Here is a 212,278-nt window from a genome sequence, read left to right as displayed (position 1 = left end):
AGGGGTACAGCATACCAGGTCTGGAGCCCTGTTGACTTTCCGTTATTCCACTTCATCAAGTGCCCTGTTGTTTGAGCAAATTGCGAGGTTTGCTAGACTGACCACTGGAAGATGGCGGCTGCTGCTTCAGTGAGTTTTTAATGCAAAGTGATGACTGATCTCTGAAACCAGGGAACCACCACGTTGGGTCCAGGCCAAATTGCCAACCTTCCCAGTTGGGAACTAAATAAATGGTTGTTATTTTAAGTCACTATGTTTTGGAATGGCTTATTACATAGCGAAAGATAATAAAGTCCTCTAATAATGCTTGCCTTAATATTTGTATATTTCTCATATGAATGCATGTACTTTATCTCTTTTTGTACTTGAATGAGTTTGGCTGAATATACAACTGTAAGTTGGCAGTTATTTTCTATCAGTTCACTGAAGACAGTTTTCTACTATATGCTAACACAGTTGCTGAGATCTGATGTAAGACTAATTAGAGTATCTTTGTAAGTATTCTTTCTCTGTGAATACTTATTTCTCATCGATACAGAAGGGTTTCACACTGATGCATCCAGGGGGTGTGTGTGTCCTGTCTTGGATATGTATGTCTTTTGTTAAGTCGGGAAATTCTCTATTTTCTCTTTAAGTATTGCTTCACCCTTTCTATTTTCTTCTTCCAGAACTCTATATTTATCTCTCCCCCATCCCCTTTCTGTCTTCTGAAAGCAAGGTTTAATGATGCCTCAGAATTATGATTATAATCATTTTTAAAGTATTACCAATTCCAACACACTGTGTAGGAATTACTCAGACTTTTTACCCCTTTAGCTTCTGAAAAAACCATAGTAACTAACCATTCCTGGACTCAGTTGAGGAAGTAAAATGCATTTCCTTATCAATAATTATCACAGAAAAGCACACTTAGCTTGCATTTCAAGTTGTCTTCGGTAAAGTCTCTTTTGCTTGCAACAGTTGTATTCTCCTGATTGCTCTTCCCCGACTTCTGTTCTCTGTAACAGAGATAGGTGTGTTGTGAAGGGCTACCTCCAAAGTCTTGCTTTTCCGTTTCTTTGCCTTGGGAGCACCTGGGAAGCCTTGAAGGTGCGGGCAATCGGAGGCGTCATGGGCAGTGTAGTAGAGCTCCGCACCGCAGCTGGGCTGAGAATGGGCCACTCTTGGTTTCTTTTGCTTCCACCTGGGAGACTTGCCCCGGCCTTTTCCTTTTTACCCTTTACCTGGCAAAGTAAATTCTCAGCTGAGCAGGTGAGTGTGGTTTCCAATTCTGAGATGCAGAAGGAGACCGAGTCCCCGCATCCCCCAAGGGCCATGCCCACAGGTCTGTTCCTTCAGCTTTCTCCCCCGCGCTGGTCCGGGACCCCCGCGGCTCCCATGCTTCTCTCCCCGTGCCCGTGAGGCTCAGATGTGCAGGGGAAGGGGCCCAGCGCCGGCGACCTCACCCCCGGGCTCTCCATGTCTTTTAATTCCTTACATTTCTGATTATCTCTGTGCTGCACTCTGGCGAACTTTTAAAAATCTAGCTTTATTTCCTCTTCATCTGTATCCCATCTGTTTAACTCTTCCATTGAAATTATTTATCTGTTTCATATCTAGAATTTTTAATTTTGTTTATGTCTGACCTTACCCATTTGTCCTTTAATTCTTATGTTTTCATCCCCTCTTTCTTTAAATATTTTAAACATATTTGTTTTATATTCTCTCCATGAAAATTCCAGTGTCTGATGAAGGAGGGTGCCTCATTTTGCTCTGTTGTTTCTGCTCTCACGGGGGCTTGTTTCCTCGTGGGTTTTGTAATTTTTTTTTTTTTTCTAGAAGGTCATGTCCAGCTGATCTTAATTTGTGAGAATCCTGTGAAAACTGAAGGTTCATTTCTCTAGGGAGGATTTGTGTTAGTTTCTGCCAGGTGCTCCTGAGGTTACACCACCATACAAAAATGGTAAATCTGAACCTCTGAAGATGTTCAAAGATGTGTTTGAATTCTCAGATGATACTTCTCCTTTCTCACCCAAAGCCCAGCCTGTATGGGCAATAATTTTTTTTTTTTTTTTTTTTTTTTTTTTTTTTTTTTTTTTTATGACGTATTTTCTTAGAGGTCCCTGCTTTGTGCTTCCACCTGCTCACTTTACATGAATCCAAGGCCCCTATCTCCTGTCTCTTGCATAGATTTCTACACCCAAGGCTTTATGTACTTGACATTGGTAATGCCTTCAGGGTAGGTATAGTGTGCTTTTGTGTGTGTGTGTGTGTGGGCGGGGGGATTGTGAGGGGGCGCCTCAGAGCTCAGTTAGGGCTCTGGCTTCCTCCTTCCTCTTCAGTAATCCCCAATCAATTTCCTTACTTTCTTCTCCAAGCCTCTAAAGCATTATCCCTCAATCCAATTCTTGAGTTTCAAAACCATGTCATCATCCTCAAATTATTTTGCCTTATGTATTTTTTCAGGAGTAGATTTGCATGTTGTTTTGTAATAATTACCTATATTTGCAAATATTTAACTGCTTTTAGTGCTCACACCTGTCCTTTTGTGACCTGCTAATTCTAGAGCTAGTTTTGCATTACGTAAAAAAGTCATAACACCAATTTATTTTTTTCCTCCCCCTCCCCCTCCTCATTCTGGGTCTCTGTCACCGATGCTGGGTGCAGTGGTATGATCATAGCTCACTGCAGCCTACAACTCCTGAGCTCAAGTGATCCTCCCACCTCAGCCTCCTGGGAAGTTGGAACGGCAGGTGTGAGTCACCACACCCAGTTAATGTTTTTAACTTTTTGTAGAGATAGGGTTTAGCTTTGTTGCTCAGGCTGGTCTGGAACTCCTGGCTTCAAGCAATCTTCCTGCCTTGGCCTCCCTAAGTGCTGGAATTACAATTGTTAGCCACCTCACCCAGCCACCGTTTTCTTCTGAAAATTAAATGGAAGGTATATTTTCTGAGATCTTTAAGAATCTCTATCTCCCTCACAAAATAAAATTTTTTGAAAAAATAAAGAAAAGTGGTCAGGTGTAGTATTTTTGAGTTCCAAATCTATCTCCTCAATAAAAGGAAACAGCTCTACGGACCACACTTCACTGTTTTCCGCCACTTAATGTCAAAGTTCTCAGGGTGGTCTGTTTCTTTGAAGATATTTTGTCTTTCTTTCCAAGATTCTTATGGAGGTTTTAACTCATTCTTCATAAGACCTTTCCCAGCGTATGTCAAGATAGATGCCAGTCTCCATTTTCAAAACAGGATGACCATATTGTAGGAAAAAAGCATCCTTTTTTTTTTTTTTTTTTTTTTTTAAGCTCAGGAAGGTTTTCTTGTCTTCTTCTTGTACTTTTTTAAAAGGAGTTTTAAAAATTTTAACTGGAAAACTTACTAGACAAATGTTGGTGCTCTGATTTTTGCTTCCTATATTCTTATTGATCATTTAGTATACGTTCTTTTCCTCGGCCTTGTCAGAGAGCTTCTTAAATTTTTATTCCATATCACTGATTTTTCCCCAGTATTCCCTTCTTTAATGCCTGCTTCAGACCACTCTTTATCCCAAATAGGAGGGCAGTGCTGCTGTACTCCGAGAACACATCGCAAAGTCTAGTGCATTATCATTTCAATTTTGTAGCTTTTAAATTACCTACCTAGATTGTGGTGATAATTAATTTTAGGATTAAGAGAAGTGAAGAAATACTTAGACAGCTGGAAATCATGATTTCTGGTTGTGTGAGGGGTTTCTGGAGGAGACTGGCATGTGAGTTGGCGGACTGCATAAAGAAGACCCATCCTTGATGTGGCTGAGCACCATCCAATTGGCTTAAGGTCCAGATAGAAGAAAAAGACAGAGGAAGGGCAAATTTGTTCTCACTCTCCTGGAGCTGGGACACCCTTCTTTTGCCCTTGGACATCAGAACTCCAGGTTCTCTGACCTTCAGACTCTAGGACTTGCACCAGCAGTCCCAGGTCCTCAGACTTCCAGCCTTGGACTAATAAGTTACACCATTGGCTTCCTTGGTTCTGAGGCTTTCCGACCTGGACAGCCACACTACTGGCATCCCTGGTTCTCTTGCTTATAAACGACCTGTCATGGGACTTCTAAGCTCTACAATCATGTAAGCCAATTGCCCTAATAAATCCTCTCTCTCTCTCTCCTAATTTCTCTCTCTCCCTCCCTTGCTTCCTCTTTCCCTCCCTCCTGTTGGTTCTGTCTCTCGGGAGAAACCTAACTACTACACATGTCTATGTGGGATTTTAGATATTTTAGGAGAAAACAGTATTTTCAAATTTTCCACTAAACTAGCAACAAAGACATAGAAGAACACAGTAATTCACCTCACTAAAAACCTCAATGTATCCTCAATGATAGAATTTGGGAAGACTTGCCGATAACTAGGTCAGTTGACTAGGTTAAAAAAGAAAAACAGGCTGGGCGCGGTGGCTCACACCTGTTATCCCAGCACTTTGGGAGGCCGAGGTGGGTGGATCACTTGAGGTCAGGTGTTTGAGACCAGCCTGGCCAACATGGTGAAACCCCATCTTTACTAAAAATACAAAAATTAGTCAGGCATTGTGGCAGGTGCCTGTAATCCCAGCTATTCGGGAGGCTGAGGCATGAGAATCGCTTGGACCCAGGAGGTGAGGTGGAGGTTGCAGTGAGCCGAGATAGTGCCACTGCACTCTAGCCATGGCAACAGAGAGAGACTCTGTCCCAAAAGAAAGGGGGCTGGAGAAAAAAAAAAAAAAAAAAAACAAACCTCCAGCTACCACTTGGGGAAAAAGTAGGCAGACAGTTTCTATTTCTCTCTTGTTGTTTTGTGACTTAAAATATACAGGATCTGTAAAATCCTGAAGATCAGGTAGCTAATAACAATTAAGCTTGGAAGAAGAAACAGATTCTGAAAGTAGGTCTTCAGTTGGTTTGAAGAAAAAACACTCTTTTCTGTGGGACCTTCTGAGAGTTTGGCCTCATCTTAGAATTCTAAAGATTCCTGAGTATTTCTGGTGGCACAGGGCAAGTTAGCCCTGCCATGCAGGCCAGGTGAGAGCCTTGTGACTGTTGGCTCTTGTAATAATAGCAAGTTATTTTGCATGATATCTCTCTTCCCTTATTACTTATATCTCTGTAAAGTCATGATGAAACATATAGTTTTAGTTTCTGTTGTGCTGTGCAGATTTAAGCAACAGGTGTGTCACACACATGGAAGGGAATAAGAAAGGGGAGAACAGTGTCATCTTCCCAGGTCCTAAGTGGAGGGAGCAGTGGTTCTCCCATGTGGAGGGCAGCTGTGATCTCATGAGGATCATGAACACACAGAAAGCCGTGTAGGGGGAAGAGGAGGAACCATAATATGAGAAACCTATTCCTGGGCCTATGTGAGTAAGCACCTTAATGAACTCTCAGAAAGAGCAAAGAACTCTGGAGAAGAAATAATTTTCAGCTATAAATCAGGGCTTGAAGCCATGACAATTTAGTTATTAAAATAAATCTGACCTAAATTTGTAGTCAAAATGTGGTGAGGACAGGATATTCGTCTTACTACATAAAATGTATTTCTAAAAGTGCCCAAGGCCAAAACCTTTTGTTCTCTGAAGTATGTAAAAATATTAGGCTGGGCATGGTGGCTCATGCTTGTAATCCCAGCACTTTGGAGGCTGAGGCAGGTGGATTACTTGAGCTTAGGAGTTCGAGACCAGCCTGGGCAACATAGTGAGACCTCGTCTCTACAAAAAGTAAACAAAAAATTAGCCCAGTGCAGTGGCACATGCTTGTAGTCTCAGCTACTTGGGAGGCTAAGGTGGGAGGATCACTTGAGCCTGGGAGGCTGAGGCAGCAGTGAAAGGTGACTGTGCCACTGCACTCCAGCCTGGGTGACAGAGCAAGACCCTGTTTTAAAACAAATCTTTTTTTAGATAATCTTCCTTATTAATCTCTTTAGAAAAACACTCCTTCATAAATAATGCAATGGTAAACCAGTTCATACCTGAGTGGAAACAATTTCTAAATTTGTTAAGTCCTAAACTAATGAAAAAAAATTAGGGAGAGTGAGTATGTGCATGTAAAATTCAGTGAGCATAGCCCTGGGAATGTTATCAATTTTGGGGGGTGTTCTTCCTAAAGCAGTTTATAACAACATGAGGGAAGTTAAAGCTATAGGATGTTTGCATCATTTTCCTATTAATGTCACTTATGTGTATTTATACTTTGTATGCATGAAAATAATAAAACAAGGTATTTAGTATTGAGATTGCTGAATAGGAAGCAAAGAGACAGGCTATGTCATTGACTAAGTCACTTAACCTCTCCTGGCCACAGTTTTTTTGACTGCAAAAAGAGTTGGACAGGGTTGCTTCTAAGGCCTTTTCCAGCTTTAATATTTTATGGTTAAAATAGAAACTAAGACAAATAAATGTATGTTTTCAGAAAGATCAAAGGCATAAACATAAACATAAACATCCCCTAAGGTGCATCATATACTTCCTTACACATAGCAGGTAGTCAGGAAAATATCTGTTGATTACATTTAAATTCTTTATGTGATTGGTTTCTTAAATAAGTAGGCAGACTGAGTTATTTCAAAGGCCTTTTCCAAATGTTATCCTCTGCTTAAAATGTAATTTAAGCCAAATAAATAGTGTACTTAGATCAACGAGATTTTAAATTCAAGAATAGAAGTCTTATCTTTGATCTATGTATTCCCTTTGAAGCTTCATATTTCCTTCCATAGCAGGTGATCATGGAACTATCTCTGATTATAGTTATTATTACGGTTATTTGTTTGCTTAGTTTTTCAAGTAGAATTGAACATTTTTCTCAATATGAAAACACTGAATTACTTTTAAAACTCATTATTATATAATGTCCATCCATTTCTTGCTATCTAAAGCTATGTTATAAAAACAAGTGAATAATTGGGAACTGGGTACCAAAGTGAGTGAAATATTCTGTTCCTTAGTTTTCCATAATGAGACTTTTAATTAGCTTTCCCATGGTTTAGATACTAAATTTATGAAGAATAAAAGTTAAAAGCCAAATGCTAATCTTGTATCACCGCTTGTCTTGTATACTAGTTGTCCTAGGATTTCTATATTACAACCAGGAAGACGTGAATTAAAACCTCTGAAGAGACTATAACCATAAATAACTTATGGCATATGTTCCATTATTAATTGAAAACTCATAGTTAATAAACTTTGGGAAGGAAACTTTCAGGCACATGGCATGGAATATGAAGGTGATGTTCTTTTTATAAATTATAAAGGTAGCATATATTATATGAATTACTCAAGATTTTACAAGCAGAAAAAAAGGACAAAAAATAAAACTCATGTGCACCCTATGTTAACATGTAATTCGTAATGAAACGTGTGAAATATAAACACATGACTTTCACTTATTCATTTTCACTTTATACTTTTTAATTGAAATTAAATTAGTCACTTAACGTACATAATGCAGTGTTTCTTTTCCAGTCTAGTAGCTTTTCAGCATTCAGTTTTGAGGCTCATGGGAAATGTTACTCAGTATCAAGATGTGGTTTGATGAGTGAACAATGTCAGTATCGACTGTACTTAACAGAAGACAGAAGGGGCTGGGGTTAATCTGCAGCTAACAACATATAAAAATAAAAATAAAACACAGACCCACAATAACATCAACATGCATTATTAGGCAAAGCTCCAAAATTAACCCAACCCACACAGATTTCTTCTAAGCTGAGGTAACGCATGGAAACAGATACTTTATCAAGATCCATAGCCATAGTAGTAAGGTTCATCAGGGCGGAATCCATAGGCTGTGGCAGGGCGTCCAAGAATGCCAACTGGTTGGCCAAAGCCATCCCTTCCAAGGCTAAAAAAGAGAGAAAGGAAAGATAAGCTACGTTTTTCATCACACATCCACAATGCAGATTAAGAGGCCTAGATTTTTATACCACCAACATTCTCCTCCTAGCAGGGATAGTGATTTATGTGGATATCACTAACTTTTTTTTCTTAAGGTTAATAGAGCCATTAAAAGTGTATATAATAAAATACTTCTAACAATGTGTGTTAAAAGTATGAGAAACCTCTGTCAGTAGGTACTATTCTAAACAAAGTGGAAGAATCAAGTTAGAAAAGTTTTATTTAATGAATTACTTATATATGGCTCTTAAGCAAAAATATGAAAAGATTTTACATGCTAGCAATGATCAGTAATATATTGCTAGGGAATGATAAAAATAAAACTGTAGTAAAGTGAGTTTTGCTGTTTATAATGTCTTTTCATATGACGATATGGGACTAATTCCACTTTTAGTAAAAACATGTGTTTGAGTTATATCAGTGAACTCTCATGCAGGGCCAAATCATACCATAAGCCTATGATTAAAAGAACAAGATAAGGAATTTGACAAAATGTGAAAATTAGTCATATTTGATCTGCAAATCCTTCCTCTGATTCCTCAATGCAAACAATTACAAAAAGTATCTATTTCTTTTGAGTGACAGCAAGGCAATTACAAATTCTGGTTCAACTTATTCTATGGAAAAAACAGAAACCCAAAGATAACCTTCAGAGCTGTAAAGATAGCTTCAAGTATGTTAAACTTCATGATTATTAAAAAAATTACTTGTTGATCTATTAATACATTATTTAGAGGAAAATCTGTTCTCCAAAGTCCTTTTTAAAGGTCAGGGAATTATCCGACACTTAGGAAAATGACAAAGTATTAATGTTACCAGGCAGAATATGGTGGCCTTAACATGCTCATGCATAGCTCATGCAGTGAATGCTAGTGAGCTTGACTTCCAATCAATAGAAACCATTTGTAATGCAGAAATGTAAGTTTTGGAAAAATAAAACATATTTAAATGATTTAAGTTTGCACTACATGAGGAGATGGAAAGATAATTTTCCCTCAATAGCAAAAGCTGAATCTGATGAAAAAATATATTCACACAGGCACTAACTCTCTGTCACACTCAGAGTGAGATTAAGTTGACACACTTTAGAAGTAACTATTAAAATGTTAAGGTTTTAAATAAATGTGTGTATGTGCATGTGTGCATGTGCACGCATGCTGGTGTGTATTAAGATGGAACTAAAGAGTAAATGTAAAGAGCCAAAATACACATAACACATACTGGTCCAGTGACTCTACCCTTTAGGAGAATGGAAGTTCTGAAATACAAGTTTCAGGTTAGCATTTGTACTGAGCAGTCCTGGACACAATTTATTGTTTTGGGCTCCTCCTACATCAAAACTTTGTCTATAGTTTCTCAAAGTTGGTTGAAATTTTTAAGTCTACATTTTATTTTGAAATGGTAAAAATATAAGCACCTTTTCTTACTTTGGTCTCATGGGAAGAGAGACTAAATTTTGTGATGAGGGAATCAAGAGGTAGCTTAACAGATGTTTCAGAAATTAATGGAGTCAGTGAACTAAGAGGCACTGGTATCAGCTTAAAATTAGAGTAAAAGTTATTGAAAACTTTTCTCTGCAAGCACTAAGGCTAACAAGTAATTATCTATCTAAAGAACTCTCCATTATAAAACTGTTGATTACATAGCTTGGATTTCAACTTGTTCCTTCTTCATCTTTCTGCTTATTACCTGTCTTTAACCAGTCCTTATCGTTTTTAGCAACTCCCCTGAGGCCAAATAGCAGTAAACTTAGGTTAAACACAAGTTAATCTTATGTTCGTTTCTCAATCTGGGGGCTATGGCAAGATCTATTTCAGTAATTTGAAAACAAGAGGCATATATGGGACAGTGAGGAAATATGAAAAGGCACCTTCAAAACAGAGTATCTCACAGATGACTTGTTAGCAATATCACTGTAATTTTATCTAAAAGAAGATGGTCCTCAGAAGGGAGTTTGCCAGTCGTTGGCACAAAACAAGGAGCTTCTCGGCTACAATGCTGGTTGTAGCCACCTAAGCAATTGTGTGGTGATCTGGTAAGCTATAACACCATAAGGAATATCTGGCCTTTTTTGCAGTTTGGTCCTCAGTCAGGAAGGGAATTTAACATTCTCAGAGTCTGAGGCCATTCTACATTCAAGTTGCAAAATTCTCCCCCTTTTTTTTATTTCTATGACTAATAGGCAAACTATTGATCATTGTTTTCCCATGTAATTTGCCAATAGGGTAAATAATAAACTTAGATATTACCTAATCTACCTGATGGTTATAACTTCCATTGTACATTAACAAATGGATTTTTTTTTTCTTTTTAAAATATGTCATGCACATTGTTGATAAGAATCAGAAGTCCCAAGTCAGTGAAAGGATGACCCTTGAGCACTGATGAGTCTGAGTTTCTGAACCTATAAATCTCTGGTCTTGAACAGCATGGTCTTTAGGTTACTATGGTAAAGATCTATTTATGCAGTCAACAGTTCACCCAGAGACACCTGTGGGTATTACAGTGTAGAGGACATCATTTAATTTTCTGAATTTCTATATACAAATATCATTTGGGGAAAAAGGAATAAAATTTGAAACCAAACTCTAAAATGATCTTTTCTGGAATTCTTCATTATGTATCACAGATGAACTTGCTGTTTAAAGAAAAAAATATTTAAAACATTTATGATCAGTTTAGAGAATACATTGACATAGGTCCTAGGTCCTTTTGTATTATGAAAAATCAACTATATCTACAGAATTAATACATTTTAAATTAAATTCACTGTGAAACAAATAGTTTGTTTCTTTAATCCCTCTCATTTGATTCTTTCTAATATAGTGGGGGAAATTAGGCTTTCCAGGATGCTAAAACCTGGAGATATTCTTTTGGAATATGTAGACACTTTACTTTTTTCCTTGGGAAAAGGATATAGCCTTGCTAATGCTGAGTTTAGTTCAAAACCAGGAGAGTTTTCCTTTAAACAGAAGCAGATAGATTCTTCATGTAAATTCTTGAAGGAGATAGAAACTATGAATATAGAAAGGCAATGTTGCAGCAAAAATTGTGCTTTCCTGATCTGGAAAGACTTGACTTCAATAGTGTGTATCACAGGAATTTGTATGCCCTCACTAGGGGCCCTGAGAAGCAAGGAAAAGTAAGCTGTGATATGCCACATCTGCTCTTGCCTTGTGTGACCATTTTGCTTCAGATACCAGTTTGAATATGTGGCTATTTATAAGTATACTGGAATTTAATCCAATCTTGTAGGGTGCGTGTCTCTGTATGTACATAGTTTCTTCTTGCTACTCCTAACCCACATAAAAAGTGGTGTATCCCTCTAGATTAGTATATGCCACTATTATAGTACTTTTTCTTTACAGGATTGGTTATTTAGTGTCATTTCACCTTTATCCTTAATGTTCAGATAACATATTTTGGACCTTTGAATCACCAAAATACAGTGTCTCTTCCTGAAAATACATAATTCTGGTCCAAAGAAAATAGTTATTGTTTATTGCGAAAAGATAACTAGGAATGATAAGGGCAAAAAGTCAATCTGCCATTAAGTTTTATTTCCCAATAACAATTATTTCTGGGTACCTAGGAAGAAAAATGACAAGTTCTTTAAAAGACAAAAATTATATTTAAAACTCAACAACAAATAGAAAACCACATCTAGAGTGTGTTTTTTTAAATAAATTTAGAAATCTAATTAGCATTCAGCAAGCAGAAGACTGAGTTTTCACTAATATTTACAAGACTTCAAACACATTTGTAATAGCAATCATTAGAATTCTAAACTTGAGATGATTTAGAGCAGGAAAAAAGAAATCTGGAAATGACAAGTGATGCTTCACATGCAGCACATAACAAGGGAATGGCAGCCAGTAAGGAATCCCAGGCACTCACAGGCTCTTATTAAATTTCTGGGCCAGAGTTGACATTCCTGTAGAAAGAGAAGAAAATCACCTACCTCTGGCTGTTTGTGAGGCTTAATTAGTGCGTATTTGTAAAGCACTTTGAAATCCTTGGATGAAAAGTGCTGCATAAGTGAAAAGTATCATTATTTTATTAAAATGAGATAAAAGCAACACAAGTCTTTTTCTTCTTTTAAATTCCTAGGTCAGCAATATCAATGTAGAGCAAGTAATGAATTTATTAGTAAATGGCTACAAAAAAGAATAAATGCAGGCCAAATTATTGTTTCATAGGCTCATGGAAGTCTGACTTGGGAACATTTTAGGAAATAATCTTGGCTACACTTTTATTCACAACATCCTTGACAGGGTCTATCCAGCTCTTGTCTGAACATCTCCAGAAAGAAGTGCTCACTACTTTGTCAAGGCAGTTCATTCCATTTATGGATATGTAAAACTGTTGGAAAGTTCTTTATTACACAGCTCTAAAATCCAGTTCAATTAGTCTTAGAATTACCCTCTGAAACCACACAAGGAGTCCAATTCCTCTTTGATATGACTGTTCCACAGCCCTGGTTTACTCAAGCCTCATTACATGGTCTTCAATCTTTACCATCTCACTTGCTCTCTAAAACCACTTCCATTTTCTAGTGTTTGTCTTCAAATGAAGAAGCTAAAATTAACATGATACTTATGATGTGGTCTGAAACCAGTACAGAATAAAAATCCTATATCTGACTTTATACTATTGTAGGTTAAAACTGTATTAATCTTAAACAAAATTTTTAAGAAGATATTATCACAAAGTTGCCTAATATTGACTGCTTATAATTGTGTATATATGTGTATATGTATATACATAACATTGAGTTGTATGTACTTATATAATATTGTTATATGTAACATTAAGTTTTTTATATATATGTACAGTTGTGTGTGTACACACACACACACATTCAAAATTTACTTATAACTACCATGCTGAATTTCATCTTTTTGGTCTGAGTCTGTCTTTAGGAATTCTATTCTTCCCAAGACAAAATCATTTATGACTACATATTTGTAAATAGGCAACAGTGATTTTTCTTAACAAACCAGTCTTTGTGATCCATCAGGTAATACTGAAGGCTGGAATGCTTTTGGAATTGTCAAGTGAAAGAATTTAACATGAGCTGTTATAGGAAGAAACTTTCCAGGATATTATAAAACCATATGAAATTACTTCTTCATAATTTCTTAGAATACTTCATTCTTTTTATGAATTTCTTCAATATATTGATTATAGAATCAAAATCAGTATTTAGTATGTTTACCTTTCTAAGTAGATTGTTAACTGATCATCAGGGTAATTTCAGCTTAAGTATGATTTGTCATGGGAAATTTAGGTCTATTGTTAATAGTGACTCTATATACCATTTGCCCATCCATTCACCTATCCCAATAGTAGAAACATTTACTGAGTTCCTACAATGTTCTAAGTATAGTTTTTGAAGCCAAGGAAAAAACACATGCTGGGAAGGCAATAATAAATAAGACATAGTCCTTGACTATAAGGATTGGAGGCACCTAACATGGAAGAAATATTCTGATAATAACCTGATGTCATACTACTGTAGCATATGTATAAATTGCTACAGAAGAAAAGAGGGGGCCCAAATATTTAACATAAGAGTATCTTAGAGACATGTACAAATTGCTTCAGGAGAATCTTGGCAGCTAGAAAGTCTTCATACAAAATACTTTGATTTAATGCATCTGTTACTTCCTGACATATTTTGTTATTGTATTTCTTTCCCATTAGAAAACAAACACCATGGAGGGCAAGGACTGTCTTGGCCATTGCTATATCCCTAGCCTCTAGTATTGTATCTGACATGTATTCAAAGAAATACATGAATTCATGAATGAATGAGTCTTAAAGGACAAGTAAGATTTCACAGGCGAAGAGAGACAGAATTCCTGATGGTGGAGCAGCCTGAGCAACAGAGAGGAGTGGCCGATGAAGAGCAAATGGTTTGTTATGGTTAAAGTTTTAGATTTATGATATCAGCAAGTGGCAGGAGATAAGGCTAGAAAGGGCAGTTAGGACTAGATATTGAAGCTTTTCATAAAGCTAAGAACTGGTGGCTTCTGGAGAGTCGTCAACAGTTCCTAAGAAAGAGAATGACCAAATTCTATGTTTTAGAAAGATAATTGTAGTAGGAAAGGGGGTTGAGATGCAAAATCATAAACACTGAAGAAACTATTACAGCTGTCCAAATGTGAAGTAATGAGAACCTACAGAGGGGTACTGGCAGAAATAACAATGATCAAATATGCTACAATTCACAACAATGTTATCTTTTCTTTTTTTTTTTTTTTTTTTAAAAAAAAAGGAATCTTGCTCTGTTGCCCAGGCTGGAGTGCAGTGGTGTGATCTTGGTTCACTGCAACCTCTGCCACCCGGGTTCAAGTGATTCTCCTGCCTCAGCCTCCCAAGTAGCTGGGATTAAGGTGTGTGCCACCACACCCGGCTAATTTTTCTATTTTTAGTAGAGACTGGGTTTCAGCATCTTGGCCAGGCTGGTCTTGAACTCCTGACCTTGTGATCCACCCATTTCGGCCTCCCAAAGTGCTGGGATTATAGGCGTGAGTCACTGTGCCCGGACCATCTTTTCTCATTTAAAATAGTTTTATCAGGCCAGGTGCTGTTGCTGATGCCTAAAATCCCAGCACTTTGGGAGGCTGAGGTAGGCAGATTGCCTGAGCACAGGAGTTCAAGACATTGGAAAACCACATTTCTACAAAAATACAGAAAACTATCCAGGCATGGTGGTGCACACCCATGGTTCCAGCTACTTATGGGGTTGAAGCAGGAGGATCACTTGAGCCCAGGAGGTTGGAGGCTGCAGTGAGCCATCACCGCCACTGCACTCCAGTCTGGGAAACAGAGTGAGTGAGACCCTGTCTCAAAAAAAAAAAAAAAAAAAAAAAAAAAATTTAGTTATACCTTTACATGTTGGGGACTGAGACTTAAGGAGAAGAATTTCAAAACTGTCTGGAAATTTTAAAGGTTATAGTTAATTGGAATGGAGCAAATTTTGCCCCCTTAGTATGGGAATATGCTTCATCAAATGACTGAGATGCTGTGGTATTCCACATAGATGAAATCAGACTGTAGAAGAAGCTTGCCCCTATTTTCTACAGGGCTGAACTATTCTGGAAAAGAGAATATTTTCTCCTTGAAATTCTTACAATAAGAAGAGATGTGCAGATTGAATGAAACAATGAGTATAAAACAATACCTAACACTAGTAAAATGATGTGTTACTACATCGAGATCTAAATGTTTGTCATTTATAGACCAACCACTAGATGGAGAGCTTGTCTTACCACTGAATTTCAGGTACTTTCACAAAGTTTCAAAGCAAGGATTATTAAATTTAAACTTCTCAGCACATTTAACATTCATAGAATGTGGCGTCCATTGCTTTCGCAGATAATTAATGTCCAGTTTTATGATTATGAAATAATTTACAGCTAAATAGAAATACCTATCAGTTACATGCAAAAAAAGTTTTGTGAATGTTGGGTGCCTAAGAAAATAGGTTATAAGAAAAGATGCTGATTGTCTTGAACACTGAAAAAAGTAATATGCATGAATGTTAAAGTACTATTACTATAACATAGCTTCTAAAATTTTTCATTGACCTGATATTAATGGCATCTTGTTTCTATAAATCTATATGTAATAAATATATATTTTAAGTTGCTCAAAGGTATTACTCATTTCTTTGGACCTGAACTTTTGTATTGTTGAGAAAATAAAATCCAAGAGCATGGTTAAGAAGTCTTCTAATGAGTTTCACCAGCATATATCAAGTTTAGTTGTCATTTTCCATTTAGTTTTATTCTTAATTTTTTATATGCATAATTATAACTTTTTCTTTTATTATAATAAAAAAAGTGGCTAAAGCATCTTAAAGACTCTTATTCTTAATGAATTCAAACTAGTGTTTTTTTTCAAAAATCAAGGGCAAATTATATGCGTAGTGGGAGGCTGTATTTAAAATACTCATCTAAAAACATTTTTTGAAGGACTTAGAAATCTGTCATTTCTAAGGGTGAAAACACCTTGGGGAAAACTCCTTTCAATTTAGTTACTACACTGAGATACTTCAGATAAAACTAATTTGTACTAATGATGAAGGGAACATGTGTAAAACAGTCACTGATTTATTCTAAATGGTAAAGAAATTCCATTCCATTGACTGTCCTCTAATTTCATTCAAGTGATACTTCTCTTCTTATACATCTTAATCTGTTGATTAACCTGCCTCCAGAGTATTATTTTAGTGACTATATTTTAATGTGGAGATGTTATACTTGGTACTTTTTGATACTATATCATTGCATTAATTTTTCTATTCCTTTTTATTAATTTACTTATTTATTGCATTTTATATAGTCTCATTGAGATTCTTCTATTAACTGTAATTCTCAGGCATCCTAACACTCTTGCTGTTAGAGCGCTTGTCTTGTACTGTCATGTACTTTACTAAGCTTTTTTTTTTTTTTTTTTTTTTTCCCGAGACGGAGTCTCACTCTGTTACCAGGCTGGAGTGCTATGGCACGGTCTCGGCTCACTGCAACCTCCGACTCCTGGGTTCAAGTGATTCTCCTGCCTCAGCCTCCCAAGTAGCTGGGACTACAGGCACATGCCACCACACCCAGCTAATTTTTGTATTTTTAGTAGACGGAGTTTCACCATGTTGGCCAGGATGGTCTCGAACTCTTGACCTCAGGCAATCCACCCGCCCTGGCCTCCCAAAGTGCTGGAATCACAGGCTTTACTAAGCTTTAAAACAAGGCTTATCAAATTTAAACTCCTCAGCATATTGAACATTGATAAAATGGGATTTCCATTACAATCTGATGATTCTCTTTCATGATGGTCCTTTTTATGTTTTCATTGATATGAAGTCTCATTATATTGCCCAGGCTTGAGTATTGTGGCTATTCACAGGCACAATCATGGTGCACTGTAGCCTCCAACTCTTGGCCTCAAGTCATCCTCTACCTCAGCCTCCAGAGTAGCTAAGACTACAGGTATGCACTGCTGCACCTGGTTCCTTTCTTTGTGTACTTTGTAATATTTTATTGTGCTTTCAACTTCATTTTTTTTTTCCTGTCTGTTGGCTCTTGAGCTGTGGAATTATTTCTACAGAGAGGTTCTGTGTTTGTTTATAATGTATCAGGGCCCTGGCAGTTCCACTGTCCTGAAACAATCTAAATGGCAATTTCTTGACTAAGGTTCCCTGAATTAAGTATATGGTGTAAATTCTGAACCCACTCATGTGCATGAAACAAGCTTGTGACTTCTCTTTCACATGAGTGACTATCTTCCCCTACTGAGGGTCTTTGAGCACAGACAAGTTTTGGCCACTTCTCTGGGCTGGTGAATTAACATCATTTAGTCCTCTTTTCAACTGATGAGAAAAACGTAGACCTTTGAAATTCCAGGCTTTATTTAGAGAATTCAATTCCATCTTCCTTTACCAAATAACCCATACCTAGTTCAATATTCCTGTGGGTGTTTTTTTTGTCATTGGGGTATTCCCTATCTTTCTTATGAACTTGGTCATGTAAGTTTCTGTTACATTTTTGTCTACCATTTACATATTATCTGTATAGCAGTGGTCCCTGCCAAATTAGCTCAGTCTACCATCTTGCTGGAAGTCCTTTTCATTTTATTATCACTATTTTTTTTTGACGTGGAGTTTCACTCTTCTTGCTCAGGCTGGAGTGCAATGGTGCAATCCTGGCTCACTGCAACCTCCACCTCCTGGATTCAAGTGATTCTCCTGCCTTAGCCTCCCAAGTAGCTGGGATTACAGGCCCACACCACAATGTCTGGATAATTTTTGTATTTTTAGTAGAGACAGGGTTTTGCCATGTTAGCCAGGCTAGCCTCAAACTCCTGAACTCAGGTGATCCACCTGCCTCAGCCTCCCAAAATGTTGGGATTACAGGCGTGAGCCACCATGTCTGACCCATTTTATTATTATTTATCTGCACATTCGAAGAAAAAAAAATAAATTTTAGATTTCTCTGGCTCACAATAGGCTTTCTTGAAGAGAACAATGACTTGCAAGAAACAACTGGAGCCATTAAAAGATATTTTATTTTTCCTTATTTGTAGTTATTAACAGAAAAAATGCTCTAATAGGTACCTAATGGAAGTTGTCAGATGTGATTATCAAGTTGAAGTGAATATTTACTCAAACCTATAATGGTCTCAGGCTTTTTCTGGCAATATTTTAATGAAGGTATGCCATCTAGTCATCTTTAACTTACATTTCTTCCATTAAGTACAAGGACTTCTTAAAATTGGCAGTTCTATACTATCAAGTAATGCTTCATTTCATACCACCAAATGTTAAGGGAACTTGCTGAGTGGCTTAAATAACCCCTAGGTCAATAAACCGAGTCATTAGCACCTCCTTTAAATAATTGTTTGTCTGTTACTGGTTCAACATTTATATAATCTGTCATAATACCCTGGTTTTCTAAGGTAAAAAAATTACTGCTATGGGCTTAAACTAGAGAATATCATGTAAGTAGCAATGTTTTTTCAGTGATAGTTTAACTATACTGTCTGGTACTGAGTGAGTTAAAGCCTGAACACCACAACTAATTACTATGTAATGCTAACCTTAGTTGCTGGTTCATTTTGAGACTCTTTAAAATATGAACTGTGTATTTTACCCCTATGCACTCTCTTAATGATTTGTTTTTTTAGACTGAAATCACTTCCAGCCATCAGTTATACTTTTGGTCTCTACATATGCACTTCTCCAAGCACAAATATTTCTTTTTCCTATTGGTCTGCCAGCCCTGTCAGAGCAAATTTCACTTTAAACTAAATGCTATGATACTTAAAACCTCTTGGATTACTCAGGCTGCTAGTGTGATCTGTAACCTTCCAAGAATGACAGCTGAACTTTCCAATTTGCTTATAGTGTTTGGGGAACTAGAAAGCACATGCCAAAAGGAAAATGTTTCTGATGTTGAACAGAAAGGAAAGTTCTTGTTGGAGGTGGGGGCAAGAGACTATTAAGTACTGAAAAATACTAATAAGAAATGAAAAGAAACTAAACATGCTGTAAAGTCTAAGACCTCAAACATAATTCAAAACTTAATACTAGTACTAAAAACTCTGGTTAAACTGGTTAAAATATGAAAAATAACCTTTAGTTACTGTAATTTAAGCGCCAACCAGAATCTTAAAGTGATAATGCACTATTGAAATGAACAAATTCAAAAAATGGAATATAAAATTATCACAAGTAGTACACAAAATGGGCTATATCAACTCCCCATCTTTCTTTATAAAACAGGCAAGTCTGACATATGAACAAAAATAAAAGTTAATACAGTCATCTAACATACATGCTACCTCCATGGACATAATAAGAGTCTCTCTTATATGAACAAAAAACACTACTGACATAACACCAGTCTTTTTTTTTTTTTTTTTTTTTTATTAATGTTAAGTTTTTTGTTAAAACTTGTGTCTCCAAAATCCTTAAACAAATCATTCAGTTTGGGAACATTTTGGAATAGTTTTGAAACTTTTCACTTCAAGGAAGCAGACAAATGTTTGTCTTAAAAAAAATCCTGAAAATCTTATCAAACGTAAGATGCTTAATACAAAATCTCCTATTTATTTCATAATCTACTTATTCATTTGTGTCAATATTTTTTAGGCTAAAATAATAGTCAAATTACATTTGGATGATAAAAATTGAGCAATGACTGATAAAGACGTTTCTGGAAAGCTAAATCAAACTAACATTTTTCCAAAATTGAGGGCAAACATATAGATAATAGGAACTATATTTAAACACATTAAAAGTGCATCTTTTTAAATAGCTAAGCATAATTTAAAAAATTTGATTCTAAACTTATAATTGCAAATACACACACAAACACACACACACAAAGGCATTTCCTTGCTTTACAAGGGTATGTCAAAAGATTTATATTGGGCAGTATTATTTGATGTTTTGCAGCCATTAATTCAGTAATTTCAGTAATAAACACAGGTTGGAAAAATATATCACAGTTATTTAACGTCCTCTAGAATGTTTAGGATCTCAGAATACTGCATAATATAACAGAAACGCATTAGAAGAACAGGTATTAAAGTAAATCTCTACCGTTATAAGCTTTCTTGATCCTTAAGACTATATTTAACTGTTACATTATAGGTTTCTTTTTTAAAAAAGGTAAATTCATTTTCTGTTCAGGTATAAGACTATAGATTGTAAGATTACATGTCTTCTGATGATGAAGCATGGTGTTTCTATATCATCTTCAAAGAATAGGGCTAAGCATCCTTTGGTCACACTTTGCATTGATATAAACAAATTCAGTGTAGACTGGAATGTAGAAATACATGACAATTGTTTATCTGACTTGTAAGAGTCATATTTTAAGTTAAAATTATTCTTAAATCAGCCTAAGGAAACACTATCTTTTTTCTTCTTTGTCACTCATGTAAATAAGCATTTCCCCTCTTAATTTAAGGACTAGCAATTAAGTTTATGAAATTCAGCCAAATGAACTTAAGTACAAACTATGAAGTTATCAATAACTCCTAAATTTTCTTAAAGTTAGTAGGGTGCAATTACTTCAAAACTAGAATATCTGAATGGGATTTGTGTCTCCACGGATAACTTGTTTCAGTCTATATCCATAACTAACTTTGACATGACTTCTTTCTTTGTAAAATAAGAATAATGGCTATATCTTTTAACACCTCTATGCCTTGAAATTATTGTATTTCCAAGAAAAGTACCCGCATATAGTATATATTTGGTGGTGTTATTGTTATGACATGAAAATGATGAATACTTCCCTAGAAATGCTTAGGAAATTCTGGCTTCTGCCTAATGATCTAGACAGTTAAGGGATACTCTATCATACTTGGCAAGCTTCATACACATGCTTTCTGTTTGCCTTTATAGGGCTCCTACATAATTCATAGAGATTTATGCCTCCACATAGGCATACTAATTGTTGTTGCACTAAAATAATGCCATGGCCAATCGTTCTTTCCTTTTACCGTAGTAAGACTGGACTGTTTGTATTAGATTGTTCAATCAAAACTCTTTAGATTCTATGTCACGATTGATGAAAATAACACCTTTAGGGAGGAAACTTACTGAAAGATTCTAGTTACATGCTTTTTCATCTTATTTTATACTCAGTGAGTTTATTTTGAAAGTAGTTAATCAAGGGTAAGATTTTTAGTTATCTCATGTAAATCATCACTTCTCACATTGTACACATTCCTATACTCAGGTTTACTGCCAGTGTTGGCTTCTCTTAGAAAAGTGCACACAGGTCATGAAAACGTTTAGGGTGGAGTATTTTCATTCTGCGATGTGTGTTGTCTTTGGGCTTGTGCCAACCTAACAATCTGGCACTTATAAGCAAAGCTGGGCAACTATGAGAATTCTTTAGGGAGATGGAATGCATCATACATTTTTGAGATTATCTAGGCTTTAGACAGTATTCTGAATGAGCATATAGGTATATCTATATTAGTTATTTCAAGTATGCAGGAAAAGGGACAAATTGATTCAATTTAAAATAACTATGGTATCTACTTGCTGATGGCAAAGAGTATCTCCCTTCCCTAGACTTTGTTGGGGGATCACGTAACATGCAACTGTATAAAATTGTAATAGTTTCTTTTTCCCCATAGTGTATAAAAAGAATGAGGTAAATTATAATAGCCTAAAATTTATGAAGGCTTTGAAAACTTTTTTAAAAATACTTTTAAAAATATTTGAATGTTTTTAAAAACACTTTTTTTGAGATTTTTAAGAACTCTTAAAATGCTTTTTAAAAACACTTTTTTAATGCATTTTACAATGTTTTTAAAAATATTTTTTGACTTTTAAGAGCTCTTGCATATTTATCACCTCAAAAATATCTCAGCATGAAGTTGGGCACCTTTATCAATATAGCTTTATAGGGTTTCTTGTATAAATTTGAAAAGATGTAAATTTTAAGCTACAGTTGTATTTTAAAAATTTACTTGCCTAACTATGTTCATAGAAGCCTCCTCCCATCCTTTCACACTTGAGGGGCTCTAAATTAGCCACTTGATACTGTCTACACAAATCTGGATTCCTTTTTAAGATCGCTGTGCCTTTTAATTTCTGACAGGCCAGTAGGAAGGTGCTTTGTTTTTGGCTGGAAAACCCTGAAAAATCGGGGTGTATCAACTTTAGATAAAGTTTCTTATAAATGCTAAACAAAGAAAACAGGCTTAAAAGATATAAAATACATTATATTTCTTAAAATATAATGTTGACTTATGTTCATAAAAAGAGAATTATGTTCAGGAAATCATTGATTATGTTCCTGTTTAAGTGTATTCAAAAGACTATTTAAAATCCTTAGCTTATTCAAAGGGTGCAAGACAGCTTTTGTTAATTGTGCCTTTCTACTCTAAAATGAGACCATAGAAATATGTAGCTTTTACTTAAGAATCAAAATAAATACACACAGATTTTACATATACCCATAATTAACTATAATATTAGAAAAATGATTAGAAAATTACTAATAATTATGTTTAAACACAAAACAAAGTAGCATTTGAAAATAAATTATATTACAGAGTCCCACACTTGTCTCTTTGGAGCAGGTCTGAGTTCTATCTAATTCATGGAGGAACTGAGCGTTAGATTACCAAGTAATTTGGGCTAATACTGGAAGACTGCGTGTTAGCCTAAAATTCCTACAGGTAAATTCTATAAGATTATAGTTCATAATTAATCCTTTAACTCCAGACATCACCTCCATTTTCAAAAGACCACTTTTTTAAAATTAGAAAACCTGATGCATTTTAACAAATCCTTTATAATTTAAAACTCTTCCAATGAAAAGTGTTAAAAATTCATCAATAGCTATGATGTCAGTGTTAAAAGAATTTCAAAGACTAAAATGTTTGTCCCTTGTTCCCTTGGGAGTATCTATCTGTGTAAAATGAAAAGTCAGTTTTAACTCAGTAAAACTTTCACCCATGAGATGGGAGTCATAGAAAATCAACATTTATATCAAGCTCCTTGATAAAATGGTTCTCCCCAAACCTGTAATTATTCAAATTACATTTTTTAGGACTCTGATGTGTTTCTAAAGAGGGAATATCTCTATTACAAAGACACCAAAAGCTGTTGTTTCGACTAATCCTTCCAAACTACTTATTGCTGTAAAGAAGTAATTAAACATTAGTGAATTATCAGACCATGAAAGTATGATATTTTATGAAACAGCATATATAATTTAAAAAGTTATATTTCAAAAATAATGTGGTTCTTTGACAAATATTGTACTGCTTACCTCAAAATGCTGTAAAATCTGGACCTATTTACTTTTTTCTAAGAAAATTTACATTCTCTAGATTTTTTGTGTGTGTGTATAAGAAGATACTAAAGGTCTGTGTTTTTGTACCAGAAGTAAGTTAATGAATGACACACTCCAAATATCATGCTCTTCATAAAATATAAGGAGGGAAAGTATTATTTAAGATAAAGTGGCATTCTTTTCTAAATATCATTAATTCTGTTTCCTCTAAAAATTAAGAATTCAGAAATATTTAAGATGTTTATTCTACTGGAAATATTTCCAATAGACAAATATTATTCTATTTACAGTAGAAGAAACATCTTAAACATCTGAGTTCTCCTTAATTTTTAGAGAAATATATATATCTCAAGATATTGGAATAACATACAAGTGGGCAGAAACAGATGAAAGACCATTGATGTCCAGATACTGACAACGTAGTATTACTTTTATAAGCCTGATAATACTATTACCCTTAAATATTTTCAAAACAGAAAGCTGAAAGAATAATAAATAGAATGCTTTAACTCATCTCAAAAAATTATACTTTTAACCCTGAACTATATAAGCCTCTTAAAGAGAAAGAGATTATTTCTTACTGACCTCTATATCCCTAGACCTCATCCAAGTGCTTGTCAACTAAAAAGGTTATGAATAAAGGAAATTTTAAGTGTTAAAAGCAAACATTAAGTGATTCTATATTTTATCCTATATTTTGTGTTTTATAAAGTTAATTTCACCTGTCATCACAGAAACTTTAAGTAAAATTATAAGTATCTTTTGGAAATAACAGCAATAACAACAAAAAAATCCCAACAGCATATATACTATTTTTATGATTTATTGACTACTAACAGATCATTAGTTATAACCTGGTAATAAGAAAGAAACACAAACAAGGAAACTCTATTCATTTTAAGTATGGAGTAGTATTTGTTGCTACAGAACTTAAGCTATTGCACTATGAAAATTAATACAGATTTTTAAAATATTCTGATTATCCTCTAAAAATACAACCAACTAAAGATACAACTTTAAGACACAGTCTAAAGATACAACTTGAAGATCCTCTAAAGACACAACCAACTTTAATATCCTCTAAAGTCATAACCATCCTCTAAAATTACCCTATTCTCTAAAGATACAGCCGTAAAAATTCTTAAAACAAATACTCCTTGATGTTTAAACATAGAGCCATTTCTCCAGGTACAACAAAACTGAAAAAAAAAATTTTACAGCAAATCAGCAATGAAATTGACTATAACTGAAATTATGTGACTTCCAAGCATGTATTCTACTGATCTTTCTCCATGAAAAATGTAACTCCAAGAAAATAATTATTTTGCAATTCTAGTCAGTTGGTTATTGCTATTGTTAATGAGAAATTGAACACTAATCATATTATTTCTTCCTCCATTATGGTGAACCTATAATGTTTCTTTAGGCTAAAGTAAATGGACTAGAAATATGATTTTACACACTCGTAATATCGGGACATTATAAGAGTTATTTTTGAAAATAAAGGCCGGGCGCGGTGGCTCAAGCCTGTAATCCCAGCACTTTGGGAGGCCGAGACGGGCGGATCACGAGGTCAGGAGATCGAGACCATCCTGGCTAACACAGTGAAACCCCGTCTCTACTAAAAATACAAAAAACTTAGCCGGGCGAGGTGGCAGGCGCCTGTAGTCCCAGCTACTCGGGAGGCTGAGGCAGGAGAATGGCGTAAACCCGGGAGGCGGAGCTTGCGGTGAGCTGAGATCCGGCCACTGCACTCCAGCCTGGGTGACAGAGCGAGACTCCGTTTCAAAAAAAAAAAAAAAAAAAAAAAAAAAAAAAAAAAAAAAGAAAATAAAAGAAAATTTTTCTGTGCTTATATTTAGTATAGATGGGTACTTCTCGGTATATTTAATTAGACTTGTAGTAGTATAATACAAGTACACTAAGAATCACTTAACTGGATCTTAATTATGAAGGCAAGCATCTTCATTTGTGTAAAATATGCCTATTTAAAGTCTGTTTTTATCTTACCTAGGTTATTAAAAAATTTTCCCATATAGCATAGGCTCCTATCAACAATTTCATAATACAAAGCATATGATACTGTAAGCAGGATATATAATACACATCTACTTGATTATATATTTAATAGATGATATGCATTGTACATTTGAAAGGATACTGAAATAGTAAAAATTAAAATTAAGAAATTATAAAAAAGTTCACACTGAAAATAAAACAGCATGGGAAATGGAGTAAGACATCTATGTCTGAATACTGGCTGTGACCTTTATAACTTTTATTAAACAAACGTCTATTAAGAACCTAGTGTGTGCCAGTAGATACAACTTGGAAAAAGACAGTCAAAGTTCTTGCCCATCTAGAGACTGTATTCTTGTGGTAGGAGGGAGAATAAACAAGTGAACAAAAATTAAACTACTAGGTTAGATGAGGCAGAAGCAGCTTCTTTGATAATTCTCTTAGGAAAAGACTCTCTGAAGAAGTAATATTTGAACTGAGATTTGAAAGGTAAGAAGAAGCCAGTTATTTAAAAAGTTGAAAGACTATTCAAGTTAAGCGCAAAGGTGAAGTGAGAAAGAACTTGGTGAATGTCTGGGGAAGAGAAGGGGGTCCAGAGTGGGTAGAATTAACAAGCAATTATAACTGGAACATTTGATGAGGCTGGAGATGTAGATAAGTGTCGAATAATGCAGGACTTTATAGAACATGGTAAGAAATTTGTATTTTATTACAGGAGCATGGGGAGCCACTGAAGGCAGGTGAGATATGTGGTATGACATACTTGAAAATGATCATGATGGCTACTGTGGAAAAAATGAAGCAGAAGGGAAGTGTAAAAGCAGGAATATTAGGCTATTGAATGGTTCAGGTGGCAGATGATGGTGGCATGGAATAGGATACTAACAGTGAAAATGGAAATAAATAGCCAAATTTCAGACCTATTCTAGAAATGAAATGAAAACAATAGGACATGCAGATGGTTTGCAGTGGAGAGAGAGGCTACTGATGAAGAAAAGGGAGATAATAAGGAAGATTCCAAAGTTTAAAGCTTGAACTACTGGGTGGATGGTGGTGACATATACTGAGATGAGAAGATTATGGGAGGAACCTGTTTATATGTGAGAAATCAAAAGCTAAGTTTGATAATTTTATGAAACATTCAATTGGATTGCATAAGGAATAAGGATGGTGCTCAAAGGACAAGTCTAAGCTAAAAATATAAGTTTACAAATGGTACTTAAAGCCATGGATCTGGATGTAATCCTAGGTGTGGTGGGTGCAGTTAGAAAAGAGGGTCCCCCCAAATAGGGTATGGATAGAGAACAGGGATATAGCCCTGAAGTAACCAGCATTTAAATATGGAAAACAGAATGAATAGTCAGCAAAGAACACTGGGAAGGAATGACAAAGGGCTTGGGAGGAAAATCAGAAAAATGGGGTATCTATCTTGAGAGCTGAAAGAAGAGAGTTTCAAAAAGCAGGGGCCTGGTCAACTGTGTCAAAACCAGCTGAGAGGTAAAGATGAGAATGGTCCATTAGATTTGGCAATATGATGACTACTGGTGATTCTGACAAGACTGGGTAAGTTGAAGAGCACATGCAAGTCTTTTGAGAAGTTATGGATAAAGGGAATTGAGAAACAGGCAGTAGTTGGAGTATGATGTGGGGCCAAAGAGTTTAACTTTGTAGATTCTGATTTATGTTTATGCTGATTTATGATTTATGTATATCTGATTGTGTATGCTGACAGGAATTATCCAGTAGAGGGGAAAAGAGTGATGACAAAAAAAAGTCCTTGAAAAGACAAGAATGGGGTCTAGAATAAAAATGGGTTGACTGGATTTTGAAAAAACTTCCTTCATTGTAACAGAAGAAAGGTGGGCAAACGTAAGAATAGTTTATTGATTGAGTGGTGGCAAGATAACCTTGGGCAAGTTGCTTTAAACCTACACGCTTCAGTTTTCTTAATAACAGTGTCTCCCTTCTTCAGCTGTTGTGAAGAGTAAATTAGATAAGGGATGTAATAAATAGCAATTCATATACTGCCTGGCACTCACTAATTTCAATAATTGCCATCATCATTATTGGTCCATCTATCTCATATTGTACATAGATCTGAAACCATTTAGAGTAGCAGCCCACAACCTTTTTGGCACCAGGTACTGGTTGTGTGGAAGAATTTTTCCATAGATGGGGGAGGACAGACAATTTTAGGATGAAACTGTTCTACCTCAGATCATCAAGCATTAGTTAGATCCTCATAAGGAGCACGCAACCTAGATCCCTCGCATGCGGAGTTCACAACAGGGTTTGTGCTCCTGTGAGAATCTAAGGCCGCTGCTGATGTGTCAGGAGGTGGAGCTTAGGCAGTAAGGTTTGCTGGCCTGCTGCTCACCTCCTGCTGTGTGGCCCAGTTCCCAACAGGCCATGGACAGGTACTGGCCCGGGAGTTGGGGACCTCTGATTTAGAGAATACCATTTAAAATAACACAGTTAGAATAAAGATTGTGTATGTCACTGAAGTCTGCATTGTTTCTACTCCTTTCTAGCAGTTTCATTTAAAACTTTACTGGGTTGTTCATGTCCCCAAAACACATTCTTTTGAGCAGTTGCACTTGTTTAAGATTTGTGTGTGTGTGTGTGTGTGTATGTGTGTGTTTTAAAGAATAACAAAAACTGAAGAAAACAATCTTCATGCAGAAACTTTCTGTGGACTTTCAAGGTTAGAATTTTGGGCAGATTTAAAGTTGCAAAGAAACAAAGAAGCAAACCATAGAACAGGCCCTCAGATAAAGTCTAAAATTGTGTTTTCACCTTCATCTTTTTTTCACATGCAAACTATTATGTTACAATTTAAGCAGACATAGGTCTATTTGAAAATAATTCTAAGAATATAAGCTACATTTTGAAAGTTCAACATTCCAGCATTGTACCTAATACCTTTTGAAAAGGCCCTGTGAGTGCTGCACTCTCTTTCCTTTAAAATGTTCAAACCACTCCTATTACCCTCCTCTTGTATTGGGGTAACTAACAACAGGCACTTCCCCAAAAGTGGATCCTCTTTTTATCAGGAGATCTGACTTTACTATCCCCAATTCAAAAATAGTCTTCTGAGTTCTCAATAACTTTTAGTTACTGCTTTTACAATAGTCATCTAAATCAATACATGAGTATTACGTATTTTTGATCTATCTCAACATTTTTATTTTTATGAGGATGGGAATAATTTTTTCTGTGAAATTAGATGGCTAAAACAGTAACTGTGACTTCAGTCTTCTGGGAAAATATAAGCTGATTTCCTTTTTAAATTTATTTTATAAAATTTCATATTTCTATATGTAAATTTGACCTAATATAAAGATATAATAAAATGTATTTATTCAATGACTGTCACCCAAGATGGCCCCCTGAGGGTGAATTTCTTGACAAAGAAGTTGCTAACTTCCAGTTGCCAACCACAAAAACAAAGCAGTAGAAAACATAAGAGGTGTAAGTAAAAATTATATTTAACCTGTATTAACTGAATCAGATTATTAATGTCTCAATTGAAAGATTTCATTGTAACAAAAAAGAAAATAAATATTCTTCATGCACTTTACTATGAGAATGCACATATTAATGTATAAAATTCAGCTTGCTTAAATGTGATTTTGAAATTCCAATTGATTTATTTAACATATTCATAATATTTCCTTTATGTATGTAAGGACCCATTTGATAAGATGGTTTAGTGTATGTTAACAACAACGTTATTTTTACTCTAAGAAGAGCTCTTATAAAGTGGAACTTCAATTTTTTGAAATCCTTGAAATTCCCTTAAATTTCCTTAAGTACTGTGGTGTCTTCTCTATAACGAAAACCGGAAAAATAATGTTATGACTCATTAAATAAACCCAGTAAGTACAAACTTATGTTGAAACTAAACATACAAAATAACGAAATAACAAACCGTTTTATTTTATTTGAGAAAAAAGAAAAAAAGCCTTGGTCTTTTAAAAGGATTGAAATAGACTCAATTTATGGAGTCTTGGAATCTTCACGGTAGTGCAGACGAACTTCCACTTGACCTCCCCTGCCCCACCTCCTGCACACCTTCTCCTCTTAGTTTATTCACATTTTAAATCTTTCTTCCAAGTTTGGCCTGCAACCACTTGACTGGATAAAGTAGGTCACTTGAAAAGGAAGAAAGCCCAATAAAATGAATTGCAAAGACAACAAGATTAAACTGATTGCGCTGTTTTCATACATTGTAGCTGAAATTCTGCAAATACGCAGTTGGCTGTGGTTTGGCATTCAACAGCATGTGATCAGTAAGAAGGAGGAAATTTTATTCTCATTAACTGCTGCAGATTTACTGCAGTGAAAAAGGGCTATGTAACTCGAGATGTGACAGTACAGAAAGATCAAAGCCATGGACTGGAAACTAAATAAACCCTCTGGCTACTTCCTGCAAGGAAAATTCACTTTGGCAATGTAAAACAGAGCCCAGTTAAAAACTACTCTCAGTTTTATGAGCTGTCACAGCAGTTCAAGTGGTTTGGACTGGCTGAGTTTATAACATTATATTTCCTTGTTTTTGTCTTAGATACTTCTGTAAGCGGTTTTAAAGACGCCCCCCACTCCTTTAAAAAATACAACAACAAAAAACTAATTTCTTTTGGTTGAAACCAAGAAGGTAACCACTAAACTTATTAACGCAGGTAGGTCTTCATTTGCACATTCCTTTCTCATTTAAAACAGCTTAATACTTTATTCTTAGATTTATTTGGTAATATAAATTTACTTAATAATTCATCTATGATCTGTACAATTCCTATTCAGAATAAGTGCAAATCATTTTACAGAGCCCATATGGCTCATATCTGAGGAGTAAACTATTTGTAATAGCACATCTGTAAGGACTATGGGCAATATGGAGATTATGGGAATTAATATTACATTTAAAATTACATTTGAAAACGGTTGGCCCTAGGTTTTAGCTGTTTCTTAAAAAACAAATACCTTAGAAAAAATACCTAGTTTAATATTTCTAATATAAGAAGTCTAACAACTGTTCATAAATAGTTAAATTACATTGTTAAATCAATGAAGACAAAAATAGGCTAGATTAAATCTACCTTAAATTAGAAAATATCCTTGAGTTAAGGAGTAAGCTCAATATCATTACATTCATATTTAAAGGAAATAAAAGATGACATGCTGTATTTCTCTCCCTTATTTTTTTGGAGGGGGTAGTGATGCTTATTAACCAATTATACACAATTTTGTTATTCTCATTATAATATGAAGGAGCAAGCCTTTATGATGGTAATTTGCATTATATTCCCTTAAAAATCATTTTTGTTTTTTAAAATAAGAGCATTTCCTAGGACAAATATGTCATAAGAGCAGTCATCTTTGCTTCAAGACTTTCTTCCTTTCCATTTAAATTTACAACTAATTTCTACCTGTAAAGCCAACAATGCAATTAATACATGTGAAAAGTATATGACCTTTAACACTAGACAATCACTCTTAAATGGTGATGATATAATTAACTTGCCAGATACAACTGGATTAGCTTCCGTGTCATCTTTTCTTGTAGAAAGCTACACCATAATTGACATGTTAACATTTTCAAAGGTTCCAGTCATATTCAGGTTACGTTTTTTTAAATTTATAGACTCAATTACGCTGAATTTCTTCTACTAAGTGAAAGTCCTAGTGTCACAGGGTCCTTGGGGTGTTGCTTTGCCACCCAGAAACCATTGTGGCTGGGCAGTACCTTCTCCCTGAGCATTGTTTGCGGCCGCTGGGCTTGTTCTGTCCACTCGGCCAGGTAGGCTGTGCTCAGCTTGCGCTACCAACCTGCATCCCACACCAGTCACGGGTTAGCCAGGTGTGGAGCGGCAAGGGGTGTGTGGGTAAGCGAATGCAGGGCCTGGTCACCACACACAGCAGGCATGCTGGCTGACTGGCTGCTACGGCAGGGTGGGCAGCTCCAGGCACTGTTACAGGTGCTGGCTCCATGCAAGGCTGCAGATGGACCAGATGTACTGCACCCAGCTTCTGCTCTGAGCAACTGCGTCTGGATGAGGGGAACACAGAGGCGCCCAGAAGCCTAGAGAAACCGGGAACCACAGAGCCCCACAGAGGGTGTCACAGCCCTGGCTCAGGAGCACCTAGGTCTGGGCTCTTGGAAGAGCCACAGCTCTTCTCTCCTTCTCGTTTCCCGCAACATGGCGAGTGGGGGCGATGTGTTTCAGCCCCATTTGTTACAGCTCTTTGAGTCCTGCCATTCAGGTCCCAAGTTCTTGTTTCACATCCAGGAAGAATGAGGTAAGTGGACAACTGGAGGGTAAGCAAAGGGGAAGAGGAGCTCCATTGAGTGACAGAACAGCTCTCAGGAGACCCAAAGTTGTAGCTCCTTTCTGCAGGCGGCCTGATGAGTGTCCAGCTCTCAGCAGAGAAGAGATCTGCAGTGGGTAGCTCCTTACAGCAAGCAGGTAATCCCCACATCTGTACGAGTCTGGCTGAGCCTGGGGTTTTTATAGGCTCAGAAGGGAGGAAGTGCATGCTGATTTGTTCATGGCTGGCCATAGACACGGCCAGAAAAAGTACAAGTTCTCACTTTGGGTGGAAGACTCCACCTGGAACCGGCAGCCTGGTCCCCAGGCTCAGGCCATCCCTGACTAGAAGGTAGGGTTTCACTGGGGACTCACCCCTTCCCCAGGAGCCTGCCTCTTGCCATCAACATGCCATCCACTGCGCCCAGGCAGCCCATACTGAGCCACCTTCAGCACCCCCTGGCCTCCCTCCCTGAGCTCGTAGGTGCCCAAAACTTCAGAGGGGGCTGGGGCAGTGCGGGGCAGGGCAGGGGGCGGGGGGGTGCTAGTGTGTCAGGGCTGCTCCAAGTGCAGGCACACCCAGCCAGATCATGACAGTGCCTGGGCTTGGCTTCAACTTTGCTGCAAAACTGGAGTAGGTGCCGGCAGCAGGGAGAGGCCAGGGAGCGGAAGCAGGCACTTCCGAAACTGCAGGGGCAGGGGGCCTTCCCCAGGCTCCCAGGAGCACTGGGATGACCTGGTCTCAAGCTGTAGCTGGGTGGGTGCAGCTGCACCCAGGAGCGCAGGGGGCAGGGCTCCTGCCTATTCCAGCCTCACAGCTGTGTAGCTCGCAGTGTCAGCTGTGCCTCCCCAACTGCAGCTGGCATCCCTGCAGCAGCTGCTCCAGATGGGCCACTGCCGCCATCACTAATAAAGTGACAATAAATTTGGTTTTATTTGGGAGCATCTTTGGGCTTTCTATACAGCTAACGTGCATGCCTTCAAAATTTTTGCTCAGATTAGCAGATTTAAATTGAACACTAACTTGAAGAGGGTAGTTCTCTCACCAACTTCTCTTGTTTCTAAATTTCCAAAAGAAAGCTAATCACTTGAAATATTTTTTCAACTCAGGATTATAATTTCTCTAGGATAAAACATCTTCCCAAGTTTCCAGGATTCTAAGCCTTGATTTATGGCTCATATGTCTATATTTCAGTTACGTTTACAATTTACTAATGCCGATGTGTGATAATCTAATAAAATCTGCCCTTAAAAGTTATAGGCCCAATTTACTAATAAAACCTAATCCAATTCTCCTTGGGAAATGCAAATCATTAGTGTCCAAGTAGCAGAATGAATTTCCTTGCCTTTTCAATACTAGAAAGAAGTTGTCTCTCTAAGAAGTCTAAACAAATAAGAGAAATCAGACTAATATACAACAAGCCCATGAGGATTCATTTATGAGCATTTTTAAAAGAATACTATCACATATGCAAAAATTTAAACTGCTTAATTAGCTGAATAAATGATTTTTAAAGAGACATTTACCCTTCTAGACTGAGAATATCCCACTTATTTCATTCCCATTTTTTATACAACTGGAATTAATCTGTAGAGAATTTAGTGAACTATTTAAGATAATTTAAAGGTAGTGAACTAATTACTCAATGTGTTAATAAACCCTTAGCAGCTCACTTCCAAGCAAATCTGAATCACCGATTTGCAGTAAACCATGTCAAATGTATTAAATCAAACTAAGTAAACAGTATGTCGTGTTGCACAACAAAACCTACATATCTTACTCTGAATTTTAATAACATTTATTTCAAACTTTCTAAAGTACAGTTCACTGATAAGACTAATATATCTGCTTGTCATCTGGAGGCAATAATGATGTAATAGTAAGAGTGTTGACTCTTACCAAGCTTAAAGGCTTCACTATTAGCTACCCGGTTTTAGGCTATTTCTTAAAAATCTCTGAACTTTAATTTTCACATTGTGAAAATGGGGACAATATTACTCTTTGCCCTATAACCTCACACACTTTTTGATGATCAAATAAGATACATGAAGATTTAAATGCAAGATAAATGTAAGTTATTAGTCTTCATATACTTAAGAGTAAAAAGGCTTAAACATTTTATTATTTGAATCTTTTAGAAGGCTCCTAAGGTATTCCACCTTCTTAATTACAAAAGTAATTGGGACAGCTGCTATGAAAGTATACAGAAAGAAAAAAGGGATTTCATGTAAAGATTATGTGAGATCAAGACTCTTGTAGTATAAAAATTTTTTATTTGCTTTTTTTCTCATTAATTAGAACTATGCTGTGACGTAACTATTGCACTCTTGTTCTCCTGTTTTTACCATCCCACAAGTTTAAGAGTAAAATGACCACTTCATTATCTTAGGAATAATTTTGCTTGTCATATAATACTATTTCTTATGGTTTTACTCGAAAAATTTTACTGTACACTTCTGCTTCATTAATACTGAAGAAGGTGGAAATAACTTAAAATTATTTCTATTGGTTTTACCTACCTATGTCATTTATTACTTGGCTTGAAATAGATGCTTACATATATTGAAAATAATGTCATTTGGAAAACTGAATACAATTATTACAAAAATTTGCACAGATCTGAGTATTTTTAGATCAAATCATATACCATGCCTGAATCAGAGCAACTTTTAAAAGTAAACAGGACACTGTATTATTATCCAGCCCTACTGTTGCTATAAAGAGGTTCTACTGAGTATGTTTAAATCATGACTTAAAATTCTATTTACATTGAGAAGCAACTCTTGCAAATATCCCAACCTAAATCCAGTTAAGAACAATTAGGGACCTACACAAATGTGCATGTCAAGAACAAAGTGTAAATAAAACATATGACAGTGCCTTGCCTTTAATGACTTTTTGTTCTTTTTAATACTATGTTTCATAATAGACTCATCTTAAAATGTTTACATATTAAGAATAAGTAAACAAATCTGTTATGATGTTTTAATACATGAAAATCAATATAAATAGATTGAGCAAATATTCTTAACCATACTGTCTACTATCAGTTACTAGAATTACAGATGTGGCAGTGATGTATCCAATTTTATGCTATCAAAACATCATATGTGAATAAAATTTTTATAAAAAACATTTTTAATAAGGAAGAGGAAAATTAAAAATTCACTGTGGTAAATCCTTTAAAAAGTCAAGAAGTTGATGAAAGGTGAATATTTATTGCTAAATGTATCTATTTTGACTTATGTTGACATTCACATATAAAGTTTACTTACAGTACCAGTGTAATAATATAATCTAATATATAGACAAAAATCTCATGGCACAAAAATAATGTTGTAAAAATGTTTATTTCACTACCCTCAATTATCAATTTTCTTTGACACATAATAAATTATCAGTCTTTACTTTTATCTCGGATTATTTCATAAGGACAAATTCTTAGAAATAAAGTTATAGAATAAAAGGAAGTAAACGATTTAAGGTTTTTGTTCTTTATCATCTTGCCTTTCATAAAGGTTTTATTAACTTAAATCCTACAAGAGGTGTTTAGGAGTACCGTTTTGCTCTGATGTGTGGGTGTTAGCATTAGAAATTATTTGGCAATTGATAGGTGAAAATGTTATCTGTCTGCTTTATTTTGTAACCACCATGTCTAGAAAAATCGCTAAGTCAGTTTTTTGAAAGGCTTCATGAAGCATGTTTTCTGCTGAGAAAAAGTAATAAGAAATTCATAAATAATAGAAAAACTATGATCATCTTTGGTAAAAAAAAAAAAAGTAGTAACACACTAAATGAAGCAGTATTTTAGTCAATGATTACTTTAAAAAGATTTTATAGGTTTTTAGCAATTAGGTTAGTTCTTACAATGCTGAACAAATGGCTGGTGTCAATATCTATCAAAGAATGTGCTTCTGAGAGGTTCTTTTCACTTTTTTGATCCTTCCATCTAATTGCTATGCTATGGCCACAGTAAGGAAGATCATTAGAACTTAAGTTACTAGAACAAATGAGTTTGGGTTATTAATTAAAAATTGATAAAGGACTTATCAAAGAAGGAATTTTGCAGGCATATTTACTTTCCTCTCAATATAAAAGAATTTTTTGCTTGGCCAAATTAAGGGCTGTAAAATAGACAACTTAGTTTCTCTTTTGAATAACTGCTTTGAAACAAACTCATATAGTTCTAGGAATATGTAGTTCTGTAAACACTGCACAATGCCTTTTAGACAGAGAATATGTAATTTTGAGGTTGCTTTCTCAAGGGAAAAAACAGTAAACTAAATAGCTGAGTATAATTAAGGCAGCCTTACAGCTAAACAAATAAGTCTAATTTTTTTATATGTAGAATTCTAGAATTAAAAAATCATACATTTAAAAATTTGGGTAAAAGATTATTTCTTACATTTTAAAGAAATAATTTGTTAGTTCTCCTCAGTATGATTTTTTAAAGTACAACAAATATTCAACTGTGATTTAATATTTGAAAAAAAAGAGACCAAAATAGAAGGCATATGTATATGTAATATAAAATACATATAATGCATAAAAAAGTTAATACTAAAGTACCCTAAGAAAAGAAAAAGAGGCAGGCTATAACATATACATAGAAAATGAAAGTGTAAGGGTCAGATGGCTCAGATAATGCACACATCTAGTTTGTCTTTGACACCATTGAAATGGTCAGTAAATGACATCACTGTGCCAACCACAAAGAAGAACTTCAGGCTCTCTGAAAAATATTTTTCAAAGCCCCAAGGAAACCTAAGCAGTCTGAAATTTTTTTTCCAGTTTATGAAAATTGGATTCCTATAAAAGAAAAATGAACCATTTTTACTGCAACAAAAACTGATTTGTAAAAGCTGGAAGCAGTTTAAAAATACCCTTAACATGCGGTTCTTGTTAGTCTTGAAAAGTAAAAGTTATAATAAAAAAATGGTCCAAAAGTATGGTGCAGATACATGGTATACATAACTGGAAAAAAAGCTAGTCTTGCTCCTATTATTTTTAATTAGCTTCAAAAGCAAGTTCCACTTTACTTTCTAACACCAGTTCAGATTTTGGGAGGGGAAGATTTACATCTGATGCTCTGGGATTGGCAACTCCATAGCTAATGCCTTAGAGCCCTAATGCATTTTGCATTAGCTCTAAATGTTGGAAAATCCTGGCGCCAAGAGGTTCAAACTGATAGTGACACGTGTCTAAAACCCAGGATTCACAGACCAATTGCCAATATCTATTTTATCAAACATCCAGTCTTCTTATAGAATGAGATAGATAAGTTTAACTGTTTTCACTGTTGCCTATTAAACTGCCTTGCTATCTTACAAAAATGCAGATATTCAGATTAAGAAGGACCCCCGATGTGGATTTTAAGAAAAACACCAATTTGAACTATTTAAATTCTTCTCTAAATCTGGCTTAGTTTCTCAGATTTTAATACATTCATCCTATTACTGAACATTGTCATTTTATGAAGAAATAATTTTTCTTTAAACAATTAAAAAAACCCTTGTGTCATACAAATTAGCAATTTATTATTTATTACATGAATCCACCCAAACTGAAATATTAAGAAAACAGAGAATGAAAAGCCATGAGAACTGGCTGAAGAGTATGCCACTTGGCACTGTCATATTGTTTCATGTTTTATCCCACATATTGTTATACTCAAATCATTACAAACAATGGTAATGATAAAAGTTCACTTTTTATACATTAATCAAGTATTATTCTTTCTCCAGATAACTTGACAGTGCTTATTTATCAAAGACATATGAAGAAGAAACAGGGAAGGAATTTATAAATCGTCTGGGCCATTTCCCTAATTTAAAGGAAAAACACCCAACAACTCCAAATAGATAACATTTCCTCTTTTTAAGATACTTAGAGAATCAGCTTTTTCAATATGTAAAGATCAATTAAGCTATTATTCTATCACAGGTAACACAAATTCTTCATGTTGTCCATTAAGTCTGCTTATTCTCATCTTTACAGTAGAGATGAAGAATAGGAGTTCAACAACTTCTCTTTAATTAACTTGCATTTCTTGAAAAAGATTCCTATTTTGCTTAAAATCAGTTAAAATGAAAAATTTCAGAAACATTTTTGAATGACTATTATTTAATGAGATTTAAATTCACCTATAGGATATCAGGAGCTGAAATGTAGCCATAGTTTAAAATTTCACATTATGCAGCAAAATTATCATATTGAAATATGTGAATAATTATGTAAAGATTTAAAATACTTAAATCTTTGAATTGAAAAAATGCCACACTTTCAGATCCATGGTTACTGTTACAAAAGAGCTTAGAGGTCCTATTAAAAGGAGAATCTTAACCAACCACAAATGATTGAATAAAAGCAAAAAAGCAAATGATTCCAAAGTAAGTCAGTAAAATAGAGTGAGAAAAAGAAAACTATGATTCTTTGGCTATATTGTGTAATCCGTCTGTGGCTCTGCTGATAGAGTTTAGGGTCCCTTCTCGTTTGTTCTATTACATACCACAAAATTTGAGGAAATTCATTGTGAATTATTTCTTCTAAATATGAAAAAAGTGATATAGTTAAATGTGATTTAAGGCCTTAACAATTACAAAAGACAAGAGATGAAAGTCTTAACTTTCTCAGGGAAAGTTCTTTCTAAAGGGCAAACAATTCTCAAATGAAAATAATTATAAAAATTGTATCATTCTTTTGATTTGAAAAATAGTCTATAGTAAGTTTTATTAACTAATCTTTTAAGTCAACATTACTGGGCTGTGTCTTTTGTAAAGTAAAAGAAGCTACTTAAGCATTTTTACTTTTAAAAAGAAAGTAAAGGTACAAAGGTAAAAGGATTTTTCCCAAAGTCATTTAAAAAAATCTTATTAACAGAATGGAGGAATAAAATCCTGAAATCTTTGGACCCAGTACATAACTTGTAGAATACATTTATCTCTCTCAAAACTTTTATTATTTTATAAAGTAAGCATTTTCGAATACTGGAAATTAGAGATTTTGCTGAATTGGGCAAAAAAGGATTGTTTTCTATATTTTAGTGAAAATGTTTAGTTTTTAAAAAGTCACATAATTAAATAAAAAAATAAAGGCAAGTCTTTCTCAAATAAGTAATGCATGATTTATAGCAGTTGGTTTTTTTTAGATTCATAGTATCTGCAGGAGATACAAAAATAATGTTTTGCTAAAAGTAAAACATAAATGGCAGAATAATCTTATAAACGCTATAAGCAAAATTTTTCAATATAAATATTAAGATCACATATCTAAATCATTTCGCCTTTCCCAATTATGTTTCAGAAAACATTTGTACAGTAAATTGTCACCTGATACAGTATTTATAATGATTAAACAGAGCCTCTATTCAAATAATTATAGCTAATAAAGCCAGAAGCATCAGAAGTAATCAAAAGCCATATGCTTTCTAGTATTTAACCATGTTTAGCTTTTATTTCCTAAGGCAAGGTGTTTCTTACTATGACAGTCTAGTACACAGATGAAACAATTTTTAAAGGGCTACTATTTAAACTACACTACAGAACACTGAACTACACATAAGGTTATTATATTTCATGTAATACTGCTATGATTTTCCACCATGCTTTTAAACTTTGGGTCATGACCATCAGCAAGTTGTAAAATCAATTTAGTGGGTTGCAATTTGCATTTAAAACGGGAAATGGAATATAATAAAATATCATTGTGTATTACAGGTAGAGTACCACTTTAAGCAATTTTTGTTTTACACATATATACAGGTAGATACATATATGTAAAACATTTACATATATGTATAGGTAGATACATGTATGTAAACAAATATGTATGTATGCATTAAATTCAAATTGGAAAGGTATTTCTTTTAATGTGGGTTGTGATCAAAAGAGCTTAAAAATCACTACACTATGTTTTGTTGCCTCCAAATGAGACCGCATGTTATACTGGAAAGAACATAAACTTTGGTGACATATATACCTGAGTTCAAATTTTTGCTCCATCATCCTACTTGTGTGAATTGGTCAGTTAACCTTGAATTTTTAGAGCTGTGATTTCTTCATCAGTAAAACAGATATAATAATACTTGTTTTAAAATGTTGCTGTGCAAGTTAAAATAAATGAGTATTTGTAAAACAGATTATATACAATGGATAATTGATAATGGTTGAAATTATAATTTAGTATTAGATTAAAATAGCATTACAAGTGATCATTAAGAGTTATCACACATTGGTTGCAACTGTATTGTTCATTTAAAAAAATACATGAACATATCTTACATATAGAAAATAGCTTATCCTAATGAAAAGTAGAATTTCAGAAGAAAAAATAAATTAATAATTTAATGAAAAAATTAATAGGCTTAAGGGAAAATAACACTGTATCTGTTCACTGGACTAGCTTAATGTGAAATGTCAACTGTCAGTCTTAATTAAAACATTACACCTCTAGGAATGGTATGAAGAGGAAAATATTATTTATACTTTCTGGCAAGATTTTAAAAATCTGTTATATCATTATGTAATAAAGCTGGATATATGCTGTGGGGAACTTTATTATAATTGCAAAACAATCCTGGCCTGATTTCTTTTTTCTCTTAAATATTTTATGCAAATGCCATCTAGGGAGGAAAAGTCTTCAATTTAATAAAAGCACCAACTTTTTAAAAACAGCTATGTCTTTGGTAATTGTTAAAATACATGTCTTGTGTTCTCATTTTATATTTTAATGGCTTTGGAAAACACTCAGAAACAATCTGCATTCGTTAATTAGGCAAAAGTATTGTTTGTGTCAACAGACAATCTATATTTTCCAACTTGAAGAGCATGTTTTGTTTTAGATCTGTGATCTCCCTTTTCTTTTTGAGACGGAGTCTCGCTCTGTCGCCCAGGCTGGAGTGCAGTGGTGCCATCTCAGCTCACTGCAAGCTCCGCCTCCTGGGTTCACGCCATTCTCCTGCCTCAGCCTCCCCAAGCAGTTGGGACTACAGGCGCCCGCCACCATGCCCGGCTAATTTTTTGTACTTTTAGTAGAGACGAGGTTTCACCATGTTGGCCAGGAAAGTCTCGATTTCCTGACCTCGTGATCCGCCCGTCTTGGTCTCCCAAAGTGCTGGGATTACAGGCGTGAGCCACTGCGTCTGGCCTTGTGATCTCCGTTTTTTAAATACAGAAAATGTGACTTCGTAAGTTACTTTAAAATCAAACAAACAAGTCCTTGAAAAGATTGAGGGTTTTTCCCCCCTTAATGAAAAAGAAGAGAAATGGAGAGCGAAGAGAATTTTAGCTTTCCAAAAGCAACAGATCCCACACATTAGATTTTTCTTGTAAAACTTTACCTGCCAGGAAATGAATGCTGCCCAACAACATCTCCATTTTGAAGGTGGTAATCATTGAAGAAATCGGGACTTATGGCTCCTTCAGAGGCAATTAATCCATCTAGAAAGAAAAAAAATGGTAACCAGTAAAACACATGTGAAGGAAAAACCAGTCTATCAAGCAATACAATAAGAAAATAACTTGTATATTTAATCTATAAAGAAAAACGTTAGCATGACATGTTGTTCTCTCTGGGAGTGTGAACAGATGACCACATGTACCTTAAGTACTGGTTCACAATAATGCAGCACAATAACTGAACATTCATTGAGCATCTACTGTGTATTTGGTACTATACGATTACAGAGAGGAATTAGTCTCTGCCTTCAAGCAGGCTTATGGTCTTCTGTGGAGAAGAAAGACAGAAAAAGATAAGGAAGGGAAACAAGGTGGGGAGAGACAGCAAGGATGGTTCAGGCTAAGGAAACAGAACAAATATGAGCAAGGAGGTATTAAATAGTTTGGTATTGGTAAAAGGTAATACTTTATTGTATTTCACAGCTTTATTAGTGTAGCATGATTAGGGAATCAGATATACCAAATAAGTGAATTTCTAAATAAGCAATACTTGACAGTTTAAGTGCCAAACATTAAAATACATGCACAAACTTACATTAGAAATCTTCATATAGTTTATACTCCTTATATTCTTAAAAGGATATACTATAAATATTTCTTGATTATTCAATATTCATTATAAATACTAAATATTGTACAGTCCCTAGGGTTAAGAGATATATTTGATTACCTATGCTAAATAGCTCTATACTAGTATGCTTTTTACCGTTATTTTTCTTTGCTTATAAAATGCTTCTTTCCCTAAATTTAAGTATTTGTTAAGACATTTTCCTGATTATAGTTATGCTACTTTCTCATTTGTTCCAATCTAAGAATCTAGATAACCTATTTTTGATAGAATTATGAGTAAGTTAAGAATAAAAAGAATCTGAGGAAAAAAAAGATTTAAGTGATGGCTGCAGAGTTGTTCAATGCATAGAACAAACACGTTAGTATATTGCTTTTGTAATAACTATTTGGATAGCTTTGAGGCCTTTCAAAGTTTCCTTTTCTGAAAGTATGCTGGGCTGTTGAGTGGCCTGCAGATAAATGTTAGCTAGGTCATACCCACCACATTGTTTATACATTTGGCACACAGTATAGGCAAATTATTCAATCACCAAATTTTATACTTAGCACATGCATAATACTGTGCTAGGTCCTGTGGGAAATATATAATTTTACAATACATAACCTCTGTTTTTAAGAATTTTAGTTTAAGTGAAATATAAGACAAACACTTAAGATGCAATTAAAAATGTAATTTATAATAAATGATATACAGAAGGAATGGATATAAGTACCAAATGAGTGTGGAGGCAGTAAAAGCTATAGAGGGGTCAGAAAATTCTACTTGGGAGGGGAGGAGGCAGAAGTGTAACAGATTTGAGTCTGGAAAGGCAGGTAAGAGTTAAATGATGAAATCTGTTTAGGAGTAAGGGTCTTAAAAATTGAGTGAATGGTAAAACTAAGTAATAGAGTTGGCAAACGAATTAAGTGGGGTAATTTGTATTTCCATAAGACTCCCATACTACTCATTTGATATATATATCCATTTGTTATACATCGTATATTAATGACATATTATTTGTCAAATTGTTAATGGATGCCTTTGGTATTTGTCCTATTACTTTACTAACTTTAAAATATGAGATTGCTTGAGCTTCTACTGAAAGTGTCAGTAATATTTAATCCAGTTTTTATGTGCACTAGAAGTTAAAGTTTCTATAAATCAAAAAGACCAGCTAAACACTGAAAAGTCATAAAAAAATGAAATCATGGAAAATGACAAGACACCACAGATTGACAGTAAAGCAACGTAAAAAAAAAATCAATTTTATATGGATTCTCGCCATACAAAAATTTGTGATTCTATATGGTAAACTTTTTAAAAATGTCTAGGACTTTGTGAAAGTGCCTAAAACTAACAAGGTTAAGAACACAAAAATCAACAAGTTCCTCTGTTAAATTAAAACCAAAGAATTGAGAATCAGAGTTTAAGAAACCTGCCAATTTTAGAGGAACAAAGCTAAGTAAAATGCCAAAATAAATTATATGCCACACGTGGAAAATACACACAGAGATATTTGGCATGCTAATTAAAATAAAATAATTTAACACCAAGAAATATTTCAGATACAAATAAAGACAAATGAAAAGATACATGAATTATGTAAAAAGCTATATACTTATAAAGTATGACATAGTGAAGTGATCCAGGTTAGGCAGAAATTAAGTAAAAATCTGACCAAATTCTCAACATCTAATTTTTGATTCAGAATGCCTATTGTCTTCAAAGGGAACAATGAGTAGCAAAAGGATAAACAGAATACAGGGCACTAGAAAATGGGCAATCATCAAATAGAGATCAAATTAAAAATTTTGTACTTTAAAGATTCAGCCAGAAATTTTATAAACCCAGAATACAACTAGTCCAATAATATAATAAGTCTACTCTTATGTGAATAAAAAGAGTAAATTTATACTTCTGAAGTTTTTTTTTTTTTTTTTTTTGACACAGACAGGGTCTTGCTCTGTTGCACAGGTTGGAGTGCAGTGGTACAATCATAGCTCACTGCAGCCTCAAACATCCGGCTAATTTTTAAAATTTGTTTTAGAGACCGGGTATTGCCCAGGCTGGTCTTGAACTTCTGGCCTCAAGAGATCCCTTTTGCCTCAGCCTCCCAAAGTGCTGGGAGTACAGGTGTGAGCTACAGTGCCCAACTTCATTTTTAATTTTCCTAGGACACTGTGGTTGATTCAGAAAGCTGCAGCTTCTACAGTGCCCTTTAAGGCTTGACAAAAGTTAGGCAGCTCTGACATGTGAGTAATCTTTCTTTACTAGAATGAGGTATAAAGATTCCATTAAAGCCTCTCATCTCAAGCATCTCAACTTCTTTGAAAATATCTATGTTTTCTTAACATTGTTCCACCAAAATTAATTCCTTTAGGGAAATATTAAAAAAGAATCTCAGCTTCTTATTTATTCTCCAAATAAATCTAGGAGTGTCTTAAATTCCTACTCTAAACTTGTTGTTTCAAAGATACTAATAAGGAACTAAAGTATTTCATGTAACATTTAAATGACCAGAGAACAAACAGGAAACACAGATGATATACACCATAACCCTCTAAGCTATAGAGTATTATACACATTTACATTACTCAATTATATAAAACCTTTTAGACCACAGTTATAAAGTACACCTTTCTGAGATGCCCCAAGTAAGATGATAAAGACAGTTATGAACAAAACAGAGCATATATTAGAACAGTGATGAAACCAAAGCAAATTTGTTGTCAACACAGGTAATTTATCAACCTTCTGATTTCTGAAAGCCAGTTTTAAAAAACTGGCTTATAAACATTGTGAATTAAAAAAAATACAAAAACTCAATATCTTCTTATGTATTATCTTGTATATCATATATTCTTACTGAAATACAGTTCTTTTTTTTTTTTTTTTTTTTTTTTTTTAACTCTTTTTCTTTTTCTTTTGGAGATGGAGTCTCGCTTTGTTTCCAGGCTGGTAGGTAGTGGCATGATCTTGCCGCACTGCAACCTCTGCCTCCTGGGTTTAAGCGATTCTCCTGTCTCAGCCTCCCGAGTAGCTGGGATTACAGGCGTGTGCTACTACATCTGGCTAATTTTTGTATTTTCAGTAGAGCCGGGGTTTCACCATGTTGGCTAGGCTGGTCTTGAACTCCTGACCTCAAGTGATCCACTTGCCTTGGCCACCCAAAGTGCTGGGTTTACAAGCATGAGCCACCATGCCTGGCCAACTTTTTTGTTAAAGAGACAGGGTCTTGCTATTAATAATTGGCCCAGGTTGGAGTGCAGTGGCTGTTCACAGGCATGATCTCACTACTGGTCAGCCTGGGAGTTTTGACTTAATCCTTGTTGGATCTGGGCCAGATCACCCTTCCTTAGGCAATCTGGTAGTCTCCAACTCCCAGGAGGTCACCATAATGATGCTGAACTTAGTGGGGACACATGATTGGCATAGCTCATTACAATCCAGAGTTCTTAAGACTCAAGTAATCCCCTCACCTCAGCCTTCTGAGTAGGTGGGACTATAGGCACATGCCACTATGCCTGGGTAATTTCTTTTTCTTTTCCTTTTTTTGGTAGAGATGAAGTCTCGTTACATTGACCAGGCTAGTCTTGAACTCCTGGCCTCAAGCAACCCTCCTGCCTTGGCCTCCCAAAGTGCTGGCATTAGAGCTGTGAGCCACCATGCCTGACCTCTTTTTATTTCTTAAAGTCAAATGAAAATATAATATTGGGCACAGTAATATATATAATATTGGACATATAATAATATATAATATCAAAATTATATTTTCATTATATAAAATATAATACATGATATTGGGCACAATAATATAAAATTCATATCATATGAACTAAAGGTGAAATTGTGACTGTATGGGAGAAAATAGATGTCAATAGTATAGAATATGAGAAAAAGAAGTAAAATGATACATCTTATTAATAATTTATTTGACTATACTTTACAAGACACATCACAGAAATACACAGGTAAATGAAAACTATGGTTTTTACAATATTCCTGAGATAGAACAAACCATTTTCAGCTTCATATTCCAGTAATATATTCACATACTAAGAGTAAGATTCACTACAATTAATGAAGAACAATTAAAAAATAAAAAGTCATTTAGACATATGTCGTAGCAATACGGCTTTATAAATGACAAAATATTTCCTCTATGGGTAAAAGTACTAAAGCAAACAGCTTCATTTTCATGATAGCAAAGGACATTAATTAGTGACTACAATCACAATAATTTTAGACTAAGGAAAAAGTACTGTAAAGGAGATGCTAGTTTTGTATTTCACATGATAATACTAAGATCTTTTTTTTAAACATGGGAGAATCATTCACATTTGACTATTAAATAGTCTAAAAATACAGAGTGATGCTAATGACTAGAAAATAGCAGATGCCATTTCATTTTAAAGTAAAAGATGAGACCCAGGGAATTACGAGCCACTCAGTTTAACCTCTGTGACTGAAAAGCCGCTAAAGCTGTTCTTATCAGAAACAGCCTAAATTTTCAGGGAGACCCAGAGGCTTAGAAACATGGCTCAAGCATTCAAACAAATCTGCAGTAGTACACATTTATCTGATGTTTTTTGATGATACAATCATACACAATAAAGGAAAGGAGGCTGATACTATCTAGATTTCCATGAGACACATCAAGAAATGCTACAGAGATTCATTTAGCCCATGGACTATCCATGGAAAATGATGTATGTAAAATAATTACTAAACTAAAAAAAATTGCTTGCTATAAGAAATTTAGTTGTTAAATGTCTATCATATCAGGCTACAGATTAAAAAAAAACTAAATGTTTCTAAGTTTTGGTATATGAAAATATACATAACTGTTTTCTCACAAAAGCATAACTTATACATTTTAAAGTATCAGAAAAATATTTAGGATTTTCACTTTAAGAGGTTAATTTAATTTTGGAAATGTGGTATAACTTTTCAGAAATCTGTTCTGAAATTTTAATTGTATTAAAACAACAATGATGAATACTGAGGTGGTTAATAGCTTTATCTGGTTTTGGAAACTGGTAATTGATTCATTATGAAAGGTAGCTATCAACCTTCAAAGCAAGAAACTTGATTCCAAGAATATTCTGATTTCTATTAACAAAAAAGTTCGTATCATATATATTTTACATCATCTTACTTCATGAATACTGAATATGTAAGTAACAGCTGTTTGCCATTACTGAACTAAGAAATTCTGTTTGGTTGAAATTAATGATCTACTCCATCTGGTTTGAAACACAAAGCAACATTTCATAACTACTGTAAAGTTCAGTTAGGAAGAAATCTATTTGATTTTCAGAGTAAAGCATAAGTTTTCCATGATTTAAATATCTATACCAAATACAAAAATAATACACAATATCTATGGAAAATTTGCACAATACACAATTAAGAAAACACATGAATGAAAATGTGAGTGATATTATTAATGTGAGTACAGTGATCAGATGTAATAGTAATTTACATAATCATCCAATCATTGATCAAATTGTTCAGATAAAATGAGATAATACACAAAATATTTAGACAACATATATTGAGAACACTAAATGCATGGTAGAAATACATGGTAAAAAAAAGTGAGTCACTAATTCAGATATAATCACTTTAATGATTTTTATCTTGAACTTGCTAGAGATCTTAATTATTATAGAAATCCTTTCCTTCTTCTCAATTAAATGACTTCAATGAAGTAATATTAATGTTGGCAACAGTACAAAATAGTGAAAGCTAGAATATGCAAAAACTTACCAATCTTTGTGTCAAACTCATCTTTGGAAAAAGGTAGTAATGCAGAATCAAAAAGGTTATAATACATGTAAGATTTACATAAATATTAAATTTTACCTTGAAAACATTAGCATAGTTTAGAAAGAATAAACAATTGCTCTAAAGTGTCTAAATCTTCCCCAAGTTACCATATAGAGCTTGGTAGTTTGAAACTAAAGCAAAACCATGGCAAAATTAAACTGTTAAGATTAAATACCTTGGAAAACAAAAGATGAATTAATAAATTATGCATTTAATAAATGCAGAAGAAAAATGAATATTACATTTTTGAACAGAAGTCAGAAATCTTGAAGTTGTCCATTTAAGTTACACATTCTAGCAAGTAATAAACTTCTAAGAACAATTAATTTTCCTGGCTACAGCCTTTTATGGAGATTCCATTAAAGACTAACTTGGAAAAAAATGGTAAGTTAATAGGTTTGCTTTTTATATATAGATGTTACATCTAAAATCATTAGCAGAAGACCATTCATAAAGTAAAAGAAGTGCTAATTAAACTTGGGAATGTGCAAGGCTGGCAGACTAAAATCTCTATTCACAGCATATAAACTGTTTATTTTCGCTTTGGTTATCACCTGAGTTGTAGAAAAGGTCAGGTCTTTCGAGAATATCTCCTTCATGAATGTATGGCTCAATTCGATCATCACCATACAAGTACTGCTCACTCTCGTCCATCTGACGACTCTCTACCATCTCCAGCCACTGGGAGTTATGCCAGCGAAACTTTTCACTCTGAATTTTCTTAGCCCATTCTTCATCATATTCCTGTTGAAAACAAACAGTTAACGGTTATTATATAAGCTAACTCACTTGGCACTCAGACAGCAATATTTTTATCTCTTGAGAATTTTGGGGGGCCTTCATTGGGTCAGAGGAAGCATTAAAAATACCTGTTCAGAATTATTTTATATAATAGCCAACGAAAAGCAATTACATACATAAAGAAGTCTGTGTTTGTATTATTGATTACTAATGGCAATGGCAAACACGAGAAAAGTTCAAATTTCATAAGTTCTTATTACATAAATATTGCCAGAATTTAAGCAAGCAGTAAGACTTCAGTTTCCAAAGAGTTCTTGTGACTGTAATTACATTTGCCCTTAGAACAAAATGGATTTGAATTGCACAGGTCCACTTATACATGGATTTTTGTTCCACCTCTGCCATCCTTGAGACAGCAAAACCAAGCTCTCTTCTTTCTCCTCCTCAGCCTACTCAATGTGAAGACAACAAGGATGAAGATCTTTATGATGATTCACTTCCACTTGGTGAATAGTAAATATATTTTCTCTTCCTTATGATTTTCTTTAAAACATTCCTTTCTCTAGCTTACTTTGAGAATACAGTATATAATACATATATAAAATATGTTTTAATCAACTGTTTACGCTATTAGTAAGGCTTCCAGTTAACAGTAGGCTATTAGTTTATGTTTTAGGGGAGTTAAAAGTTATACATGGATTTTCAACTGTGTAGGGGTATTGGTCCCCTAACATCTGGGTTGTTCAAGAGTCAACTGCATTTGTGGCACTAATGACAGGTAGTTACCATAAAATGACATATTTTGCTGTATCTTTTAGTCTGGATAACACTAGGGGGAAAGCACTATTAAGTATTATTTTAGCTGCTAAAATGGTTTACTACAGAAAACAAATATCAGAATTGAATTTAATTTTTGTTCCAACCACAAACTAATGATCTTATTTAGTTGTAATTAGTTCTTTAAATGCTTCTTGTTTTGATCATAAACTCCTATGGAGCAAGATTAGGTTATTCACTGACAGGTGTATCTGTAACACTTGTCAGAGAGAAAGTTCTTGGTGAATGATTTTGAAGGACAAATAGGCAAATTACTGTAAGCTACAGCAGAACTTCTCCATCTTCTACTTGTCCCATAGGGTGCAGCTACTACTGATTAGTGTATTGCTTTATGGACAGCAGAAATGATAGCATGGATAGAAAATAAAGGGCTTCAGATATTTCATGTCATTGTTAGAGTTCTTGGTTTTAAATTCCTCTGTCATATCTTTAAACACATTTGGTTACAGCGGTCAAAAAGGAGTTAGAGGGATGTAGGGTAATAGCACTATTAAGGTGATCACAAAAACTAAGAGGTAGACCAAATATATATTTTAGTCAAATGCTAAGCAATTTCAACTCAAGCTGAGACTCAAATCAAAATCACTATCACAGAATACATTTCTGGGATAAAAATAAAATCTGTAATTTTATAATAAATGTAATTATTATTGTAATTTTCTTGTTAAAATTATAACTTGTTCAAGTTTCACATTATCAGCAAATCCCAGCAGTGTCAGTTGTCAGATTGTATATTCTATACTGTACATTTAAAAAATACAGACGCTCCCTTCAACTGAAGTTGGGGAAGTTAGAGGATATTTTTTGACTATAGTACTGCTAGTGACAATTTTGCTACCAAATTATTAAACTTTATTTTCTTTTTAATTTTTATTTTAGGTTCAGGGATACATGTGCGGATTTGTTATACAGGTAAACTGTGTATCATGGGGGTTTGGTGTACAGATTGTCACCCAGGTAATGAGCATAGTACCCAAATAGGTAGTTTTTCAGTCCTCGCTGTCCTCCCACCCTCTACCCTTAAGTAGGTCCTGATGTCTGTTGTTCCCTTCTTTGTGTTCAAGTGTACTCAGTGTTTAGCACGCATTTATGAGTGAGAACATGTGGTATTTGGTTTTCTGTTCCTGTGTTAGTTTACTTAGGATAATGGCCTCCAGTTCCATCCATGTTGCTGCAAAGGACAAGATCTCGTTCTTTTTTATGGCTGAGTCCATGGTATATATGTACAACATTTTCTTTAGCCAGTCTACTGTTGACGGGCATTTAGGTTGATTACAAGTCTTTGTTATTGTAAACAGTGCTGCAATGAACATGCACGTGCATGTCTCTTTATGGTAGAACAATGTATATTCCTTTGGGTATATACACATAATGGGACTTCTTTTCTTTTTCCTTTTTTTTTTTTTGTTGAGATGGAGTCTTGCTGTTACCCATGCTGGAGTGCAGTGACACGATCTCAGCTCACTGAAACCTCTGCCTCCTGGGTTAAAGTGATTCTTGTGCCTCAGCCTCCAGAATAGCTGGGATTACAGGTGCCTGCCACCACCACCCAGCTAATTTTTGTATTTTTGGTAGAGATGGGGTTTCACCATGTTGGCCAGGCTGGTCTTGAACTCCTGACCTCAGGTAATCTGCCTGCCTCGGCCTCCCAAAGTGCTGGGATTACAGGCGTGAGCCACCGGGACTTCTTTTCTAATAGTTATCTATTAACATTTCTATTAGCCGTCAATCTGTTTCCTAATGTTATTATTTAAAATTAAGTTGCATAAAATTAAGAGCTATCATAAACATTACGTAAAAAATAGACATTTTTTATTCAACTGATAGTTTTCATAATTAAACAACTGAAGATCTTTACCTCAGTTACATCTGTTACACTAAACTATACTTGAAATTGACTATTCAGATATAAATAATAAATCCAAATGCCATACCTCCTTAGTATTATCGATGTGGTCACAGTGACTGAATGTGATGGTAATTTATACAACCACTCAATCACTGATCACACACAAATTATTCTGCCAAAAGGAGATAATACATATAAAGTATTTAGATAACTTATATTGAGAACACTTAATAAATGTTAGCCATTACCTTAATTAATTCAGGTAACGGCTCTCTGAAATAAGTACTATAATTATCAACATCTTACAAATGAGAAAATGAGGCCCAGAACACTGAAGTAACTTGATCCAGGGAACACAGCTGGCTGTGGCTACTACAGCACTGTAAGCCTCAGGCTAGCAACGTGGAAGAGGCAGTTAAACAGAGGATAAATGAGTATTTTCAGGGTTCCTGCAAAACGGCTTCTTCATTGAATGAGAATATAACAAATAACCCCCAGGGACAACTTTCAGCTCTAAGATTTTGTAAGTAAACAGTGATATGGGAGGAAGTCGTTGACCAAGCAGTGATATGGGAAGAAGTAGCTTCTGGTCTGGTAAGTATATCATCCCATCGTATTCTCAGTCATGCTCTTACTGAGCTGGCTATACTTGGGAGGGTATTGGGGAAGAGGGAATTGAAAAATAATATGCACAGAGATGTTGTTACAAGCAGTTTTGTGGTTCGCTTTGGGCTTCCAAACTTAAATAAAATACCAAGCGATGCCTCATTGTGTAATATAGGCATATGATCAGCTTCAAAGTTATTTAGCCTAAATGCTAAATATAACTGTGAACCTCTTTAAGATTCATATAACTTCACAAGAGTACACTTTTTGTTGCCTTGTGTGTCTGTGTATGTGCTCAATTAAAGTTAGCTGCAGAAAGATAATGTCGTATTAGAAATGGCCAGATAATTACAAAGAGAGATCACATAACCACACAGTAGAAAGAAAGGATAAATTTATTATATCCATTGGGGTAAGACATTTAATATATTAAAAAGCAAAATGCTAATGTGGACAAGAAATTAGTATGTGTCCATACTAATTGGCTTTTTTAAAAAAAAATAAGTTAGTTACAGGTTACCAAAACTCTCAGAATATGCTTTATAAAATATTAGAAATCCTAGTAAGTCCACATTAAATACAGAACTAATTTGAATGTTATTTTTTTAAAGAATAGTAGCTTGTTTCACTTGGGAAGAGGCATAAAACTAATTTTTCATTTTGGTAGAAAAATTTAAATCTGATTGAATTATCTGAATGAAGAGGTATTCATTCAAGGAAAAAGACAGAAAAATCATATGATCTGATGATTTCATTGCAATTTAAATTTCAAGCATACTCATTTCTGGTGTAAGAATAGGAGTTAAAATTCAGTCAAGTGCCCAAAGCATATAAAATATGGGGTCTGCTATTCCACTAAGAGTAAAACTTGACTCCTACTAATACCTGTGAAATGTTACAGAGGTAGGTAATATTTAAAATAACAATATCCTTAAACTACATTTCCACAAAATGTATTTAGCCTAGGAAGTAATGCTTTGCAAAACCAAAAATCCTGCTTACTCTGAGTTATCATTTCACATCCTCTTTTAAGATTATCCTAACAATAACAAAAATATATCTAATAAATGTAAAAATGTATAACAAAGAAGTTTCGTCATAAACAATTGCCCTTCTAACTTTAGCCTTCTGATCACCCTACGAGCTCACATCATTATTCTTATTAAAAAACTTATACATACAAGGCTCAGTTTAAAAAGAGATTACCAAATCTATCTGACAAAAGTCCAAACACACAAACCAAAAATATCCATAAGCATCCATGGCTAACTTTTGATACTTTCTTGGTAAAACTGATCTTCTAAGACAGTGAGTTAGTACAGAACCTAGCACCAAATGTAATGACTGCCCTTACACATTCCTTTAAAATTTTCACCTCTCTTTTATCAGTTTTTGATTGAATTTACTGTATACAACCAGTGCATCTCTTGACATTATAAGCCTAAAAAGTATGGTAGCAATGATATAGATTGTATTATCATTTTCTTACTTAAAATAATTGTATTCTAACTTTTAAGCATTTTGTACTATAAAATAATAGGTTTAATTTCTATGACTAACATACTAATTAACATGCATTATTGTTTACAGGATCACAGTAAAAATACCATGGTTATTTTCTCAGCTCTAGAAAAGAAGCAAAACAACTCTTCTCTCAGGAAATACGACACAGCACACTACTCTGTACCAAACTGTGTATTTAGGATATTGAAAATTGTATCCTGCAAAAGATCCAACAATGATTCCAGAATCCTACTATGATGAATCTACTACATTGGCAAGCAGAGTTTTCATAAGAGGTGGCCTTGAAATTAAACATGTATGTATGGTTCTTTGTTATAGATTATAGATGGAAAATGGCAAAAAAAACCAAAAAAAAAAAACCCAAAAACCTCGGCTTAACAGTATGAAAGCCTTAAAAGTTTCTCCATTTAAAGTCTTAAAGAGTCATAACATAACTCTGAAATAATATTTGGAGTTTCGTGATTATAAAAGTATATTTTCATTGTTGAAAATGGAAAATTACAGGAAAAATACCTATAAAAACTTCAGCAAGATAGAACCACAATAACTACTATATCCCACCAGTTTTCAATGACTTTCTCAACTCCAATATTAATGGATAACTTTGGAAAATATTTTAAAATATGTGTTTAAAACATTTTACAGGCTAAGTATGAAACATTATTAAGATATTGGACTTGTGCCATAAAAGTTTGCTCTACTTTGTGATAATGTTGCCTCAGGTTTTCAACTGTTTACCAAATAAAGCATCTTAGAATGAAATATGCCATAAGGAACACAATATTCATTAAAACTTTTTACTTCTCTTTTTCCTTAGTAGTAAACGTTACTTAGAATCAAATGAAATAGCATTGTTTTGCTGTATAATGCTGACCATTTATGTTTATGTTTCTGGTAAGGTTTACCAGATTTCTTGAAAATGAAATACTTTAGCTTATGGCTGTTGAGATTCTATTTACCAAGTACAGTGAATTAATAGGCTAAGACAATGGTTTTGGACTTCAGGAAAGGTTCAAAAGCACATTTTGGGGACAAATATTAAAAGTAAATCAACTGCCACCTACTATTCCTGTTTTATTAAAGAAGGGTCATTTGCAGACTAAAAAATGTGAGAAAGAATCTCAAAGTAAAGACATACAGTACTTTCCCAAAATAAAACATGTTGGCAACATTATATCCCCCTCGTGGACTAACCTTTCCTTTTCAATATTTTTCCCTTTTCCATTTCAGTGACAATTTGCTGTATCATATTCCTATGGACCATCATTTGGGAATCTCTATCTTCTGTATGTGCTCTGGGAATCCTCAATGAATATAGTTTAGTAACCATGGCAAAGTGAGTTTCTCTGTGTTTCAGCATCTGCATTTATAGCTATTAATAATATGGTATTGTATAATATAAAGAACACTGGATTAGGAGTCAGGAGACCTGGGCTCTGGTTCTAGCTCTGATATTAACTGAATTATGCAACCTTTTAAAGGTATTCTAATCTCTTTTGGTCTCAGATTCTTCATTTGTAAAATGAAACAAACCTAAGATTTACTTAAGCTCTAACATTCTATAAATAAAAACCGATGATTTATACCATGAATTCATAAAGCTGTTGAAATAACTATCCCAAATAACTAAAAAATACTGGTAGGATAGGAGTTTCTTTTAAAAAGTTAACAAGCAATTCTTAAATGAAAACCCAGTGTCAAAAAATTTTAATCAACATATATCATTGAAATCAATTCTCTCAACCCCATCCACCAATCTCTAGTCCCTTCTTATTATTCACTCCCCTCTACCTCCAGCCCCATATCAGAAAATAATTATGAGAATTCAGGGATGTCACAGCTGAATCACAGTTAAGGTATGTCATCAAAACCTATCCAAAGCCTTTGTGGAAATACTCTAGGATTATAGTTTTTTCTTCATTTTTGAAATACTTCTTTTCACAAGGAGTATACCCTGGTGTCCTGGCTTTGAGACTTGTATTTAAAGAAAAACATGCTTTGTTTTTTATTTCTTTCTCTTCTCAGCTCCTGACATTATGATTTTAAGCACTTAGTATCCATAAATTCTAAAGTGTTGTGAAAGACTGATGGTTTGATTTTACATGGAATGTACCATCCTTTTTGAAGTCCTACATCATTTTGTTTATTAGTTAACCACCGAAACATTATGAAGCCTTAACTAGCCTATTATCAGAGCCTGTTCACTATCATGAAAACTCTGTCACTGGCTTCCGTCACACCTTGTATCTGATTAACACACTATAGGATAACACAGAGCAACATAGATCTGCTTTGTGTTCTAACATAACTGATGGAAAACAGATTTTCCTTTTTCCTTTAATGTGGCAGCCCCCTAATTGAGACTGTAATATGGTTTATTTAATGTAATTTTTCATACAAAATTAAAGCAAGTCTGGAGTAATTTAGTTGCTCATTAAAGTTACGGTGGTAGCTGCTAACAAGACACTTGTTATATCTTAAAAAATATTTATTCCAGTAATATCGATAGACATAGACATAATTTAACATACATAATAAAGTTGTTGATTTTTATGCACATACTATCTATTTCTCAATAAGACTGCCCCAAGTGTTGACCTTTAGTCTTGACCACAAAATAAGAGAAATAACTAAATAAAATGTATTTAAGTAAGAAATCATAATTTTTTTTCATACTATGTGTGGGTTCTTTTAAGTCCAACTGTTGCCAATTAAAAAAAAACAAAGTAACATGCATAACAGGTAGGAAACACACACATTTATGTATAAAATTATGTGTGTATATGCTTAAATTCTAACAGGTTGGAAAAATATCCTAAATGTCTGCCTTTTGGTTTATGCAATATAAAAATGAACTATAAAAGAGGGTTAACTAAATTTATCTCATTAAACCCAATTAGACTAATGGGAAACAAAAATCAAACTCACACTGGGAAATAAAAAAATTTACCAAGACTGCAAAACAAGCAAGAACCAGTTCTGCTTGGTCTGGAAAGAGAAGATTTTAGAAATTTCTGCCAACAATTCACTTGAAAATCACTACTCCCACATCCAACTTGCATGCCAATTAAAAGTGACCAGCATTTACCCATGCCCTGCTCTTGAAAGTTTGAGTTCTAACGCTAACCCTAACCCTATAAAACCTTCTCTGTAACTTCTTTTCAAGATGTTGTAAGATACTTTTTAAAGTGCTCTCCCTTACTGGCAAGATTATTAATAAGTCCACCTTTTCTCTCTGACACAAAGATAACTCTGCCTGTGTTATCTCTGCAGAGATCATAACAACGGGTGATGTAGAAGCTACATTTAAAGCTACATTGGTTTCTTTCATTTTAATAAACCAGCCTTATTAAGTACAATTTTGTCTGTCTGGAATGAAGGTAGCACCTACTTTTCCAAGTTTAGAATATTAGAGTTTGCTATTAATTCCAGATTATTAAAATAAAAACAATCTGCCCATGATCGTAATTAAGAGTTATTAAAAAAGGAAGAGGTACCCTTCAAAATCTCAGTGACACAAACCTATGTCACTACTAAATCATACACTGGCTAGAAAGATGACAGAAATCAGTCTTTCACCAGAGAACCTGGTTATATCCCTTTTCCTGTAAACACCCTGTAGATACAGTGTGCCGTTACTACAAATAATCTAGTGATAGGCCATGTAGTAGTATTGCTTCTGGAACGCCAGTTCACATGTTTACAGAATAGTATCTCAGGAGTTCTCTGGAGTCTAGATGGTATTTTTCATATTCAAGGAACTTTGTACTGTTGAGTTTTGTATTCTCAGGGTCTTTCTTAGTGTTTGGCACATAATAGGTGCTTAATAAACATGTATTAAATGTCTGACAAACCAGACATATCAGGGGAGCATTTTTGAAGTTCTCAAATACTTCATACAAAGCTGAGGATGTACTGATGGATACAAATCTACATGAGTTTTTAGAAGTTCTCTAGATTGGAGGGGTAGGTGATGTTCTTCCCTTCATGATTCCCATGATTGCCTTCATGCAAGAGAAAGAGGCCATAGTCAACTGACTTATAATTCCCTTGGGAGACCAACTAGCTATAGGCTTCTCTCTTCTTGCCTCCCTGCTCCTCTTTGCACCTACACCATTCCCTGCCTCCCCAAACTACAAGTAACATAGTCACACAGGTGACAATGTGCTGATGAGGCCACAGAGACTGTATCATGTAAACAAGTGATGTAATCCTCCTTGGTACCCAGGGTACTGCCACCGCACATGTTTCAATTAATCAGTTGAGGGCTTGGGCCCAACTAAATTAAACAAATCTTCACTAGTATAATATTTGCATAATTTGGGGGACAAGTACTTTACTCCAGAAAGTATATTTCCCCAAGGCTTGCAAGGCATCTAATTTTTCTTAGTATTATTCTGCACTGTCTGTCTTCAGTGGCAAATAAGTTTGTTTTTTTTAAAGGTAAATTGTTTTAAGCTAAGAATATTCCCATTCTGTCTATATATTTTTTGGATTTTTTATTATTATAGAACACAGTCAGTCTGAGAATACTAGGACATCATTATCTAGAGGTAAAAAGAATTTCAAGGGATCATCCACTCCTCTCCTAAGCAGGTTTCTAATAATTTAAAAAGTTTGTTATTTAGCCATTACTAATGCTAACTGAACAAAAACTTCACATTCTCCCTTGATGGTCTTTTTAGTGAGCACCATTTCAATGCAGCGATGGAGGCAGAAGCCAGAATTTTCATAAGTTCAAAGTGCAGAAATGAAGGAAGTAAAATATAGACAACTGTTTGGAAACTTTGGTACTAGAAAGAAGGAGAGCTAAGACAGTATCTAGAAGAGAAAAGATACACAGGGGCGGGGGTGACTCCAGTTTAAGATGAGAGACTTAAGCCCAGAGTTTAGAAATTATTTGAAATAAAATTATTTTGTAATAAATACATTTGTATTGGAACTATCAACTTACATTCTAAACCACATACACTTAATATGTTAATCTAAACATTGTTATCTTCTAGCTACCTTTCCTAGACAGAAGGTAGATAAAAAGTATGCTAAATATAATGCATAACAGAATGACAACTGTCTTCTTTCTTTGTTGCTTCAAGTAAGATAATCACATATGGAACCATAAGAAGTTTCTTGTTCTTATACTATATACTTTATATACAACAATGGCACTGTGATCTATTAGAAAATAGTACATGAGCCATGAAATTATTCTCTAGGCATATTAAATATTCTATATTCATAAGCCCTGTGATCAGTGACCTATGTGTGAAATATTTTCGTAGAATGAGGATTTAATATGTACAGTTTCTCTATTCTGACTTAGAAATCAAAGCTAAAATGTCAACGTATCCATTTAGTTCTACACCAGTAATGAGATACTTAGTGAAATCCAAAAAACAGATAACAAATTAAGATGAATTTCTGAAATAAAATGTGAGAAAGTGACAATAAAGTTCCAAATGGTGATTGTCTAGTTTCATGATTATATCACTAGCAGAAAACCCAACTTAGTGGATTTCCAACTAAGTTATTAATTGATTTTAAAAAAATGTTATTCTGATCTGTTTAAAAAGCTAAAGTTAAACTTTTAAAACTACTGAGTAGGCTACATTCAATAAGCTTTCTAAAAGTGAGCCAAATCCAGTTTGAAAAAGAAAGCAACCTGGTTGTGCGTAGCAGTATATACCATATATAAAAACATACTTAAAATAATCGAGTATCTTGTACACCCCTGGTACAAGGCCCAAATCCAGGCAGAAGACTGTGGTAGGCAGCAAAATTGCTGCCAATAAGTCTGCGTGGTTCACAAGTTTCTAACTCAACACTTAGATCATCTCTTTGATCATATCCCTCTAGTCATGTATCCTTTAAAAACCTCCAAAACTATGAATAATATTGAGATTTTTGTATTTCCCATCATTTCAAAGCAACTTAAACGGCAACTGTATGTATAAAATAAAACTATCAATTAACTGGAAAAAATAGTTGATACAAGATTTGATTTATTAAAAAAATTTAAGGGCCAAACCACAAAATTGATTATGTTTTGACAGAACTGTCTTCCAACTCCCCACTCCTATACAATAATTTATCTGAAAAACAAGTAACTCTGTGATGATATGTAGATCAGAACTCTGAATACCTATAAAATCTCTTTAAGTAAGGGGCCGATGACTTAAAAGTTGAAAGCTAAAGAACTTACTAATGTTTAAAAAGTAAATTTGTTATCATTGTATATCCTGAATCTTACCAAAATACAAATTTGGGTTTACAATGAATGCATTGTTTAAAATAGGTTTACAATGTCTTTTTCCCCCAAGATGAAGTCAATTATACTTTGTGTAGAAAAAATAATTACTTACCGCTATAATATCTAATGTATTATCACAGACCTTTCGGATTTCATTATTCTTATCATGCATCAGGTCTATGAGATATGCTGGAGCCTCTGAATAAAAATGGTTAAAGATACAAACTACATTTGATATTGTGGCTAGTCAATAATACTAGAAAAATCTCATATTTTTCTAAATCTAAATGATAATGGAAATTTAACTCAAATTTTAAAATAAAACCATTAATACAAGATGACTAGAAACACTTAATATTTCATTTGTTTAAAAAAACAGGGATAGTAGGGACATAAAAAAGAGAAAAATCTAGATAAAAATGGGTAAGGAAAACAGTCAGTAAATCTCAGAAAGTACAAGACCACATTTGTGAATACATGAGGATCATGAACATAAATAAAGAGGAAGCCCTATAGTTGCGTAGCTATAAATGCTTCTTGATCTATCCTGCTCTCCTAAAAATTCAGGAAAACTAATTTCATACAAAACTAACAAGAGAGATTCATGGTCAAAAAGAGAAGGCATGATAAAACATTTTCACATAAAAGCTGCAACCTAATTTTTCAAAAGAGATAAATATATTTTAAAAAACAGTATATATATATACATATATATAATACACATATATCTCTATACACACACACACACACACACACACAAGTGAAATTATTATATTGGATAGCAAATAACATGGAAAATAGAAGTGGAGATAATAGACTGTCAAATAGAAAGATATACTCCTTTAGAACTTGGTGACAATGCATGACGAAATTTACGTTTGCATCCCAAAAGAAAAAAAAATGGAATGTATAATTACAAATAAGTAAGAAAGAAGGGACAGAATGAAGCAAACTCAAATTAATAAAGAAACCTTGATGAATCTAAAAGAGGAAGTGAAGAAAAACATTGTGATCTCGCATCAATACTATCGATTGGTCTTCGTTAAAACAATTTGAAAACAGAGTCCACAAATTTCTACTAAGAAACTCTAGCACACGTACACAAGTACATACCATTCTTTGTATCACTGATTACACCCCCAAAATTTTATCACACAGTATTATGACTAGCTAGTGGCAAAGTGATGACTTAACTCATTAGTGTTACTTACTACTTAAATTGTTGTTTTTTAAAAATAGATTTAGGGGACCCAAGTACAGTTTTGCTACATGGCTATATTGCATAGTGGTTCTTACTATTTTTTTTTTAGGGATACAAAAGGTATATTTAAAAATGTAGAAAAAATATACAGAATAATGTATTTGTGCATTCTGAAACTCATTTTTAAGAAAATATGTAAAAAATATGTATTGACTGCCTCTTTTCTCCACTGGAATATAAGTTCCACTAGGGCAGAGACTTTGCCTATCATATTCACTATAGTACCCCAGGTTTTAGATCATAACAAGTGCTCAATAAATTTTTATTTAATGAATAAATAATCATCTACATACTTCACATGGTTTTGTGAGAATAAAAATTATTAGAAAAATATTAAAAATTCTCAAGGGGAATCTAAAATAATCTAGACAAATGTGGATTATAATCTTCCCTCAGCAGCCATGGGAGACTGGTTCTAGGATCCCCCAATGATGCCAAAATCCACAGATGCTTAAGTCTCTTATATAAACTGGTGTAGTATCTGCATATGGCCTATGCTCATCCTCCCGTATACTTTAAATCCTTCCTAGATTACTTACAATACTTAATAAAATATAAATGCTAAGTAAATAGTTGTTATACCATATTTTCTGTTTTTTATTGTTGCATTTCTATTCTCTATTAGAATGCTTTTTGAATAAATTTAATCTATGGATAGTTAAATCAGCAGATGAGGAACCCCCAAATAAGGAAGGCCAGCTGTATTTTATTTCCCATACTGCAATTGTTGAGATTATATAAAAATATAATCAGCATTAGTTCTCAATTCTTATGTGATTGAGTCATGGTGTGAGTCAGTTTAATATTTTAAACATCTGAATATAAATCATATATTTATCTAAAATAAGTCTACACTAGCTATCTCATATGTCAAGTTTTCTGTTCAAATTATATCAACTAATATTGATCGAAGTTTCTAACAAAAAGAAAAGGAATAAAATCTTGCCTAATAGATTTTTTTTATTTTAAATATTCATATTGGATTCATAGGGAGAATCACAATAAAATGCTAAAGGTTATGGTGAAATAAAATATTTCAATAATTTTTAATATGTAATACATTGTAACATGACAGATTTAAATGCCATTGACATCAACAAAAATTGTGTTTTTTGAACTCCAAAACATTTTTAAAATTTATTATTTTTCAGCTTTTTTTTTTTTTTTTTTAAGAGACAGAGCCTCGTTCTGTCATCAAGGCTGGAGTGCAATGGCGTGATCATAGCTCACTGGAGCCTCAAATTCCTGGGCTCAAGTGATCTTCCTACCTCAGCCTCCCAGGTAGCTGAGACTATAAGCATGCCCCACCATGCCTGGCTTAGAAAACATTTCTGTGTTTTGTATTTTGGAAAAGCACTTCAGTGATCTTTATCCAATTTTAAGACACAAAGTTTTTATAAAAATTTTAACTCAGCAGATCTTTATCTCCCTGTTGCACCATTATCAACATGTTATAATCTTCAGGACAACTATTCAAAAAGTATTGACTCCAGATTCAGTGACATAAAACAGAAATTAAACTTGGGGTAAAATGCAAAGAAAGTTACACTGAAAAGAAAGGTCATATAGGAATTCTCTTAATTCTGTGGGCTCTGATAATAAGGTACTAAGTATACATTTTAAACAGACTTCCCAAAACAGAGGCAGTAACACTTATTCACTGTGTGCAGGTACTTGGTAGGTACTTTAAATACTTCACTTTTTAGTCCTCACAAAAAACCCTATGAGATGACCTGTAAATAGGGTTGTCTCTCAAAGAAGTTACCTAGAAAAACTACATTTTCATTTTACTATTTTCTGTAGTGGCTTCTATAGTTATGTAAATTTTAAGTAATTCTACACATAAAATACACCTTCAGAGACTCTCAACCCAAAAAAGCATATTAAAGGTTCCAAGAAGACCTTGTAGCAAGAAAACTTGTTAACTTTAACTCAGTGTTTCCCAAACTTATTTACTATCAGAGAACCTTTTTTTTTTCACTAAGCAGCTATTAATACTTAAGGATTATGTTCCATGGAATACAGCTGGGGAAAAATGAATTTACTCCAATTATTTTAACACTGTTAAAAAGTGTATTTGGAATTTATCTTTCTGGGAAAGTCAGTTTATAAACCACATTAAAAATATTTATTCATGCCTGTAATCCTAGCACTTTGGGAGGCCAAGGTGGACGGATCACGAGGTCAAGAGATCAAGACCATCCTGGCTAACACAGTGAAATCCCATCTCTACTAAAAATACAAAAAATTAGCCGGGCGTGGTGGCAGGCCCCTGTAGTCCCAGCTACTCGGGAGGCTGAGGCAGGAGAATGGTGTGAACCCCGGAGGTGGAGCTGGCAGTGAGCCGAGATTGTGCCACTGCACTCTAACCTGGGCGACAGAGCGAGACTCAATCCAAAAAAAAAATTATTACTTTCTGTACTCTTAGCTGTTAAGGCAGAACAGTATTTGTATTTTGATAGCCCATATTAGCATTTCTCAAATTAGACTTGCTATTTATCAGACTTGACTCTTAGAAACTCTATATGGTTCCAGAATTTTTAATTTTGTTTTGAGATAGGGTCTCCCTCTGCCACCCAGGCTGGAATGCAGTGGCAAAATCATAGCTTACTGCTGCCTTGACCTCTTAGGCTCAAGTGATAATTCCTGCTTCGGTGTCCCGAGTAGCTGGGACTACAGGCATGCATCACCGTGTCCAGCTCATTTTTTATCTTTTTATTTTTAGTAGAGATGAGGTCTCACTATGTTGCCCAGGCTGGTCGCAAACACCTGAGCTCAAGTGATGCTCCCACCTCAGGTTCCCAAAGTGCTGGGATTACAGACATGAGCCACTGTGCCTGGCCAATCACACTGGATTATAATTTTATATTTCTTGTATATTATACCTGTCTATCTCTCCAACTAAACTATAAACTCCCTGAGGTCAAGGACTTTCTTATATATCTAACACATAAGCCAGTATCTGTTTAGATGGTCAAAGCTTGAGAAATGTGTGAATAAATGAATATTTAATTATATATAGTAAAAGAGCGGATACCAAAATTTTCAGCTTAAGAGGCTGTGTAGATGACAATGTTGTTATTCACAATGAATACAGATGGCAGGACTGTTCTGCTTATCAGGAGATGATGTTACCAATATTGAGTACCCTTTGGATGCAAGAATGATAAACTACCAGGTACTAAGTACCTCTGTGTATTGGGAACTATTACAGACAATTTAAATCCATTAGTACTTACAACAATTCTACAAGGTATGAGGCCTTTTTATTTTAACAATGTTACGGGCATTTTTAAGGTATATGATTGTATCCCAGGGAGGTTAAGTAACTTTCTAAGGTCCTGCAGCTTTGTAAGTAGCAAAAGGTAATTAAAATCAGGGCTATTTGATTTACAAAGATCTCTAGACTACAGCATGCTATGCCCCTTTAGGTAGGTGGAAGATAACCAAGTGGGAGTTAGCAACAAATGCCTGGGGCTCAAGATAGGGGTTATCAAGATTAAATAGTTAGTATATAGTTGGTAGCTGAACTCATGGGAATAGATGTGGTTTCTCACGTAGAGTAAATAAGGTAAGATTAGAAAAGGACCAAGGATAGTCCTAGAAACCTCTGATACTTAAGGTATGTTAATAGAGAAGGAAGTTCTGATTTGTTTGCTAAGTTTCTTAGGAATCACAACCTGACAAGTTAATAAAATTGTTCTCATTATATTCTACCTATATACTGATTTGGGGTCAACAGCTTCCATGGAAAATAGGTTATCTTGTAAATTTATCTCAAAACTTAGTGTTTTCAGCATTATTTCAACATTTGCCAAAAAAACAAACAAAAAACCCCAAAAACCTAAAGATGCATCTTTTCTGAATATGTGAAATATTGTTCTCTACTGTAAACATTGAAAGGATACGTGTTTCCTTGATTATGACGTCTCTTGTGGCTTGGTGGAAAACCATCTGGTAGAAGACATAAATTATCTGACATACAAATTCATCATCTTCCTGTTGAGCTGTAAATAAACAAAAAAATTCAAATAAAGAATACTATGTTTATAAACCAAATTTAAAATAATTGAGGGGAATAATATCGAATGAGAAAAACTAAAAGTGATAAGGAGGTAAGTAAGCAGAAATGGATTAAAGTAACTTCTATGTTCCTAATGTAAAATGGTAACAGTTATCACCACTTGTTTTATCCATCATAAGAATTCTTTAAACAATTCTAATTTGTAAAATAAACCTGGTTCTATTTTGTCTTTATAATGTTGACTTCGCAGGAGAAAAATGATTCTTAAAAATTATCATGCCTTCTAAACTCTAAGTTTTTGGTAGAAATTGAACTATTATAAAAAGGTATTTCCTTTTGTTGAATAATGTTCAGAAAGTTAAACTTTACAGATTGCATGAAATAATAAGTAATTTAGTTTCCATCTAATTAATTATAATAGTAAAAAAGTTACATAATCATAAAGGCTAATTAATAAATCTTTAATATCATACAAAGAGTAATTTACATAACAGCTGATGTCCACCGATTAGTATGTAATGGAAAAAGCATAATTGCTTATAGAAGTCTAACCTTAAGTAATGATTATGAAATTAGATTTAATAGTATAGTTTGCTATCAACTCTTGGTAAAAGTTCAATGACATTTTAGAAACAGAGTTTCAGGTCAACAGAGTATCAAACCAGTTGTGTAGAATAAATTGTGGGTCCCTTAAAGTTCAATTTGTCCCAAATCATCTCCCTCACTAACTTGCCAAAGTACTACTCTCCCAAATGAATTGGGCTAAATTTCTCACTATTAATTAATATCTTGGTATACAGTATTCCCTCACTTAATACCAAAGGCTTTAGTCTTGAAAATCCATATATTTCTTAAAAAGAATATTATAAAGCCTCTGCCTGTGACAATCTCATGTCAGAGAACACCAAAACCATAGTAAAACACTCTGAGCTGGCTGTGTCAGATCACTTTACGAATATCTCAGCTCTCTTGATTATAATCACTATGGGACAGTAATTCCAGGATGCAGGTCATTTTGCTTCAACTTTCTTCAGCTCTCCACAAAATCTTCATTCTCACTCTGTCAACTACATGTCTTTACTTTCACCTCCCAACTACCTAGTCTTTCTTTTAATTATTTGTGATCTGACTGTGAGAAGACTGTATCAAAGTAAACACAAATATGTTACAGTTTTGAGAAGTATACTTCAAATATTGGGGCATTATCTCTAGATGATTTATTAAAATTAATTATATTAAGGAACTTACAAATTAAATTTTAAAAAAACTCAAAAGAGAAAAATGTGCAAGAGGCTTAAATAGGCACATCTTTTTATTGGCTATCCCTAAATAATCAATAAACATAAACAGGTGCTCAACTTCATTAGTCATTAGGGAAATACAAATTAAAATCACAATGAAATACCAGTATGATGGCTACAATTGAAAGGACTGACAATGCCCAGTATTGGAGGTGATGTAGAAAAATTGCAGCTCTCTTACATTACTGGTAAGAATGAAAACTGGCACAACCACAGATTCACACAGTTTACTAAGGCCAAACATATATACAAACTCTGTGACCCAGCCATTCTACTCCTATGAGTGAACCTAATGGAAATGAGTACATAAGTGCACCAAATGAAAGGTTTCAAAATGTTCATAGGAGCATTATTTATAATAGTCCTCCTCCTCACAAAAACCTAACTCTACTATCCATCAATAGTAGAAAGGATAAATGGTGGTATATTTATATAATAAAATATTACATACAATAAAAATGAACAAACTTTTGTATACAACATAGATGAATGTCACAAATATAAGGCAGAACAAAACAAACTAGATTCCACTTAAATAATAAAGTTCAAAACCAAGCAAAACTAATCTAGTGGTGACAAAATAAACTTATCTTTTGTTTCAAACTAACCACTTTGAAGGAGGTGGTAATGACTGAGAGGAGGGAGAAGAGGCATTTCTAAGGTACTGGTAATGTTTTATTTTCTTACATTAGTGATAACAACATGGGTGTGCTTACACTGAAAATACATTGAGCTATACTTAAAATTTATGTATGTTATTATATATTCTAAAAGTCTATTAAAATTAATACAAAATGCATATATATTATGCCTAGTACAAGATGAACTGAGATGAGAGTATCTTCTTCAGGGATCTCATATTAGCATTTTTAACTTCTAGACTATTGGCTAGCTATGATGTGTAAGATCCTAGAGAACTTGGCCCTAATAAGATTCAGATAAATTTTGTATGCAATATGGAGAAGAATGAGCCCTGCCCCTTAAGAGCAATATAAATGCAAGGGGAAAACTCTAGGCCTACACTGTCAAATATTATAGCCATAAACCACTGCAGCTAATTAAATTAATTCAAAAATTCAAGTTATCAGTTGTGACAGCCACATTTCAAGTGTTCTACAGCTACATGTGTCGGACACCACACATATAAAACATTTTCATCAACTAAGAAAGTTCAGAGAACTCAGAGGACAATAAATTCTGGATCTAGAAGGGAATATTACATTTAGAATCAGCTTCCAAATGAACCTTCCAACTTAGAAATCAAGTTTTAAAAAATAAGATTTCTACAAGAGAAGAGATCCAATTCAAACCAACACAAATCTCAACAGAAAGAAGTGATATAGCCGGGCGTGGTTGCTCAAGCCTGTAATCCCAACACTTTGGGAGGCCGAGGTGGGTGGATCACCTGAGGTCGGGAGTTCGAGACCAGCCTGACCAACATGGAGAAACCCCATCTCTACTAAAAATACAAAATCAGCTGGGTGTGGTGGCGCATGCCTGTAATCCCAGCTACTCAGGAGGCTGAGGCAGGAGAATTGCTTGAACCTGGGAGGCGGAGGTTGCGTTGAGCCGAGATCACACCATTGCATTCCAGCCTGGGCAACAAGAGCAAAACTACGTCTCAAAAAAACAAAACAAAACAAACAAACAAAAAGAAGTGATATGATACAGTGGTCCTCCCTTATCTGTGGTTTTTCTTTCCATGGTTTTAGTTAACTGTAGTCAACCATGGTCAAAAATATTAAATGAAAAATTCTAGAAATAATTCATAAGTTTTAAACTATGCACAATTCTGAATAGTGTGATGTAATTTCCCACTGTTCCACTCCATCCCATCCAAGACATGAATCATCCCTTTGTCCAGTGTATCCAGGATGTACATGCACGCCACCTGCCTATTAGTCCCTTAGTAGCCATCTCAATTATCAGGTCAACTAGCACAGTATTGCCATGCTTGTATTCAAGTAACCTTTATTTCATTTAATAATGGCTCCAAAGCATAAGAGTAGTGATACTAAGCATATTGTTATAATTATTCTGTTTAATTATTAGTTATGGTTGTGAATCTCTTACTGTGCCTAATTTATAAATTAAACTTTATCATTGGTATGTTTAGAAAAAAATAGTATATACACGATTTGTTAGTATCTTTAGTTTCAGGCATCTGCTGGGGGTCTTGGAATGTATTCCCCTTGATTAAGTTGTGACTACTATATTAGTTGTTCAAGGTTGGTGAGGAGAGTACTTCTGTAAAATTGGTCTTGAACTGCTTTATAGCAACATTCTTAACTTTGAAAGCTAAAGATCTTTGATATTACTGTATCCAATCCCAGTTAGTAGTATATTTAATTCATTTTTCTTGATTATATAAGTTGCTATAAAACAATGTAATGAGAAAAACAGATTCAAACTCTGCATTTCATATTTAAATATTTAAATCAATAAGCTGTTAAATCAATAAGACATTAACATGAAAATGCATTAATGTTATTTACCATTTAGCAATTCAATGAGTGCAGGGATTATCCCAGATTTGGCTAGCAATGCAGCACAAGAGTCATCCATGGATACAGTTCCAATCATTATAACCACTTCTAAAACAAGATCATCTTCTGCAGCACCTAGTGAAGTCAAGCCATAGAAAGTTTTCACTGAAATGTCCTGATCCAAATTCATTTAAGAGTATCAAAATGTAAATACACAGAAAGGATACCGAAAGCTATTAAATCAAGTCATATGAATCCTCGATATGCTATAAATTTGTCCTTTTTCCAAATTTCCATGTTTGCTGATGACAGTTTGTGATAGTGGGGGGTAAGGGGGGGCAGTAGAAAAGTGGAAATAAGCCTTTGAGAGTGCAACTGAATGACAACATAGACACAGAAAATAAAAGACTCATCTGAATGCCTCAAAGACCTTTGTGCGTGTGTATGTATATGTAGAGGGATGGTATTTGGTAATTTTAAAGAGACAGAATAAAAAAAAATTACCAAAAGACCACAAGAAAGGTAGAATAGGAAACAGAAACTAATACTAAGAAAACACACTGTTAGGAAAAAGAGAGTATATATATAAGAGGAGATCCAGTGACTACCTTTCTGGGAGAAAAGAGCTGTGAGAAGAAATGGCTTTTCCTAACATAATAATAAAATAGTCACACAAAACTGCTCTAGCAGCCTTATCCATAACAGAAAGAAATAACTTAGTGATTATGCAAAAGTAAAATACTTAGCACAAACCTGGTTTTAGTTTATCCTTGAGGTATGGAACCAACTTATATTCTTTAAGAACCAATTCCCAGTCTAAGTCTGGAATGGTCAAGTTTGCAAGAGTTCCCAAACATTCAATCACAAACTCCTCTTCCTCATCATTAGAGATCTGGGCTGCAAGGTCCCCAACATAATCCTGAAGAAAACAGAATTTTAGTATACATTTAAATTATTTTTTATTTAATCTAATAATTAACCCACAGGAATCTAACAATTGAACCCACTGAAAGAAAAAATCAATATCAAATGTGATTTTCTTGTTTTAATAATCTTGAGCTAAATTGCTAAAGAAGCCTATGGTGAACTGGTTTAAGGCAAGAAGACTGTAGTGGGGTGGAGGGATTAGGGGTAAGGGTCACAAAACAAAAACAACATTGAAACGTAGGTTGAGATTTCTAGGTGCTAAACTAACAAAGAAGTTGATAACATAAGAGCAATTTGGATTATAAATTAATATTTGACGAGAATCCAGTAAGAGTTGTATTTCCAAATGTAGCAATTTCAACTCCCAGTCTATTTTAATAGAAAGCCAAAATGATACTTACAATAAACAGATTTTTAGTTGGTCCGTCATGCTGAGAAATGTTTCTAATCATTTTCATCAGCAATGGATCCTTAAACTTCAGAGCCCTCTTCATGAGCATCTTCAGCCCATTTCCTGAAACAGAAAAGTCCCCCAATAAAATTAAGGTTAACTTAAGTTTAATGATTTTTTGTTTAGTTCTCAAAAAAAGCCACGACTATTTATATCTAGTAAAATGCACAACTCTTAAGGGTACAATTTGATGAATTTAGATGCAACCCATACCATATATCAACATATAGAGTATTTTCATTCCCTCTAGAAAGTTCACTTGTGCCCCTTCCCAGTCAATCGTGTTCCCCAAATATAATCACTTTTTCCTCTTCCCTGTCTCATTTTTAAACATATATAAGTTTTGCCTGATACAGAACCTCATATAAATAGAATCATACTGTATGTGTTCTTCTGTGTCTACAATTTCTACTATAAATGTTAAAAACAAAAGTACTTTTGACTCAGAAAAATTGTACTTCTGGGAATTTATCCTAACAACATAAAAATGAAAATGTGTAAAGATTCAGAGAATGAGTAATCACTATAGCACTGTTTGTAACAGAAAAGAGGTGGCAACGAACTATATCCATAATAGTGAAGTAAACTATGGCAAAATTCTTTAATAGACAATTTTGCAGTTATTAACAAATATGCTTTATAAAAGCATTTAAACACATAGAATATTATTTCATGATATTACTAATTTTAAAAGAATCTATCATGATATACAGACAATCACATTTTTATTTAAAAATATGCAGAACTATTATACTAAAATCTTACCTATGATTATCTGTGGATGGTAGGAGTAAAGATTCAAATCTTTTCCTTTTTGCTTATTTTTGCTTTTTATAACAAACACATACTACTTTTCAAATAAGGCAAAAATTATTTGGCAGATGCTGAAACATCATAATGTATGACAGGCTGTTCTACCAAGATATTATAGAAATAATCTAATACATTTGTATTTTATTACCTCATATTGTAATAGACTGCTTTGCAAAAAACAGTTTCATTTTATCTAGAAAATGTTTTAAAAATCAAATTTCAGTGAAGGCTAACTCACCATGGTTTCTAAAATGTTACCAGAAGGTAAGTGTCTGCATTCATGATGTAAGAATATTCTATCTGACCTTTAAGGATTATAGCTATGAAGAAATTATGTGAAAACAGGACTTACATAATCATTATAATTCTTAATTCTTTATTATCTATTTTCCATCATATGCCAAATACCATATGCTAAAAACGTTACCTACACTCAAAGGCACTGACCTTCACAGATAAGCTGTACATTTCTTTTGTTAGCAGCAAGATTAATGCAGAAAGAAATGAGTTCCAAGTCAATTCGTTCATCTGAACATTCAAACAGCATCTTCATTAACTAGCAAGAAGCACAAGGCACATTTTACTCAAGAAACAAAACAAAAAACCAAACATAGAAGCAATTATTTTTATCATAATGTATTATCTTAGACTGTACACTGGACATAATATTATTAGTTACGTTTCAACACATAAAACTGGCAGGCATTCACTGTTCAACAACTGGATGAATAAACAGTTAATGAACTCTTAGATGCTCAGCATTAAGTATAAACTTCTACATACAGTGGAGAATATAAGTGAAGAATTAGATAAAACATCTGTCCTTAAATAATTAAACATTGTTTGGAAGCAGAACATTCCAAGCAAAGAAAATAGCTTATGCAAAGGTCACAATGCAGGAAAAAACAGTACTCTTTGAAGAACTAAAAGAAAGCAAGCATTATTGGTGAAAGGGAAACAACAGTTTTAAGAGATAAGAAGGTAAAAACCAGATCATGCAGGGTCTTGAAGTACATGTTAAAGATTTTGGCCTTCGTGCTAAGGATGATGGGAAGCTACTAAAAGCTTCTAAATAGGAAAGTGTCAGGATAAAATTGGTGTCTCAAAAAGATTTAGCCAGTGTAAAAAATAGAATAAAATTCCAAGAAAATATGGGGAACCATGTAGGATGCTAGAGGAAAAGTCCAAGTGAGAAGATGGGTGTCTGAACTAGGTAGAGATAAAAGGATTGATTAGATATATATTTAGAAAAGAGAACCAAAATGGAATGGAGTAACTGACTAGATGTTACAGTTAAAGCAAAGGAGGAGTCAAAGATGACTTCCAAGTTTATGCACTGAGCAATGACATACATGGTGATGCCAACATCTACCAAAAAGGAGAAACTAGGGTAGAAAAAAACTTTAAAGGAAAGATGGTAATTTTGGTTTTAGATATGTTGAGTTTAAGCTGCTCATGTGGTAGTCTAGTGCAGATATTCAGTAGGAAGTCATAAACGCAGGCCTGAGTTTAGAAGAAATGTCTGGACTGGAGGTAGAATTTTAGGAACTGGCATATATGGTTGAAAACTGAAGTTGCAGGCTAAATCCAATCACTTGGGCATGGGTATAAAATGAGAAAAGAACTTTTTGAGTGATAAGAGAAAAAGAAGGAGGGTGTGAAAAACAGCAGACAAAAAGGTAAGAAGGAAAAGGTAGGCTACCTATGCCATTTAGCAGTAATCTAGATTTGTCATAATGAGAGATAGCTGCTATAATAAAGGACAAATGAACAAATTTCATGCTATGTTTTAGAGAAGCTAATCTTCTATTATTGTCAAATCAGCAAATTAACTTAGTGTATAGTATGTGAAGAGAATTTTCTCTCAGCCCAAACTGTTAACAACAAATAGAAGTTATTCCTAAAATTTATAGTATAAAAACTTCTTATGTTTTATCTCAGGGCAATACCTTTTTAGAACAACATGCCTTCATGAATCCAACACAGCGAATAATAAATATTTATTTATTTTAGACCACTTTCTGTTAAATCTTGTTTTGATTACTCTTAGTTCAAGATGACTTCTGCATTTCAAAAATGATATGTGGTCAATATACAAAAATCAATCATATTTTTATGTGTTAGCAATGAACAGCTGAAAACCAAAATTAAATTTGGTTAAATTAAATAAAAAACACAATATCACTAGAATTGTTAGGTATAATTCTAAGCAAATACACTGATCTGTATGCTGAAAATTACAAAACACTGTAGCAGGTGAACGGCTGGCATGTATCATGTGCTCTCCCTGAGGGCAGATATTTAACCACAAATATTACCACTGATAGCATCTCTGGGTAAGAATCATTAATACTTAATAATGCCACAGAATAAAAAAAGATTCAAGGGCAAAAGTAAAATAATCTTAATTTACTGGATATATATTTAACAGATTTCACTACCTATCTGCCCAATTAAAATTAAATTACAAATAAAATTGCCAATAAAAATTAAATTACAAATTACCAAAAATGTAGGTGACAATCCTCTAATTAATTGCTATGTTTTCTAAACTGTAATTAAAAACCCACTATAGATTTTTTTCAAACTGAGAATTGGTTACATTGAAGCAATGTTTCAAGCTAAGTATTTATTGCTAACAAAAATTATTTACTTCAAATCAACCTTTGTGGTATGAAAATTAGCCTTAAACACAGGGCTACAGGTTATTATTTCAGAAGGTAAATTTTCTTTAAAGTAATTTCCATATTAAATTCTACCTAGAAATAAATAATCAGAAACTAGATTTTTAGAAAATAATGCATGGCTCGAAAACTTACTCAACTCCCATTCCGCATATCAAGCTAAATTAGGACTAAATATAAATGGAATGCATAATGATATAGAATTAGTTTTTCATAACAAGAGAAATAAACATTTCAATTTTAATTAAAGCTTTCAAATTTAAAAAAGCAATAGTTTAGTTCAAACTCCACATGAAAGAGTATGTCTTTAATTTGATTGCTATGATGGCACTTCAAAAGTAAGTGTAATTGCTGACAACTAGAAAATATTAAAACTAGATTTGTTCTGTCTTAACTATGTCCATTGTCATCTTTTACTAATTTATCAGAAAAGCACTAAAAGGGCTTCAGTCTGTGCGATGAAGAGGCAATAGTGTTCAATCAGACAAGTCCCATATTGAGTATCAGATACCAAAGACCCATGACTGAAATCACTGTGTCTAGACTCTCTGGCACCTGACTTCACTTATTTACCAGTGACCAGAGGCCAACCCCCACAGCTCTCTGTATTCACATATAACTCTACCACCCCCATCCCCTACCCAAACATCTTTGAATGATTATACCAGAACTTTGCATGCCTCCGGAATCTTTTCTGACTGGCTACTCCCTAACTCTCCTGTTTGAAGTGATGCTCTGGTTTCTGAACTTCGGCAGATAATGGCAGGCAAGAGCAAAGGGGGCTGTCAGAAAGGACGTTTACCAGCATTCAGCTAAAAAGAAGCATGTAGATCAAAGGGGGCCATATAGGACAACTGCGGTGGAAAACATGTGGATCACTATGAAGATTCTTGCATGCTGTTCTAGGATAAAATATTAAATAACACCATGACATCACTACCTAACCATGTACGTTCATTGGCCATTCTATTACCAATAAATACTTTTATAAGCATCTGGATGGCATTTGCACCCATTTAAACAAAACATGCATCTCAGAGGTCTAAATAACAATGAACTGTTAATGTGTACTTTTAACTATTATTAGAATACAACCATTAACTCCCGGTTATCCTCAAGTATGCTTACCTGAAACAATCTACCCACTGAGACCGTTAAGATCATGTATAAAGACTTGACCTGGCCCCTAAATTTTACAGAACAGTGATACAATAGGGTAAGAAAATTAGAATACATTAGATATCTAGAGGCAATAAAGTACAAAGGAAGTAAAGCAATATAATATTGGGAGAGATTATGAGACATGTTGTATATATAATCACCCACTCCAGATGCTAAATATTTTCTAAAAGTAAATTCTAATCTCATTATAGGTTTATTCTATAAAACACATGTGATAGGCAGTATTTAAAATGGACTATAAATGGGTCAAAATGGTGAGAAAGATTTTACTAAGAATATCTTACTTTCAAATAGTTAAATTTATAAAGCTCCTTTAATATATGTAATTAATGAAGATGATTATACTCAATTTCTTTTTCATCATTGAAATGAATATGAATTACTACTAAGCCACTGCTTTCCTACCTTCAAAGTCATGTTACTGGCAATACATGAGGATTTTTACCAAGCAAAAATTAATATGCATAATTACAAAAGAACAGAATATTATATTAACTCTAAGATATGCCAACCGGGGTTATGACTTTAGTAAGTTAATCAGTGGCTGATTAAACTCATGAGTGAGTTTAAAGTCTTACTGATATTATAAACATTACTTTGAGTAGCCAATACCTCTAAAGGAGTACCTTTTTAATTCCTGAAGGAAACTTGGACATTTCATTTAATTTCTGACTTGTTTTCCATCATTCTTTTATTTTGCAATTAACTTGGCACTGGGTGGCAATAAAACCACATCAACTTTTCTCCTTAAATATGTAAAATTTGGCACTATAAAGTAAAAGTTATAGGCTGGATACCATATTTGAAACAAATATATTGTACAGTATCATTTGTTTTTCTCAAAATACTAGCTCATATAGAAGCTTCAGGATGTTTACAACACAATTTGGTAACACAACCTTATTCCCTAAAGGGCTGAAATTTCAAAAAGAAAAAAATGGGAAAAAGAAAACATCGAAAATCATTGACCTCCTAAATTTGGAAAATGTTGTTCACAAAATACAGATTACACATGTTCTGAAAACTTCACTGCATACATGTTTGATGTTAGAAAACTGTCTGGTAAGAAAATATGCATGGATGTTGTTCCTGAAAAGGTATGGGAGAATTTTCTGTATACAAAGTTTTAAATTGCAATAATAACAATATCTAAAAAGCAACCTAGACAGACTCTTATTTCTGATTCTTTCATTTAAAATAAAATTTTACATTTTATATTTGAGATTATACATTCTAGAAGAACACGATAACTCCAAATTCAAAATTGTATAAATAAGTTTCCTATTTCTTCTTGGATTGCATATATTTCACTTTTATTTAATGTTATTCTCTTTAAAATCTAAATCTGGATAAAAACAGTCAATCTCGGCAAGAATATTATTATTTTTTGGCTGCTTTCCAGTTCATATCCTGTGGTCAATGAAGTTCTGACTCAAAATGGAATCGGAAAAGGAACACCCTTTGAAACTGCAAAGCAGAAACCTTTAGAACATATGGAGTGAGACTGTAGTAAATCACCTGTAATCTCCCTTTGACACGGCTACTCTTTTATTGAAAACTGGTTTGACAAAGAGTTTGATTACACTTTGCACTGAGTATAGTCTGACATGCATTATCTCTGTAAGACACCCTGCCTTGCTAGATAAGATATGCTATATATTCTTTTAGGGATGTCTATTTCCTATAAACAAGCATAATTAGTTTATCCCCTGATATAAAAGTCTAAGAAATTACCCTAGAGAGTTTATCAATTTTTTAAATACATGTAGGTGAAGTGTTAAAATTCTCGAATAGCAAATTCATTTTTAGCACTGTTTTATCTAATTTGGAATGAATGAAAGAATAGTCAATTAGAATCAATAAAAAGAAAAGTTATGGTCTATTTTTTACTACATGTTATTTTTCAAGTAACATGCATTTAATAATTCTTTATAGATGAAGAAGGAATTATGTAGTAGGAGTCAAGAGGAATTACTTTCATAAGGATGATTTATTCATATTCTTCTAACATGTTTTTAAATGTATGTTTATTGTATATCATACATCCTACAATTTTTGTTTCAGAAAACTACTTTATAAAAAATAACGTAATATTAAAAATCAGCCCAACTAGTGTTACAATCATCATAATTCAAATTAGTGGAAGGTAGTTTAATAAAGATTAATGACACAACAGTGATCCTATGAATGCTAATTCCCTAAGAGTAAAATTGTTACTATGTACAGAATCTCTACCCTTATAACATACAGTCTATGTTACAAAAAAATCAATAAACTCCTTCAAGACATTTAGGACAGATATTTATTTAGGTCTATTAAGACCTAACATATGATACATATCTAGCCACTGAATCACAGCAAAAAACTTTCTTGAGAGCAGTTGTATAAAATAAAAGAATTTTGATGAAACATTTTCCCATCAGAGAATGCAAAGCAATTAAATCTATTAATATTAAACATAAACAAAATTAAAGGACACGTGACAAGCTTAAGCAATATTTGTAACATAAAATTAAAATAGTTATTATATACATTGATCTTATTTAATAATAAAAATATTAACAAATCAATTAAAAAATTGGGAAGGCCCATTTTGATGGCTCACACTTGCAATCCCAGCACTTTGGGAGGACAAGCAGGGAGGATTACTTAAAGCCAGGAGTTTGAGACTGTCCTGGGCAAGAAAGCCCAACCCTGTCTGTACAAAAAATAAAATAAAAAAAATTAAAAAATTAACTAGTCATGGTGGTGCACACCTGTAGTCCTAGCTACCTATGAGGCTGAGGCAGGAGGATTGCTTGAGCCTAGGTATTTTAAGGCTCCAGTGAGCTATGACTGTACCACTGAACTTTAGCCTGGGTAACAGAGCAAGATCTTGTCTCAAAAAAAAAAATAAATAAATAAATAAAAAGGAAGGAAGGAAGGAAGGAAGGACGGACAGACAGACAGACTGGCAAGAGACGTGAATAATCTGTAAGAGAATATGGATAATAAACACATGAAAAAATGTTCAACCTCACCAATATTCATGGAAATGCAAACAAAAAGAAATAATGAACCACCACATATTTAGAAGAACAATAATATCCAGTGTTGTTAAAAATTAAATGTTAGCTGGAAATAAAAACTTATGTTTTCTTAGAAGATATTTTGGCCAAAACAAAAACAGAAGTTTTCATTATCTTTTGACTTAGCTATCCTACTCTTAGGAATTTAAGCTAAAGAAACATTCAGAGATGTGGAGAAGCATTTACAAATATGATATCTCACATCATTTTCATTTGCTTACATGTATTTTTACGTGATAAATTGGAAAAAACCTAAACATACAATTTAACAATATTTAAATTATGGTATATCCATGTAATAGAATGTTATACAACTATTAAAAATAATTTTTGAAGAATGTTCAGTGACATGGGTATAATTATGATATATTAATAAAGCAATATGTAAATATTATATATACCATATAATCTCAATACATTATTTTTTAAGTATGTAGAGATAAGTGTACCAAAGTATTAAATAGTTATCTCTACATTTGGGATAATGGAAAGTTATTTTCGTTTTTATACAGTTCTGTACTTCCTCAAATTTCTATAATAAATTTGTAGCATTATTAAGAACTTTTTAAGAGAGAAAATCTTGACAAATCAAGAGAAAAGAGTAAAAAAATATATATTTCTTAAATGTTTTTCTTAAAACACTTAAACCACTTACCTGTGGTATACAGTCAGTGTACGCAAACATTGATTTAAAGCGGTCATCCATGCTTATGTGGTAAAGAACACACATTGCTATTTGTTTGTAGTTGTCATTGCCTAGGAATAAAACATCACGGTGATGATGCCATAAACACATATTTTTTTGTACAGCACACTCAATGTACTACAACTTAAACTACTGAATAAAATCCTTATACAAACTTAATCTGAAAAATATTTTGAGCTATTTCATATCCAAAGTTTAGAGCAAGCATATTTATGTTATATGTGAAACATCACTAATTTCCAAGACAGAATGTCTATTTTCCAAGGTATAGTTTTGAAAGACAATTAACCCTAATAATTAATTATTTTCATGAGTCCAATATAAAAACAATTGGGTCATTAGCCTCCTCATCTTTACTGTTTTATCAAAATATGTGATTAATATAGTTCACTGACAGTGGTGATGTATTAGAAATAGTAAATAAAAGAGCATATTTCTATGAACCAGAAACTGAAAATATCATCCAAATGATGAAAGAAGTAAAGTAGTAGTTATAACAAAAAAATAAAATATATGACCATAAAATGCTATAGGCTATAACATAACCTAAATATAGTATGAAGAATGTCTCAGAACTTCTAAGGTAAGATTATTCTGGTTTTATATGCCATGAAACTGAAAAAAAGTGAATACATATCAAGATTTGAAAAACAAAATGGGACTTCAATATATCATTTAATCCTAACTGCTTTCAGACAGAATATATTTTAAGGACCTACTTATGATCTCAAAGTCAATGATAAAACTAGAGCCAGAAAAGTTGCTTAACTAAAAATTTTATCCAAAAAACAATATCCTTTTTGAAAATTCTGGGCTATGAGAAATCCCGAAGATATTCCCAAGTAGTTAGAAATTCTTTAGAGGAAATAAACTGGTATTTTCTTTTTCTTTTCTTTCTTTCTTTTTTTTTTTTTTAAGAGACAGAGTCTCACTCTGTCACCCAGGTTAGAGTGCAGTGGTATGATCTTGGCTCACTGCAACCTCTGCCTCCCAGGTTCAAGGTATTCTCCTGCCTCAGCCTCCTGAGTAGCTGGGATTCAGGCATTTACCACCATGCCTGGCTAATTTTTTTTGTATTTTTAGTAGAGACGGGGTTTCACCATATTGACCAGGCTGGTCTCGAACTCCTGACCTCATGATCCGCCCACCTTGGCCTCCCTAAGTGCTGGGATTATAGGTGTTAGCCACCACACCCAGCCCTAAACTGGTATTCTCACAAGGCCTAGCGTAGAACATGGAAATTGTTCAATAAGTATCTGCTGATTGATTCTATTTTTAACATTTAAAGATAAAAGCTGAAAAAATAAATTCATTTAGTCAAAGATAGAAATTACTAGTTCTAAAAGGGGTTCAGAATTCGAGACAGATAAGATTTGAGACAGAAGTATTCCGTTTCAGGAGGTCTTTGAAGGATCATGCCTGTAATCCCAGCACTTTGAGAGGCTGAGGCAAGTGGATTGCTTGAGGTCAGGAATTTGAGGCCAACCTGGCCAACACGGAAACCCTGTCTTTACTAAAAATATAAAAATTAGCTGGATGTGGTGGTGTGCGTCTGTAGTACCAGGTACTAGAGAGGCTGAGGCAGGAGAATCGCTTATACCCGGGAGGTGGAGGTTGCAGTGAGCCGAGATCATGCCACTGCAAGCCAGCCCGGGCAACAGAGTAAGAACTCTGTCTCAAAAAAAAAAAAAAAAAAAAAAAAAAATTAAGCAAAAAATATAGTGACCCTCTATCTCCTGAATTTACTTCGAATTTCCTTACCATTTGATATATTTATCTAACATATAACCTCCAGGAAAGCAAGGACTTTATTCACTGTATTATCCCCAGATGCAAGAATAGTACCTAGCACAGAGAAGGTATTTAATAATTGTTGATTGGTTAATAGTAATCATTTATTAAACAGTTACTACATATCAAGAGACATGCTAAACAGGGGGGGAGGGCATTGAATTCAAAACAATCACATAAATCAAATAGACTTTGACCCATCCCACTGTTCAGATGGTTGATGCGAAATCTGTAGTATCCAGGTAGTAGATAGGCTGAGCAGGAGATATTTGCTTAAACAGCCTTGTAATGGGGTTGCAGTGGCTCGAGATAATGCACTGCAGCAGCCCGGGCAACAGAGTAAGAACTCTGTCTCAAAAAAAAAAAAAAAAAAAAAAAATAAGCAAAAATATAGAGTCTCTCTGATCTCCTGAATATACTTTACAGGATATATTTATCTAACATTAGACCACTCAGGGAAAGCAAGGACTTTATTCACTGTATTATCCCCAGATGGAAAGTACCTATCACAGGGGGATTGTGTTAATAGTACATCATTTTATTAACACAGTTACGCTTTGACACTGCATGGCATTGAATCTCAAAACAATCTGTCAAATAGGTCTTATCATCCCTATGTTTCAGATGAGAAATCTGAAGTTTACAGAAAAATAAATATTTGCTACACAGCCTTGTAAGTGGTTGAGTGGGGATTTAAACACAGGTCTCTCTGATTCCCAAATCTTTACCAGGTAATGTTACAATACCACTCTCAAACATTTTTTTTCCCTCATTTGATGCCTTTGGTATTCAACATTTTTATATCACAAGGTAAAACTGTTTTCTATATAAGATATTATCAGGTATAAAAGACTGATAGACACTGATATATGAGAGAATTAAACTTGTTTTAAAAATATACTACTTTTTAAATCCAGGCTTTTAGATTTTCAAAATTGTTAGGCTAAAGTCTATTTCCTCTTGCTTACAATAGCAGTAACAACAACTCCTTGGGATAAGATAAAAACAATGTATGTTTTTCAGATGAACGGACACTAGTAAGCATTTTCACCTTAAATAAAATCTATAAATTCACTAATTCAACTACTTGGAATACAACATATACAGGAAACACATTTTATTTATATGAACTAATATTTATTTCATCTATTTTTAATTTTTCCCTATAGCATTATTTATAGAAAAATTAAATTTATAGAAAATTTACAGAATAGAGAGCCCAAGTCAAATCATTTAAGGTAAATTTCGCATTTCTTCTATTGTTTGAAGAGCTTTACTACAAAATTTATAAAGAAGAGAGAAGCTGAATTAGAGTCAGAGGTAGGCTCTAAGGATAATGACTATTGACTAAGGTTAAAATAAAGCTAAGATAAAGTAATGTGGGAGAAAAAAACATTTAAAGTCTTTGTTTAGGGGTTAGAATTTTATTTGGAGGGAAGTAGGTAAAAATTGTGAAATTGCTCCAAGTAAGAGAAAAGTGCAGACAAAATAAATGTTCTCAACCCCAACAACTTTGTCCTCGAGTTTGGAGCAATCTAAACATGTAAGATTTATCAATTTTAATGTTAGATTTTAACAGACTACATTTTTATACTGTTGAAGGCATCAATTTATACTTATTCTAGTATAAAGCACATTTGCCATAGCAAAACTTAACATTTAAACAGGTTCTCATGATATGTAGGTTAAACATGAAAAACTCCAACTTTATTCTCCAAGAAGATAGGAATCCCTTAGTCTTGGTCAGACTGTATCTCACGTTATTTTTTTCCCCTGGAAATTGAGATATTTGAAAATCTTTTCAAACAGTTTTAAAGCAAACTCTAACATTCTGAAGGAAAGTCTTTCTTTCCCTGTGATTCCAGTTATTTTCTATGTCATTCAGCTGTGGATAAGTCCTAGTCCTACTTGATTTTTACAAAATATTTGAAGATATTTTCTCTATGTAATGGATTCACTGAAAAGTAGGATTCCAAGTAATACAACTTATTAAATGGTAAAAGAAACAAAGAGAAATCGATAACCAATATAAAAGATTCTTCAATAACAAAGTAAATAATCAAACATTAAAATTCAATGTGACGATAGGAAGGAAACAGGAAACTATTCTATACTCTAGGAGAATCTGTCTGCTGTTTATGTCAATGAAAAAATTCTAAAAAGCAATGTCCTGAGGTGGCACATCATTCATGTAAGGTGAGAGGAAGGGAAGGAAAGACTCACCTTCAAAAACAGGTATTACATTAAAAGAACAAGAAATTCCTGAACATTGGGAGAAGCTAAAATAATTTAAAGAATAACAAGGGAAATTCTCTAATTAATTTTATATACATGTATGTATACATATAGCTTGCATGTGTGTGTGTGTGTGTGTGTGTGTAGCTTCCAAAGGCCAACTCAGGATAAAGTGTATCTGTTAGAATAGAAGGTACAGAGAAGAGTCCTAAAATTATAATAATTTCTACTGGCAGATAAATAATATAAATAAGAAGCAGTTCTCAGATATAACAATTTATATTAATTTTATATGGCAAAACTAAATGTCTAATTTCCAAAAATAGGATGATTCATTTTGCAGCCAGTCCTAACTCTGCTCTTATGTACTTTCTCATTTTCCTTTTCTCTTCACACTTATGGCCAAAGGTGAAAGCTCCTTACAGTTCTCCCACATCTTCCTACTTCTCTCTCTGTGATCCTCTATTTAAAAAACTCTGAATATGTTTCCAATTTCCTATAATACTCATCTAAAATGATCATTATATCCAAAAGTTTGCTAAAAACTAAAGGACTGAAGTTAAGAGAAGCTCTAGGGACATAAGGCTATGGACAGTTAATCTTTCTTATACCACAATTCTTTGAGAGAAGGTTAAAGAGAAAGGGTTAAACAAACAATGGTATTTTTCCTATTGCATGTTCAACATAGTTTTTGTCATTTATACCTTACAAGTAATTAAAGGGGTCGGTATTATCTTTGATTCAGAGATGAGGCAATGACATTCACTAAGGCTATGACCCTTTCAAAAGGAAACACAGATGTGAATCTGAGATTCAAACCTAGGTCTGACTATAAAGTGCATGTATGCACTTTTAAGCAAGCCTTCCAGGAGGCAGCAGAAAGAGGGAAAACAATAATGCCAAATAAATGTAAGTTATCATTATCATTCCTTAGGGCAAAGTACAGGAAGGAGATGCACCTAGAGGGACTCTGTAGGATCTGCTGGATCTGGGACTCTTGGGGAAAAGGGTAAGAAGATTGGCAGTGGTGAAGATAAGAGATGAAATGGAGAAATGCAATCAGATATTTCTCAGAGGGCCTGTGCCCAGATACAGCAGGTTCTAATGGATGAAATAAGTTCTTCATGGGGCAAACTGCATTATCCCCCAAGTAGTTTTAAGGACTAGACCTACAGCAGCCTAAGTTCTGAAACTCACTCTCACTAAATTGGACAATAACTGCTATCAATCTGTGATTTTATGAGAGAAACAAGGGCTAGAAGCTTAAAATGTAGGTAGACTGATAAAAGCTATACTCTAACATTGGTTGACAGCTCAGGCTCTGGAGGCAGACTGCTCGGGTTCAATCTGTGGCTCTTCCACTCATTAGCTATACAGCCTTGTGAATGTTATTTAAATTCTGTGTTTCAGTTTCATCACCTGTAAAAATGGGATAATAACTGTACCTACCTGAAAAGGTTGTGGGAGGATTGGATGAGAGGATCCTGGTAAAGCAATTAGCACTAAGTTTGATGTACAATAAACCAATTTGATAAATATCATTTATTATTATCATTATTATGTTGACAATAATATTTTTTGTTTTACCAATACAACAGTACTATCATGTATTCCTAATATATATGATGCTTTGTATTTTTTACTTTCAAGACTTGAACTGTAGTTAGAAGTAAAGTAAGTTGGAAAGGTAGCCAAGATTTCTGAGATGAGCTAGACACGGTTCAGAGGTATTCTCTGAGCCTGTGGCTGAGCCACTTACCTTTCTACTAGTCATTTTCCTATACAGCTCTGCTGTTTGGCTGGATGCAGTGGCTCACGCCTATAATCCTAACACTTTGGGAGGCCAAGGTGTGTGGACTACCTGAGTACAGGAGTTCAAGACCAGCCTGGCCAACATGGTGAAACCCCGTCTCTACTAAAATATAAAAATTAGCCAGGCATAATGGCAGGTGCCTGTAATCCCAGCTACTTGGGAAGCTGAGATGTGAGAATAGCTTGAATCTGGGAGATAGTGGTTGCAGTAAGCCAAGATTGTACTACTCCACTCCAGCCTGGGTGGCTGAGTGAGACTTCATCTCAAAAAAAAAAAAAAAAAAAAAAAAAAAAGAAAAAAAGAAAAAACACAAACAAACAATTCTGCTGTTCATAAAATTTAGGCTTAGGAGAATCATCTTATACCTGAGGCTCTACTCAGTGACCCATATGTAATAAGAACCCATGATCATTCTCTCACTCTCACAGTTATAAATTCCTTAATGGGGAAAAAAAAAAGAAAAAACTTTACTAAAGAAAATGATCCCTTCTCAATCCCCCCCTCCACAGGCACATTGCAAAATCTCTTATCCTTTCACGTTTCCTTCTTTTAACGGAACTTACTTTCACTCCTAAAGTGGGGAACAGTCATGGAGGTGATGGGCTATCAAGCAGATGAAAGAACAGACAGAAGTCTGAGGACATAGAAGAGAAATCTCACAATTAGCTACCCTCTTTCATTTACCTTTAAACAGCATATCCCAGACAAATAAAACCTGTATGAGCAGAGGTGTTTCCCCCATGTTTTAGCTGAACACAACTGAACAAAAGAAATAGGACTACAACTAGTATTGCACCAACTATATATATATGTATATACACACACACACACACACACACTTTTTTTTTTTCTTGAGGAAAGAGTATGAAAGGAGGTGATGACAGAGCTAAGGAACTATAATATTGTATTCAGGGATCTATCTAACCCAAGTTGCTAATGTGTCTTCCGGATTTTATCTGGGTGAAGGTTCCCCTAGAATTCAAACAATTGATTTACAAATAACTATAAATTTAATTTTCCCCCCTTTTTGTATTTAGTTAGGGAATGAAAAAGATATAAACTGGCATTTGGCCTTTTATTCAGAAAAATATGTAAATATTTTATAAACGGTCTTGTTACCCATATATTATCTTGATGATTCTAGTTCTACAGTTACAAATCACATATTTTCTTTCTCTTCTAAATAATTTCAATATAGGAAGACTACAGTATATAAACCATATGTATCTTATTCACTGAATCATAAATGATTACATAAATAATCAACACTTAATAAAAATGTGGCCTATAAGTTCATGGCATCTAGCAGATATCTGACACCTACAACAAAAAAGACAAGGCATTTTAGAACAAAAGTGAGTACCTGGAGTGGGAAGATGTCTGGAAATAACCTGAATTCATCTATTCAAACACAGCTCTGCAGAGAAAGTAAAGGCTCTTTGGCAGCCAACATTTATTATTATGACTTAAAGGATAATTTGCAGATCACATAGCAATAAACAGCTATTAGAGAGATTAAATGGTCTAAGTAAAATAAAGATCTTATCCTTTATTGTAAACTAATAGTCTTCTTCATTCACTGAAAGAACATCTGAGTTCTTACAAAATAAAGCCCAAGAAAAAAATCTTATATACCCTAAGTGAATTCCTACAAGAAATGAGGATTGGAGGGTATGATTTTCCCATAAGAATTCATGACTAGAAGCCATAAACTCTAGCTAACCAGCTATGATTCCTCTACATCCTACAAATGGCAGACATTTCAAAAAGGCTCCTTTAAGACATAAAGACATCAATTATTCTCTAATGGCATCCCAAGTAGAAACAGGCTGCCAATAGTCGGCATGCTGGCACAGCACCAAACGCTCTGTGAATTTTAAGCAAGGGCAGTGAAAAGACTGAGTATCTTGAGAGCTATGTTCTTAATGACTGGAGGTGGATTAGTCAAATCTGTTCAAGTAATAAGGGCAGGGTAGGAAAAAAAATGGCCTAGTCATTATGATTCCTTTGGTATTTATGGTAATAAACATGAATCATGATGAACTCACTGGCTATTAAATGCAAAGGTCATAAGTACTTCGATAGGATTTCCACAGGAATTCACCGTTAATTAGCTGGATCATTATTTGAAAGTGTTACTGAATTATCTTAGCATTTGTGCAGCCATTCCCCTCAAATTGGTCATTCCCAGCTGAGGGCAGTTAATGCCTTAACAAACTGGTCATTAACTCCAGTAACTGATTTTGTGAGAATTATTGCACTTATAAAGTACATTCAAGAGTTTATAAGAAACATTGCATCTTTTTTTCTTTTTAAAGAAATTTACAGCTTGTAGTTCAGCTGGAGCAGCTGAAGGAGAAAAAAATCAGCTTTCTGGGCTGCTCTCACAATCGATTTTCTGCCAATTAAAGGGCAAAACACATGCTGATGGGTTTTGAATTTTAAAATGTCTTCAGTTTTTTCATCTCTGAAGTGATTAGTAAAAACACCGTTCAATTACTAATTTTGTAAGACAGTTGGGATTTTTCATTCACAGTTCAGTCAAGCAGAAACAAGTTCTGAACACGAGAACTCAAAAACCAAATTTCTGTTTCTGCAGTAGACCCAGCCCAACACTGTGAAAACAAAGTGAGAACACAAGTTATGGGCCACATTATTAGCCAGATTCTCATTCTCTTCTATACGCTATGTCTTCTTTCAAAGTAGAACACTCCCTTTGATGTCACAAAGGCTCCCTGAAGATAAGAGAAGTGGGAATATAAGCACACCCATATTAGGATAGAACAGCATTAAGGTGATATATTACCCCTGGAAAGTCTATATGAATACAACATGCTTCAAAATTTGCAGGTGTCTTTACATTTATTATGGACTTAGAGCCCCTAAAGTTCTATCAATACAGTGAAAATGCCACAGGTGAAAACCACCACTTAAAAGATAAGTGTGACAATTATTGAACATGTTAACTACACTGACATAGGCTAAAAACATATTGAAATTATACCAGAACATCTTTGATACATTTCCATATAATTTTATGCTTATTAGAGCATATACTGCAGATATATACTCAGTATAAACAGATAGCCTTAGTTTAAACTTGAATTTGCACAGACCAATGTTTAAGACTGTAACTATACTGGATGATCTGTTTTATAATAGATTTGTCTATAGTCAAGATTTGAGATGAACAGATAAAAACTAACAGCTGTTAAGCAACAGTTAAGGGGAAAAAATAACATAATTTATAGGTTACAAAGATCAGTATGAAAACATTAAGTACAACAATCATTTCTGAGGTACAGTGATTCACGGATAATTTTTTATGTCCAATTACTTAATTTTAAAAGTATGAGAAACTAACATTGCAGATCTACCGGTAAGCTAAACACTCTGTTTTTAGAGATATTCACTAAATGAGTACTCTTATATACAACCTTTTTGATGGATTTTCATTTTTTTTAGTATATACAACTGCACATTTGGCCACACAGCTTATTTTTCAACATGTCTTCAATTATTTTATTATGTCCTCTGTAGAATTTTTATTACATCCAGACAATACAAGTTATTTGCAATAAGCCCTAAAGAATACACATACTTGTGGTACAAATGATAAGGACCAAAATAAAGCCCTTAATGATGAGTGCTTTCTAGCCTTTATGTCCACATCATTGACTTAATATGCTTTTGCCAAATTTTACCATCTAGAAATGGAGACACCCTAGGCAATATTCACACACACAGTATTGGAACCAGCTGGTGATAGAAGAATCTTAAGAAAAAAAGGCTTCTTGATTTAATTGGGAAAACAGGAGGAAGCATAAATTTTACTGCCATTAATAACTTCAAGCAATCCTGATATGACTCTACCTCACCCTGACGGCGAGACATGTGCTTTCTGTTAAACTGTTTGCCACATCTGACCCCTATTGTTTGCTCACTTGATCAGGTAAGAAAATGTAGGTTTATTTATAGGATAAATGAGGCCTATTAAAATTGAGAAACAGTGTAGTAGTCTATGAGGAGTTGTGTTCGGAAACAGATGTGTGAAATTCCGTAACAGTTTGGTAATAAACAGACCAACCAAACCAATTTATTTTTTAAAAAATCTACTTTAAGTTTCTTAAAGAAACTATCATAAAGGCAACCTAGTTTCAAAAAAATGAAAAACACTTCATTTTGCTTGGAAATCATTACTCTGACCACTTCCAGTTTTTAATAAGTCAGAAAAGGCAAAATGTTGCCTTCTTCACAAAACAAAGTTTTATTTTTTCATTCTTCATGATGCTGTTGGTAAATTAAAAATTAGATTATATTAATATAAAGTAAACAAGTGATTTAACATTGTGAAAAAATTTCAAAGGTGTTCAGAAGTTAACTTTGTCAATTTTCTTTTAAAGACATATGACAGAATGGTCAAAGGAAATAACCCTTAATTTTTATATGATCAAAGTTTAGAGTTCAACAGTATCTGCTCTGGTGATCTCCAACAATAAGGGAAATCAGACTTGTCTAAACCGGAAGAAATCAAACATTTATCACTTAACTCTTGACCTGGTCTGACTCCTTACATGCTGATAAAACCTTTCTACAGCCCTGTAAAATGCCCCAAACCCATATTACCTAAATGTAATCTAGACAAAAATGAATCAGGTGCCATTCTTACTCTCAAAATCAATTTTGGGTCTATTCACAGAATACAGAAACATTTATATCAATTTGGAACACCCTAGAAACTCTAATTTGTCTTCCAATGAAGACAATATGGTCTAACATTACTAAAAATTAGACCTTTTGAAATTATTCACATAAAATTGTGAAACAGGTCTGATGTGCTATTGAATTTAGGAGGCCCAATTTTCCTGTCATAACCAATAACGTTAGTTTCTGCATAAGCCAGCCATGCACACTGGCACAGACTTAAAACTAAGTTAGAAGAATCAAAATTTACACAGTTAGAACTCAGAATCAAAATTTAAATGATGGTTCAAACCTTCATACTAGTAGCTTTCAGTGGCATACATTTATCACTGACCAGGGTGGCTCTGTTGATTAAAAGATAACTTTAAGAAATATGTCGTAGTTAGTTAAATTTTTTATTTAATTTGCATATGGTTATAAATTATATATGAAAATGCTTAACACAAGTTAAATACACCAGATGATTGACTCAATTTATAGCTATTATAATTACTGTAAGTATAGAAAAACTTAGCAACATCTATGGGTAACACTACTAATTCCTCAGTTTTTAAGGATGAGAAACATTCTCATCTCTGCTTATAAATGAGCTAAGGAGGTATCCGAAGGCAGGGTAACTTTGTGATACTGGGTTCAAATTATATGGACTTCTGAATACGTTTAAAGAACAGTTTACTAACCTAGGATTAAGACCGTCATTTCATCTATTTGAACAGTAGTTCTCAAACTATCTGTGGTGGTGAGCCAGGTTTTTGATTTCTTCCCCTAACATTTTTATTAAATTATTTTATTATATTATTATTATTTTATTATAATACTTATTATATTATGTATTATATTATCTTATTAATAAAAATGAAATTAAACAAAAGATATATAAAACAGAAGATGTAAATTTTTATTATTACATTCAGCAGACAAAATCTTATTCAGTCAAACTGCTATATGTGTCTAAGTGCTTACTTTCAATTTTTGGACTTACTCATTATAGACCAGTAACAACTAATAACAAATAGACCAAGTATTGGTCCATGGACCACACTTTGAGTATCACTGTATTAGAAGATTCCTGCACTGAATTCACTGATACATGAGAAAGGCATAAAATATAAGTGAAATTAAGGTGTTATTTCAATGTTTAAAACAAACACTCTATAACAAACCCTCTATAATCAGGTCTAGAAATACTCAAAACTGTGAAGCAAATTGTTTTCTGTCTCCCTGATCTCTCATTTGGCAACCATTAGCCCCCTCAAGTCTTTCCCTTCCTTTTCTTCCTCCTTATCATGACTAACATTTGTACACGACTTTCTAGTTATCAAATAAATATATGTTTATTCTCTCACCTAATTCTCAGAACAAACCTGTGAGATAGGACCTATTTTATCCCCTAATTTTTTAAATAAGACGAAAGGTTTAGTGAAGATCAACTGATGACGTGCCTAAAGTCACTCAGGTAATAAAGGGCAAAGGGAAGACTCAAGCTCAGTTCCTTTGATGTTCTTTCCTTTCATGTGTTCCTTTCATCCTTTCATCCATTCATCCCTCTAACCAGCCACCAAATATTTATTGAGAACATACAATGTGCTAGACATTGTTCTAGGTACTAGGAGTAAAGAAGTGAAGAAGTGCCATGCTAATGGTGCTTCAATATTCTTCATCTGCCTCTTCCTACATGTTAGCCAAGACTTGATGGAACTCCATATTGTCATGGAGCTTATGCTGACGGGGCTTGGAGGGTGAACACGGGAGGTGGGTGGTGGTGCATAGGTAATAAACAAGATAATTATATGGAATTTATATTCAATGATGATTAAGTACTATGGGGTAGCAGCTATATTTTGAAGATATAGCTGACTGGATTCCTAAGAGTTTGGATAAAGTACAGGAGGGAAAGAAAAGGATTGAGGATAATTCCTCCAGTTTTGGTCCAGTTAACTAGAAAGATGAAGTTACCATTTACTGACATGAGAAAGACTGTGAAAATAGTAAATTGAGGTGAGGGTAGGGTAGAGATCGGGAGCTTAATTTTGAACCTGTTAAATCTCAGATGCTAATAAGGCATCCAAGTAGTAATATCTGGACCAAGAAAATCAGGGAGGAGGCTGAGATTATTTCTATTGCTATTTAGGAGTCGTCAGTATAGGCAGACTATTTAAATGGAATGAATGAAGTCAGCAAAGTAACAAGCATAGATAAAGTCCAAGGACTAAGTCCTGGGGGCATTCTAATGCTGAGAAATTGGAAAGAAGAGGTGGAAGCAGAAAAGGAAGCAGAGAAGGATTGGATATTTAGGAGGAAAGCTATTAAGAGTACTGAGTCCTGGAAAACCAATGGAAAAAGTTAAAGGAGGGAACTGTAACAAATACTGCTCATAGGTTGAGTAATATGAGTACTAGAAATTGACCATTGGCTTTGGCAATGTGCAGGTCACTGGAACTTGACCAGAGTAGTCTGATGGGTTGTTTGTGTGGGAGGTGAAGAGTGGGAGTGACAGCTTGATTGGAAAAGATTCAGTAGTGTGTAAAACAATGAGGGGAGGGGACTGAAAGAGGAGAGAGAATAGAAGGAAGTGGGGAGAGGGAGAGAGAGAGGGAGATGGGCAGATAGGGAAAGAGAAACAGAAAGAGACAGAGAATAGGGAGAGAGGGCATATTAATATATATGAAAGGGAAGAGGGAAAATGAAGACAGGAAATGAAAACTTTTTTGAGGAGAGTTGAAATGGGAAGAAAAGAAACAACATAATAACTAGAAGGTAAAAGAAGTGAAAGTGAAAAATAAATTTACAATTGCTACAAAGAGAACACAATACCTAGGAATACAACTTACAAGGGATGTGAAGGACCTCTTCAAGGAGAACTACAAACCACTGCTCAAGGAAATAAGAGAGGGCACAAACAAATGGAAAAACATTCCATGCTCATGGATAGAAGAATCAATATTGTGAAAATGGCCATACTGCCCAAAGTAATTTATAGATTGAAAGCTATCCCCATCAAGATACCAATGATTTTCTTCACAGAATTAGAAAAAACTACATTAAATTTCATATGGAACCAAAAAAAGAGCCCATAGAGTCAAGACAATCCTAAGCAAAAAGAACAAAGCTAGAGGCATCACACTACCTGACTTCAAACTATACTACAAGGCTACAGTAACCAAAACAGCATGGTACTGGTACCAAAACAGATATATAGATTAATGGAACAGAACAGAGGCCTCAAAAATCTGATATTTGACAAACCTGACAAAAACATGCAATGGGGAAAGGATTCCCTATTTAATAAATGGTGTTGGGAAAACTGGCTAGCCATATGCAGAAAACTAAAACTGGACCCCTTCCTTACACCTTATACAAATATTAACTAAAGATAAGATTAAAGACTTAAACATAAGACCTAAAACCATAAAAACCCTAGAAGAAAACCTAGGCAATACCATTCAGGACATAGACACGGGCAAAGACTTTATGACTAAAACACCAAAAGCAATGGCAACAAAAGCCAAAATTGACAAATGGTATATAATTAAACTAAAGAGCTTCTGCACAGCAAAAGAAACTATCATCAGAGTGAACAGGCAACCTACAGAATGGGAGAAAATTTTTGCAATCTATCCATCTGACAAAGGGCTAATATCCAGAATCTACAAGGAACTTAAACAAATTTGCAAGAAAAAAACAATCCCATCAAAAAGTGGGAGAAAGATATGAACAGATACTTCTCAAAATAAGACATTTATGCAGCCAACAACATATGAAAAGAAGCTCATCATCACTGGTCATTACAGAAATGCAAATCAAAACCACAATGAGATACCATCTCATGCCAGTTAGAATGATGATCATTAAAAAGTCAGGAAACGACAGATGCTGGAGAGGATGTGGAGAAATAGGAATGCTTTTACACTGTTGGTGGAAGTGTAAATTAGTTCGACCATTGTGGAAGACAGTGTGGCCATTCCTCAAGGATCTAGAACCAGAAATAACATTCGACCCAGCAATCCCATTACTGCGTATACCCAAAGGATTATAAATCATGCTAGTATAAAGACACATGCCCACGTATGTTTACTGCAGCACTATTCACAATAGCAAAGACATGGAACCAAACCAAATGCCCATCGATGATATACTGGATAAAGAAAATGTGGCACATATATACCATGGAATGCTATGCAGCCATAAAAAAGGATGAGATCATGTCCTTTGCAGGGACATGGAGGAAGCTGGAAAACATCATTCTCAGCAAACTAACACAGCAACATGTTCTCATTCATAAGTGGGAGTTGAACAATGAGAACACATGGACACAGGGAGCGGAACATGACACACCAGGACCTGTTGGGGGGTGGGGGGAAATGGGAGGAGTAGCATTAGGAGAAATACCTAATGTAGATGATGGGCTGATGGGTGCAGCAAACCACCATGGCACATGTATACCTATGTAACAAACGTGCACGTTCTGCACATGTACCCCAGAACTTAAAGTATTGTAAAATAAAATTTAGTTAACATTTTAAAAGCTGACATAAATATTTGGAACATTACTCAATTTAAAATATACAATAATATCACTTGCAACAGAAAAAAAATATGAATAAACTAAAAAATTCAGAATTGTCCAAAAGAGTTCACCAGTGAAATGCCACCTTTATTATTATGATGATGATGCATGCACTCTGTAAAACACTGCCACCTGTCACTATGTGATGTTTAACTTTTATCCAAGAATGAAGGCCCTTCCAAAGAACACATTTCAATTGCGTATTTATGCTCGCTCTTGGGCTAAAACCATCCTCAAGCATATCAAACAATCCTCAGCTTATGAAATCTCTAAACCAAAGCAAATGAAAGGTGCAACAAAATGTGTGCATGATCCATCAGACAAAAAGCTAGGAAAATTTAACTTTTCAAATTACTTTTGAAACACTATCAGTACATCCTCCAGGGTACTGAAGAATACACTATGACAAGGAATTTTCTTGCCATCTTCCAACCCAGTCTGACAAAAGGAAGCACTCGAGACATATCAAGGTCAAATGGCTTAATAAGTTTTGACAAGGAAAATTGTTTTTTGAAGATCTGATTCTTGGATAAGCCAAAAAAATCTTTAAACACTTTTAAAAAGGTAACACTATAAAAATCTCAAAAAAGACTGTATCTAACAATTAAGTAAAGCCAAGTTTTGTAGGTCCAATTCAATTTGCAGATAATCACATTTGCTGAAACCAATGGCTATTAATAGATCTCCCAGATGGTAGCATTAAGTTACCAGACATAAGAAACTATCTGTCAAAGTACAGGAATGATAGAACTGAAACTATTTACAACTGATACTGAACTAAGCAGAAATAAATTTAGTATCCTTATGTAATCTCAGGAAAATAACATATTAAAAAATAAGAAATGAATAAATTTGGTAATATTTAAGAGAAGGAAAACAAAGGAATATTCAGATATAAGGTTTTCCATGGAACCAATTAAAATTTTAGATTTTCTGCACTCTTAGGGAAAGATCAAAACTACTCAAATCAATTTCAGCATAAGATAGAAAATGTAAAATAATTATTTATAATATTCTTTACAAATCCCTTTTTGTGTCTCTGGTTTTAAAAGAAAAAGTTAAATTTAAAATTCTTAAATGAAATGCTTTATGTGACAAAACAAAATTAAAATAATTTTTGGTTCTATTGAATTACAGTTTCCCTTAGAGCCTTACATGGAAAAAGGCCTGAGCTATAACACAATTTCCCTTTTGCCTTTAATTATTCAAATCACAAAACCTTAATTATATATATTTTTTCAGTTTATTTTCCAAGTAAACTTTGAGTAGTTATTCAGCCATAAACACCAATCTCACAACAGCAGGGGTCGCAATGTACTAGTTAAATGTTTCAGGAAACTGAGAAGCAGATTAACTGTTCATATTGCATAGATTTATTAGAGCATGAAAGATTCACAACTCATTGTACTCTAGTGAAAATAATCTATCATTAAATATAAAAAAGATTTTTCTGTTGTGGGGATCCCCAAATTATAATAAAGAAAATCTACTTAAACTATCTACTGATGATAATCTACTTAAGCTGATAGCATTTCTAGTTGAAACAGCATAAAAATCACTTATGCTAAGTTCTACCATATGCATTAGCTCCACAGAGGTGCTTCTACACCTCTTAAAAAATAAGTAATTTCTATATATGTAACAGGTAATTCTTTAATTCAGTCAACTGTCAACTTGAACATATATTAAACATTGAGTTTATTTCCGAAGAAAAAAGCAAACTGACCATTCACGTCTACTGCATATTTTCAAATTATTTTCTCCACAGTGGAGAAAATGTACCCCAAATACTTTAAATATTTGATTTACAGAAAGTTTCTGCTGTCGAATTTCTTTAAATTTTAATTCCATGTAATCACTCCAGTTATTTACCAAAAAAATCTAAAATAATTTAGATTGTCTACTATTTAACACATTAAAAAATCAACTAAAAATAAAACTTAAAAAAATCCACAAGAAACAGTGATATTTCTGAAGGTTTGAAGAAAAACAAGTCTAACCACCTCCTCTAGTTCATTATTTTTCATCAAACCAACCAGGAAGATAAAATCAATGAGTACCTAATAACTAGCATAAAAAACGGAATACAATAAAATACGAAGTGTCCATTGCACATAGAAAAGGTAAATACTGTTTTGTGAACATTTTTGTTTAATTACATATATTAAACAAATTTTTAAATATATATCAAAAATAATATGTAATATATATTGACATACACACGTGAATATACATGCATACAAACATATACACATCACATACACGTGAGGGTTGGGCTACACTGTAAAATATATATTTAAAATAATATACTTTTTTCACCTTAGGAAAAATATATTTTACTATGGATTGAGGTAAAGAATGTGTGAAAGTCAGTACTCTAAATAAATTTTTCCTGTCCCTTTCAAATTCATGTCCTTTATAACACAGTTTCCTTACTACATCTTTTGTATAAGCTTGTAGCCAAAGATCACATATGTTAAATGTATCACTGAATTACTCAATTGAGAAGTTTAGCTTATTGTGTTAGGAGTTAATGATTTAATTGTCTACACATGTAACTTATACAGTAACAAATGTAAAAATGACCATTCTAGTAATATCAGGAAATCAATTATACACTAAATGCAATTTCTGTGAACATAGCAGAGAGATACAATCCAGCAAAATCAGTTTCTTCACAGTCAAAAGAAATGTTACAAGGTCCATGCAATAAAACTCAAGAACATTACTAGGAAGAGAACCCTTGGGGAACTCATTTGGAATTCATTTTTTTAAAAATATACAATTCAAGTAAGTTCAGTTGTCAGTTTCCAAGACCGCAAGAGAACAGAAATAGATTATTATAGGAGAGAAAAATTGCTGCTATAGAAATGCTGCTGGTACAGAAGAAATGTGAAGTGACAGCTAAGGCCAGGGGAAAAACAGAAAAATTGTATATAAAAATGAAAAATACATGGCGTTCTGGGGCCATTTAGCAAGGGGAAATCCTTAGGCATGGTAATAATATTTATGGCCCTGCATAATAAATTATCTTCAGACTTGCAAACTTGAATAAATGACAGTAAGAACAATAATAGCTACACACATATAGCCTTTGAACCTAGGGACTCTGGCTCCAAATCCCATGGTTTTAACCACTACACTATACTGCTTCTCACTAAAATTTAAAATTACATTCAAGATATTAAAGTAAATTTAAGAAAATACTTTAGAAAACAAAGATGTAATTGATTTTTAAAAGACCTTCTGCTATAAACTGAATGTCTATGTTTACCCAAAATTCTTATGTTGAAACATAATCTTGAATGTGATAATATTTGGGGCTGGGGCCTTTGAGAAGTGGTTACGTCATGAAAGCAGAGCCATCATGTATGGGATTGGTGCCTGTGATAGTCTGTTGGCATGCTGCTAATACAGACATACCCAAGACTGGGTAATTTATAAAGAAATAAAGACTGGGGAGGCCTCACAATCATGACTGAAGGCAAATGAGGAGCAAAGTCACATCTTACATGGTGGCAGACAAGAAGAGCTTGTGTAGGGGAACTCCCATTTATAAAACCATCAGATATGGTGAGACTTATCAACTACCATGAGAACAGTACGCAGAAAATGCCCCTATGATTCAATTATCACCACCTGGCCCTGCCCTTGCACCATGGGGATTACCACAATTCAAGGTGAGATTTAGTGGGGACACAGCCAAACCATACCGTGCCTTCAGAAAAGACACCTCAAAGAGCTCCATTTCCCCTTTTGCCATGTGAGGACACGGTGAGAAGACAGCTGTCTATGAACCAGTAAGCAGGCCATCCCCAGACCCTGAATCTGTTGGCACCTTGATCTTGAACTTTACAGCTTCCAGAACTGTGAGTAATAAATTTCTGTTGTTTTAAGTCACCCAGTCTATTCCCTTATAGAAACCTGGACGACCTAAGATACCTGTGTATGAAATGATTAAATACCCTTAATAATATAAGCCTGGAGAACTTATCAAAAAAGATCCTTTCTAGATATCTAGTTTTTTGGGATCTATGTATTTTTATTTTGATGATAATTTCACATATTTGTAATTTTGTAATATTGCATTATTTCATTTAACTTTTCCCTATTAATATATACTATTATTATCTACATACTGGAGACAAGAAAACTGACATATAGTTTAGGTAATTGCACAATATTACATAATTGGTATCAGATGAAGCCAATATTCAAAGGCATATAGTCTGGTTCCACAGTCCTAGCTTTAATCAATGTGCTCTGGGCTACCACAGTTGCCAGACTGACGACGTCCTGTAGGATTTGCTATGATGTGTCAGGATGTACTATTTAAGAGATTCTGGTAATCCTGAAAACCCCAAAATAACTTTCAGAATCATTTTCTTGCTCACCAATGTTCTAGTTTTACTCATTCCAGGCATTTGTCCACTCCCTTGAAGTTAGGCATGGCCATGTGATTTGCTTTTAACAACAGAATGTAAGCAATAAGAATTCGTCACTTCAAAGTGGAAGCCTTTAAGAAAAGCATGCAATTCTCCATATCCCTGTTCCTTCACACTTCTCTCTTTCTGTTCCTGGCACTAGCATCCTAATAGTAATAGATTTTATGACTTCTTTTCCTATCATTACCCACATCCAAACAGTAACTATAACATACTCATTTCACCTATGACAAATCCCTTCTGCCCTTTCCTTTTGCCTCATACTGGACATACTATGTCTTCTCTAAATGAGGTTTTCTTTACTTCTTGTCTTGCCTGCTACAACAGGCTAGTGATCTCATCTTCAGACTCTAATGTGAGTCCACCAAATAGAATACATCAGATTAATTTCCCTTTAGCAGATTTCTGACTGTAACCTACCTAGTTCAAAAGTTTACAATGATTCCCACCATTAGTTGTAAGTATAAACTTCTTAGCAATGCTTTACACTTTATAATACCACTTAAAAGCATAAATCCATTTTTCTAAATGTTATCTTTCACTTAGTCATATTCTATGCTCAAGTTGAAATGGCAACTTGTTCCTCCTACTGGCCTAGCTCCATCTATGCCTTAGGTAATGTTTACTGCTTTATCTTAATTACTTTCTACAGCCTCAATTCTTATTCTTTTATAAATATTACCCTGTGAAAATGACAAATTTTTCAATATCCATTTCAAATGAAACCTTATCTATAAAGTGTCAATATGGGAACATCATCTCTTTTGAATTCCAATATATCTGTAGGTTGAAAAACATTTCTCTATAGTGCTCAGCGCTGTGCTTTGCCATAGTAGAGTATCAACATTTTACTGAATTAAATTGTACTGCATATTCAAGAGTAAAATGTTTTAAAAAAATTAACTAGTTTGTCAACAAAAATATAACACTTTTGCGAAAAGTATTTGTACTCAGAGTAACATAAGTCAGCAATATTTATAGAATGTCTACTTCATAGCGAATGATGATGTTGATTAGGAAAATAACAGTATCCAACATTTACTTAGAAAATACTATGTGTCAGGTACTTTGCAGGCAATTCCTCACTTGATCTTCAAAAACTCTAAGTTGAATATAGTCATTATCTTTATTTAAGACATGAGGAAACTGAGTCACAAAGAGTTTGCATAACTTGCCCAAGGTCACATGGTTAGATGTAAATAGTCACAATTCTAATAAAACAGTCTGACTCAGGAAACTGAGCTCCAAAAGAGATAAAACATTAATTTATATATTGGGTATTATATCTTATATCCCAAAATTTACTACTTGTTAACAAATTATGAAGTGGGTATCGCATGAGTGATTTCTTAAAAATCTCTTTTAAATCACACATTTTATCATATATTACAAGGCAATTATTTAATAAAAGTACGTGACTGGAAACTGAACAAACCAAACAGACTATGAATTCCTTCAGGCCAATGGGTGTAAATTGTTTATCTTCATACATTGGGAAGCTGACCTAATACGTGACACATAATTATGTAAGATTTATAATAAGGGAAAGGTCACATGAATTAAATTCAAGATCAATCAACTTTACTCTTAAAGTTTTCCTTATTTATCCTCAAATGTCTACAATGCTGTGGTTCTCCAAAACCAATTTTTGAAAGTGCTCCTTAATAGAGTAACTTCTAAAATGTATAATAACACTGTTGTGCAGTATTTGAATATATGGAGAAAGCTGTAAAAAAGAATGAAACTGCAGTACTGAAACAAAGGAACAAAGAGTTAAGATATAAGTAACAATTTGCTTTCTGGTTAAGAAAGGCAATGGCATTGCAGGTAGAGGAAAAAAGCAGATAAAACAGGTAGACAGGCACTTAGGCATGAAAGAGCTTATTTAGCAAACTGCAAGTGTTTCAGTATGGTGATAGTGTAAAGTATATGCTGGGAACTGGCAGGAGCCCATAAAGATGGAAATTGAGTAGTTTGTAAAGAGATTTAATGCCCTACTAAGAAAGTTAGCATTATGTTGACTGCACAATGTTAACTCTTCAACTCACCATCTTGCTGGCAGCGGAAACAAAATAACCTATAAACTGAATTCTCCAATACAGTACTTTCTAAGTCTTGCTATACAAAATACCCTTTTTAGAGGCCGAGGTGGGAGGATCACTGGAGCCCAGGAGTTCAAGACCAGCCTGGGTGATATGGTGAGACTCTCTATTTAAAAAAAAAAAAAAAAAAAAAACCCTTTTAACTTAATAACAAAAAGTTTCCACAAATTAGCTCATTTTTAAGTAGTATTTTAAAGGTATAGCAGAATATAAGAACATAAATGATACCTGCTTTTATTTCCTTTTTTTAAGAAAAATCCTGAAGATAAAATATTTTTTTCCTTACTGCTTCCTTGCTTCTTTATTTTTCCTTGCATCATTACTTTCATTTTGGCTTAGTATGGATACATGAAGTCAAAGGGTTAAAAGTAGCTATTTTATTTCATTCCATAGCACCATGGAAATCCTGGTACAGATCATTTTTTACTTATTCTGCTTATTTTTACTTATTCTGCTTATTTTTATTATTTAGTTTCCAATCAAAGAATACAGACAGAATGCTTTTTGTTCAGGAGACTTTTCAACACAGAGCTCAATTTTCTAGTGATGTTGGAAATTCCAGGCAACACTGTCATTGATTTTTAAAAAGCATACCTAGGAGTGCAGTGAGCTTGGGAAGCAGTCCAACTTGTACCATCTTATTCCTCAGTCCTGTGTCAAAGGAGAGGTTTAGTAAAAGTCGGAGGGTGATATTCAGAAGGTCTTCATGCTCACAAGGTATCATTTTCACCAGTTTTTCAACAATATCCATTTCCACCTACGTAAAATAATAATACAAATACAGTGAAGTTCTGCTGCAAAATAGGACAAAAATAATATAATTATTTTTTGTTTTTACCGTAATGTATACCTATTTTATAATTATATGTTAATCTTATAGTCCATTTCAATCTGTAAACTTTGCTGAAATCAAACTTTTGAGGAGAAAATATATATGCTACACCATCCTCTCCTTCCCTCATTTAATTCCATCAACTGGAAGACAAATTACATTTGATCCTTGAAAACACTTTGCATTATTGAACACCACCTACTAAGTACCAGGTCCTATGTAAAGATCTCATCTTGGCCTTCAAGGATTCCTCAGTATAAAAAGAGAGTAGGTTGGGCATGGTCGCTCACGCCTGTAATCCCAACACTTTGGGAGGCTGAGGCAGGTGGATCACGAGGTCAAGAGATTGAGGCCATCCTGGCCAGCATGGTGAAACCCCATCTCTACTAAAAGTACAAAAATTAGCTGGGCATGGTGGTACGTGCCTGTAGTCCCAGCTACTTGGGAAGCTAAGGCAGGAGAATCACCTGAACCCACGAGGCACAGGTTGCAGTGAGCCGAGATCACGCCACTGCACTTCAGCCTGGTGGCAGAGCGAGACTCCGTCTCCAAAAGAAAAAAAAAAAAAAGTAGACAAATAGAATGAATAATGAAAATACAATATGATAAAAACTGAATGAACAAAATGCTCTGAAAACAGCACGGACAGAACTACCAACTCACCTGGAAGAACAGAAGACTTCAAATTGGGAACAAAGTAAAAAAAAAAAATGACTAAGAATTTGTTCTCTGGTTCAGAAAGGCAATGGCAATACAAGTTGAAGAAAAAGTCAGTGGATCAGCATTTAGGAATAAAAGAGCTTGTTAGGGAATTGCAAGTGATTTAGTATAATCATAGTATAAAGTACATGTTGGAGATTGGCGGAAGGCTGTAAGACAGATCTATACAAAATCGTAAGAGCTTTTAATGCTGTACTAAGAAGATTAACATTATTACACAGGCAGTAAAGTGTCCTGAAAGATTTTAAGTCCAGGGGGTGATGTGGTCAGATTTGTTCCTAGACTAGGAATATTCCTAAAATCCAAAGTCCTAGACACTAACCAAGCACCAACTTGTAAAAGGCCTATTTAAAAACAGCAGTATCAGAGTCCTTTTCTGTACGGTCAATAAGGTAGATTATTTTCTGTTAACTGACAAATGGAAAAAGAGGTTTAGGATAATGAAGGCAAAATATTATTTTAATTTTTGACATTTGAGATGGTATTCAGTGAATATTTAAAAATCATATAAAACCCAGGAAAGAAGATAGACTAAAAGTAATAGTTGAAACTTTAGGACAGGGATCAGCCAACTATGGCTAGTGGGCCTATCTGGCCTGCTATCTTTCCATTCAGCCTATGAGCTAAGAACGGCTTTTGGCTTTTAACAATTTTAAATGGCTGAAAAAGAAAATCAAATGAAGAATGATATTTCATGACATACAATAATCATATGAAATTCCAATTTCAGTTTTGATAAATAAATATTTACTGGAACAGAGCCATGCTCATTTGTTTATTGACTGTCAATGGCTGCTCTCATGCTACAACTAGAGCAGAGTTAGTAGTTGCAAGAGAGATCATATGGCCCATAAAACCCACAATATTGACTATCTGACCCTTTGTAGAAAAAGTTTGCAGATCCCTGCTCTAGAAGATCGTAAAATTGCATTAAGAGAACTTACTTTGTAGTCATAGAGGACAGAACTTATTTAGTAAAAGAAACCCTGCATTCAGATTTTTTTAAGGTAGCAATCAGAAAACTTTGGTTGTAAAAACATCTCATGTCTTTTAGTTACACAGCAATGGCAAAAAAGAAAGAAATTTGGAAAAGTATTTATGATTTTTTAATCAAAGATTTATAATGAATTGTGCTCTACTTTTTCTTTTATTGGAGATCTAAAATATTTATTTATACTACCCATTTCATATCTGTGTTGCAATCTTTCACTGACCTCATAAAAATCACATTAATAACTGAGCCCTTGATACATTTTTTTCCTTTCACTCCATGCCAAGGAATAAACACAATTTTTTTTTAAATTGCTAAAGTGACAAATTTACACCTGATTTTTCCTTTAGACTTCTATCTACACTCCACAGCCACACTGTAGTCCTACCCTGGAGCTGTTCATTATAGGGTATAATTCTATTGCCAAAGACTTTCAAAAATCAAACACAAGATAAAAGTTGCTTCTTTGAAAATACCAAAGCAATTGAAAAACCGCTAATCTAGAAAAAAAAGATCGATATCTGAAATAAAACAGAGAAAATCACTTTAGCCTTTCAGACAAAGAGAGAAAAAGGAAACAGTACCAAAAATTTTATGCCCGTACATCTGATAGCATATAAATGAAATAAATTCCCTGAAAGACAAACTACTGAGCTACCACTCAAGAAGAAAGAACCTAAACAGTCTTATATCTATTAAACCAATTTACAGAAAGAAAATCTCAGGCCTATGACTTTTTACTGGTGAAGTCTATTAAACATTTATATAGAAATAATACCAATTCTACACAAACCCTCCCAGAAAAATTAAAGAAGAAGGGATGCTTCCCAACTCATTATATGAGGACATAGTTACTCTAATAATAAAATCAGACCAAGACATTAGGAGAAAAGAAAACAATAGAATAATGCCTCATAAACATAAAAATTCTCAAAAATAATTAGCCAATAAAACTTAGCAATATATATAAAAGAGCAATATATATAAAAGAGCAATATATCACAACCAAGTAATGTTTACACCCTAAATACAAGACTGGTAAACCTTCAAAAGCCAATCAATGTAACTCACTATATCAACAGTCTAAAGAGAAAAACTCATATGATTATCTCAGTAATAGATACAGGGAGGCATTTCACAAAATTTAACATCCATTCATGATAAAAAGTCTCAGGAAGCAAGAAATAGAAGAACTTCCTTAAACTGATAGCAAGTATCTAAAAAACCCTACTGTTAACATCATGCTTAATAGTGAAAGACATTGCTTTCCTCATAAGATCAGTAACAAGGCAAGGATAGCTGCTCACACAATTCCTCCTCAACATCAAACAAGAGGGCATACCCAGTGCAATTTAAGGCAAGAAAAAGAAATAGAAATCATACAGATTAGAAAGGAAGAAACAAAACTTTCTATTTGCAGATAACACAATTATCCACTTAGAAAATCTCCAAAATCTGTGAGTCAGTACAACTAAAAAGTGAGTTTAGAAAGTCACAGGACATAAGGTCAATATGCAAAATCAATTATATTTCTATATACTATCAACCAAAACCAGGAAATGGGTAATTTTTGAAAACTATCATTTATAATGGTAAAATACTTAAGTATAAATCTAAAAAAATAAGTGCAAAATATGTATGCTAAACCATAAATGATGGAAGAAATCAAAAAAGACCCAAATAAATAGAAACCTATACCATATTCATGGATTGGAAAAATCCAATATGGTCAATATATTGATCCCCTCAACAGATTCAATGCAATCCCAATGATTTTAAAATGTACATGGAAAAATACAGAATAGAATAACTCTGAAAAAGAATAACAACATTGGCAGCCTCTTACTGCCTGATTTCAATACTTACTATGAGGTTATAGTAATCAAGAGAAAGAGTTATTGATGAAAGCACAGACACATAGATTAATGGAACAGAAAATAGAGTCTAAAAATAGAAGCAAACATATATGGCCAAATTTTCTTTTTTCTTTTTTTCTTTTTTTTTTTTTTTGAGATGGAGTCTCGCTCTGTCGCCCAGGCTGGAGTGCAGTGGTGCGATCTCGGCTCACTGCAAACTCTGCCTCCTGGGTTCATGCCATTCTCCTGCCTCAGCCTCCCGAGTAGCTGGGATTACAGGCGCCCGCCACCACACCCGGCTAATTTTTTGTATTTTTAGTAGAGATGGGGTTTCACCATGTTAGTCAGGATGGTCTGGATCTCCTGACCTCATGATCCATGGAAAGGCAATTTCAATGGATAAAAGCATCTTTTCAACAAATAGTTATGAAACAACTAGATATCCATATTAAAAAACATAAATCTTGGTCCATATCATGCACCATATACAAAATTAACTCAAAATGGATGTATCATAGACTAAAACGATGATGACAAAAACCTCTATAAAACTTGAAGAAAACACAGGAAAAAATCTTTGTCAACTTGGGTTAGACAAAAGATTTCTTAAATATGACACCCAAATACAGTCCACTAAATTTTTTTTATATGCTGACTTCACGAAAATTAAAAACTTCTGCTTTTCATATGAGAATGAAAAGAAGCCATAGAAAAGTGAAAATACTTGCAAAACATGTAACTGATAAACAACTTGTATCCAAATACAGAAAGAATTCTCAAAAGTGAGCAGTAAGAAAATTAAGCAAACTAGGCAACATATATCCTCTCTGTTGTTCCTCTGAAAAACTGTCTAAAAGCAAGGCTGGTATTAGTTCACATCAAGAGTAAAATAAACACTTGATTTAAATAAATAATACTACCTCACAAATAGCTCAACCATCTCCTTATTCCTTTTATAAATAAAACTGCCACAAGCTTCAATTGTCACTAATTATATCAGGTGGTATTTTCCTTTTGAAAAAGCAACAGTGTATACATACACTGGTTGTTACAGCAAAACTTAATTTAAAAAACTTGCAGAGTTTGTTATTTTTTTTTTTTTTGATGGGGTCTTACTCTGTCACCTAGGCTGGAGTGCAACGGCATGATGTCCGCTCACAGCAACCTCCACCTCCTGGGTTCAAGCAATTCTCCTGCCTCAGCCTCCTGAGTAGCTGGTATTACAGGTGTGTGCCACCACACCTGGCTAGTTTTTGTATTTTTAGTAGAGATGGCGTTTCACCACATTGGCCAGGCTGGTCTTGAACTGCTGACTTCAACTGATCCACCTGCCTTGGCCTCCCAAAGTGCTGGGATTACAGGTGTGAGCCACCATGCCCAGCCGGTTATTAATTTGCATTTCTATTGCACAGAATAGAATGTGAAATATGTGCCATTAGACAATCAGATGTTTAAACACTAGACTAGCATTTAACACAGCCTTCTAGTCATGTCTTTTTGGTTGATAAAAACCCAATCTTGAGAGCTAAATTTAATAACTACCTCAATATGCAATGCCCTCAGGTTTCTTTCTCTCTCTCTCTTTCTTTCTTTCTTTCTTTCTTTCTTTCTTTCTTTCTTTCTTTCTTTTTCTTTCTTTCTTTCTTTCTTTCTTTCTTTCTTTCTCTCTTCTCTCTCTCTCTCTCTCTCTCTCTCTCTCTCTCTCTCTCTCTCTCTCTTTCTTTCTTTCTTTTTTTTTTTTTTTGAGACAGACTCTTGCTCTGTCGCCCAGGCTGGAGTGCAGTGGCATGATCTCAGTTCACTGCAACCTCCGCCTCCTGGGTTCAAGTGATTCTCCTGCCTCAGTCTCCCAAAAAGCTGGGATGGCTGGTGAGTACCACCACGTCCAGCTAATTTTTGTATTTTTAGTAGAGATGGGGCTTCACCATGTTGGCCAGGCTGGTCTCGAACTCCTGACCTCAGATGATCTACCTGCCTTGGCCTCCCAAAGTGCTGAGATTACAGGCATTAGTCATCCTGCCCGGCCCTCCTCAAGTCTCTTTCTATATCACAGAACTTATAATTAGTATTTTTATTAAACAGTCTATGTAAAGTGAGGGTTTACCAACAATCTATCAGCAAGTTTGTTTCAGCCTTTAATTGTATCTTTCTCAGTGTTTCTGGAAACGAACATTTAAAAACTGCTTATTGTTAATCTTACTAAAAATGTCTTAAAAAAAAAAAAAGACCTAAACTATTTTTCCCAGGAGGCAAAGAAGAAGAGTAGGAAGTTCAGTATCTAGAGATCTGCTTCCTCAAGCAAATTAATGTCTTTGGTCCTCTCCTACTTCATCTGTGAAATTGGGAGGCTATAGATTCACTAAATCTGGCCTTGGATTTAAGGTCCAGTCAAATTCTAAAAATCTTGATTCTACAGATATCCTTAAATAAAGTGTATTTCTTCCACAATAAAAGGTAAAATCCATATCATCTATAGTAAAAATCTGGCTAATCAAATACTTCTCTTGATCTTAGAAGAATAACAAACTTTTCGGAACCTCAGTTTTTCCTCCTCAATAAAAAATGAGGTTCAATGAGACAATTTATATCATATATTCCAATTCTATGATCTTCCCAGAAAATAACTTTTAATAATAGTCAAGATCTTTTTGATAGAATAAACACATAACTGTATTAGTTAAATCTAACTCTAATACATATATAATAGATACATGCTGATAGAAATCAATTTGAATTTTGAAAACTTACTAAAAGTGAACTTAATTTGATCACACAAATAGAAGAACATACTTCAATTTATAGCAAGAGGAAGTAATTATTTAGCCATACTCTTAACTACTCAGGACTGTTTATATACTACCATGTTATCATATTCTTCTTAGATATAAGTGAAAACAAAAAATATGTTTGATTAATCTAAGAAGAGTCAATCCCAAAATAATGTCAGGCACATCATGAACATAAATAATTATATACTGATAATGAAAATGACAGATACTAAATATATATGGGAAAAATAAAATTTCATACATTCAATAATTATAATTCAAGGTACTTATTAAATCTGATAAATAAGTCTCAGGTTTTCAAAGGGCCTGCAATATCATTCACTATAGTATAGCTACTTCCTAGTTCATTTGATTTTAAAATAAAATAGAGTAGGCAGACATACTATATATTTAGACTATATAAAGGAGAAGACATTTTTGCCAGTAATACATAGCCACATAATGATATATAGTTATAAAAATTATCCTTAATGGAGTTAAGGTCAATGATCCAATAATTTCATTTAGAGGAATCTGCTCCAAGAAAATAAGCAGAAATATAGACAAATATGTATGTACAAATATGTGCAGTGAAGAATTATTTGTAATAGATAAAATTGTAAACAACTCAGTTATCTGAAAACAAGGTAGGTTAATATATGATCTATTGACTATATTATTGTACATAACAAAGACTTTTTAACGACATGGTAAAAAGCAGATGAGAATTTTTATTTTATCTTTATATATTTTTATACTATGTATATTTTACAGAGGTGAAAATGATATATGCTCAACTTGTATTTCCCAAAGATCATTGCATTAACACAGTAAAAGATGGCAAATGAGAGCCTAGTATAATTCAATCAAGAAATAAAGAAGGTATGAACAAAGAGGGTATTAATTAATAAATTAATAAAGAGGGAATTAATACAATGGCACTAGTAATGAAAGGAAGAAATATTACAGTTTCAAGAGATTTTTAAAAAGCAGAATCAACAGGTTGTGGCTGCCAAGTAGAACAGCAGGTAACAAAGAAGAACTGTAGGTAACAAAGTGGAAGTATGGGTAACAAGGAAGAGATCTGGCTAAATTTTAATTCCACAAACTGAAGTTGGAGATGCAGAAGGCAAAATAGCTTAGGGTAAAATAACAAGATCAGGTGACTCTGAAATAAAATTTTAAGTTTAAACAAACTTTCTATATATTATGTTTAATATGGCAAGATCCATTCTATATATTAGAAATGATTTTTATTCAGAAAGGTCCAATCATCTGGAATATTGACTAATATGGAATACATTTCTTAATGAAGCAATAACAGTGAGTTATTGCTATTGTAAAATCTTTATTCAGAATTATCTCAGTAGGGGAATAAAGTGTTTAATTTTTATCAAAATATTTTAATTTGAAAATGGCAAACATGAACTATTTCAAGAAAAAGCTTTGTAAGTTACCATATCATTTTTATTCTCCATAAAAATGCTGAGTTTCTTCAAGAATGACACAACTAGAATTAGCAGTTCAAAATTGTCCCGATCAAGGGCCTTCACCAACATGTGAACTATGTTCTTGTTCCTCATTTTCAGTTCGGTACGAGTATCCTCAGCAAGATTCAGAAGCAAATAAAGAGCAACTAGAAAAATGAAATATATGAGAGTTAAAGAATTAGTAAACTGAATCAACAATTTAGAAAATCATTTCTACTCACCAAGGCAACAGAGATAGCCCTAAAACGTTAATATATTATTTTGAAAATTTTAACTGGTTAGTAATTGGTTAATTAAAAACCATTTATTGTTACTGAATGGGATATATGTGTGTGTGTGTGTGTATTTAAAACAAAACATATATATAAAAAATAATTCATACAATGCTGAGAAGGACACAATAACCAAAATAAAACAATGACTCCTGCCCTCTTGGAGCTTACAGTTTAATAGAAATCAAATGGCAACTAAAGGTAGATAAGTCAGGAAAAAATAATGCAGACAGGGGAAAATAGTTTTTATACATATAGAAAACAAGATAACATATTATAAAACTTTAACACCTAAAGTCTGCTGTGTTAAAAAGTGCAATAATCCAAAATATACAGTATAGCTACAGCTAAATTTGAGCCTACTAAAATTGACTTTTCATATGCAAACCCATTTTCTGTTAGTCACTATAAGAAAAGACCTTATGAAATTCAGTAAGACAATTATTGTACTAGACAGAGTTGAAGCCACTGTTTGCTAGTTTTAAGTAAAATTTCTTTTAGATTTGTATAATAAAAATGCTTAGGTTCTCAAAGGAAACTTATTCTCTTTTTATAGTGAAAACGATATTAACAGATAATGTTTTCCATTTTTCCTTGATTGACAGGGAGCTTCAGAGTTCAATTTCTGTAAGAATTATGTAGGTTTTTATGTTCAATACAGTCTTTTTGCTCTCTTGTGGCCTCACTGTTTTAGTGTTTCACTTCATGTATTCTTGCCAGCTACCTCTAAATGCTTATGAAAAGAAGAAATACATGCATATGCATATTCATAAGTAGATAAATATAAAATTTATTTATTTAACAAATATTAGAGATGGAGGGTGGAAGGCCAAACGTATCTATTGTATGCCAGGCCTGTTGATGTATAAAGCGTATTTAAATTCTAAAACAGTTTTATGAGGAAAGAAGTATTATAAAAATTTTACAGATGAGAAACCCCTGATTCAAAGAAATTAAATAACTTTCCCTACCATACAGCTAGAAAGTGTGCTAAATTGAAATTCAAGCCTATCAGATCCAAAGCTCACTCACATACTTACACTATTACATTATGCTGACTTTCTATATGAGGCACTGTCAAAAGGTTTTAGAATTACACTGAAAAAACAAACAGGCTTCTCTTTACAGCCAAGATAGATGTAGCAGGTTGAATATCGTCCTCCGAAAATTTATGTTCACCCAAAACCTCAGGATGTGCTTTATTTGGAAATAGGGTCTTTGCAGATGTAACTGGTTATGGTGAGGTAATAATGGATTAGGGTAGACCGTGAATCCAATGAGTGGTGTCTTAAGAAGAGGAGGAGATGACATAACAGAGACCGACAGATTGGGAAGAAGGCCATATGAAGACAAAGGCAGAGACTGGAGTGATGTAGCTAAAAGCCAAGAAGCACCAAGGATTGCTGGGACCCACCAAAAGCTAGAAAGAGACAGGAGAAGATTCTTTTCCAGAGCCTTCAGAGAGAACATGGGCCTGATGATACCTTAATTTTGGCCTTCCACCCTCCAGAGCTATGACAGAATAAATTTCTGTTGTTTTAAGCCATCCAGTTTATGGTAATTTGTTACAGCACCCCAGGAAATTAATAGGATGGGGTTTTAAACCTTTGCCTGACAACACCACGAAAAAACCTGACTGAAATACACAAAACAAAGATTTTCACAATAGTGGACACCAGACAAGGAAGGACAGTAATCCCTGAGAGATAAGAAATAAATGAGATAGTCCTATGTTTATCCTAGAATATTGCCTTGAGAGAGTTTCCAGGTCACAACACAGTGAAGGAGAATCCAGGCAGAACCTGATAGTATCCCTGAGTTAAGGAGATGAAGCCAAGAATCCAGAGATGCCAAGGAGTTCACAGAAAAGAGTATTGAAGAAGAAAGAGCTGAGCAGAGAGAAACTCTGGAGTTCTAACAGAGGCCTCCCTCAAATATTGAGTTGAGTATTGATGGGAGCGTAGGAATTTAAGTGAGGCTGGGACAGAACAAAATGAGAGGAGTAGAAGAACAAAGCTGAAAATAATGCCTGCTTCTACCAACCATACTGGCAATCTCATAATTCATGCATTAGTGGGTAGAGTCCTCAGAAGGGTCTTGCCTCCGTAGTGGGAAATAACCAGCTTTATACAAAATGCTGCTTCTGTCCAGACTAACAAATTATAAGAGTAAGATCCAAGAGGATACAACTGTTTCCAAGTAATTTAATTATGTTCCCAAACAAAACTCAAAGATATTTTTAGGAATAAAAAATCCACCTACAACAATGTAAATTTCACTGTCTTGCTTTTTTTTTTTTTTTTTTTTTTTTGAGACGGAGTTTTGCTCTTGTTGCCCAGGCTGGAGTGCAATGATGCGATCTCGGCTCACTGCAACCTCCACCTGCCAGGTTCAAGCAATTCTCCTGCCTCAGTCTCTCGAGTAGCTGGGATTACAGACATCCACCACTACTCCTGGCTAATTTTGTATTTTTTAGTAGAGACAGTGTTTCACCATGTTGGTCTGGCTGGTCTCGAACTTCTGACCTCAGGTGATCTGCCTGCCTCGGCCTCCCAAAGTGCTGGGATTACAGGCATGAGCCACTGTGCCTGACCCTGTCTTGCTTCTAATCAAAGATTATCAGTCATACAAGAAGCAGGGAATATAACTCACAAGGAAGAGAAAAATGAACCAATTGCAACTTTCCAAGAATTGACCTAGAGTTTAATTATAAAAACGGAACATTATAAGTTACATAACTGTATTCCAGATCTTCTAAAAGTTAAGTAGAGACATGGGAGATACCACAAAAAAATTCAAACTTCTATCACTGAAAATTATAATGCTTGAGACTGTAAACTAGATGAAATTAACAGCAGTTTAGAAATAGGAGAAAAAAAGATTAGTGAAACTGAAGACATAATCACAGAAACTATCCAAAATTAAACACACAGAAAAACATGGAAAAAATGTTGAGTTTCAGAGAACTGTGGAACAACTTCAAGTGGCCTAATATATGTTTACCTGAAGTACCTGAAGAAATAGTAACAGAAACATTTCCAAATTTAGTGAAAATTATAAACCCAGAGTTTCAACAAGCTCCCTAAACTCCAAAAACAAGAAACAGAAAGAAAATTACACCAAGGTCCGTCATAATAAATTACTCAAAATGAATGATGAAGAGACAATCTTAAAAGCAGTCCAAGAGAAAGAGACCTTATATTAATATATAGACAAAGATAGCATGACAGCAGACTTCTCATCAAAAACAGCACAAACAAGGCAACAATGGAGCAACATCCTTATAGTATTAAAAAAGGTTGTCAACCTAGAGTTCTAAGCCCAGTGAAAATATTTCAAAAAGATAAAAATATTTTTAAAATAAGACATTTTTAGACACACAAAAGGTAATTAACCACTGGTAAATATGTCCTACAAGAAACATTACAGGAAATTGCTCAGGCAAAAAGAAAATGACACCAGACAGAAATATGGATCTATGCAAAGGAATAACATCAATGGAAATGGTAACTCTACAAGTAAATATATAAGATTATTTTCTTAGTAAATATATATTTAAAATAAAATTGATTATTTATATAAAATGATAATGTGTTATAAGGTTTTTTGTTTGTTTGTTTTTGGCTTTTTTTTTTTGAGATAGAGTCTCACTCTGTCACCTGACTGGAGTGAAATGGTGCGATCTTGGCTCACTGCAACCTCTGCCTCCCAGGTTCAAGTGATTATCTTGCCTCAGCCTCCTGAGTAGCTGGGGACTACAGGCATGTGCCACCACACCCGGCTAATTTTTGTTTTTTGGTGAAGACAGGGTTTCCCTATGTTGCCCAGGCTGGTCTCAAACTCTGGACCTCAAGTTATCTGCCCAGCTGGGCCTCCTAGAATGCTGGGATTACAGGTGTGAGCCACCACACCTGGCCTTGTGATAGGGTTTGTAACATATGTATAAGTATAATAAATGTTAGTATTAGCATAGAGGTGGGAGAGGGAAGAAGTGATTGTAACACTAAGCATGAAATGGCACAAAATACTTGACAGCAGACTTAACTTATGATAAGTTAAACATGTATCACTTGTAGGTAATTATGATTAAAGATGTGTGATATAAACCTTAAAGCAATCAATAAAATAACAAAAGACTTATAGCTAAGCTAACAATGGAAATAAAATAGAATTTTAAAAAGTCTCAAATTCATATGAAGGTGGACAAGAAGGAAAAAGGAGGAAAAAGACACATACACACATGCAAAGCCAATCTAAATGCTGTTCATAAAAAAACACACTTAATAGAGACATAAATATATTAAAAATATATAGACAAATATATCCCATGATAACACTAGTCACAAGAAGTAGATTAACATAAGAAAAGGTAGATTTTAGACAAAAAACTATATCCAGCCATGATGAAGATCACTTCATACTGGTAACAAGGACAATTCATCAATAGTACATCTACATCCTACATCCTTATGTCCCCAAGAATAGAGAGCTTCAAAAATACCTGTGGTGAAAACTGGTAGTAGTGCAGGAGCAATAAATAACTCACAATTATAGTCAGAGATTTCAATATTACTCTCTCAACAATATAAAAAGTACAGGAAAACATCAACATATGTAAAGACTTGAACATCAATTATTTGGGAAAAAAAGATCTCCCTTCTAAATAACCCATGGGTCAAAAAAGAAACCAAAAGAGAAACTGGAAAGTATTTAAACTGAATGAAAATGAAAACAGGACATATGAAAATCTGTGGGATGCCATCAAAGAAGTGCTTAATGGGAAATTTTTAGCACTAAATATCTGTATTTGAGAAGAAAGGTCTTGAATAAATGACCTCAGCTTCCATCTTAAAAAAAAAAAAAAAACAAAAAAAAAAACAAAAAAAAAAAAATATAAGAGCACATTAAACCCAAAGTAAGCTGAAGAAAAAAAATTACAAAGATCAAAGTAGAAATCAATGGAATAAAAAATTGATAGGGCTAAAAGCATCTGATATCAAAATTTTCTATAAGCTATGGTAATGAAGACACTGTGCTACTGGCATCAAAACACACAAAAGTGATGGACAGAACAAAATAGAAACCCAAAAATAGGCATGACACATATGGACAAATGGTTCTGACAAAGATATAAATCAATTCAGTAGATAAAAGATAGTGTTCTCAAAAGTAGTACTTACATAATTAGCTATTCATATGCAAAAAAATGAAGAACTTTGATCCATTCCTCACCCCATATACAAAAATTAACTCAAAATGTATTATAGGCTTAACTAAACTGAGACTATACAACTTCTAGAAGAAAACATATGAGACAATAATTGTAACCTTTGGTTAGGAAAGGATTTCTTAGATACAATACCAAAACCACGATTGAAAAAACACTAAGTTGGAATTCATAAAAATGTAAAATTCTGCTCTTGAGAAGATACTTTAGGAGAATGAAATCATGTATCTGCATAAATGCTTATATCCAAAACATGTAAAGAATATATATAAAACAATCCAATTTAATAATAAGGCAAAAATTATGAAGGTACACTTCAACAAACAAAGAGATGGCAGATAAGCACATCAAGAGATGCTCAACATAATCAGTCACTAGAGAAATTCAAATCAAAACCACATACATTCATGGTGAGAATACAAAAACGACTATTATAGAAAAACATCTGGCAGTTTCTTACAAAGTTAAACATACGCCTATCATATGACTCAGCCATTCCATCATTAGGTATTTAACTAAGAGAGAAGAAAGTGTATGTCCATACAAAGACTTGTAGACAAATGTTCACAGCAGCATTAAAATTGCCAAAAATTGGAAATATTCTAAATGATCAACAGGTGAATACAAAGAAATACTATTTAATAACTATTTGATAAATGCAATAATATGAATGAATCTTTAATTATGCTGAGTAAAAGACAAAAACACATATATACTACATGATTTCATTTATATAAAACTCTAGAAAATGCAAACTAGCCTAAAGTGACAGAAAGCAGATCAATGATGACTTGGGATTGAGGAAGAAGGGAGAAGGTAGAAGGAAAGGGAGAGATTACAAAGATGTATGAGGAAATTTTGGGAGTGATGGATATGTACTTTATCTTGATTATGGTCACCATTTCATGGGTATTTACATATGTTAAAATTTATCAAATTATATACTTTAAAATTATACAACTTATTATCTATCAGTTATACCTCAATAAAGCTGTTAATATTATTATTGTCACATGGAATTCCAAGTGGAATTCCAATAATATGGAATTCCAAGTGAATTCCATTATTGGAATAATAATATCTGCATAAATAAAATATTTGGTTAGAAACAGAGCTTATAAACTTTTGCATGTTAAAAAAGTCAAATTAGTTCTTCGAAACTTTTACACGAAAACAATTGCTTTCTTGAGATCTGATGCATTTTGGATTACATGCTAACATAGATAATACCTATTATTTTCTAGCATATTTTAAAATGAACTTTTGAAAATCTGACATTTTCTCCAACAGGCTGAACTAAATTACTTGGCTTCAAATATTTAAAAAACTCAGTGTAGTTAAAATTGCTAATAATCTTCACAGGATGAAAATATTTTGGGAGTTAACAAGTATTTCCACATACAAAGTTAGTCAAACACCAATTAACTACATGAATCATCAAATAGTCAAGTAGAAACCAGGAATTAAATTCACACTTAAAAGTCCCATGTCATTATCATTAACCACCATAAGATTTTACATCTTATCAGTAACCAAAAAACCATACTATTGAAGTTTTAAATCTCTTAATAAAGCTAGAGACAAGGAATTCTTTTCTATTAAACAAGAGAAATATTTTAAAATTTTTATATCAATTTCCTAGGAAAGCAATAAAATAATTCACTTTATAAAACAAGTAAGTTAGGGTTGAAGAGACAAAGATTGTTATCATTGAAAAGGTCACACACTAGATTAAAAAATCCTTTCTTAGGAAATAAATAATAAGTATATAAACATTTAGGAACTAAACGGGGAAAAATAGTAGAGTGAAATTTAAAACATTACCCATGCTAAAGAAAGACGAACTTGTAGCATATTAACATTTATAGAACTTTCAGTTATTCTCACATTAGCTTTACAGGTATGATAAAAAAGTGAACAAAACAAATGTATTTAGAGTAAGTACTTTGTTGCCTTCCTCATTGCTTAGGAATTCATACCTCGTAATAGCTGTTCCTGTTTTACCACAAGCCCCTGGTACTTTTTAAAGGTTTTTTCATAATCCTTTCTCAAGGTTTGATTTTCAGGGTCTTCATCAAGTAAACAACTTGTTAAGGATCATCCATACTCACTGAAGCAAAAAAAATCTACTGATAAATTCTATGAACAACGGCACTATTAGATTTTATATGCAACTTTATCCAGTTATTTTTCTCACCAAAAGTTTAACTAAAATGTTCTCTGTATAATAATTGTGCTGTAACAGCACTTCTTATCTAAGTGCTCATGGATTTCCTAGGAGTCCTTGGGTGAACAAACTTTTTTTTAATGTAGCCCACAGCTAACATCATATAGATGTTTGAACCTCACCAAATACTTGAATTCCCAGAAACTGTATGTGAGTATTTTATGTAGGTGCACAAATCTATAACTTTCAACAGATTATCAAGTGGGTCCACGAACCAAAAATACTACTGCCTCAGAGAATGATTTAGTTACTAAGAACACTGGATTTTACTTCAGACAGAGGCCCAGAATATTTAAAGGATATAGATTAAATCTAAAGCTTTTGTAGCAGCCTTTTCAGACTAGAGATGCCAAGAAAGAACTAGCCCAAACTTAAAGGTAAACAAATTTTAAAAATCACATCTTTTGGTCCCAAATCGTCCCCTGGACACCTTGCAAAAATAATCAGTTATTTCAGCATGTGAGTCAAGCATATGACCCCAGAATATGAGTCAATGCAGCTAACCTTGTTGAATACCACTTGTATCAAAGTACAAAGAAATTTAGGACATAATAAAATAGTAACATGTCAGGAGAAATGACCAGAATTCTGATGTAATTTTTATATCCCTTCAATTACCATAATCTATTGAGTCTAAGACACATTTTCCTCACATCTTAACATCTCCAAAATGGGATGTGTCTTATAATCCATGATGTGTCATAGCTTAATTGAAAGCATATGTTCCTCTCCTAGCGGTTAAACAATAGTGAATCTTAAAATTAATGGTGTCTGATATAGAAATACAGTATGTCCTAAGATATCAGTTCTTGTCACCAAACAATCACAAAATGCAAATTCATGATTGCTAAAGAGTTCCACTAGTGGTTCCCTGCATACTTCTCCAGTTTAAATAAATTTTAGGTATCACTGAAGCATTCAGGAGTCTTGGGACTCCAGAACTGATGTAGTCTCTAGGATTCTTGGGTTGTCGATGTAGTTGAGTCACTGTCAATCTAGATGCCAGAAGTTTATGGTATGCATAGGAAATTTATAAACCTGAAAAGATTCTAATTAAGAAAAGTCAAAGCTTGTGTGTGGTGTGGATTTTATAGCATCTTGGAATTCCATGTGACAATAATAAAAGTCTGAGAGATTTTGTACACAATAACCTGAGTTAACCTATTACAACACAGATTAAATTGAAGCCTCAGGGTTTCCGGAGGCCAAAATTAATATAAAAGTAAGGTCCACTTTTGCACAAAGCAGAGTTAAAAATGTATGATACACTGCACAACAGGAATAAAGTTTTCACTTTTTAAAAGACACAATAAACACGTGATTCAAAGGAAAGTTACCAGCATGCCTAGTTGATCTACAAAACACATCATGTTTGAACAGATATGAATAAACCAGGGGCCTCCGATCCAGAAGCATTAAGTTGTAGAGGCTAAAATATGATAAATATCTTCAAATATGAGAAGAATTATGATGTTGAAGAGAATATCCTTATTCCATATTGCTTTGGTATGCAATACTAGAACCAATGGATAGAAGTTATTGGGAAATGGACTTCAGTGCACTAAGCAAAAGACTATTATAATAAACAGAATGCTAAACCACAGAATGGGTGAAATAGATAAGCATTGACATTGTTAAAGAAGAGCCGATGTAATGCCATTTGCCAGGGAAGTTGCAGAAAAGATTTTTATATTTGCAAGATAGGTTAAAACAGATACCTAAGTTTTCTTTCACAGGTTCTATCATTCTATAGGCCTTTCAAATTTTTATTTATTAACAACAGTATTTTTGCACTTTCCTAGAAAAATAGAACCTTTAGGTTCATCACCAAATTTACACCCATTCTAATCAAAGTCACCTTAGTACTCACATAGAAGTATATTGTAGCGGTGAACTAGGCTTCAACTAACCAAAGGATCATAGTGGATGTAATTACGTAATCCTTTAGAAGTTCACCTACTAAGTTACCCAACACAACTACTACCTGCTCCTTCTACCTCATTAACTAATAAAGGTTGTTAAAAGACAAAAAGTGAATGTCAAACTGTATTCATTTTGACAGTTTCAATCTACTTCTTAACCTTCAATAACACACTCCTGCATTGTTTCCAAGTAATGCAATTAACAATTTTAAAAAAGAAAAAAGAAAAGAACAAAACCATCCCACCCATCCAAAGCTTATAGCAAAAGGCAAAAGAGGGTTCAAATGCCACCCTAAAAGGATATCAGCTTTCTTCTTCTTTGAAAGTTCTTCTTGCCAAAGCTCATGTCTTTTTAACTCATGATCAATAATATTCATACACAGAGCTCCAATTTTATAATGAGTAATAAGTCCATGAAACTGAGAAAAGCTTTAAAGAAGACATTTTAATATATATTTAAAAGAATACATTTTATGGGTACAGGAAATTTGTTTTTGGTGATCAATGGTACAAACCATGTAGAAAATAAATTTGATATACATATTTTAAAAGATAAATCAACAATACACTACTAGGAAGACTTGAGATTATAAAATTATTTTAAATATATCACACTACCCTTACCTAAAATACAGTTATTTTTAAGAAGTTAGAAAGTAGACATTTTTTGTAACTAACCACCATATTAACTAGTCAGATATTCACAATAGATTTTTCGATTATTGTCTAACAAAACTAATAATGTATCAATACTAGACATACATTTTATTTATTGTGTAAAACTGACATCAATTAGTAAAGTACTAGTAATTAGGTTTTACATATGTTTTCTGGACAATTCATTCATCCAAGTATTTATTCAATAAACAATTATTTGCTAATACTAGCACATTTTTAGAACAGAAGCAGCAATTCTCTAGGAATTGGCTAGAACTTTTCGTAACATTTTAATAAACATCTTTCTTAAGGATATATGTGTATAAATAAATATGAATACATAATAGGTATGTATTTGCACATACATGCATATATATAACAATAACATTTACTGAGCACTTACTGTGGGTCAGGCCTTATTCTAAGCATTTTAATTTTTAATTCATTTAATTCGAAAAACTATCCAAAGAGGGTGCGACTATTACTATCCAAATTTTACTCATAAGGAAACTGAGGCATGAGTGAGTATAGACTAAATGAAAGATAGAATAACAGATAGCAAGACAGAAAATGGGAAACAGGAATAAGAATTTAGCGGTACAGCATAGGCAGACACACAGAGAAACTGAGAGAACGAGTGATCTACATATTGAATCAATGACACAAACAGCAATAGAGATACAGTAGTCATTTGATTTAATAATTTTTATACTCACCTGGAAAAGCAAAAAAAGATGTAAATTATGTTTGTAGCTAACTCAACACTTTGCTTCCAGTCTTCTCTCAGGACCCTTGCTAATGCACCAAGGGCAGTTTCTAAAGAAAAAGGAGAAGTACCGAAATGATCATTCTCCTTGCTCTGGTATAAAGGGTGATTGGTTTTAAATGTCTAGTTATTAATAAATAACAAAGCTAAGATAGAACTGGGACAAAAAGTAGTATGCTTCTTTCCAATACGGACAGCTACTTTTAAAACTAAAATGTAACTTTACTTAAAGATACGTAATATGCTACTTCAAGTATATACTGTACACAGAAGTAATCAAATATGATTTAGATAAAGTGACATAATATATATTATGGTAACAATAAAATAATTAAAAAGCCTTTCATTTTTTAATTTAATAATCTTAAATTAAGAACTGCAATCTTAATTTGTAAGATTAAGAACTATACTCTTACTACTGCAGTACTGATTTTTTTCTTTTTAACATCTGATTTAATGTATTTGATAATATGAAAAAAAACTTGAATAAGTCTAGAAAAAAATGAGCAGTTTAGTAGACTAACACTAGTTCCATTAAAGTAAATTAAAAACCAAATAAAATCTATACACAGAAAAATAAATTTAATATTTCAGTATCACACTGAATTTATGCTAATAGCCGCAAATAAAACAAAAAGCTTTCACAAAATTAACTTTCAGGTAGGTTAATAAGCATTTCTGCTAAAATTTTCTCTTCAGGAAATGAAAATTATAAATTAATGACATAGTTTCAAATTGGGTTGGTACATGGCATACTAATTCTTAAAATAATTAAAACAAAATATCTGTATGTTAAAATATAAAAATCATAATTCCACTGTTTTTAATAGATACTCAAGATTTACAATAGTACTTTATGGACTGCATTATAAGTATTTATTATGGTAATGAAAATGTTCCATATTTGAGCTTTCTGGCTATTTGGACTATGAACAAAAATTAATTGTATTAGTTATGAATCCACATAGTGACAAATTTTTTAGCAAATTAAAAATCATCCTATGATAGCATTTCACAGTATTATTCATATTCACAATGCAGAGAACTGGAATAGTATATGCTTTGAAAAAAATTATTTTGGAGTCATGTAAATAGGTTGGCAATGCATATTAACATGCAAAGCCTCCCAAAAGTCCTATTTAATAAAGAATCCGGTATAGCTTTGTTCAATCTAGTAATTCCCAAAGGTATTTGACCATTATAATCCAGAGAAAATAGTATTTCTTAAAATACTAGCCTATACAGAACTGTTCTATAATGTCATAAATTTAGGTATAGGTTTAGTGACCTATTTGCAAAATTTTATTTCATTTTTCTCCTTTAAAACAGAATAGAGAAACATCTCAATAAAAATACAGTTACAGGAGTTGTACACAGTTTACCAAGAAACAGCTAAAAGAAAATATAGTTTACAAGAGGTTAAAAGACAATCCCAAATTAATTTCTACATTGAATGCAATCATAATCAAAATCCCATTATGACTTTTCACAGAATATGATGAAGTAATCTCAAAGTATATAAGACAAATGTGCAAGACCAGTAAAGCCAATTCTTGGGGAAAGAAAGCAATTTGGAACATTTTTTCCCACATATTCTAAAGTTCAAGTCAAAATAAAAAACAACACAACAATAGTGTGGTATCGGTACGTAAATAATCAAATAAACCAATGGAACAGAAGGAGAGGGAACACTAAAACAATTCCATGAAAATATGGAACAGTACCTGCCACAGAATAAGTTTTCAAGAATTATCTATTTCATAAAAGAATGGCAAGCATATAGCAGAAAAGGCATTTGAAATACTTATTTGAAAATACTGATTGAGAAAACTATTGATTTGAATTATTTTATCCAGGTATTTGGCAACAACCAGAAAGGCATTCTCTCTCATGTAATGCAAACCAGATAATAAACACATCTTTCCTATTTTGTTTTTGATAAATGTATAATCAGAAAACTATGGATTTAAAATGATTCTATAGGCAGGGCGTGCGGTGGCTCATGCCTGTAATCCCAGCACTTTGGAAAGCAGAGGCGGGTAGATCACCTGAGGTCGGGAGTTTCAGATCAGCCTGACCAATATGGTGAAACCCTGTCTCTACTAAACACACACACACACACACACACACACACACACACACACACACACACACACACACACACACAAAATTAGCCGGGCATGGTGGCACATGCCTGTAATCCCAGCTACTCAGAAGGCTGAGACGGGAGAATCACATGAACCCGGGAGGCGGAGGTTGCAGTGAGCCGAAGGTCGCAGTGAGCAGAGATCGTGCCACCGCACTCCAGCCTGGGCAACAGAGGGAGACCTTGTCTCAAAAACAAAAACAAAACAAAACAAAACAAAACAAAACAAAACAAAAATGATTCTATAGTGGTATTACTGAGAAAAGGGTGTTAAAAACATTCTATCTCCTTTTCTTGTTACTATCAAGTACTTCCAGTGAAAGGAAAGCAAATACTTGATGTGAAATTCAATCTCAATGAAACTGCAAAGATTAATAGCTTTCCCTGTGCTACTGAGAAAAAACTAATACTGGAACTTTAATAAAACATGATATATATATTTATGCAAATGTCTGTAGTTTGATCTTATATTCTAATTGAAACAATAAAAGAGTTTCCCAGAGTAGAAGAAAGAAAAGGCATAGTACCATTAATGCTTAATTTTCCTTGTTTACATTAAACGGTTTGTGAATTCTCCGGAGAATATTTAAATGCTATGCTCTCAATTTAAGAAATCTGAGTAGAAAGAAATAAAGAGCTGGAAAATATATGCAGTCTTAAGTTTTGTATAAATAATTGTAACTTATTCATCTATTATGATTAAACATGTTTTATGGTAATCACCATTTAATAGTAGTTCTTCCAAGTTATCAGGATTTCGAGCAAGCTGCAGGATCAAAGCAGAACCCCGAACCTTGTCAGGAATATCTTCATATAATAACTCAATATATTCATCCATGTCATTAATGTTAGCAACTTCATCAATCTGAAACAAAGGAAGAAGCAGAAAGTACTCATCAACAATGCTCAACAGATCCACTGTCAAAGAAATAATATTTTGTGATCAATACAGATATAACAATACAGAAATTTCCAAAGAACTCACAGTAACCATCTTTTTGGATAGGGAAATTTTAGATCTTTAGACCTAGGACTCTAATACAAAACCCCATGATAAAATGAGATGTATATTAACTTTAAAAATTGTTTATCAATATAAAGTATCTTAAATGTAATAAAAAATATTTGTATCTACTATAGTAGATTAAACAATATTTCAAAACATATTACAATAAGAATATGTAAACATTTTTGCCCATCATTTACCAAAATTAATTGTTTAGAAAGCACAACCAGCCACAGGTACAGCGGCTCACAGCTACAATCCCAGCACTTTGGGAGGCCGAGGCGGGCAGATCACAAGGTCAGGAGTTCGAGACCAGCCTGACCAACATGGTGAAGCCCCGTCTCTACTAAAAATACAAAAATTAGCTGGGCGTGGTGGCACGCACCTGTAATCCCAGCTACTCAGGAGGCTGAGGCAGGAAAATCGCTTGAACCCGGGAAGCAGAGGTTGTGGTGAGCCGAGATCACGCAAAAAAAAAGCAGAACCAATACTTTTTGTCTTTTTCAATTAAATAATGGTTTTCTACCTTTCTCAGGTACCTGAGTTCAGTCATTTTTAAAAAATACCACATGCTTAATGTGATTGTGTGTATTATTGATGGAAAAAGGCAATATCTTATAATTCAGTCCTCTATGAGATCAGAACGCATGCAGTCTTACCTCCATTCCTTCAAAAGGAGGTGGATCTTTAGGCTTGCTTGATTTTTCTTTTTTCTCTGTAACAAGATTTTTTTTTTAAATAAGGAGAATTAGGTTTTTAGGGTTTCTAGGTAATTTTTATTTTCAGCAGCTGAGTTTAATTCTAGCTAAACTGGGGATATTAAAACCAGTTTATGAAATAATCTTTTTCAATGTATAAAAATGCTCATATATAATCAATTTGATCAAATGAGGATATCAAGGAGAGTATAAATTAATAAAATCTATATCACCAACTTCCTCCTTGGTTAACTTTTTGGGTATGTAAGGTATACAGTCAGACTTGCCAACAAGCAGCAAAATAGTCTGCTCTAAGTATTCTCTCTTTCCCTTCCTAATTCAAATTTAAGGTAGGAATAGGAAAATCAATAAGGCAAAGAAAAAAGTATGACTTGAGTAATATAAAAACTAAAATGAAAATTAACAAAGCAGAAAGAAATAAAAATTGGTAAATTTAAAACCTAAGATATAGAATAGTTGTTAACTGGTTCTTTTTTAACAAGTAAAATTAATATCATAAATTAAAAGGCAAACATTTATTACTTATATTAATTAAATCCCCACTTATTCCCAAATAAAGAGTTATCCAAAGGTGCTGAACACAAGTTTGAGCCATTCATTTATATTGAATTATCTAATTAATGGCATAATTTCATTTTTTAACAAAAAAACTATCAAATACTTTATTGATCTGGATTATAAGTCTAAGTAATGTATGTACATTAAAGTAAGTTAGAATGTTATCAAAATTTTTGATTCCATAATTAGCAAATAAATATATGATAGAATTAGTCATTATTTTCAGAGGACAGCACTCATTCTATATAAGATCATACATTCTCAACAACTTAATTCTGCTTCAGACAGATAATTTACTAAGACAGTGGTTTTAATTATGCAAAAAAAAAATCACTGAATGTAATGAATTACACAACCAAGTAAGTATTATTGTTTCAATTGCTTTTAAGATAAGATTTCTGGCTTTGGAATACTGCTTGCCAAGTAAAAGAATTTTAACAAAGAAAACCAGTAGTGTAAAAAAAAGCATATATTTAATATACACTTCCTAAAGCATTTCCTATGTCTTCAATTATTAATAATACTCTACCCAGATAGAGAAAATATTGATTTGAATTATTTTATCCATGTATGATGACATGAACATTTTTTCATATTCCTCTAATTTCTGGGGAGCAAGGTAAAACCACTGATTTGCCCTGAAAACACAGTGAAAGAGTTTTTACTGGTTCAAAGATACTTTATTCTAAATGCCTTCAGAATTATATTAATTTGGCACTAGGAAAGATCAACTTTAACTATACTGTACAACCTACAATAAGTAGACACAGATCTTAAAAGACTACCAGATTTGCTTTTCTCCTTGGATTTACTGGACTATGTGATCTCTCATCATTTACAGACATCTTAACAAGAATATTCTATTAACAAAATACTTAATACAAATTTTCCTTGATAATATTTTCCTTATCTACATAGTACTTAACAATGCCAGGTATGTGATTAGAAGCAATCACGTTCAAAATGTCTATTTTTGCTTTTTTTTTTTTTGAGACGGAGTCTTGGTCTGTTGTCAGGATGGAGTGCAGTGGCACGGTCTTGACTCACTGCAACCTCTGCCTCCTGGGTTCAAGCGATTCTCCTGCCTCAGCCTCCTGAGTAGCTGGGGTCACAAGCATGCACCACCACAACCAACTATTTTTGCATTTTTACTAGAGATGGGGTTTCACCATGTTGGCCAGGATGGTCTTGATCTCTTGACCTCGTGATCTGCTCGCCTCGGCCTCCCCAAGTGCTGAGATTACAGGTGTTAGCTACCATACCCGGCCCTTTTTGCTTTTAAATAAATTTACAACCATTTAATTCGTTCAACAAATATATGTTGACCATCTATGTTAGACACTGTATTCACAGCTAATAAAAGTATATATTAAGTACAAGGCATTTTATTTGCTGTGTATGAAGAGAGACTAATTTGAAAAAATTCCAAACAAAATTTTCTTTTTTTTTCCTACTTAGTCCAATCAAAACTACAGCACTGATATATTATTTTAAGAGCACCAGCTGGGCACAGTGCCTCATGCCTGTAATCCCAGCACTTTGGGAAGCCGAGGCAGGAGGATCGCTTGAACCCAGGAGTTTGAGACTAGCCTAGGCAACACAGTGAGACTCCCATCTCTACAAAAAATGTAAAAAATTAGCCAAGTGTGGTTACAATTTAGTGGTGAACTCATAAAGGGATACCCATCGTGGGCATCTGCCTGTGGCTCGGTAACCTCTTGACATTTCAGAGGCCCAGAGATGAATCCAAGTAGCTGCCTGGCTTCTTTAAGCCAGGGGCTGTCTCTGCTGCCTCCCTTGCCAGCAAGGCATTGCCGACCTTCACATAAGCTTGCTTGGAGTAGAGAAACAGTTTCTGAATCTGAAAGACTTCTCCGGTAAGTATTCCCAAGCGCAATCGACATCCCTTTTGCCTTCTCCTGATCTGTTGGCCTCCTTAAAGGTCCTGTTGCCTCTTCAGAGGTCCTGTTGACACTTCCTAATCTGTAAAAAGGGCCCTGTTTAAGGGGGATTTTCCCAATTGGAAGGAGAATAAAGGGCAATGTTTGGGGGGAGTACTCCTGGATGATTTGGTTTCAGTTATGAAACCTGATTTTAGAGTTCTGACTTACCGGGGTCTCATGTCTGTTCTTATCTTGTCCTGTTTGTGTGTGGGGAACCCAGAAGGAAACATTAGCAGAAGTTCAGTGGGCCTAACAAGTGGAAAGGGGGGTTTGTTTTATCTGTTTTGCTAGGTTAAAACTTGGATACTGAGCCAAGTAACTGGTGTTTGTCTTTGTTATGTGTGTATTGTAATTTTCTCTCGGTCGATACAGGAAATGCTAACTTGATCCCTCCTACCTCAAGCAGCCCCTTGGATTCTATCTTGCAAAACTGGGCAGCTTTCACCTATGAACCCATGAAAACAAAGAAAATGGTTTTCTTTCATAATCAGCAAGCAGGGTGATCAAAGCTCTGCTCTTTTGGAAGCCACAGTTTAAGAGAATCCAGGAACCCAACAAGGGGGCAACAGGGTAGTAAGAATCGTTTACCAGTCAGGTTCCTGATCTCTCTGTGTAGAATCCGGCTGAGCAAAAGGTAAAAAAATCAGTTTCCTGCAAGGTTTTGATTAATAGGAGAAAAAGATGTGTATGACTAGTCTTGGGAAATACTGACTCTGGTGTACTTTTTGGTTTATTAATATTCATATTGTTCCCTTTCTTTCCAGAAATAATCTTTTCTTTGTCTTTCTGTGCTCTTCATAAAGAAAAGGTACTAACTGAGGGCTCCTCTCATCTTGTTTTATGTCCTTGAAAACTTGACCTGTGACTGAGTGGGAGCTCTATAAAATAGAACAATTCCTTTACACTATATACTCTGGTTTCAATAATTACTTCATTTTGCTCTTCCTCCACATTGGCTACCTTCTTGGAGAACACAGGTCACAGAGGCATTTTCTATTGCCCTGACATAATTTTCTGCTTTTGCGGGTAGCTTCGAGGCTAGTGACCTGAGCTCACACAGACCCACATCTAAGCCTTCTCTAGCCTTAAGGCCCAACCAGCAATCCGTTTTACTGTCATTTTAGCCATTATAGATGACAACAAGCAAGGAATTGAATATTGTTTTTTTCATATTAGTTTGCATTTCCTTATGCATCCAGTGAACCAAGTCCCCAGAAGTTGTATCCATCTCCAAATTCACTGTAACTTTTACCTTTAGTAATTGGGCACAGCCCAGCTGCAGTTCCATGCCATGGATGACCACATGGTCACACAGGAATCAAAGGTTCCTTATCCTCCACCTTTTTATTTTATAGATTAATATCATCAGCTCCCTGAGGAAACTATACTGAAATGGCTTATGAGAGTAACTAATTTGGGAGCAGTGTCTTTGGTTTTAAATGCTGCAGAGTGAAAGAACGTGTTTGGGTTGGTATGGTACCCACTGCTCACAATTAAACAATTGCAAATGATTATACATGAACCAGACAAACAGGACATGATTAGTGAGGAAAGAGTTAGCCTAATGAATTGGATAAAAGCCACTGTAAGGTCTCTTTACCCTAAGAAAGGGGACTGTCCGACTCTACCTGTAACTGCCAAGTGGAGTACCCCAGATGAAGCAGCTAATGTGGTTTGTATGCAAGCCATATGGGACTGGCATTATGATGACAGGGATATTCACCCCTTGAATATGCCCATTACCCAGGTCATGGTCAGCTTCTTCTCATGGGTCTTACAGATGCTAACAGAAAATATGAGGTTCGTTAACAAGGGAATGGTGAAGGGTAGAGGGGAGGGTCAAAGGATGCATCCCAGGAAGATGGGAAGTTTTAAACAGTTATTAAGAAATATGATGAATGAAGAAAACATTGATAGGAGTAAAACTAAGAGGAAAAGAAAAGGGGAGAGTCAGGGGACTCATCCCAGCAGAAGGAAAATCTTTAGACAGTTATTAAGAAATTGAATGAATAAAATGGAAATTGATGGCGTTCAAACAAAGGCCTTGATTGCTGGTTCCCCCAATATTAAAGGGTACCAAATCAGTTTTCTGTACTTACCCCAGTTGGAGACATTTTTTTGAAAATCAGAAGACAAAGATCAGTATGAGAAAACTGACCAACAATTGCCTAGGGTGATGTTGAGGTGACTAATCAACATAAAGATTGACTAAAAAGCCTTGGTCCCTTAGCTAAACCCTCTGCTGGGAACCCAAATCTCTTTTCACAGGAGAGGGTAAAATGGTCTGGGAGTGAAGAGAAATTGCCAGGACCAGAACATAAAATTAAGGGTGGATAGGATTATCAAAGTTGAAATGTTTATATAGGCTTTTTGTAAGTAATTGTATATTATTTACCTAAATGTCTTATGAAAATGGATATTGTATCTGACTAGGGGATGTTTTCTCTACCTAGTACTATAAAACTGAAGGCATGCAAATCTGCCCTTCAAGCTATAATTAACTGGACATACTACAATGGGAACCAATAAGATTGCCCGAGCCCACAGAATATAGAATAGAAGCTGGAGTGCTGGTAGGAACAAATTATCCACTTGATAGCCTTTTGTGGAATGTTTACTGAGGCTTATAGCAAAAGTCTGTGAGCACATCCCAGTGATGAGTGCTGTGACTCTGGACTAGAGAATTTCCACTTAAGAGGCATTTACTGCCTTGTTACAGGACATTAACTGAAGACATCCTATGATGGAAGGACATACAATGATCATGACATCTGAAATACCCATGCTATTTGGGGCAATGTCAGAAACAGTCTAACTGGGGACAGCAGTGCCCAGAAGAGCTCCATAATAAAATGGAGATACTTTGTATATGATCATGCTACTTGGGAAATTCAAGGAGGAGATACTCATGAGCAGGGAGCCTCTTTTTCCCCAGGATTGACTCTGAAACTGTGTGAGAAGCTGCAGGATTCTACGGTGCCCGTTAAACAGCTCTTACCTGACTGACAAAGAGCTGCCTGATTTATGAAAGGCAATTCCAAGGTGAACAGACAACATCCTGTTTGGAAGTCGGCTACTCTGACTGAAGACGAGTCAAGAAAACTTTTTTTTTCTTTTGAGCTATTTATAGCTTATGACAAGTAAAGTACATCTTTATGAGCAAAATTTGCCTTTCTACCTGAGTTCTCACAAATGTGGAAACTTCATTCATAAGTATTATTTTATGGCAATATAGTTATTTGCATAAGTTCAATAAGAATCTGCTTTCTTTTGTAGCAGGACACAATTGCAGATGCTGGTTACTTTACCAAGGCTTTGACTGGATTGGCATATTTTCAGATATGACTAAACTGCTTTGAGGAATTGATGTTGACTTTATAGAGCCAATAAAAGCCCCTTGGAAAGACTAGCCTTCTACCTTGTCTATGTAGTTTCTTTTTAGGGTTCCTCACCTGTGATAAGTAAAAAATGTTACTTTCAACAGATCCAGAAACCTCAAGTTATTTTGGGACCTCCACAAGAAATGAGTTCACCCAATTCATACAGGTGTCTGCAGGCATGGATAAATCCTTGGTTTAGCTAACCTTGAGGCTTTCAAAAAGTCTAAACTAAGATTCCTTATGGAAAAGTTCCTGCAAAGTCAACTTAAAAGAGCCTATATGGCCAATCAATATTCTTGCCATACTTTATGCAAATAGGCCAAGTATAATAAGACTTATTTTGGAAATAAATTGGTCCTACTATAATTTGTCTTTGGTAGAAATGGCATACTAGAGATAAAAATTTTGTTTCAAAAGAAACAATAGTATACCTGTTACTAGATTCTAGCCTTGTCTATTATTTTTGGGTTTTTATTGTTTTCTACAATTTGAACTAAACCTGAATTCTTTCCTGGCTACAAGTCTTCAAACTAACATTTTCAAAATTTTCTTCCATTCTTCTGACTTGAACTCTGTTCCAGACAGAAATATAGTTATAACTAAGCATTAATTAGGCTACACTTTGGCTCATTACCTTGCTGCTAAAGTCACATAGCACTACATACTGACCATTTACATCCCCATTGTTCTTACAGACAGGATCTCTGACGTTAAGAATCATAAGGATTTTGCTTAAGGATCATTTAAAATGTTTTTCAGACCCTGAGTTGCAGTGAAACAGCTGACACCTCGGAAGACCCTCATAGAGGAAAGAAATCAGCATGAGAATACAGTCTCTTCATCATCCTGTCCCATTACTTCACCTTACACTCTTTGACCAATCAACAATCTCCACACTTCAGCCCAATCCAAAATCCTTAAAAACTCTAGCCCCAAACTTCTCAGGGAGATGGATTTGAGGTTTTCTCTCATCTCCTAGTTTGGTGACCCCCAAATTAAACTTTTTTCTTGCTGCTGCTGCCAAAAAAAAAGGAAACAAAGAAAAATAATTCATGAAAGTTATATCCGTTGGATAGTCTAAGGCATATGATATATATTTTAACACTTACATAATCCGTCCAAATGACAAACAAATATAAAAAAGAAGCTTATAAAGTATCAGTCTAGTTGGTGCAGTGAAAATAGGTTTTCTGCCCCAAATTCTTTCCTTTTATTATTCTAGAATCAATATGACAGACATTTCCTTTTTTATTCTTACTTCAGTATATGTGTACATACACAAAACATGAAAAAAGAATTAGACCATTTTATGTGGAAGCATCTAATATAAAGCCTACCATGAAAGCAATTAATGTTTATTCTTTGTTGTTTACTCATTCATAGCACTGGTGAAAAAAACCTACCCAACATCAAATATCAATAGTTTGATAAACTTTTGTTTATAGTTGTTTGACAAACTATAAACAACTTTGGATCTGCATTAGGAAGCCAGGAATTCTACTACTTACCTTTTCCTGACAATGAATCACGGCGGTTCTGCAGATAGTACAAGAGCTGTTCCACCTCATTTAGTTTTGAAGGATGAATGAGTTTACATTCTTCAACCACCTTCCTTGCCAGGGAAGTTATATCTGTGTTGGCATTGAGACTCTTAAGTCGAATGCTGTAGGTATGACAGAATTTTTCAACTCACGTATTATAAAAGTAATAACTGCAATACTACTACTTTAAAATAATTTATAGGTTATAAATTATTATAGAGAATCTGGCCATAGACTCTTAGTAAAATAAAGTATTAGATATAATTAGACTTAGAAAAATACAAGGCAGTGATTTTCTGTGAGCTAGACAAACAAAATAACAAAAGGAACACAAAATCTTCTTCTAACTCTCTAGGCAAGACAGCATATTCGGAGATTCTGTTTTAAAATGGTATTTCTGATATAAAATATATAAAGTCTTTAGCATTATCAAATGTAAGAATTCATACCATCATAAATAAATCATTTTCTTGACCATACCCACAAATGCTAACTTTTTTTCAGCTAGGGACAAGACACAATATTGATACGTTCAGATTTAGTTGCTCCGGTGGTAATTATATAGAAAGTAAAAGCAAAAGAAAGTGAAATCCGGCTGGGCACAGTGGTTCACATCTGTAATTCCAGCACTTTGGGAGGCTGAGGCGGGGGGCTCACAAGGTCAGGAGTTCGAGACCAGCCTGGCCAATATGGTGAAAACCCGTCTCTACTAAAGATACAAAAAATTTGCCGGGTGTGGTGGTGTGCGCCTGTAATCCCAGCTACTCGGGAGGTTGAGGCAGGAGAATTGTTTGAACTTGGGAGGCAGAGGTTGCAGTGAGCCAAGATCGCACCATTATACTCCAGCTTGGGCGACAGGGGAAGACTCTGTCTCAAAAAAAAAAAATAAAAAAGTGAGATCCACTTTAAGATCTGTATGAGGAATTTTGAGGAACAAATGAATACATTTTATACTTAGGTTAGTGCATTAACAATAATAAGCCAACACCTCCCTCTTTTTAAAGTTAGCCCAGGAGATTCACTGGGAATCCATTAAGAAACCATTATTAAGAGTCTGGAAACAATTGCCAGGAAGAGGTATAAAGACATAAAATTAGATTCAAAGTGAAGAGTCAACCTGGTGGCAAAAGACTGTCAAGCAGATGCTCCCATGCAAGCTTCTTTTCAAAAAGAGAAAAATAAGCAAGCAGCCACTGTGTAGAATTATTTTGTGTTAAAGATGGCTAATTTTTTGTTGGAAGACATCAAGGAATTAGAAGGAGCAGGAGTGGAGATCTCAGAGCAATGTCCTGTAAGCTTATTATTCATACACAGATGATTTCTCCTGAAACCATTCCAGCAGAATGACTTAGATATTATTCCTAGCTATATATTCAACCCCAAATCTGGTTATCCTGGGGTTCTATAAGCTATGTAATCGCTTTTAATAAATTCCTTTTCTGTTTAAATTTGTTAGAGTGGTTTCTAATGTTTACAAGAAGAACTCTAGCAATATTCTGTCCCTTTATTTCTTCTTTAACTTATTTGGTTTTTTTTTTTTTGGTTTCTACCTTGAAAGTCCTTTAATTTTATTATATTTTTATATAGTCTTAGCTGCATATCAGAAGGCATAGAGAGAAAGAAAGGTCAATACAGAGAAAAACTCTAAAAACCTCTAGTTTGCTTCCAATTGCTTGCAATTATGAGTAAAACTGCTATAAACATTCAAGTGCAGCTTTTTGTGTGAACATGTTTTCAACTCATTTGGGTAGATATCTAGGGGCATGAGGAGGGTCCAAGATGGCTGAATAGAAACAGCCCCAGTGTGCAGCTCCAAGTGAGATCAACGCAAAAGGTGGGTGATTTCTACATTTCCAACTGAGGTATCCAGTTCAACACATTGGGACTGGTTAGGCAGTGGGTACAACCCATGGAGAGTGAGCAGAAGCGGGGTGGGAGGACATCACTTCACCCAGGAAGTGCAAAGAGCTGGGGGACATCCCTCCCTCAGCCAAGGGAAGGTGTGAGGGACTGTGCTACCCGGCCCGGGTGCTATGCTTTTCCCACAGTTTTTACAGTCCACAGATCAGGAGATCCTTTGTGAGCCAATACCACCTGGGCCCTGGATTTCAAGCCCAAAACCAGGCGGCTGTTTGGGTAGGCACTGAGCTAGCTGCAGGAGTTTTTTTCATACCCCAGTGGTGCCTGGAACCCCAGCAAGACAGAACTGTTCACTCCTCTGGAAACGGGGCTGAAGCCAAGGAGTCAAGTGGTCTCACTCAGGGAGTCCTACTCTTATGGAGCCCAGCAAGCTATGAACCACTGGCTTGAAATTCTCACTGCCAGCACAGCAGTCTGGAGTTGACCTGGGATGATCAAGCTTGGTGAGGGGAGGGGGGCCTGCCATCAGTGAGGCTGTAGTAGGCAGTTTTCCCTGGACAGTGCTAAGGAGACTGGGAGGTTTAGACTGGGTAGAATTCACCACAGTGTGGCAAAGTGCTTCTTTAGATGCCTCCTCACTGGACAGGGCACCTATAAAGGAAATGCGGCAGCCTTAGGGGCTTACAGATAAAACTCATCTCTCTGGGACAGAGAACCTGGCAGGAGGGGTGGCTGTGGGCACAGCTTCAGCGGACTTAATCTTTCCTGCCTGCTGGCTCTGATGAGAGCAGCTGATCCTGACAGAGGGAATTCTCCCAGCACAGCACACTAGCTCTGCTAAGGGACAGACTACCTCCTCAGGTGGGTCCCTGACCCCTGTGCCTCCTGACTGGGAGAGACCTCCCAACAGGGGTTGACAGACATCTCATATAGGAGATCTCTGGCTGGCATCAGACAAAGCTTCCAGGGGAAGGAGCAGGCAGCAATATTTGCTGTTCTGCAGCCTCCAGGCGAATGGGGTCTAGAGTGGAATTCCAGCAAACTTCAGCAGACCTGCAGAAGACGGACCTGGCTGTTGGAAGATTAACAAACAGAGAGCAACAACAACAATATCAACAAAAAATACCCCCCAACAAAAACCCCATCCAAGGGTCATCAGCCCCAAAGATCAAAAAGGATAAATCCACGAAGATGAGGAGAAACCAGCACAAAAACGCTGAAAATTCCAAAAACCAGAATGCCTCTTCTCCAAATGATCGCAAGTCCTCTCCAGCAAGGGCACAAAACTGGATGGAGAATGAGATTGATGAAATGACAGAAGCAGGCATCAGAAGGTGGGTAATAACAAACTCCTCTTAGCTAAAGTAGCATGTTCTAACCTAATGCAAGGAAGCTAAGAACCTTGATAAAAGGTTACAGGAAATGCTAACTAGCATAACCAGTTTAGATGAAACATAAATTACTTGATGGAGCTGAAAAACACAGCATGAAAACTTCGTGAAGCATACACAAGTATCAATAGCCAAATCAATCAAGCAGAAGAAAGAGTATCAGAGACTGAAGATCACCTTGCTGAAACAAGGCACAAAGACAAGATTAGAGAAAAAAGAATGAAAAGGAACAAACAAAGCCTCCAAGAAATATGGGACTATGTGAAAAGGCCAAACCTACGATTGATTGGTGTAACTGAAAGTTACAGGGAGAATGGAACCAAGTTGGAAAACACACTTCAGGGTATTATCCAGGAGAGCCTCCCCAGCCTAGCAAGACAGGCCAACATTCAAATTCAGGAAATACAGAGAACACCACTAAGATACTCCTCGAGAAGATCAGTCCCAAGACACATAATCATCAGATTCTCCAAGGTTGAAACAAAGGAAAAAAATGTTAAGGGCAGCCAGAGAGAAAGGTCAGGTCACCTACAAAGGGAAGCCCATTAGACTAACAGCAGATCTCTCTGCAGAAACTCTACCAGCCAGAAGAGAGTAGGGGTCAATATTTAACATTCTTAGGGAAGATAATTTTCAACACAGAATTTCATATCCAGCCAAACTAAGCTTCATAAGCAAAGGAGAAATAAAAATCTTTCCAGACAAGCAAATGCTGAGGGATTCTGTCACCACCAGGCCTGCTTTACAAGAGCTCCTGAAGGAAGCACTAAAATATAGAAAGGAAAAACCGGTACCAGCCAAATGCAAAAACACACCAAAATATAAAGACCAATGACATTGTGAAGAAACTACATCAACTAATGTGCAAAATAGTCAGCTACCAGTATGATGACAGGATCAAATTCACACACAACAATGTTAACCTTAAATGTGAAAGGGCTAAATGCCTCCATTGAAAGACACAGACTGGCAAATTGGATAGAGTCAAGACCCATTGGTGTGCTGTATTGAGGAGACCCATTTCACATGCAAAGACAAACTTAGGCTCAAAATAAAGGAATGGAGGACTATTTACCAAGCAAATGGGGGGGGGGGGGGGGAAGCAGGGATTGCAATTCTAGTCTCTGATAAAACAGACTTTAAACCAACAAAGATCAAAAAAGACAAAGAAGGGCATTACATATGGTAAAGGGTTCAATGCAACAAAAAGACCTAACTCTCCTAAATATATATGCACCCAATACAGGACCACCCAGATTCACAAAACAAGTTCTTAGAGACGTACAAAGAGACTTAGACTCCCACACGATAATAGTGGGAGACTTTAATACCCCACTGTCAATAATAGACAGATCAACAAGACAGAAAATTAACAAGGATATTCAGGACTTGAACTCAGCTCTGGACCAAGTGGACCTAATTGACATCTACAGAACTCTCCACCCCAAATAAACAGAATATACATTTCTCTAAGTGCCCCATGGCACTTATTCTAAAATTGACCACATAATTGGAAGTAAAATAATCCTCAGCAAATGCAAAAGAACGGAAATCACAGGCCACAGAGCAATCAAATTAGAACTAAGGATTAAGAAACTCACTCAAAACCGCATAACTACATGGAAACTGAACAACCTGGTCCCGAGTGACTCCTGGGTAAATAACGAAATTAAGGCAGAAGTAAAGAAGTTCTTTGAAACCAATGAGAACAAAGAGACAACGTACCAGAATCTCTGGGACACAGCTTAAGGAGCGTGTAGAGGGAAATTTATAGCACTAAATGCCCACATCAGAAAGGTGGAAAGATCTGAAATTGACACCCTAACATCAAAATTAAAAGAACTAGAGAAGCAAGAGCAAACAAAGTCAAAAGCTAGCAGAAGACAAGAAATAACTAAGATCAGAGCAGAAATGAAGGAGATAGAGACAAAAAACTCTTTCAAAAATCAATGAATCCAGGAGCTATTTTTAAAAAAAATTAACAAAATAGACTGCTAGCTAGACTAATAAAGAAGAGAGAAAAATCAAATTGACACAATAAAATACGATAAAGGGGATACCACCACTGATCCCACAGAAATACAAACTACCATCAGAGAAAACTACAAACACCTTGAAGCAAATAAAGCAGAAAATCTATAAGAAACGAATGAATTCCTGGATACATACACCCTCCCAAGACTAAACCAGGAAGAAATCGAATGCCTGAATAGTCCAATAACAACTTCTGAAATTGAGGAAGTAATTAATAGCCTACCAACCAAAAAAAAAAAAAAAGGCCAAGAACAGATGCATTCACAGCAAAATTCTACCAGAGGTACACAGCGGAGTGGGCACCATTCATTCTGAAACTATTCCAAGCAAGAGAAAAAGAGGGACTCCCCCCTAACTCATTTTATGAGGCCAGCATCATCCTGATACCAAAACCTGGCAGAGACACAACAAAAAAAAAGAAAATTTCAGGGCAATTTCCCTGATGAACATCAATGTGAAAATCATCAATAAAATACTGGCAAGCTGAATACAGCAGCATATCAAAAAGCTTAACCACCATGACCAAGTCAGCTTCATCCCTGGGATGCAAGGCTGGTTCAACATATGCAAATCAATAAAAGTAATCCATCACATAAACAGAACCAAGGACAAAAACTGCATGATTTTCTCAATAGATGCAGAAAAGGCCTTCGAAAAAATTCAACATCTTTTTATGTTAAACACTCTCAATAAACTAGGTATTGATGGAACATATCTCAAAATAATAAGAGCTATTTATGACAAACACATAGCCAATACCATATTGAATGGGCAAAAGCTGGAAGGATTCCCTTTGCAAACCATCACAAGACCAGGATGCCACTCCTATTCAACACAGTATTGGAAGTTCTGGCCAAGGCAATCAGGCAAGAGAAAGAAGTAAAGGGTATTCAAATAGAAAGTGAGGAAGTCAAATTGTATCTGTTTACAGATGACATGATTGTATATTTAGAAAACCCCATCGTGTCAGCCTATAAACTCCTTAAGCTGATAAGCAACTTCAGCAAATTCTTAGTGTACAAAATCCAAGTGCAAAAATCACAAGCAATCCTATACACCAACAATAGACAAGCAGAGAGCCAAATCATGAGTGAACTCCCATTCACAACTGCTACAGAGAAAATAAAACACCTAGGAATACAACTTACAAGGGAGGTGAAGGACCTCTTCAAGGAGAACTACAAACCGCTGCTCAAGGAAATAAGAGATAACACAGACAAATGTAAAAACATCCTATGCTCATGGATAGGAAGAATCAATATCATAATAATGGCCATACTGTTCAAGGTTTACAGATTCAATGCTATTCCCATCAAGCTAACATTGATTTTTTTCACAGAATTACGAAAAAGTACTTTAAATTTCATACAGAACCAAAAATGAGCCTGTATAGCCAAGACAATTCTAATCAAAAAATGGAGGCATCATGCTACCTGACTTCAAACTATACTACAAGGCTACAGTAACCAAAACAGCATGGTACTGGTATCATAACAGGGATATAGACCAATAGAACAGAACAGAGACTCAGATATAACACCACACATCTACAACCATCTAACCTTCAACAAACCTGACAAAAACAAGCAATGGGGAAAGGAGTTCCTATTTAATAAATGCTGCTGGGAAAACTGGCTAGCCATTTGTAGAAAACAGAAACTGGACCCCTTCCTTACACCTTATACAAATGTTAACTCAAGATGGATGAAAGACTTAAATGTAAAACCCAAAGCCATAAAAACCCTAGAAGAAAACCTAGGCAATACCATTCAGGACATAGGCAAGGACAAGGACTTCATGACTAAAACACCAAAAGCAATTGCAACAAAAGCCGAAATTGACAAATGGGATCTATTTAAACTAAAGAGCCTCTGCACAGCAAAAGAAACTGTCATCAGAGTGAACAGGAAACCTACAGAATGGGAGAAAATTTTTCTATCTACCCATCTGACAAAGGACTAATATCCAGAATCTACAAGGAACTTAAACAAATGTACAAGAGGAAAAACAAACAACCCTATCAAATAGTGGGTAAAGGATATGAACAGACACTTCTCAAAAGAAGACACTTATGCGGTCAAGAAACACATGAAAAAAAGCTCATCATTATTGGTCACTAGAGAAATGCAAATCAAAACCACAATGAGATACCATCTCATGCCAGTTAGAATGGTGATTATTAAAAAGTCAGGAAACAACAGATGCTGCTCAGTCTGTGGCGAAATTGGAATTGGTTTAACCATTGTGGAAGACAGTGTGATGATTCCTCAAGGATCTAGAACTAGAAATACCATTTGACCCAGCAATCCCATTACTGGGCATATACCCAAAGGATTATAAATCATTCTACTACAAAGACACATTCACACATAGGTTTATTACAGCACTATTTACAATAGCAAAGACTTGGAACCAACCCAAATGTCCATCAATGATAGACTGGATAAAGAAAATGTGGCATATATACATCACGGAATAATATACAGCCAAAAGAAGAATGAGTTCATGTCCTTTGCACGGAGATAGATGAAGCTAGAAGCCATCATTCTCAGCAAACTAACACAGGAACAGAAAACCAAACACCACATGTTCTTATTCATAAATGGGGATCGAACAATGAGAACACATGGACACAGGGAAGGTAACATCACCCATCAGGGCCTATCAGGAGGTAGGGGGGTAAGGGGAGGGAGAGCATTAGGACAAATATCTAATGCATGTAGGGCTTAAAATCTAAATAACGGGTTAATAGGTGCAGCAAACCACCATGGCACATGTATATCTATGTAACAAACCTCCACATTCTGCACATGAATCCCAGAACTTTAGAGTAAAATTAAAAACAAAAAAAAGAAACATGAAACACATCTTTTATGGTTGATTTCACAAGTTAGTAGTTCATAATCTATTATATTCATTTTCTAAATGGGATAAATTAGAATATATATGTTACAACAGGTTCCTATTAAGCTCACAAAAATCTTACTTTTTCTAGGATTAATATACTCCATATTTATAGTTTAATATAATCTCTCCTTCACTAAGATGAAGTATGCCTGGAAGAATGCCATAATTAATCACCTATGCAGATCAAAATAATATCAGATTTGTATAAAGTTTATATAATGTTCACTAATTTCAAAATGTACACAAATAAAGAACTTACATTTTTTGACATTCTTTTCGTTCTCCCAACATGGGGTCCCCCATTTCTCCAAGAATGGTGGCTTCCACTTCATATTGAACAATGAGTGCTTTTTCTGATGGATGTACATCAATATTCCCTCCTTTAACTTTCCTATAATACAAAATTGAAATGACATACCAGATTAAAACTCTCAAAGTGGCCATGGTTTTTGTCTATGTTTAGGTCTATAACATATGGGTTGGATTAACATGTGAATTTGAATCAGATTACTCTTGACTTGGGATTAGAGATAACTCTTTTTCTCTAACTGTAATATATATATATGTGTGTGTGTATGTGTGTGTGTGTGTGTGTATGTGTGTATATATATATCTTTGTCATGCATAAAGTATCTTTATAAATAGCTCTTCCTAGGAAAAAAATACATTTACCAAAGGATCATGCATAAGAGCAAGAGAATGAAACATAAACAATTAAGATGGCTTTGGAGAGAATGACCTCAAAAAAGTCAGTTATTCAAAACCAAAGACAACTGTCTTAAAATTTATGTTAAAAGAAAAAGTCAGGCCAGACATGATGGCTCACACCTGTAATCCCAGTGACTTGGGAGACCAGCATGGGAGAAATCCTTTAGGTCAGAAGTTTGAGACCAGCCCAGGTAATATAGTGAGAGACTGTTTCTACAAAAAATTTAAAAACTAGCGGGGCATGGTGGCAGGTGTCTGTGGTCCTAGATAATCACAGGCTGAGGCAGGAGGATCACTTGAGCCCTCTGATGGTGCCATTGCACTCCAGCCTAGGCAATAGAACAAAACTCTGTCTCTATCAAAAAAAAAAAAAAAAAAAAAAAAGTCAACCTGCCCATTAATTACCCCATAAACTGGACCAAAAGACAGGAAGAAATTATATATTACAATATATGTCATGTATCATTGTACAAGTTGTAGCATTAGTACCTAAATAAAATCACTGAATCACACCCAAATTACGTAACAAAAAAGCATTTACAGGTTAGGTAGGTTGTATAGTCACATATCTCAAATTATAGTGTCAATAGTAGGTTCTACGGAAAGGTTGTATATACTCTTTCTTCAAGCCCATGAAGTTGCAAAATGAATTCTTAATTGCAGTAAACCAGTGATGAATTAATCACTATTTGCCACTTGGCCATTTTAGAAGGCAATAAAGTTGGTTGTGCTGGAAGAGATTAAGCAACAGAAACAAGTAAAATCTCTCATTCTTAGTACTAGGTAGCAGCTAGCTAGTGGGGTCTTTTAGCCTGATAAGAAAAAACAAAAATATGACAACACCTTAAATTTAATTCCAGTAATTAGAAACTCAAAGCTTTTCTTTCAGTTGGAAATAATACTCTGATAAATTATGCATATTTTCAAAGTAATTTTTAACTGATCTGTTCACCAGAATTCCTCATGAAAAGGAGATGCATCTGCAGTGAGTATTAGGGTAATGATTAACTGTCAAGTACAGTGATAGAGTAGGAAATTAAGTACACTAAAGCATAGAGTCTAGGTAGGTCAGCAACTAAAGTGATAGTAAGACATATAGGACAAGTAAAGAATGAAAACAGAAGCCAGGCAGGTCAGCAAAAATCGAGGAATTAGGAAATGAGATATAAACATACATTTAAAAGAATGGTACAGATTCCAAAAGGTAAGATAAATGGATAAATGTACTAAAGCTATGTAAGTCACAGGAATCAAAAGATCTAAGGAAAGCTGAAAAACAGATATAATGTAGCATCACTATCTTAACTACATAAGAAACTATGTTAATTACGTAAGGCAAACTAGTTACTTCCTTCCTGATAACATGAAAAGCAATCCCACTCCTGGACTTTTTATAACTGTATCCAGTTAAGGGAAGAAAAGAATAAGGATAAAATATAAATGCAGATCCTTAGACTAGCCTCCTATTACCACTCTAAAATGGGTCTTCCACATATTGGCAGCTGGAGGAATTGCATAATTCTTGTCCTCTGTGGTCTCATATCTTGCCTTTCCTTAAAGAAATCAAATAATTAAAAAGGAAAAAAATGAAACACCTCACCACTCCTTTTTAGTTTTTGTTTGCCTTTTTTTGCTGTGTATGTGTGTTTTAGAGGAGTAAGTTAATTAAAATTTATCTCAACTTATGTTTATTACAGAAAAACTAAAACAGAAATGAGCAAAGAAAAAATAAATTCAAAAACTTACAAGAAGTAATCACTTGTTATTGGTAAACATATACATTCAGATATTTTTCTATTAGTACTAAACAATATAGAAAGAGAGAATGACAGCTATAGTGGTTTTTTTTGTTTTGTTTTGTTTTTGTTTTTTTAACAGAAGAGGCTTAAGGGTAGTAATCTAGTAGGGCTGAAACTATCATTTTACCTTAAATGCTGAACTTTCAAGTTGAATAGTATTCACAATGATGTCAGATATTTAACTACTGGGAGAATTAATTTCCAAATGTTCTACCTGAATTCCATTAATTAGATGAAAAAAACTTAAGCCATTATTAGAAATTAATGAATTTCTATTTGAAGCATCCTATGACACCGATGCTAAATTGATATCTTTTAGCTGGTTGCAAATTTCTTCTACTAATACAGCCTTCTCAATAACAGCTCTGTTTCACTTTGTTTTTGTACATGAATAAGAAAACTAGAACCAACAGTGTGCTAAATTTACTTAGAAAAATAATTTTCTTTTAATCTCAATGAGAAGTTATGCTTCACAGAGTAATATAAAATACACCTTCTATAACTGCATGTGATAAACTGTCACCTTTTGGGACAGTGTTCTTAATTATTAACTTCTGAAGTACATCCTTATGTTCCTAGATTTCCTGTGGTTAGAGATATTATTGTGATCCTTAAGAAAGATAATAAATGCTGATGAACTTTGTGTTGCCACCCATTCATTATCAATTTTCTTGAGAAACCAAAAATGCAGTCCTTAACTTTTCATTACATAGGTACTTTAAAAAAATTATTCCTTTCAAAAGGATTTACTGCAAAATAAAATTGTATCAAATAATAAAATTAAAAAACAGTTGTAGATTTATACCATACAGCCAATAACATAGCCATTGTAGGAAGTGTTTGGTCTACTCTCCATATGCTCTCTGGCAGGATTGTTATGCATCTATTTCCTGCATCTACTTGAAAAATACCCAATATATAAGTGTCCACAATTCCAAATGACCCTACCAACTGTCAGAGCATATGTATGCATTTCCATAGTTTACAGCATGGGTATGGCACAATAGGCTGCTTAATGGGGAACTCTATTCAATGCTCGTATGTCTCATATACTACTAGACAAGACACTAACAGAAGCTGGAAGTACAAAGTGGAAATCTACCAAATCCTCCATCCCAGCTTATTTTAATGTAATTACTAATGATACCTCCATAACATTTATAAAAACTGGGACAAATGCTAAGTCAGATGGGTTGAGGGGGGTGTGGGGGAGGAAAAGCTGAAAACTAGAATTGTCTAGGGCAAAGAGGCAAAAAATAATGACCCTAACCAAATATAATCCTTTCTTGCCTACTCAAAGGCACCCTTCAGTAATTATTTAGTAGTCCATTCCCATCCACAAATAAACATATGAAAATGTCTCAGGTTAAAAGGCAAAAAAAAAAAAAAAAAACCCAACCCCCCAAACCTTACATTGCTTAATGCACTGTTGCTTAACACCTTGATATTAATTCTATTAACACTGCTTTTCATTGTTACAAAACTCCTTTTGTGTTTCATTTTTTCATTTTTTTAAAAAAACAGACCCAAGGCTTACAAAACTTCTTTTGTTTTGATAGTTATTCTAATTAGTCTACTCACATGTGAACCCATTCCAATTAGACTTTGGCTCTAAACCCTACTCCTACTCTACCAAAAAAGCTCTGGTCAAGGTCATCAATTTCCTCCATGTTCTAAATATTTAAAGTTTTCACATTTTTGTCTTTATCTATATATTATTTTTGTATTTTGTGGGGATAAATTTTAACTTCTTTCCATAGAAACAACCAATTGTATCAGCAGGTTTTGCTGTGTCTTTTAAACTTTTTTGTTTTTTATTTTTTATTTTTTGGTACAAGTCATAGTCAAGCACATTTTTCATCTGGAACCAGTATGTACCTACTACACACATAAATCAAACAAAAAATTCAGGAAATCATGCCTATTCTTATCATGTGAAAAGCACTCTATCCTATTCACAACCCACTGATACATTGTGATTTACAGCTTAGAAATAAAAATTTAGTCTTTTTTTTTTTTACCATTGGTTGGCAATGTTACCTCTTTGCAAAAATGGCAATGAAACCGCCTTTGCAAAAATTATAACAGTGAGAGAAATCTAACCTTACTCCATCTTGCTTCTGACCTCACATGCTACCTGCCTCTGTCGGACTCTAAAACAAAAATAACAACCCCTTCCCAAAACTAGCCCTGAAACCACCTTTGTAAGACCAATGAAAGGCCACACGATTAGAATTACGGGAGGGGCTTAAATTCTGCTAAGCCAGTAGGTGCAGTTAAACGATAACCAGCCATTGTTCCCTAGTCTGCCTTTCTTAACAATCTACTGCTCCAAAGGTCACAAGATTTGTATTTTCCCCAATTGCTTTGATAGATAACAACACTATTGTCAAAACCTAAGATTAGTCTTTGAAGGTATTTTTCAGACTTTTGTATTCTGGCCACTGACAGACTCCACCTGGACTTGTGACTCAGCCCACTGAACTAATTCAGCTGGTTCTGTGATCCCCATCCAGGAACTGACGCAGCACAAGAAGATAGCTTAAACCTGCTGCAATATCATCCCCAAGTAAATCAATCAGTATCTCCCGTTTCCTAGCCCCCTGCCCTCCAAACTGTCCTTGAAAAACCCTAACTTTCAAGTTTTATGGGAGGCTTGTATGAGTAATACTCCCACCCTGCTGATTGGCTACCCACGCAATCATTAAACTCTTACTCTACTGCAATACTGCTGTCACAGTGAGTTGGTTTTTTCCCTGTAGTGGGCAAGAATAATCCAGAGTCGATTATATCACATGTGTGTCTATTTCTAGGCTTTTCATTTTATTCAGTTGGTTTACCGAGCTATTTTTACGTTAATACCTGAGGGAAGTGTTCCCAGCCTGGCTCTTCCATATTTTTTTCAGTATTGCGGGACCTTTGCTCATCCACTTAAAAATTTAAAATTGTGTTTCAAATTCAGTAAAATCCCTCTTGGGATGATTGACATTATGAATTTTCAGATTAAGGCATCTATCCATGAAAATGATATATCTACTTAAGATTTAATTTTCTTTTAATGAAATAATATAAATAGAAAGGTGATGCCCATCATTTATTATTAGGTTTATTCCCAAGTACCTTATATTTTTATTTGTATTTGTAAATAACTTTTTTGCTAACAATATTTAACCAACTATATCAAAATTCAATTTGGGTGTGTGAGGTATAGAGATGTTATATTCTGCCACTGTTGTTTAACACCTTGATATTAATGTCAATAGCTTGAACATTATTTTAGGTTTTCTCTACAGATTAATACATAATTTGTGAATAGTATCAGTTTCATTTCTTCTCTTGCTATCTTTATACCTTTCCTATTTCTTATCTTACTACCTGTTTAGGACTCCTGGTGAAATGTTGAGGTAGTTACATAGCTATCCTTGGATCATCCTTAATGTTAAGGGAAATGCTTCTAAAGTTTCCTCATTTATTATTTTATCTTTTGATAAAGGGTCTCACTCTGTCACCCAGGCTGAAGAGCAGTGGTGTGATCACAGCTCACTGCAGCCTTGCCTCCCAGGCTCAGGCAATCCTCCCACCTCAGCCTTCCAAGTAGCTGGGACTACAGGCATGCACCACCATGCCCAGCTAAGTTTTGCATTTTTTATCGAGATGAGGTTTCACCATATTGCCCAGGCTGGTCTTGAACTCCTGGGCTCAAGTGATCCACCAGCCTCAGCCTCCCAAAGTGCTGGGATGACAAGCATGAGCCACCACACCTGGCTAGTTTCCTCATTTAGTATGTTTATATCACAATTCCCTTTTATTTATGGCTTTAGTTTTTTCCTTAAATCATGAATGTGTAGTGAATGTCATCAAATGTATTGTTCTTCTTTAATTCATAAATATACTACATCAAATTCATTAAATACATAAAACCATACTCATAGTCTTAGAATAAGCACAACTTGTTAATGCTGTCTTAAAACACTGTTGGATTAAATTTGCATCCTTGCTCATTGAGCCTGCAATTTTCCTTTCTAATGTCCTTTTTCTGACTTTCATATGGAGATTATTCTAAAATCTTAATATAAATTAGTTGAGGAGTATCCTTTCTTTCTAGACTTCTTGGAAGAGTTGTACATAATTGGAAGCATCTGCTTCCCGAAAATTTTATTAGGATTTGACTTTAAAACTGTCTGGATGTAGCAGATTTTATCAGTATGAAATACTCCTCTATAGTTTTTACAGTATACTTTTTCTTAAAGTCTATTTTATCTGACATGAACATGGTCATTCTAGCATTCTTAGGCTTACTGTTTGATTGCATGCATTTACCATTAACTTACCATGTTCATACTTAAAAGTATATTTTTCAGGTATGACAGATAGTTGGGTCTTGCTTTTCTTTTTTCTTTTTAAAAGAAATATTGGTAATCCCTGCCTTTCCATTGGAACGTTAAAACCTATGCTGTCTGATACAATAGTCACTAGCTACATGGGTCTATTTAAAATTAAATTTAAATACATTATATTTTAAAAATAATTAAAAATGCAATTCCTTAGCTGTACCAACCACATTCAAAGTGTTCATTAGCCATACAGCCAGTAGCTATGTATTTGATGATGCAGCTGTAAGACATTTCCATCAGTGAAGAAAGTTCTATTGGACATTACTGTTTTGGATCATTTAACGCAATTACTGACATACTTAGATTCAGATCTATCATTTCATTTTTATTTCCTGTTTGGGCCCTCTATACTTTGATTATTTTCCTATTAGCCTTGTGAATTATTATTTTTTTAATTCCATTTTGTGTAGATGTTTTCGCTATACTTAAAAAAATTGTTTTTGGTGGTTGCTTTAGGAAGAACAATGTTTTGGTTACCTTTTTTTTCACAAGGTATTTAAGAGTCAATGCTATGCTACTTCACAAATTGTAGGTCTATTGCCTACACCTCCCCCGCCATTCTTTATGTTATAGCTGTCATATGCATTATGTGTACTTACCTTATAAACCCACGCAAAAATTTCATAATTTTTGCTTTCAAGTCATATGTATTTTTAAAAAATTAAGAGGGGAATAACCTCTTATGTGTACTCAAATATTTACAATTCCTGATGGTTTTCATATTGGTAAAACCAAAACAAGTTTTATATTTCTATTACTAACATTAGACTTGGTAATGGAGAATTAGAGGATTAAGGTAATTCAAACCAACACACCTTCTAAGAAAATCTTAAAAGCTGAGGGCAAAAACACATACGTGTGTATCTGTTTGAGGCCATAAGAGAACTAAAAAGGCAGAAAAAATTACAGTGCTAAGATCCAGGAGAAAAAGAAAATGAAGAGAGGTAAATCTTGAATTCAATGCTACTTTTCCCTAGAGGTATATGCTAACTGAAAAGAGAGGGCTGAGAGGTTGGGAATCTTTTAATAATCACATGAGGCTAGAGACACAAAAAGTGGATTCTGGAGTGCTCTGAACAGTGGCTCTGATAAAGCTCCAAGCTTTAAGCTGGAAACAGGAGGATTACCTCCTAGGAGTAACTGTGAAACAGATGCAGATCGGTCACCAACAAGACTAAAAAGCCCAGTTTAATGTAGTTGAATCTCTGAGAACTAATTAAGGTGACCCTGAATTTTCAGTAGTTCTTACCATCATAAACAAAATATAATCTTCTCTGGAAAAAGAGATCATCTGAGGCCTCAAATGATGATTTAAACATTTATATTCCTATATATGATACTCAAAGAATAGTCATTTTCAGAAAAAACTAGATATTATTTTTTTAATTTCTAGAACTAAAAATGCAATAAACAAAATTAAGAATAATAAATAAATAAATATATTTAATAGCAGATTAGACACAGGTAAGGAGATAATCTGTGGTATAAAATATAAGTCAGAAGAAAACAACCAAAATAAAACATAGAGACAAAAAGGCGTAAAATACAAGCAAAAGTATAATTCAGCAATGCATACTGAGTAGGTCTAGTATATGTACTTGAAGTCCCAGAAAAAAGGTGAGAGAGAATGGGGACAGAAGCAATATATGAAAAGATAATGGTTAAGTGACAATAGTGAAATGGCGAGAGTAGGGACCTCTAGAGGCTGGCACTCCCCAGAAGCACTGAAAAGCTTGGCAAAAAAACTATCACAATCAACCTCATCAGAACTCTGGAAGATAGTCAAAGGTTTGTAGCTACCAAGTGAATGTTTAATCAGAAGAAAGGTTACAGAAACAGGGTAGGCGATCATTATGGTCTTTTCACTTACACTAGACATCCACCCCACTCTCAAGCACAGTGGCAGTCTTAAATATGGCAGCCCACGTTCCCACTGTTAATACTTGGTTCTAGAGGAGTTATGTGGACCTTGCACCCAAGGAATTTTGTCTGACTGTTTTGCAACTGACTGGGGTTTCCTTTGAGGTCTGCTGCAAGGGGCTTTCCTTTGTTTTGACTGATTTTAAACTCTTATCAGGATAGTGTAGCTATGCAGTCACTGAAATCAGTGAAAGCCAAGCATACAAGCTGCTGACCCCTGGGATAAATAGTAATAGCGGGGTCAAACAAAACATGCTGAAAGCCTAAGAGGAAAGTCCAGGGAGTCAGACATTTTGGGGGAATAGATGCTTTGAAAAGCTATTGCACATAAAGAGAAATCTAGAAATCCATGAGTATGGTCAGGGCAGAATACATACCCAGAAAAAACCTGGTAAGACCACAAGATTTTACCTCTGGCTGGTCTTTAGGCTCTGTGCAAGCAGCAAATGAAGGCTAAGGTAAAACTGTAAATTGCCTGACTAAGTGTTGAAGGCATATCCAAACACTGAGTCAACCTACAAAGACACAAAGAGTATTTTTTTCTTTTCTTTCTTTGGCCATCATAATATTCAAAATACCCAGTTTTCAACAAAAAAATATGAAACATGCAAAGAAACAAGAAACTATGGCTCATTCTCAGAATAAAAAAAATTAACAGAAACTGTCCATGCTACAGCACAAACACTGGACTTATCAAAGACTTTAAATCAACTGTCTTAAATATGTTCAAAGAGCAAAAAGAAACCAGTGCAAAGAACTAAGAAAAAGCAGAAACACAATGTCTCAACAAATAAATAGTTTAAAAATACATTATCATAAGGATCCAAATAAAAATACTAGAGCTGAAAAGTACAATAACTGAAATAAAAAAATCACTACAGGGTTTTTAACAGCAGATCTGAGCAGAGAGAGAAAAGAATCAGCAAACTTGAAGATATGTCAAATGAAACTGTCCATTTTGAAGCACAGAAAGAAAACAGAATGAAGAAAAACAGAACCTAAGAGACTTATGGAACACCATCTAGTATACCAACATATGCATAATGAGGGTATGAAAGGAGAGGAAGAAAGGAGCGTAGAGAATACTGGGAAAAAACAGTCAAAAACTTCCCAAATTAGACCAAAGACAAATTTACACATCCAGGAAGCTCAATGAAATTCAAAGATAAACTCAGAAATTCAAAGATATCCACAGTAAGACACTCTATACTGACGCTCTATTTAAAAAAATAATAAAGGATTTTGAATTAACTTAATTTTACACCTTAAGGGGCTAGAAAAAGAAGAGCAAACAAAACCCCAAGCTAGCAGAAGGAAATAATAGAAAGCAGCAATAAAAGAAATAGCGACTAGAAAAATAACAGAGAAAATGAAAACAAAGGTTAGTTCTTTGAAAAGATCAACAAACATTTTTGGAAAACTTTGTTAGACTGATTAAAAAAGAAAAGAAGAGACTCAAATTACTAAAATCAGAAATGAAAGTGGGACATTACTGCTGCTCTTTTGATGATTAAAAAATTACAAAAGAATAATATGAACACCAACAAATTGGATAACCTACATGAAAAAGAGTAATTCCTAGAAACACACAAACTACCAAAACTGACTCAAAACACATAGAAAATCTGAACAGAACTAGAGGTAAGGTGATTGAATCAGTAATCATAAACCTTTCAACAAAGAATAGTCCAGTACCAGATGGCCTCACTGGTGAATTCTACTAAGCATTTAAAGACAAATTAACATAAAAATCCCTGGAACTCTTCCAAAATATATTAACAGTAGAGGAAACACTTCCTAATTCATTCCATGAGGCCACCATTACCCCGATACCAAAGCAAGACAAAGACACTACAGGAAAACCTACAGACCAATATCCTTTATGAATATACATGTGAAAATCCTCAAAATACTAGCAAACAGAATCCAGAAGTATATCAAAAGGACCACACAACATGGCCACACGGGCATTTCAATATAATACACCACATTAATGGAATGAAGCATAAAAGTACATGATTATCTCAATTGATGCAGAAAAAGCATCTGAGAAAACCCAACATCCTTTTATGATAAAAGTACTTGATAAATTAGGAATCGAAGTCCCTTAACATAATAAAGGGCATATATGAAAAATCTACAGCCAATGTCATATTCAATGGTGAAAGAATGAAAGCTTTCCCCCTAAGATCAGGAACAAGACAAGAATGTTTATCCACTTTCCTGACTTCTATTCAACATAGTACTGGAAATTCTAGCCAGAGCAATGAGGCATGGGGGAAAAAAAGGCATCCAGATTGAAAAAGAAGAAGTAAAGTTATTTCTATCTGTAGAAGACATAATCTTATGTATAGAAAATTGTAAAAGTGGCACAAAAAACTGGCTAGAGCTAATAAACAAATTCAGCATAGTCAGAGAATAGAACAGAACACACCAAAAAAATCCACTGTTTTTCTATATATTGGAGCTGAAAAATATGCAAAGGAAATTTAGAAAATTTCATTTCCAATACTATCAAAAAGAATAAAATACTCAGTAATAAATGTAACCAAGGAACAACTGTATACTGAAAACAACAAAAAGTTGCTGAAAGAAATTAATATGAACTAAATGAAATCACATGTTCATGCACTGAAGGACTTAATATTGTTAAGATGGCAATATTCCCCAAAGTGATCTACAGATTCATTACATTCCAAAAGTCTCAATCGCTTTTTTTTTTTTTTTTTTTTTTTGCAGAAATGGAAAAGTCAACCCTAAAATTCAAATAGAAATACAAGGAACCCTAAATAGCTGAAACAGAACAACAAAGTTGGAGGACTCACACTTCTGGATTTCAAAACTCACTACAAAGCTTCAGTAAGCAAAACAGTGAGGTACTAACACATGGACAGACAGATAAATGAAATATAATTGAGAGTGCAGGAATAAACCCCAACATTTTTGGTCATTTAATTTTCAAAAAAATTGCCCAAACCATTCATGGAGGAAAACAACAGTCTACTGTTCTTTTCTGACATTTGTTCTGACAAATGATGTCAGAACAACTAGAGAGTCACATATAAAAGAATGAAGATGGACCCTTACCATACACCATAGACAAAAACTAACTCAAGATGGATCAAAGATATTAAATTTAAGAGCTAAAACTGTAAAACTCTTAGAAGAAAACAGAAGGACAAACCTTCATGACCTTGGATTTAGCAGTGGTTTCTTAAATAATGATGCCAAAAGTCATGAGCAACAAAAGAATAAATTAGACTTCACCAAAATTAAAAATGTTTGCATATGAAAGTTTTACATACCAAGAAAGTGTGAAGAAAACCCACAGAATGGGACAAAGTATCTGTAAATCATGTATCTGACAAGGTTCTATTATAAAGAACTCCTTTTCCCAAAGAAGAAAGACAAATGGCCAAGAAGCACATGAAAAGCTCAATGTCATTAGCAATTAGGGAAAGGCAAATCAATTCCAAAGTAAGATACCATTTGATATCCACTAGTACAGTAATAATTATAGAACAGAAAATAACAAGTGTTAGTGAGGATATGCAAAAACTGGAATTCTTATACATTGCTGGTGGGAATGTAAAATGGTGCAGTCACTAGGGAAGACATTTTAGTGGTTCCTCAATGAATTAAACATAGAATTACCATATGCTCTAGCAATTCCAGGCCTAGGTATACACCAGAAGATTGAAAACAGGTGTTCAAACAAAAACTTGTACAGTAAAGTTCACAACAGCTTTATTCCCAATAGCCAATAGGTAGAAACAACCCAAACGTCCATCACCAGATGAGTAATAAATAAACAAAATGTGGTATATCCATAAAATGGAATACTGAATTAGTCAATTTTATGTTGCTATAACAGATTACCTGAGACTAGGTAATTTATAAGGAAAAGGGGTTTATTTAGCTTACAGTTCTGCAGGCTGGGAAGTTCAAGGGCATGACCCTGGCTTCTAGTGAGGGCTTTGTGCTTCATTATAACACAGTGGACAAAATCAAAGAGGAAGAGAGAAGAGAGAATACCCGAGGGTCTTCCTGGCTTTATAACAACCAACTCTAGAGGGAACTAATCCACTCCCAAGAGAACTAATCCAGTCTCACTAGAGCAAGAATTCACTCACTCCGGCAAGAACATCACCAAGCCATTCATGAGGGATCCACCCCAAAAACTGAAACACCTCCCAGGCTCCAACTCCCAACACTGCCACACTGGGGGACCAAGTTCTAACATGAGTGTTGGTGGAAACAAACTATATCCAAACCACAGCAAATATTATGCAACTATATAAAGGAATGAAGTACTGATACATGCTACAACACAGATGGACCTTGATATACTATGTGAGAAAAGCTTGACACAAAAGCCCACATACTTTTTTTCATATAGCATGTATAAATACAATAAATATCAGTATGTTTTAAAGTCTGTATTACTTGCTAGAGTGTAAATGCCATGAAGGCAGGGAATATACTTGTTTAATTTGCCAAATATGTTTTATCACTTGGCTCAATGACTTTTACATAGTAGAATCTCAACTATTGAATGAATGAACAAATGTTGTTCACTTTTAATATACTTCAGTAGTTCCCCAATGCACTCATAATAAACTCTCAACTCTTTACTAAAGCTCATAAGCCCCATATGATTTGGCCCACATTTCTTTCTAGTCTTACTCTGACTTTACTTAATAATCTATGTTTCAGGCACCTTGCTGAGTGCTGGGGACACAATGGGAAGTAAGATAGACATAGCACCTTACCTTTATGAAGTTTATAAACCGGAAGGAAATATAAAGTAGTAAGATTAGAGAAAAACAAGGTATTAAGTATCATGAGACCCTAACAGGTATACCTGACCTGGATTGTGAGGGGGGAAAGGGAAGTTCAGGAAAGCCTTCTGGAAAAAGTAGTATTTATATCAAAACACGAAAGATGAGGAATTAGCTGGGCAAAGAACAGGACAAGTTCCAGAAAAAGGGAAGGGCATGTAAGAATCAAACACCAAAACACATAGGGATCCAAAAAAAATTATTTTTGTAAGACCAGAATATGGAATTATTCAGGTAGGAAGGGATGGAAAATATACTGCTATCTGCTGTCTTGTGAAAAACAAAATATAAAAGTAAAAATATTGTTAAAGAATATATGTAATCATGGTCAAAAAACAATAATTAAAATGGAAGGTTCTATTGGACATCATAAATATTTTCCATCAGGCCTGTATGAATACATGTCTCCTATATATTTCTAGTCTGAAAGCAGACGATTCAAACTTTTTCTTATTTATAGTAAAAATTAGATGAAATTGAGAAATGCATTTTTCAACCATTCCAGATTCTAATCTCATTTTACTTCAAACATTTCATTGACTGGCTCAGTTTTAATTCTGGAACTCTAGATAGTATGTGTTTAAAAGCAAACAATGCGTTGAGAATTATAAGTCACAGTATGCCTGAGTGTCCATACTAGTACCATAATGTTAAGAATAACTACCTCTGACACAAATATATTACATGAAAATCAGCTAATGGTATAACAGCGGCTCTTTGTTCCAGAACAATTTTGAATTTAAAGTTAAAAGACAATTTATTTTCTTGTGTCACAAAATTTTTAACAAAGGTATTTTAAAAACCAACGTTAAGTAAAATTCAGTGAGGAAATAAACACTGATGTAAGCTTATATATTCATTTAAAAATTTTTACTTATAAAGTCCGGCTATTTGCCAGTTTCAGATATATTTATATAAAATGATAAAGACAGGCAATACATGCCTGTCTTGCAAGGACAATATAGTTGATTATTTATTAAAAAATTGTTTGAATCCCTTTTATGAGTCTACTAACACTTGGAAGATCTTTCTGTGATGATGAGAGCTCAGCCAAGCCAGAATAAAAATATTCAGTACAAGTGAATTATGACTTCAAATAATACCACCACCTTACATTCATGTTTCATTTTTTAAAAGTATTTTCATCTTTCGTCCTCGTATCTCTCAGAAGTTAATACCTGTTCCATTTTCAGATGAGGAAACTGTGCCCAAAGGAAGGAATACATGTGACTTTTCCAGGGTATTTACTGAATCAGTACTGAATTAAAATTTTTTTCTATTGGATCACTGCTTACTCTTGGTCCAGTGGGAGGTATCTTTTTTTTTTCAATCAGGAATGATCTGAGTATTTGCCAGCAGCCAAATAATCCCAACAGACTACAATTTTTTGAGTAATTGATACTATAAATATTTAAAAGAAATGATGGTCTATTTTATTGTCATCAAGCTTCTGAACAAACCTCTTGATAATTACGAAATGTCCTACAAAAATTATGTTGAATATATGGCAGTCAAATGGATGACATGGATGAGGAAAGCAGAAAGAGACTAGAAATCAACATCTCAATCCAGCCTTCCAAAAGGTAGAATCCACGACTTCCTTCTCCTTCATCATTTCAAAACCCCATGGCAGTGAACCCCAAACTGAGGCCCGAGGGCGGATGCACCAGATTTCATTCCCAGGCTCTCATGGGCTTTATCTATTATGGGAAAATGGAGAGTCTGGGAAGAGGGGGAAAAAAAACAAAGACAGACGCGGTTTACCTTGCCCTACCTCCCTCTCCTCCTGGAATAAGGTGATGCAGCGAAGAAGCCATCTTTCAATGCTGTCAGGGCTCCGCCAAGTCAGGTCAGAGGACCTTGAAACCCCCCAGAACTCTCTCCTTTTTTTCCCCGCTTCACCTTTTCCCTCTCCTTTCGGTGACTTCTCTCCCTGCTTCCCATCCCCTCTTCTAAACTAGCGTTGCCCAGTGACATCTCACAGCCAACCCAAGACCATCTTCAGGGCCCTGGCAAGGAGGGTAGGACAGAGCCTTGGGGAGTCGTCACCTTTTGAGGTATCTGGCGTCCTCCCCTTGCATGGCGGCAGCGGTAGCGGCGTGGGGAGGATGGGGTGTCTGAGAGGCAGGCGCGGCTATTTCCGGGGACGGTGACCAAAGTACCCTCACACCCAGAGGTGATGACAGTCCTGAGGCCTGCAAGGCGGGGCAGCAGCGGCGCTTTGGTTACCACGGTGAAGCCTCCAGCTCCTCCCACAGCTTCTGGGCCCCAAAACACTGGAGCGGCCCAGACCCGCCCAGAGTCGCCTATGCCGGGCCGTCAGGACGCATGCGCTTGCTCTGCACCATTTATATGCGCAGGCTCAGTCTGAGGCGCTGGCCTCCGAGTTTGACGCACCGGGGAGCGGAGCAGGGAAGTTTTGGTGCACATTTGAGCGTCCGTGAATAAGGAGTGGCTCCGTAGTCACCGCCCCCTTGAGGATGGGAATAGAAAGGGCTGTCAGGTCAGCTTGAAAGGACGGAGGGGAATCCGAGAACCTGTTATCCAATGCTACAGAGCAGTCCAGTCCTAGCTAATAAGGGAGGTTTCTATTTGGCGGCCTGGATTGCACTGACGGCACTTACAAGCTCTAATTTGTGGAGATAATCTGACCCGTGTACAAAATGGATATAATTAATATCTACCTTGAAGGTGGCAAGTCTGTCACTTTGATGTCTTAGATCTAGAATACACCTCTCCCCAACCAAAACAAACAAACAAACAACAACAACAAACAGTTCCTGAAATTCCAACTCCACCAATTATCCCTAACTCAAGGTATGTTTAGAATTGCTTCTTCTGAGGCAGGCAATTGTGAGCAGTGCAGGGCATAGGAAAGAAGGATTCTTTTATAACTGAATGTTCTCTGGTTTAAGATCTATTCCCATGAGTTCAGCTATTACGTCTATGCAAATGATTTAGGTTCATTTATTTGATAAATGTGAATTGAGGGCTGGCTGTGTGCCAAACACCAAACCAAGTTCTAGGGATGCAAAGAAAGCATCTCCACTCCCCCTCCTCACCTATAATCTTGTCACTTATTCACTGTCTTCTAGTCCTGTTTTCTCAATTGCCTCGAGACGTGCATGTAGTTGCTCTGCTGCTTTTTTCAAATGCAGTACGTTGATGCAATTATTGATTATCCGTTATGTGTAAAACACCATGTTAAGGCACTGCATGGTATATTAAATATAGAAATACAGTCCTTACCCAACAAAATATATTTTTATCTTCCCACCCATTCACACCAGCTACAACACTATTTCTGTAGATGTTATAGTCATTCTTTATTCTGCCAGGGAAGAAAATTTGAAGGTAATTTTAACTCCTTCCTCTGTATCATGCCCTCTTACTAAAGTGTTACAAAATTCTATCTTTTCTTCCTTCAAGATATTCAGGTAGTCCAGTTTTTTTCTCCATTCTTACTTCTACCAATAGTCTAACCACTTTATACCTAGAGTACTGCAAGTCCTTCCTCACTGGACTTCCTATTGTTTGTTTTTCTAAATATTAATTCTGCAAAATGATGTAAAATTTTACAAATTATCATTTATGACAACTTTAACGGTAATATAGCAGGCTAGATTACTTTAAAACCTTCACAATACCTAAAATTGAAAGACAAAAATATACATTAAAATGCATAGATAATATAAGAAGGATTTTTGGAATGTAAGTCATCTCCTTGAGCTCAGAGAATTTATTTTGTTCACTTTTGTATTCAGCCTATAGTTGTCACTGAAAAAATATTTGGTGTTGAAAAAATGCAAACCTGAGCTTGAAAAAATGCAAATCTGAGCTGGAAAAAAACAACAGCAACAACAAAAGCCTAGAGAAAATGCCCAGAGGCCAGAAGGAAAAGAGATGGCTGGAAATGGAAACCAGAGCAATAAATAGATAACTGAAACTGGGACTGAACTAGATAAGCTGTCTGTCTATGGCAGGAAAAGTACAAGATGAGTCTGGAACATTTTATGCTTGACAGTAAGGACATAGAAAAAGACTAATAAGATTATGTAAAAAGGACACTGGTGAATTTGAGGCAATTTGGGTATCAAATGGAATTACTGGGATTGATTTAACACATTAAATAAATAAAAAAATGAAATCCATAATGATACCCAACAACATAGAAAAACATGGAAAAAAGAACCCTGCTTCCATTGGAGGCAACTACTACATCAGATCTTCACTCTGAAAACTGGTAATTAAAAGAAAGAAACACTTAATCTAATTCTTTTGGAAATAAACTGGATTTCACCTCCTTTTGACAAGGAAAAGCTCTTCTTAACAGAAAAATACCTGGTAGGAATGGAGAAAAATAATGATAGTTACTGTTTTGCAAGCCCCAATAAACAATGGATTCAAATAAGCCCTATTAATTTACTTTAAAATAATTTAAAGTGAGGCAAAGTTTTACCCCACATATTTCTTGATAATTCTAAAGGGAAAGAAATGTTACTTTACAATGAGGAGATCTGGCTGTCAGCATTTTAAACAGACAAGCAAATAGCACCATCAGTGACAGGCGAAGCCAGCTGGACATCTGGGTTGGATGGGGACTTGGAGAACTTTTCTGTCTAGCTAGAGGATTGTAAATGCACCAATCAGCACTCTGTGTCTAGCTAAAGGATTGTAAATGCACCAATCAGCACTCTGTAAAAATACACCAATCAGCGCTCTGTGTCTAGCTAAAGGATTGTAAATGCACCAATCAGCACTCTGTAAAATGGACCAATCAGCAGGACGTGGGTGGGGCCAAGTAAGCAACTAAAACCTGGCCACCAGAGCCAGCAGCGGCAACCTGCCTGGGTCTGCTTCCATGCTGTGGAAGCTTTGTTCTTTCGCTCTTCACAATAAATCTTGCTGCTGCTCACTCTTTGGGTCTGCACCACCTTTAAAGAGCTGTAACACTTGCCGCGAAGGTCCACGGCTTCACTCCTGAAGTCAGCAGGACCACAAACCCACTGGAAGGCAGAAACTCTGGACACATCTGAACATCTGAAGGAACAAACTCTGGACACACCATCTTTAAGAGCTGTAACACTCACCGCGAAGGTCCAGAGCAATTCTACTCCTAGTTCTATACTTCAATATTTCTTCCAATATCATTGGAGAAATATTGAACTAGTAGAAAATGAAAAATGGAAAAACAATAACGAAATACTTTGGCAGGAGAATGAATGAATACATTTGAAATATTCACACAATACAATAATATGCAGCAGAGAAAGTTGATGAACTTGAACTTTACATATGTCATTGCTGAATATTAGAAAAATGATACTGAGTGAAAAATTGTAGAATATTAAATACAGCATGATGCTTTATTTAAATTGTACGATAATTTATATACACTAAAATGCATTCTTCTTGGCCTACAGTTCTCTAAGTTTTGACAAACTCGTAAGTCACATAATTACCCACATAATCAAACTATAGAGCAGTTCTGTCATCCTCCAAAATTCCCTTGTATTCCTCTGGAGTTGTCTTATCCCCACAACCCCAGGCTCTGGTAAATACTGATCTGTTTTCTGTTCCTATAATTTTACCTTTTCCAGAATGTCATCTAAATGTAATCATAGGAGCTGTAACCTTTTGAATCTAGTTTCTTTCATTTAGCGCAATGCATTTGAAGACAATCTATGTTGTTTTTCAGTCCTTTTTTTTTTTTTTTTTTTTTTTTTTTGTTAGGTACTATGCCATGGTATGACTGTACCACAGTTTATTCATTCGCTAGTAGAAAGACATTTGAGTTGCTTCTAGCTTTTAGCAACTATGAGTAAAGCTACTAAAAAAATTTACATACAGATTTTTGTGTTAATTAGTTTTCTTTACTCCTGTTCAATTATCTAATAATACATTTACTTAGTTGTATGGTAAATATATGAATGACTCTGTACAAAACTGCCAAACTGTTTTCCAAAGCGACTGCCGTTCTGCATTTCTACCAACAATGTATGAGTTCAGATTTAGCCAAATCCTTTCCAGCACATGGTATTTTGGAGTTTTTTAATTTGTCTGTTTACTCTCATCATTCTAATAAGTGTGCAGGGCTATCTCACTTGATTTTAATTGCATTTCCCTGATTATTAATGGTATGAACATATTTTCACATGTTTAATTACCATTTCTATACCATTTTTGAATTCTTTTCAAATTTTTTGTCATTTTTAATTTATATTTTTGCCAGACTGATAAACTGAGCACAGAGATATCAACAAATAAGTAGATAAAGATAGGACAAATTACTAATATCTGAAATGAAAGAAGGGACATCATTCAGATTCTACTGGTATAAAAATGATAATTTGAAAATTATGAACTTTATACTAATAAATTTAATGACTTAAATGAAATAAGCCAATACCTTGAATGATATTTATTGAGATGGTGACAAGACAATAGCAAAGACTTGGAACCAACCCAAATGTCCATCAATGACAGACTGGATTAAGAAAATGTGGCACATATACACCATGGGATACTATGCAGCCATAAAAAAGAATGAGTTTGTGTCCTTTGTAGGGACATGGATGCAACTGGAAACCATCATTCTCAGCAAACTATCGCAAGAACAGAAAACCAAACACTGCATGTTCTCACTCATAGGTGGGAATTGAAGAATGAGAACACTTGGACATAGGAAGGGGAACATCATGCATCACGGCCTGTTGTGGGGTGGGGGGAGGGGGAGAGATAGCATTAGGAGATATACCTGATACAAATGACGAGTTAATGGATGCAGCACACCAACATGGCACATGTATAGATATGTAACAAACCTGCACATTGTGCACATGTACCCTAGAACTTAAAGTATAATAAAAAAGAAAAAAAAAGATGGTGATACGAACAAAGATAAAATGTTAAAGCTCTTTATCTCTTAAAGAAATAGAATACCTAATAACAATATTTTCCACAAAATACACTTTGGACACAAATAGCTTCACTTATGCATTCTACCAAGCAAGTAATGAAGATAATGTCAATTTACATACTTTCTGAAAATATAAAATGAAAGCATATCTCCCAACTAATCTTAAAAGGTCAACATTATCCTGATACCAAAATTAGAAACTGATATTACAAAATAAGAGCTACAAATATCCTTAGTGAACATATATGCAAAATATTTAACAAAATACTAGCAAATCAAACCAGCAATACATGAAAAGAATGCTATGACCAAATGGGGTTTATCCCAGGAATGCAAGGTTGGTTTAACACATGAAAATCCAATAATTAATTTGCCATATTGCTATATAGTTTGCATACTTGACCCTCCAAACCTTATGTTAAAGTTTGATCTCCAATGTTGGAGACAAGGCCTAATGGGAGATGTTTGGGTGATGCAGGCAGATCCCTCATGGATGACTTTGTACTGTCCTTGTGGTAATTAGTGAGTTATTGCTCTATTAGTTCCTGTGAGAGCTGGTTGATAAAAAGAGCCTAGCATTGCCCCCACCTCTTGCCTCCTATCTTGCCATGTGATCACTGCACATGCTGGCTCCCTTTCCCCTTCTACCTTGAATGGAAGCAGCCTGAAGCCCTCACCAGAAGCAGATACTAGCACCATACTTCTTGTACAGCCTGAAGAACAATGAGCCAAATAAACTTTTCTTTATAAATTACATAATCTCAGGTATTCCTTTATAGCAACACATATGAACAAAGACACATATTAACAATGTAAAGGTAAAAAATCATATGGTCATCTCAACAGAAGCAGAAAATTAATATGATGGAATTCATGATTTTAAAAAACTATTAGCAATCTAAGAATAGAAAGTGACTTCTTCACCCTAATAAAGCATACTTATATGGGTTTACTTCTGGGTTCTCTATTATGTTTCATTGGTCTACATGTCTTTTTTATGCCAGTATAAGACTGTTTTAATTACCATAGCTTTGTAATATATATTGAAATCAGGAAATGTAATGCCCCAATTTTTCTTCTTCTTTCTCAAGATCATTTTGGCTTTTTGGAGTTCTTTGTGGAGTTCCATATGGACTTCAGGGTTTTTAAAAAATATTTCTGTAAAAAGAATGCCAATGTATTTTGATAAAGATAGCATTGAATGTGTAAATTGCTTTGTCAAGTATGGATTTTTTTAAACAATATGAAGTCTTTCAATCTAAAAACAAGGGATGTCTTTCCATTTATTTGAACAGTTTTGGTAGATTTATCCCTAGGTATTTATTGTTTCAGGTGATATTATCAGTAGTGTTTGAAAAACCATATAGGTTGGAAAGGAAAAGTAAAACTATTTTGATTTACAGATAAAAAGCTACTAGAACTAAGAATTAGTAATATCATAGAATACAAAGTTATTACAAAAATCAGTTGCATTGACTCATACTAGCAATGAATAATTGAAAAATAAAATTTATAAATACCATTGATAATATCACCAGAGAGCGATAAATACATAGGGATAAATCTACCAAAATTTGTTCAAGACCTGTGCACTGAAAACCATGAAACAGCACTAACAGAAATTAAAGATGCCCTAGGAAAGTGTAAAACTGTGTCATGTCTATAGATTGAATGATTCAATATTGTTAGAACATCAATTTTCCTCAAATTTATAGATTCTATATAATTTCAATCAAATAGTGGCAATATTTTTGTTTACAAATTGACAGGCTGATTATTTTATATGAAAATGCAAAGGACCTCTAATAATTTACACAATTTTGAAGAACAAATTTGAAGGACGTCATGATTAAAAGACCTACTATAACTTTATTAGTCAATTCAATGTGTATTGGCATAAGGACATACACATACATAGATTAATAGAAGATAATAAAAAATAAAGAATAGAAAGAGAATGACTCAATTATGGTTCAGTTAACTTTTCAGATAATTTCTTAAAACTTTTTTAAATTCACAGAAAATTGCAAAAACGGTACAGAGATATCTAGGTACCTTCACCTAGTTTCACCCAGTAGTTACATCTTCCATAAGTGTATTGTAATCAGAAACCCAAAAACTGGTATCAGTACAATGTATGTATATAATTCCATTTTGTCACGTGTATAAACTCCTATAACCACTACCTCAATCAGTATCTAGAATTATTCCATCACCACAAACATCTACTGAAATCTACATTTCACTGGATTGAATGAAGTGTAGAAACTGCATCTCCCTTTAAGTCAGTTTACTCTCTTCCATTTTTAATAAAATTATCTTTAAAATTTCCTTTACATACATTTAGAACTATATCAGTGCTATCATTTTGCTTTAATCATAAAACAATTTAGAAAACTTAAGAGAAGGAAGGTCTATCACCAAAATTTAAAACTTCCCTTTGAAAGACACCATTAAGAAATGAAATGGTAAGTCACAGACTGAAAGTATTTGCTGTAAATCCATACGACAAAATAATTATATTCATGATATAAAGAGAACTATCACAAGCCAACAAAATATCTAAACAACCTAGCTAAAAGTGAGCAATTGATTCACAAAAATGTCATAAAAGGAGATAGCATGGCTAGCTAATAAGCACATGATGACTCAACTTCATTAGTCATCATGGAAACAGAAATTTAACCACAGTGAAATACACTATTACACACCTGTATTAGTTTTCTGTTGCTGCAACAAAAAATGGCAACAAACTTAGTGGCTTAAAACACAAATTTATTATATTACAGTTCTGTAGATCAGAAGTCTGCAATGAATCTCACTGAGTTAAAATCAAGATACTAAGAGGGATTTATTTTTTTCTGGATGCTCTAGAAGAGAATCAGTTTCCTTGCCATTTTCAGCTGTTACAGGCCATCCACATTCCTTCACCGATGGCCTCTTTCCTCCATCTTCAAAGCCAGCAGCAGTGGCCCAAGTCCTTTTCATTATTGCCATCTCACAGGTCCTTCTTCTCTTATCACATCTCTCTGTGACCACAGTCAGGAAAGGTTTTCCACTTTTAGGGATGCATGTGGACCCCACTGGAGAATTCAGGATAATCTCCACATGTTAAAGTAGGTCCTTAACTTTAATCACATCTATCAAGTTCATTTGCCATGTAGATAATATATTTACAATTTCCAGAGATGGGATGTGAGCACTTTCTTGGGTGGGGGGTGGGAGAGGGGACGGTGAGAGGGATGGGAGCATTATTTTACCTGCCACAATACCTACTACCATAATGATTAATATTAAATTGTTGGACAATACCAAGTGGTGGTAAGAATGTGGAGCTACCGAAGTTCTAATACTTGTGAGAATGCAAAATGGTACAACCTTTTGGAAGACAGTTTTATAGTTTCTTCAACAGTTAAGTGCGTATTTACAATACAACCAGCAATTCCACTCCTATGTATCTACCCAAGAAAAGTGAAAACATATGTCCACAACAATTGCTTGCAAATGTTCATGGTAGCTTTATTAATAATGACAGAAAACTTGAAACAATCCAAATGTCTAACATGTCAATTGATACAAATTGTGGGATATTCACACAATGGATACTACTTAGCATTAAGAAAAACCAAAACTATTGATATATGCAACATGAATAAATCTTAAAACTCATTATGATGAAAGAACCATATAGTTTGATTCCATTTATAAGAAATTCTTGAATAGAAAAAAAAAACCCTGATCTACTATGACAGAAAGCAGATAACTGGTTGCCTTGTGCTAGTGATAGTGGGTGGATAGACTGCAGCTAGGCTGGAGGAAACTTTAGGGTAATGGTTACCCATGTGAATACAATTATTAAAACTCATCAAGATGTATACTTGCATTCATTTTATTGCATGTAAATTTTTAAAATTGTGTATCAAAATAAATTATACATCTACTTTGTTGTATATAAATTATTTCTCAGTGTGATTTTTTTAAAAGATACGATGAGCAAGGAAAAAAGTAGTAAGCCAAATGGGTGGATTAAACAGCATATTAAACAGTTGGCTGGGCACGGTGGTTTACACCTGTAATCCCAGCACTTTGAGGGCCAAGATGGGAGGATCACTTGAGGTCAGGAGTTCGAAACTAGTCTAGCCAACATAGTGAAACCCCCATCTCTACTAAAAATACAAAAATTAGCCAGGCATGGTGGCGCATGCCTGTAATCCCAGCTACTTGGGAGGCTGAGGCACAAGAATCGCCTGAACCCAGGAGGCAGAGGTTGCAGTGAGCTGAGATCATGCTGCTGCACTCCAGCCTGGGCAACAGAGTGAGACTCTGTCTCAAAAAATAAATAAATAAATAAATAAAATAAAATAAACACAGTTGAAGAGAAAATTTGTAAATAATAAGAGGAAATAATGCAACACAGTGTGATAGAGAAAACTAGCTCTTAAAAAAGAGGTTAAGAAATGGGAAGGATAACATGTAAGGATCCATATGCTTTTAATATGACTGCTGGAAAAAAAGAATAGAGAGACTAGAGACAAGCCAATATTTAAGACTGGAAAACATCCTGAGTTAATCAAAGACATGAACCCCAAGCAGGATAAATAAAAGAAATTCATTACCGAAATTAGAGAATTCCAGAGATAGAGATCCCAGAAGCCATCATCAGTTAGTAATTTTGTGTGTGTTAATTTTGCATTTCTATTTTGTTCTCATCTCCCAAATGGATTATAAATTGCCGAGTGAATAAACCAATCTCATTCAGCACTTGGAATCCCATTCTTGTATGGTGTAGTGTCTAAGAACCTGAATTCTTCTGAGGTAAGAACTTGATTACTGTGCCTGTTCTACCACTTACTTACTTTTGACCTTGGGCAAGTTAAACTCTGTAAGTTTCAATTTTCTCATCTATAAAATAAGGGTAATAGTCTTTATATCCTAGAGTTATTGTAATGTTAAATGAGATAGCATACCCAAATTTATACCAGTGTATTTATTACATTAAGGGGAGTAATTGATATTAGCTGAATCAGGTGTTTGCAAACTTAATTTATTACCTACCTACCATTTATTAATTACCACCTACCATTTATTAATCATATGACTACCCACCCACTTATCCCTTATTAATTATATGACTCTGGACAAGTCACTTAAGCACTCTGTGTGTACTTCATTTAGAAAAATTGGGGTAAATACCCATATTGCCAAAGATTATTGCAAGGATACAAAGAGTTGATATTTTGTTAGAATCTTATAAATTTTAAAGTTACATGAAAACGATGATGTTATTATTATTTCAACTTTATTCTTAAATTTGTTAACTGTATTTTGAATACTAACCACAGTGGGGTGTTTAGAAATACTGAGAAAAGTGATTGCTGCCTCACAATTTTATACTTTGCCAGGAGAGAAAGAGTACAAAGATGCCTAACACCAATGACAGAATCATTTAAATGCAAATAATATGCCCATTGATACACCAATATGCTAAAGATGGTTTCTGAGGGCTTTAGAGATACAGGAGTCAGTCTGGGTTGCATTGGGAAGCCTTTTGTTAATACCATAGTTTGTTCCATCAAGCAAAAGTCTTTTTCCTAGAAGCCTTTTTGTAAGCTTCAGATGCAGTAAAGTGCCTTCTCTGTTCTACTGTATATACTCTATTTTATGGGCATTATTTGTTTATACCTCTATGCTCTCCAATAAGAGGAATTAAAAAGGCATAAAATCATGGATTTCCAATCACAGTGCATGGCACATGGTACTAAATAAATGGCAACTGCTGCTATATCAAATACAGTTACTGCCTTCAAGGAGCACATGAACTAGTCACTAGGTATATAAACAATTATTGACTATATTAATGCTTTCATAATAGCAGCATGACATGAGTAGGACGTTGGCACAAAAGGGAATAATCCACTTATCTTGGAGGATAGAGACTCAGAGTAGGACTCACAAAGGCTGAATAAAATTTTGCTTAGCAGAGAGCATAACATGGATATTATAGGGAAAGGCAATAGTACATACAAGGACACAAAATCATGAAATATCATGGTACAGTTAGGTACCTGTATGTAGTTTGAGACAGAATTAGGTTTGGGTGGAACAGCATGAAAAATAAGTTGGGAAAAGACAGCAGGGGCAAGATCATGGAGAACCTGGTATACGAGAACATGGTATTTGAATATTTCCTGCAGACATGAGGACCCATTGAAGAATTTTAATATAAAAATGTCATATGCTGAGATTTATTACTTTCAGCAACATTCATTGCTCTATATTTTATCTACACAGCAACAAAAAGCAGAGGGGTAAGAATTACATTTAAAAAATACTCCAAATATGTTGTTTATAAATTTCAATCCTGATTTGCTCCAACAGTACATAGAAAATCTTTCTTACCTTGTGATTGCCTTTGGGATGCCATCAAATGGCCAGTGGGGCCCAAGGAGCCCATATCCACTGGCTATTAATGCCATTTTCTGCCACCTTTCTAATTAGTTTGAGCTCATGTAGCACATCTTAATTCAAAGGAGATTTCAGTTAAAAGGACCCTTTAAAATAATTCTCTTCCTGGTGGTGGTAACCACTGTTTCAACTAGTATGACATAAGACAATAACTATGACATCATTGGGTTGCTCCTAGGATCAGGAGTGGGGCGTGGCCCGCTAGGATAATGAATAATGAATTCCTGTGCTTTTTTTCTTTCACCAGATTCTCTTATAGTCTGTATAACACTTTGAGAAAATAGTCATGCAAACTGATGAACCTTAAAGACATACAGTCAAATGAATGTGTTATTCAGTATGAATAATAGAGGTGTATTTAGTCACTTACACCCATATGTGCACACGCACACATCTGTATTTGTGAATTTGTATATGTGGATTTATACATATATGTTCAAGTGGAAGTTCCTTGCAGGAGAACATAGCTACCGTTATGCTTTCATGTGTATTCCTGTGCAGAGATGTACACAGCATGGTGAGGAAGGACTATCATCTGAGTGCATCCAGCCATATCAGCTGTATTTATTAATTTAAACAAAATTTATGAGCAGGTATTGCTTTAGATTTGGGTATGGAAAAATGAATAGACACAATTTTTGACTTGAATAGTTGTACCCAGATTCAGTGGGGATACACACAAAGTGAACAGATAAGTGAAATTTAAAGTCATATATTCTGTGGTAGAGCTATGATGTATCTCTATAGAAATCAAGGAGATGAGATGACTGTGGAATTGTTAGATACTTAATGCCGATTAGCAACAAGGCACTCTCCTAATTACTGATGCTATAAGAAGCATAAGATACAGATCTTATCCTACAGGAGTTACAAATCTAAGAATAGGCAATCAGGGAGCATGTAATTGACATCTCAGCCATATTTCCCACACACAGCTAATCCCTAGTCAAGTTTATTTTGTTCCCAATTTTCAACTGTTCTTATCTATTAATTTTGTTCTTATAAAGAAGATGGCATTTCATCTCTTTTCAATTTATAAACTCACAACTCATAAACTCACAGTGATAGACATTTCATTTGAGTTACAGATATGAAGGGGATCAGATCTCTCATTCAATACACATGTTTGGTGCATATTATGCATTTCAGGCACAATTTAGGGCTAAAGTAGTACCCCCAAAGATCATCTGACAGGATGGAATAAATTCAGGCAATGGCTTTATATAAGCATCCAGGGTTTCCTGCACAATCTTAGGAGCTCCTTCTTCACCTCTTTAAGAAAAGGTATTACCATAACAAAAGTGTTTGTGACATATCCTCAGAACCAGAGCTGCCAGTTCATTCCAGATTAGTTCCTGGTAACCGCCAACTGGCAATAATAACTTTGAAGTTGGATACAAAATATGAATCTATGCTTCCAGGGTTGAAATATATTTTGTTTCAATGGGTGACATAATTTCAGCTTTTTAAGTATGGGGCCAAAATTAAATCACATTATTTTAAAAATTTGACTTTAAAAATTTTACCTTTTGTGTTCTTTTTCTTCCCTCCCTCCCTCCTTCCCTTTTCCCTTTCCTTCCTTCCTTCCTTCCTTCCTTCCTTCCTTCCTTCCTTCCTTCCTTCCTTCCTTTTTTCCTTCCTTCCTTCCTTCCTTCCTTCCTTCCTTCCTTCCTTCCTTCCTTCCTTCCTTCCTTCCTTCCTTCCTTCCTTCTTTCTTTCCTTTCCTTTCAATAGCACATGTGTTATAGAAATAACTGCATATTGGAAATAGAATTGTCGGCAACTTTGGAAATTTTCTTCCAAACCCATGTCTCTTAAATATTGTCATCACTATATCAGGAAAGGAAGTAGATATATATCAAGGATCATGAGAAATGGTGGAAATAAATCAGAATCTTTCCTTGTTTGTTAGAAACATTTAAAAGTCATTTTTAGTTCACACCTCATTACCTTGTTCAAACTGCCTATTTTATTTTAGTTTTAAAAGGGAGAGGTAGAAAATAAAATGCTGGTACTTGCAACTCAGTCCTCTTCCTGCCTATCCTTCTCATTGGTGTATGAATTTTTCTTTCCAAATGAGTCAGACATTTGAGAGGATGTCAACATTGCTCTGAATAAAATATGCTAGTATACTATCAAAAAAACAAAACAAAGTAAACAAAATACTGCTTGTCCTCCTCACATTTGAAGACATTTATTGACATTAGTTCTCTTCAGGGTATGGTGATGTGTGTTTCTCTTTAAATGGTCTCTTGACTGAAACTTATCAAAGAATTTCCACCATAACCAAGTGGATATGCTGATGAAAATTATTTCTTATGAACTAAGGAAGCATTCACAGCATAAACATTTTTAGCAAAGTTGGTTTTATTTTACCTTATTAAAATATTCTCATAGATTCCAGAATACTTTTTGTTTTCAGACCTTGAGATATTGGGTTAGGATTGATTCCAAGGTGATTTTGCTGCCAGTTCATTTGCATTTATAATACCATAAAATTGAACAAATAAGAAAAGTCTGAACTAGGAAGTCAATTACAAACTAAAGGAACACATTCTATTCTATTTTGCTGGTCAATGTATTCAAAGCAAAGAAAAACAAAACAAAGCAGACTACAGAAAGTGCTCACTAAATAAGTTTTGAATGAACATTTATAGAGAAGAGAAATAATCAAATAAATGGAAATTTTCTGGTATTTTGTAATATAGCAGTAGGTCTGCATTTAAGTTGTTACATGCAGGCCAATAGAGTGAAGATTATACAGAAATTGGGGCTTTTGCATTTTTTCTCTTAAATGATAGTATTCCTCATGGATATAGTAGTTAACAAGAGGAAAGATTGCATGGTGGCTTTCTATTTACTTCTACAATACTGTAGTATACATTTACTTTGTTTCTATTCTATTGGTTTCTGCTGGCTCAAGAATAATATGCTTTATTGCATTAACAAACTCTATATACTTGTATGGAGGAAAAGGGGAGAAATATTTTTTGATGGCATAGTATGGGATAGGCACTAACAGAAACAAAACTGTAAGAGGGAAAATTATCCATATTTTACTGATGAGAAAGCAGAGATAGTTTGTACAAGTTATCAGTGCTTAGTTTATTTTTTATAAAATTGTATTTTACTTTTACCTTTCTATTATAAAGTAAAACACTAATACAGAAAACCACACAAGTCAGATGCAAAGTTAGTGAATTTTTATAAGGCAAACACCCTAGTAACCAGATCAAGACATAGAACTGTATCAGCCACCCCAGAAGCACCTCCATGTGCCCCTCCCAATGTTAACCCCTTTCATCTCTTCAAAAGTAATCACTATCCTGACTTTGATACCAGTCACATCTCTGTTTTACTTTAGGTTAAAACCCATGTGTGTAGCTCTAGAAATTATAGTTTAATTTTGCTCCTTTAAAAAATCTTGATGTGTCTGTTAAGTCTCTTTTAATTTAAATATTTCCCCTCTAGTCCTTTGTTTTCCTTAGAATAGATCTGTTTAAGAACCAACTCTATTTGACCCATAATGTTCCCAAATTCTGGATGTGCTGATTGCATGCTTATGATGGAATTTATTATATTTTTCTTGCAAATATGTGTTTTATGCTAATCATCAGCTGAATCCAACAGCTCAATTAGACTCATATATGATGATTTGAGTAATATAAGAAGTGGTGTATTATTTTCTCAGGCAACACAGAGTAACTGATGTTTACTTCTTTTTGGTGTCAGCAACCACTAATGGTCAAGGCCACCAGTATTTTTGCAATGTCTCTGTGGTCATTTTGGTTGTCTGAAGCTCATTCTCTAGTTTATTCCTTAGGAAGTACTCAGAGGAATAATATTTCTTGAGGTCTTTCATGTGGATAATAGTTGTCTGTGCTTTTTATATTTGAAGATCGCATTAACTGGTTATAAAATCCACAGCAGTAATTTTACTAGAATATGTTTTAATGTCAGTTATTCTGCATGGATGATTCAGTTACATGGTGCATTTTCTTTATGATTTAATTTTTTTCTTCTTTTGACTTTCTGTTTTTAATAGTTTTTTTTCTTTGACATTTTTGTCATTTTCAAATTATTTTTAGTTCTGTTTCTTTATGATAGGTTTTTACATTTGTAAATGATTTTAAATGATTTTAAATTTCTAATTCTTTCTTGAGTTGTATCAGCTTATTTCTGAGTTTTCAATACCATTTCATATTGTGTATCATTTTATATAGTTTGGCTTCTTTTGAGATAATATTTTGCAGTTTTGATCTTTCTTTCTCTCTCTTTATGTCCTTCTGGTGTGATTTCATTGTGATTGTATGAGATTTGACCTTGATATACTTAACTGTTTATTTTTTATCAAATTACTTTTTCTTGCTTTCTGAAATTCCCTAGCTTTGTTCCCCTTTGCCACTTTTATCTGTATTTTTTTTTCCTTTGAAAGAAGGAAAGAAAATATTGTCTATTACCTCTTTCCTGCTAAATTATGCTTCTAGTCTGAGGAGTTTCTCTTCAATATGGAGCCCTGTCCTGGAAAGAAACTCTGGTGGATCAGGTTTGAGAGCTCCTAGAGAATAAACTGCTGCAGAGCTGCTGCAAATTAGCAGATAATTAACACTCAGTGCAAATTTGTTGAGTGAACAAACTCCGCTCAGTTTCAGCCATTCTTCTCAGATTCACCTGTTGTACTTTCCAAGGATTATCTGTTGGATGTTTTTGTTTCTTTTGTTCTCAGGACCATCAAATGCCTTGTTACTTCCGCCTGATTTTTCCCACACAGATGCCAGTGACACACAAGTCTTGTGGTTGTTAGTAGTTTGTTTCTATCCACTTGTATTTTGAGGTTTGCATTGTATCCTGTTACACAGATTTGTTGGAATTTTGGTTTTGCTGTCTAGTTGCTTGCTCTTTTTAATGTGGTGATCTGGGAAGAAACAAGAAACTATGCTGCCACTGTCATCTTCCCAGGATACTACAACAGTTAATCTTTTTATAGATGAGAAACCTGAAGCCCAGGGAATTAAAGTTATTTGCCCAATATTCCACAGCTAGCAGAAGGCGATAATTGTAAGTAAAGCACCTTAATTAGTGTCTGTTGCAGAAAACTGATTAATGCACGCTCTTTCCTTTCTCCTTCCTTCCCTCACTTTTCCCAGTCCTTCTTCCCTTCCTTCCTTGCTTTCAATTCTCCTGCCCTTTCTCCAGAGCCCATATTTAAACCCAGTTATTTCTGACTTCAAAGCCTCTGCAAATTCATTAAATGTGCTATACTTCTACCCCATACTGTGAAATCACTGGGGTTTTTAATTCAACAGAACTATTGAAACAAAATTAGTTTCACTAAAACCTACACCCATCTTGCTCTAAGAACATTTTCTTCTTTGCTGTTAAGCTCATATACTTTTCTAATAAAATCCACAAATGTCAAATTCTTTGACACATGCCTCATCAAAACATGACATGTTAGAAATAAATTGATGCCCCTAGTTCAATGAATCCACTTATAGGCATTATATATAATCCTTTAATTGCCTTCTCTCTTTTTAAAAAACCTTCTATCACCACCCAGGAAACAATATTTGACAAAAAGTAAATGAAATCTGAACCTGAAAAAGCTTGACTTCACTTCTGAATTTAAAATCCACAGAATTTAAAGATATTTTAAAGTTTGGGCAAAGTCAAATGCCCTGCTTTTGAAAAATCTTATAAAACTACTAGTTAACTGTTCAGCTTTGAGACACAAGTCCACAAAATCCGAAGCTCCATTAGTTAGGAAGCTTGGCTCCTGATAATACTTGATTGAAACTGATTCATTCAAAAGTTGAATGCACTTTGAAGGCTCCCAAATAATTTATACTGTATAACCTGTAACGTAGAAACTACAATTTACTAATTCTCCATAATCTTCTACAAAAGATTAATTAGAAATTAGATCTTAGGGAGCAGAGTTTTGCTTAAGGTATGAAATCGCCACACAAAACCTAAGGGATTCTATTTCCAGCCAATCCCTTTATAAAATCCTGTTCCAGCTTTTGACTCTGTAATGGATTGCCCAGGTTGGTGATATACCACACAGAAAATGCCATTTCCTTATTTCTTTCCCCCTTGAACTTCCTGCTCTAACTGTGCAGGCTTAGTTTATACTGTTTGAATTTACTTATTGTGGTTTGCATAAAATTATCCTTCACTCATCTACACGTAGTAGATAATGGTTATTTGCCTATAAATCTAACAGGTACTAAGTTTTATTTACCCTCCTGCACTGTGGGCATTCTCTGAACAAACGGGCTGTTGTTCTTGAAACATTTTCCATTTTTATGAGATTTGGAACTGTTAGAACTGTTTGGAACTGCTTGTTGCTTTGTGTGCTTTTTAGCAGCTTGAGGCTCCTTCTTTCACGGTGTTTACTCTGGAGCTGGTGTGAACAGAGGATTTTGGAAATGATAGAGATATCCTGGAGTGTGTCTTGGTACATGTAAAAGATTGCTTCTCTATGCTGCTGAGAGCTGCAGCAGAAGACACACAGACAAACACACAGGAGACACACAGACAAACACACTTAGTCATGAACGGTTGCACACCTACTCTCACTCTCTGATTTTGCATGTGCACGAGCAGGCCAGGAAACCTGACCCCATGTTGATTGGAACACTGCTTTGCATTTATTTCCAGAATATTTGGAATGGCACATGCACATATGTTTCTCATTAACGCTCATGTTTGATTGTTCTAAGAATATTTTAAAAATTAAATAAACCTGTATCAAAAACTGTCACTTTGTGTTAAAGAAGCACAATTAGGTCCCTTTGGGGGAGCAAACTGAAAAGAAAGAATGAGATGAAATATTTTGGCTTCTTTACATGTATTTCCGTAAATGAGAGTGGCATTAAGACCTAGTCATACATTTGAGGTTCAAGGGATTTTAAATAGCTTTTGAACAAATCAAGCACAAAGTAGCAGTACTTACACAAAGAAACTCATTTAAAACAGCCCATTAATGAAATGTGATTTAAAACCATGTCTGTTTTAAATATATGTTCAAAATTAAAAGTTACTGGGCCAGAAATGGAAAGTTAAGTAAGCTGATACCTGAATATAATAACTGTAATTGTTTCAACCCATAAGGGCATGATTTGGTAAATTATCAGACCTGGTATAATATACTTAGACCAAGAAGACTTCATAAATTTCTAAAAGTGCAGTTATTTGAATCTATCTTTATTTTACCTAACAACCTAAGGGCTGTCTCCAAACTCAACCTGGTAATGCTGTGGCCTTCTTAAGACAAAAAGGAGAAAAGCTTATGTATGTATATATGTATGTATGTATGCATGTATGTATCTGTCTCTATCTATCTATCTATCAATCATCTAGTTATATTCTATCATCATTTAGCTATCTAGCTATCATCTATATAGCTATCTATCATTATCTAGCTCTATATCTGAATCTAAGTGGCTAAGTCAAATATTTTGAGATCCAGGTATCAGGTTGATATTGCCTCCTGGCTCCTTACCTATCCTTTTATTTCACTCTTTTATTCTATACATTTTGGATAGTGCTTTGTGTATTAATTGTGTTTTTTATTTCCTATGTTTTACAATGGTTTGACATCTTGGGAGGTCATGGGGACTTAGGGAGGAACTGCCCCTCCCAGGTTTGTTGATTCCTAGACATTGCAAGCAACTTGCCTGTGAGCATGCTTTTGATATGCAAGTCAATCAACCAGAGCTCAGACTCTCACTAACCTCCTTTCTCAAATTCTCATACACCAAACCAACACTTCCCTGCCTTAAATTACCTGAGGACCAGGTACCAGACAACTGAATACCACCCTAGATGCCAGAGCCCTTTGAAATTATTCAAATCGTCCAATCCTAAGCTTGCTCAGTGTACCTACCCTACCTCACCCATTCCTTCCCACAGAAACCTAATACAGGCCCTGGTCCATATTTTCCCCTTCTTTCCTTCTGCCTCCCAACTGAGTGGGCACTTCCCCATGTGGCCCTATGTCACATGGCATGTTCCTTCCTCTTGGAAACTGTAATAAACTATCTTTTCAATGGAATAATTTCCTGATCTATTGGCCTCATCATGCCTGATTAAAACAAATCCTAGGTATATTTTAGCACACTTTGGCACTCTTCTCTATCATAGACTCCTGGCCTCTCTCTACCCATCTTTGTTTCGATTCTTAAAGACCTTTGAGACTCTATTAACAGACATGCTTACACAGCCCTTTTTGGTGAGGTGTACTCCTGTAAAACTCCAATCCCAGAGGAGTTCTTTGGTCTAGAGGTAGTTAAGTACCATCTTAGCTCCTGGACTTTATGGTGAAGATATTCCATCCTGACAGACCCAACCCAGTCTCCACTGCTGCCTCAGGAGTGGAGATGAGTTCAACTGTGAGATACTTTTCCTGCTGGAGCTGCTCCAGGCTCTGCTACCATTTCAAGCCCATGACTACGCTTACTTTACTAATCATTCTTCAGATCCCAATTCCCCCATAAAATGTAAGACCCCTTTGCCCAATCTTCCAAGCTCATTTCTGTCCTTTCTTGTATATTTTCTCCACTATCTCCACCCAACCATCTCCTTACCATCCATCCAAAGTCCTACCAATCCTTAAGTCCTCTATAAAATCTTCTTAAATAATAACTCCTCTCTCTGAATTTGATTATATTTAATTGAATATTTTCTCATTTGTTGTAATTTTCTCTTCATTTCACATACATTTTTCTTTTATAACTGGATCCCTAGATTTTAAAATACTTGGCGCTGTAAGGAAAGCTTGAAATTTGAAGTCAGAAGACTTGAACACATGTCCTGATTCAATTACTTAAAAGTTATATTAGTCTCCTCAGGCTGCTCTACAAAATACCACACTGTGATAGGTTTAAAGGATGGAGATTTATTTTCTCATAGTATTGGAGGTAAAAAATCCCAGATCAAGGTCTGGCATGGTCTGTTCCCAGTGAGGGCTCTCCTCCTCATTTGTAGATGGCTGCCTTTTCACTGTGTCCTAACATGTCTTTTTCTTGGTGTATGAGCATGAGGAGAAAGAAGAAGAGGGAGCTCGCTGATGTTTCTGGTAAGTACACTAATCTCATAGGATCAGGGCTCCATCTAACTTTAATCACTTCCCTAGAGGCCCCATCTCTAAAAACACCCACTTGGGGGGTGAGGGCTTTAACATACAAATTTTTGGAGGGCATAAACATTCCAAATGACTACAACAATATTTTTACATTTGAAAATGAGGAAAATACTACCCCACATTTCTTCCCAAACTCTACCAAAGGGCTGAATCATGTTAACTGCTCGAAAATAATTATTGCATTGAATTTTAAGTAAACAATTTTATTATTTGTATTTATGAAATTGATATTGCAGGATGAGAAGTAAATTTATGTCACCTGAGACCCTGATGTTAACTTTTCAGGTTTCAAGAGTTGAATCTCAGCTTTTAGAAAGGCTTTTGCAGCTGATTCTTTCCATTGCACATTAGGGCAAAAGGGCCTCTGGTGTCAAATTTTCTTTCTTTCTAAAAATAAATCTTTTAAATCTTTCCAGAGAAATTATCTTATTCCTCACACTGTCAGCCTAGCTTCACACTCTAGTATGAAAATCTCAGAATTCTAGCTGAAATATGGAGAGGCATTTTACAAATACACATATTTTTTAGAGGCCAGTTTTGTTCCACTTGGCATTTTTTTTTTTTTAAACAGTAAATTATATTCTGGCCATCTACATCTGTTAGACTGTCTCTTAGATTCTTTTCTCAGATGGCTTGCCAGAGGTTGGGAAGGGTAGTGGGGGCCTGGGGGAGGTGTGGGGGTGGTTGATGGGGACAAAAAGATAGAATGAATAAGACCTACTATTTGACAACACAATAGAGTGACTATAGTCAATAATAACTTAAACGTATATACTAAAATAACTTGAGTGTAACTGGATTGTTTGTAACTCAAAGGATAAATGCTTGAGGGGACGGATCCCCCATTCTCTATGATGTGCTTATTTCACATTGCATGCCTGTATCAAAACATCTCATGTTCCCCACAAATACATACACCTACTGGGTACCCACAAAAAATTAAAAAATAATTTAAAAAATTTTATAAAACCCAAACTGAAACAAAACAAACTCCTTTTTGGTGAGCATTAGGTAAAAAAAAAAATCAATTCAACTTAAAATTGCCTTCCTATGCTAATCACTAGAACTTCAAGCCAGTCATCCAGTCCTTCTAGATTCTTACACCACGGATCTTTTGAAATAATATTTCCTAGATGCTGCCACCAGTTACTAGCAGCTCCTCCTTTGACTTACTCTCAAATTTCTCTTTGTTTTCACTTTCTTTCTGCTCATAACACCTCTAATTTCATTTATTCATCCAAAAAGCATTAATTGAGAACTTTTTATATGCCAGGCACTAGGAATTTGATGGCAAATAAGATTGGCCCGGACCCTACTCTCATTAGTTTTATAGTCTAATGGACAATAAATTTTCTTTGACTGGGAAAGCACTAGGTACTCTGAGCTCATGGTCTTGAGGGGAATGTCAGGGCAAAGGGAGTAAAGGGAGAACCATAGGTGCAGTCACAGGAAAAAAAGAAACAATGCCTGTTACTGAGCTGTAACCAACCTCAGTAATTTCAATTACCTTCTACATGATTCCTCCACCTCTCTCTCCTGAAACTCTATCTTCTGCTGTTGACAAGCATTTCTTTCTATAACACAAACTTGGCTATTACACTCCTGTTTCAGAACTCTTAATGGATTCCTGTTACCTACAGAATGAAGTCCAAACTCAGTATGTCAGATCACCTCATCAACCAAAACCCTGTGTGGGATAGCTTTAGTCACTCCACATTACTTGCCATTTCCCAAATAAAATGCACTTTAAAATTCTGTGAATTTGCTTCTTCCTCCTAAATTTGTTTACTTGGTGGACTCATTTTAAACTCACCTTTTAATGTCATTACTATGAAAATGTTCTTAACCTTTCAGTTTCTCAAATAAAATTAATTGCTTTTTTTGTCTTTGTTTTTGTAGCTCGTCACAACTCATGTTGTTTATAACTGCCTCCCTAGATAGACTATGTATTTCTCAAGCCCTTTGATGTTTTATCCTGGTATTCAGTAGATACACACTAAATTAAGTTGAATTCAGCCTTTCACAAGTATCTTTTCTCACTGAGATCAATGTACTTGACCCCATTTATTTGATTATTCTTCTGCCAATGTTTGGATGCCATTTATTCATTAAACTTAGGCCTTGCATTAAACCAAGAAAGCTCTTTAATAAAGATACAACTACTTATGGAGTCCATTTATCACAGTGATTCGCAATTTACAGAATCACTTCTCACATATTTAATTAATAAAAGAATGATCAATCTTTAATAAAGCTGGGCTTAAAGTGACATACATTTTTCTTTTTATTTTTATTATACATTAAGTTCTGGGGTACATGTGCAGAATGTGCAGTTTTGTTACATAGGTATACATGTGACATACTGGTTTGCTGCACCCATCCACCTGTCACCTACATTAGGTATTTCTTCTAATGTTATCCTTCCCCTAGCTCCCCACCTTCTGACAGGCCTCAGTGCATGATGGTCCCCTCCCTATGTCTATGTGTTCTCATTGTTCAACTCCCACTTATGAGTAACAGCACGTGGTGTTTAGTTTTCTGTTCTTGTGATAGTTTGCTGAGAATGATGGTTTCCAGCTTCATCCATGTCCCTGCAAAGGACATGAACTCATCCTTTTTTATGGCTGCATACTATTCCATGGTGTGTATGTGCCACATTTTCTTTATCCAGTCTATTATTGTTGGACATTTGGGTTGGTTCCAAGTCTTTGCTATTGTGAATAGTGCCACAATAAACATATGTGTGCATGTGTCTTCATAGTAGAATGATTTATAATCCTTTGGGTATATACCCAGTAATGGGATTGCTCAGTCAAATGGTATTTCTACTTCTAGATCCTTGAGGAATCGCCACACTGTCTTCCACAATGGTTGAACTAATTTACACTCCCACCAACAGTGTAAAAGCTTTCCTATTTCTCCACATCCTTTCCAGCAACTGTTGTTTCCTGACTTTTTAATGATTGCCATTCTAACTGGCTTGAGATGGTATCCCATTGCGGTTTTGATTTGTATTTCTCTAATGACCAATGATGATGAGCATTTTTTCATATGTCTGTTGGCTGCATAGATGTCCTCTTTTGTGAAGTTTCTGCTCATACCCTTTGGCCATACCCTTTTTGATGACGTTGTTTTTTTTTTTTTCTTGTAAATTTGTTGACGTTCCTTGTAGATTCTGGATATTAGTCATTTGTCAGATGGATAGATTGCAAACTTTTTCTCCCATTCTGTAGGTTACCTGTTCACTTTGATGATAGTTTCTTGTGCTGTGCAGCTCTTTACTTTAATTAGATCTCATTTGTCAATTTTGGGTTTTGTTGCCATTGCTATTGGTGCTTTAGACATGAAGTCTTTGCCCATACCTATGTCCTGAATGGTATTGCCCTGGTTTTCTTCTAGGATTTTTATGGTCTTAGGTCTTATGTTTAAGCCTTTGATCCATCTTGAGTTGATTTTTGTATAAGGTATAAGGAAGTGTTCCAGTTTCAGTTTTCTGCATATGACTAGCCAGTTTTCCCAACATTTATTAAATAGGGAATCTTTTCCCCATTGCTTGTTTGTGTCAGGTTTGTCAAAGATCAGATGGTTGTAGATGTGTGGTGTTATTTCTGAGGCCTCTGTTGTGTTCCATTGGTCTACATATCTGTTTTGTTACCAGTACCATGCTGTTTTGGTTACTGTAGACTTGTAGTATAGCTTGAAGTCCAGTAGCATGACCCCTCCAGCTTTGTTCTTCTTGCCCAGGATTGTCTTGGTTATGAGGGCTCTTTTTTTTGTTGTTCCATATGAAGTTTAAAGTATTTTTTCCAATTCTGTGAAGAAAGTCAGTGGTAGTTTGATGGGGATAGCTTTGAATCTATAAATTACTTTGGGCAGTATGGACAGTTTCACTATATTGATTCTTCATATCCATGAGTGTGGCATGTTTTTCCACTTGTTTGTGCCCTCTCTTAAATCCTTGTGCAGTGGTTTGTAGTTCTCATTGAAGAGGTCCTTCACATCCCTTGTAAGTTGGATACCTAGCTATTTTATTCTCTTAGTAGCAATTGTGAGTGGGAGTTCACTCATGATTTGGCTCTCTGTCTGTTATTGGTGTATAGGAATGCTTGTGATTTTTGCACATTGATCTTGTATCCTGAGACTTTGCTGAAGTTGCTTATCAGCTTAAGGATATTTTTGGCTGAGACGATGGGGTTTTCTAAATATATGATCACGTCATCTGCAAACAGAGACAATTTGACTTCCTGTCTTCATATTTGAATACCTTTATTTCTTTCTCTTGCCTGATTGCCCTGGCCAGAACTTCCAACACTATGTTGAATAGGAGTGGTGAGAGAGGCCATCCTTGTCTTATGCCAGTTTTCAAAGGGAATGCATCCAGTTTTTGCCCATTCAGTATGATACTGGCTGTATGTTTTTCATAAATAACTCTTATTATTTTGAGATACGTTCCATCAATACCCAGTTTATTGAGAGTTTTTAGCATGAGGGGTGTTGAATTTTGTCAAAGGCCTTTTCTGCATCTATGTGGTTTTTGTGATTGGTTCTGTTTTTGTGATAGATTACATTTATTGATGTTGAACCAGCCTTGCATCCCAGATATGAAGCCAACTTGATTGTGGTGGATAAGCTTTTTGATGTTCTGCTGGATTCAGTTTGCCAGTATTTTATTGAGGATTTTTGCATCAATATTCATTAAGGATATTGACCTGAAATTTTCTTTTTTTGTTTTGTGTCTGCCAGATTTTGGTATCAGGATAGTGCTGGCCTCATAAAATGAGTTAGGGAGGATTCTCTCTTTTTCTATTATTTGGAATAGTTTCAGAAAGAATGGTACCAGTCCTCTTTGTATCTCTGTGAGAATTCACCTGTGAATCCATCTGGTCCTGGGCTTTCTTTGGTTGGTAGGCTATTAAATACTGCCTCAATTTCAGAACTTGTTATTGGTTTATTCAGGGATTCAACTTCTTCCTGGTTTAGTCTTGGGAAGGTGTATGTGTCCAGGAATGTATCCATTTCTTCTAGATTTTCTAGTTTATGTGTGTACAGTTGTTTATAGTATTCTCTGATGTTAGTTAGCATTTCTGTGGGATCAGGGGTGATATCCCCTATATCATTTTTTATTGTGTCTATTTGATTCTTTTCTCATTTGATTCTTTTCTCTCTTTTCTTCTTTGTTAGTCTGGCTAGCGGTCTATTTTGTTGATCTTTTCTGAAAACCAGCTCCTGGATTCGTTGATTTTTTTGAAGGATTTTTTTATGTCTCTCCTTCAGTTCTGCTCTGATCTTAGTTATTTTTTGTCTTCTGCTAGATTTTGAATTTGTTTGCTGTTTCTTCTCTAGTTCTTTTAATTTCGATGTTAGGTGTCAATTTTAGATCTTTCCTACTTTCTCTTGTGGGCATTTAATGCTACAAATTTCCCTCTACAAACTGCTTTAAATGTGTCCCAGAGATTCTGGTACTTTGTGTCTTTATTCTCATTGGTTTCAAAGAACATCTTTATTTCTGCCTTAATTTCATTATTTACCCAGTAGTCATTTAGGAGCAAGTTGTTCAGTTTCCATGTAGTTGTGCAGTTTTGAGTGAGTTTCTTATTCCTGAGTTCTAATTTGATTGCACTGTGGTCTGAGAGACTGTTTGTTATGATTTCCATTCTTTTACATTTGCTGAGGAGTGTTTTATTTCCAATTATGTAGTCAATTTTAGAATAAGTGCCATGTGGCACTTAGAAAAATGTATATTCTGTTAATTTGGGGTGAAGAGTTCTACAGATGTCTATTAGGTCTGCTTGGTCCAGAGCTGAGTTCAAGTCCTGAATATCCTTGTTAATTTTCTGTCTCGTTGATCTGTCTGATATTGACAGTGGGGTGTTAAAATCTCCTATTATTGTGTGGTAGTCTAAGTCTCTTTGTAGGTCTCTAAGAACTTTATGAATCTGGGTGCTCCTTTATTGGGTGCATATATGTTTAGGATAGTTAGCTTTTCTTGCTGCATTGATTCCTTTACCACTATGCAATGCCCTTCTTTGTCTCTTTTGATCTTTGCTGGTTTTATCTGAGTCTGTTTTATCAGCGATTGGGATTGCAACTCCTGCCTTTTTTTGCTTTCCATTTGCTTGGTAAATTTTCCTCCATCCCTTTATTTTGAGCCTATGTGTGTCTTTGCATGTGAGATGGGTCTCCTGAATACAGCACGCTGATGGGTCTTGATTCTTTATCCAATTTGCCAGTCTGTGTCTTTTAATTGGGGAATTTAGTCCATTTACATTTAAAGTTAATATTATTATATGTGAATTTGATCCTGTCATTATGATGCTACGTGTTTTTTTGCCCATTAGTTGAATAACATACATTTTTCTATACAGATACTGCCATTCTGCCATTCTTGAAATCTAAAATAATTTTGTAATTTGATATTTCCAATTCCTGTTTTCTCTGGATTTTTCCTAGTAGCTAGCTTAATAAATACTTATTGAAATAATTAAATCAATAAATGTGGTATTAAGTTTGATTTAGAAATGCTTCCCAACAAATTTTCAAGCTAAAATTTCTAGATCACTGTACCAAAGCAATTATTATTGGCAATAAAACAGTATCCTGAATTTCTTCATGTTTCAGGATGCCCCACATTTAAACTGTGTATCTAGATATATTTTTATGCGTATGTTCCCGCATATTGTTCTCCATATGAAAGATGCTATTTTAAAACTCTGTGCATTTGCTTATGCTATTTTCTTTGCCTAGAATATACTGTCCTCTTTATTTTCCTTTAAACACTACTCAAAAAATTAGCTTTACTATTTTCTCCTCCATGAAGCATTCCTCAAGCCTCTTGACAGTTAAAGTATCCACAGAATTCTTTTTAAAATCTTTGTCAGAGCACATGCCACACCATACTGAAATTACCCTTTTGCCATCTATCCTTCCCAGTTGAGTGTAGCTCTTCAAGGAAAGAATGTGTGTTTTATTCATTTATTGGAGAATTTCTGACACATTGTGTACCCAATAAATGTTTATTGACTACTGGATTTTGATGCTTAATGTATTTTATATGCCAGATGTATATTTAGGGTTTGCAACTAGGCAGAAATATGAAGTGTGTCTCTTGTACTCTTTTGCTACAACCTCCTTTCCTAACTTGCAGTACCTATTCCATGGTTGTCATGCTTTTACAGCAGTCCTCTCTCGTGGTTAAGAATATGTCTGGTTCAGTCACTAACACTAAGATGTTATTAAGGATATACTAAAGGAATGAATTTTATAATTTTAGACACAAAAACTCCTGCATAGAAAAGACATATTTTGAAGGGCATAGGACTTTGCAGTTCTGGTTAAATCATGTTAAGTACGCCACTACCTTCTATTACTTTTTGCTGCTGCTATTAAGCATCTTGGGAACTCCAAAGATCTATTCATTGCGAGTTATTTGACAATCCCATATGAGAAAATTCAAAACACTATGTATTTTTGCTATTCTGTGACTTAGTCCATATAGTTTACTCTCTCTGGTTTTCTTCTGTTGCTTATCTCCCTTTAAAATGTTGACTTATTTTTCAGTGTCACCTCTCCTAGTAATTGCCACTCAAAATATAATTAATTGCTTCTTCTATGCTGTCCCAGCACATATGTTTAGACTGTAGACTTTATTGTGATATTATAAGTTCTTATATTCTTGTCTCTATCTCCTACTTAAGTATGAATTCTTTGAGATAAAGGATTTTGTCTTCCTTATATTTGATTTTCATCCCATTTCAATTCCTAGAAAAAGTTTGCATTACACTCAATGAAGGGTTGTTGTAGTAAATAAAGTCAGTAAGCCAAATGTACCAGTATATACCGGACGCTAAAATAAAATTTTATGTCTAGAATAAACATTTTATCTGGAATAAACAATTTATCTATAATAAACATTTCTTTCTGAGCTGTAGGGCTGCTTTAGCCTCCGTGTTTCATTCATGTAAATGGCATTAATCAAATGAACTATACCTGTTACTGTAACCATAAGATGATGCTGACCACCTAAGGCAGAGTCTGGATGACAGTAGAGAAAAATGCAGGAATTCAATGGGTGGTAGATTGGTTGACTTAAAGGCTCCTTAACCTCTGAAATCCAATGAAACCTGATATTCATGACCCGCCTTTTCTGAAACTTATGGGCAAAGTAGATGCTGACCATGGTGCTGAAGGTTTGAATTGCATATAATGAGCTCCTAGACACATGGTCTTTCACATCACAAAAATCAACCAGTGCAAGACTAGCACAAGTGTAATTTATTTGATAGGTTATATTTTGATGTGTGCCTATACATACTTTTGTCAAAGTCCACAACTTTTATGATCAGTTCTGACTGGTATATCTCAATGTGGAGTACATTGAAAAACAAGATACAATTACCTATAAACATTCATGAAAGCCAGGTCCATTCATTGAGGAAAAACCAGATTTACTGCATAGACATTTATCCTCAGGTTTTCTTATTGAATAAATTTTTGCTTCCTGTGCCAGACAGGGCTCTGGAAGGACCAGCTCACAGGCTGGGTCCCAGGAGAGCCGGGAGGACTAGTGGGCAAGGCCCCAGGGCTCAGCTCCCACCTTCGACTTCCACTTCTGCCTCCAGCTTCCTGAGTCACTCACAGCACAGCCAGGGAATAGGCCTGTCTCAGGCAGGTCGCTGTGCCTCCTTTGCTGCTGCTGCTGTCTTTGCTGCTGAGCAGGTCTCAGGCTCTGGATGGGAGATTCTGGCTGCAAGTGCAGGAGTCAGAGATGGTGCAGGAGGGACTGTGTGTCTCTGTGACCTGCTCCTTCTCCTACCCACTGAGGGGCTGGACGAGTCTACCCCAGCCTGTGGCCACTGGTTCAAAGGAAGGACCGACACAAACATGAGTGCTCTAGTGGCAAAAAACAACTCAAAATAAGTAGTGCAAATAAGTACCTAGGGCCGATTCCAGCTCACTGGGGATCCCCACTACCAGAGTTGCTCCTTGGTGATCAGAGATGTGCAGATGGAGGATACGGCAGTGTACTCCTTTCAAGTGAAGAGAGGAAGCTTTGTGAGATATAATTTCATGAATACATTCTTTCTGGAACTGACAGCCCTGACTCAGAAGCCTGATGTCTACATCCCCAAGGCCCTAGAGCATGGGAAGCCAGTGACAGTCATCTGTGTGTTTAACTGGGTTTTTGAGGAATGCCTAACCCCTTCTTTCCCTGGATGGGGGAGGCCCTGTCCTCTCAAGGAACTGGAACAACAACCTCCCATTTCTCAGTGCTCAACCTCACACTCAGACCTCAGGACCACGACACCTACCACAATTGCTGCATAGACTTCTCCAGAACAGGCGTGAGTGCATGGTGGACCATCCAACTCTGCGTGGTTTATGCCTCTAGGTACCTTGTTATCAGCATTTCCCATGACAATGCAGCAACTGAATTGGCCTCATCCCATATTTCCTCCAAAAAATCAGGGCCCATGAAGGATGTGGTTCTGGTAGCCACCAGGGAGGGAGCTGTGAAGACCCTGCTTCTCTGTATCTGCTTCATCTTCCTCAGTGTCAGTTTCTACAGGAGGAAGGTGGTGAGGGCAGCAGTGGGTGTGGAGGCTGCAAACACTGTCACAGGCTAATCCCTCAGGCCTCCAGACTGTGCTTCCAGATGCCTGCTTGTCCAGTTCCTCCACAATCTGAATGGCCATGTTTCCTCTCCATTGCTGGAGGATGAAGGGCAAATGCCACAGCCTGGACTGAAGGCCTTGCAGGGTCGGTCCCCTGCTAGACTCTGCTCCTGATCCCTCTTCTCCCTGCATCATCCAATGTCTTCCCACATCCACTGGACCAAGCCTCTATGACTCTGAGACTTTGCATGTATAGTTCCTTCTCCTGAAATGCCCTTCTCTCCCCATCCCTGCCTATCCAGGTCTTGAAAATTCTTCAGGCTCAGTCTAAAATGTCACCCTGGGCTGTGTGTATTCATTGTATGGTCTTGATGGAAGAAGGACATTGAATGATGCATTCATAGACTCACTCAGCAAGTATAACTGAACATCTGCTATGTGCCAGGATTATCATAAAACACCAGAGCAGCATGCGTGGAAACAACCTCAAAAATCTCTGTCATCCAAAGGTCTTGAGTAGATATTTCCTACAATATCTAAAAGTGCGTTTAGGTTGATATACTGGGTAAAGAAAATGTGGTACATATACACCATGGAATACTATGCAGCTATAAAAAAAGAATGAGATCATGTCCTTTGCAGGGACATGGATGGAGATGGAGGCCATTATCTTCAGCAAACTAACGCAGAAACAGAAAACCAAATACTGCATGTTCTCACTCATAAGTGGGAGCTAAATTATGAGAACACATGGACACATAGAGGGGAACAACCCACACTAGGGCATTTCAGAGGGTGAGAGGAGGGAGAGGATCAGGAAAAATAACTAATGGGTACTAGGCTTAATACATGGGTGAGGAAATAGTCTGTACAACAAACTCCCATGACACAAGTTTACCTATGTAGCTAACTTGCATATCCTGCACATGTACCCCTGAACCTAAAATAAATGTTAATTTTTTTTTTTTGCTTCCAGACATAGTTGTAATACTTATAGTAAGAGGTGAAGAAAGATGTTTGGAACAGGGAAGTTCTAAATTAGACAGGCATGATGGCATTAATCTGGAGATAGATTAAGCATACATTTTCCCCATTATGTTAGCATTAATTTTAGATGTGTACGTAGCTTAGGACTAAATGGAACCTCAATACGGAAGTAGTGAAATGTCACTATGCAAATTTCTTTCAAAGTCTGTATGGGTGAAGATTAGTGGATAATAGGGTCTGAATACAGAGGAGAAGAAAGGAAAGAATAAATTTTTTAAACATTGTTGCTAAAACATTTTTAAAGACAACATTTTTCTACATTGAAAAACTCTTTTTCTTGTCCTATAACTCTGCCTTAATCATCCCACGTGATTGTTGAGGGAGAGAATTGAGGTAGTGAATATAAACACAGTTTGTAAACTACAACTTCTTATGCAAATGTAAGATTTTGCTATTGCTGTGTCGAGCTGGGTCTTGTTTCTAAGCCTTTCCAAATTTTATTCTACTATTCAAACTAAGATACACATACTCTGAATGGCATGTGAAGAGCTTCTCAGAGATACTATGCCTGAAATAAACTAAAGGAATAAACCTCCAGATCTTTGACTTTGACATATACTTGGTCCTCAGACTGATCTGTCTGACAAAGCACCTGTTTTGGAGGGGAGAGTATTACTTTCCCACCACCCTTTTCACAGTTTTCCTTTCCTTACTTTTCAAAAGAAGGACATACCTCTTTCTTACCTATTCAGGGTATTGTGATATATTTTTCTGGGAGACAAAAATATTTATGGCTTCAAACAAAGGGATAATTTTAAATATTAATGTGATATTCAGGAAAGGACTGCTTTTGGATAATAAATATATTTGCAAATTAAATTTCACTTCTCTGTTTTCAACAAAATTGAGGGAAACAATCAAGTTGTTAGCTCATATAGCACTAAAAATAATTTTTGATGATGAATGATATAGAACTTTGGCATGTACATTAATAAATATAAGTACATGTATAGGTATACTGTCATAAAATTTCCATTTCCCATAGTATAAGAAATGTCTATCAGTATCTACATAATAAAACAAATTATAATAGAATTTATGGTGAACCCTGTCTCATTATAGTAGTAAGTTGTTTATCCAGAAATGCATTACTAATCAAAAATATTAAGCCCCATCTATCTTATTAAAAATGCATTTCCAAGAACATACCTCAAAATAATAAGCACTATCTATGAGAAACCTACAGGCAACATCATACTGAATGGGCAGAAGCTGGAAGTATTCCCCTTGAAAACTGGCACAAGACAAGGATGCCCTCTCTCACAACTCCTATTGAACATAGTACTGGAAGTCCTAGCCAGAGCAATCAGGCAAAAGAAACAAATAAAGTCATCCAAATAGGAAGAAAACAAGTCAAATTATCCCTGTTTGTAAATGACATGTTTCTGTATCAGAAAACCCTATAGTCTATGGCCAAAAGCCCCTTCAGCTGATAAACAACACCTGCAAGATTTCAGATACAAAATCAGTGTACAAAAATCACTAGCATTCCTATACAACAACAACAACAGTCAAGTCAAGAGTCAAACCTGGAAGGCAATCCCATTCACAGTTGCCACAAATATAATAAAATACCAAAGAATAGAGCTAACCAATGAGGTGAAAGATCTGTACAATGAGAACTACGAAACGTTGCTCAAAGAAATCACAGATAATATAAACAAATGGAAAAACATCTCATACTCATGCATAGGAAGAATCAATATTATCAAAATGGCCATACTGCCCAAAGCAACTTATAGATTCAATGTTATTCCTACCAAACTACCAATGACATTCTTCACAGAATTAGAACAAGTTATTTTAAAATTCGTATGGAACCAAAAAAGAGCCCAAATAACCAAGGCAATCCAAGCAAAAAGAGCAAAGCTGGAGACATCATGCCACTTGACTTAAAACTACACTGCAGGGCCATAGTAACCAAAACAGTATGGTACTGGTACAAAAACAGGCACACAGACCAATGGAACAGAATAGAGAGCCCAGAAATGAGGCCACACCCCATGACCATCTAATCTGCAACAAAGCTGACAAAAGCAAGCAATGAAGAAAAGACTCCCTATTCAGTAAATGGTGCTGGGATAACTGGCTAGTCATATGCAGAAGATTGAAACTGGATGTCTCCCTCACACCATAGACAAAAATCAACTCAAGATCGATAAAGTCTTAAATGTAAAACCCAAAACTATAAAAACCCTGGAAGACAACCTAGGCAATACCAGTCTGGACATAGGAATGAACACAGATTTCATGATGAATACACCAAAAGCAATTGCAAACAAACCAAAAATTGACAAGTCAAATCAAATTTAAAGAGTTTCTGTGCAGAAAAAGAAACTATTATCAGAGTAAACAAACAACCTACAGAAAGGAAGAAAATTTTTGCAAACTATGTATCCAACAAAGGTCTAATATCCAACATTTATAGATAACTTAAACAAATAAACAAATTTACAGGAAAAAAAAATCCATTAAGAAAACCCCATGGCAAAGGACATGAATAGATACTTTTCAAAAGAAGACATACATGTGGTCAACAAGGATATGAAGAAAGGCTCAACATCACTAATCATTAGATAAATGCAAATCAAACCACAATGAGATACCATCTCACATTAGTCAGAATGGCTATTAATAAACAGTCAAAAAATAACAGATACTGGTGAGTTTGCAGAGAAAAGGAAATGATTATACACTGCTGGTGGGAGCATAAATCAGTTCAAACATTGTGGAAAGCAGTGTTGAGATTCCTCAAAGAGCTAAAAACAGCACTGCCATTCAACCCAGAAATCCCATTGCTAGGTGTATACCCAAAGGAATATAAACCATTCTGCCATAAAGACACATGTATGTGTATGTTAATTGCAGCACTATTCACAAGAGCAAAAGCATGGAATCCACCTAAATCACCTAAATGCCCATTAATGATAGCCTGGATAAAGAAAATGTGGCACACATACACCATGGAGCATAAAAAAGAATGAAATCCTGTTCTTTGCAAGTACATGGATGAAGCTGGTGGCCATTATTCTTAACAAACTAACTCAGGAACAGAAAACCAAATACTGCATGTTTTCACTTATAAGTGGGAACTAAATGCTGAGAACACATGGACACAAAAAGGGCATCAACAGACAGTGGGACCTAACTGAGAATGGAGGGTGTGAGGGAGAAGAGGATCAGAGAAAATAACCAGTGGGTACTAGGTTTAATATCTGAGTGATGAAATCATTTGTCCAACAAACTCCCATGACCTGAGTTCACCCATATAAAACACATGCACATGTACCCCTGAACTTAAAAGAAAAAAGATGCATTTTCAATAAAAATTTAATTTTGTTAAAATTTATCAAATCTGAAAAAATTGATATTTTGACTTCTTAATTTTGGAGTGATTAGGGTCCTTGGTTATTTGGTTATTTTCTCTGTCTAAATTCAGTTCTTTAAATTTCAAATAGTTTTGGGGATTTAAATTCCATTAGTATGCTACTAACTCCTAAATTTATATCTCTAAGCTTCCTCTAAACTCCAGAATTATGAAGCCAATTGCTTCCTCAACATCTCTTGTTTTTCAAAAAATTTCAAATTCTTAATTGTTGTGAGCACATAGTAGGTGTATATATATGTATACACACACATATATATACACCATATATATGGGTTACATGAGATATTTTGATATAGGCATGCAATGAGTAATAATTAAAAAATCACAATCATACCAGGATACATAGGGTATCCATCACTTTAAGCATTTATCCTTTTGGTTGACAACAATCCAATTATACTCTTTTATTTTTAATTGAACAGTTAAATTAATTTGTACTACTGTCACCCTGTTATGCTAGCAAATACTCGGTCTTATTTATTCTTTCTGGCTGTTTTTTGCACCCATTAACCATCCCCTCTTCCCCAGCAACCTTCCACCCTGACTCCATCTACCCTTCCCAGCCTCTGGTAACCATCCTTCTCCTCTCTATCTCCATGAGTTCAATTATTTTAATTCTTAGCTCCCACAGATAAGTGAGAATATGTGACGTTTGTCTTTCTATGCCTGGCTTATTTCACTTAACATCTCCATTTGTATGTCTGACGTCTTAAACTCCTGAGGTTTCCTCCAAACCTGCTCTACCAACAGTTTTTTATGTTAGTGGAGGGAAACTCAATTTTCCCAGTAGTTTGATCCCTGAGCCTTGACACTGTTCTTAATTCCTTTCTTTTCTTTCTTCTTCTTCTTCTTTTTTAAATATCCCACATTCACTCTGTTAAGAAATCCCATGAGTTTTACCTTCAAACTATATCTGGAATCTAATGACCTCTCACTATGCCACTGCTAAAGACACTAAAAATGGCTCAAGCCTCCATTATCTTTTATATGAATTATGCAGTAGTTTCTTCTTTGGCATCCCTGAGTCTACAATTCTCACCATATAGTCTATTTTTAATCAATAGCCAGAATCATCTTGATAAAATACATTATATAATGTCACTCCTCTCATAATCTTGCAAAGTTAACTGTGATGCTTAATTTTATGTGTCAATTTGGCTGCGCCATGAGATAGTTTGTCCAACATTATTCTGGAGGTTTCTGTCAGAGTGTTTTTGGATGAGATTAACATTTAAATTGGAAGACTTGAGTAAAGCAGATTATCTCTGTAACGTGAGTGAGCCTTTTCCAAACAGTGAAAGGCCTGAATAGAATGAAAGACCTACCTGACCAAGAGGGAGTTCTGCCGACAACCTGCAGAATTGAACTGTAGCATTGACTCTTCGTTGGGTCTAGCCTACCTTGCAGATTTTGGACTTGCCAGCCTCCATAATCATGTGAGTCAATGCACTAAAATTACCTCCTTTAACTTACACACACGCACAAACACACACACATGCACATCTATTCATTCTGTTTTTCTGGGGAATCCTAACAGTACCATTTAAAAAACTTTCCCTTTTAAAATACCAGGATATCTCTTATCAAAACATCTATTTATTTATGCAATAAGACAAGAAAAAAGATCAGTTAAAATGAATATTTAGGTTTTCTGTTTTTTATTTTTTGTGTTTATTTTTCTAATAAATATGTCCCTTTGTCTAAGTTTTCAAAATTATTGACACAAAATACAAATTTTAGATTCTCTATTACCTCTGTGGTTTTGCCCCATTTTTTATTCTTGATATACTATTTGCAACTTCTGTTTTTTCTTTATCAGTATTTCCAGAAATTTGACAGTTTTATTAATCTTTTAAAAGTATCAGTTGTTAGCAGATTCTGAGCTCTCAATTGGAACGCCTCCACATCACTCAGCCACACTCAGGGACTGGACACCTCACTCCCATTTCTGAGCCATTAAAGGTCTAAGGCCGCTTCCCCCAAGCCAGCAGAACATCCAGTCATGGATAAAAATGGGCTGGTTCAGAAGGCCAAACTGGCCGAGGAGGCTGAGCGATATGATGACATGGCAGCCTGCATGAAGTCTGTAATTGAGCCAGGAGCTGAATTATCCAATGAGGAGAGGAATCTTCTCTCAGTTGCTTATAAAAATGTTGTAGGAGCCCGTAGGTCATCTTGGAGGGTCGTCTCAAGTATTGAACAAAAGACGGAAGGTGCTGAGAAAAAACAGCAGATGGCTCGAGAACACAGAGATAAAATTGAGACGGAGCTAAGAGATGTCTCCGATGATGTACTGTCTCTTTTGGAAAAGTTCTTAATCCCCACAAGCAGAGAGCAAAGTCTTCTATTTGAAAATGAAAGATTACTATCGTACTTGGCTGAGGTTGCCACTGGTGATGACAGGAAAGGGATTGTGGATCAGTCACAACAAGCATACCAAGAAGTTTTTGAAATCAGCAAAAAGGAAATGCAACCAACACATCCTATCAGACTGGGACTGGCCCTTAACTTCTCTGTGTTCTATTATGAGATTCTGAACTCCCCAGAGAAAGTCTGCTCTCTTGCAAAGACAGCTTTTGATGAAGCCATTGCTGAACTTGATACATTAAGTGAAGAGTCATACAAAGACAGCAGGCTAATAATGTAATTACTGAGAGACAACTTGACATTGTGGACATCGGATACCCAAGGAGATAAAGCTGAAGCAGGAGAAGGAGGGGAAAATTAACCAGCCTTCCAACTTTTGTCTGCCTCATTCTAAAATTTACACAGTAGACCATTTTCATCCATGCTGTCCCACAAATAGTTTTTTGTTTACGATTTATGACAGGTTTATGTTACTTCTATTTGAATTTCTATATTTCCCATGTGGTTTTTATGTTTAATATTAGGGGAGTAGAGCCAGTTAACATTTAGGGAATTATCTGTTTTCATCTTGAGGCGGCCAATATGGGGATGTGGAATTTTTATACAAGTTATAAATGTTTGGCATAGTACTTTTGGTACATTGTGGCTTCACAAGGGCCAGTGTAAAACAGCTTCCATGTCTAAGCAAAGAAAATTGCCTACATATTGGTTTGTCCTGGTGCGGAATAAAAGGGATCATTGGTTCCAGTCACAGGGGTAGTAATTGTGGGTACTTTAAGGTTTGGAGCACTTAGAAGGCTGTGGTAGAAACATACCCCATGGATACCACAGGTTAAACCATGTGTATCTGTGGAACACTCAATCTCAACGTGCACACCTTTGACTACAGCTGCAGAAGTGTTCCTTTAGACAAAGTTGTGACCCATTGTACTCTGGATAAGGGCAGCAATGGTTCACATTCCATTATTTGTAAAGTTACCTGCTGTTAGCTTTCATTATTTTTGCTCCACTCATTTTATTTGTATTTAAGTGTTTCAGGTAACCTAAGAACAAATGTAAAAGTAAAGATGCAGTAAAAATGAATGGCTTGGTATTCATTACTTCGTGTATATCAAGCACAGCAGTAAAACAAAAACCCATGTATTTAACTGTTTTTTAGGTTTTTTGCTTTTGTGATTTTTTTTTTTTTTTGATATTTGCCTAACATGCATGTGCTGTAAAAATAGTTAACAGGGAAATAACTTGAGATGATGGCTAGCTTTGTTTAATGCCTTATGAAATTTTCATGAACAATCTAAGCATAATTGTTAAGAACACGTGTATTAAATTCATGTAAGTGGAATAAAAGTTTTATGAATGCACTTTTCAACTACTTTCTCTACAGTTTTTCATATAAATTAGTCTTTTGGTTTTGAAACTTCTCTAAAGGAAATTGTACATTTTTTGAAATTTATTCCTTATTCCCTCTTGGCAGCTAATGGGCTTTTACCAAGTTTAAACACAAAATTTATCATAACAACAAAAATACTACTAATATAACTGCTGTTTCCATGTCCCATTATCCCCTCTCTTCCTCTCCACCCTGAAAAAAATGAGTTCCTATTTTTTCTGGGAGAGGGGGAGATTGATTGGAAAACAATGTAATGTGTTCAATTTAAAATTTTGGTATACGGCATTTTCTAACTTAGGAAGCCACAATGTTCTTGGCCCATCATGACAGCATTAACTATAAGTTTTGTGCTTCCAAATCACTTTCTGGTTTTTAAGAATTTCTTGATACTCTTACAGCCTGCCTTCGATTTTGATCCTTTATTCTATTTGTCAGGTGCACAAGATTACCTTCCTTTTTTAGCCTTCTGTCTTGTCACCAACCATTCTTACTTGGTGGCCATGTACTTGGGAAAAGGCCGCATGATCTTTCTGGCTCCACTCAATGTCTAAGGCACCCTGCTTCCTTTGCTTGCACCCCACAGATAATTTTCCTCATCCTATTTACTGCAGTAAATCTCTCTTTAGTTGATGAGATTGTGTTTATCTCCCTTTAAAACCCTACCTATCCTGAATGGTCTGTCATTGTCTGCCTTTAAAATTCTTCCTCTTTCTTCTTCCTCTCTTCTCTAAATAATGATGGGGCTAAGTTATACCCAAAGCTCACTTTAACAAAATATTTCCTCAGTACTTTGCAGAAAACACCAAACAAAAATGCCATTTTAAAAGAGGTGTATTTTTTCTTTTAGAATGTAAGCTCCTCAAGAGCAGGGACAATGTTTTCTATATGTTCTGTGTGCCTAGTACACTGTAAATGCTCAATAAATATTGATGATGGGGGAAAAAATGTATCAGTGGTTAATTTTTAGGTTCTTTCTATTGTTTCTTTGTTTTTGATTATATTAATTTCTGTTTTTACCTTTATATTTTCCTCTGTTATATGTGGAATGTTTAGTTCATTATTTTTCGACCATTTTTTAGCAACGTATTTAATTAAGATTATTCATTATCACAATTCACGGATCGCGATCCATTATCCAAAACCCTTGGTGTCAAATGTGTTTCAGAATTCACTGATTTTAGATTTTAGAGTGGCAATATGGTTTATAAACTCCATATTATAAAAATCTCCCATGGTATTTGTGCCAATACTCTGGTCATATATTGGGTTGGTGCAAAAGTTATTGCGGTTTTTGCCATTACTTTGTAATTACCTTGTAATGGCAAAAACCACAATAACTTTTGCACCAATCCATACATCAAGATAATAAAGACTATAGTTTGTCTCATATCAGATTGAGTCAGGGTTTCATGTCAAATTTTCTAAAAATTGTTTTTCAGAGCTTTCGGTAATTTAGAATTACAAATGAGGGATTGCACGCAGTATTGCTTTAGGTTTGTCTCAAAGTGACTCTGTTGTTGCTTAATCCTAAAATGTTATAATTTTCAAAATGACCTATTGGTGAACCCATAATGTGGTTGGAAATAAGCTATTTAGTTTCCAAATGTATGGAGATTTGGGGGTGACCTTTTAATTTTTTGAGGTATAATACAGAGATATGCTCCAATCTTAAGTGTACCATTCAATCAGTTTTGATTAAGGGTTTCAGTTGTATAAGCCACACCTGCATCAAGACAGAACAGTTTCATCAAACCTCAGAAAGTTCCTTTGTGCTCCTTCCCAGTCAGTTACCTCCCTATAATCTGATCTGATTTCTACCACCATAAATTAATTTTGTCTATCCTAGACTTTCTTATAAGTAGGATCAAACAGTATGTAGTTTTTGTATGGGGGATTCTTTCACACAGAAAAATGTGAAAATTATCCATGTTGTTGCATGTATCATTACTTTGTCCCTTTTTATTGCTGAATAACATTCCTTTCAATATACCATATCCATTTTGTGGCTATTAGGAATTGAATGTCTATAAACAAGGGTTTTTTAGACATATGCTTTCATTTTTCTTAGTTAAATACCCATGAATTGAATTGATGTGTTACATGGTAGACACACATTTAACCTTTTAAGAAACAACAGTTTTCTGAAGGAATTGTATCATTTTGCATTCTCAACTGTAATGTATTAGATTCCGGTTGCTGCTAATCTTCTCTAACATTTGATGTTGTAAATTGTTTTTATTTTTGCCATTCTTGTATAAGAACCACAATCTTATTGTGGTTGTAATTTGCATTTCTCTAATCACTAATGACGTTGAAGACTTTCTTATGTGCTGTATACCACTTGTATATCTTCAGTTAAGTGTTTGCTCAAGTCTTTTAATCATTTTTTGTTTTTATTTTGTTATAGAGTTGTCTTTTCATATATTTTAGATGTAATTCTTTTGCAGATACATATGAATATTTTCTTCAGCCTATGGCTTGCCTTTTCATTTAATTACTCATTTTTCAATGATTACTGCTCATTTTTCAATGAGCGGAAGATTTTAAAAGTTTGATGAATCCCAATTTATTATTTCTTCTCTTTGTAATTCATGCTTTCTTTGTCCAGTCTAAGCAACTTTTGCCTACAAAGGTCATAAAGATACTTTCTTCTGCTGTTTTTTCTAGAAACTTGATGGTTTTAGCTTTTCCATTTAGTTCTATGATGAATCTCATTAATTTTTGTGCATTGTAGGAAATGGGGGAGTCAAGGTTTTTTGCTCATATGATTATCCAGTTAGTCTAGCTCCATTTGTTGAAGAGATTTTTCACTCCCAGTGAATTATTTCAGCGTGTTTGTAAAAATAACTTGACTGTACATGTGTGGATCCATTTCAGGACTCTCTCTTCTGTTCTATTTTCTATCTATCCTTTCACCAATGGCACACTCTTTTGATTACTGTAGCTTAAAAAAAGTTTTCAAATCAGGTAGTATGAGTTCTCCAATATTATTCTTTGTTTTGAAGATTCCTTTGGCTATTTTAGGTCCTTTGTGATTTTCATATGTATGTTATAATCACCTTGTCAATATATATTTAAAAGTTTGCTGGGATTTTGATTGAGATTGTGTTGAATCTGAATCAATATGGTAGGGGAGGAGGGAATTGATTGGTAATTTTGTTTTATTTAGCATTGCTTCATTTATTTAGGTCTATTTTAATTTTTTTCAGCAATGTTTTATACTTTTTAGTTAAGAGGTATTACAACATCTTTTAATAAATTGTTAAATTTATCCCCAAGAATTTATGTTTCTTGAGGCTGTTGTAAATGGTATTTTAAACTTTTTTTCTAATTGCTACTATATGTAATAGAAATGCTATTGGTTTTTGTATACTGATTTTATAGCATACATTGTTAAAATCATATATTAAGTCAAGTAGTTTTCTTATAGACACCTTGGGAGGTTTTACATAAAGAATCGTGTCTTTATTTTTCCCAATTTCTATGATTTTTTCTCTTTTGTACAAGCTAGGATCTCCAGTATAAATTTCAATGAAAATGATTGGAGTGGACTTTTTTGTTTTTTCTTAGAAAGCATTCACTATTAAATATACAATTAACTGTAAATATTTTATAGATGCATTACAAATATTTTGTAGAAGTTTCCTTCTAGTATTTGTTTGCTATAAATTTCTATATAAATATGTGGAATATGTTTTCTGTATCTATTGAAATGATTATAAGATTTTTCTTCTTTAATTATATAATGTGGTGAGTTATTTTGAGTAACTTTCAAATGTTAAGTAAACTTTGTATTTTGGTGCCAAATCCAATTAGTTATGGTTTGGTATGTTTTTTATGTATTACTGGATTTAATTTGCTAACATTTTGTTAAGGATTTTTGCATCTATATTCATAAAGTATATTGGTCTGCAGTTTTCTTTTTTTTTTCTTTGTCCAGCTTTAGTATTAGGAGAATGCTAGCCTCATAAAAAATAGCTGTTAAGTATTTGTTTATTACTTATTATAACAGTATTCCTCATACCGTTAAATATTTCCTCTATTTTTGAAATATTTATAAAATCTTACTATTATTTCTTCTTTAAATATTTGGTAGAATTCACCAGTACATCCTTCTGGGTTTGTTCAATGATTCTTTTCTCTGCTGTGTCCAATTTACTGATAAACTTATTGAACATATTATTATCCAATACCATGGTTTTTAAAATTTTTATATTTTCCATTTTACTTTTATACAATATTCATCTCTGTTAAAATTCCCCATCTTTTCATGTAGATTGTCCATTTTTTCATTATATTTAAAATTTTTTTTTTAAATTATAATTATTTTAAAGTCCCTGTCTGATAATTCTAACATTTAGGCCATCTCTGAATTTATTCCTTTTTTTCATTTCATGATGGGTCATATTTTCTTATTTTTTGAGTGAATCTCATAATTATTGATTGAATGCAGGATACTTTGAGTAAGTATAGTAAGTAAGGAGGTAAATAATATTTACATTATGAAAAATATACTTCTGTGAAGTCATTAGTTATGTGATTAAATTAAACTGGTTTGTGATTGAACTGGGTTTGGGTTTTGTGATGGCTTAAATGATGTCCCTGCTCCCATAGACTGGCTTCATGTATTTCCAGGGGTGCATTGTTGCTGTATTGTACTTCTCGTAAGGCCTGGAGTGCCAGACATATATCTCAGTTCGCTTGCCCTGGACCCAGAATTAGTAAGGTAGTCCTCTGTCTCTCTCTCAGTGCTCCTTCACTTTCCTCAGCATCAGGCTGCTGTTGCCTCATGCTTGATGGAATGTATGTGGGATAAAGAAGAGGGAGGGGAATTCCACTGTGTTTCCTGTCTTTGCCCTCAGACTTAAGAAACCCTTGCTTTCATAAACCTCAGAAGGAATTGCTCTTAGCAATCCTCTTCCTCCCCCAGTGGCAGACAGCTGCTGTCTTAGTCACTGCAGGAGTTTCTCTGTTCTCCTTGCTCTGTCCTAAGGCTTAGGCATGCCACATATACCGGTGATTTAGTAGGTGTCTCTCTCAGTGGTTTTGCCCTGCTTTCAGTCTTTTTCACGAGCTCTCATTTAAGGACCATTAAAGAGCTGATGAATGCCACAGACTCCCCCATGTCCAAGGCTCTCAGGATTCTGATACTATCATGCCATTCTACATGTAGCCTTTAGAAATTTATTAAAACTTCAGCTGTTTTTCTCCTTTCCCATGACTGAGGTAGCTGCCTTTCTCTCTGGCTATCCTGTCAAAGATAAAACAGTCATGTGTACTGTTTCTTGAGAGAAGCTTGTCACTCTTCAATATTAGCTCATTAAGTTACCTTGTGACATCAGCATTAAGCCCTTACCTTGTTAACTCATACTTACCATTTAAATTTTATCTCAACTTTTATTTCCTAGGTAAGGGCTCCCCTGAGTTTTAGATCTATAAGATGCTTTTGCTTTTGCCTTCCACGGCGTTTTGCTTCCCTTTCCTGTTTATAAGTTATCATACTTTGACTTTTAAAATGTCTGCAGCTTTCTCGAAGGCAAACATTATGCCTGTCTCCACTCACTGTTATATATCCTAAATCTAATGCAGAGCCTGGTATTAATAGGCACTCAAGAAAATATTTGTTGAATTGAATTGAAATTCACACTTTATTTCCTGGGAGGCATTTTGAGGTCACAGCTGAAGGATAAAGGGAGGGAGATAATTTCTTTTTTTGATGTGAATGATATAATTAAAACCCTGTGTCCACTAACAGTGTAAAACAATTATCTCCTTCCATTTCCAGTATTGCTGGGAAGGCTACATGTCTTTGAAGTTAGGACCTTGTTCTCTGCCATTGCATAGTCTTTGTTTTGTGTCCCATCTTCTCAACTAGTAGCTGATGACCTTGGACAAATTGCTTAATCCCTCAGAATCCTACTTTCCTCACTCATCAAATGGAGATAATACCATCCATCTCATTGGGTTGGTATATGAATGAATTGAATTTATATGTACAAAGACCTACTGGATATTTAATAAGTAGTTAACTATTGTGTTTACTTCTTTTTGATCCCTTCCTTGTTGTTTTCTCAAGAAGGAAGGGGAAGGGCTGTCTAAAGAGGAACAGGCAATTATGCATGTCTCCTTCCCCTGCATCCAGTGTATTATTAAATGCTTCTTTTCACACTTCTTTTTTTTTCTTGATCTTTCTTAACTCATTTGTTTAAAGATTATTGAACAAAATGGGGCAGAGAGAGCCAACAAAGGATCCTTTTTATTTTTGAGATGGAGTCTCGCTCTGTTGCCCAGGCTGGAGTGCAGTGGCGCGATCTCGGCTCACTGCAAGCTCCGCCTCCCAGGTTCACGTCATTCTCCTGCCTCAGCCTCCCAAGTAGCTGGGATTATAGGCGCCCGCCACCATGCCTGGCTAATTTTTTTGTATTTTTAGTAGAGAGAGGGTTTCACCATGTTAGCCAGGATGGTCTCGATCTCCTGACCTTGTGATCTGCCCCACTCGGCCTCCCAAAGTGCTGGGATTATAGGCGTGAGCCACTGTGCCTGGCCAAAGTTTCCTTAAAGTAAAATATGAGTATGTCAATATTAATCTATTGAAATTTGATCAGACAAGAACGATTTCATCCACTTTGTGATGGCGCTGATATATAAAGAGGCTGCGAAACTATCCGGAGGCCTGAATATTCTTTGTTTCTAAAATTCCAACATGAAGTTAGGTTTACAGGCACAGAGGGAGTTCTGAGAGTTATGCTTTCTAACTCTAAGGCAAACTCAGGAAACTCCTCTGCAAGTTGAAGTCTCTATATGACCTTTCCAACCCTTCCTTTGGACTCCTTTTCTTCTCTGAAAATCTCTTTATTGACTGTGGAGTAGGGGTGTAAGGAATCGAGGAGGGGCTCTATTTGGGTCTAAGGGTATCCAATTGTGATTTTCTTATGCCAAGAGCGTATGTTAATTGCTTTATCACCAGTGCCTGATCTAATTTGTCCAGTCTCATAATTTAGCTACATAAACACAATTTGGCTACTACCACTTTTAAGCAGTAACTCGCCAATACTGGCAAAGTAACACTACCGTCAGGAGAAAAGATTGGACCATATGGCAGCATCAATCAGAAGTAGTATCATGAGTGCTAAACCAAACCTTCAATCAAATGGGGCAACCAAAGATCAAGGTTAGGTTACCAGGCTGGCCTGCGATATAGGTAACAGATGCAGCAAACTGGAAGAAAATCAAGAATGCAGAGAATCAGATCAAGTTTCCAGGCCAAAGTTAGGAACATTAAAGATAAGAGTCAAGTTGTTAAGGCAAGGAGAGGACCACAGAAAATCAGAACACAGGACAACTGAGGTGAATTATTTAGCTGAGATCAGGAACTCCATAGGTCAACATCAAGGAAAGTGAAAAAGTCTATTGATTCAGGTTTCAGCCAAGGACTGTGTAAAGTCAAAGACGTAGGTCACCAGTAAGACTAAGAATGCCTTGGAGCCCAAAATAGTTGGCTACACCTGGAAGTAGCATTGACTGCTCCTTACCTGCCTATTTCCATGAAGCTTCATGGAAAAGGAATAGAAGTAAGGCCTTTAAGTACCTGCTTGTACTACTCTACTAATTTCCTTTCTAGTCCTATTTTTGTTACAATGGCAAAGTGTATAGTTGCCCCCATACAGCCCTTATTTTGCTTCTACTGTCTTACATCCTGAGATCAGACAGATTCCAATGGTAGAGAAAATGGTGATTAAAGGTTCATTGGTTCCCTGCCATATCCCACCCATCCCATTTCTGATTCCTGCTCTCCACAGGCAACTCTTTTACCTGTTTTATTTTTCTGCATTTACCTGCTTATTTCTAAACAATAGGCTTCTATGGCTATTTCTGGATATTTTTTGGTTTTAAGTTCTACTGACATTCTTGTCAGCAGATGTTGACAAGATGTAGTTTTAGGTTCTATTGACATCTTGGTAGGAATAATGAAGATTTAGGTTTCTTACACCCCTGCCTGCTATCCCCAAATCACTTCTCCCATTTTTTCAAGATGTTATATCTTGAATTTTTGTTAAATTCATATTGATATTTGTAATATTATGATTATATGAACTATTTATAGCTGTGCCATGTAGTTATAAAAATTACATTTTTTATTCTTTATAACTTTTGGTTTTTCCAAGGATCAATGAATCCCTCCTTTTTGGTTCCTTAATTTTCTACTTATCTATCACAGATATATTTCTCCACTCTGCTAATCTCTCCCTACTATATTCAAAATATCAGGTTATCTATATGGCCCTTCTTAGAAACCACCATCCTTTTGCTGGATTGGTGATTTTCTAGAAATGCTGCATGCTGCCATTATGGAGATTTATTTTCACTAACATCCTGGGGATTTTAAATATTTTTAAGATGCATTCCCTATTTTCCTGGATCCTGTAGATTCAAAATACTACATGTGCCATAGTCCATTTTAAAATAATCACATTCCACCCTTGAATTTTCATAGTATAAGCTTTGGGATTCAAGGGTCTACTTTTTTTTTTTTTTTTTTCTTTCTCAGTGCTGACTAATGGAATTCCAATACTCAGCCTTAAACATTTCAGGCCTTCCTAAGAGCTGGTGAAAGAAATCTGAGAAAAATCAAGAGGGAAAATATTTTCTCATTTCTTACAGTTGCATAAAGCAGATAGTCTTCTGCATCATAAAACTTTCTGAAAAGTGATTTGAAAAAGTTTAGAAGAGTATCAGTTTTATTCTCCCGTCCAGGCTTAAGATTTGTGTAAAGATATATTTACCTAATATGTTCTTTGCTTAAAAGTGTTCTTAGAAGCATTATTTGTACAAGGAAATCTTTTGGACACCTAAGCATTAGAATTTGTTGCTATGACCTACAAAACATAATAGGTTACTTCAAAAATTTGCAGATCAGACTGGTTGTCTTAATAATTTGTTGCACTGACAATAAAATTCAAATGGACGTATTTTTCTGAGGTTGGTTTTTTGACCTAGAAAAGGATTATGAATGAAAAATAATCTATGATCCTGTTGTGTACTTTACTGAAACAAAATTGTAGGTATTTTGTCTTATTTGGAATTTACACTCTCATTAATCTTCCTCTTGGTTTACACTCTCTTTTTTGTGTAGCATATGCTTCAGAATTTTCTTCTGAAATGGTGCACAGGAGGTAATTTTTCGGGCCTTCCTCATGTTGAAAAATGCCATTATTTTTCTCATAATCTACAATTGATCGTTTGGCTGAGTGTTAGCATTTTAGTACTGAAATCATTTTTTTCTCAGAATTTTGAAAAATTTTCTCTATTGTCTTCTAGCTGCCACTGCTGTCATTTAAGTGCTGATCTGAATTGTCATTCTCACATGCATTACTGCAGAACCCTCCTAATTCCCTGCTGCCACTCGTGCCTTACTATCAGGCCATTCTTAACACAGCAGCAGGGTGAACTTTTTGAAAAAGAAATCAGATCATGTCAAACCTCGCAATGACTCCCCACCTCGATTATGGTTCCTCTCATGCCCTTACAATGGCCTTAAAGGCCTCACATGCTGTGAGCCCTGTTACTTCTCTGGTATCATCTCTAGTTTCCTCCCCCATGTTTACTCTGCTCTAGGCACACTGGCCTCCCAGCTGTTCCATGAACACGTGCGATATGCCAACACCTTTGACACTTGGCACTGACTGCTCCTCGGTTAGAAGGCTCCTCACCCAGACATCTCGAAGATGAACACCTTCACTTCTTTCAAGTCTTTGCTTAAAACATACCTTCTCAGGTACACCAATCAGATGTAGATTGGGTCTTTTCACATAGTCCCATATTTCTTGGAGGCTTTGTTCATTTTTTTTTTTACTCTTTTTTCTCTAAACTTCTCTTCTTGCTTCATTTCATTCATTTGATCTTCAATCACTAATACCCTTTCTTCCAGTTGATCGAGTCAGTTATTGAAGCTTGTGCATTTGTCATGTAGTTCTCGTGTCATGGTTTTCATCTCTATCCGGTCATTTAAGGACTTGTCTACATTGGTTATTCTAGTTAGCCATTCATCAAATCTTTTTTCAAGGTTTTTAGTTTCTTTGCACTGGGTTCGTAGTTCCTCCTTGAGCTCGGAGAAGTTTGATGGTCTGAAGCCTTCTTCTCTCAACTCGTCAAAGTCATTCTCCATCCAGCTTTGTTCCATTGCTGGTGAGGAGCTGTGTTCCTTTGGAGGGGGAGAGGCGCTCTGATTTTTAAAATTTTCAGCTTTTCTGCACTGCTTTTTCCCCATCTTTGTGGTTTTATCTACCTTTGGTCTTTGATGATGGTGACGTACAGATGGGGTTTTGGTGTGGATGTCCTTTCTGCTTGTTAGTTTTTCTTCTAACAGTCAGGACCCTCAGCTGCAGGTCTGTTGGAGTTTGCTGGAGGTCCACTCCAGACCCTGTTTGCCTGGGTATCAGCAGTGGAGGCTGCAGAAGAGTGAATATTGCTGAACAGCAAATGTTGCTGTCTGATCGTTTCTCTGGAAGCTTCATCTCAGAGGTGTACCCTGCCACATGAGGTGTGAGGTGTTGATCTGCTACTAGTGGGGTATGTCTCCCAGTTAGGCTACTCGAGGGTCAGGGACCCACTTGGGCAGGCAGTCTATCCATTCTCAGATCTCAAACTCCGTGCTAGGAGAACCACTACTCTCTTCAAAGCTGTCAGACAGGGACATTTACATCTGCAGAGGTTTCTGCTGACTTTTGTTTGGCTATGCCCTGTCCCCAGAGGTGGAGTCTACAGAGGCAGGCAGGCCTCCTTGAGCTGCGGTGGGCTCCATCTAGTTCCAGCTTCCCTGCAGCTTTGTTTACCTACTCAAGCCTCAGCAATGGCAGGCACCCGTCCCCCAGCCTCGCTGCCGCCTTGCAGTTAGATCTCAGACTGCTGTACTCGCAACGAGGGAGGCTCTGTGGGTGTGGGACCCTCCGAACCAGGTATGGGATATAATCTCCTGGTGTGCCATTTGCTAAGACCCTTGGTAAAGTGCAGTATTAGGGTGGGAGTGACCCGATTTTCCAGGTGTTGTGTATCACGGTTTCCCTTGGCTAGGAAAGGAAATTCTCTACCCCCTTGTGCTTCCCAGGTGAGGGATGCCTTGCCCTGCTTCGGCTCTCACTCACTGGGCTGCATCCACCATCCTGCACCCACTGTCCTGCATGCACTGTCCGACATGCCCCAGTGAGATGAACCTGGTACCTCAGGTGGAAATGCAGAAATCACCCGTCTTCTGTATCACTCACGCTGGAAGCTGGAGGCTAGAGCTGTTCCTATTCGGTCATCTTAGCACCAGCTGCCAGTATTTTATTGAGGATTTTTGCATTGATGTTCATTAGGGATATTGGTCTAAAATTCTCTTTTTCCGTTGTGTCTCTGCCAGGTTTTGGTATCAGGATGATGCTGGCCTCATAAAATGAGTTAGGGAGGATTCCCTCTTTTTCTATTGATTGGAATAGTTTCAGAAGGAATGGTACGAGCTCCTCTTTTTACCTCTGGTAGAATTTGACTGTGAATCTTTCTGGTCCTGGACTTTTTTTGGTTGGTCGGCTATTAATTATTGCCTCAATTTCAGAGCTTATTACTGGTCTATTCAGGGATTCAACTTCTTCCTGATTTAGTCTTGGGAGGGTGTATGGGTCCAGGAATTTACCCATTTCTTCTAGATTGTCTAGTTTATTTGCATAGAGGTGTTTACAGTATTCCCTGATGGTAGTTTGTATTTCTATGGGATCAGTGGTGATATCCCTTTTATCATTTTTTATTGTGTCTATTTGATTCTTTTCTCTTTTCTTCTTTATTAGTCTTGCTAGTGGTCTATCAGTTTTGTTGAACTTTTCAAAAAACCAGCTGCTGAATGCATTGTGTTTTTTTTTAAATGATTTTTTGTGTGTCTCTGTCTCCTTCAGTTCTGCCAAAAGAGAGCCCACATTGCCAAGACAATCCTAAGCAGAAAGAACAAAGCTAGAGGCATCATGCTACCTGACTTCAAACTATACTACAAGGCTACAGTAACCAAAACAGTATGGTACTGGTACCAAAACAGATATATACACCAATGGAACCGAACAGAGCCCTCAGAAATAATACCACACATCTACAGCCATCTGATCTTTGACAAACCTGACAAAAACAAGAGATTGGGAAAGGATTCCCTATTTAATAAATGGTGCTGGGAAAACTGGCTAGCCATATGCAGAAAGCTGAAACTGGATCCCTTCCTTACACCTTATACAAAAATTAATTCAAGATGGATTAGAGACTTAAATGTTAGACCTAAAACCATAAAAACCCTAAAAGAAAACCTAGGCAATACCATTCAGGACATAGGCATGGGCAAGGACTTCATGTCTAAAACACCAAAAGCAATGGCAACAAAAGCCAAAATTGACAAATGGCATCTAATTAAACTAAAGAGCTTCTGGCAAAAGAAACTACCATCAGAGTGAACAGGCAACCTACAGAATGGGAGAAAACTATTGCAATCTACTCATCTGACAAAGGGCTAATATCCAGAACCTACAAAGAACTCAAACAAATTTACAAGAAAAAAACAAACAACCCCATCAAAAAGTGGGCAAAGGATATGAACAGACGCTTCTCAAAAGAAGACATTTATGCAGCCAACAGACACATGAAAAAAATGCTCATCACCACTAGCCATCAGAGAAATGCAAATCAAAACCACAATGAGATACCATCTCACACCAGTTAGAATGGCAATCATTAAAAAGTCAGGAAACGACAGGTGCTGGAGAGGATGTGGAGAAATGGGAATACTTTTACACTGTTGGTGGGACTGTAAACTAGTTCAACTATTGTGGAAGACAGTGTGGGGATTCCTCAAGGATCTAGAACTAGAAATACGATTTGACCCAGTCATCCCATTACTGGATATATACCCGAAGGATTATAAATCATGCTGCTATAAAGATACATGCACACGTATGTTTATTGCGGTACTATTCACAATAGCAAAGACTTGGAACCAACCCAAATGTCCATCAATGACAGACTAGATTAAGAATATGTGGCACATATATACCATGGAATACTATGCAGCCATAAAAAAGGATGAGTTCATGTCCTTTGTAGGGACATGGATGCAGCTGGAAACCATCATTCTCAGCAAACTATCGCAAGAACAGAAAACCAAACACCGCATGTTCTCACTTATAGGTGGGAATTGAACAATGAGAACACTTGGGCACAGGAAGGGGAACATCACACACCAGGGCCTGTCATGGGGTGGGGGGATGGAGGAGGGATAGCCTTAGGAGATACACCTAATGTAAATGACGAATTAATGGGTGCAGCACACCAACATGGCATATGTATACATATGTAACAAACCTGCATGTTGTGCACATGTACCTGAGAACATAAAGTATAATAAAAAAAAAAAAAAAACCCTTTTTAAATAAAGACTAGTCATGCCAAAAAAAACCCAAAAAAACAAAAAAAACCTTCTCAAGAGGACTATTTTGATTATCCTGTTTGGAATGAAATGCCATCTTCTCTTCTCATTCCAATTTCCCCTTATCCTGATTTGTTTTTTCTTTTTATGTAGCACTAAGCTTTTAACTAGCTGTATTGTTTATGTTTATACCTTGTCTATTATGTAAACTCTAAAAGGGCAGAGATCTTTGTCTATTTTGTCATGAATATTGCCCCAGTGCCAAAAGCAGAACACAGTGCACAATATATGTTTGAATGAATAAACTGAAAAGTGATTATTATATTCTTCTTCCATGTAATATGACAGAGAAACTTTATTTTAGTAATATTTGTAGTGCAAAGGTTACTTGTACAATCAAACTTTTCATCATTTTACTGCCTCCATCTGTTTTCCACAACATAGACAGAGCAATACTTCCAAGATGTTAACCTGGTGATGTCAGCCCCATCTCCACCCCTCCTCCACTCTGCTTAAGATACCCCAAGTGGCTTTCTATGATTTTAGGATTAAGACAGAATTCTTTGATATGGCCTATAAAGCCCTGCGTGGATTGCTTCTTGCCTGAGCCATAGAGTTTTCGCATAAACTATTCTCTCTTCTTGGAATGCTCTCTCTCTCTCTCTCTCTCTCTCTCTCTCTCCCCCCCCCCCATTAACTACAGGAGCAAAGCCACATTCTAAAAGGGGAGGGAATGCAAGTGGGGCAGAACCTGGAAATAGAGTCCAGCAAGAGGCTTGAGCCACGCCCTTTGATTTCTTGCGGAGCAAACATGAAAAGAAAAAGGCATTGTCCATTCTTACTGCTTTCTCTAGCATCTTTTCATCCTAGTATTAACTGCCATTAAGTCAATGAATTACCTCTTTAAAAAACAGCAACACTGTCATATGTAATGAAGGAGTAGCCTTTTTCACTTCAGTTATGCTTCTAGTTAATTCCTGCATATTTCTCAGATCTCCGCTCAAGGGTCAATTTCTCAGGGCAGTTTTCTCCAACTAAATTCCATCCACCTTTGATGAGCTCTCTCAGCATTATGCACCTCCACTCCTTAGTACTTACTGTAGAGACACATACTTATACATACATGTGTTATCTGGCTAATTTCTAATGCTCCCACTAGACTGTAAGCTTCATGAGGATAAGGGAAAGAGACTAGATTTTTTCTTGATATGGTCTCTGTTGTCTAGTGCAATGTCTGGATCATGGGTGATAACAGAAAAACTATTTTAAAATAAATTCACAGGTGTAAAGTAGTCTGTTTAGGCATCAACTTTCATTATATATTAGATCTAATTCAAGCATAATTGCATAATTCCCCTTGTTAGTGTACTAAGCTTTAGGGCTGACCCTCTCTCCCTCAGATGCTATGCACTAAATTCTATAAAGTCATAGCTGATTTACATACCCACTCTTCTATTGGTCTTCTTGTTCTTAACAACTGCCTTATGTGGTTCTTCAAATATGGAATTTTTATTTCAATCATCAAAGCAGAATATTAATCTTATATTATTCTGGTGTCACATTGGTTAACGCTGACTTGAAATGTAGTTTCAGAGTTTTACAACTCTAAGAACCAGCAATTTTCACTGATTTCTAAAAATGTGTCTGTCCTTTTACATTCCATATACATTCTAAAAATGTATATAAACTTTTGTAAAATTTCATAAAACTGCTCCGAGTGTGCAGAACTTTCATACAACTCAAGAACTGACTATGACTTTCAGGCCTCAATAAAAACTTACAAGGTCTAGGTAAAAGAAGTGTAGGAGATGAGGATGGGAATAAGAAATGAGTGATGACAAAATGAAAAGCAGGATGAGGCCACAGTGGATGAGCAAAATGAAGCCAGGAATTTTTTCTCACACTAGATTTCTTGTCTTTATTCCAGAGAATATGTAGAGGTGTAAAAAAATTTATTGTCTTCTGATATTTGGCTTATGACACTTGGTTTCAAGATTCATTTTCGTTTTGAGAGGAATGAATTCTCTGTATAATGATCATTCTGCTGGCCTAGTCAGTAAATCTAGTTGCTTTTCTATCAGAGGTGATGGATTTGCTGTGATCCAGCCACAATCTGTTACCCAGTCCAGCTACTGGCAGGTTTCAATGGATTTGTAAAAGAGATGAGTAAATTAGGAATCCAGCCTATAGTTATGAAGTGGAACAAAGTTAGTAGGCTTCATTTGGCTTCAAATGTAAGTCTGTCATGCTTATTCTCCAGACACCCTGAATAGATGTGTATAAATGCAAATATAGAGATGAGCTATTTTAAATTATGTCCCCTAAACCAGCCAACATTCACAACTGCACAAAACACACATGCCTGCCAAAGTACTATTAAAATCAGCCTGAAAAAAATGACCCAAGGGAGTCAAGTAGTTTATGAGTTTGGCTGTCACTAGATATTTAATTCATTTGAAGCACCCTTTATAACTGGAATGATAGGAGATGCCATAAAGATCCAGAGATCTTGATAGATGCACCAAGAGTAAACGAGGGACAGCTTTTCAGCCTCACTTCATTATTGTCTGGCTTTCATCAGTGAGCCAGAGCCTGAGAGCCAGAGCTCGAGTGGCCCATTGAGTCTCTGCAGAGAAGGACGAGTCAGTGAAGTTTCAGAGGTTACCCTTGCCTAAGGTGGGCATTTCCTAGTAATGTTTCTGTGCTATGTGTGCAACTTAGTTGCTGATGTCACTAGTGACAAAAGTTTACATAATCATTCATTTGGACATGGTTGAACAGGAAAAATAAAAACACACTAAAACAAATATACTCAACCCTGATATCAATCAAAAGACAACTGTAGTTAAGAACAAAAGGAAACACAAAACATACTTGGCCTGATAAGTTGTTCTGTGTGAAAAAAGAAGATTGTCCAAGACATAAATCATGGCAACTTCCCTCTGCAGTAAGCACTTTTTTCCCCTCAGAATTATCATTTTATAATCGGAAAAGCCCTAGAGTTTAAAGTATGCCTCGTACAAATGTCACTTCCAAGCTTCAGTGCTAATCCAGAGGAAATATTATCCTAGTGGTCTCCAAGGCCCAATGTCTAGGTGTTGGATACATGATAAACTTACGTGGAGCTTTCTTAGTGAGATATAGTCCTCCAGAGGATTGAATTTTTCAAGGCCTAGTACAACCCAACCCTTTAAAATAAGATTTAAGCTTCCCTTGTCAGGTTCTTTTAAGAGCTTTTTAAATTTTTTTTATTTGCTGCTTTGACCAGGTTCTAATCCCTAGTCCCCAGTGACAACCTTTGGCCATCTCCACCATTTCATGTCTGGTTTCCCATGCCTGGGGCAGCTTGCACAATTAAAGCTATTTTTTCCCCACTCCCACAGAAGAGCCTCATGGAAATAATTTAAGATATAAAATCTAACTTTTTTTTTTGTAGCTAAAATAAGACTTTCTGGCTACTTTATGGGTAGTATTACAGATTTTTAATCATTTTTTACATTCTATAGGCAGCTTTCTAGAATACAATAAATAATGACAGAATAACAGGTATTGGAAATAAAAAAGTGGATCTACCAATTTGAACTCTCCAAAGCACAGCTAAAATATAAGTTTACTGCACAAAGACAAATGGCCTCCAAAGGTTTCCAAGAGGTCTAGGAGGGGGTTACAGTATATTGCTTGATTGAGTGTCTGCTTTTTTTTTTTTTTTTTTTTTTTTTTTTTTAATAAAAAAAGGATAAAGAAACAGGCAAACACTGTCTGTGTAGTTGGACCCGTGTAGGGTGAAGTGAGGCCTGGTGGTCCGTGTGACCCTGTTGGTAAATCCTGTTTGCACTATTTTTCATACTGCTCTTTCATTTTAAGCTGAAAGTCTACTTAAATGCCCACTTTGTCACAAATGCACATTAAGTTTATTAAGCAAGTATTACCCATTTCTATTCTTGACAATGATTTTTTACCAAAACCTACACATGGGAATATACTTTGTTTTTTATTTTTATTTTATTTTTTCTTTTTGAGATGAAGTCTCTCTCTGTGGCCCAAGCTGGAGTGCAGTGGCACCATCTTGGCTCACTGCAACCTCTGCCTCCCGGGTTCAAGCGATTCTCCTGACTCAGCCACCCGAGTACTGGGACTGCAGGTGCCTGCCACCATGCCCAGTTAATTTTTGTATTTTTAGTAGAGATGGGATTTCACTATGTTGGCCAGGCTGGTCTTGAGTTCCTGACCTTGTGATCCACCCACTTCGGCCTCTCAAAGTGCTGGGATTGTAGGTATAAGCCACCGTGCTCGGTCCAGGAATGTATTTTGATGATTTTATCATAAATTTAATTTTGCTAAGTTTGGCCTATTATTTTAGCCTTCTAAATCTATCATTCTGGGTAGTAGGTTGGGGTCATCCTGTTTCAACTATCAACATATTACTTTTGTTTCATCCTTGTTTTAGCTACCAATTATAGAAACCTTTGGTCTATATCTTCTTAAGGTCATTAATAAAAATGTCAGTAGGTTTTAGCCAAGGCAGAAGTTCATCCCTGGAAATCCTGGAGATAAACTACTGTCAAAGAAAAATCAGAGCCTACAGTAGTTAAAGTGGTAAAACCAGATTTTGGTTCAAGACTATTGCAATAGCGAAAAAGAGACTGGAGTATAGAACTTGGCTCAGTTCCAAATACAGCTGGGCAAGTGGGAATTTATAGCTAAGAAGCAGGGTGTGAGGCAGTGGATAGAAAATTACTTTGAAGGAAGCATCAAGGGTAAGAGGAGATTCTGGCTCAACTGACTTGATAGGATTCTTGCTGGAGACAGGCTACTGTGATAAGATCCTGAAGGTGGAGAATGCAAAATTTGGTCAGATATCAAAGGCAACCAGATACTGAGGGTAAGGATTCTCTCTACACTAATGTAACAACATTTTTGCTGAAACTGGAATCTACAGAGACAGAGAGAGAAGCCAAAATTTGGACATCATTGAGTAGAAGATTCAGTGGTGCCTATTAAAGTTTGGTCAAGTGGGATGGTGTCTTGTCAGTCCCTCCTCTTGTTCAAGTAAAGAAAAGGCATTCTTTTATCCTCTCAAAAATCTACATTTGCTTCTGGAGGCTCTCAGTAGAACCTCAGTTTGTGGTCTCTAGTTGCAAAACTTTTCTAGTCTAAATAGCTTTTTTATTTCTTTAGTTGTGAAACATGAGCCCAATGTTAACACCCTGTAATTTGATAGCAATGTTAGCAATGAGTAAAACAGTATAAGGTCACTTCTCTCTGGGCTCAAGATTAGTTTTCTGATGGTAGTGTTTTTAGAAAACCAGATTGCTTACTTATAAAGGGACAATCAGGAAGTTATAAAGGGATGGAAGCCTTGAATTTTTGGTTATATAATTGAGTATATATTTTTTATTGATCCTTGATGTATTTAAAGATGCCAGGTCAAGTCAAGTTAGAGCCTCACACTAGCTGAGATGCACACGACATCTTCATGGGTCTTCCCATGAGAATTTCAAAAGTGAATACCTTATGTGGAGGTGAAGATGTAAGAGTCATAAGAGCAATGGGAATCACTTATGGCCATGGCAAGTCCAATTTTTCAGATGGTTTAGCCAGTTTGGTCTTAAGAATGCTGTTGGCTTTTTCTATGGTTCCTAATGACTGAGGGTGGTAAGAGCAGTATAGTCTTTGACTAATGTGTGTTACTTTTCCATTTTTTTTTGTATAATTTTACCAATAAAATGTGATCTCTATCTCTAGAGATGGGAGAGGGGATACTCCAGGTGGGGAAAATTTATCCGGAAAACTCCACTGACAGCACTAGACAGATCATCAAGACAGAAAGTCAACAAAGAAACAATGGATTTAAACTATACCCAACAACTGCAGAATATACATTCTGTTTATCAGCTCATG

The 212,278-nt window shown here is 35.0% G+C and overlaps 1 protein-coding gene and 1 pseudogene across 6 annotated transcripts; one reads left to right on the top strand and one right to left on the bottom strand.

The window, feature by feature from the left end:
- Positions 1–7,366: 7,366 nt before the first annotated feature.
- Positions 7,367–166,096, bottom strand: KIFAP3 (kinesin associated protein 3). Of its 5 annotated transcripts, none has more exons than XM_050783882.1 (20): positions 165,929–166,096; positions 139,208–139,339; positions 130,724–130,878; positions 123,275–123,330; positions 122,333–122,474; positions 119,414–119,513; positions 118,345–118,469; positions 115,871–115,969; positions 108,360–108,538; positions 100,330–100,492; positions 78,028–78,128; positions 70,886–70,994; positions 69,576–69,688; positions 69,001–69,166; positions 68,257–68,382; positions 64,345–64,443; positions 59,288–59,373; positions 47,923–48,112; positions 40,869–40,968; positions 7,367–7,821 (listed from the first exon to the last, which is right to left on the bottom strand). In XM_050783882.1, exons 1-20 carry the CDS (start codon positions 166,003–166,005, stop codon positions 7,716–7,718), a joined length of 2,424 nt encoding a protein of 807 aa, XP_050639839.1. In that variant the 5' UTR covers positions 166,006–166,096; the 3' UTR covers positions 7,367–7,715. The 5 variants fall into 5 exon arrangements, with proteins under 5 accessions (XP_050639839.1, XP_050639857.1, XP_050639850.1 ...); XM_050783900.1 differs by lacking the exon at positions 165,929–166,096 and adding an exon at positions 154,660–154,998; XM_050783893.1 differs by lacking the exon at positions 165,929–166,096 and adding an exon at positions 154,375–154,613.
- A 25,056-nt stretch (positions 166,097–191,152) lies between these two features.
- On the top strand, positions 191,153–192,914 carry LOC126950495 (14-3-3 protein zeta/delta-like; annotated as a pseudogene). Its single transcript, XR_007724182.1, has one exon. The product of XR_007724182.1 is annotated as a 14-3-3 protein zeta/delta-like (transcript).
- The last annotated feature ends 19,364 nt before the right edge of the window (positions 192,915–212,278 follow it).

This window comes from Macaca thibetana, chromosome 1 (assembly GCF_024542745.1).
Source record: "Macaca thibetana thibetana isolate TM-01 chromosome 1, ASM2454274v1, whole genome shotgun sequence".
NCBI classification, from domain to species: Eukaryota; Metazoa; Chordata; class Mammalia; order Primates; family Cercopithecidae; genus Macaca; species Macaca thibetana.
Note: the sequence above shows the minus strand (reverse complement) of the source record. Positions and strands in the feature narration are given on the sequence as shown.

Coding starts and splice junctions, on each gene's coding strand:
- KIFAP3 (XM_050783882.1), bottom strand. CDS start 166,005: ATGGCATTAATAGCCAGTGGATATGGGCTCCTTGGGCCCCACTGGCCA. Junction 119,514..122,332: donor GGAAGAACTACTATTAAATG/GTGATTACCATA, acceptor CTTTTTCTTTAG/AAACTGCCCTTGGTGCATTA. Junction 40,969..47,922: donor TGACCTTTTCTACAACTCAG/GTGATAACCAAA, acceptor TTTTCTTTCTAG/ATGGATTAATTGCCTCTGAA.